We start from the raw sequence: 277,539 nt of genomic DNA, 5'->3' as shown, positions 1-277,539 counted from the left end.
TCCTCTTCTTTAGGGTCTTTGAATCAGATAACAGTGAGTTCAGTAGAACAGCTGAAGTTGGAGACCCCCAACAAGGCAAAACATTCAAGGTAGCTGAATATTTGTCTGAATCTGTATATACTAATTCCCCACAACGTTGAAGATCAAAGCAAAAGCTATCACTCTTCTTGATTTGTTTCAGAAAACATGATTCATTAGTGTTTTATTTTACTTCAGAACTAGTTGGAACTTCATAGAGCATAGATGTACAAATCATTCTTAAATGAGCATAGACATTTAAATCATTCAGATACAATATTAGATATATCATCTATCTTTTTAATATATATGAAGGTTAACAAATTTTAGCATATCGGAACTCTAACTGCTCGAAATATTAGTATAATTCACTAATGTGCATGACAAAAACCAGTGTATTTTTATAAATATTTGATACATATCACCAGAGAGGTGAAGTAATTAACGAGTTAATGCAGAATAAGTTGTTCATGAACAAGCACAACACACGTTTATATCCTGAAAAATGGCACTAAGATATAAAAACAAACTTCAATTGTTGCACTTTCCAATCCTAACAAGACTCATAATCTCTTACGCAAAGTAAGAGAAACTATAAGTCCAAAAAACATAAAAAACATATACGAGGAATCCAACAGAACCACATATACAGCTAACACAAACGTATAAATTTCTTACACTCGTCAAAGAAAAACCAGAAGAATAGAATGTTAATAACAAAAGTGATGATAAGATTTAAGCAACGAGCTCCTCCTCCTTGTGGGTGACAATAACAACATCAGAAGTGGGATAAGCAACACAGGTGAGAACAAAGCCTTGTTCAATTTGGTCGTCATCAAGGAAGTTACCATCAGACTGGTCCACTTGGCCACCCACAACTTTGCCAGCACATGAAGAGCAAGAACCAGCCCTGCATGAGTAAGGAAGGTCAATGCCTTCTTCCTCTGCAGCATCAAGAATGTATGCATCATCTGGGCAACTGAACTCTTGCTCTCCACTTGGGGTCACAAGCTTCACCTTGTAGCTGGCCATGGCTGTCACACGACCTCCACGTCCTCCTTTCACACCAAAGACAGCATTAGCATTGGAGAATGCCTTGAGGCTTGTGTGGTTCAGAGGCTGCTTCCTGAGGAAGGAGGTGTTCAACACAGAGCCACAGGAAGCGGGTGTGATCGAAGCCATTGGTCACTGCAAGCTTGTTGTTGTTGTTGTTGGTGATGGATAACAAATGGGAGCATGAGCTTGAAGAAATAGTGTGCTTATAACGTGCATGAGGTAAGGCCACATGCAACCCTATCTGCCACGTGGCATCATTCTATCTCTCATTATATTCACTATTTTTTGTGTGTGTAAGATTTATTATAAATTTAATTTTCTTTTTTAATTTATTTCTTATTTACAAAATTATAACTTGTCAAATTTCATTATTTGCAACATATTTAAGGTGTTACCATCTAAGAATGAAACCTCGATAACCTATTTATTAATAAATATTTATATGTACAATTATTTTTATTTTTATTTTAAAAAAACATGTTTTTTTCATAGCTCATTCAAAAGTATTTGGTTTTTATTTTTATAATTACAATAAAAATTTATATAATAAGTTTAAATTTTTAAAAAATTATATTTTTAAAAAAATTGTGTTAAAATCATGCTAGAATTGTTAGAAATTCAACAAATATTTTTTGAATTTGACACTTGAATGAGAGACATCCTACGAGAGTATCGGTGTGTAATACGTCTGTAACACGTTATTTAATATCGCATTTTTTTATATTTTATATTTTTTTTAATACTTGTTAAACACAAACAATTTACTAATAATATTAAATATATTTTAATACTAAAATAAAGATATTATACTTGACCCGACTATAATAATATCAAATATATTTTTAATAATAATAATATTTTAAAGAAAAATATTAAAGTTAACTTAACCAATTATAATAATATTAAATATGTTTTAATTTTTAAATTTCGTAATCCCTAATGTTAATATAATATATTTTTAATATTTGTTTAAGTTAATATTAATCTTACATATAAATTAATGCAAGTAATAATGAATATAAATCATATATTATTTTTAATCTAAAACCTTATGATTTAAACAATAAATATTCACATTCATAATAGTATATAAAATGTATTTTGGAATAAACTTTTTCCAAAAATAAACTTTCCCGAACATCCTGTAACAGGATTTATGGAACAAAGATTTCGAAAACATATATAATAATTTTCATGACGAGTTTTCTGAAATAATTATCTCCCTTTTTTGTCTTAGTATGGGATGCAATTATTAATTAAGAAGTGTAAGAAGAAAAAGCCCTTATAATAAAGTATAAATAAAATTTTGACTTGGATCCAATGGCCCATTATTTATTTATAGGCTAACCCGTAATTTTAGCCTGCACCTCCATAGTTTAGGATGTTTATTTTTAGTATTCTAGAATGTATTTCATAATACCAAATAAAATATGCATTTTGAATTCTTAAAATATATTTTTGAATCTAGAAATACATTCAATTGCATAATTCATAATACATTAATCTATTTTATTTTATTTTGTATAATTCAGAATATATTTCCAAATTTGAAAATACATTTAGAATTGTGAATTGTGTTGGTTTAGGATTTAGGATTTGGAATTGTGAATTGTGTTCAAACTATGATACAATTTTCAGCAAGCAATTGTGTTGGTTAACATAGTGGGAACTGTGATACAATTAAGCCCAATTCTTCATACACTCAATCATTTTTAACTTATACCCTATACAAATTTAAAATTTTGAAAATATCCTTTGTTCTGAAAATAAAATTCCAGAATTAAAAACGATGTATTCTGAAAAAATAATCCAGAAAAGATTATTGTGCTCCAAAAATAAAATCCGAAAATATAAAATCAAAATTTCGTTACAGATAAAAAAAATCCCTAATACAAAAAATTTGTTCTTTCTAAAAAAGTGAATCCGAAATGTATTTTTATATATACCTTCATTTTATCTAAGAATATTTTCGTCTTTTCATACTGAAATTAGTTGGAGGAAGTAATTGCCTGCAATTAATGGATTGAATGCAAAAGATTCATCCAATAAAGTGCAATAACATGTGGAGGTTGAATGCTACCAAGCCTATTCATCTTTCCCTTCACCATACATTTATGTAGCATTCATCTTCTTCACTTCACATGCTACTTTCTTTTCTTTGCAAAACTGTTATATATTTAATGAACTCAATATTCACCATCATTGTTGCCACTAGATCTCCTCTTAAAAAGAACATCTAAACATTTTGTACCATGTTTGATTCAGTAATTAGCCCATAAAAACTGTTTCTTTGTATTGATCACACAGTAGTCCTTGTGTAAAATTCTTGAAAAATTTGTGGGACATTTTTACTGCAAAATGAAAACATCTTTCTTAAAAGGAGACAACTCAATCTAAAAACTCATTTCCATCTCCTGTGTTTGATGAATGAATGAAGTGTGACAATCCTAGCTTTCTTCTTCTATCTTATTACCTTATACTAAATTTCTTTAACTACATCAGAGAAATGGCTTCAAACCATAAGCCAGCATCTTCAAGTAGAGATCTCCAACAACAGTACATTTCATTCTTTATAAGTGGAAGCGAAAAGTTGAGTTAAGCTTGAAGTTCGCTCTTTAATGTCCACTCTTTAATATAGTATCATAATCATTTTCGATACCTCACCTTATAAAATCTCACCTCATAAATCGATTTTATGAAGTTGAATTAAACTTAAAGTTAATACAGTTTAATCCTATTTGTTTACTATCAAATAATTTCTTTTATTCAGACAGAGAAATCAATTGTAATGTTTTATATCATATAATGCCTCAGAAACTCTTCTCAGAATCAGAGTAGAATTTGAGTTTGTAAACTAACTTATTTTCTAATCTTATATGAATTTTAGGTGTAGTTAGACCCTCCATTGTGCATGACTCTTAGCTTCCAACAACCCAAAAGATCTAAAATGGTGCAGATAAGAATCAAAGTCACCATTAAGATCAGCATGAATTCAGAACAAGCAACTAACATCAGAGTTCTTAACTCAACCAACAAGGAAAACATTACTACAGTGACTACAAATTCCCTGAACCAATAACCAACACATAATAAAAAGTTTGATGAGATTCTGAAGGTGGAGTTCATTCTCTATAGTCTAACTAACAGCATAAAACAAAACTAAAATACCTTGATCATGCAATAACAATCTTCCTCCTCCATCACATTTGAAACAAAAGAAGCATATTCTAAGAAAATGGTGGGAAAGGGAGATTTATCCAACGAGTTCGTCCTCCTTGTGGGTCTGGATAACAACATCAGAGGTGGGGTAAGCAATACATGTAAGAACATATCCTTGATCGATTTGATCGTCATCTAGGTAGCTACCCTCTGACTGGTCCACTTGGCCATTCACAACTTTGCCAAGACAGGAAGAGCAGGCACCAGCCCTGCATGAGTAGGGAAGGTCAAGGCCTACTTCTTCTGCAGCATCAAGAATGAAGGTTTCATCTGAGCAGACAAAGGTTTTTTCACCCTCTGGGGTGATAAGCTTCACCTTGTGTTTAGCCATGGCAGTGACACGACCTCCACCTCCTCCTTTCACACCAAACACTGCATTGGCCTTGGGGAATGCATTCAGACTCACTGCATGTCTCCTAAGGAAGGAGGTGTTCAAGGCAGGGCCACACATAGCTACTGTCATACACGCCATTCTCCTCCTCTTCTTCTTCTTCTTCTTCTTCTTCTGCTGCTTCTTCTTCTTCTTCTTCTGTTTTATAGATAAGCCAAACCAAGGAGCTTTTTGAACTAGCATTGTCTGATCACAAAATGATGTGAAGTCACGTACAACCTTATCTGCCACGTGTCTCCGTATTATTCGTAGACACCTTACTCCAATTTCCACTGCAATAAAATATTAATATTTATAATAAAATAAATTATAAAAATAAAGGAATGTCTTTAATAAAAATATAAAATGTTAAAAAAAATTAAAATTAAAAAATTAAAAAAATTAAAATATTAATATTTAGTGGGATTAGATGAAGTGAGTGTTAAGCAATCATTTTCCTTAATAAAAACACATGTAACACGTTTTAATAAGAGGAGACTATGATGAGTGGTTAAGATTTATCCTGTGCAAGATATTTCTTACACATTCATCTGTGACTGTTGTGAAAGTAGCGCCACGTGTACGGTGCATATGTAATTGGAATAGAGTGTGTTGAAAGTCTTTGTAAGGACTGTTTCTCACCTCCATATCTTCTTTTCTTCTGCCACTTCCATACATAACATGAAAATATATTTTTATTCTTCTTATGTCACCCCCATATAGTAGTTTTCGGATTATGTAATCCAGAAATTCATTTGAAAAAAAACTTCCAGATTATATAATCTGGAAGCTAAATAAGACTTTCGGATTATGTAATTCGAAAATTAATCATGCATATGAAAAAAGACTTCTAGATTATGTAATCCAGAAACTAATTACAAATTTAAAAAATGACTTCCGGATTACGTAATTCAAAATAGTATAGAAGGGCATTTTTGGAAATTTGAAAATATATGGAGGTGAGAGAAGAAGGCATGGAGGTGCAGGAAGAAACAGTCCTTTGTAAGATCTCTTGTTGGGAAGTGATTTAAGAAGGTTTTGATTTTTAATTAACAATAAAAACCTGTAAATATTCTTTTAATTATATATCGCATTTTTTTTTTATATTTCATACTTTTGTTAATACTTGGTAAACACAGACAATTTACTAATAATACTAAATATATTTTAATACTAAAATAAAGATAACCGACTATAATAATATCAAATATATTTTAGTAATGAAAAATATGTTAAAAAAATATTAAGATCGACTCTAATAATATTAAATATATTTTTTTAGTAATAATAATATTTTAAAGAAAGACATTAAAGTTAACTTAACCAACACTAATAATATTAAATACGTTCTAATTTTTAAATTTCGTAATTATTAATATTAATATAATATCTTTTTAATATTTATTTAAGTTAACATTAATCTTACATATAAATTAATGCAAGTGGTAATGAATATAAATCATATATTATTTTTAATCTAAAAGATATTAAAAACTCGTCATGGAAGTGTAGATAGAGCTGCAACGACGACGACATGGTGGAGCAATGGAGGGTATTTTGGCCTTTTTGTCATAGTATGAGATGCAATTATTAATTAAGAAGTGTAAGAAGAAAAAGCCCTTATAATAAAGTATAGATAAAAAGTTTGACTCGGATCCAAGACTGTTTCTTCCTGCACCTCCATATCTTCTTCTGGCACCTCCATACACAACATGAAAAATACATTTTTATCCTTCTTGTGCCACCCCCATAAAATAACTTCTGGATTATGTAATCCGGAAACACATTTGAAAAAAGACTTCTGGATTACATAATCCAGAAGTTAAAAAAAACTTCCAGATTATGTAATCCGGAAAGTAATCATGCATCTGAAAAAAGACTTTCAGATTATATAATCCGAAAGCTAATTACAAATTTGAAAAATAACTTCCGAATTATGTAATCCGAAATATTACAGAAGAGCAGTTTTGGAAATACGAAAATCTATGGAGGTGAGAGAAGAAGGTATGGAGGTGCAGGAAGAAGCAACCCGGATCCAATGGCCCATTATTTGTAGGCTAACCCATAATTTTAGCATACACCTCCATAGATTTTAAATTTTCAAACTTCCCTTATTTTTAGTATTAATGTATTTCATAATACAAAATAAAATATGCATTTTGAATTATCAAAAATATATTTTTGAATCTAAAAATACATTCAACAATGCAAAATTCAGAAATATATTTCCAAATTTGAAAATGCATTTCGAATTGTAGAGTGTATAATATGCATTTTATAAATCCAAAGTAGGGATACTTTTGTCTTTTTATCTTGCCCATGGTTGCACCTTCAAATTATGGGAAACTATGGGGTGCATAATGTAATGCCATTATTTGTAATTTTGAGTTTAAGTTGTATTCTTGAAATGGGTAATGATACATTAACAACTTCAAATTTTTATACAACCACATTACAACTTCCAATACTATTATTTTTAATACTTTTTTATATCATTTAATTATAAATTTATCCTTTATTATATATATTTATTTCTAAACCTATCACATCAAGAGTTGTATACAACTTTAAGAGTTGTCAAACTATCATTTTTCTTTTGAAATTAACGTTTGAGGCTGCATAAGGTCGAAATGTAAAGAAAACGAAGTGAGGAAAATTTTCAGCAAGCAATTGTGTTGGTTAACATAGTGGGAACTATGATAAAGACAAATTCTTCATACACTCAATCATTTTAAATTTGCACCCTACACAATTTTAAATTTTTTAAAATGTCCTTCATTCTCGAAATAAAAATCTAGAATTGAAAACAATATATTTTAAAAAATAGATCTAGAAGAGGTTATTGTGTTCTAGAAATAAAAATTCGAAAATAAAATCAAAATTTCATTCCAGATATTTGTCCAAAAAAGTAAATCTTAAATGTATTTTTATAATTACCTTCATTTTATCTAAAAACATTTTCATCTTTTTATACTGAAATTGGATTTATGGTAGAGGAAGTAATTGAATGCATTGAAAGTGCAATAAGATGTGGAGGTTGAATGCTACCAAGTCTATTCATCTTCCCTTCACCATACATTTTTGTAACATTCTTCATCTTCTTCACTTCACATGCTACCTTCTTTTCTTTGCAAAACTGTTATATATTTAATGAACTCAACATTTACCATCATTGTTGTGACTAGATCTCCTCTTAAAAAGAACATCTAAACATTTTGTACCATGTTTCATTCTGTGTGCCTATGTTATCTCCACAGATTCTTCACAATCGAGGCTGCCAATACAATCTTACATCGCTCAGGAATCGAGGTCAAGGGCAGTTTATATACTCCCTCCTCCCTTCACCCTTTGAGACATCTTTTAAGGACAAAACCGTGACGGAGCACCAACCTTCAAAGCGGACAATACCTCGGATGCGGTGATTGACCCTAGCGATGCTGTCCAACTGACTTGAGGTCAGAACAGTAGCATATTTCAATGGCTCTTCAATAGTTACAAAACTTTGTTCCAAGAGCACCCTCTCCAGGCCCTCTCAGAGAGTAGGTTATGCACTTCTATTTCTTTTGCTTATGAATATTACTATTACATGAGATGCAACCGTGGTTATAAATTGAAAAATGCTAGTTTTTTCGAATTATTCAGTCAAAACTTCCACTCAGAATTGCATGGTTGAATTTCATTTTACGCAGTCCTTTGTTTTTTATAATTATTTAATTTGTTAATTGACCAATGAAAAACTGTTTATTTTTTTTATTGGTGTATATTCATGTGTAAAACTTTGGTATAGTATTTAACTGCTATTTTTTTTTATCGACAAGAAAATAAATATGAACTATTCAAATGGTTCAACTTTTATACAGAAAAATAAACATTAACATCTCTATTTCAGGATAGTTCAATCTTTATAAAGAAAAATAAACCTTAACCTTTCTCAAAACAAGACACCAAAAAACCTCCAACTAACAACTCATAGAACACATGACAAACCTCAACATAGTAATTCATCAATTAATCAATCTCATACAAACCAAAGAGTCAAGACACCAGTCTGAATAAGAGAAAAAAACAGAGTATGACTTGGAAGTAATCCATAACCATATCGAAACATTGAATCATAGCATTGTCAACCACACCCTTTGAAATGTTAAGAAGGATAGAATGACAAGCTCCAATTTGTGGTCATAAATTTTGTAACATCTCCATGTTCACAGCAGAATTCTCACAGAAGCAATGCTCCTAATTAAGGTTTGAATCCATACCCAACAGATATTTTAGCATTGCCAGAATTTTCATCTCAATTTCTTTGTTAAATATTGACTCAAGACTTACAGACGAATACAATCACTCTCCCCCAAAACTGTCCTTCAATGGCGAAGGAGAGAAGCATAAGTATGTGCTACAGAAGACATCATCCATTTATGTTTCATATTTGAAGTTTTACTACTCTTCATGGCATAGATATAGAAATCATTCTTAAATCAATGTTTTGGCACCGACACAAAGTAGTTGAGAATGAAAAATGTACCTTGTACTGTAGATACAATTAAATATGTTATCTCTTTTAAGTGATACAAAAGTAAAAAAAAGTTGGCCATACAATTAGTCTCAGGACATTAACACCATCTTCAGTACCAAGTTAAGAACAAGAAGCCACCGTCGTTGATTGATGTTAACCTCTCAAAAAAAAAAACTCACACAAATACTAAAAAGAAACTAAAAACTTGTTCTAATTATCATTTAGTGTTTTTTTTTAGTCTTGTGTGGGTTTTTTTTGAGTCTAACATCAATATTTCTTGGTAAGATGCAAGTTACCCTCATCATTGTTAACTCCAATGTGACAGAAGGATGAAAATCAATGCAGAAAGCACACAAATTTAGATAGTATATATGTAATGCATAAAAGGGTAATCAATTATTGAAGCCGAGGAAAGAGGAAAGGAGTGCAAAAACTGTAAAGAAAAGATTATTATAGTGACAAAAACAAGTTCAGCTGCTGCTACAGGTGAAGTAATCAATTACTGCATAATAATAATAATGGGTGTGTATATCCTGAGAAATGGCACAAGACATAAAAAGAAAAAGCAGCATACATCATCAGAAGTGGGAAAGGAAAGTGATGACAAGATTTAAGCAACGAGCTCCTCCTCCTTGTGAGTGACAATAACAACATCAGAAGTGGGATAAGCAACGCAGGTGAGAACAAAGCCTTGCTCAATTTGGTCGTCATCAAGGAAGTTACCATCAGACTGGTCCACTTGGCCACCCACAACTTTGCCAGCACATGAAGAGCAAGAACCAGCCCTGCATGAGTAAGGAAGGTCAATGCCTTCTTCCTCTGCAGCATCAAGAATGTATGCATCATCTGGGCAACTGAACTCTTGCTCTCCACTTGGGGTCACAAGCTTCACCTTGTAGCTCGCCATGGCTGTCACACGGCCTCCACGTCCTCCTTTCACACCAAAGACGGCGTTGGCGTTGGAGAATGCCTTGAGGCTTGTGTGGTTCAGAGGCTGCTTCCTGAGGAAGGAGGTGTTCAACACAGAGCCACAGGAAGCGGGTATGATGGATGCCATGTCCTTGGTTGAGTTGATGAGTAGAAGGCTAGTTTAGGAACTTGTGATGGTGCTTGTTCTTGATGATAAAAAGAAAGAAGGAGAGAGCTTGTGGAAATAGTGTGGCTGCAACGAGCACCAACGTTAGCTGATATGCTACCTATCGGCCACGTGGCTCTGTTTCATGCCTCAATCTATCTTATCTTTATCACCACCACTCGTTGTTGACGATGGTAGTTGCCATTATCCTCACCTCACAAATTATACTTTTCTATCTTTTCAATGAATGTTTTGCTTTATGTTCACTTTTACGGGCCAAGGAATGACCACAAAATTGCTTGCAATGCTACTTAACCACTAATGTTGGCTATTATGCTTAGACATCTCACATCCTAAATATTAAAACATTTCATAGTATATAAAAAGTGCAAAACAAAAAAAAAGTGGGTGTAAATCTCACTTCATATGTTAATTTTATAAAATTGAATTATACTTAAAAATTTACTTCTTAATATGGTATCAAAATCATTTTGAATCTATTATAACAAAAGTTTGTTCATTTTGAATCTATTATAACAAAAGTTTGTTGGACCACGAGTTGTCACTCTCGACGTAAGGAGAATATCTCGGAGATCTCATCTCAACTATAAATTAGAACATTTCATAGTATATGAGTGATTGCAAACCTCAACTCTCGACGTAAGGAGAATATCTCGGAGATCTCATCTCAACTATAAATTAGAACATTTCATAGTATATGAGTGATTGCAAACCTCACCGATAGATTTTATAAAATTGATTTAAACTTAAAATTCTCTTTTCCATATAACTATTAAAATTTGTATTTAGAAAGAGAGAGAAATCTAACACATTTGAATTTGAATACACAAGCCATCGAGTATTTTCTAATTCACGCTAAATTAGGTGAAACCACATTGAGTTGAAAACAACTTTAAATAACTTTTCCATTGGATAAATATATATATATATATATATTAATTTTTTACTACTAACTTATTTTTAAAATTAAATATCTAAAGACACATAATTTCAATCCAAAATCAATTTCATTCATACTCAATTTTGAAACTCCAGTCGCACTGAATATTTTTACCCTTGCTGTGCTGCATTTTACAACCACAAGTTCTAAAAGAAACAGAAAATTAGTAAAACAAAGCGAGTATGCAGCTGCTGAACAGAATGTTGATCTCATTTATTCATGGTTAACATGGTGATAGAGGCAGAAATGTATGCAGCCTAACAAGCATTGGATTGGAGAGGGGGAAAACGTCAATGATTTAAAAGCCAAAGAAGGAGAAATGTGGAGGCAGGAAATAGTTAGAAAGGATATTCATATTTGATACAAAATTCAGAAGCACAAAATTCATTTCCGTGACTTCATCCCCTCTACGTACAATAGCTAAACCGTGTAGGGGAATCCGACATCAGTCCGTCAATATGGCACCTATTTATAGAAGGACGAAAAGAAGTAGCAACGAGTCTGATATTTTGCTAACTATCTAAATTATAAAGACCAATCCCTGCATTCTACTAATCAAGGCTTTCAATCACAGTCAGGGAAAAAAATCTCAGGGCTTCCCTACCATAGAGAAAGAATACATCCCCTAATATAGAGAAAGAATACATCCCATCCTCAACCCTGTGATACTTACTACCTGTAAACACTGCTTGGTCCCCACACATGACCAGAGACCTCCTCGAAGAAATTTATTGTGTCTAGCAACAAACATGTGGAAGTGCTCTGGTCTCAGACTTCTAGGACCCTTAGTCACACTTGATGTTTCTGTAGATCCTCCTCACAAATAAATTCGAACCAAGATAACCTACAGCTCCTGCACATTTGGAGAAAAAAATTTAATCCAGCTCAGGCGATAAGAACACACTAGCTTTTATATCTATATAATAAGAGGTATTCAGAACATAACCAAGCTATCTAGTTTCCAAAGAGTGAACACACAATCCAAACATAAATTACAATTAAACTGGAGACTTACCACAGAGAATTCCCAGTCCAAGACAAAACATCAAAGTGTATCCAAAATAAAAGCTGGTTTGGAAGAAGCCTGACATCTTCGTCTTCACAAAGTAGTAGTATACTGAGTACAAATACACGTAAACAGCTGTTGAGGCAGCTGAAAAGAAAGAGGTCCATTGCCAGTGGTAGTTCTCAGCGTTTAACAAAAAGTATGTCCCCACAATTGTCACACAAACAGTAACAATGATAAGAATCAGAAAAACCAGTAGCATGAAACCATATACATAGTACACCTGTTTGTCAAAGTGGAAGGGGAAAAACGCGTAAGAAACAAAGCTTGTATTTACTCAACTATCACAGGAATATTAAGTGTTACCACTTGAAAGACAACATATAGAAATATTGTTCTAAAGAAATAACATTATGCCAAACCAAGGAAGGGAAAATAAAATGCTCACTGCCCAAACAAGTAATTGCATTTTAATTCACCTTGTAATTCCAGAAGGAAGTGAATACAAAATACATCTCGATGAATATGCTGCCAAAGGGAAGCAGTCCTCCCATCAGAGAAACTACAGATGGTGTGAGGTACCACTTTTTCTCAGGAATGGGACGAGGAATGGTCTTCACACGACATGGATTATTTGGAGCACCACTCCAGTTTCTTCCAACAACTGTACCAAGAAGTGCTAGAGGGAAAGAGATAAAGGCCCATATAACAAAGACAACAACCATAGTACCAAAGGGGATTGCAGCTAGTGATCCATAGAATATAGCAACTGTGTTTAAAATAAAACCAATTCCAAAGCACATGAATGGGAACAGTGATGCTGTAAGGATCATGGACTTAATCCAACTTTTACCTGAAAATGACACAGTTATAATCGTTCATGGAGAGAGAAAGAGGCAACAAAAGCATGAAGTGAACATGTAGCATAATTTACTGCAAATCCTTACCCCCATTTCGTGAGTACATCCCCCCACTCACATAACCAGAAATGAAAGATGTGAGAGCATAGCATACAATGAAGGTAGTGACGATGGCTCCTCGTCTGCACATTGAAGGAACCTTACATAATAATGAAGGGAGATGAAGTGGACAAAAATTATAGTCAGGGGGAAAACTAAAGGAATGTCCAGTTATACAGGAGAGATGTATAAGCAGAAAATAATATATGCATATATGATATAGCATTTAATTCCATTTTTTAACCAATCACACTATTGTGAACGAAATCATTGTTCAGATCAATACTACAGTCAGTTTAATGGACTTACCCAACATACAACATCCCAATAATAGCCAACAAGATGACGAGGAAAACCAGCAATGCAAGCTGGGCGCCTGTACCAACAACAGCTGAAAGAATGACCAAACTGCGAGGAGGCCTAAAAACATCACCATGCACGAGTTTCCACCCAGATTCTTCACTAACATCTCTTTCCTGGAAGTATTTGGGAGTTGAACAAGAATTAACAATCAGAACCGAAATGAATTTTCCAGGAAAGCCAAATCTATGTTCTGCATGTTTTAAAAAATAATAACAGAAATAGTAGTAGTAAAAGACAAACATCAAGAATGCCTTACCAAAGTTTCCAAATCATCATCTTCCCGAGCATACTTTGCATAGTCATTTCTCAAAGTTCGCATTAATATCATTGACACCAATCCAGTAAGGAAGATGACCATCATAAAAGAATTAAAAATAGAGAACCAGTGAATCTACAGAAAGAAAAAGGATCAAAGTTCTCTCAGTGACATGGCTAAGATAGATACGCATAACACATAGCAGGCAATCAACAATAATACATCTGCAATCTAAATACAAAGCTAGCAGCAATTATTTTCACCTGATGCTCAAAGAATGGATAGTCCAAGTATACATCAAATCGGCGTGCAAAAGTGACATTCGTAGGAGTCCATTTCACAGAATATGTCAAGTCCAAAGTTTTTCCTACTTCCAGAGGCCTTGGGTTGTCATGAGTTAGATTAACATGAATGATCTGCAGTAAATGAACCTAAGTATGCACTCCATAAATCCCAAAGCAGCAAAAGATAGCAAAGATACATAAATAACTTCTGACCTGGTCTTTATTGTATTGAATATTGATGTTCTTGTGAGCATAAAGTACATGCTTGCCATTATCACTGTTCTTATCAGGATGTAGCTCCCCAACATACCCTTAAACATGAATAAAAGAATCTTATACAATGATCAACCAATGAAATGATAAATTAAATAGAGAGAAAGTAGGCATACCCCACAATGGAAGATCATCTGAGCTTGTGTTTAGCACATCCACGACCAACAAATAGCACAACCAAGGAAAGAAAGAATGCCAAGAGTAAGTTATTCAGAAAATTTTAAAAATTATGAATAAAAAACGAAAACAAATATGGGGCAGTCCATGGAACAAATCCTCACTCACCATTAAACCTATCAAGACAATATAATATCAATTGCCTAACATTCTCAATTGAAAAATACTTAGTTTATAAATTTAAACACAGTTTTTTAGGAAGGGCCTCCTTGCTATGGTTGAGGCATTGATACATGTTCAAGTCATGGGAATCAGCCTTTCGCAAGTGCAAGTTAAAGCTGCCTACTATAAACCTATACAGAGCAGGGGAAAACCATCCCTAGACCCCACAATATCATAGGAGGAGCTGTACCACACCAAGATTCCCTTACCCGATTTTACTTCAGGAGATTATAATATCAGTCCAGTCAAGAATGCTTAAACAGCAACTTCAGAAAAAGAATTCTTAACTTTATCCTTCTTTCAGCTTCCATAAGTATGCACATAACACCCAGCCTAAAAGACTGTGGTTGTAGTTATAGAAGGATCAAAATAGAGCAGGGCACTGCTCTTCCAGGGTCAAGCATTCCAAATTCAGTCAATGTGTCACGATGTATAATATATAAAATATATGCTTCATTGTTTATACATTATAATTTATATTCCCACACAATGAAATGTTGTAACTAGTCACGATTCATGAATAATTCTCCATGAATGTAAAAGAAAAAATACTTAATATAAATGCCCGTTACTTTTAGAATTAGAGAAAGGATTTTGATAACATCACAATACCACAACAGTTACAGAGAAAGTTGTAAGTTAAATCTATTCTTCAATTTTAAAGGAATCATGATAAATCATTTTCAGCTGAGACTAAAGCATGCATGCAATAACTTAATCTAAACCACCAGCTGAAAGCTTCCCTTCCCTGCCACCATGGAGCTAGGCTTCTCAGACTGTCAAACTCAATGTTGACTGTATGGTTTTAACTTTTAACAACTAAATCTATTGTTGGCAACTTCAAGTGGCAATTTCCCTGAAATTGGTTTGAAGGCTGTACCTTACCAGTTACAAAAGTTGAGAAGGGGTATATTGTGCCAGATATTATTTAACCCAGCCGCTTTAGCTTATGCAATGGACAAATACAAAAAAATTGTTGCTAGTGTTTAGAATTTCTTGACTATATATAGAAGTACATTCATTCTAACAATTATATAGTAATATGTGAAAGAAAGAAACATGGCAACATACCCATGAAGAATTCAAACCAGTAATTATTCTCTATTGCATCCTTGAACTGTTTAACGTTTGCTTCGTTAAGCTGCAGACGACAAAAGGTGGTCTTTTCCACATTTCCTTGTAATTTGAAAAAAAAAAAACTGTTAGAGACAGTTTGTCTACTGATAGGTCTTACGAAATAAATAGGATGAAAGAAGCCTCCATACCTAGGAACTTTATCTCAAGTTGGCTATCAATGAGTTCATTGCCACCCAGGACCTCACCAAGACCACCCCATTTGTGTGCAGGATGACCAGGTGGACGGCAAAAGGGTAGACTGTAATAATTGTACGTTTCTTGTGGATTGTTGTAAGGACCAACTTTGTTCACCCAAAGCATAACTTTCTCCTCCGGTTGATACTGCAATAAAATGCCATATATGTTTAAAACAGATAGCCATTGATGGCTGGAAGTTTAAAAAAAATAAGAGAACCATATCTTATCTTTACTCCTAGCTTAAGGAAATGAGGACGGATTCAGTGATACAATGATTCAAATGCTTAAAGACATTTAGAAGAAAATCTATGTAGTAACCATTGATTGATCTATTATGAGTTCAATACAAAGCTCAAATATGACAAACCAAAAATACTTCGGGTCAAAATCCGATCCACCATTGACAAGCTTCTGCCATAGGGAAGACTCCAATACCCGAGCTCCTAACGTCCGGAGAGGCAGAAGCTCCAATGCACTAAACAGTTTTCAACCGGACATTCCCATTGGATAGGTATGTCCATCATTTCAGCCGTAAAATACTAAAAGAAATTGCTAATAGACAGAACAAAATACTCTCTTGGTGTTTGGGTGAGCATTTGCAAATTATTCTAAATGAAATTGATTCTGCATATTAGAATTTACTTCGATTTGATTTTGAAGTGGAGTGATTTGGGTTTGGATATTTTATTCTAAAAGAAAATCACCAGTAAGATCCGAAGGAAAAAGCTACATAAATTTGTTTCAACTTAAAATCAATTCCGAACCCGGATCATTCTCCAATGCAAAATCAAACACGCGAACATATACCACAAGTCAACTTAGTTGATATTTCAGCGTGACATTGGATGACGCGGAGTAAAACCAAACAAACACATGAGAAAACTACAAAACCACCGGTGTTGCAATTTTCAAGTGTAGACAGACAAAAAGAAATCACCATTTGCAATACTAATTGACAACAGAGAATAAGCAACAATTATAAAGCTTGCACGTTCGGATTATGTATGAAAACTAAACCAAAGCATCCCTAACATCAACAGCACGGGTTTCTGACATTCACTTAATGCGGAGTCCAATGAAGCGAAAAGAATCCTAAATACTTTGAATTCCAAACAGAGCGCATATCATGATTCATGAGTTAATAAGAGAACAGCGAAGAGCTGAAATCGCAATCCAATAACATCGAAAACGAAAATGTGAATTATTATTAGAGATGCATAACGGAGAGGAGTGAGGAAGCAGCTGAGATCTAACAGAATATCGGTAAAATTGAAACGAAATTGAAAAAACGAAAGCGAAATTGAAAGGTAGATCTAATAGGAAATGAGGGGAAAATGGATCGAGCGATGGAATCGGAAAAGCTTACCCTGTGATCTGAGTCGGAAGCGAAAGCCGGAGAGAGGAAGAGAGGGAGGAGGAGGAGAAGGGAGAATCTGAAGAAGACGGCCATGGGGGATCTCAGAGGAGAAGAGAAGAGAGAGAAGAGAAACACGACGAGGACTTGCCCTTGAAGGATTGAGACTCTCTCTTTTTCTCTCTGTGCCACTGATTCATTACTAATATTAATTTTTACCTTCATTCTAACCGACCTTCCCATTTTTTATTCTTACGCTACAGGGAAAACAAAATCATTTTTTTAAAATATTTTTTATGTAATTAATATATATATATATATATAATATTTTAATATGACAAGAAAAATAGTTAGCTAAAAAAAAAATAGGTTATGAATAGAATTAAAAGGAGTAGACAAATATTAACATTTTTTTATAAAACTTTAGTGATAAACATGCAAATTGGCATCCCAAGTTGACATTTTAAATAACAATAATCATCTGTCATTACATGAAAAAAATATTATTAAAAAAAATAAAAAAATATAAAGATTAAACCAAAACCTATATGTTAAAAAAAAATGATACATAGATAAACTATAACTATTTATAAATAACTCTAAAAATATATTAGATGAAAGTCTATTATATCAATGAAACAAGTCTCTATTTATCTGTAAATATTTTTCTTTAAAAAAATATGAGTAACCCTACGAAATATGACAAATGTTTCACCGATTAAAATCATTTAAATGCACTACTAACAGAATCACATTCAAATTAGTAAAAGAAAACATTTAAATCATATATTAAGATTAATCTTTTTGAACTTTCTCCATTAGGAATACACAGTGTTATACTATTAGTAGTAGTAGAGTATTATGATCATGCTTATTACAGGTTTTGCAACTATTGTATTTTACTATTTTAATATATAAATTTCAATTCTGATAGTTAGATAATGGTAAATGAATCTGTGTTCTTAAGTATATTGTTTGTTTGAAATTAAATTTCTATATTGAATGATACGTGTATATTTTCTTTTTATACTTGGTTTTTCAAATTACTAAAATATTTAATTTATTAAGCACTTCAAAATTTATATATTTTTTTATTTTTATTTTGGAACTTATTTTTATGTCACCCTTTGACATAACTAAAATTTAAAATAGACGCTGTGTAATTAAGTTTGGTTATTATTATTAGTATTATTAGAAAATTCCCTACTCCAGTAGATTGAATTGGGCTTTTGGATTATAGTGCGTCTACTACTTTACAATCGGCCCAATGGGCCATTGGTGGGCTCTGATTCAATAAGCTTTAGGGCCCTCATCACCCCCAGTTCACACTAGAAAGGGACCCTGCCCATAAATGGGAGATATGGGGAAAATAATATAAAACAAAGTTTTTGTTATATTTTTTTTATATGAAAGAATTAATCAGTTTTTTCAAATCTATTCGACATATAAAAATGAAATTATAGCTTTTTAATATTAAGATATATTTTTATTGAAAAAATGTCAAGTAAAATAGTAATAAAATAAAATTATAATAATAATTTATGTGTTTGGATTATAAAAACAGAGCACTTAATAATATATTTCTAAAATTATATTCTCATTTTAATAATTGAGGTTGGTGGGTGCTACCTGCTCTGAAGATTCTAGCGGATTTTTTAAAATCTACGGATATGCATTAATATCCACCATTTTTTTTAAGAAAAAATATTTCATAGGCTTTTAAAATAATATCCAAATAAATTACAACGAAAATATAAATTAAAATGAACAATAAATATAAATTTTGAGTAAATTTATAATATGTAGCATAAAAACTGATATAAACACTAATACAACACGAACACAGATAAAGATACATATAATCTCTAAAGTGTAGGACACGTGGTTATGGATCAATATATCATAATTATGAATTATATAAATTGATAATAAATATTTATGTGCATAATTATGTTTTATTTTTTTTAACAAAAAATATGTTTATCATAGTTGATTCAAAAAGATTTATTCTTTACTTTTATAATCACGATAAAATTGTATACAATAAATTTAAATTTTAAGAAAATTAATTTATTTCTCTTTATTAAAATTATGTTAGAATCAGTGTTATAGTTGTCAGAAATCTAATAAATATTTTTTTGAATTAAACACTTCACTGATTTGTATATTACAAGTATCGATGTCCGATATATGTTTCCGTTTCCATTTAAAAGGTATGTCCAACTGATTTGTATATTACAAGTATCGATGTCCGATATATGTTTCCGTTTCCATTTAAAAAGGTATGTCCGAATCCCTTTAGTATATGATAGTTTTTCTTATATTATATAAAAATAATATTAATAGACAAGAAGTCAAAAATGAAGGCGAATGATGGGACAATAAGGCACGCATAATCATGTCATTATTAGAAAAGATGTATACAAAAATTTGGATTCAATGACTTTACATTATTATCAGAATGAAATGCAAATTGAGAATCCTTTGTATATAGAAAATATTGTCAAAATATAGAAACATATTATACTATTTTAAAAATATGTTATTAGCATCTTAAATACACAATAATGTTTTAAAAAAATCTGATTAATCTTGTTTTGAAGGAAGATTAGAGTGAGATTAATTTGAAGAGAATTGAAAAGGATTCATATTCATAAATTCATATTCATATTCTTTCTCTTTAGATCAATGGCTTTTTGCAGTGGCATATACCATACTATTCAGCAATGCACACATAAGATAGCACAACAATTCCTTTGTCTCATTCTTCTCTCTCTCTTCTCCCTTCTCTGAAAAACCCTTCATTCAACTTGCAATTTTTCTCTGTTCATTCAACAAACTATTCAAACTTTTTTATTTTGAACTCCAAATTTTATTATTATTTTGCTACAAATTGAGATTCCTTGCTTCCCTTCAAAACTCTCCCAAATCCCACTATATTTGGCTCTCTCATAAATTCGCCACCTTTATTTTGCGTACCTGCACCTTATTCTCTCTCTCCATTACCCTTTTGAAACTCTATCGATCTGGAGCTCACCGCATTCAAAGCTCTCAAATTTCCGATTCAGGATGGAGAAATACGAGCTCGTCAAGGATATAGGATCTGGGAATTTTGGGGTGGCTAGGCTCATGCGTAACAGAGACACCAAAGAGCTTGTTGCCATGAAATACATTGAAAGGGGTTACAAGGTTCTACTCCTTTTTCACTTTCACTATAGCCCTTTTGTTTTTCTTCCTAGAATTCATGTTATTGTCAATTTTTATAATCCAAAAACGAGTCTGTGCCTGAGTTTATTGATGGGTGTTTTCTAGATTGATGAGAATGTTGCGAGGGAAATCATAAACCATAGAAGTCTTCGCCACCAAAATATTATTCGGTTCAAGGAGGTTTGTACTCTGTACATATGATATGATCTTAATGAGACTACTATTTGTGTCATGTTTGGGTTATTTAACATGTGATTTCAGCTCTGCAGGTGGTTTTGACTCCCACACATCTGGGTATTGTTATGGAGTATGCAGCTGGTGGAGAGCTCTTTGAGAGGATTTGCAGTGCTGGAAGATTCAGTGAAGATGAGGTTCATCCACTTTATAAATAAAGTTTAGATGTTTCAATATTATAATTTCCGCAACTCCCTCTTTTCCCATTGTTGGATGATTATATGAACCTGGGTAGAAATGAAAAACCTATGAGGCTGAACACACCTCTTACATTATGTGTCCGTGTCATCGAACAACAAAAATAAGAAACAAATCCTTTTGAAGCAGCCATGAAAAACATATTTCTGCTAAAAAAAGAAATTTGAAACATACTTATGCACATAAACCTTTATTGAATTCATAGTTATATGATATATAGAACTTATACATGTCTTACATTTTAAAAATTATACATGTCTCTGTCTTATCAGTGTCTGAGCTATATAGTGAAAAACTTTAGCTATTAAATTTGAGGCTTAATTACCTTTCATTTGCCTACCAATTCTTTTTCCACTTTTGTACTCATTAAAGGCACGAAGCTACTTATCTCCTACTTCACTGTTAGCAACCGGGTGCTTGGAGATTCTATAGTTTGATCCTCATTTGTTATCTCCTACTTTTCCAGGCTCGATATTTCTTCCAGCAGCTCATCTCAGGAGTTAGCTACTGTCATTCCATGGTGAATAGAATAATTATATTGGGAATGAGTTTTTTCGGATGGTAATTTGTTTCTGGCTTCCTGTGCGGTTTTTGTCTTTGTAATTTCCTGCTTTTGCAGCAAATCTGTCATCGAGACTTGAAGCTTGAGAACACCTTATTGGATGGCAGCCCTGCCCCAAGGCTCAAAATTTGTGATTTTGGTTATTCTAAGGTTCGAATATGGAGAGATATCGATGCTAATGGCTTTAAATAAATTACTAAGTCATTTTTTTCACAAGTTTTGCATCTGATAACCTTTAATTTTCCAGTCATCTCTGCTTCATTCAAGGCCTAAGTCAACTGTGGGAACCCCAGCATACATTGCACCTGAGGTTCTTTCACGTAGAGAATATGATGGAAAGGTAATTTTGTTTCAATCATGATGTAAGAGTAAGGATGACTTGAAATGTCTAAAAAACACACACAGAGACTTCTCATATTTAGAGGAAAGCAAGAAATATGATGGATGATAATAATTTCTGTTGACACAAGGCCTTTAAGAAATAGAGTTATGCTTTATGCGTCACATCTAATTATACATGTGATATTTTGCGTTGTATTCAATGACTTGATGTGTGCACATTTAACTAGCTGAATGTGGAAAGAATAGTATGTGTGAATGGGGTAGTTCACAAAGCAAAATGCCTTATAAAATATAGCCATCTTTTACTTATTCGTGTGATGTGCTCTGAAGTTTTTTAAAAAGATGACAGCGGAAATATTTGGAGTATGTTGGCCACAAATAGATTAAATCTTTCTTGATGAGTTTTCTGTGTATGATACAGCAACGATGTTCATTTTCTAGTTCTTCTGTGCTGTTTTGTTTCTGTTCAGCTAGCTGATGTATGGTCCTGTGGAGTGACTCTTTATGTAATGCTGGTGGGAGCATACCCATTTGAAGACCAAGACGATCCCAAAAATTTTAGGAAAACCATCAATGTACTTTTCTTCCCATCATCTATCTATCTCACTTGACCAATTTATTAAATGTCTGCACTTTCTGACTCTGTAACATTCTTATACAGAGAATTATGGCTGTTCAATACAAGATCCCTGACTATGTTCACATATCTCAAGACTGCAAACATCTGCTATCTCGCATTTTTGTGGCAAATGCAGCTAGGGTATGCACATACTACCTGCATTACTTGAAGTTAGCTCATAATTGTTCAACAGTTTCATAGTGATAGTTTGGTAGTATTTTTCAGTCATTTGCTAAGTTTCAGGTATGAACTGAAAAGGGCCTGTAGTGCCTAAGCTACCCTCTTTCCCTCCCATCACAATTCACAAGTGACATTTTGTGGTAAAATAAATTGTCACTCTAGATATTGATTTGCTGCAGAGAATCACTATCAAGGAAATCAAGTCCCACCCATGGTTTTTAAAGAACTTGCCTAGAGAATTAACAGAAGTAGGTCAAGCTGCATACTACAGAAAAGAAAATCCAATCTTTTCTCTTCAGAGTATAGAAGGCATCATGAATATTGTTGAGGAGGCCAAAGTTCCACCTCCAGCATCCAGGTCGATTGGAGGATTTGGTTGGGGAGAAGAAGAAGATGAAGATGAAACAAAAGAAGCAGAGATTGAGGCTGAAGAAGATGAGTATGAAAAAAGAGTCAAAGAAGCACGAGCAAGTGGGGAATTTCATGTTACTTAAAAAAGCCTTGCTTTTTAGATAGAGCAATAGATTCTTGGTTTCCTTTGCACTTGGTTTAGTTCAACTAAGGTGAGTGCTTTGCTCGTATGTATAAAATTCAGTTTTCCGCATAGGACTTGTAGTTGAATAAACGGATGTACATTTTTCTTCTAAGGTTGTGCGATGTTGTTAATTGTGACCATCTTATAAGTATTAACTTCTCCTTTTTGCTCTCTCACATGCTTTTGTTTGGAGGTCTAAATGCTGAGTGTAATGTTTCCCAGGGACACCTCTTGCATGTATAGCAATGTCTCTCGGCTATATGATAACAGTGGTAGAAGCTTTAATTTATGTAACTCACTCTTGGACAGCAAAATATAGTTTAGTTCTACTTAACCTTTTGGCATAAGAAATTATTCTACCAGTATGATATTTTACCAAAGTATCCAATAATCATTATATTAATAAGTATTCATCTTCAGTTGAATTGTACCAATTCATATATTCTTACATCAAGAATATTTATTATACCAAAGAAGTTACCTCAGCTTGCAATGTCCCACTCGAATTGGAAGAGAAAGCAAGAACAGAATGGGCAGTAGAAAAGGATTATAACAGGTTTAGGCTGAAGAGCATTTTATTTTATTTTGTTGTAAAAAACCTGTTAATGTTCTGTTAGAAAGTTCCGAGGCATTATATACCATTGCAAAACGTTGGTGTTGAAAATTCTGATTAATTTTGTACAGTAAAAAGTACAAAATGCAAAAAACAGAATAGTTTTTTGCCGAACAATAAATCTCGCGATCATTGAAGCTGTAAATCAGCAGGTAGGACGAACATCAAATAAAGGAAAATGAATCAGCAGTAAATCAGCAGGTGCAACTTAACCTTTATTTTGAATTTTAGCATGGCCCATAAAGAATCAGCAGTCTCATATTTCCATCCTAGGTGAAAAGCAACCCAGCTGTTGTATCACCCCCTTGAAGAGAGCTAGACAAAATTGCTCCCACATTGGGACATATTCATTGTATCAATAATGCTGCCTAACTTACTAAAGCGAGCAAGTTTCTTGTCTCAGTCAAAATGCATTCCCTGTCAAAAAGAGAAGAGACAACAGCAACCCCTTTCAGCTTTGGTTCACCAATTTCAATGACTGCACGTGCATTTGATAGATTAATGCCACCAATTGCTACCACAGGCAGTTTAGAGGCCTGAGATACTTCCTTCAAGCCGTCTAAGCCTATAGTACGGTTATTTGCTTTTGTATTAGTGGGATATACACCACCACAACCAATGTAATCAGCCCCATCAATCCATGCTTGGTGGGCTTGCTCAGGCGTCTTGCATGATACTCCAATTATCTTTTCAGGACCAAGCAGGCTTCTTGCAAGACGTACTGGCATGTCAGACTGACCAACATGAACACCATCAGCATCACAAGCAAGGGCCACATCTAAACGATCATTTATCAGTAATGGTACTCCATAGGAACGGCATATTTCAAGGCATACTTTGGAAGCATCAAGAAAATCCCGTGTCTCAGCATCCTTTTCCCTGTAAAGTCATACGTAAATCAGGCTAAAATAATTGCTGCCTGTTGAAACTCTGAGGTTTAAGTATTCGCTGAGGAGAGGAGAGAAAAGGGAATGAGTTTCTGTTGTGCTTCAAACATTCCATATGTGTGTGTGGTAGACTTTTGATTCTTGATTAAATAAGAAACAAATGATGCAATAATAAGGAAAGATAGAAACTAATATTTAGAAAATCAAAAATACTTTAAGATACAATCAAGATATTTGGATGTTTTCCACTCTTAACAGGAACTAAAAATTAAGCATGCATCATCATACACTTCAATTAAAGTGGCCAAACAAACATTTCTAGAAACGAGAATATAAGTGTAATTAAATGACAAATTATGATCAAGCAATCATTGATCTGGGGATTCACTTCATAAATTGGTAATCAGGGAACAACGGAAATTACTGTCTCTGCTGAATGCTTCTAGCCTAACGTCACTTCAATTCTGATACCACACCTGTTTTCAATGGAAGGCGCTATGTTCAATAGCCAGCCATTGACGTTTTACGTTATGCAATAGGTTAAGCTTGAGTTTAGATGTGGCCAAAGAAGTGGAGTGGACAGATTTTGGTAACGAGTATCTGAATTAGACTAGTTGATCTTAGACAGATAAACACAGCAGTACAAGAAAGTTTGCAACACAAATTTCAACAAGACCTGTATACATGCACATTTGTTTGCAAGATATAAATATGAAGTGGGATAATAGCATATACTTTGCAGAGGTATTTCTTATTAACTGTATTAATTGTGCATACAAGAGATGAGAAACACCATAAAGCAGGCTTCAAATACAACAAAGAAAATCTGAACACACAATAAAAGAAAATAATTCCTGATGTAACAATCAGCTAAACTTCAACTATTCAGCCAATAAATACTGGGTGCTTAATATTTCATTAGGGCGGAGAAGGGGATGAGAGAGAAGGAAATAAACAAAAAATTCAAGAGTAAGGTTAAGATTGTTCACGATAAAAAAACAAAAAACAAATAGTAATTTCCAGATCTTTAGAATAGGGTGCCTCGCATATTAAATCACAGAGAACTTTATCTACTGTCAAATACTGATGATAAAGAATCTCATATATTCTGTAACATGTATAGGGTGGAACAAAAAACAAAGCATATTTGAATAAACAAACCTTAATTGAACAATGGTAGCACCTCCTTCTACAGCAGCCTTAACAGCTTCAGCAATAGTACGGCCCCACTTCCTATTCATAGTTGAGTCCGTTACAGCATACAAAAGCAGGTCATTTGGGTTGAACATATTCTGCCTCCCGGAACTCTGATTGATATTCTTAAGTTTCAAAAAATGGTCAAAAGGTCTTTGAACACCACTTCCAATTGGCAGGTCTCTACTATAATCCAAGGCAACGTCAATAAAATGTTTAGCTGTCTGCCAGAATCCACATAAGAAAAAAGATCATAATTATAGCATATTCCATCTTTCAATCTCTGTTATTTACATTTGTTCCTTTTCTATTTAAATTACAGAGACAACAAAAGGGGAGTAGATCATGGGCATTGCCCAATGAAATCCTTCAATATTATTATCAAATCAATTGAGATAGTTGAACAAACCTTAACTGCAGAAAGCATTGATGAACCTTTTGCCAGCTCTGCTGCTATGCATGATGCCAAGGTACAACCAGTACCATGACTATTGCGAGTATTTACACGTGGTGAACAGAGCTCGTAGAACTCCTTGCCTGCAAAACTCAAGATCTAGAAATGGAGTTCATTTTTAAAAAAGATTTTGATATACATTAGCAAAGGGTTGCTATGTCTGATAGATTTTGTTTCTCTATTGTGTCTCAGAATTAAAGACTTGAACCTTACCATCAAAAAATACATCAACCGAATCTAACGAATTAGGGAGGTCACCACCCTTGACGAGTACATTCCTACAAAAAAAAAATTAATAATCAGTAAATGCACAATACTTCGAAGTTGAAGTTTTCTTATCATTTCCTTATTATGACCTCTATCCATGAAGTGTAACTCTTTTATATATACAACACCATCCCAATTTTCTTCCGATGGAAGCAGGCGAAGCAATTGTTGGGAATCACTAATTTAGGGAAATAATCTAGTAATCTACTTATTGCAAGTCAATATTAACAGCTATATGATAAGCACATAATACATTTTCAATTCCAAAAGTACTGCTAAGCCAAGGCATTCAGGGCACTCTTATGGAAAGTTTTTGCTAGAAGTCTGAGTCCATGTTCTGGCTCTGGATATTGTATCAGCCATTTAGATATAAACAGTATCACGCAGGTATATTTTCTTCCAAGTTTCTAGGAAAAGTCTGAAGATAAATAAGAAAAAAATAAAGGCAATGCAATACTACAACAGTTTAGGAAAATATTATAGTAGTAAGTTAGTAACTATTTCATGTGAGGTGAGATATCTTCAACTTCAGCCGAAAGTGTATACCATTTATGTGAAAGTAATTTACTAAGTAGTACCCATTGGGAAGAATGACTTCAGTAAGGTATGTTTCTCCCTCCAGAAAAATATACCGATTTACCACTGTCACAGATTTGTTTTCTCAGTATTCCTTTTGTAATCATTGATATCGTAGTTTGAACTAGGTAAGAGAATATGAAATAAAATTTTATAAGGTCCATGAGTCATATTGTAAAGTTCAAGCTGTGCCGAACAAGCAGGTTAAAGTTGGAATTCTACTATTCATGCAGCTCGGTTTGGCTAAAAGAAAAAAAAAACATTATATTTAATATTAATTAAGTTTCTTAAAGCATAGACAAATAACTATTAGTAAACAGTAAAAGGCAAAAAATAGTTTTAAGAAACCATTTAGTTAGATTGGAACCAAATACTCAAATAGATTAAACAGCAACAAACCTAGGGCCCAAATCATGTATCAATTTGGCAGCAGTACGCATGTCAGAAACTGATTTCAGTGGTACACCTCCAAGTAAAACTGATGCCTCTTTTATATTCGGGGTTACAATGTCTGTCATGGGAAGTAGTTCCCCCCTGCATTCAGTATCCAATAAATAAATTGAACTGATTTCCTACAGGCTTTTGAATAAAATTGAATTTTGAAATCATTTTAGAGACCGTAACAAGGATGAAAATAAAATTGAATTTTAAATATATCATTTTTTAATGTTACCCATCAATAACTGTAAAAGCCAATAGGCAGACACCCATAGCTGAGAAAATTAAGCATAAGGCTACTATATAATCAAAGGATTTTAAATAGAATCCATACCAAGTAGTGAAGACTGAAGAATATGAAAAATACTTTCATGTCAAACAAAAACAGTATAGTTCAAGTTCAGAAACACATACAGAAATCCAGTAAGAACAGAAGAACCAGAAAGTACATCCCCACTGGAAGATTTCATAACAGGATCAACCACGAGAGCTGCGTTCAGCAAAAAAGGAAGTCAGTACAGAAGTCACTCCAATTGCAATAGTACAAATACAATAGAATTTTTTTTACAAGTGAATACCTTTGACTGGAAACTTGGTAAGGAACTGACAGAGAACCTTAACTATATTAAGAGAGGGAAGCATGCCAGTCTTGACCTAAAGACATGAAATAATAATTCAAATGGAAAAAATAATAGCAAACACCATTAACCAAGAAATCAGTGTGTATCAAGGAGAACAGAAAGTAAGCGCCCTCATAACTGAGTAAATCAATTTTCCGTATAGACCAAATTCCACTTACCACATCAACATGCATATCAGAAAGTACAGATTGCAACTGCTCTGCCACAAAATCCTCAGGTACAATGTTCACACCCTAGCAATTGACACGGATTTTAGAAAAAGGGATAACGAAAGGACAGCATAAAATTACAAAGTCAGTCGTTTAATCGATTGCCAACAAAATTAACAGAACCCAGTTGATCACACTACAGTTCATTATATGAATAAGCCTTGAACTATCCCAACTTGATGATGACATTTTGTTTACACAGTATAACATGAGCCAACTCAAAATGCATGAAATCAAATTGAGTAATTTTTTGTTTCTAAATCAAATCAAATTACTATTACTATGAAATAAAATCAAATTGAACCTGAACCCCAACAGTGTTCTGCGCAGTAACAGCAGTAATGACAGTGGAGCAGTAAACCCGGCGTGCAGCACAGGCCTTGAGATCAGCTTGGATTCCAGCACCACCCCCAGAATCAGACCCAGCAACAGTTAGCACGTGTGGGATTTTGTTATCAGAAACGGGGTTCATCATGATATCTGCTTCCGGTTGCATCTTCACCCTTAGACTTAGATGATTCTTTGGATTAGGATGAGTATTAGAATGCACTGAAATCCAAAATGGGAACCTCAAATTCCTCGTAAAAAACGGCGGTGCCTGGCATCGGAGAAACAGGTATGCAGAACAAGAACGTGTGAATGGACTTTGGGTTAGTGATTGTTGAATGAGTTATCTGCTTGTGTTGATGAATTTATGGTTTATGAGAAGAGGAAAATGAAAAGGTGAAGTGATGAGGATACAGAACGGAGGTTGACTCACCTGAGCACCGCCATAACCGAAGCGGGGACGAAGAAGCTGAGACTCACTGCTCGCCATTCATTCCCTCAAAGTTATAACACTCAAATTAAATTAATAAAATATATCACAACTAAACTATCTAACAATGACACGCACACCGCACAACACAGATATACATATAATACGAGACACGGATACAGAGATACACATAATGTGAATACTGTAGTTGTATGTATACTCTCTAAAAGTAAAATACATAGACATAGACACAAATCTATATATTATATAAATATGAATTATATAAATTGATAAAGATTTATGGACAGAAATATGTTTAAGGTTTTTTTTTCACGAATATACGTATAATTTCTCAAATACGAATATACGTATAATTTTTAAAATGCAGAATACAAAGACATGGATATATATTATATAATTATAAATTATATAAATTGACAATAAAGATTTATGTGAAAAATAGGTTACCTTTTTTTAGTAAAAATATTGTTTTTCATAACTGTCTCAAAAGAATTTATTCATTATTTTTATAATCATATTAAAAATTTATATAATAAATTTGAGTTTTTAAAAAATAATGTATTTTTAAAAAAAATTGTATTAGAATCGTGCTAAAAAATTGTCTGAAATTCAACAAATGAATTTGACACTTCAACTATACGTATCCTGCAAATTTTATACGAGTGTCAATTTTCAATATGTGTATTTAATACAGTCACACCATTTAATAGACATGTTCGATAACCTTGATAAACAAACTTACAGTTTAATTTACCAAAGTGGTAAAAAAATCAAATTTACTAAAATAAGTAAATTTTAAAAATTGTGTTTCAAAAGATGATATCAAAAAAATAAATTGTGTTTTCCATGGCCTATTGAAGTCGTTTCAAACATCTATGAAATTGCTGACTGTGGTTGAGTTATGTTTGATGATTTTCTTGCCATTGTCAACAAAAATGTTCCTTTGACCATTGAAAATTGCCAAATTCAAGGTTTGAATTTGTTAGAGTTCTATCTACTTGTTTAAACCTTGTTCGTGGAAGAGAAAAAGGTTATTAATTTTTATTTGCAATTGACTTCTTAGTGAATTGTTAAATGATAATAATAGTTTTTTTTTGGTGAAATCTAATTTATCAAATTACGTTTTTAAGTAGGGTTTCTATATCTTAATACAGTGAACAAACATTCATTTTACACTAATAAATTAATATATATATATATATATATTTTTTTTTTAATTTAAAATATTATTATATTATTATAAATGACGGTAAAGTATATTTGTTTTACTATTTAGATTAGAAGAAATATTTTCTTTTTAAGTATAATAAAATAATAATAAATAAAGTCATGTAACGTAGCTAACTCATTGAAGTAAAACTCGTATTATTACTCTAACAAAATAATTTAAAAAATAAATTTTGGATGGATGAGCTAGTCCATTTCTTATTTAGAAAAAAACTTGATGCTTCCGGAATTAAAATAAATGGTAATTAATATATTACATAAAATTTTATTTAAATTAATTTATCTACATATTATTTAACTCATTAAAATATTATTAATATTTATTTTATTTTGTTAAAAGAATATATTCTTTAATTATAATATTAAAATTTAATTTAATTTTATTGATCTTCATTATATTTTGATAATTATAAAGTTTGATTCAATTTAATTGGTATTTTGATTAAATAAATAAATTTAAAACAAAAAATTAAAATGACAGGTCAATTCGTCATCCTTTACGTGTTAGGGTTGGACTTCTAATTTTGTCATTTTTATATTTAAGCAAAATTTTGTTAAAAATATTATAACTTAAAAGAAAAAAAAATCATTTTGAAATCTTCTTCCAAATACCATTTACCAATTTTTGTAAAAAGATTAAAATTTATCCGTTTGAGCAATTTAGTAAACTAACCCAAACTTACATCCTACTTTGAATCTGTAAAATTGTATTATAAACTATCTTTATTTTATCAATTTTTTATTTGTAATTTATAAGTTATTTAGCTAATCAGTTATAATAACTTATTTAATTTCTATATTATTATCATTATTTATATTTTAATTTATTTTCTTATCACCTTTAACTTTCTTACTTATTGTCAAAAATTTATTACAAAAATAAAAATCATTCTTCTTCCTTTATATTTACAATTTTAGAGACAAAATAATCAAATCAAATAGTGTGTTTGTATATGACACAAATATACGAGTGAAGTGTTAATTTTAAAAAATATTTTTTGGATTTCTGACATTTTAACATAATTTAAAAAATAAAAAATATATTAATTTTTTAAAAACTAAAATTTATTGTATAAATTTTATTATGATTACAAAAATAAATAACAAATCATTTTGAACTGAGAAACATTTTTTCTATTAAAAAAAATTAAAACATACTTATGCAGGTAAATTTTTATTGTCAAATTATTATAATTCATAATAATATAATATATAATCCGTGTCTCCGTGTAGGTTAATGTCTGTGCTAACTAAAATATTACAAACTCAATTAAAATTGGAAAAATGAAGTATAAATTTAAAAATTAATGAAATCTAAACTTTTGAAAATATATAAATAAAGATTAAATTTCTAAAAACTAAAGTTCAAATTTTAACTTTCCCTCTTCTGGCATTTTCTGAGCAGTGTCCAAAAGCACGTTGATTCGAAGATCCAAATATTTAATTTGATTGATTTATAAAAAAAGAAATGAAGATTCTGCAGACGTTGATTTCATGAAATGAAAATTCCCGCCAATGCTTTGGAAGAGCTCTGTTTCTCTTCTCTTCCGTACGATTATTTCGATCTCTTTCTGTTCCAATCGCAATCACTTTTTTAGGGTTTTCATTATTCTTCCACTCAACGTTCGATTCATCTTCCATTAGCCACATTTTGCGAAGGCACGTCAACGACCTCTTTTTCCTCATTCTTTTGCACTATTATTGCGTCGTTTTGATTCAATTTGAATTCTGATTCTGCAGGGAATGTGTTGTTTGGTTGGGACTCAAATGAGACAAGGGTAATGATGCTGAGTTCGCTTTATTTGTTTCTATCTTTGTGGTTCATCATTTATAGTTAGTCCCTAATTAGGTTTCTGATGTTCACAGTGAAGCCAATTCAGTTCGGGTTGTTAAAGAGAATAACAAGAACTGGTTGCAGCATGCCAATGCCCACGAGAATTTCTCCTCCCAAGAGAAGTTTTTGAGCTCTAATTTTCTGCTCTCTGTCCCACCCAAGAAGCCCCGCCACCAGGAACCAAACCCTGGGACTTCCGGGTATGTCTTTTACTTCAACATTCATTCTCAGGCTTTGTTGTATTTCCAGTTAGGTCTGAGTTTCATTCTAAAGTTCATAGGTAGTGGGGTTTAGGTTTTTCGTGGAATGACTAGGCTTTGGGGCTTCATTAGTTTTGTGCATATACAGGGAAATTTTCATTTCCTTCAATCGGCTTTGCTAACACAGCAGTATAACATGGTGGATGTGGGTTTAAACCTGTTTCAGTTCATTGTTACCTACCTTCTTGGATTATGACCTTCTTACTCCACTTTTTGCTGGTCAGTGCTGAGATAATTTCTGAAAGGATCTGATGTTTTTTGTTTCCTTTGTCAACTGTTTGGCTGTGCTATTTCTGTGGAACTTGATATGCTAGATTACTATATGGATTTCAGCTAGTTTCATCTTGCTCTCTAATGCTTTAATTCTTTCAGTTTTGTATTTCAACGAAGTGAAAATATTCAAGTTTCACAGAGAGTACAATTTGACAAGGTATACTAGTATAAATGTTATATGAAAGCGAGTAGTTTGCCAATGTAAATGTTCTTACTTGAGACTTCTATAGTTTGCAATGACTTCTGTTAAAACAATTCCTGACAGGCTTGGGATGTTCTTTCAAGTCTACAAAATTCTAGTAGGACCTATATACAACCCGGAAAAACTGTCAAGGTTACTCGGCAGATTCACGAGAATACGAGAACAACTCCCTTCCATGGAGGCTATGAGAATGACAACCGTACCTGTCCTGACGTCACTGCCGCTCCAGTTGTTAGCAGTCATAGTTCTCGCGGTTTGGATGGTTCAGTGAACAATCATAATAAGTACACAGGCCAAATCAATGAGTCTTCCAACTGCATGTCTGGAGATATTGATGATGATAACATACTTGAGGTAATTTATTACACTTTGATTAATTTAAATGAGTCAAATTCATTTGGGTTTCACTAGGCTTGCAAGTTAGAACTGCCAACAATATGGGGAAACATTTTTGTTAAAACTTGCTTGATTTTTTTGTTGTTGAATGAGCTGATTATAAAATCTGGGCTTACCAAAGTTATTAGTTACATTCATATATAATTTTATACCAGTCAGTTAGTTTAACTTTCAGTCTTTTATTACTAGTTTGCTGATGAATGTATATTAGTTATTTCAACTTGAAGGTTGTAGTTTGTACAATTCTTTTGTGAAGTGGAAAGTGGCGAGGGGGCTTGGCCATTTTATTCACTCCGTAATTATGTCCTTTTATCCTTGTTTGTATGGTTGCTTTGTCGTTTTTTCTTAAAAATAAGCCGTTTCCTAGTCAAGTTTATCCTAACTACTTGCATCCATGTAGATGCTGATTTCTCTCTCTTTGTTTCCGTCCTGTTTTTGGTTTAAGAACATTGATGTTGACCAAATTGTTGAGAAATACCAGTCAACCTGCACTCCCAAGCCATCAATATCCAAGCTTCCTCCTATAACACCAATTGCAGATAAAGATGATTTTGCTAGAGAGGGGGATAATGCTTTGCCACCAGACCTGTGTTTAGATTGCATCCATGGGTACAAGGTATTTTTATCTTTATCAAGTTAACCATTTTATTTGTCAGATTGATAAGCCTAATCCTTAAATTGGATGCAGTTAGGGCTTTGCCCCGAAGCAGCAATTCATTTGCAGGAATTGAAGGATAATCTAATTGCAATCTCTAATGAACTGCTCGACAATGGTGAAAACCTCAATTCTACACAGATATCAAAACTTCGCCATGATAGGTGTGCATTTCCCTTGGAATTACAGTGTTTGTAACATTTTCATTTCTAATATATACCACATACAATCCCAGAAAAGAACTAAGGCTTCAACATTGTATTTTTTTATTTATTTATAGTTGTGTTATCCTAAATCATGTGTCAAAAAAATTACAGCATATTCTTTTTTAATTGAATAGAATTTGAATTGAAAATAGAACTTTTTGTTAATGCTAGGTCACAGCTGAATAAGCAAATTCAGCAACTAGAAAAATATATTCAATCTGGTAATCTTAATGAGGAAAGGCAAAAGTCACATTTTTCTGCATCCACTGCACCATCCACATCATATGTGTATGGAACACCTCAGCAAACTGCCCCCTGTAATGGATCCAAGAGATACGATGCCCAGGCTTATATGGGTGACGGGACATTTGGTTCATCATTCCAGTCTCTTCCATCTTTTTCTATAGACAAGTATAGCACATTATCTGGTCCGGTGGAGCGAGAGGCCTTCATCCCAAAGATTATTGAAGTCAATTACATTGAAGGTTCTGGAGACAAACGCTGGAGCAGCCATGATTTTTCTTGGACAAAAGAGTTAGAGGTATTTAACTGAATTATTGTCACTTTCCACTGAATGTAACTCATCTTAATAAATTTTTTATTTATGCATAGGTTAATAATAAAAAAGTATTTGGAAATCATTCCTTTCGCCCCAATCAAAGAGAGGTCATCAATGCCACAATGAGTGGATGTGATGTTTTTGTTCTGATGCCCACTGGTGGTGGAAAGAGTCTGACCTATCAGGTAGTACAATCTTGCAATAGACCTTTTTGAGTTATGGCCTTTTTCCCTTTCTCATTTAGTTGGTTTTATTGATATTTGTCTAGATTTTACCAAATATTGTAACCTTACAACTTTGGACCGTCTTGTCTTGCAGTTACCGGCTCTTATTTGTCAAGGTATAACATTAGTAATCTCTCCCCTTGTGTCCCTTATTCAGGATCAAATAATGCACTTATTGCAGGTATTACTGATTTTGTAACTTCTATGCTTTCCCTTTTGGCTTTGTTTTTCTGATAGATATATGTTTGTTTGGTCCTGTTGGCTTGGCATACAGGCAAATATACCAGCTACTTACTTAAGTGCCAATATGGAATGGACTGAACAGCAGGAAATCCTCCGAGAACTTACTTCTGATTACTGTAAATACAAGTTATTATATGTGACACCTGAAAAGGTTGTCAAGTAAGTGTCATTATTGATAGCTGTTGTATTCAATGAAATTTTTTAACTTAACCATATTCTTCATTTTTTTCATAATGCTATTTTTTTACTTCGACTGCAGAAGTGATAATCTTTTGAGACACTTAGAGAATTTACATTTTCGCGAGTTGCTTGCAAGGATTGTAATTGATGAGGCTCACTGTGTGAGCCAATGGGGGCATGATTTTAGACCAGATTATCAGGTTGGAGCTATATAATATAGTTGATGCAAATCAATGATAATATAGTTTATATTTTAACTGTTACTCTTAATTTCACCAGGGACTTGGTATATTGAAACAGAAATTCCCAAATACTCCAGTTTTAGCTTTAACAGCTACAGCAACTGCTAGTGTAAAAGAAGATGTCGTGCAAGCACTTGGTCTTGTTAACTGCGTTATTTTTCGGCAAAGTTTTAATCGCCCAAACTTATGGTGTGTTAAATGAAGAATTGACTTCTTGCTAAACCTTCAATGGATGAATCATGTTCATTTTCAACATTGCAGGTATTCTGTTGTCCCCAAGACCAAAAAGTGTTTGGAGGACATTGACAAATTCATTAGAGAGAATCACTTTGATGAATGTGGCATTATCTATTGTCTTTCAAGAATGGACTGTGAAAAGGTCGCTGGCAATTTACAGGTTAGTTCTTCTCATTATTTCATATTTGTACATTTGACTACAAAGTATAATATGTTGAATTGCCTGTGAATTTTTAGCTTGCTCTTGCTTTGCTTTCTTTTTTCGTCATGTTTCATGCTGTTTGCTCTGTTTGCTGTTTCTGCATGAAGATATGGGTATTTGATAAAAGCATAAGTGCAATCTGGTGACTTTCCTGCACATTGAGCGCAGTTTTAACAAGCTGAATGAATTTTTTAATGAAAAATAAATAAATGTGGAGGCTGATTTCTATTCGTTGTTCAGGAATGTGGACATAAATGTGCATTTTATCATGGTAGCATGGATCCTCCTCAACGTGCCTTTGTTCAAAATCAGTGGAGCAAAGATGAAATTAATATAATTTGTGCTACTGTAGCATTTGGAATGGGTATATTTACTTCCTTACTACTGCCTATTGCATTGATTAATTATATGGGATCATATTTTATGCTTGGCATTTCAGGTATTAATAAACCTGATGTCCGCTTTGTAATCCACCATTCTCTCCCAAAATCTATTGAAGGCTATCATCAGGTACTGGCAGAAGATCAAAATAATGTTAGGTATATAGGTTTTGCTTCTGTTGGTTTACGTGCTTACTTATTTCCTTTTCAGGAATGTGGCCGAGCTGGTAGAGATGGTCAACGTTCATCCTGTGTATTATATTATAGCTATAGTGATTATGTTAGTATCAATTACAACCCTTTTGCTTTTCTATATTAATTTGTATGTTTCTTGAACCTAAGTTAGCTTTCATATTACTGGAAATCAAATGAAACGAGTGATGACTGAGATCCTATTTCCTTACTCACCTCCCTTTATTGCTTATGTATAATTGCATTTCATATTTACAGATACGAGTCAAGCATATGATAAGTCAAGGAGGAGCAATAGAGCAAAGTCCCCTGACATCTGGATACAACCGTTCAAATATGATAAATCCAGGAAGCATACTAGAAACAAACACTGAAAACCTCATGCGAATGGTAATTTTAAAAAGACTGAGATTCTAATTATTATTATTATTATTATTATTATTACATCACTAAATATTTGTCTTGAACTGCCTCAGGTTAGTTATTGTGAAAATGATGTTGATTGCCGGCGCCTTCTGCAGCTTGTTCATTTTGGAGAGAAGTTCAATTCTTCAACTTGTCACAAAACGTGTGATAATTGCTTGAAGATCACAAATTTCATTGAGAAGGATGTCACGGAGATAGCAAAGCAATTGGTTTGGAAGCAATTTCTATCAACATACTTTTTCATCCCTCCATTTATTGAAGTTCTATTAGAATGTAATATTTGAGTCCTCTCGTTCGCAGTTTCAATTACTTTGTTGTTGTCTTATGCTTAGGTTGAACTTGTTAAGCTAACTGGACAGAGGTTCTCATCATCTCATATATTAGAAGTTTATCGTGGTTCCTTTAGCCAAATGGTATGCCTATATGCATTTATTTTGTTTTCTTTCTTTTTCATTCTTTCCAATATATTATTATTCTTGATAGCCGCTCCTTTTCTTAATCATGTACTTCTAACGTCAAAACAAGGTCAAGAAAAATCGGCACGAGACAGTGAGCCTTCATGCTGCTGGAAAGCATCTAGCTAAGGGTGAGGCTTCCCGCATATTGCATCATCTTGTTGTCGAGGATATTCTTGTGGAAGAAGTAAAGAAAAGTGATTTTTATGGATCGATATCATCCATATTGAAGGTATCAGTGAACATGTTATATACTGCTGTTTAACCACGGTTTAAATATTTGCTCATTGTGCTTCAAATGACTGTTCTCAATGTTAGTTAACATAATTAACTTCTATAACTGTAAGTTTTCTAAAGCATTCAAAAAATTTCAGGTAAATGAGCCCAAGGTCTGTAATCTGTTTGCTGGGCACAGAATTATATTGAGGTTTGTCAATCTCATTAAAAGTTATTTCTTGCTTAAATTTTTGAATTAGAAGGGATTGAAAATCCTACATCGATTAAAGATAAGGTTAATTTACACTATATAATAAATCTCATCTTACAATTCAATTTTGTGAAGTTGAACTGGACTTTTATAAATGAGATTGATTTCACTTGAATCTTTGCGTAAACCTTCTCTGGCTTCAAGTTCACAATACACGCTTGTTTTTCTCTGTTCATATTATACTCAGTGGAATTTTTCAACTACTGTAGATTTCCATCGTCTGTAAAGGCAACAAAACCAGGCAAATCTGATGCAACTCCAGCCAAGGGTTCTTTGACATCTGGAAAGCAGAATGTTTTTCCAATTGACACTCCTCAACCTCAAACTGAAGTGGATTTGGTATAAAATGGGTTATTTTTCAGTTCGCTTGATGAAATATCTAACTGCTTTTGAATTATATTTAAAGCCAAATCTGCTTCAGAATCTTTCAGCCAAGTTATACACTGCTCTGCGTATGTTGAGGACAACTCTTGTTAAAGAAGCTGGAGACAGTGTTTTTGCTTACCACATATTTGGGTAATATATTAGACATTTTCTTTTTGTAATACCAGTAACAATGTCTCCATTTAAGATTCATTTACTCTTGGGTAGCATTATAAAGAATGCAATTGAAAATTAAAATTTGCAGAATAAATCCATTTCCGCTTTATTACATGATAAAGGCATCTGATAAGCTGTTGTTTCTATTCAGTAATGCCACGTTGCAGCAGATAAGCAAGAGAGTGCCAAGAACAAAAGAAGAACTCCTAGATATCAATGGCATTGGCAAGTAAGTTCCTTCTGAGAATAGTCGTCTCCTTGTTAGTGAATAGGCATTGATTAATTTAGTTTAACACAGGGCAAAGGTAAGCAAGTATGGGGATAAGATACTGGAAACCATTGAGAATACCATAAATGAATATTACAAGTTGGACAAAGGCAGTAGCGGCAGCAAAGGCAGTGCAGATTCTGCCAAGAGGAGACGAGATGGAGATCCAGATGCAGATGCTGATGAAGAAGCCCTCACCAATAGCACAGGTCGTTCTAAAAAAAGGACTATAAAGAGACAAAATAGAAAAGCTGTGATATATGATTCTGCAGATGAAGATTATTTTCATGGATGCCATGACGAAGACCTAGATTTTGACCTCATAGAAATTGATGCAATAGATCAAGTGACTTGTAAAAATGGTGATGGGAGAGTACTACCTCAATGGACAACATCTTGAAAGGATATATGACAATCATATTATTGTCATGCCCCTTGGGATTATGTATATCAAACTCGTTGTAATTTATGGTTTCCATCGCATGAGTGGGAGATAACTATTATACGCAGATCATCCAGGAAAACTCTGCATTACTTGTATTTCTACAACCACCATAAAACTTGTAAAGACTAACTTGTGCTGGGGAAGAGGTGCGAATTTAATTTACTGAAATCAGTGGATACCTTTGGCATTTTTACTTGTAAAAATTAGTGAAATTGTAAAAGTGACATCTAAAATTGGTCAAGGTTTTTTTGTCATGAGATATTTATTAAATAGTGTGTTTGTATCAATCATAGGTATTAAATATCAACAAGAATACTAGTAAAATATGGATCGGCGAAATGTATAATTTAAAAAATATTTATATATTTTTGATAATTTTAGAATAATTTTAATACAATTTTAAAATAAAAAATTATATTAATTTTTTTAAAATTTAAATTTATATATAAATTATTATTATAATTATAAAAATATGAACAAATTATTTTGAAAGAAATATCTATTTACTAAAAATATATATATATATATATATATATATTTGTGTTTGTGAGTTTATATAATTTATAATATAATATATAAATTTGTGTTTTAATTTTAAATATTATATATTATTTTAAAATGATTCAGTTTGATTCAGATAGAATATATTATTTTAAAATTAGTCTTATAACTGATCATAAAGAATGAAACACATTGGAATATTTTGGTCAGTCTAGAAAGCGAAAACCTATATTTAACGTTCAGAGTCTTATAAGGAGAGTCATATACTCATTGGCTAGTTGTAGAATTGCCAAAATAGATTATTATATAAATTTTAATTTGAATCATAATAGATAGAACAAAAAGTTTCATTCATTAGTCTACTTTAATCCATAAAAAAATTAAGCAAATTTATCCATTAAAATTCTTTTTGTAGATGAATATTTAATCTATCAACAATAAACGTCATAAACAATTCTCACATTTTTTCTCCTCCTTTATTCTCTCTTATTCTATTGTGGGTCCTAAATATCTACTTATTCTTATTTACATTAAAATTTAATGTGAAGAAGTCACTAATTTTTATTCCAGTCTTAGTGGCTAAAATCGCATCATTTCTAAAATTAAATAATAAATCGTATAACTAAATAACGTTACACAAAATAATTATTTTCTTACATAGGTATAAAGGACCTGTAAAAATTGTCAAATTGCAAAATTAGTAAATTTGATTTTGAAAGCATTGCAAGTAGAGTAAAATTTTTGATAGTAACCAATATGAGACTTGTTAAATACCAATAGACATGTATAGAGTATCTTATTAAAAAAATATTTATTGAATTTCTCACGATTCTAATATATTTCTAACATAATTTTAAAAATAAAAAATACTCAAATTTATTGTATAAATTTTTATTTTATGATTATAAAAATAAAGAACAAAATCATTTTAAACCAACTATAAAAAAATTATTAAAAAAATTAAAATAACTAAAATATACTTGTACATAAAAAAATCTTTATTATCATTTTATATAATTCATAGATTTGTATAATAGAGATATGAGATATAGAATAAGAAGTTAAAGATCCAATATATTAGCAATTTAATGTTAAAAAGATTGAGATAGAGACATATATACATTTGTGTGAGTTACATTAAAAGAATTCTACTACAAACAATGTCACAAACCTAAGATAACATACACAGCTTACAACTTTACACACTCCTATGTACAAACGTGTGTGTGTGTGTGATTATTATGATGAATGTACTTACCAAATATATCACAGATCAGATGTTATCGGCCAAATATTTATACCATGGCCCATGAACACCAATTGAAATACTGGCTACCACCATCAAAACACCACCAGCTTCCACTACTTTCTCACTCAGAAAAGCAGCCCCAACTTTGGTCAGAGCCATTTCTGCTAATTTCCTCCCACGGGCCCCACTTCCCCCAAGGACTACCCCACGAAAAGCTGTGTAGACAGCATTTGATACCTTCTCAAACACAGCATCCCCACTTTGTAGGCTCTTTCCTAACATCCTACCAGCAACCATCTTTCTTGACTCAACTTTCCCTGCTTCTTCTTCTTCTTCTTCTTCACCCTCTCTTTTTGGCAAATTGCAGATCACTTCTACTATGTCGTTTATATCAGCATCTTCTACGCGCTCTAGGAGGTCCAACAGTTCTGCACCACACTTAGACACTATGTTTTCCATTTCTGCAGGGCTACCAACTGTCTTTTCACTCACCACAATCTGTCTGCGAATAAGAATGCTGCCATTCCCAAAATATAGATGATATTAGTAAAATATATGCACAAGGTAACATTACAAGAAAATCATTAATTTTTTAGACAAAAAAAATAATTAGTAGCTATATTGACTAAATTAGATATTATTTTAGAGACTAGAAAAATTATTGGTTTCTAAATTAGTTTTTATTATTGATAAATAATTTTTAAATTGGTATCTAATATATTATTGTCACCAGCATAAATTATTCAGTTAAGAGAGTGAAGAAATCTCAGCACAAATATGTTTTACCTTGTGGAAATCACAATAATCTTCTGAATTTGAGCCTGAACAGCTCTCAGCCTTGAGAAGTTAAGAGATAAAGTTTCTGGTAGATCATCTTGAGTCAAACCAGATATTCCACTTACTAATTTTAACAAGCCAAGTCTCACAACCAGATCAACAGGTTCTCCTTTGCATTCTGGCTGTTCATCACCTGATCAAATAACATATACAAGTAGGTATCAAAACAAGTGTTTGCTTCAAGTAGAGAGTAAACATCGTTAAAGTCACTTGAAGGATAGAAAATCAAAGTTTTTCAATTTAGAACCTTTAGTATTGGCACCATCAAGTGAAAGGGACATCGGGCTGCCAGTTGTTTTGAGTAAAATATTCCCCCCAGTTCTGAGAGTAGTTGAAGGAAGCAATTCTTGGGATGAATTAGAGGCCAATGCTGCCGAGCATCTCACATATTCTTCCCATTCCTGATCTTTGCAATTCCAAACAGACGAAATCCATCTCAGTGTGGAAGGAATAGAGGTATTGGAATCAGAAGGAGATCCATATTTGTTAGCGAAGGCATTCCTGAGGTAGTCGAGACCAGCAGACCCCTTCACCGAAGACTCCATTAACCTTATTCGTGCTTTGCTTATCTCTTTCTTAAGAATCTGTCATAAGAATTAATCATGTCACATTATAAAACCAAAGTAAGACATTTACAAGCTACAAAATGTCCATGCTGAATATCTTCAAAATAAAGTCCACACAACAAGATCCAAAGTCGGTAAGTTCAATGGAAAAAGTACCCTAAAAATATGGTTTCGAGCTTCCAGAAGATCATAATAATCTAGAACAACTTGCAAACAAAGAAACATTGATAGAAAGATTATGCTTATTTTCATGGCTAACAAATTGCAACACATCTCAAGCTATTTAATGCATTACACCTAACTCCTAACAACTACACTTGAAAGCAGTTGTATTCAAGTGATTTCAGAGAATTTATTACATTAGAAGCATCCAAAATTCGTAATTAATAAAGAAACGGAAAAACATGAATGTATTGATCAGGTAAAATTTAATTGCTTAACACAGCAGTGGTCCTGAATGCTTTCAGAAAAGCATCCATAATTAATAATTACCAATCTGATGAAAAAAATTGCCATATTGACCGAGTAAATTTTAGTTAGAGATAAAATTAAGCAAAGAGACAAATATAAAAGAAGGCTAAACAAACAAACAAACCTGAATCTGCCCGAAGACAAATTGCAAGCCCTTCACCAAGGCTACAACACAAGAATTGTTTGAACCATCCCTTGACTGACATATTTCGCCCAATTCATGAAATAGTTTCTTGTGTGTGGCCTTCATCATCTCCTCATTGGCTGGAGCAGATAGCTTCTGCAAACTCACGAGTGAAAACTCCAGAATTTTCCCAAGATAATCAACATCCAGGTTACCCGATTTCAGCACCTTCATATATGCAGAAGATGTCAGAAAAGAGAAAATATTATCAGGTATACGCCAATCACGCATCTAATAGCCATCACAGGCTGCAAGAAGAGAATATAGAAGCTACCTGAGAAAGAATTTCTAAATCAATGGCAGAAAAAATATCCTCCTTCCAGCTTTTTGGAGCCATTTGACAAATTTCATCCCTAACCTCTCCCATGAGTTGAACAATCCGGTCATAGTTCGGCTGGTCCCCCTTAACAGATTCCATGATACCATCCCAAAAGGCCTTCTCCATTGCTTGTTTTATTTTCCCCTGGAAGATAAAAAAAATGGTCGAATCAGAATTCAAAATAACATCACCAGACATCAGCAAATTTAAAATTATAAGCACCTCTTTGTATACTAATATTGGCAATAACTCCCAACAGATTCTAGATTACACATACATATTGTAGTTGGTGGGATTATATATGAGCAGATCAACATCAAAAAGCCATAGGAAGAGCCTCAAACTACAGCTTCATCCAAATAAGCCATTAATTCAATGGTCATATTTATACAAACCTCAATGTACTGACCTCAATGCTGTTTTGAATGTGATCAGAGACATCAAGACCATCAGTTACACTATACTGATTGTCGTGCAGAAATTCATTTACAAGAACCTCATTATCTGCCAGTAGCTTTTCAGAGGAATGGCCGAGCTGACTATCTGAACTGGTTCTGGGAGCAGAGAAGCTAGACTCTCCAGGAGAAGTATTTGTCTCCTTAAAGAGGGAGCGAACTACTCGGCTTGTCCTATGATTACTACCCTCATCTGAAATATTTCTTTCACTTGAGTGGGTGACAGAAGAGAGTGGAGTTGGGCTTGCAGTCACAGAAGGAATCATTGGAGACCTCACAGGACTTTCGTCATCCTGCACTCCAAAGTATCTAGATCTTGTTTCAGAGAGTGCAGATTCCATTCGCAGAATACCAGCATCTCCACTCAGGTGCTGCACCTTTTCTCTCAAAAGTTTTTGATCTTCAGAGACCTGCATTAATTGCAAAAAGAAAGATAAAGCCAAGCATCGGTGCAAAGATAAGACAACATTCAGGGGAAGAACACATAAGTTTGGATATCCTCATCGGATTATGTCGATGAACATGATGAGGAAACATTGTTTGAAAAGGGGGTAAGCAAGTGATAATTGCAAAAAGAAAGATAAAGCCAAGCTTCGGTGCAAAGATAAGACAACATTCAGGGGAAGAACACATATAAGTTTGGATATACTCATCGGATTATGTCGATGAACATGAGGAAAAATTGTTTGAAAAGGGTAGGCAAGTGAAAAATTGTACTTAAATAAGAACCAAGATTTGTATATATTAAAAAGTGAGTTTAAGACTAACTCATCCTTACAAAACCAGCTTGTAAGGTGAGGATTGATTCCATTTATATACTATGAATTAGCCATATTTCTAGTCGATAAGGGATCTCCAACGTTATCTATCTATCCATATTGCAGTCTTCAATATACTACAGTCAGTTTTTAAAATCATCAATGTTCTGATAAAGAATGTTCATAAACAACAGATATAATTCACAAAGAAACTCAACTATTGATGTGGAACATTACCTGACGCAGAATAGCTTTCATATCATGACTAAGCTTATCACTACCAGCTCCTTCTGGAGTTAACTTGCAAGTTTGAATCATAGAAGCTTCAAGCTGGCAAGCTGCTCTTACCAAATCCTCCTCCAGTGATCGAGCATCCTTAACCTTCCATACCACAAAACAATTCAAGTATGAGCACCAAGCTTTATCGAAAGCAGCAAGCTGAGATCTGAAGGTACAACGCTTCATGGCTGCTGAGACAGACTCTTCGTCAGAATTCTGTACTGGTCCATCTAATACTATCTTTATCAACAGCTCAAACTTTTGAACACACTCTTGTGCAGCTTTGGCTAGAGCAATCTCACGTTCTCCCATTCCACTGAACACTGCATCTGGATGACCCAATATCATATAAGCACAAAGAACAACTCTCACAGGATACCTTGATGACCTAGCTAAGCTATTGTTTGACTCTCTGACTGAATCAACTTTCATTGTCCCTCTGCTTCTCACAGATCTCCTGGGAGTAGCCCTTTTCTTGGGGGAAGCAACTCGTTTAAGAAGGTGATCAATGTTGTCCAAGCTATGCAAACTATTGGCAGGAGCAACTGCTGTAGACACTTTGAGGCGGCTCTCAAACCGGTCAAGTAAAGTTTTCACAGTCTGAAGGGTAGAAGCTGATTCAATCAGAAGAGCAAGCTGCTCAAATGGCATTGACTTCACAGATTTCTCATTAATGCCCAGCACATCATATGCTTTTGTCAAGGTGAACGTTGTTCTCTTTTGCCTAAGGAACCGCCTCCAGCACCTTCAGTAAGAAAATAAAGTTAGGACATCCTTTAAGACATCTTCCTGATGGAGGAAAAACTTCAAATACTAAATTTATCCTACATTAAATTTATCCAGTTCAAAATAACAACTGTGTAAGACAGTGATAAGATTCCAAATGTCCACGTCAGACAGCGATAGCAGTAAAGCTTTCTACATGACCTCACAAAGATATATCAATATTTAAATGCAAATAAACCTTGCTAGTTTTCTGGAAAGATATTCTGCTTGCTTTGACATTCTATTCCGATTCTCATGCGCATAGCCACGCAGTCTTCCCCTCTGCCTGAGATATTCAGCTCTTTGTCTTCTTGCCTAACCAATATAAATTCAGAGACTTAATAACAAAACAAGTGCACTGAGGACCACCAGAAATTAAACACCCCCTTACTCTGAAAGAAGGAAAAAGAAAAAGAAAAGAAAAGGAGCTTCAAGTGAACACCATACCCTTTGCAATCGATCTTCCAACTCATCCTTCTTTTTCCTCCTCTCAATCTCACGCTGGTGAGATACTGACTTTGCCACATGTATCACCTGCGAGACCCGAGCCTGTGCCCTCTTTTTCTCAGCTTCTAGCAACCCAAGTCGTTTCATTTCAGCAGCAGCTCGTTTTTGGTGAATTGCAGCACGTACACACTCTTTATATTTGCTTTCTCGAGCCATCCTTCTCATCAATGTTTGAGATGACCTTTCTCTAAGAGAAGCCCTTCTTTGCCTAAGAGCCTTGAGGATAAGCATCCTATTAGCCTCTGCCTGCTGAACACGTGACTCAACTTTTGTTCCAAGCTTCACACGTTCATTCTCATAGCGCATTTCAACTCCATTTTTTGCTGCTTGACGCAATTCATCCAGTCTTGCTAAACGCATTTGGGCCTTAGTCAAGATGCTCAACCTGAGTAAATAATTTACAAATAATAAAGGATGTCAAATAATTTGAAAATAAATCATTGGGGGGCAGTTGCTAAAATCATGTTAAATAGTTAATGGTGGAAGCAAACTTTCAGAATTAAGAAACAAACTTAAAATTATCAATGAAATAACAAAATAGTACGAATTGGATGTTTGATGAAATAAAATTAAATGTTTAACTTTTCCTGAACATAAGGAAATTGTTTTCTAATTAGATTCGCAATTACCAATCAAGATTGAAATAGAAAAAATATCAGAAATAAAGATCATAATGTTTAACTGCATGATAATCAAATTTATAAATTATATAAAGTTCCCCGGTAGAAGGATGTAACACAAATAATACAGGCTTGATAAATAAATGGAGTAATTAATCTACCCAAATAAATGTAGTTTGTTAAAAAACAAAAGGTAACTCCAAGGACTGACAATCCAATTCCAACAACACCAATATTACCATTTTACGATTGGAATCAGGCCCATTTATCTAAGTTTTTTTATTAGAAAAGTTTTTATATTAAAAACAAATGTCAAATATTTTATGATAAATGGATGAGTTTTATGAGAAAAGAAAAAACAAAACAAAAATCAGTCAAAGTGTTTTTTCTAGAAACTAGGGAGAGAAAGCTCCTGAAATTTCAGAAAAAAAAAATACATATAAATGCTAGCTCACAGTTTAAACTTAAAATTTACAAGTGTGAATCACTCCAAATGTTGCTTATAGCTGATGAATGATCAAGAAAGGTAATTTTTTAAGCAAAGTGGTTTTTACTGCATGAAACAACAAAAACACCCTGGTCGTTGGCAACAAAAAAAAACACTAATATAACACGAGCATATATAAAAAAACATATTTACAAGACAACCTCGGGAAAACCCACCTCTTCTGTTCAGCAGCCTGCAGTTTTGCTTCTAGTCTCTGACCAAGATCATCTTCCTGGGATGAACACCTTGACGGGCTTCTTGGCTTTGCACGTGCCTTACTTGAGAGTTTCTCGTAGTATTTCTACAACCAAGAGAAGTTTGATAAATAGAGAGAAACTCTCATCCAACAAAGGATCTTAAAACTAAAAATTTAGAAACTCTGATCAGAGGCAAGAAAAACAAAATAAGAACAGTTAGACACGTAACAAGGAAAGAAAACGAAACAGAGAATAGGACGTCAGGAAAGAAACGGTAACTATAATTGGCTTCGCCAAGTATGAATAAAACAGTATGGGCACAAGATACTCACGAATGAGAAAACCATAGTATGTTACAAAGCATAATTAGGACTCCAATCAACGGTAATGACGAAACCTAAAAAACTTACAACCCATACAAAGTACTAACGAAAAGGAAAGTTATCAGGAAAAAGAGACCCATGTGAAATTTGAAAAAAAAGTACCACCATCAAAGGAGTGCGAATCAAAATTCGAATAGAAAAGAAGAAGCCTCTGGTATCCTACCTAACACAACAACCTTGAAGATAAAGCTAGAAAACGAAGAAAAAAAAATTCACGACAACAATTACAATTAATCGACAGAGCAGAGACAAACGAACCACATAACTCTTTCCACAATCCGATGAATCGAGTAAAGTAAATAATTTTTGTATACAAACCCAAAATAAAAAGTCTCAAATAATATTAACCTCTACGCACTCACTTATCTTCCAGAACATCAGGTTCATTACAAACTAATTAAATTATTAAAATAATAGATAATAATTAATAACTAATTACACGTGGTTAAAAAATAAGCAAGGGGCCAAAAAAAAAACCAAGAAACAGAAAAGTGAAAACCATTTCTAACTTCAATTCCAAGACCCTAAACTTTCTCACCAACCAAACAAACACACTGTTTCAGAACGGAAAAAAAAATATATACAGTAAGGACACCTGTCTGCGAAGATCAGCGTCGCGGAGCTTCGCTTCGATTTTCTCCACCGTGCTCGGAGACTTGCACTCCGCGCCACGCAGCCGTCGCCGGAGCCTCTTCGGCAACGTCGTCGGCGACGAGAACGACTCCTCCGGAATTTCCATCACAAGTCCTCCGCCGCCTCTTCCATCGGACAACTCCACTCCGGCCGCCATCCTTCAACGACACCGCCACGCACCACCACCAACAACAATCTCTCCGTACCAGCGCGACGGCGATGAAACCTCCAACGACGTCGTACAGTACGAACAACGCAGCACACAATAAAATCGCAACCACAAAAACAATAATAATAATAATAATTACAGAAACAATCGTAATCGGTAATCGGTGATCGGTGATCGGTGATCGGTGGTATATACAATCAACGAAGGGAAACGGAAAAGTGTAATTCGAAAAGATTCAAAGGAGAATCGTCCCAGCGAGTGGACTCAGCTGCGAGAGTTTCGTTTTTTTTCTTTTTTGAGTTTTTTTTAGAGAGATAAAGTGTGTGTGTTTGTGTGTGTAAGAGAGAAGAATAGAGAGAGAGAGTTCCTCAGAAATGGCATTGCGAAGCGCGTGTTTGGGTTTATAATGGAATGGGTTTATTTGGCGTGTTCTTGTTTAACACTTTAATCCAAGAGGATTAAGGAGGGTATTAGCCACGTCACCATGCCCATCACAACGGCACTCTTTTTCTGTTTTTTTTTACATTAATGCCCCCGGGCCTACCTTTTTTTACCACATTACCCCTCGGGGCCCACCTCTATCTACTACCTTATCTATTTCACATTTTTTTCCAAATTTTCCTTTTTACTTTGATTTACTATGTTAGAGAAAAATATTTTATTTTTTATAAATAAAAATAAATCTTATTTCATAAATTATGAAGTTAAGTTAGGTTTAAAGTGCACATTTTAATATTATATCAGAGTTATTTAAAGTCTATCTTAATAAGTATTTGGTGAACTTATCAGGTCATCTATTATCAAAATCATTCACAAATATATTTTTTCGCAAATAAGAAATAGATTTAAATTTTATTTTAATAAATTATATTTAGGTTTACTCCAACTTTTCCTTTTGCCACTTTTTCAAATAAAATGAACTAATACTTGGTTTTCACATTGGGTGTGGTAGAAGGCAAAGTTAGACACGTTTTTAGTATAAGCTTCACACAAAGGTTTCAATTTCATCGCTAACTTTGCGCAAACTATCAATTCAGAAATTGACCAAATCAATATCCAATTTCGGAAGAAAAGGGCTTATCAGCACGAACCCATGTGCCCATCTCGCGTAATAATTCAAACAAAGCTACAAACTTTTTAGTAATTAATCATCAACTTTTATATAAACAAAAGTGTAGAATAAAGTGTTTAATCATCAACTTTTATATAAAAAATAAAAAATAAACTTTAAACTTAACTCAATCCCATCAAATCAACAGGTTTGCATCTATTTATAAAAAAAAAAAAAACCTTAATATCTAGTCGTCAGATAATTTATAAGATAATATTTGCACTCACTTATAAATAATGAAATATATCCTAATATACAGTCGTTCAATAGTTTATAAGGTGAGGTTTAAACTCACTTATAAAGAATGAAATATCATAATATCTAGTCGTCCGATAGGGTGACAAGGTATGTCCAACAAACTCTCGTTATGATAAACTTTAAATGACTCTAATATCATGTTAAGAGATAAATATAAGATGAGGTTTGCACACACTTATAAAGAATGAAATATCCTAATTTTTAGTCAATGTGAGTTCTCCAACACACTCCCTCATGTCGAGACTACAAACTCGTGCGTTAAAATATATGTTATGAGTGATCTGATAATGGTCCGATAACAGGTGGCACGATAGGTCCAACAAATTCTCGTTAAGATAAACTTTAAATGACTACTGTATTAAGAAATGGACTTTAAGTCTAGCATAACTTCATAAAATGTTTTAATCTATAACAGAGATCTCCTACGAGATGTATGAAGTTGGAAAATGAAAGAAAAAACATTCATCACAAAGAGTTTCATTTTGTTGACCCTGAAATTCAGGTTACTATATAAGGCCTTTAACTTTATCTACTTTATTTTATTTTAACTTTAAATAATAACTTCATAAAAAAAATACTTTGTGTGCGTTTATAATGATGTTAAAAAGGTTTAAGCCTTTTAACACAAGGCTGGTTATGAAACGAAGGGATTTGAAAATTTTATAAGACCACGTTTTTGGTAGTTATTGATATCAAATATACGTATTTAAGGTGGCTATATTTTATATGCATTATTGAAAGCGTGTATAGATATTTTTTGTTAAAGGGTTAATTAGTTTTGAAGTATCGTATTTTTTTCTTAGGTTCAAAGATAATTCCATTTACAAACTCTAATCCAAAAAATATAATATAAATTTTTCCATGGAATATAAAAATAAAATAAAATTGTGTGTGAACATATATTGCGTTTAGAACTTCACAAAAAAAGTTAGAGGCATGTGCATTTATTTGAACTCGTCACTTTGTGAGATAATTATACTAAAAGATACATCAACACGTGTTTGATTTTGTACTTGGTAGGCACAAGCTTAATTTGCTGAATTAATAACAAATAATAATAATAACACAATAGTTTTTTTCTTATAATTTTGCAAGTGTATAATTTTTTAAATATAATTTTAGACTATTATCTTATATGTTACAATGGTTACTTGTACTTTCATTATATGTGCTGTATCTTTCATGACAAGTGATGCTTCGTGGATGAAGGAATTTCATAACCATAATGTGTGACGCCAAGAATAAGGAAGAAAAGAAAAGGGAAAAAAAATATTGTAATTGAAGGAGAAAAATAAAAAAAAGTAAGAAAAACAAAAGTGGTAATTTTATGTGATAGGATAATAATTATAAAAAGAACTGTATGTGTACCGGTCGGCACCGGACGACCGAGGGGTTTATGTTAAATAACCTAATTAAATAAAAAATGTAGTTACACGTGGAACAAGCAATTGTAACCTCTGTTGAATGGATAAACACGTTCTTTATAACACTCTCTTGATTACAGGAAACCACCAGGCACAATCCAAAGACGACTAGGCATGTTTCTAGCCATCAGTTGCTGGGCCCACATGGCAAAAGCCCAAGTCAACATACTAAAGGGACTTCTGAAAGGAAAAAAATGTACGTTTTTTATATGATCAGAGAATTCTCACTGAGCACCATCGTTGACTTGAGCGTCGGAGTGCAATCGATCGCAAGTACCCCGCCGACCGACTGAGGCACGCATAGAGAAAAGGAAATTTGAAGAATAAGACAACCAAAAGTGAAGTAAGCATCGTGAATCAACATTACTCAGCCCCCAAGATCCATACAGGTACAGTATGTATATACGAAAATAATTACAATAATAATAATTTTCATTCATTCATATATATATATAATTTGATGAGTAATAGAAGGAAGAATTTGATGACATTTTTTGTGAACATGAATTGATAAAGCAAGGGTAAATCGGGGACTCCAATATTAACAAGGCTATTACCGTAATTGCACCACTCCTTCCTTCAAAGGACTCTCTCCGTTGCTTCATTCCGGAGGCCACCCAAGAAAAGCGTGACGCTTCACTTTCACTTTGCCACGTCATCACAAAACTCATCTCCTCTCACTCTCGCGAGTACAAAAATCAACTCCTACTTCCTCTATTTGGCGTTTACGTGTTGCTCTTCGCGCTTACGCTGGTGCGGTGCGCAGGGGAACATTGCTCTAAAGCGTGCGGAGGGGCACCAAATACACGTGCGGGAAATGGTGTAGAAGAAGTTGATTTGAACCATAAAAAGCGCTGAGTGGGACCCACACATTTAGTGGCATACGTGAAGAACAGGGACAACAAATACGAATGTAGACATACCGTATGTCATGTTCCAAATATTTTATTCTTAAAATTAAATTAGTTTGTGTTGTTGTTTCATGGTGGACCTCAAATTTTATGCATGATCCATGTTTTTCTATTTTTAAATTCTTATAGTTACCATGAACACTGGATATTGTGTGCTTGGCTGCCACAAAACGAATGTTCCAGACAAACTAACATACCGGATAAGAATTAGTCGTATGTATTGAATAATTTCGATATGGTGAATATAATCGTTTGATTAAAGATAGTTTAAATATTTTTTTTTTTTAAGAATAAATTTAAAATTTTATAATGGATAATACTTTAGATGCGATGATTGATCATGACGATGCTATCTCAATGAACTTGAGACTTGATCACTGACACTGTTTGTGGAAATTGTAAATTTTTTTGCTCTAATTGACTAGAAACTATTGTTCTGATGTGGTCAATATAGTTCTCCATCTATAATCAAAATGATAAAATTAAACAATATTGAAGGAAAAAAAATTGAGGATATTAATAAATTTGATATAAAGAGTTAATTAAAAAGAAAAAGAAGGAGAATGTATGATTGATCATGACGATGCTATTTCAATGAACTTGAGACTTGATCATTGACACCGTTTGTGAAAATTGTAAATTTTTTTCTCTAGTTGACTAAAAACAATTGTTCTGATGCGGTTAATATAGTTATCCATCTATAATCAAAATGATAAAATTAAACAATATTAAAGAAAAAAAAATTGAGGATATTAATAAATTTGATAGAAAGAGTAAATTGAAAAGAAAAAGAAGGAGAAGGTTGTGTGTTGTAAGAGAGTAGTAAAGGAGTTTGAATGGTGGGTTTTATGGATGAGATAGTTGGTGAGTAATCTTAAATCTGTTGGAAAGGAAAATGGTTGTGGTAGGTTAGGTTACATGCTAGAATAAGCCCTCACCTAACTTATGGGCCTCGAATCACCCAATTCAACCTCTTCTTTCTTCTTTTTCAACCCATCATTTATCTCTTCTCATATTCTTCTTTCTCCCTTCCCTTTCGTATCTTTCCCTGCACATTTATAACAATGGTGAAAAAGTCAGTTTTTTTTTTTTTTTTTTTTTTAAGTTTTTTAAAACAACCTTAAATGGAACATGATATTATTATATTTTTGAATAATTTCAGTTAGTTAAATTTGTATTTTTATACAATCTTTCTAATTTCATTTTTACTTTTTTCTTATCGTAATTTTATATTTTTAAGTGGGTGAGAGAATTAATGAGAAGATTCACTTGTATTTGAGGTTATAATTTTTTAAGTTATCATTAGTTTTTATTTTATTTTTTGTATTTCATTGTTTTAAAAAAAATAAAACAAATATTAGACACAATTACCACCAGTAAAATTAGGCTAATCTCCTTTACCCATTAATTTTTTTAATTTCAAATTATCTTTATTAACTTTTTTTGGATTTTCGCATCCAAAATGAGAAAAAAAGTTTTCGAATTTTAATATTTGAAAATATGTCCAAATACGACTCCAAAGGATTATATGGGAAAGACATCTCAGTTTCAAATTTTCGTATCTAAAACTATTTTATTTGTTTGTGTTGTGATATGAATATGAAGAAAAATAATTAAATGCATATCACAATTAAGCTAAAAAAAAAATTAACTATAAAAATATCACAACTTATCTTAACTAATAATATTTACTCAGAAAAAAAAAAAACCACAACCTCTTTTCTATCATATAGAAGGCTAGTCTTGGTTCACGTTCTTCTTTATGTGTTTTAACTTTTTTTTTTGATTGTTATGCGTTCATGTGCATTTTAATTTTACTTTGTGTTTCTGGAATACATGATTATTTATATGTATTCTTTTTATTTCTTACGTATTTAATAATTATTTGTGTTTTTAATTTTTAGCTTTAAATTAAGAACACGTTTTAAATGAGTAAGAACGAGAGAAACAATTTTATGTTTTAAAAAATAGACTTTATCAAACACAACAAAATCATTCAATATAATCATTAATGAATGTTACAAACTATACATTAAGTCACTCAACAATCTTAGATCCATTTTTCATGCATTAGAATGAATTGTCATAAAAAGTAAAGTAAAAAAATAAACTTTCATTTTTTAAATTAAAGAGAAATAAATCAAGTGACTCTTTACAAGCTTACAATATTTATATTTGAAAATATTTTTTTTAATTAAAACATGCATGTACTTAATCTTTATGTCATAATTAAATATCATTATCTTTTAAAGAATTTTTGTTATTAACATTTTAATATTTATTTTATCAAATTCAGATAATACAACAAAAAATTATAACACGTAAAATAAAGTAGTAACACATTTAATCTTAACTTTGCACTCAATATAATTATTTTTCTTACGTATCACATGTTACTATCAAATATTATATATATATATATATATATATAAATGTATTGTTCCTATATATTGTTGCATTGTGATTGAGAAGTTAAATTAGAAACAAGTGCACATATTACAAAGTTATATATTTATTATTTATAGAGTTATTTACTATATTTGGTTATACATAAGTTAAAGAAAGTAGTTTATTTTAAAAATCATGATATTTTTTAAGAAAAAGTCAAGGAACAATATAATATAATAGTATGACAATTTTATACACTTGTTTGGGCGTTTTCAACAAGTATTTTATCTTTTAGTTAACCTCTCACATGTTTTTGGATATTTTTATTAGGATGTCACATCCAAACTTATAAAAGAAAACTCAAAATCTATTCAATTTTTTCTCTTATGATTTCATATCTAATTATATTTTATTAGTTACAACTAGTCTAGTTTGAATTTTATATTAAAATAATTTGTTGTAATATTTAATATAACTATTTTTAGTTTTATGTATGATTTAGAATATTAAAATAAATTTAAATATTTATGTGAATCCACCTTATCAAAGTTTGAATTTGGTTGAGTACAATCTTATTTACTCGATACATGTTTTAATTTAAGTTAGTTCATTTTTAATGGATGACTTGTATGATTAAAATCTGAAAAATGTCCGTAGGTCAGATATTGAGCAGGTTGACCTTAGTCTTTTTTTTTTAATAAAGGTTAGAACATTTTTGAAGTGTATGTATAAAGACGGTAATACTCTTAAAATATTTGTATAAAAATTGAAACACTTCTATTTTATTTTATTTATTTTTATTGATAAAAAAAATTTTAAATTATTTTTCAAATAGTTACGTTAATATTATTTTTTCTATCCTAATCATATTCATTTAATTTATACTATACGAGTCGTATTTATACGTTGATTTCACAAATATCTTGACACACAAATATTAAACAAATACATTTTTTTAACCCCTATTACCAAAGTGCGTTGATGGTATCGTACCACCTATGCCTGTAATATTTACCCATTACCCACTAAAAACACTTAAATTTCTTTAATTTATATTAAAAACTTTGACTTTAGCGAAAATTCCAAGACTATAGTCATCAATTTTTTTATAATTTATTATACGTACAAATTCAGTTTAAATATAGTGGAATTATATTATTTTGACATAATTTTAGTTTAAATACACTGAAATTATACTATTTTGACATAAATTTATGAACATTTGACACAACTTACTTAATATTTTTTTTTAAATTTATTTATTTTAAGAATTAATGTGTGAAATTACACTGAATGGTAAAAAATTGCCCTATTTTTCATCCATAGTTGCATTACAAAAATGCTACACTATCCATGTCTAAATAAGTTTTTGGAGAAAATTGATCCTTCTTGATGAATAGGGTTTTCATTACTTAATTTTTATCATGTCTCTTAGCTATGGCCATAAGCCAGGTTGAATTATAAATTAAGTTTTTGATTTATTACTTATTAATTTAACAAATGCTAAAAGTTAACTGTTGATTTGTTATTATGTTTATATGAGATTATTTTATAATGTTTTATAATTATTGAACCAATAGGTGATTAGGTAGATTAAACAAAATTATAATTCCAAGAAAGAAATAATATTGTTTAAGAAACATCTGGATAATGATATTGAAAAATAATGGAGATTCATGTTTTCATACAGTCAATATAGTCTCATATTATTCAAAAGTCGAGATCAATGATAATTTATATACTTATTCATTTCATCAAAATAATTTTTAAAAATAAAATTGTAACGAAACACCAACTTTCAGATATTATCTCAACCGATTTTAAAAGTAAAAAAAATATTGAGATTAATTTTATTTTTGAAGAAAGAAAGAAAATATTGATAAATTAAGCTTATGCAGCAGCGTCCAGATACATTCTCATCCTTCTGTCAAACCCTCACCCATTTCATCTTCTTCCAATTCGATTCCCAATTTCCAATTAGGGTTAGGGCTTTCAATGACCGTTTCTTCTTCTTCTTCCCCTTCACAATCCCTAATCCACCGCCGCTGCTATTCCCTCTGTCTTCCGCCTCCCTGTGGTTGTGGTTGTTGCTGTTCTTGTTGCTGTTCTTAGGGATTATTAGTTACTATATTAACGTATCCTATTGTTTCAGTATCTTCTTCTTCAATGGACCTCTCTCACTCTCAATCCAACTTGTCCCTCGGATTTTCCTCCTCTCACGCCTCGCCGCCTCGCCGTTCCGACCCGCCGGTGCCGCTGCAGCTGCTGGAACCGCCGCACGCGCCGGAGAACGGAAGCTTAGATGTCGAATCGGATGACGACGACGACAAAGAAGTGGAGGAGTTTCGAATTCTGGGCCACTCAATGTGCCTGAAGAGGCGAAGAGATTGCGACTCCTCGTCCTCCTCCTCCACGAAGAGGGTTTCGGTGGATCCCGATCTCGACGGGCGTAAGGCTGCCGTGCGCGCGTGGGGCTGCCAACCGCTCTCAGTCGCGGACCCTGACATCCACGAGATAATGGAAAAGGAGAAGAAGCGGCAATATCGCGGGATTGAACTCATAGCGTCCGAGAATTTCGTGTGCAGGGCCGTGATGGAGGCGCTGGGAAGCCACTTGACGAATAAGTACTCTGAAGGAATGCCCGGTGCGCGATATTACGGCGGTAATCAGTACATCGACGAAATCGAAACGCTCTGTTGCGGACGTGCGTTGAACGCGTTCGGTCTCGATCCCAAGTGTTGGGGGGTGAACGTGCAACCGTATTCGTGCACCTCTGCGAATTTCGCTGTCTACACGGGGCTGTTGTTGCCCGGCGATCGTATCATGGGGTTGGATACCCCTTCTGGAGGGAACACTAGTCACGGTTACTATACCCCCAATGGGAAGAAAGTTTCCGGGGCTTCTATTTTCTTCGAGAGCTTGCCTTACAAGGTGAACCATCAAACGGGTTATATTGATTATGATAAGCTTGAGGAAAGGGCGCTTGATTTTCGCCCCAAGATACTTATATGTGGTGGGAGTTCATATCCCCGAGAGTGGGATTATGCGAGGTTTAGACACATTGCGGATAAGTGTGGAGCTGTGTTGTTGTGTGACATGGCACAGATTAGTGGCATAATTGCGGCCAAGGTGTGAAATATATTCCTACTCCTACTCCTTAAGTAAACCTTTTTTTATCCATATATGTTGTTCGTAGTTGCTAGTGAAAATTAGTCACATGTTCTTGCTGGTTTTGGACTTCTCGTAGCAACTCTCTCTGTGTGTATGGAAGTGCTACATAGAGTGTAAGTTTTTGAGACATTGTCTCTGGGCTGGTGTTATACTAGAGATTTGGGTATTATGGGGTGCCTCAGTCTTACATCGAGTAGTATGTGTTGGATTGAGCGCAACAGGACAATTGATAGTACCATCTGCATCAATATGGAATGTTGAGTAGAGTATTTAAGTGTGGTTAATTTGAACTAAAGCCAGAGTTTTTTTTATGATTTATAAAATATAAGGCATTTGGATATGAACTGAGAATTCTAATTAGTTTTTGTGAAGATGCCACTATTTATATCCCCAAGGTCTTTATTATTTTTAATGAGTTTTACCAAGCATTGGAATAAAACTTTAGGCTTGCTGAATTAAATGTCTTCTAAACTTAATTCTTAGGTCATATTCTGGAATTCATGGATAAGATGGTTTCAGTCCATTATTGTCTCTTGGAAAATATCCAATAGTTGATTAGCCATCAATTTTGAAGTAATGCTAATTATTGTGATGTTGTCTTTTCAGGAGTGTGTGAATCCTTTTGATTATTGTGACATTGTTACTTCGACAACTCACAAGAGTCTTCGAGGTCCAAGGGGGGGCATAATATTTTATCGGAAAGGTTCAAAGCCGAGGAAGAGAGGGATTCTTCTAAGTCAGGGTCATGAAAGTGATCAATATGACTTTGAAGAAAAGATAAATTTTGCTGTTTTTCCATCGTTGCAAGGGGGCCCACACAATAACCACATCGCTGCACTTGCTATAGCTTTAAAACAAGTGGCTACTCCTGAGTATAAGACATACATGCAGCAGGTGAAGAAGAATGCTCAAGCTTTAGCATGTGCTTTACAGAGAAGAAAATGCCGTTTAGTAACTGGGGGCACGGACAACCATTTAATACTTTGGGATTTAAGGCCCCTGGGATTGACAGGTATTGTATGAGCATGCCGTATTTTTATGATATATTGCTAATTTCTTTTTTATCTGTTTAATGCCTTTGTGTCCGTTAGACTCAACTAGTTTGGATGTTGGCTGCATTGCATTGATTTTTTAGTCTAATCTTTTAGATTCTTTGACGTTTTATGTTTTAACATTACATTTCTGTAATGGGCATATGATTTTTTATAGAAAGAGTAAGAGTTTCCTGAATGGGTTGGCCCCAAAGAGCCTGAGCTGCGTACTAGTCTGAAGCAGGTCAGCTGCTTCATTGAGAGAGGTGGCCAATGAAAATATTAGTGAAATGTAAAGTCAATTGTAATGGCAAATTCTTTTATTGTCAGAGGAGGTTTGCTGCATGGTTCCGTCAACACCATGGGCTCTAAAAAAAGAAAAATAATTTTTTGGGTACAACCATTGATTGTAATATTTTTTTGCCATGGTATTTTCCAATATTTTCTTTGGTCTTTCTTGCACTGCACCCTGTTTTAATTGGATTATCTATTTGTTTATGTTTTTCCTGCACATTTTGAAATAACCTTACGTGAGTTACATTATATTTTTACGTGCAGAAAATTTTCTCTTGGATACATTTTTCTGGACATCTTTTCTTAAATGTTAGCAAATTTACTTTGAGCATTCACTGCCAAACATGCATTTTTGGTATATCATCATTGGTGTTATGGTTGTCTGTAGACTTTTGCTTTGAGTTTTGAATGGCACTTATTGGTCATCTTTTATGCAAATCCTATTGTTCAAGATTGACAATTAATGAAATTTGATTATTTTATTTTTTCTATATGGTAAGAAGTTCTAACTCTAAGCATCATTTTTTGGTGCTTGTAGGTAAATTTTACGAGAAGGTCTGTGAAGCATGTCATATTACATTGAATAAAATTGCTATTTTTGGTGACAATGGAACTATAATTCCCGGAGGTGTAAGAGTTGGTGAGTAATAGTCTATTATGCCAGAACCTTTTATTCTTTGCATGTTTAGAATATTTAATTGTTCACGAGAGAATTTTTTTTGCTGTATGTTATTCAGGTACCCCTGCTATGACGTCAAGAGGGTGTGTGGAACCTGATTTTGAGACAATGGCTGATTTTCTCATTAGAGCTGCACAGATTGCAAACACACTACTGAGGGAGCATGCGAAACTGCAGAAGACAGCATTTAAGGGACTTGACAGCAATAGGGACGTTGTTGAGCTCCGAGCACGGGTTGAAGCTTTTGCAACTCAGTTTGCTATGCCCGGTTTTGACATTTGAGCATGATGTGGCTTGTAAATTGCCATTATTGATTATTTATATATGCTACGATGGTGGGTCGTCGAGCCTGCTTTTTACAAAAGCACAGCTTGTGCATATATTTTGTGGAGTTCCTTTCCTCCCTGCGTTCTATGCAGTTGTCAGGTTTTCACATGCTGCAATCTGGTGCAAGTCTGTACATAAGGTACTGCGTACTTCTGTTGAGGTTTCTTTTGGTGATCAAGTATCTTGTTCCTACCTTGGAGGTGTCACCATCCAGCTGAATGCATCAAGTTAAAGCTATTATAGTGTTTGGAACAGGGATTCTTGATCAACCAATCCGAGTACAGAGTTCTTCTGGTGAATCTACAGAAAATAATTTCTCTAATAGAGGTTAGACACCTTGAATTCTTTTAGCTGCTGTTTGATGCTTAAAGCAATGTTATTAATCCTATTTTTTGTCATCTATATATTCCCCTTTTGAGATCATATTTGTACTCATTTTCGTCAATACCTTACCGTGTTAATTGTTAAAATATATAGTGACATAGTAAATATTTGATTGCTTTGTATTTGCAATTTTCTTTCTCTCGAAAAGAAAGGTTAGTTATTCTTTCTGATAAAGTTGGGAATGAAAGATATTTCAGAAACGCCCGAGTTCATAGGCAAGTTCTGTCAGTGCGGCTTGTCTGGTGTACTCGGCGCTGGAATTAGAGTGCCTCCGGTGCTGTCACAAGGTTCCTATATTTATGAAGTTGAATACATATCACTTTCTATTTTTTTGGTTTGTGTAGTTCCTGTTTGTTACCTACTGTAAATCTTTGGGATTAAACCGTCCCTTTTTCTCATGCTTTTGTGGTTTGCAGATATCTTCTCAAACCATATAAGTGTGGGTTCGTGCCATCAAATCTTGGGGATTAGGCCATTTATCTCACTTGGTAATGTAAGAATGTTGCATATTCTGTGATGGGTGTAATTTTTTTGTTCGTTAAAATTCACCTACGACTTACTTAAAAAAGGATGGTTTAATTCTTCTCTAGGGGGGTTTTAAATCGGTGTGAATTAACTGATAATGTGTTAGAACTTTCTGTAGTTAACACTTTTCAAATAATGTTACTATTTCTTCCAATTTAATTCATCTCAATTTTTTAAATCTATAATTATAATAATACTTAACTTCTAAAGATGTTTGCATTACAATGGAAGTAATGCAATTTTTGTGTTTAAAATCGTGCATATATATAAAGAATTATAAACAAAACATTTAATTAAGAGTTATATGGAATGATGAAAGTTTACTGTTTGAACTGGACATTGATATTTTTTATATTGGAAAAAAATATTAAGCAAATTTCATAATTCTCCAGTGAAGAAAACCTTTTCAAAATCATATTTAAGATCTACACTTTAATTTGAATATAAAATATTATTTCGAACACATTTAGTTCTTAGTTGGATTCAGTGTCGAACAATTATTTTTTTTAACAAATTGTGTTCAAATTAAGCTTTATGTGTTATTGTAACTTTGCAAATTAGTTATGTTTATTTTTTTCTTGTTTGCAACTATTATTTCTTTTACATTGACACCAATTGTTATTCTTTATGAATAGTTTATTAAAAAAAAGTTCTCGTGCTGATTCAATCAACAACATTAATTAGATTTTTTTTGTCAATGTTAATCGGGAATTTTTGTCAATCAACGTTAATTAAAAAGTCAACAATTTTTTTTTTCAATCAATATCTTGAAAATTAAAAAAAAAAAATTCAATCAATTGTATTGTAAAAATAACCTATTGATATCATCCTTATCAATTAAAACCATATTTTGTCTACATTAATCAAGATATTTTTTGTGAACAATCAGTTGAAAAAATCACGAGGAACTTTCATAAAAAAAATTAAAATTGACTAAAACAATATTCAAAATTAATCTTTTTAAATTATTAACAATTATTTTTGGACTATTTATTTTTAGATTGTTAGAATTAACTAAAAAGATGAATTTCACAATAAACAATGAAGGTTTTATATATTATAATAATGAATATTTTATATATTATAATAATTAGTAATGTATAAGGGAGTATGAGAATTAAGTGAATTACTGCGGTAAGATTGGTATGTATTTATAGTTTTTTTTCGAACTTGAACTGATGTATTTAAATATTTTTACAATAAATAAGAGACTTTATTGAAATATTTGTCATTCAATTAATTATTACCATATAAATATTTAAGTTATAGGGTTGGATTTGATTTAATTTGATTCAACTATGTCCAATTCTATCCATTGAATTGTATAGCACTCAATTTAATTGAAATTTGTATTATTATACATATTTTCCTAATAAATATGAATAATGAAATAAATATTGTTAAAATTGATAATTGTAATTTCTTTTTTTCCTTTGTTTGAAATGTTAAAAGACTCATACATTTACTATCTTCATGGAGAAGTCATTTAGTCAAGATGCATTTTTTTATAAGTGTTTAGTAAGAAGAAACATGTTACATAAAATATTTTGAAATTCAAATCAAATAAGAAATAATTAAAATAATAAATACACAATAATTTAATGGTATATATATATATATATATATATATATATATATATATATATGATAATATTATCATCATATATTCATATTTTTTAATGAATTCTTTATTAAAAAAAACAAGTACGTATACTAGAAAGTTTCAATCCCAAAATAATGTTTTTTTTTCTAGTAAAGAATTCCCTTTTATCAATGGTGAAGATTGCTTTTGTTAGTATACGTAGCTTTTTTCTACTAAAATTTAAAATATTAATATAAATATTAAAGATATACGTTATTAACATGCATTAATACTACATTTCACTATGAGTACTAAAATAATTGTTTGCGTTGAATATAATTTCACATCGCTTAGGAGTTAAGTTATGAACAACTTATATATTCTTTCTTTTTCTAACACACTGAAATGTCTTTTAAAGACAAAATCGTAATGGAGCATCAATATCCAAAATAACAATACTTATGATATATCTTAAACTTGAGATCTGAAGAATTGGTATATATTACATTATTAATGAAAATTAATACAGACTTACCAATGTACTTGTTTGTGAAATATAACTTTATTTTACTTTTGATATTTACAAGTTTTTGTTTGACTTTTGATCCTTGTTAAATCTCCTTTTTTTTTGTCTTACTTCTGCTTCTTTTTTGTTACTCCTTTTATAATATTGTCTTTTTTAAATTACTGACTTTGCGCTAAAAGCAAATGATTTACGCAAAACGACAAAATGATTTTTTTTATAGGAATTAAAACAAAATAATAAGGAATCGAACAATTTTTTACATAATCAAAAGTGAAGCAAACTATAATTAAAAAAAATAATGGATACTATCAATATTACCAATTATGGTATTATTTATATAGTCTCACATAGTTAAGAGATTAAGAAGGATTTATAATTTTTTTTCTTTTCCAATCGACTAAAATATTTTTTAAAGACAAAATTGTAACGAAACATCGACTTCCAAAACAGACATTACTTTAGATACAATGATTAACGTTAGTGATATTATCTTTTGGACTTGAGTTCGGGACCGTATTCCGCTGTGAAAACGAAAATGTGTCTCAAATCCCAAAATTCACTCCCCTTACATAATATTTTCTTATACGATAAATTTAATTAGAGAAGTTATTAAAATGAATTATAAGTTAAGGAGTATGATAAATTTTGTAAATTAAATTAAAAAGGCGTGATAGTTTTATGAGTAATAAAAAGTAATTGTGTCTGCCACTACTGCTTTTGAATGGAGTGAGTCACAAAGGTGTTGCTTATTGTTATCTTTTGGTTGTTAAAGACAAAAACGTGTTTTACTATTTTTTACAAATGAATCAATCTTATTATACTTGTCATAACAAGACACAATTTGTCGTTTCCATTCTCACTTCTTGTCTTTAACAAAACCTCTTTTAGTCAAATGAATTTTGGTATTTGTTTGTTCCATTAAAAGTTGATTTTGTTTGCTGAGTTTCTCTCTATGTCCAGCAGCCACCCAACATAATCCTGTTTTCTATGTTACAATAATTACTTTTGACTTTTAACACATCAAAATCTTCTCTTTTGTTGCTTCTGAAATATCAACTACCATAATTTCAAACCCTAAACCCTAAATTCTAAACTATATTCAGCACATACTTTAAACCCTAGTTTTTCTTTAGGCTTTCTAAGTGTGGCACACTCATTGTTTTCTTGGACAACCTTTTTCTCTTCCTCTGTCTTAACCATGTCGGATTGTGTTCTGTTAACCTTTACTTTAATTTGCGGAAAGCCTACATCACATTTGTTTGCCGTACAATTTTTGTTTCCCTTGCTTATAATTACAACACCCCTTTTCAAAAGTCAATACACTATACCAAGATAATAATTTCATTCTTATGTTTAAAACACATTCAAAATGTAAGTTTTTACAACTGGAAATTGAAATGCACTAGTTTATAATTTTAAAATTGTTCTATTTTAGCATAAAATTGTTATTGTTTCTTTTTCTAGTTGTAATCTGGTACATGGTTGTGAATAAATCACGTATGTTTCAAAATTACTTTCGAGAGCAAATATGTTAATGAAAAATGTTATACAACTGCAAATTGAAATGCACTAGTTTATAATTGTGATTTGATCAATATAATTTCAAAATTCTCCCATTTCAGTACAAAATTGTTTTTCTTTGTAGTTGTAATATGATGCATAGTTATCAATTTATTATTACTCTATATAATGAATGAAATTAAGCAGCAAAGACAAAAGGGTCTGTTCTGTAATCAACATTGTTTATTGGTTTAGGATAGTTAGAATGTGAGTACCTGAACAAGTCACCATATTTTGAACCAACAGAAAATTCACAAGATTTAAAAGCTTTATTCAGGATAACTCTGCACAACCCTTAGAATACAAAACTGTGATACAGTGAACCCTTGGAATAAAAAGCTGTGATACAGTGAACAGAAACAGAATAGAATAAACTGATGTTTGGATTAGTTGGTTCATAAAAAAAAGATTCTCATTGACTCCAGAGGTATATTTTAAATGAACAACTGAGATATGCTTTCTGATCCAGCAGGATAAAGAAAAAGCATCATTTAACCCCAAAAGAACAAAAAATAAAGGAAAAGTAGCTCTTTATCAAAATACCATCTTCTTTGGAATTTTTTGCCACTTCCTTTCCCTTGGATAGAAAGCTGTTTCTTTCTCATGAAGTCACCAGCTTCTTATGGAAGAATAGTCCTAAATAGTAATGTTGCTTTTCTTCAAAGCAAGAATCTCATTCTTGCAAAATTTTCTGAAACTTCTTCAAGGCTTAACAAATGGCCTAGCTTTCACTAATCAATGATCTATCAGTAAGGAAACTTGAAAAAAAATAAAAAGAAAGACCAAAGTTTAATGCATGAAAAAGGGGATGAAAACATTTCTTTTCCCTCTTGCTATGTCTGAGTATATCCATTTTTTTCTGGTTTTCTTTTCTACCTATGGCTGCACATGTCCAAAAGCTTCTTCCTTCCTTCCACTATTTCATCAAAGAAATCATCAAGTTGCCCCGTTATTGTCTCCACCCCACATCTCAACAACCCAAAGCAACTCTTGACATTGTCAACTTTTTCTTGGATCTCAGCATGCTCTTCTTCATAGCCTGCAATTCTCTCCAACTCCACTTTCAGTTCCTCCATGGCACTCTTTGCTTGTTGGAACTCAAACAGCACAATCCCTGGCTGCCCTTCTATCTGCTCTATATCCTCTGCCACTTTCTGCTGCAACATGGCCATTGAAACCATCAACCCTGATCCAAAAACCATGTGTCCCTCGTACCCTTGGTGAAAGCAAGAGGAGGACCAACAGTATGCAAGCCCGCAAAGCAGAATCATCAGAAGCAGTGAACTCACACTCCTCATTGCATAGAGCACCCCTCTGAATCCACTGAATCCATTCAACTTCGATTCCATTGAGATGTTCTGAATCAAACATTGAGCCAACGGTTCTATCCTTGTTTCCATCAAACTCTTGTTTTCCTCTTCCAGTCCTAGAATCTCCCTTTGACACACATTTATTGCCCGAACAACCTGTATCAGAATAGACCCATTAAACAAGTTGGTTTTTTTTTTTCCATCAAAATGTATTTCCTAAACTTTAAGATTAGTAGGGTGAATAAAAATGTGCATATATAGTATCAGAGTTGGTAAGCATAGCAACCTGACGTGAAAGTTCTGGAGTAAAATGGTGATAATCATCCAAAGAAGAAGCTATGTTAGAGGCAGCTGAGTAATAATTCTCCATTCCAGAAATGGCTGATTTGAGAACATGACAAGCATCCCAAAGCCTGGAGCTTTCGTCCATGTATTCATCCAACCATTTGCCTCCAACAGGCAACCGAAGCTTGCGGACCAAAAGGGTTAGCTGGGAATGAAAGGAGTGGAGAGAGGAGAAGACCTGTGAAAGGAATTGGATGGACATGAAGGTGGGGGAGATGAAGGATTGGTGGAGTTCATTGAGTCCTTGTGTGAGTAAGTTGTAGAAGCCAGTCACAGAAGAGTTAGTGGCCATAATGCAGAAGGTGAGGGAAAGTTGATGGAGATTGATGGATATATATAATTGGAAGATTGAGGCATTGAGAGAAGTGAAGTGAGGGTAGCTTAGGAGCTCAGGTTTGTATGGTGGAAGGCTCCTGTTGGGTGCAATTATGGTTGTTTCCCAAACAGTGGAGGGGATGATTGGGAATCTGCTTTTCAATTAACCTCACAACTTTTTTTTTGCCTTCTCTTGTTATTCTTAGAAGTGAAGTAGAGAAATGATACATCGACAACTTGCACTAGTCTATAATCCAGTCTATTTGTCTAAAATTTCAATTTTTTATTAAATGACGAAAATACCTTCTTTTCATATCATGGATCATAAATTATATACTGGAACAAGTTATCAATGTATCATTAGTGTGATCTATGATATGAAAAAAGAAGATATTTTCGTAATTTCATCTAAAAAAAATTGAAATTTTAAACAAATAGATGGGGTTGTAGACTGGTGTAAGTTGTCGATGTATCAGATGATGTTGAAGGAGTAAGATGGTGTTTGTTAAGAAGAAGTGGTAGAAAGGAATATTAACAATGTGGGAGGTGTTCATATAAGATATGTTGGATTGTGTTTGTGTTGGGTTAAAGTGTTTGTTTGACTACTTTGACTGAGATTCTGCTTCTCATTTTTCCATTTTGATTTGGTTCCTTTTTGGTTTTGTTTTCTTAAAGAAGGTTGTACATAGTTCCATTTTGGTTCTTTTCAAAAGAGAAGTGAAATGATAAGGCTATTTTACACATTACTATGCAGATTCTTCTTTCTCCTTTAGGACCCAACATTCTATATCTCGTTTGCATCAAATATTATATATAATGCCAAACATGTTGCCAACCATATTCTTCTAACTCTTCTTTCTTCTATTCCATGGACCATTCTTTCTGTTACTCGCATTATTATTGCAAACAAAATCTGCCAGCTGGAAGCTCATCATCTTCACTTTATCTGGGGCGACCAAATCAACCTCAAATTCTCACCTTCTTATATTCACTCATCAATTTTCCAATGCAAACAAAAATCATCATTTCTCATCTCAAAACCCCTATACCACCCTTCAACAGCAAAGATAGATTCAGAGTTAAGTTTAAGTTTCATCTTCTGTAGATAAAAAAGTTTTGTTAGTGAGTAACAAAGTTGAACAACAGTACTGACCAGTACGATCGGGTCGAAGTTCAGTATCCGGTGTAGATCGATCGAGACCATCTCATCCAAACAGAAGAAGACTGATCAACTAATTAAAGATTAAACATTAAATAGTACATTCTTAATTACATATTAAATTCTTAATCAAGCCCAATAATGAATGATGCATAATAATTATATAAATAAGCACAGATCCTAAATCATCTAGTACTAAATACTGAGTGTCGAGTGCCGAAGTTTGACTTGAGTGTCGGAGTGTCTTTTGTAGGTACCATCCGAGCTCGGAATTCACGGAAACGAGAAGTGAAAGAGCGAGAGTTGCAGAAGTTTGTTCGAGAGAAAAGAGTGAGGTGCAGGCCAATCGACCGACCGAAAAGTGGTTCAATAGTTCTATTGGTTCCAATCCCGTTTGAGAATTTGACCCCGATTTAAGTTATGGTGCATTTTTCATTTCAACTATACATAAAACTTTTGTAATTTTTTCTTTGATTTATTTCACCAAACCATTGCAGAATTTAAGAAGAAGATAGAGAATGAAAGTATATCTAGAAAGAGGAACACTTTAATCGCTCTTTCCATTTGATTAGCCCCATTTTAAGGGCAAATGCAACCTTTAAAGGATACCATATCACAGATTCAAATATTCACCAATATTAGTCTTGTATTATAAAATTTCCCTACTTCTTAATCATATAGTCTTTGTTAAGGGTATCTAAATTAAATATGTTAAGTCTCCATATCAGCTAGTCATTATCCACAAATTTATGGTTAGTTCTAAGTAATTAATTCATTAGTTCATTCAATTTTTTATTCTAATTTGGATGATATCTCTTGCAACATTCGTATGTAGATTTTTGTTCATGTCTTAGACTCTTAGCAGATTCCAAATCAGATAATAATGATTTGCATGTCTGAGACATTTTTTTTTGCAATGGTCAAATAAAGCACTTTTAGCCAATAATGTATGGAATTCAGGTACTTATGTGCTTATAAGACAATGACGGATTATTCTTTTCTCATATCATAACCACAAAAATGTCTTTCTTTCATATAAAAGTTACAACTCTGCTTATGTTCTTATTCGTATAACTCTCACTTTTCATTTTTTTTTATTGATGGGAAAGAATATAAACCAAATCATTCTAATCTATTCTAACATATGTAGCATAGATACTGACACAAACATTGATTAAAAATGTTTTTATGGCTGGTATAAAATGATTTGTTCTTTATTTTTATAATCATAATAAAAATTTATACAATAAGTTTGAACTTTTAGAAAATTAATGTATTTTTTCTTTTTAAAATTGTGTTAGAACCGTGTTAGAATTGTCAAAATTTCAACAAATATTTTAAAATTGAATACTTTACAGATAAGTATTTTACAAGTATCATATGACAGACACACCATTTAAAAGACGTGTTCGAGCCTCATAGTTCTAGTCATACTTTTCACAAATAAATAACTCAATTTTCACAACTTATAACAAATATATATCTTCAATGATACACATGTGTAAATTAATTATGATTAATCACCATGACAATTTAATTAGCATATAGAAATCCAATTATCTGTTTATTCTTTCTGTAAAATAATTTACTTGAAAGTTAGATGTTTGTCAAAAAATTACAAGTTAGCTTATTTAATTAGTAGTATTTCATAAAGTTAGGAGTTTAATTAGTTAAAAATATAAAATTAATTAAACTCTTTTTTCTTTTCTGATAAAATATCATATTTAAGGACATTCACTAGGGTCGATTAATTTGAAGTTTCTAATATAATGTATGAAGTCACAGATTATAATTTAATGTAATTGCAAATGAAATTATAATGCATATTGCAAATAAAGAAAATTTCAGTGAGTAAACATTAAAGTCAATAGCTAGAAATATAAAATAATAACTCAAATGGAATCTTAACCTTAGGTGGACAAAAGAGAGAATAAAAGTGAATTGTATTAATATAATAAACTTACAATTTTAGTTCGAAATTTATGTAATTTCGAATTTTCTTTTTATTTTAAAGTGTCGAATTAGGGCTTATTATATTTTAATAAAAGTGATATGTTTTTAAAAAAACAAGAGGACTTTTAAATCTCGATATAACATATACATATACGTATATAAAAGATTAAATGACATCTTCAATATTTTTTTATAAAATATATCTTTTTATTATTCGATTGTTGAATTGAAAGTGTTGCCTAAAAAGATTATATTAATCTAAAACTATTTTCACGTTGTATTTATATCATTAAAATTGATGTAATATATAATTATTAAAATACATAAAGGTATGAATTTGATTATCTTCGTGTTTTTGTTTATTTTTCTTTTGTAAAGTTTGACGCACACAATCAAAAATAATATATAATTATAGTTTTTTAGATTATTTTTTGTGCATGAGGATGGTTAATTGATAAATTGTTAATACTAATAAGAAATGATAAAAAAAATTTCTTGATTTATATATGAAAAAGCCTCAACAATCTCAAACTATTCTTAACTAAAATTCACAACACAAAAAAATGTGAATCACATTTTCCTTTTCTTATTAAAAATAAATGAAAAAACTGACTTATAAAACAAAACGAAAAATACATTTATTTATGAGAACAAGAACAATTGATTTCAACAAAAGAAAATCTTATCTTCATCTCTGATAACCTCAAAACAATCTATTTCTGCGCAGCATTCGGTCATCAGAGTTGCATCTTTTGCATCAAAATCAAAACTTTCACCTGTTCAACAACATAACCTCAATAAGATAACATATATACAAAATAAAATCCTATATATAAACAATAATAAAAAAATTAGAAAAAAAAATCACTATATTAACTAAAATAAATACTAATTTAGAGATTAAAAAATTATTTATATCTAAAATAATTTTTGTTATTAATAGAAATTTATAAAATAGTGTCTAAATATATATTTAAATTAGCTACTTAAATTTTAGCGACTAATATTTTAAATTTTAAATTGGTCTCTAAAAGATTAAAACAAATAATTTAAAATATAAAATAGTAACTAGCTAAAATCTTGATACACTATAAGAAAATCATGAAATAAAAACCAATTTTAGTTACACAAAATAATTAGTTGCTATAGTGACTAAATTATAGACCATTTTAAAGATTAAAAATATTTTTTGGTTTCTAAATGGTTTTTCTAAATTGGTATCGAATTAACAACTAAGATTTTTGCTACCAAATTTAGAATCTAAATAATTAGTAGTTAAAATCTTGCTAATTAGATACCAATTTAGAAACCATTTAAAAATAATATAAATTAATCTATAAACTAATTTTTTTTAGTTTATAAAATGGTCTCTAATTTAGTCACTATAACAACTAATTATTTTTTGTCTCTAAATCTGATTTCTATTTCACGACTTTCTTGTAGGGATAGTTAATGTTCAGATACCAATTTAAAAATTATTTTATAATTTTTTATTAATAATATAAATTATTTTAGATACAAATAATTTGTTTAGTTTATAAAATAGTATCTAATTTAACTAAATAGTAACTAATTATTTGAGTATCTAAAATTAGTTTATATTTAATGTGAGTTATCTTGCTTAAACAATGTTGACAATAACACAACTTATTAACATAGAAATTTGAAAGTTTACCTGCAATAGTAACTTATTAACATAGAAATTTGAAAGTTTACCTGCAATAGTTTTGAGTTGGTCAAATGAATCAGGCAACCTTATGACCTTGCTAGCTTGTGTGACACTTTTTTCTTTCCTTAGTGAAGGGTGACCTCTATAAATGGTTACTCTTGGAGTGATTGGTCTATTGTATCTTCTTCCAATGTGTTTTTCCTCTTGATATCTCCCCTTCAATATGATTTCACCAGGCATGAACTCAATCAGATGCCCAATTTTACGTTTCTGCAGCATCTGGTTTATGATGGATGAACAATCAGACACATCTGCACCATTCATCACAAGAAACCAAACCATTTCTACATGCCCTTCTGTTATGGCTACTTGGATTGCTGTTGCATTACGACCATCTCTTGAGTTCACGTTTAGCCCTTGTTTTATCAGATCTTTCATCACTGTTAGTTCATTTTTTTTTGCTGCTCTACACAGAAGTTCACCTGCCATGTTCTGATTGCGAAGAACAGCATGCTGGAAGATGATCCTGAATATCGTGTAATGTTTTGATGCTATAGCATCCCATAATGCACTGTTAACATTCCTCTCTGGCATTTATGCTAATACGAATCAGGACATCAGAGTGAAAATATCATCAATAAAATAATATGAGACACTTCAGGAGTGTTTCAACCCTTATACAGACATTTTAGAGATGTTCTAAACTTTATACAAAAAAGTGATTAAAACCAATTAGCCAAACACCTGACCTACAAACATATTACAGACTCTACAAACCACCAAACCAATCCTCAAATGAAATGTCTCATCAACAGAAATCATCTTGTGAGGATTCTTATAACCGATTTTTAGTCAAAACAATACACACAAAACATCGTCTAATACAACCAAAAGTCTACAAACACATTTACAAAACAAAATCCCTCACCCACGAACAAGTCATACAAAAATCACTCCAAATTAATGTCGTTTTCTTTAATACCTAAAGAAACTTTATCTGTCTACTAACCTGTTATACAAAAATATATAATCATCTAAGTTAGGGAATACTATATTTTATACCTCTTCCTTGTTCGTTGATCACACAAAAAATCATGGTCCTTGGTCTAAAATGATGAAGCTATCTAATTTTGTTGAGTATAGCTGTATATTTAAATACACTGAAAAGACAATGCTCCCTAATTTTAGTGGTGCAACCAATAATGGAAAAAACAATTTAGAAATTACCTTAAAAGCAGAAGTTGACTAATTCATTAACCACAACTGCAAATTCTTGTACATTTACTCATTGACTTCTTCAATCTAAATCACATCATCTTTACATCAAATTTTACAATTTTAGGAAAGAAAATAACGTAAGTTGAAGGAAAAATTCACTAAAAATCTGACTAAGTTGAACATAAAAAATTAGATAAAAATTAAAAAAAACATAACTTATTCAATATTAGATAGATATACATTTATTTATTTTTTCTCTCGTAGTATTGTAATTATGGGGTGACTTTGCTCCTCCATTGATTGTACAAATTAGGTTCTATCTAGTGATAAAATTTCAACATAAAAATTGAAGAAACCAAAATAAAATTGAAATAAAAATTATATTCATAAATTAATTTTTATTTCTTAGATCCATGTAAGTTTATTAACTTTTTTTCCAGTCTATGTAAAGAATTGAAGATTTTAAAATAACTCATTACACAATAATTTTCTACCAACTTTTTTCTTTCTAAATCATACCAAAATAAATAAAATAAGAGTTAGGAAGAAGTTTTTAAAAAATTGTACCAATTATTTTTATAAAAAAAAGTCACATATATTTACTTAACAACAACAATCTAGAGAGAGAGAAGTACATAAATATATATATATATATATATATATATATATATATATTTTTAAATGATGATGTTTACACCATATCCTTTTACACAAGAGGTTTATTGTGCTAAAATGAAAAAAAAAAAAGATAAAGTTAAAGTGATAAGAATAAAATATTGATCACTAGATTTCACACAAATATTTAGTAATCCAATTTCTTGTTCATTTCTTAGAATGTTTGTTATTATTGATTAAAATTTATGAAAAATCACAAACTTTGGTGGTTCACATTTAATATTTAAAAATAAATTAGGAATAAAAAATAGCCTCAACTAATAAAGATTTCATCTCCATAATTTCGTTCCTACCAAGTCAATGAAATTCCCTTTGATCTTGTTCCTCCACCTCAAACTATCCTTCATTAAAGTTTTAATATTTCCAAAAAAAGAAAAACAACTGAAGTAAACTATTTGAAAGTAAAAAACTATGACTTATAAACGAAATTCCTTCTGAAAAAATTCTCCAAGCAAGCCATCTTTTTATGGCTAGAGGACCAAGACAAAATAAACAAAGAAAAATGTAAACAAGGTGTTGTGCAAGATCATTTATTTACACTTGACATCTTTGCATCTCAGCTTACACTAGAAGAAAATCATTAAATAGAAATCAATATTAGACACTAAAAATAATTAGTCATTATATTTACAAAATTATATATTATTTTAGAAACTAAGAAAATTTTTGGTATTTAAATTAATTTTTATTATTGATAAATAATTTCTAAATCAGTAACTAATTAAATACCAATTTAAAAACTATTTATCAATAATAAAAACTAATTTAAAAATTAATAATTTTTTTAGTTTCTAAAATAGTATCCGATTTAATCAATATAAAAACTAATAATTTTTTATTTTCAAAATTGATTTCTAATTAATGATTTTATAGTATCGTTATTCAATAAAAAAAAGTTTATCATTATCTCTTATCACATCAATGGACTCTATCTCTGCTCCTTCTTCATTTGTCACCATTGCATCTTTTGCATCAAACCCGAATTTCTCACCTGTTGAAGAAGATACAAACACAAATAAAATCCTATTAGTGTAGACTAAGTTCTGACAATTTTCTTCCTCAAACAATGTAGATTTTCTGGTGAGTTTTATAGATGATTATTTAACAACAAATGGGTTTGAATTTTGATTGGTGGAGATTTTCTTAATTTGATGGAAATTTGGAATTTTACCTGCAATGTTTTTGAGCTCATCTAATGAATCAGGCATCTTTATTAGCTTCCCAGATTGCATGGTACCTTCTTCTCTTCTTAGTAAAGGGTGACCTCTATATATGCTTACTCTTGCAATCTTTGATCCATTATATCTTCTTTCTCCACCATGTTCCTCCTCTTGATGTTTCCCCTTTGATGCAACTTCACTTGGCATTAACTCAATCACATTAATTCGATGTCCAATTTCACAATTATGCAGCATTTCACTCAAGGTGGAAGAACAAAATTCATGATTTTGTACATCAGATACATCTGCACCATTCATGAGAAGCAACTGAACCATTTCCACATGATTTTCTGCCATGGCAATTTGGATTGCTGTTTCATCATGACGATCTTTGGAGTCAACGTTTAATCCTAGTTTCAAAAGATCTTTCATCACTGTTAATTCGTTTCTTTTGGCAGCTGTACATAGGATATCACCTGCTGTGTTCTGGTCAGAGAGAGCAGCAAACTGGAAGAGAAGTCGAAATATGGAGTAATGTTTTGATGCTATAGCCTCCCATAATGCAGTGTTACCATTCATGTCTGCAAATTTAGGCAACATAAATTAGTACCTATGAGACTCGGACAATCTCCTTAAATGGTGTGTCTGTGTCTGACACACGAGTTAGACACTGACACTCATAAAACACATATCGGTGAAGTGTCCCATTCAAAATATATTTGTTGGATTTATGACAATTCTAGCATGGAAAATCTAACACAGTTTGAAAAAAAAGAAATACATTAATTTTCTAAAAGCTCAAACTTATTGTATAACCTTTTATTATAATTATAAAAATAAGGAACAAATCCTTTTGAATCAACTATGAAAAACATCTTTCTGCTAACAAAAAATGAAACATACTTGTGCACATAAATCTTTATTGTTAACTTACATAATTCATAATTATATAATATACAGATATGTATTCCCGTGTCCTACATTTTAGAAATTATACTTATCTCCGTGTCTGTATTTGTATCATATTATTGTCCGTGTGAGTTCTGTACTATAGATAAATTGTACCTCTTATATGGATGTTGCAGGTATGCTTTAGTAAGACTTTAACACACTCTTCATGCCCATTTGATGCTGCTATATGCTGCATAACAATTGTAGGTATTAATTCAGATTAAAAACGTGTTTGTTCTGGAAAAAAGAACATGCTCCGTGTTGGGAATTGCATTCTTATTCTTATAGAATTCTCATGGAGCAGAGATTTTCAAGATCAAGTTTAGAATGTCAGAAGTTTTTATCTGATTTAAAGAAATATATAAAGGAGTGAATAAGAATATGAATATTAGAGAAGAACATACCAATGGAGTTTTCCCTTCGGAGTCTCCAATGTCAGGATCCAAACCTGCTCGCAGCAGCTCCTCAAGAAAAGCAGCATTGCCTGTGTTTGCCACAGTTAACAAGTTCACAGCCATGTTAGGGTCTTCTTCATCCACATTCTCCACCATCAAGTCTTTGATACTCAGATTCTTAATCTGTTTGAAATGCTGCATTTGCAACACATTTATTATTTTTGAAACCAACCATAAGCATTAAGATTTATAACCACAAGCCAAGATAGTAGTACCCCACCTGAAGAAAATTTTTGAGTATTTGCATGTTGTCTTCTCTTTTAATCTGCATTGCTTCTAGGAGGGTGTTGGTTTTCAGTCTCAAAAGCTGTGTGAGAGTCTTGGTTCTGTAGGTATAGCTCTGAGGTCTGCAACAAAGTGCACCAACTTCTCCAAACATGTCCCTGGTATGCAGAGTCCCTAAAGTTTTTTCTTTCTCCATTACAATATCAATGATCTCCACTTCTCCAGACACAATAATGTAAAGATCATCTGGTGCTTCACTTTGCATGATAACATCCTCTCTTGGTGGTATGTACTCTGCCTTCATTTTTGCAACCTGCACATCAACAGTTCATCCCATCAATTTACTTGCACAATGCTTGATTTATGTACATTCAATTGTTTATGTAACACAGACAATGACACGGAGACTGATATGACACAGACATTGTCAAAAGTCCAATAAATATTTTTTGAATTGGATGCTTCATCGATACATGTCCTACGAGTATCATACGAGTGTCAGTGTCGATACGTGTGTTCAACACAGACACGTCATTTAAAAGGAATGTCCGAATCTCATAGGTTAAAATCAAGTTTAGTTCTTTACCAGGGACAAAATAGTTTCTTTTGATACGCCTCTGAAAAGATAGACTTTCTCCACAGTTTCAGAAAACAAATGGTGGCAGATGCTTTTGCAAATAGACTTTGGTAGCTGCTCAATAAGCTGATGCTGATTCAAACTCTCTGCTTTAAATCTCAAACACATGTACGCCAAGATCTGTTCTTTCAACCTCGCAGGCAACCGATTTCGGCACACAAAGTTTGATGCTGCCTCAATGCTATTTCTCTGCACAGATAATGACATGAAGTTACACGAGACATTAGCCACAGTTACATATAGTTCTTGCAGCATTCCAAGGAATCTGAACCGAAGAAAGCATAAAACATGGAGTAGAAAGTAAGAGATCAAGAACTTTGACAGTAAAGACTATTATATGCCATAATAAGCAAGATTCACATAAAGAACTATTAAGAAGTGAACTTTAAACCTAACTCAGACTTATAAAGTGAGTTTACATCCACTTATATAATGTCTTAATCTCTAGTTCACATGAACAACAGTATTTATATATTGAGGGAGTGAAGACAGAAACAACCAACTGAGAAAGCGTGAAACTTTTTAACAGAAGTAGCTATCTGTCAAATCATCATCATTTAACACAGCAGAGTAACAAAATCTCCAACTCCATATAAATTATTTTTTGCAATGCATGTACACGATCTAAAAGCTTATTAGAAAAGTGACACAAATGTAAAACAATTCTTACAAATTCCATGGTACGGCGAGTTCCTTCAACAACAAGATTGGTCATGTTACCGATCAAGTAAGAAGTTAGGCCAAGGTTGAAGAGCATGTAGAAAATAATGAAGATCATCTCCATGGTGTTGACAGCATGAAGGTCTCCATAACCTACAGTGGTCATGGTAGTGATGGACCAGTACATGGCAGAAATATATCTGATGCGAAGGCTTGTCTCTCTGAAGTTTGGGTTCACAGCTCCAATCCATGTCTTCCCTTTGTGGGGGTAACGATCAGCCAGCATGTAATACAGACACCCAGCACAATGAATCGAAAAAAGTGTTACCTGCACCAGTTTTCACACAAATGCTTCAATTTTAAAAAACAATGGTTCATGTTCATCTCATCTAGTCAAAGATATATAGTTAAGTTCATATTTCAAAGAATAGTGTCAACAAACATTCTTGTAACATTTATTTATAAGTTAAAAACTTAGGAGAATGATACTTTCACACCTGTATAACTCTGTATATTGAAAGACACCAATTTACAATTAATCAATGCAATTTTAAAGTTGTTCCATTTTAACAAAAAAGTTATTTTTCTTTTCAGTTGTAATCTGGTGTAGAGTTGTGAAGGTATCGGTACTCAAAATTGTAAACCACAAGATATACTAAATTAAGAAAGGAGAAATAAGGTGAAGTAAAATTTATGTTTCCTAATAACATATAATATAAAGTGTGTATAAAAATGTGTATCAGAAAGAGTGTTCATTTTTTGTGTGTTTCTGAAACAGGAGAGAAGAGAAACATGACATACAGAAAGAAGCCTAGCACATCGGACCCAGAAATAGCTGAACCTGATGTCTTTCTCAAGCCTGGGAAATGAAAGCAGCAAGATCAATTTTAATAACAGCACAGAACCCAGTTGCAGAGTGGATAATCAGAACAAGAAAAAGGGAAAACCTTGTGAAGAATTGCTTCACACGTCTTAATCTCCAAAATCTAAGCAGGCCCAAGAGGAAGTATGGGAGACCCACTTTGTGTTTGCCAGTGAACAAATACCCAAGTGCCTCATATGGTATGGTTGATGCCAAATCCATCACAAACCATGTAGACAAGTATCTGTCACAACATTTCTAACACTGTCATCATTTTACTTTGCAAAACAATCACACCTTATTGCTGCATAATCCAAATTTATGAAAATAAATGCAAAAATCATTCACCACTTATGATTGCTTTAAATACTGGACCCTATGCTTAAATTGTGTAGGACCATTTTTGACTTTCTAGTATCTTCTCATTTATTTTTCATGCTTGGAACCAAGTGCATGTTATCGAATTTCGTTCTACCAAGCAATAATGATGAAGAGTTATCAAGACAAAGACCTTTTTGGGGTTGAATTTGACTATTCAAGCCAACCCCTGAAAAGTTGGTCTTACACAAATCAAAGTTATCAACCTTCGGTGGAAGTTAGGCCTATCCCATAAAAGGAATTGGAATTTGGAAAGAAAATCAGAATCCACCCTTCATGCATGCTTCGGGATAGAGAATATTTACATGTTAAACCGAATCAAGTTCTTTCTGATTTTCTCTTAAGATGATATTATATAGTATATGGTGAATCAACTTTTTTAACTTTTTATTACAATAACTGATACTACTTTTACTTCACACGCTTACATTCAAATCCTTTAAAATCATAAAACAGTGATGATTGTTCTGGTGTTTTTTTTTTATATTATTAAAAAGTGAATTTAAGTCTGACTCAACCACGTAAAACTGGCTTATAAGATGAGTTTTATCTCATACCAGTCTGATAGGTTTAGTAAGCCTAATAAACATCAGTCCGATAGGTTTAGTAAGCCTAATAAACATCAATCATTAGGATAAGTTTAAAATGACTCTAATACTATATTAAGAATAAAATCGGTATTTGAAAACATGTTTAATAAATTACTTTTGTTTTGCTTGTCCAGATCTAGGCAGAGGGAACCACAAATTAAATATTATGACCCAAATGAAAAGGGAAATAAAGTAGCAGTTGCCAAGTTTGGTTTCTGCAACAGAATGAGATAAAGGGTAATGATTCACTAACCTTACTACAATCTTCTTCTTGTCTCGAACTAGTAGATGAGTTGTTTGATCAATGTAAGCCAAGAAAAATGTCAAAATAATGTCAATACCGAAGAAGAAATCAACAACAGTGTCCACAACATAGATTTTCATGTTAGAAGATCTGTGCATGAAGGCAACTTCGAAGGGATACACCCATGCAGAATAAGCCACCAGAAGAACCATGAAACTCTCCCAACACCTGCACATGCATCAACCAAAATAAAAAATTTAAACCCCTTGAATTTGTTAACACCAATCATATATAATATCCTCTTCTTGATTCTAAAAAATAGTCAAAAATCAAGTATATATTTGCTCCAAAGGAAGTACTAAAAAATATGAATCAATTTAATGGCTTACTAACTGAAGAACTTGAAAATTAAAAACTTCAACAAGCTGGTATCATATGTAAACTGTCCATAAACATTGATAACCAACCTTGAAAACAGGTTTTTTCCAAATTGTGCTCTTAGTTTTAAGGTCACTACAAGAAATATTGATGTTGGTCTCTCAAAAAACTCACACAAAGACTAAAAAGAGACACTAAACTCACTTTAATTGTCATTTAGTGTCTCCCTTTTAGTTTTTGTATGAGTTTTTTTGGGAGGTTAACATCAATATTTTTTTGTAATGGATGATTGTACCTGTATTTGGAATCCATTGGTGATATGATCCATCCTTTTGAGTTAACAGGATTCTGGCTTGAAACACCTAGTGGGGGAAGAATGAGCTTTGAAATATTCCTTAGATTGAAAGATGGAGACATATAATCTTCTTCTTTGAGGTGATGATCCTCCCCTGAATGATCATATTCCTGCTTACTGTAACTCTCCTTCAATGTAGAGGCTAGTTGAGGATTATAAGAACTGAAGAAGTTCCCCTCCATTCTCAGTTACACAGATATTGGTGGATCTTGAGAAAGAGTATAAGTTTGTATCCCTGAAAGAGGTAGGGATATAGAGAAAGAGGTAAGGAAAGTGTTTGTTAAAGGAGGAAAGAGTGAAAGGGCAAGCTCAACATGAGGAGCAAGAGCATTTATGATGGTGATATTATTGTGGATGTATGTGGGATAGCAGTGCAGCACTAATGAGGAATGCTGACCCAGGAAAATGTGGTCTTCATAGCAAATGCTTCTATTCTAATGCTACAAAACTCAGTCTTGGTTAATTATGTCATGTGTTTGTAAGTTGAAAAGTGGTTGATTTTAATTGCAGTTATTCTTATTCACACTTTACTTGAGATTCTACACCAAATATATAATATAAGTAGATGCAAACCTTATTTCATAATTTTGATGAGATAAAGTTTGTACTTACTTATATAAAATATTCTAATTTCTAGTCGATGTGAGATTTCAAATTTATCATCAGAAGTTTGTTATCTGTGTTTTAATCTCTAGTCGATGTGAGATTTCAAATTTATCATTAAAAGTTGGTTATCTGTGGGTCGATGATAATGTGTTTATAATTTATTAACAAGTGTGGTGGCTTCTCCCTTCCTCTCTCATATAATTGTAACATCATTTTCTGATGTGAGATAAGGGTTAGAATAATATTATTGACTCAAAGGAAAAACACGTACAAAGTTTGTGAGCAGCAAGAAATTAGGATGGTGAGAATGGAAAAGAATCATTAGTTTCACGTGCAGTGCAAGAATTTCTGGGGTTTGTTTCTTGGCATGACATGAGTTAAAAATTTATAGTGTGTTATTACATTTAAACTTTTGGAGTAGTGCCCACAAATTGGACTAACTCAACACTTTGAATTCATTGACAATCTTGAATCATAAATAACTTTTTCATATCTTCAAGTTTTTTTATTGATGATAATTATTACAATAAAAAGTAATATTTTTTTTATTGAAATATAGACTATAATTAATAAAATAGTAATTTTTTACTGAAATATAGATTTGATGTAAAAAAAAAAATGAAGTAATTTTAAATTTGTATCGTATGAGATCATAATTATAAACGGGTGAGTTTCTCCTATCATAAAAATAACATTTTCTATTTTTATTTTTATAATGATGTAGTTTTGGAAAAATAAAACTAAAAGAGCTGGTTTTGTTGTGAGGAAAATAGATTATTTTTTTACAAAGATATGACTTACTAAAAAAAGCATAAAATATAAAAATTCTTTTGTCATATTAACATTTAAAGTGTAAATAAAATATTTTTTTTTCTTAATTAGGATAAAGTTTTACCTTTTTTTAAGATGAAATGAAATATAATAAAATCAGTTATTTAATAACTAAAATTTATATGAAATCTTTATTGCCTTTTCTTTATCCTATAATCCGGTTTATTTATAGCTTCTTTATTTACAAATTATATATGTTATTAAATATTTTTATTATAATCTATTTTTATATAATATATGTTTTGGATTTTGTGCATTAATTAGTGAATGGGTTAATAAGATTAACAAAAATGGTTGAGACATATTTGTCAGAGATAATCACCAAAAAAGAATAATAAAAGAGGTTGGTGTGACTTTTGTTGAATTTGTGTGCAGCATGTCACACCCATGTTTCATTATTCATCTCATATTCAAATTATAAATTAATTAATCCGTGTATCAATAGTGTCAAATATGTGTTACCAATTAATTAACTTCACTCACCTCATTCCAAATAAATAATAACAATAATCTACTATATAACATAGGATAAATTATGTTTAACATAAAATATATTAAATGCATTATCAGAAAAATTATTAAATAATAATTAAATTTATATACCAAAAATAATTAGTCACTATATTAAATACTAATTTAGAGATTAAAAAATATTCATATTTAAAATATTTTTTATTATTAATAAAAAATTATAAAATGATTTTTAAATTAATATTAAATTAACTATTCAAGTTTTAGTTATTAATATTTTATATTTTAAATTAATCTTTAAAAAGATTAATAAAGATTAATTTAAAATATAAAATAATAAATAATTAAAATTTTGGTAAGCGTTAGATATCAATTTAAAAATTATTTTAATTTTTTTATTAACAATAGAAACTAGCTTAAATACTAATAATTCTTTTAGTTTATAAAATGTCTTTAAAATTTAGTTAAATAGTAACTTAAAAAACAATGTTAGACAATAGGTTTAAGGCATGAATTTTATATATTTTATTTAGATATATAATTAACATTTTTTTGTTAAAACTGATATTTTTAACTTCTTCATTTAATTATTAAAAAATACTTAAAAATATGAATAAATTTTACAAGGATCAAAATAATACAAAAATAATTTTGAATAACATATTTAATATTTTAAGAAATTTATAGAGATGTAAATCGTATTTTACTTGTAATAAACTTAATTAATTAAAATTTATTGATAAAGTTATGGAATGGCATATTTTGTTATGTGACAAGATGATTAATTTTTATAATCATTACTTTAAAAGTTATATTTTAAAGTGAAATTTTTTTGAACCAAGAAAAAAAAAAGTACATTGAATTGATGAATCAAATATAACAAGGGCCAACCATAATGTACTCACTATCCCATCACCACAATAATAATAATAATAATAATAATAATAATATATATATATATATATATATATATATATATATATATATATATATTTTGTATGTGTGTGTAACATTATTATTCTGATGTGTCCTTGATGTGGTCTCAGCATAATTTATGAGATAAAATAAATAATTAAAGTGAAAATGAAATAAAAAAGTTGTGATTAAGTTAGAGAAGAAGGAAGCATGAATGGTTGATAATATTTTGAAAAAGAAATGAATTGCATGAAGAGAAGGTGGGCACGTAAAGTATTATTGATAAGATCACAAACATAATATTCCAATAACAATCACAATTCACAAATTCAAATTCTCCACTTTCTTTGGGACCTTCTTCCAACTTCACAAATCATCCATGCAATACATTTCTTCTAATTAAATTAACAATCAAATAGTTTTTATAATATATACAAAAGATTCTTAAATCAAATTGGATAAATTTATGAGTATTAGAGATCTCACGTCGATTAGAGATAAAAGTATATTATGATGTCAAATATGAACCATTTTTATAATATTAAATTAGGTTTAAAGTAATCAACTTTTAATATGATATTAGAGTATATCGATAATTTGTTAGCCTTATCAGATCATCGAGTATCGGACAATCACTCATAAATATATAATCTTATATATAAATTAGAGGAGTTTGACCGTGAGTGATGTATTAAAAATCTTATATCAAATAATATTTCACGTTTAAACTATTATTTAAGACTTTAAATGATAAAAATGTTGAAATAACTCTTCTTCTTACCATTTTCATTATTAAGATAATAAAATTATTGACTTAAATTAAATTATAAATTTACCTTTATAAAAGAAACTTAATATTAATTCTCTAGAATTTGTTGTCTAGGATAGTAGAAATGAAAAAAATATCAAATAAAAAAATAACAAAATTTAATTTAATTTTATATAAAAATATATAACAATCATCCTAAAATTAAAGTTCATTTATTATTGTTTATGATGAACAAGATGTTAATTAATCATTTTGACAATTTTGAGGTAATTAATTATTTTATGTTACATGAATAAATGTAGAAAGTAGTCTTTGTATGATGTTGTGACACACCCACCAATCCAAAGTCGTAAACTAACTCACACAATTTTATATCACATTCACATCATATACTAACTTATTATTTTGACTAAACAAATACATATAATATTTATCTTATCTTTTTACATTACTATATTGTAATCATGTCACATCAAAATATACCAAGTACGGTTTTTGAAGAATAATAATAAAAACGACACAAATTTGAGACAAGTAATTTTAATCTCACAAGCTTTTGTTGTGTATTAAGTATTAAATTATGTCAAAAAATAATAATAAAAACGTTCCAATCAGTAAAATCAATTACATCCACTGAGTAAAATGATAATACAAAGATAAAAATAAAATAATTTCATATATTAAACAAGATAGTTGTTAAATTATTTTTTCTATCATTACGCACTCTTTTACATAAACTATAAAACAAATAAATTATAATAGAAAATGGATTAACTAAAAAACTATATACAAAATAATTAATTCACTAAACCATATAATTCTAAGTGATTAAACAAGTGTATTAATAAAGTTGATAAAGAAATATGTGTTATCTTTATACTGTATATTTTTGTCAAATTAATAATGATTTTATTAATAAAAAGGATAAGGGAATTTGAGTGATCCATTGATTAAAAGACACGTGATGCAGACACTATAATTGGTTTTGCCGACAACATATGTAATAAATTATGTAATAAATTGTGTTTTATTTTTCAATGAAAATTAAATTCCTCATTAATGCATCTTGGAACATGTAAAAACATTAAATCATTTACAGAACTATTATTACTAGTTCTATTATTATACGGTGACTTCTCTTTTTATAAAATACACTATTTCATATAAAAAAATTTAAAATATTAGTAATCTTCTATAAATTATAATTACTTCTATGGATTTTCACATTTTAAAAATATTATATAACCTTTTATTTAAGATTTATTACACGATGACATCTATTATATAACCTTTTATTAATGTATTTTTTCCTTAAAGAAATCCTTATTATTAACTCATTTTATTTGATACTGTCAAAACAAATTTATATTTGAATTTTTAACTTTTATGAAATTCACTTTGCATAAATAACACTGCTAATTATTATGACTCTGTTTACAATGTATTTACTGATAAGACAAATATTAATATCGATATAATATTTGTCCTAATTATGGTGGAAAATTATGTTTATGATTACTCATATTTTTCGTGAAGAAAATGCATATACTAATAAGTTGATTAATTTATTATTTATTTATAGAGAATCATTTCATTGTATAATAAACTTCCATCTAATTTATTTTTAGAATTCTTTATCAATAATTATAATTTACCTATATATCGTTTGTTTTTTCTAACGTATAGGTTTTGGTCTACTTTCCTATATTTTTTTTATTTTTTTAATAATATTTTTTTATATGATAAGTATAAGGTGAATTTTCAAGTTCCATAACTTTTATAAAAAAGATTAAAAAAATTATGGTAGTTGGCGAAATTATGGTAGCGTTGGGAGTGAGAAATGTTATATTCCATTAAATAAAGGAATACACTTTTTCATAAATGTTCTCACTATCATTTTTTATATTATCTTACTTTATCTTTTGTGAAATAAAAATAACTATTATTTCATATTAATGCAACATGAAGTATCTTAATAATATCTAACAATAAACATTATTGATGAATGTAGCTTCAATTGTGTTACATCAACGTATAAATGAGTGAAAAATGTTTATATAATTTTTTTTATCATATAATAAATTGTATATTAGAAAGTCTAATGTGTTATTGGAGTGCTAATGTTTGAATTTACTCATGGGTAAATAAATAATTATTTTAGTTAAATAATATTAGAAATGTTCATACATTGATTTATGTCATTAACGTTAAATTAAATTCTAATTATCAATTATAATGAGACAAATTATAATAATTTTTTAAAAATTTATCTAATTAGGGATATTAAGTAATCAATTAAAAACTTAAAAAAGTATTTATATGATTAATCGTGTTTTTAATATATATATAATAAATTTTAAAATACAAACTTTTAAAATAAAATAAAAAGTTGGCATCTAATCTGCCCTTTAGTATGAGGGACAAAGATTTATAATTCATTTTACTTTGGCATTACTTTTTATAGGCTTCATGGAAATATCTATTAAAAGTTTTTAAATACGAATATTACTTTTAGTATAAAATAAAAAATAACTCGAAATCAGTAAATGCCAATGAAATATATGCTATAATAGTGATTATATTATAAAAAAAATCATTAAATAAAAATCAAATTTAGAAATAAAAAATAATTAATTATTATATTAATTAAATTATATACTAATTTAAAGACTAGAAAGTTATTAATATATAATGTGTTTTTTATTATTAATAAAATATTGTAAAATGGTTTCTATCTATGAAAGTTAATTACTAATATTTTAGATTTTAAATTAATTTCTAAAATACTAATAGAGATTAATTTAGAACGAATTAGTAGCTAATAGTTAAATATTTATTTAAAAATTATTTTATAATTATTTATTAATAGAAATTATTTTACATACTTATAAAATAGTCTCTAATTTAATTAATATAGTAATTAATTATTTTGATATCTAAAATTAGTTTTTTTTATACATGCTATAAATGCCCCCATTTACAGAAAGAAGTTACTAATTCCTGCTCCCACAATTTTTAAAATAACTATTTTATTTTTTTAATGATTTTTTAATTAATGTAATTAGTCTATAAAGTGATTTATGAATTAACAAATTTAATTAGTTTGATAAATTCAACAATTTTTTATTATAATAAACTATATTAAAAAGTAAACTTTAAATTAAATTAAATTTTATAAATTTAATAAAATAAAATTTGAACTCACTTAACTTTTCTTCAATATTAAAAAATAGTTATGTTTTGAAATAGGTTCTTCAATACAATAAATCTTTTGAAATTCATAAAAAACATTATGCAACATATTTTTTAGAATAAATAAGTTTTTTTTGAATAAAATTTCGAAACTCATGAAATGCATCTCACATAAACTTTTCTGAAAAAACTTTTCAGAACATATATAATATTAAAAAAAAATGAGATTTTTAGAACAAAATTTCTGAAACATATTTATGTTTCGGTTTTCAAAAGAAAATTCTGGAACTAGATTTATTTTTGTTCTTCTCTAATTGCAACGTTCTCTTATTCTTTTCCAGTGGGATGGTGCAGAAGCGGCGACAATAGTGACAGAAGCGGTGATGAGTGCAGTGACGCAGAAGTTGATACAGGACAATTCGGTCATTTAATTGTAGGTTCAAAAATAGGAAGTAATAACAATAAAAAACTATCATACTCGCACACTCTTTTTTAAATGGTGTGTTGTGTCGGATACACATATTGCACAGTAGGATACGTATCAGTAAAGTGTCCAATTCAAAAAATATTTATTAAATTTCTGATAATTCTAACACCATTTTAAAATGGGAAAATAATTTTTTTTAAAAACTAAAATTTATTGAATGATTATAAAAATAAAGAACAAATCATTTTGAATCAATCATAAAAAATATATTTTTACTAAAAAAAAATTAAAACATACTTATATACAAAGAAATCTTTATTGTTAATTCATAATTATATAATATATAAATCTGTGTATCTATTTGATACATTGTAGTTAAGTTACATGCTGCCAACATTAGCAACCTTTCACCAAACAATTATTTTTTCATTTACATGCCATTTCTTGATTTTGGTTTTAAAAAAAGTACATGTTAATCCTACTTAATTACTAACATCTTCAGTTAACATATACCTTATCACTGAAAAGATGTCAATAAATAATAAAGAATAAAATAAAAATAGAATTTTATGGTACCAAAATGGCCTAAAACTCATTATTAAAAGGATGTCAATGAATAACAAAAGCTAAAATAAAAAGAAGGCATCAAAATGAGAAAAAATGGTTAAAGATCAAAATCAAATTCTACAAATTTAATAGAAACATAATCAACGAAAAATACTCATATTAATTATAGTCAGTCACTCACTTAATGAATGATAGTAAATGATGATAATTGAAATAAAAATAAAAATTTATGAAAGATATATAAAATATCATACACAAAATTCACAAATTTATAGAGCACATATTTTTTAATAAAAAGTTATCTAGTTCAAACTCTTACTAAAGTAGCAAATTTTGCTCTATCTGTTTTTAATGCAATTGTTGTCGTAATTTAGAACTATCAGTTAAATTTGAATAATCTTATGTTAGTAGATATACTCAGATAAAAAATGCGTCTTAAAAATGTGTTAGATTCCTGCAGATTATGTCAATGGTGCAGCACTTCTCTATAATTATCAATAATTCAATGCAAAGTCAGAAACATTTCTTGAGTTGGTTTCATTTTGGTTGGTTGGATCCATGTCACCTGATCTCATTGTTTAGTTGGGTCCATGTCATTTTCCTCTCATTTGATCACTTTCTGTGGAACAAGTTTGCCTTAGGGGTTCCCACAAGGATTTCAACTGTCAGACCCATGCTCACAGATTCAAAAAATCGGAAAATGCTTTATTGATGTTGTCCCCCCATAAGAACAAACATTCTACAACTTTCAGAAGAATGGAAAATTCAAATCATAATCCTTGGACATGCCCACCTCAAGAACACGCCTAAAGCAACTTTTAATGATATCATGGCTTTGATATCATCTACCCTAATTACACGATTCAGCAACTAACATAGCAATCTATATCTTTTTGAAATATCTTGAATATAAACGGGAGAAAGTGGCGGAAATGCACCCATTATGCAAGAGATAATTAATAATCAGCAAATGAAGAGAATAATATATTATCACTGTTTTACATCAATTGCTAAACCCAGGATCCCCTTTGTTGAAAAGATTTATTCTTGAAAAGAACAAAAGAAAAGGGAGAAGGGGTTGGTTAAATGCATTTACGCCAAAATTAAAATTCACTAACATTTCTCGAATCAAAATTTTCTTAATGATCCCCTAAAACTGGTCAACAGAGAAGGCATTCATTGCATTCCACTGTTGTTAACTGTGTTTGGTGGAAATATATCAGTTGGGCACGAAAGATATGCTATATGGGAGCCAAATTGCATCGAGGATCACATTCTTTTCTGGAACTTTGACTTGCTCAAAATGTCTGTTTATCATGTTCACAACTCGGCCTTGGATTCCAAGTCCTCCTTCAATGCATCTTCACTAATCAAATCCTTTGATTGATTAGGGGAAGGAAACGGTTCCAGATCGTCACCTAAGATTTGTGCAGTGAATTTACTCGCCTCCAAATCAAGGTCAGGCCACTCGGGTACTATTCGTCTTGCACCCTAAAAATCAAAGTGGAGTAAGTTAAAAATGTTGGAATCAAGGATTTGTGCAGTGAATTTACAAGAACACAAAGTGTTTTCACCTGAAGTTTGGGTTCTTTTGTCATGGGATTGTTGCACAGATCTATTGTTTTTGCCCTTGATTTTGTAGCATTTCCACACCATGACTCGCACCAAAGCCATTCTTGTGGCAGAGAGAAAATGGGCACAACATGCTGAGCATAATTAGGAAGATCCTGAACCAGAAGAGTACAAATTTCAGCAAAGGTCACTCAAAAAATGAAATACACTAAGGGTAATAGGTGCTATATTGGGTATCAATAAAAGAACATAAAACCAAATAAAAGAAAATATAAAATGGAAAAGGCATGAGCATCTAACATTGAAGTTAAATTGCTATTCAAGGACCCTCATTTAACAGCTAAGAATTTTATGTTAGGTTTCTTTTTCACCGTGGTCCTAGAGCTATAGCAACTAATTGGTTTAGGGATTGAACCTTAATGCCGTCATTCTTACAAAGTTTCATTTTAAAGCAGAAGTAATATTTTTTCAATATAGAAAAGCAGTCCTTTACTACGAACAGAGATCTCACATGTTGATGCATGTCACAATTATACAAACCATTCAACCATACTTAATCTTGCAAGTTCAACCAACTTTTTCAAAACCAAATATCGAAAAAGAGCTATTGTACTAACTCAAACCTCTAACCTGATCCAAGTTGGCAAGACTATTTGGATCCTTGCTAAGGGTTTCATAGAAAACTCTAAGATTATCCCCAGCTGCAGTCTCTCGGAACTTCTTCAGATCAACAACATATAAAGCACTGCAAACAAAAATGGAAGCAATAATCAGAAAACTGAAAAAACTCGAACTTTATTTTCAAAATAATCAAGATATAGTCACCAACCTAATATGGTATGGTTTCCCCCGCAAATGATCCTTCCAGAAACCCTATACCACCAGGTCAACATAGAAGTTAGTATCGTATGCTGCATTTAACCCAAGAATTCATGGACAATGACTAGAAATACTAATGATATCAAATTGATTGAAGTTCAACAAAGGCATTTACTTGTCTCCAAAACCGATAGCCATCCATCTCCTTATTGTTATCACAAAATGGAGTATATGCCAGAGGTTTTCCTTTTATATCCATGTCATAAAGTTCTCCCATGTCAGTCCTGACAATCTGATCAGCATCCACAAAAATGACCTGCAAATATTGATAGACCTTAAACACACTTTTACGTAGAAATTTTCTTTTTATTACCAGCATCCTTGTCAATGTCATGTGTGATGCATGTAACACCAGGACATTAAGAGTGCAGAACACAAAACAAAACAAAAGTGAGGGTTTGATGTTGAAGAAAATCATGATACCTTCTCCAAGGAAAGGGGGAAAATGACATCCAAGAATAAAATTTTATATGCCCAAATAATTCGCTGTTTCTCGTTCTGCTTATGCAACCATGTTGGCCATTTGTATGTGATTAGTTCACATTCAAAACCATACTCTTGAGCCATGCGAGGAATCAGATCCTGTTTGTTAAGACAGCAAAGCAAAATAGTTCAAGGAGCAAACTCATTAGTTCCATTTTAAAGTTCCTACACACAAATGAAAATATTGAGGCAAATGATGGGTGAAAGTATAACCTTAAAAGGAGGAGACAGGTAGTTCTTTATGAACCAGAATTTGACTGGACGTTGTGTGTTCTTTAAAACAGTTAGAATCATAATCTTTAGAAAGCGTTCATATCTGGCAAAATACATCAACATAAAAAAGAATGAAGATTGCATTTGTGATGATAGAAACTAAATAACTATATCAGCAACAATAATCTTGTTCCACTAGGTAATAAATACCTCTATCCACGTAGAAAAAAAAGGAGAAAAAGGGTGGTGTAATATTCATGTAGAAGTGTTTTTTTGTTTGCTCCTTTTCAGTCAGGAAAATCATCAATAGTGGTTTGTATTTACATTTCTTAAAAAATTATATAGGTCCAAAATCCTTACATTGAAAGGGTCCGAATACAACCATCACCCTAACTCCTTCCCTAACTGCCATATGACTACTCTCTCTGTCAAGTCACCAAACAGCAGTAATTACACTCCCTACAGTGATTCTCTTATGACCATTATTACCTAATATCAACTTAAGGTTCTAATTTCCACAGTCCTGCTCATTCTTCTTGGCAGAGACCTCCTTCGCCTAGCTTCTAAGGGTGCATTAAACATATAAATTAAGAACTTATTTGATAAGCTTTTACCACATGAGGAATTTGAACACGAAACTTATTGGAATAAGATAACAAAAATTTATGGGAGATATAATTATATTCGCACGATCAAACAAACTTCCCATGAACTCTTCAAAATACCACCTATGTCTGTAAGACAGGGAGATGAGGAAGAAGAAATTTAATGAACGAGCCGAAAACAGGAAATGTTTTATCAAATTAAATTGATGCCATAGTACACTTTGCCATGCCATATACATGTGACAGTTTCATCAATATGCCTAAGATATTTTGGATCAAAGAAAAGATTTCTTAATTTTTAAAATTCAAAGGAAACTGAAAAGGAATAAACAAGGGCCTTTCGGCCATAATTAAAAGCAAATTATAATATCAAGTTAATATAAGAGAACCACTTACAGGTGTCCAGAAGCAATTGAAAAGATGTTAATAGTTTTTCCACTGCGCCCACCCTTTACTTTCTCCTATTATGCAAAAAGATTAGTCAAAGTCTGCGAATAATGGAGTAAGTAGAAGCCAAAAGTGGAAAAAGGAAGGCAATCAGAAGCTTAAAAAATACTTCAAAATTTACCCGTATGTTGATAATACATGCAATTGGTTGCACACATTAGCTAGCAAGGCTAGTAACAGTCAAGGGTGGGGGCATCCAAGAAACATGTAAAGGATGACCCATAATAAACAAACATTAACGCATCCAATAAAGCATGTAAGGGATGACCCAAAATAAATAAACATTAACATATTTACATAATTATATTAACTAATACATTTTTGTGCTTTGGGTGAGTACTTTTAAACTATGGTAATATTTAAAAATATAAATTATAGTTGCTAAAAAATGATGAAATTTCTTATCTTATAAAGGAGTAAAATATAACAAATGTTCTTGAATTTAGATATTTTTTTCATTCTATAGTAATAAATTAAAGAAATAAGATTTTTGAAATTGAGGAATAAATTATGAAAATAACTTAACTATTAATTTCATATGGTCTATCCAAATTTTAATGTACAAAGTTCGAACTTAAAAATAATTTTTTCGAAATAACATAACAACTAGAAAAGTATTGAAGCATAAATACAACACAAATCAGATCAAACTTTTTATAACACATTACCAGGTTTGTTGTTAGATGTGTTTTTGAGAATTTCAAAATGATATTTTGAAGGAAAAATAATAAAAGTAAACTGTTCAAAAGGGACAGGATGAAGAAACAGGAAAAAAAACTCACGGCATTGGTTTCAGAAATTTTAGGTTGTTCATTACTACTAATGAAACCAGAGGCCCATTTCAATAAATTAGAATTCCAGCCACTTCCCTACAAAAAAAATCAAGGAAATATGTGTGAATTTGTACTTGTTTTTTTATTTAAAGGATAATGTTTTCTTTCTTTTACTATGACACAAAAAACTTTGAAATAACAGATTTTAAATGCAAGAACTCACTTTCTTTGTTTCTTGTGGATCCTCCTCATCATCAGAAACCAGCAATTTCTCATTTTCCCTGCCCTTTTTTTTCACTACATCCATATGAACTACTTTACCCCGTAAATCGCTAATAGTAATGAGTTTCGATAACTGTTTACTCTGAATTCCATCAGCACCTTCCTTTAAAATATAGAGCTCAGAACTTCTACCCGGAGCAAGCTGCAAGAACCAAACCCCAGGAGAGACTTTCATTTGCCAATATCCAAGATTAGCCATCACAATGGTATCAACTAAATGGGGTGTAGTTTTTGTTCCAAGAATTAGCTGAAGACCTCGAGGAGGATCATGATCTTTCTCAGAGCAATGACCTAATATATGAATAATTGAAAATAACAACAATGGATACTTAACAATTAATGCTTTATTATGATGATACAAAAAAAGAATTACCATCCTATGTATTTAAATACACAAAATGTAATTTACCTGTGAGGACAAGAGCTTCAAGCTCAAAAACTGCTTGCAATGTTCTTGTGTCACCAAGGTTCTCAAGCAGAATGTTATCCAGGTCATGACTGCAGCATGGGAAATCATAAAGAAAGTTAAATTTTACAAAAGTGGTGTTACGAGATATGAGTTGACTACATTAAATAGAAAGATATGATATGATTTGGTAGGGAAATATCTTACTAAATATTTCTCATTATTAGATACTAATTTTGTTCATTATTATTCTTATCTCTTTATTATAAATAAGAATACTGGTGTGTATCCAATACATGGAATTCATTATATTCCTTCTCAATTTCTCTCTCCTCAATTTGGTACCAGCAGTACCATCCTCCGTGACCTGTTTTGTGACTTATCCTTTCAACAAACAGCATACCTTACGGACATTATGAACCAACTCAAATCTAGAATCTTTAGATGCAGAGGCATACATCTATGCTTCTTTGCAGTATACATCATTTTAAGGTACAAGATAAGTGTTTATTCAAATTAATCAAATGCTTCTATATTATAAAGGATAAGAGTTTTTTCAGGTAAAGTATAACATCAAACATGTCTAGAATAGTTTAACATTGAAGTCATTAAAGCAGAGATTATAGGTGAATTAAAATTTAAAAAAGAGGGAGGTCAATGTGATTTACTCCAAATCTATCCTTTCCTTTTTCTTTCCCTACTGCCACACAGTGAATAATAGAAAAAGTAAATTAGCATAAACTCTTGTACATAAGAAGTAATTCAGCAGCCACAACCAACTACCTCAATCTTTTAGGGTAATTCACAGACCCAACCCAACTCTCCTAAAATGTTTAGCTGTTAGATGGAGGCTCCAGAATGATTTAATATCCAATGAATGTTAAAGATAATACATACACAGCAATGACAGGCTCAACAAGCCAAGGTTCTGGAACATCAAGATTCATGGTGAGTGTCTTAGACAGTGGCATGTTAGCAAAAAATGCTTTTGGGCCATTGATTGAAGAGTCAGCAATGCTAAAATCATCCTGCAAAAGTAATAAAACCTAAGAAGCCAAACCTCAAATCTAATCTGGAATTATCTACAAACCGTAAGTGCAATATATACCATTGATGGTACTACGTATCTGTAGTAGTTCTTCAGAGGAAGATCAGCAAGGGAACTCTGCAATGAAATGAAAAAAGGCATTCAAAATCAGTGCATTATGTAGGCTGTAAACTAAATGAAGATATAGCTAACAGTAGAAATGAGACTTTTTTTACTATAAATCTCAGTCAAAGGATCAATATAAGCCATATGTAGAGCAATGAGAGGAGGTTTATGATACTTGTACTTTTAAAAGGAATACAATTGTTCCGTGACACAAATAAGTTTCAACTACATTGGAAAAAACTCCAGTCTCATATCCACTAGAGATAGTGTCAAGATACAATATATATATATATATGTGTGTGTGTGTGTGTGTGTGTGTGTATGTATATATATGTTAGGAACCAAGAATTATAAAGAAAATAAAAGAAAGGTTTTTATTGAATAGAATGAAAAGAACAAGAAATAGAAGAGCAATCTCTCCTTCAAGGGCTTCCCCTTCACAAAGAGCTAATGCTCAATCTACAAAAATAACACTTTCTCCCTACCCTCTCTCCTTTGCTATTTATATCTAACTAACACCTCAAGTAACTATTCTAACTAATTCTAACTAATTTATCTTCTGTGTATCCTAACAATACACTCCTCCAAAAATCACCTCGTCCTCAAGGTTGGAACAGTGGAAGGTTGATCCCGTGGCTCATCTTCATCACCATTATCTTTATCTACCCTTCCTGAAAGCATTGTCATACTGTCTATCATAGGGAACCCATTGGCTAGTGCATGCAAATTCAGTTCTGGAGGCTTAGGTGGTGGTGGGGGGATGAGATATGTTTTTGTATAAGCTTGAGTTAGACCTAAATCACATTTTAAGATGGTATATAGCCTATCATAGATCCATTAAAAGGGTTACTCACCAAAATAGGCTGTTACATTTACAACCTAGCAAATTTCCAATGTAGAATAAATTAACTATTTCTGCAAGCTTATAAGGACAGATGCAAAAAGGAGCAAGCAAAATCATATACCAGTTCAGATAGAAGTAGCAATGCAAAAGACCAACTGAAAAGGTCACAAACATAAAACATAATAATAGATGGCCTTTAGTAAAACCAGATTTAAGGGGATTTCACAGCTTCCTAACCAGACCAACAACACTTTGGCTTTTGTATTCTCGAATTCCAGATGAAAGAAAGAGACAACAATTACAATTCTTTTTTTTCTATATTATTTTTATTCAAAAGGCCTAAGAAGACAATTAAAGAAGGAATAAGCTGCATAACAGAAAACCAAAATGTTTCAAAAATATAAGTGGATATAGAACTAGAGATATCAACAAACCAATGGATTTAGAACAATCCTCATGCTGGGTTGAATGTATTTCCACAAAACTCTTAGAATTCCAGACAACTTCTGACTGGTTGCACTTAAAGGATCGAGACAAGCATCAATGTGAATGCTAGAATTTTCATTATGTAGAATAATAGCACTGCACAAAACAATGGTATTAAACTATTAAATTTGTATAATTATACATTTTAAACTTAAGTCAGTACTCTAGACATGAATCAGCCTTCAAAGAATTATAAATTCAAGCAGAACTATATGCCTTTTAATATTCTACTCATAATTCCATCTAAATTGAGTATACAGCAAACAAAATTACCTATGTTGGTCATTCAAAATCTCAAAACGGGCACTTTCAGAACTTCGCTCCCTCACAGCCATTGAGGAGGATACAGCCATGACAATATCACTAATGAATTTGCTACAAAAATACACAAGGAAAGATTAAAGAATTGTCATATTTTCTGAAAACAGATAAAGATTGGATAAATAATATTTGCAAATATAATCAATAAGGATATCACAAAACAATTGACAAAATCTTAGCATATGAACAAACTTTAGTATCAGGAATAACATCTGACTTAGGACTGCAAAGAACACAGACTAATAATGGGTAACAGCCAATTGAAGAGTTCTTAGACTTGCACTCGTTCTAAACTACAATTTCCCTCCTAATGCTGGAACCACATTATGTTTGTCTCTAACTCATGCATATGAACAAACTTTAGTTTCTAAGTATAACATCTGACTTAGGACTGCAAAGAACACAGACTAATAATGGATAACAGCCAATCAAAGTGTTCTTAAACTTGCACTCGTTCTAAACTACAATTTTCCTCCTAATGTTGGAACCACATTATGTTTGCATCTAACTCATGCATATAGGCTCAGAAGACCACATAAGTGAAATGTATATATGGCCCCCAGATTTACTTATCAATGAATGTAGGTGGTAGAGATGTTTTATGTGGGAATTACCATCATCATCATCATCATTATTATTATTATTATTATTATATAATATCCTTCTTTGCTGAAGAAAAAAAAAACATATGGCCCCCAGAATGCTGATCTGGATAACCTTTATGTGATTAGAACTGGGGTATGAAATGATTATTTGCATATAGAAAATAACTGGTGTAATGTAATCCATCCACATAGTCATATACTAAGAAATACTCACTTTCTTTCATACCAGACAAAATGTAAAATGAAAGTTAGTGATGACATGTGTAACACCAAAGCAATAACCATAGAAAACAGATCCAAAATAGATAGTGAGAAGATCAAGAAACCTTGTCAGCATGTCAGGGTCAACATGCTGCCATTTTACTTCTTCAATGATTTCCAGAATGTGCTTTGTCCTCTGCTTAAACTCTATTGATTCAAGAAGAAGCAGATCAGCACTCAAAAATGTGCTTTCATCAATGGGATAAGTTACCTATAACACAAATGCTAAAGGTTAACCCAGGGTAACTGACACAGATCCTATCGTTGATGAGAAACTAATCAAACTCGAATATCATGCACAGACACCATACAAACTGAATACTCTATGAAATAATCAGAGACCAAGACAATCTTACCCTTCCATTAGTAAAGACTGCATTAACACCAGATTCAGACCCAAGTAGCCTATGCAAGAAGATTCCCACCTGACAGCAAGAAGCTTTATTAAAGGATTTTATGATTACCAAAGAAAAATAGCCAGCAAAAGGCTGATATTGAATCTAGAACAGTGGAAAAACAAAATGAAGGGGAGAAAGTAAGAGAAGCATATAAGTATTTCTGAAAGGTACAATGGTCAAATGAATACATGTAAAGGTAACATGTGACAGAAGCATTGATGGGTCAGATGTGCACCAAAATGTGATTATTTAAATGGCAAAGCAACCACAAATACCTTGTTCAAATGCCTTCTTACTTCATCAGCAGAAAATTTTAGGAGGGCAGGTCTATAACCCTCAGATGGTAATCCATTGGCCTCGGCAAGCTCGCAGACCTTATCAATAAATGTTTGAGTGCCTTCAACTTCCACAGCTGATGTAGGGAAGTACTTTTGCTGATAGAGTAAGCACAACTGATCCAAGAAGTCTAACACATTCTTCTTATGACTGCATAAAACCATGCATTCACACAATTGATATAAAACCATACTTCAACTTCAAAAAACAATTTCTAAAACTACAGATCAAGATACTAATAAATGAATCAATTAAAAGCCATCTAATACTACAATGAAAAAACAAACCTATATGAAGATGAAGTGATTTCAAAAACCTTCACAAAAAGGACGCTTAATGAATCTGTACTCCAATTGGCACTAAATAGAAGACCTATACGAGCATCTTTGGACCCTTCTCTCTGTTGCATAATGAGAAAATAAAAAAAAATGTTCAGATTCAGAAGTACTAAATAGGTAGGTCCAACTCTTGATGTGTTCGGAGACAATGCCTAAAAGGAAGAGTGTTCAATAGAAATGCAAATCCATATTAACCAGATAATTTAAGCCTTGACGAAGTAAATGCAACCCACTCCTTGAAGTGATATCAACAGCAAGAAGATGTGTCACGGGCTTCAACTCATCCATTGCTGGGTTGCATACAAACAATCCACATGTTAAGACAAAAACAAGAATGTAAGAATAAATCTAATGATTTCTAACATGTCAACCACTTACTTCCAGGAGAATGCAAGTACTCAATGTCATTCAGTATAGATTCCTCTCCAAAAAGAAATGCAGACAGAGATACAAACCTAGGTTTACTATCAGAAATAATCTACAGCAAATACAAGTTTCCCATAAGTTGCAAATTATCATTATAGAAGCTTCCCATAACTTGCAAATTATCAAAATACTATACCCGAGGATTATAACGTTGAATGCCCGCTTCTGACAGGAACTTGGCTAATACATCAGTGTGAGGTTTTATTTGTCCAAAGTATACCTGCTCCTGTATTCTCTGAGTTTCATCATTCAAGGCATTTAGTAATGCGTCCTGGTAAAAGCAATAGCAAATATATAAGTGGCAGAAAAACTTGTTTATTACCACTCTACTGTGACGATACATTGACATCAATTATAGTTAATAATGAAAAGTGAGTGCTTGAAACAAAATTTCAGCACATTTAAAGTAGAGGCAAAGTTAAATAACACATCAAGCACACTACTAAAATATATTTGGATCCTTCATAGTGTAGAATGCACATTATAGAGTAACATGAAAGCGGTTAATTGTTAGGACCAAAAATTTTAAAAAAAATCAGTTATGAAGATTTTTGGGTTAGCTAACATAGGAAAGCATATGTTGAAAAGTCACATTAATTGCGCTTTTTCTAGTAATCCATTTTTTTATAAGAATTCCTCCATGTACTATTTTTTTGAACTATTATCACCCCATAATGGTAGGTTCTATACCTTAATGTGATGGATTGATGATTAGCATATATTATATATAAAGCCCCAGGTGCTTTGCTTGACTAGAAATGAACCTGAACCTGACCCCGAGCCCAAAACACCCATTTCCACCTTCTGAAAAGAGAAAGGTTCCCAGTGGCAAGCGATGCAGAATGAAGACCACATGTAGAAGGAATTGCTATAGGCGGTGAGGTTTGGAGAGAAGAGAGAATAAAATGCTAGAATTTGGGATTGGGTCTAACTCAAAACTAACTCGGAAAATGAGATTAGCACCTCACATTTTATTTAGCTATATCAAGTCAATTTTAGACTAAACAATCACGCTGATTACAATTAATGCAACCCTCAAAGTGGGTTGTAACTAAGGTAGGATAGGGTGGTCCGCAATTAATAGAACTTTCTAAGAGTATAAATATTGAGAATTGAGTTATCTCCCCATTACTAGAAGAAACAAATAAGTGAAATAGTACAAAGATAAAAAAAATAGCTGTTTTGAAATAAGATGGAGTAGAGGAAAACACATAAAAAATAAGTACCTCAGTTGGATCAATAACAAGTCCATTCATCAACAGAGAACAATGAGTCTTAGACAAACCAAGCTTAAATGCAAGCATGGAGCTTTCTTGTGACAATTCCTTCAACTCTGATTCCTTCTCCAGCTTTAATAATATCTCTTGTGGAGGAGATTTTACCTTTGGCCTATCGAAAAATAGTGGGAATAATGCAGATAGATATAAACAAGGAATTTTACCAAAAACAATAGTAGAAGCATCGTACTAAAGAAATGTCAGAAGCACAGTAATCAACAGAAAAGTCCAGCAAAACTAACAATATTGTTTCAACAAAAGCCCCTTCAACATGGTGCAGCTCAAGATGGCCATCATCTGATTCAGTGCGTAATTTGTTAACCTACAAAACAAACATGCACAACAATGTTCTTTCAGTTTAATTGCAAACCATACTAGTTCTAGATGACTCAAAATAATATGAACAAGGTATTGACCAAAAGCATATATTATATGATGCAGTCATGTCATTTTATCCATATTACAAAAAGTTAGTTAAAACTGGAACCTTGGAGACAAAATAGGTGTATATTGTATGACAGCATTAGGATTATCTCGTTTTCTATGTTAATGGGGAGGGAGTGAAACCACTTCCAGGCAGTGAAATCCTTGAACACTAGATTTTAAATCCTTGAATTTATTACTAACTAATCATACAGAAAAAAAAAATATATATACAGCTACAGAAATTAAACAAACAAAAGGTGGCATTTCGAAATTTAGGAGTAGATCAGGAAACTTGAGAGATCCAAAAGTCTGAACTTAGACAAGAAATTGCAAGATTGGTGGATTAGTATGCATGTGCAACATATAACTGCATCCTTCAGTTTTCTCCCCACATGTACTCTTCTGGATTTCAACCATGTTAGCATGTAAATAATTTTGAAGAAAACATACAGTAAACAGAAGATAACTAACACTGAAGACAAAATCATACATTGCTTAAAAACTCAAAAGCTAATTGAGTGTCATGATGCCCCTTGATATAGCTGAAGAGACGTATAATCTGAAAAGAAGAACAGCAAACATAATGCATCATAAACTTGACAGTAAAATTTCCTGAAAAATGAGCTTTGTGATGTTGTGTACATTTCTGAACTATTAAAGTTGAATATTACCATATCAGATATATCCTCCTCAAATTTATCTCGATCCTCTTTGGCAGAAAGGTTCTCTAATTGCGTGATGTATTTTGAAGAATACAGCACAACCCCAAATCTCACAGGAAAATCACTCTCATACAATGATATGATCATATCAATTGACTGCAAGGTTCCAAGTAATAATTCAAGGAATGAGAGATTTCTCTTGGAAAACGAATTTACAAAGAACAGTGTGTTAGCTTTAGAAAATAAACTTGCCTCAAGACCAGAAATGGTTGCAGGGTCAAGAACAAAAACAGCATGGAAAAGATTTTTACGGATGTGACGCAATTGCCCGGGGAAGACCGGCATCAAAATCTAAAAAAACAAGAAAAGATTGTGTTACAATGAAAATTTACAGCAGGTTTAATTTGAAACTAATAATATTGTCTAGTTATAAAATCAAGTAGTTAACCTCATTTAGATTGCTCCTCCACCTTTTGTACTTGGCATCTTCTTCCAAGTTGTTGAGATAATGTACCTGAGTAGTTCGAAAATCGACACGAAACATACTGGACTCTGAAGGAGGTAAAGTTGACAGCAATTTCCGCACAATGCTAGGAGGTATCTGCAATTACTGGGATCACAATTACAATCTAAATATATGGTAAAGCATCAATCAAGAGAAAAGTATCTACATCAATTTCTCACAAAAGATACACACACGTGAATTTTAAAGATTGTAACAGTTAAATGCATTGCTTTGGTACCTATCGTATTTTCTTTTCATACTATTTACAATTACAAATATACAAACTAGTAAAGTTCAAGTATTAGAAAGCAATGCATCAGACAAAATTTCATGTGTCCATATTAATAACAGGGTCAGTAAACAAGTTAGCTAGAAATTAGTACAACAATAAAAATATGCCAAAATGAAGATTAAATGCCATTCACCTTCAATTTTGAGAACTGATCAGCCAACAACAGATCCTGATGAACCAAGTCAATCAACCTAAAGAAAGATAAAAATAAATAAAGTATCAAAAGATTGAAATTTTGTAATTTAACTTTTAAGTTTAGGACATTCATGTAAGTAAGTTTGAAACAAACCACAGTTATATCAAGCTTAGCATGACTAATTATGAACTCCATATGCCAAGTAGGCATTTTAGTGCAGTTGGATATGCATTAACTTCTCAATAATCATTGTCCACATTTACAATCAAATGACTAGAACAAAATGTGTGGCAAAATGATAATTCGAATGAGTTTTTATATCGACTTTTGAGTTTGACAAACATTGGTAAGAATTCTTGCTAAATAGTAATTTGGATGCCTCAGCAATGTAAAATATGCACAATCCAAAAGCCCACAACAAACTCAACATCTTAGGAAAATCCGTGTTTATTAATCAGGGCTCACAAAACCACAACCAAATAGTTGCTTAGAATCCAAAAAATAACTCTGAAATAATAATTAATTGATTAAAGCATATACAAGTGCATAAAAGAAAGGCACTTGACCTCAATAACTAGCTATCTAAAATAAGGAATTCCAATAGATAACTAAGCTAACTTAGATAGGCTCAATCCGAATAAACATAAAGTGAAATATAAATGGACCTTGATCCAAAACATTCAAGCTTCATTCTTCACAACAAAAGAACCATCAGAATGCAATAGCAATTTTTTCGTAAGAATATATCATGGAGAGAAACAGTAAACTCGGGCTACAACACAGTTGCAAGCATGAAATACCAACAACAAATAATATCTCGGCCTTATAATATGAATGATATCAGCAGGAGAAAAAAAATATTACAGATAAAGGTCAACATCTTCAACATTGACTAAAGCACCATTGATAGCCATTAAAGACTTGCCAGGTGGGATCATCCGCTGGTTTGCCATTATTTCATCTCGAACAGAATCATCAAGCTGTTGCATATCACAGTTCCATAAGAACAATAAAGAATTAATTGGGAGGAAACTGACCAATGTATAAGCATTCAACGAAAGTGACAAGGTTTTTTACTTTCATGCGAGACAAAGAAGAAACTATGTTAGGGAAATTTTGATTGATATCCTGCATTGACTGTAGAGGATCAGAGGCACGGACTATTCTCTGTACAGTTTGATGCCCTAGATCTGTTATCATTAAAATATATATTATTGCACAGTTCATTAAACGAAACTAAAATGAAAATAAATTATCACAAAAAGAAAAGGTTACAGCAATACCTTTCAGTTCCCAAACATCAAGGGTATCTGATACAGTTGATGACAATAAATAATCCCTAAAAGTCATGATCTCATATGTTAACTCGGGCTTACGCTCCTGTACATAAACACAAACAATTAAATTCAAATGCACAAACAACAAAATTTTAAATATGTACGTCAATTCATTCATATCAACCATATTGAATAGGAAATGTCATCATCACTCATCAAAAAGTGTAGAACCAAAGTATCATTATGCACCTGAATAAGAAAGCAGGAATAATAAAGTATAATGATTGAGAAGAAGCTACAGATGTCTTGAATTCAAAATAGCCAACATGACATGAATGGTTAGAGCATATTAGCATGTGTGGGCAAACTATCAATTCTAGATAAGCCATCCCAAGTCTCACCTATCAGGTAGACTGTGGTGGTCATCATAGTTTCATAATGAAAATAAACTAGCAGAAGGCCTTTTTTCAATTTATTCTCCAAACTCCAGTGCGATGCAGTTATCATGCATCCTGTATATTTTGGTTGTGTTTCTATTGTTATCTTCTTTTACTTCCTCATTTTTTTTCCTGACCCTGCAAAGGCTACAATGTAAACATCTAATGTACTAGAGGTTTTCCTTTGACACTTTCAACAACAACAACAACAAAAGCCTTATGCCACAAAGTGAGGTTCACACTACATGGATCACATGACAATAACAGAAGCATATAGAGGTTAGAAACCACTTTGACTGGTTAATTTTGGTCAAACTAAGCATTATCAATTATGAAGAGGGGAAAATGGAAATATAGGTATGTTGCATGATAGAATCTAGCACCTACAGACACTTCTTTGTGATTTAATTTGATTTGATACAAATAACAGAATTAATCGATAGTACCTAAAAATATTATTTTCTTTTACATGTGTAAGAAAAAAAAACAAAGGATTTAACTCCTCTAAAGTGAACGAACAGTACCTTGGAGAATAAAGTGCAATAATAACCATTGATTAGAAAATAATCAGTTGACATTTTAATTAACTTCAAACTTTGTTATATATGTATTTTATTTTATCACAATTATTAACCTTAATCAACGATTGTGAGTTCCCTAATGTACACCTTAATTTAGGGGAGTCAACTCCAAAAAGAAATAGAGGTGACATTTTACAAACCAGAATTTTAGAGAATATGAATCCTCTGACTTCTTGGCTAAGATCTTCAGTGCGAGGATCCTCCAAAGTCACACCTGCAACCCACAACATAATCAATAAGGGAATTATAAAAGCAACCTATTCCTGTAATTATAGAAAATTTCCTTTACCATTTTACTTTGATGTACAATGCATGATAAAGACCAAAGAATTTGTGAATCTTGGATTAATTAAAATTAGGTAATATTTCTTTCAATTATCTGTTTCAAAATCAATAATGAAATTTCACAGGATTATCAAACTTGAAAGGCCAAAGCCAGAACAACAAGAGTAGAATTTGAGAATTAGGACACACTAAGGAAAGTAAGGCAGAAGAGAGAGAAGCTCCATTAAGGGGATTAAGTACAAATATTAACAAGCCCTACAAATGAAAACATCAAAATGATACACAGACATCAAAAGAATAAATAAATACTGTCTAGTGTCTATAATAATGGACACTTCAAAAATTATGACCTAAGTTAAAAAATGAAAAGGAGAATAAAGCAACCACAACTCATTGTCACCTACTTTCTACAAGAAACTTGCTTCTACTTTCAAAATTCAAAACCTTATGGAGATCCAACCTTTTTTAATTGTACTGTCGTCCATGGCCTTATACTCCATATTCTTAAAAGCAAGTTCCACACCATAACCACCTAAGTTTATTGACTCGCTTGCTCCAACAGAGCCACAGTGGCCAAAATTTGTTTCACATCCAGCTGGCAACACTGGTCTCAATATATAATTTACTTTTCCCTGAAAATACGTGGACAACGTGTCAACATTTGCAAGGGAAACAAGAAATGTATAGAAAAATTACAAGATTGTATTCTAAAAATTCAAAAAACGGAAGTCCTAGTAAAAACATTTATCAAGAAGGAACCATAAGCCCTTACAGTTGTTGTCACTAGCACCAATTAAAATTATCCTCTCTTCATGACAATGAATTTGTCTAGAATAAATAATAATAGGAATCGCTATTTTCGCTTTTTAAACACTCCGAATTGGAATTCTCCCTATTTTTTTGTAATTTTAATGGTAAATGCATAGCTATGTTATACATCCTTCTTGTACAACAGCAATTTCGCTAAAATGTTTTTATGCAACAAACCAGTAATTACATAATTACATAATGCAATGCAATATCCATTAAGCAGCACAAACAGAAAACTAACAAAAGAACCTGTTTAGCAGCTCCAACCAGAGCATCATGAAACTCCTTAAAGCAAACAGTCCCGAGTGCGCCATAAAGTACAGCAACCGGACTCCCAACACTCGAATCAAAATGAACATGATCAAAATCAAACAGTTGCGGTCCCGGAATCGAACCACCCACCCTGACGATAAAAAACAAAAAAGCACCCAATTGGGAGCAAGATACTATTAGTATTAACCAAGAACACAAGTTCAAAAACCGAACCAAAAAAGAGGAGAACAAGACTCACTTCTCCAGAGGGGTTTGAAGCCAGAGGAGCAATTCAGAAACATCGAAAAACAAAGTGTCACCAGTGTCGACCCAACAACACTTCCCTCCGGGGCTCTGGAGGCTTACCCCAAGATGCAAGGGGTCTAATTTGGTAATTGGAGCATAGCTGTGAGACGAAAGAGAATCGTGAGCTAACTGGCGGTAAAGCACGAGAGCAGGGGAAGCTGATCTCAGAATAAGCGAGAATTCAAACAACGACGCCAAAGGCTCTCTCAGAAGAGGGCGCGAATGATGCAGAATTTCGTTGACGCAACTTCTTGCGGAATGCGAATGGGCGTCGCCGTGATCATCAGCATGGAGCCAAGCGTGAATGAAGTTCCAGAAAAGGCGCGGTTCCTCTTTGAACAATAACTCGCTGCAATGGAAACAGAAGCAAGCAAGAAGATTGAAACGGTTAGATTGACGAAAAAAGAGAATGAAAATGGAAATTGAAATTGAAATGGAAATGGGAGAAGAAGGTACCCAGCTTCGAGAAGAAGAGGAGTGCCGAACCACTTGGCACGAAGGGAAGTTTGAACGTTTTTGGGGGTTGGAGTGTGAGCGGAGGCAATTGCGAGGAGGAGAATGAGAATGAGAAGGAGAAGCGGAGATTCAGATCTGAGACCCATTTCCGTGTGTTAGGGTTTGGACATTAAGACACCAAATGAGATCGCAGCGTTCTTCTTCTGTGGAAGACAGAGTCAGTCAAAGAAACCACTTCTTCCACTTCCACCTCCTTCCTTAAACACTCTTCTGTTATCTCTTCCCAAACATACAAATACAAATTACAATTAGGGCACAATTAACAAAATATGTTCTTATGGAGGGAAATTACAATTTTCATTAGAAATAACTCTGCATTATTATACATGTTTATTTAAAACACAGTTTTAATTTGTTGCAATTAAATAATTTTATTATTAAATATGATAATATATTAGTTATTTTCATTGTAAAAACTATGGGAATATATGTTCTCGTTCGTGTATCATATTTTTTATTTTTATCATGGATATATATTTATGTTTAATATTTAAATACATATTTTTTTCATTCATATTTAAAAAATATAAAAAATCAAATGATAAGAAAGGATAACAATCAGAGCAAATTACAAGAAGAGATAAAAAACTATAATTTTTAAGAGAGGTAGATATGAAAAAAAATTGTTTCAAGTAATAAAAAGAGTTTCACATTTAATAAATTGTTTCCTCCATGATTAAAATTTAAAATTGATAACTGTTTTTCTACGAGATGACAATATATTAGTTTAAAGAAAACAGTTTTCAATTAATCTTCAGGTTATCCGTTGGACCACCCACTATCGGACCATTATCGGATCACCCATAATATATAGTCTCACGCACAAGTTCATAGACGTTTGAGGTATATTGAAAATCTCACATCGACTAGAGATTATGACATTTTATAGTATATAAGTGGATGCAAACTTTACCTTAGATTTTACGAGGTTTAGTTATGCTTAAAGTTCACCTCTTAATAAGTTTATTATTTATTAAATCAATCCTTGTTGTATTTATATTTAATTTTAAAATATTTATTTGCTGCATCAATCCTATATAGTCTCACGCACGAGTTGATAATTGGGGAATGTGTTAGAGATCTCACATCAATTAAAGATTAAGACATTTTATAGTATATCAGTTGGTGCAAACCTAATCTTAAATTTTACGATGTTTAAAGTTCACTATTTAATAACTTTATTATTTGTTAAATCAATCCTTGTTGTATTTATATTTAATTTTAAAATATTTATGTACTGCATCGCCCATCACACTTTTGTTATTTTTTTCTTTATATTATGACATAATGTAATCTAACATTGTCCATATTTGGAAGATGGGTTGGTCTCAAAATATGAAAAATAAAACCTGGTTTATGATTTCTAGTTTGTATAAAGAGAACACAACTCCACTTCCAATGTGTTTATGAGCATAAAAAAATGTACATGTGTTTGTACAGAATTTTTACAAGATCTGCAGAGTTATCGAAAACGTTCATAATCTATACAAAAACTGTTTTTACAGGGGAAGAAGAAGAGCAAAAGAAAAAAAAATGATCTTGCTCTGCTGAATAACCTGCATATGAAAAAACAAAATATGGTAGATTCTTAACTTGCAAATCCTTTTGAAGTACTTAGCCCTCGTTAATGGACCTGTTTTAACACAGGAAAATGATAACTATTATGTACATAAATCTAAACTAACATAGCATAGAAAAATTAACTCATTAACAATCACACATCCCTTTATCTTGTAACAAAGCAATAATGTTCCTGCCAACTTAACTTTTTTATTTATATACAAGAGTTTTCATATTGTTGTACAAGAAGACTCAGAATAAAACAAATGAAAGAGAAAAATGCAACCTTCTTTTCCCAAGACATTTTTCCTATGTTCTAAGTTCCTATAATGTACCTATTCTCTGCTATTTCAATTACCCTCAACTTCCTTGGTAGCTGATTACAATGATACCCTCCAAACTGTGCTAAGTTTCTTCAAACTCTGCACAGAATTTGTTGAGGCACAAAGGCCTATCCTACAGTCATTGCTAGCTTGGATCTTGAGAGTGTTCCAGTACCGCCAATACAGTCCCTCATCGCTTATGAGTCGAGATCAATGGCAGTTTAAATACACTTTACACCCCTAACCCACCAAGACGTCTTTTAAGGATAAAACCGTGACGGAACACGACCTCCAAAGTGGACAATACCTTGGATGCGGTGATTGACCCTCGCGATGCTATCTTTGAGACTTGAGGTCAGAACATTGACACCCTTTGTGATAACGAAAAAGGTTCCTTAACCCTTCAACTAGGAGGAAACCATTTCCTTCCTTAACCCTTCAACTAGGAGGAAACCATTTCCTTTTGACCTCGACTCCTGAGCGATATAGGATTATATTGGCGGTACCGGAACAGAGAGCTTGAGAGCAGTTTGTTGGGAGGAAATTTATTTGTACCAAACATGATTTGACTGGACCCTTTGGCAGGCCTTAGAATGGAAAGAGCTTCCAATTTTTTTCTACATTTTAAGCAATATCATTACCTGAGCATGTCTCCAGTTTGCAACTTGGGGCCACTTAGTGCTGGAGATATGCTAAAAGTACTGCCATCATTGTAAAAGGAAGGGTGCCCTAGAGGCATAGGGCGATCTGGGATTTGTGGAACCTCAACATCACCTTCCAACATCTTCAAAGCATCAGCAATTGTTGGCCTCAGAGCAACCATCACATGGGAGCATAGAATCCCCACCAGCAAAAACCTCTCCATTATGCTCTTAGGATTTGAGCTAGGAAAATTCTCATCCTTCACCAGGGAACCGTCTAGAGCCTCTTCTAACTTCCCAGCCTTCACTAGTGACCAAGCCCAATCTGTGATCAAGAATGCCCTAGGTGATCCTGATGAAGACAAGTCAAGAGCCTTCCTCCCACACATAATCTCCAGAACAACTACACCAAAACTATACACATCACTCTTCTCAGTGAGCTGACCATAGAGTGCATATTCCGGGGCTAGATATCCATGAGTTCCAGCCACTCTGGTAGTGAGATGAGATTGACCCTCCCTACTTTGTTTGGCAAGACCAAAATCAGCAACTCTTGCCCTCATATCCTCATCAAGTAATATATTGGTGGCCTTGATATCCCTGTGGAAAATTGCAGGTTTGACTCCATAGTGCAAATAGGCCAAGCCCTTTGCCACATCCAAGATTATGCTTTTCCTCTGAGGCCATGTCAATGACCCCTTTGCTTTCTGAGAGTCTGATGATACAAAGAGATGGTTCTCCAGGTTCCCATTTGGCATGTAATCATACACAAGATACCTTTGGCTTCCCCTTTCATCATAATCCTCACTCTCCTCAGCCACACAACAGCCTCTTAAAGGCACCAGATTCCTATGCTTCAGGTTGCTAATAATCTCCACCTCATTACAAAACTCCACATCTCCTTGATAATCAGATTCCAAGATCCTTTTAACCGCTACAACACTTCCATCAGCCAAGGTTCCCTTGAAAACCAACCCAAACCCACCTCGGCCAATGAAGTTCTTAGATGAAAAACTATCAGTTGCCTTCTCAAGCTCCCCAATTTTGAACCAAATAGACCCCGTATTGGGCCTCAATCTACGCCTAGACCCTTGTTCTTCAGGGTCAAAATCAAACTGAAAAGTCTCAAGCTTTTTCCTCCTGTGCTTCCTGTCGCACCATATATAAACCCCCAACAGAGAAGACATCACCAGCAAAGCCACCCCAGCTCCTGTCAACCCAAACACAAGAGCCTGGTGACTCTTTGCCCCAGAACCCCGTTGTGAATAAACCGACATGCTAAAAATACAAGTCACAGCACCATTGCTTTCAGGTCCAAACTCATTCACAATCCCAGCAGCATAGAGAATGGCAAAGTAAAAACAATCTATGGAATGTGAAGCATTACCATCTATGGAAATAAGCTCCTGCTTCACCTGTAACCCTGCTCCCAGACACACATCACAGCGAGAGAGATCAGTGAGATCCGGTTTGCAAGCAGAGTTGAGTGGTGTGGACTGACCAAGCTTCTTGGTCCAATCAGAGATGGTTTGAATCCCAGCACAGATGTTGGGGGAGATCACAAACTGAAGAGGGTCAAAGCAAGAGTCTGCAAGGTTGTTGGGGAGAGAAAGGGTAGAGAGCTTGGATTGGAAGTCTTGGATGCATGAAACTGAGGTAGCAAGGTTGGGGAGTTGGAACTGAGAAGTCTCTTTGAGATGCTGTGCAAGTCCCACGCCAAAGAGGGACAACAGTGATATGCAACAAGTGTTTGCATCCGTTCCATTTTTTGCTGCCAAAGGTTGTTGGAAGTTGTGACAAGCAGAAGTGTTCCATGGGATTCTCAGCACATAATTCAAGTCTATGGGGCATGTGGGTGTTGTGGAAGGAGAAGGTGCTGCAGAACTCAAACTCATGGAACAAAACACTGCAAACATCAAGGGTAGCAACATCATCATCACAACAAACTTCATCCTATGATGTTTGTGTGGTGTTGTGTTGATTACAACAAACAACACACACGATGTTTTTTGTTTCTATTTATGAATTTGTTTGGTGATTTGAGATGTGTGAGACAAAATTTGGTGGTTTTTGTGAAATTGGGGTTAAGGGAGATGAATGAGTGAACACTGATGATTATCATAGGAGGGTGGTCAAAACTCTTCTAAATCTCTTGTCTTTGCCTGATGGCTGTGGCTGCGTTAGGTGTATCTGCTGTTCAGCTTTCTAGAGAGGAGAGTGTGGGACACGCGCAGTGTGAGTCCAAAGCAATAACAGGAAAGTTGAAGAGTGAAATGCACGCGCTTGGTGAAGGCGGTGGGAGAAGCGGCTGCATTTGTTCCTACTTGCTTAAAAGCAACTAAACAAGTAAGGTGCTCTGACTTTGCCACTTTGCTTTGCACACTGCATCTACGTGGATTACCAATACATACCAAGAATAAAACAATCATACACATCTATACCAACAAAAATACTATTTTATACAACAATAGTAATGGTTATAGTAAAGGTTAAACACAAAATTATCACGACACAATTAATAACACTTTAAATATATCTTCTTTCTTTCGTGCTAGAGATCCCACATTGATTAGAGATTAGAGCTTTTCATTGTATATAAGTGGATGCAAACCTCAATCTCATAAACCGGTTTTATGAAGTTGAGTTAGACTTAAAGTTCACTTTGTAATATGATATCAGAGTTATTTCGAGTCTATCCTAGCGAATGTTTGTGTTGCACCTATCGTGCCACCCAATAGATTTAAGGTCAAAACACTAATAATTGAATGCGGTTTGAGATAATTTTAGTAGATTCCAACATAATTTTAAAAAAAACAATATTTATGAATGAATATACAAACTTTTTGTTTAGAGTGGTAGTAAAAAGAATGAATATATGGGTTGAAAGAAACATAATGATTGAATGAGTTAGGTTTGTAGTGAATGAGTGAGTAGGAGTGTGATTATGGATTCATAGAATTTTCAAATGGTGCAAGAATTGTACTTATCTTTCTATTCTTTGCCGACACAAACCAACCAACCATTGGACAGAGTAAGTGGTGATTTCAATGGAGCTGTGCTCTCTTTTCTCTCTTTTTCTTTCAATGGAACACATGCTCTTTGACCTTTCCTATGTATTCTCACAATGTCACTGTCTTTGTTCTTTCAACTATTCCACTGTAATGTGTTTGAAAGGAATCATGTTCCATGAAAAATTGTGACTACAGAGTTTCAATAACTATGTCTCAAAACTGAAAATTGCATCATATTTTAGGGAATAGTTCTGTTGTTAACACTAATTCTATTTTTTAAACAAAATTATCTTGAAGGACATTTTATCATTAGGTGAGGAGAAGGAAACAACTATCTTGGTATTTGTTCTTGAGTTAGTGACTGAGAGTTAGGTTTATAAATAGGATTGAAATGGCTCTAGTACTATATTATGGAGTAGATTTTAAGCCTAACTTAATCCCATAAAATCGACTCATAAGGTTGAGGTTTGCACCCACTTATATACAATGAAAGGCTCTAATCTCTAGTCGATGTGAGATTTCCAATATAAACTTAGTCACTAAATAAATTTAACTGGAAATATGAAGTATTAGAGTGCATGATTTTTAAAACAGAGGATTATAGAGTTGACTTGTTTTTCTGCTACTTTACAACAAAAAATTGTTTAGTTGTAAATAATAATTTAGATGCTACCTGATTTGTTAGGGAGTACTGATAGAAACATATTTTGTTTTTTTTTTACAGAAATCACATTAATATAAAATAAGTGATTCTACACAAAATTATTTATTAGATAATTTTGGTTGGAATTCAAAAGTGGTATGCAAGACAATCACGTGTTTGTTAAGTTTATTTTTAATTTATAAACCCTAAACTAATCATACATAACTCTTTTCAAAATGAAATTCGTATTAAATTTTAAAATCTAATAAAATATATTAATTGTTATTATTTACTATGAACTATCTATATATATAATATTTAAATATATATTATTTTTACACAATTTAAATTTAAATATGATCGAAATTTCTCTAATAAATATCTATAATTTTTTTTTTCTTTTGTCTTTTTATCTTTTGATAATTTGGAAGTGAATATCTCCGTAATATATGACGCTCAAATCAACAATAAATATGTTTAACCTATCAATATATTAATTATAAAATTACTACCTTATTTCTTTTAAATTTAAAGATTATTTAAGGTCCATAAACAATCAATTACATTTCTAATTTTATTTAGTAAGTGATTAGTCACTTATAATTTATTCTGTTATATATACAAATTAAAACATATATAAAATACAACATATTCATCACATTTATATATACAAAACACACATGTCACCTTTTAAGTCACCTATATTGAAACGGATTCCTCTAATAAATTTTTAGTATTTTTTTTTGTGACATTTAATAAAAGTTAATTTTTAAAATGTCACGTGTTAGCATTATTAGTATACAAAAGTTTATTTGAGTCAGGTTTGAACAAACTCGTCACTCAATGCATAAAGAAAAAATGGGTCAGATTAGATTAAGATTTTGCATTTTTTTAATTAGATTCAATCCACCTTTGATTAAATTGAATAAATTAGGTTAATAGGCCCACAAGTTTCAATTTTTCTTTTGTCAAATTTTAAAGTATCAAAACATTTTTGTCAGATTTTTTAAAGAATATATTAAAAATATAGTATATTATTTAGTTTGAATAATTTAATATTTAAAATTACACATATAATTAATAAAACAATAGAATAAAATAAATAATAGTTATAATGTTATTATTTAATAATTTTTGTTCAAGTTTGATTAAAAAATTTAAATTTATTTAATAACATAATATTATTAGAGTCAATCACCACACATAATTAAAATCAATTATATTTTTTTTAGGTATTATCTATTTGAAAGTTGATGTTCTTAACATCTTAATGAATTAGAGGATGAAAAAATATATAAAATATTTTTTCCTTCTAGAACAAAATCCGACATTATAAAAAAAATGTGAAAGTGGAAAAAAAATCATTAAGATATAAAGTAGAAAAAACACAATAATTATAAAATGATTTTCATGAAGACCCATTGAGTTCAACTTTTTAGGATTAAAATACTTCAATTTGATTAATATTTATCTTAATAAAAATTGAAACTAAGAAATTAATATATAAATATTCCAATTTCTGATAAAGCATGAAAATAACATGCACCACAGAAGTCAATGTCTTTGTGTTTTATAATGTGTGATTTCATATTTTAAACGCAAATTACAGTCAGCATGTTTGGCACTTTTAGCCTCACAAAACAATTTCTTATTTCAAATTACCAATATTCAAATACTTTAAATATTTAATTAACTCAGGTTCAATCAGATACAACTATTATAAGTATTTTCTTTTTTTAATTTTAACGTGATTATATTTTTATATTTAAAAGTACAATAATCTAGTTAACAATTTTTGTAAAATATATTTAACAGTTTAATGGTAACAAAACTTATTAATACTAAACCATAAAAACATTTGTCTAGCTTGGTTTGAATTTAACGATAAAATTAAATTAAATTAAAATGAAACATGAATCATGAATGTAAAAAATTTATTTTATAAGATAATTTTATGAGATTAGTTTAAATTTAAAATTTATCTTCTAAGAATGCGTAATTATAAATGGACATGTTTATTAATAAAATATTTGTTTGAAAAAATTAATGAGTAAAATAAAGAATCAATTAAGATTAAACTGAAATTTAGAGTGTCCTATAAAAAAGATAAAATTTAAGGAAGTTAATATTTTTGTTCTAAAAAAATTAATAATAAAAAAAAACTCAGGTAATTTCTGTTTTAGTTTTCTATAATTATCACAGGTAAGAAGAATTTTTGTTCCTTTTAAGTAAATTAGTTATAATTATTGATAAGATATAAAAATGGACATCGTAAACTTCTTATTATGTTTGTGTTAACAAATTAACAATCCAATAAAATAACAATTTGTTGATAAATATAGTGTAAATTTAAAAACCCAACAATAGAGAAGAAAAAGAGATTAATAACACCAAAAACTCAAAATCATAAAGAAAGATACATTTAATTGAATTTAGAATAAAAAAGAATAATATACCCTACAAGAAAATTTATTTTTAAATAGAAACTAATTTTAGATACAAACTATAATTGGTTGTCATAGTAACTAAATTAGATACTATTTTAGTGACTAAAAAATTAGTTTATATTATTGATAAATAATTTATAAATTGGTATCTAACTAACTACCAAGGTTTTAACTATCAATTATTTAGATTCTAAATTTGGTAGCAAAAACCTTGGTAGCTAATTAAATACCAATTTAGAAACTATTTATCAATAATAAAAATTAATTTAAAAACCAAAAGTTTTTTTAGTCTCTGAAATAATATATAATTTTGTCAATATGTAACAACTAATTATTTTTTGTCTCTAAAATTGGTTTTTATTTAATGATATTTTTTTTTCAAAAGTGTATTGATCATGTATGTTGTGCAAGCTTCATGTAATGTAATGTCATTTTCTCTATTTTTTAAAAAATTATTTGAAACATATTATTATTATTTTATCCACCATAAAAAATTTGTAAAGCAGCCAAATGAATATAATTACTAAAATAATGAGTTAGTTGATAACAACCGTAACAAGAATTCTAATTACAAGTTTGTTTGCACAAGTTGTGTTCTGAATAGAGATTATTACGTCTCATGGCACTAAATATAGGGAAAGTCCACGTAACATGAAACAATGAAACAGATATCACAACCAAACTTCCCTGTTCAAACGTTTCTTCATGTTTGTGTTCATGTAGCTCATGTCTTCCTCTTGATTTGGTGTGAACTTTTTCTCTAAACTTTTTCTTCATCCCTCTCTGTGTATCATCTTTTCTTCTCTGCTCCTCCAAACCTCTATCTCCATTCCAATGGGACACCCACGCTCCCAACCACTGGATTTGACCAACCTCTTTAAGATTCCAAACAAAAATACATTGAAAGACATGACCAAGGCTTACAAATTGCTTGTATCCAAAAAGAATCATAACAAGAAAAACTCTGGGGTAATCTAAGTCTCTGCATGAACACCTCGATTCATATTTATTTATTTTTTCTTTCGGATAAAAATATGAAACTAACGAAAAGAAAACAAATGCATGTACATTCATATTGAGTTATAATATTAAACCAACAACAACATGCAAGCCAACAATATTCCACCACTACTGAATTTTTCATATTTTGTGAAACTTTTTCAGTACATTTTCTATATAAATTCGTAAAAAATGAGTTTTCTGCAAATTTTCTAATAGATTAAGTTATGTGAAATAATGATCACAGAAAAAGTTCTACCAAATATGAAAGTTTCTGGTATGTTCATATGCATCATGTTATATTCTCATGCTTTTTGATGCATGCAGGATCCGATAACATCCCCAGGAGTGGAGGAATTTGACAATAAGAGAGTGGATGAAGACATTTGGAGTCCTAAGTTTTTGTCAAGGACTGCAACTAGATTATCTAAAACACCAACACCAAAATCAAGGCCTATGTCAAGACATGGAAGCATGAGATCATGCACAACACCAACTTCTCTATCAAGAAATTCTAGTCGAAGGAGTGCTGCAGAAATTGCTTCATCATCTATCAAAAGGATGATGAGCAAAAGGGGTTCCTCAGCTTCTTTAGAAAGGAACAAGAGTGTGTTGGAAATCTCTGAACCTGAGTTAACCAACTCTACCATCTCTCCAACAAACGATGCAGGCACAAAGAAAGAGAGCTCTGGAGAGACTGAAGATACATCTGCATTCTCTCTTCCAGGCAATCGGAGCCGTAGGTCCACAACACCTATCATATTTTCACAGACAACATCTAGAAGGAAACCCCCAGAAGTTGAGACAAAGCTAGATTGCACACTTGAGAACTTGTGTTTTGGATGCACAAAAAACATTAGAGTTTCTAGAGATGTGATCAAATATCCCGGGTATGTTTCTGTCAAAAATGATTTTAAAGATGAACATTTTGTGTTGCTAAAATTGCTGTAATTAGGAAATTCAATGTTCTTCTGTATGATATCTGCTAAGAGGAGCGTTTCTAACTTAGTTTTGCAACAGGATAATTGTCCAAGAGGAGGAAGTTTTGAGAATTGAGGTAAAGCCAGGATGGAGAAAAGGAACAAGGATTACATTTGAAGGAGTAGGTGATGAGAAACCTGGATACCTGCCTGCTGATGTAGTGTTCTTGATTGATGAAAAGAAACACCATTTGTATAGCAGAGATGGCGATGATTTGGAAATATGTGTTCAGATTCCTCTAATAGACGCACTTACAGGCTGCTCCATACCAATCCCTCTATTGGGAGGGGAAAATATGACTTTGTCATTTGAGAGTACAATAATACATCCTGAATATGAGAAGGTCATCAAAGGTCAAGGAATGCCAAATGCCAAGAAGAATGAGATGAGAGGTGATCTTCATGTCAAATTCCTGATTGATTTCCCCAAAAAATTAACTGAAGAACAGCGGATAGAAGCTGTTAGTATCTTGCAAGATTGTTGCTAATGATTGCTACAAAGTAGAGGACAAAAGAGTATTTTATTATCAGTTTAAGAAATTTCTGGTATCATGCATGCATATCCAGTCCTATCCAACCCAACAACATACCAATTCACTGAAGCACAGCAATAATGGATGCATTTCGTGCACAGAGAATGAAGATGTTGAGCATCCACAAGAGGGAGGTCAGGGCTGTTGAAAAACAGAGAACTTTCTATTGATGTTGTCTTCAGCAGTTATACTTGGTGTCTCCTTCCTAAGTAACCTGCCTCTTAATGTGGCCAAATGCAAAATCTTTAGATTGCTTCCTTCCTCAACTTGCCAACCAGCACAATTTGCACCATTCAAGGCAAAAACCTCACACAGAATGCAAGTTCTGCATTATTAGCCCTAGGAACAACAGGCAACAATGCAACTAGAGTTTCACCATGAGCAAATGTCCATTTGTACTCTTTTTCAGCCAAACAAGATTAGAGATGGAAAAGTTAAAGTGAAAGTAAATAACAACTGGCAAACTTTTTATATAGGCTGTAAGAACATGCTTCCAGGTTCAAGGGCTGCTGCATATGAAGTCCCTGAGTCTCCCTCGCAAGAGCTTAGAAGATCAGAATCAGATGAACTATTCAGCAAGTCTCAGCGTTTCATGCAGAAGGATAACGACAAATGAACAAATACCTTTGTTAAGAGAAATTGATGAGTTCTATAGACTAGGCTGAGAGGTCAAGTTACCAACTTTCGATCACAAACTGACATAAAATAATAGTTATTGGCAAAATATATATGCATACGACAATGGTGTACTATGTTATTATATTTTAAAAGAAATATATGAAAACAGAATCAGAGAAAAACAAGCCTTGTTGCATTCTCGTGCATTGTCCTAAACATTCTCACATAAATTGAAACACGCACCATAACCTCAATTTTAGGAGTATACTGAGAATTTTCTGTACCGTTCCTTAGTATTTTGGATAAAATTCAATTTTATGATTATACCTATCGAATGTCATTTTATATATATATATATATATATATATATATATATATATATATATATATATATTATTTTTATTTTATTTTTATTATACAGTCATTCCGTAAGTCTTTATAAAATAATTAATTTACAAGTTTAGCCGTAGAAGTGATTGAAATATATTTAAAAAGCTATTAATTACTTTTAGAAGATAAAATAAACTCTTCCAAGTGTTCCCTTTATACTGATTGAATCGATAGGGTAAAAGAAACAGAACACGCATAACTTTGAAGCATTTATAAAGCAAAAACTATAAAGAAAAAGAATATATATTATACAAACGTGTTTAGGTTTATGATTTGGACAGAGCAGTCCAGTATATGATCTGATGTACGTACATTGATTGTTCCTATATTAACAAGTTCTCCTCCATCCACTTCACCGCTATCTGTCATTATTATCCTGATTATCACGGTTCTCATCCCCAGCAGCACCGGGTGTTTCATTGAAAACTTGTCCTTGCTCTCTCACATCTCTGAACATGGAAAAAAATGAGTTCAGACCCTCAGAGGAAGCACCTCCTAAGATCCATAATAACAAAGAACTGAATGAATTCATGGATCCAGGGTTGGGACCCCTTTCTGCTGGTCCAGCTTGCTGAGGAATCTGTGCCTGGTTCGCAACCCTGTCTTGATTATTTTCTGATCGGGCTTGAGGGTCGCCAACAACTCCTGCTCCATTTTGAGGCACTGATTGATCAAAACCAGGTCTCAATCCTGATCCAGCAGGGAGATCTGTGTTGTTTAAACCCTGGTTTCTTGTGTTCAATCTTGTGATGTGTAACGTTGATGCAAGAATGGTGGAAGAGGTAATGTGGAAATCTGGGTGTTGTTGAAGCTGCGACCGTCTATTTTGCATGTACCTTTGCAGTGCTGGTACCTAATAGTAACAAACAAAGTGTTAGTTAAATTTCAGTAAAGTAAACGTGAGAAAATTTATAATGAAAATATTTCGAAACTAAAGAGTTTCTCTTTTGTGAATTGAGTATCTTAATCATACATGTAAATCCCTTATTTATAATCATACAAAGTATAATATAGGAAAACCTAATAATGAAAATATCCCTTGTTATCATCTGTACATATTTCCCTAATTATTAAGATCAAATCATATCTTTTCCACTTCCCTCAAACTGGAACATATATATCATGTCATGAGTCAAGCTTGCTACAAATTAAGTCAACTTGAGGCTCTCCTTCAAACCCCCTACTCTCATTTCCACCACAAACAAAAAAATATTCAAAAACCCAAGCGGAAAGAAAAATATAAGGATTTGTAATAAGCCAATAATCATCACTGGTTACCTCAAATCGATTCCAAAAGTACAGGATAAGGTGTTGCATAAAAGCTGCAGTTGTAGAGAGCGCCAAATATGAAAAGCCTGAAATTTTAAAATTCATTATTTCCAAATAAAATTAATTTAAACCAACTAAACCAAAAAAATGCACAACATTATGGGCATACCATAAGCGTAAGAGAAGAAATATATGTGGAAGACCAGGAAATACAGCAAAAAGAACCGAGGAAAGAACTTCATTGATATTGGTGTTCGGACGCTGCAAGTTTACAATGAACACGGTCATATTAGATAACCATCATTCGTGGGACCACAACCCAAAAAATGTGTATGAAAATGTATCTAAGGTATTAGTCCAGATATTAAAAGACTTGAATTTGGATGTGATGAAAAATCAATGAGTTACAGCTGATGTATTAAGAGTGATGAGAGTACATTACAAGGAAAAGTTATATCCTATAATACTCAACCCTTAGACTTGGTACATACACCCAAAAAGCAGTTTTGTGAAAAAATGCAATAACAATCAAAATTCTAATACTCTCCATAAAGCTGGAGCATATAAATTGTATTCACCAAGCTTGGAACATATAAACTGAATTTTAAACCCTCTCAAGGACTTAGTGAGAATGTTTGCAAGTTAGTTGTTAGAGCTGATAAATGTGTTTGGTCACGTGACTGCTAGGGTTGGATCATGCTCTTCAAAGCGCACCTAACCCTTAGACTAGGTACATAGACCCAAAAAGAAGCTTTATGAAAGTTGTACAATACAATAACAATCATCTTTAACAAAAAGAACAAAAATGTAGAAATTTGATTAGTGTGATCCCAAATCCCCCTTGGTCAAGGATCAAGGAACTTGCTTGAGGAAGAGATATGATTATATAGCTTCCTTCCCCGGGAATCCCAAAACAAACTGATCAACACCATTCCTCTACCTTCATCTCTTCTTATCACATCCTAACAAATTAACTATTCAAGCAGATTACAAGCTTAACTAACTAACAGAGGCTGATCCACTTCTTTTATTGGGCCCATCCTTATTTCTTTGATAAACCTTCTTGATTAAGGATACACGTGCTAACAGTGTAAGTTATCAGATTAATCGTGTGATAGTTAAATACAATCATCACATTAATCAATTCATGAATTTTGGTTATCCATGAAAAATAAAAGTTAGTTTTGCTACAGTTGCATCCCTTTTAACCAATCCAAAATTTGGCAAAGCACATTTGGACTTGCCCTCTGAAGGGAAGAGTAGTCCAATGACCAAAAGCTAAAAAAATAGTAAACTGATGATTCAATAAATGACTAGCTCACAATACAGTACAGGCTAATTGAATTGGATAAATATGCAACTTAATGACCCACTTGCATCGACTTAAGAAAACAACCAAGTCCAAACCGGTTTAGAACCAAAAATAATTGTTTAGTGACAAATCCACCACACTCGCTGTCTTAATAATACTTTATTACTTACACAATCCAGAGAGAGAGAATTACCTAATAAGAGTAAAAAGTTCACACAACCAGACAAGAATCAAAACCATGAAGGCAAGAAGCTGATCATCATAAAACTCAAAGAGAAAAAACAGAATCCCAATCATAATCTGCAAAAATAATAAGCAATTTATCAGCAAAATTAATAGAATAATAAATAGCACAAACACAAGGCAATGCAAATAGAAATTATTGACAAGAGTAAATCTATTATAACCAGTGCTTACAGGAACAAAAACTAGTGATTCAATCACATGTACAAAGATCAGCTGAAATGTTGGAAGGCGATGCCGAGCATGGTGCTGAAGCTGAACTGTAAAGACTAGCAGAGGTGAAACACTAATCTTATCCCATTTGCAGTAAGTTTGGCAAAACTACGAACAACATTGGCATATTTGATACTGGCAAATGACTACTTTTATAGTTAGCACAGTTTATCCGTTAGACTTGGTGGATGAGTGACCTTTTTTGAATAAACCTTCCAATCACTATTAGAAAATAGCACTAGAGATCAACTTAATGATTGCACTGTACTTCCTTTTTTCTCTCTCTGATTGGCGTTTGTTAGAAATCTGGGCCAAGCTTATCAGCTGGCCCATAGTCAGTGTCTGTCATATATAAATAGATGATTTCAGTCAGTTGAAACTGAGATTTACAGAATCAATTGTACAGTGTATTTTCAGTCACATGAATAATTTTTTCTGTCTGAATTCTATCAATGTGCTCGGATTTTTCTTCCAACTATGCTTATCCACTTCAATCCGTGCCCACGTCTGTTGATTCATGTTCAATGGCAATGTCTTCTAATGCACCAATAACCTTCTCTCATTGATTTCTATTACTTGAAACTAACATTTACAGAATCAATAATACAGCTTATTCTCTGTTACATGAATCATCCTCTCTGAATTTTATCATGGTCTCAAGAGCAGGGTTCCCCCATTTTTTAAAATTAATTCCCCTTCTCCTCTCTCGACCAAACCTACCAAACTAATTCTGTCCCTCTCCCTCCCCTATACCAAACAAACCCTAACTGATTTCCTCTAAATTTATTTTAGGTGAATTTAAAAGCAAGCAATTAATACATGGGATACAGGAATCACCAAATCAGTTTTCACACAATGAAACCTCTGTATAATGAACAAACAATTCCTACCTGTGAATTTCAGCATGCGAGTCTGTGTTTCTCTTAATGTAAATGACACTGACATTGTGGTAGTAAAAAACACAAACAAGGACATCATAAGCACGCCACACTTCGTTACAAGGTAGTCTGCACAGGCAAAATGATACATGTTACAAGCCAACAATAGAAGTTCTGAATTACATTTTACATCACAGAATATAATATAATGCAAACTGCAAAAGCAAACAAAAAGAAAGAAACAATTATATATTTAAACTTTCTGAAGGAAAAAAATTCTCAGAATTAATGTCAGTCATTTGAAAGAGGCAACCAATTTGGGGTAGAAAGAGGCTGAAGAGCCATATTTTTTACAATATTTTTTCTAAGATCTAAAGATATAGCTACCCAGTGGACAGAAATGCCTTATTTCACAAATTTAGCCACCCCATCTTTCTGTAGAATTTACATGTTATTCTTGCTCAGTTTTTCTTCTAATCTTTTGCATTTCATTGCTCAACATTCCTCCACTTAAACAACTTTGTTTAAGGGTGCGTCATTTTTTGTTTAATCCATTCAACCAGTGATCTAACATCTTCATAACATGTACCTTGAATACCCCCACCCAATTTAACACACTTCCAAACTACACTCAAAAGTAACGTAATGAAGATGCATGGCACTCCTAAAGGCCTTATCCTTGAGAGTCCAAATCGTATAAAATTAAACTTCCGAAGTAATTCTATATTGCATCTCACAAGTCAACATCCAGTAATGAAGTTATTTTAAAATGTCATAATATGAATTTCTATTCTCAATCTGTAAACTGATTCATTCCAAAAGAGCTTGGTAGTTAGGTACTTTGAGGAATGTTGGATCAAGCTAATCTAAAAAATTGAATTCAACCAATGAGCTATATGCTGTAAGTCCCCTTACAAGGCCAACTGAGATTATTGAGCAAACAGGAAAAGGTCAATTTGAAATTGAGACCATGAAGACAATCGCTTCAATATGGAGTGCTCAACCAAAAAAAAGGATAAATCAACAAACCTCCAAACCTAGCTGGGCCTTCGGGAACTTCTTGTGCATAACTAAGGTTATAGAATTCCTTCGTTTGATAGTTATAAAGATAACCTGCCATTAAGTCCACAAGAATTTGAGCCACGTAATTAAATCCTGAAAGTTCCAAGTGTGTGGACGATAATGTTCAAAGCAGCTGTTAGTGGACAACTATTTATCCAGAAAACAGGCAGTTACCTTGACCAGGAGAACTCAATAAACTATTGATTAAGATTGTATCATATCCGACAAATCTGTTTATGAGTAGTTGCTGCCACCTAAAAATAAAAAAAATATATTCAATTGAAATATACATGGTAAAATCTTAATAAAATATTAAATGCTTCCATATAACATCAATGAAATCATGAGCATCAGCAAAACAATTTAGTTCAAATTACATTCCGCCATATCAAAACCATTTAAAATTAGCTTTCAATTGAAGATGATTTGTCACTTTCTAGATTGAAATAATATAATCATGCTAATACTTATTCTTACTTGTTTCCGAAGCAGGAGTGCCAAGCTGATATGCTAACATTTACAGTACGTATATTATGATGAGACTTAGCACTTTCAGGTAACAAGAAATATCCCTGCAGAATAAGATAACACAGCCAACTATAGAGAATAGAAGTTTTGGATAAATTACAGAAGCAACATCAAAACTAGCTTCAACAAACTGACAATATATTTCAGAAATACAAGAAATAGGTACTATCTTTTAGAAAGTTCAGTCCTAATCAACTTAACAATTGAAAACAAAAGAATTACATACCTTTTCCATAGTATATAGATATGTAGGTTCAAATAACTTGGCTTTCTTTTTAAGCCAATGCACTGAAATTGAAAACAAAACTTATTCAACAAAAGTACAAACATAATAGAGTGTGAGAAACAAATAGAGAGGAGGGAATCAGATAAAAACTATACACATTCATTTATCACAACTTCATATTGCAAATTACAAAGGGTCAGAAATTAATTATTTTCAATATTATACTTAAAAAATTTCTATTAGAAGACAATAAAACATAAAAAGTCTTTCATGTTTCCTAATTAATTTCCCCGAGTAAATAGATTCTAAATATCTAAAAATGCATAAGGAGCCCACTTTTAAGCTAGCAACATTTATCCAGCACGTGAAATTTACCAAGTGAGAAACACAGTGCAAAAGCTATTGACTTCTAGGTCTAATATTTGATGAAATAAAAACCAACATAAGTTTGTAACAAGACTCTTCCTTTTCTGCCTCATGTAGTTTTAATTTGGATAATATATAAAATTCAGATCAAAACTACAAAAAACCCACTCTCCCGCTTTATAAGGAATAAAACAATTACCTAAACCCATTTTCTATTTAAGACACGCAGCTAGAGACTTCTTAAAAAATTGAAAGGAAACCCAACAAGCACATTTCCTAATTTATATATGCCACTTGGGGCAACCTATAATTTAAACAAGAGGAAAATATTGTAATTACCTGCATTAGTGTTAAGCTTGTCCAAACGAAGGATATGCATCCATTTGGGAATATCAAGATTTAGGTGTACACCAGCAATATTCTACACTTGAAAATTCAAAGCTTAGTAGAGCTTTAAGTATATTTGAAATTAACTTAAATTTTATAAATTCTGGCTAGAAACAAAACGCATCAGCATAACATATATAGTCTAATCAAGCGCCAAAAACTAATATAATTCTACTAACCCACAGCTTCTGGAAACTTCCAATAATCTGCATTGCATGCCTCCAAATAAATGAGATACGCCTATACCACTTTTTAACAAAATGTATAATAGCTGCTTTTAATGTCTCTTTGGCAGATAAAGTAAAACTTTTTGGTGGCTCCTCCTTATCAATTTTGATGACAGCATCTTCAACCACAGACCAGGTGTTTTGATTACTTGTGGAGGTTTCAGCTTGTTGTTCAAGAAACTCAGTGTCAGTTTTCCAAAATTTGAATACCAATTTTCCTCTCCTAGAACCTAAACCAATCCAGTTCCACCAAAACTTGGAAGCCAAAAATGTAAACTTATCTCCACTGGCATCGGAAAACTCCGTTTTATCTTTTACAACTTCTGTTTCAGGAGGATCTATTCTGTTTGATTCAGAATCATTATGAGACCACAGGCCGGCACTAGTTATCTAAAACAAGGAATTCAGGTGTCATGCAAACAGCAAAACAACCAAATGAACATAGAAAATGTCTCCCAAATAATAGTTAAACCATGATGTATGATATTTGAAGCTACCAAAATGAACGATGAAGGAAACTGGCAATTTCAGAGGTTTATATATGGGGAGATAAGTTTAAAACAAATCTATGCTTAATTTCTTATAGCATAATAGCCAACATATGTTCACGTAGTCCAATTCATAGAGAAAAACTTTTAAAAGCACAAATTTAGAATGTGCATTAAAGAATGGAAGGCAATATATAGTACCTTAATCTGAATAAGTTGGGCTTCTGATGTCACTACTCCAGATAGCTCACTTGAACACCCAGGCTTCACATAGAGAAGAAAAACATTTAAGAAACTAAACATTCTTTTCTTAAAAAATGAAGTTGAATCTACAAGTTTTTCATTTATAATACTGTCATGCAAGGTAAATATTACCAAGTTACCCTCATATCTCTCAATCTCTTTTTTCACTCACACATTGGAAGCAGTGGTCCCCCCAACCCAACCCTGTACACTTGCACGTTAAATGAGGATATAGATGTAAAAATGAGACATACATCAATACAATAAAATTAACTAAGTTCGGAAGGTACTTTGTGATCCCAAGTAACCACATGAGATCTTTCTCCATTTTAGTCACCTTGCTTATCTTGAGTGTCATATCCTCGTTAATTTTTCCATTATTACTGATCTCAAGTATTTTAACTTAGAAACCAATCTCATATTTTTACTTTCGGGTGACATTCTTTTCATCTGTTGCAATTATATGACATCTCCCATTTTTACTTTCCGATTCATATTCTTTTCATCTATTAAAAAAATTTCAATGACATAATCAGAACACACACGTATATATGTGAATATTTACAGTTGCATCACACATAACAAATTATGCAGTGGGCTTACTAGTAAGCTATGCACACCTACTGAATAGAAGGTTCAATGTTCAATTCAAACTGGTTGCTTTTCACTGCTATTTCTGTTTTGCTTTGTTAATTAGAGTAGTGTAGTTGTGAATGTGATTCAGAGATGTGCCAGGCTGGTATCCAGTCCAATCAATTGGGCCAAGCTGACTTTAATAACACTACTATGCCTTGTACTCTTAAGTAAAAACCCTATTATTTCAATCTCTAAATACTTACCTTTCTTCAATCAATATTATCTCATCCGCAAAAGGCAAGCAATTGGGAAATTTTCGTTCCAAGTCCTTGATAAGCATATCCAAAACTAGATTAAACAAGTAGGGGCTGAGGCTAAGCCTTGACATAATTTTATCCCTACAGTAAAGTCCTTAGTCCCACCTCTTGGGGTTCTCACACTTGTAATTTATCTTTTCATACATGACTTGTAAGCTATAAGCCAAGCGAACACCTTTCTTCACCAAAATCTTCCACAACACTTCTCTTGGTACCTGATCATAAGTTTTTCCAAGTCAATAAATTTAAAAAACAATATGTGAGTCTCTTTCTTTACTTTGGTACCTTTTAATTAATCTCATAGGTAAATGCCTTCTGTTGCAATCCATAGCATAAAACCAAATTGATTATTTGCAATCCTTATTTCGTCTCTTATTCTATGCTCAATCACATTTTCCCATAATTTCATAGTGTAACTCATTAATTTCGTGCCTAGACAACATATGCAGTTAGCACAATTTTAAACCTCTCCTATGTCATTAAATATAGGAACCAGAGTGTACTTCACTCATCTGACATTTTCTTAGATCTCAAAATTTCATTGAGAAATTAAAATTTAGTGACCCAAATGAAACCTTTCTCTCTAATACACTTCCAAACTTTCAATAGGGATACCATTTGGACCTACAGCTTTAACATTTAGACAAGGAATCATGAGAAGTTCATGCGGTAAAGAAGCAAAATATTTAAGAACTCCTGTGCATCTAGCAATTCCATTAACATAACCAATTGCATTCTGGTCAAAACTCTGGGCCTACAGAACGTCATCAATATAGCAAGAGCAGCCCTAAATGAATAAGTCAACTCCCAACATTGCACCCCAACTTACTAACAATTACTATAAGCTTTTTCACGGATAACAAACAACCCAAAGCCTATTCCTGACTAGGAATCCACTCTACGGAAACACTCATTATTAATAATCACCATAAAACCTCACAAACTAATATTCTGGTTCCAATGCTGCTTACTTCACCTTCTCCCAATTACAGTTCACGATTATACGTCTAATTTTAAGGTATATTCAAGCATTCAAAAGTCATCAAAAATAAATTCTCTTAAAAACACTCACACATAAACAGCATTAAACACAGCGACAGAACAGGCAAATAATCGAAAGCCCTAGAAGAGGAGAAGAAGCTGAAATTGAACAGATACCTGCTGAACGTAATTGGCGTGCATAACAACGAGAATACAGAACAAGGTTATGGCAATAAATAGGTAGAGATACTCCAGAGCAACTCTGACTTTGGGCGTGAGCATCTGCGAAAACCTCTCCTGAACGCGAATGAAGGTCTGCTCCGGATCCATGGCGCGGTGGAGAATAGAAATGAAAATGAAGAGAAGAAAAATTGGCGGAAGAATGATGAAAAATCAAAGGTTTTGTATCGAAGGAGTGAATTTCAAATTCATCGTGTGCACGTTTCCCACGAGGAATTACGATCAGAGAGAGAGAGAGAGAGAGAGGAATAGGAACAGTGAAAAGGAATTGAAGTTGTTTTCATATCTGGTGGTGAGGGTCTGCCATGTTTGGTGAAGGGAATAAGTAATACCTAATCAGATATGGAATAAGACAATCCCGTGTTTGTTTCATTCTACTCTCCATAATCTATCTCTAATTTAATCAATACTATTTTTATCTTTAGGATTAATTTTTTATTTTATTTTATTTTATTTCACTGTTGATACAAATTTCAATCAAATCTCTAATTTTTAAAGTGATAAATAATTAATCACTTCTTATTTTTTAAATACTATTAAATAACTAATTATTTTTATAATTAATTAAAAACTTTTTAAAAAAAAAAAACTAATATAATGTTATTTTGTAAAAAATAATTATTAATTTTAAATTTTAAATATGGAGTACTTTGTAAAAGAACGAAACAATTTTTTAAAGGTGAAATAATTCATACGACCTGAATCAAATATTTTTTTCATATCTTTATCTTTATAAAAAATTATAGTTTTTATTTTTTTTTATCATTTAATTTAGTTGTTATTTTTTCTTATCATTTGTTTTAGTTGTTATTCCTTCTTATCATTTAGTTATTGGTTTAGTTGTTATCTCTTCTTATCATTTGAATTTTTTATTATTTTAAAAAATATAAATTTAAATATTATACATAAAATATATATATATATATATATATATAAATGATAAAAATTAAAAATACGGATACATATATTTTCGTTAGTCTTAATAAAATAAATATTAAGAATTTTAATTCATGTCCGGTAGAATTTGTAATCTACACACATTAATAATTAAAATTAAATTTCAATATATTAAATTATTATATTATTACATTTATTAAATTGAAGAAATTGATTGATTTTTTTAAATTAAAAAAATAAACAAATATAAACTATATTAGATATAGAACTTTAAATTAGTAAATATTAAGAGCATGGAATTGCATTTACAATAAAAAAATTTATAGTGTTACAAAACTATTTCTTGTTATTAATACTTTAGAATATTAAAATATAATTTAAAATGACAGAGTAAAAAATAATTGATAAAAAAAAATTGTGTCGGGGTTTCAAAAAGGCTTTTTTTGTCATAGTCAAAAGAAAATAAACTTAGGAGAAGAGTTGATAAATACTTAATTGATTAAACTTTAAATGAGTATTTCTGAAATAATTATTTTCATGTAACAACTTGTTTAAGAAGTAGAAAGAATTACCTTATTTATAAAGCTTAAAACTGACTATTTTTAAACTAAATATATCAGAAAAACACATAAAAAATAAAAATGTGTTTATTTTATTAAAAACATTTTTTAGCATCTGATTGCTTGAATGTGAATGTGTTTAAGTTTATTAAAAATTTAAAAGGTTTTTTTTATCTTTCAATCAATATTTATTTTGAATTCTTAAACATGCGACTCAAAGTGCAAAAACACATTATCAAAATCTTAATTAATTTATATTTGCGATGAACAAATAGGTAAGCTTATTTTACAAAATTATGTGTACTTAAATAAAAACAAATTAATTTAAAATTTGTTTATTTATAGTTATTTTAATTATGTACTCTATGTTTGATAAGAATTGTTTGATAAGAATAAAAATATATATTTTCTAAAAAAGTATTGTATCTTACAATATCTTTTTATAGGATATTATAATTATCTGTGCCATGAAACCATATTTAAATCATTCAGGATTAATTTTAAACTGGACAAGAATTTTCTTCCATGGAAAGCCTAACTACACAACTATTACATATTTTTACTCTTACTAACAAAAAAAATATAACAACAACTTTTTTATAATTATTATTCGTATTTCTATTTTTAATATTATTATATATATTATTGTTATATTAAATAAATTTAAATTTATAACAGAATAATAATTAGAGCAATTTTTGTTTCATTCTTTTTTTAAATCACTAATTTTGATTTGTTATTAATATAAAATTAAAAATAAATAATAATAATAAAAAAAAATAGAAACTCTAATAACAAATTTTAAAAAAATATCTATTTTCTAACCAATTTAACAATTTCGTTTTGATTTGTTACTAATATAAAACTAAAAGAAAAAAAATATAATAATGAAAAGGATAATAAGAAAATTAAAAAGAGAAACTCCCATAAAAAAATATTAAGAAAATATCTATTTTATAATCAATTTTTTTTCTCTTCTCTACAATGTCGTATCGGCAGTCATCCTCGTAGACTCCCACATCAACAATAACATTAAGATAACTGTGTAAAAATTTGAATGCTCTGCAATATTCTGCTTTACAAAAATGAAAACACAGTAAAATAAAAATAGGACAATTAGCAATTAAAAATCAAAATTTATACCACCTTCATTGATTCATTAGAACAAAATAACAATAATGAAATTAGTTCAATAAAAAATACCTTAGTTTGTCAAAAATAAAAAACAAACTAAGTTTTTTTTGGTTTATATTTCTTCTTTAATTTTTTTTTCTCTCTTTTTTTTGTTATTTTTTCATTTCAGTCTTTTTTTTTCACACTTCTCTCAAAGTTTTTTTTACGGTGTCTTTTTATCACAGAAAGTTAAAATAGGTGTCTTTTTATCACATAAAGTTAAAGTAATTACCCATCATACCACGTTTCAATTAAAATACCACGTTTCAATTAAAAGTTCAATTACGTTTTGACTCATTATTTTCAAATAATAAATAATAAATGTAATGCATGTATCTGAAACAATTTTTTAAATTTAATATTGACTTTTTTTAATTTTAAATTTAAGTAATTATAAAATGACAGTAACTAAAATAAAATAATAATATAAAAATAAAATAAGATCAAATTTATTTACACCAAAACAATTATAATGGAGAATCATTTGTTAAGTATAAATAATGAATCATTGGACATCCAAGGCCAAGTGAGACTAATCTTTTGGAGACCACAGTTTAAAAGACTAAGTTTAAAATGGATCAAATTTTAGAAAAATATTTTTCTTTACCCTTTCTTAACAAGGCACCTATTGTCTCCAAATATGAGAAAGTTTAAGTAAAGTGTTCTGAATAATAATATAAACATATAGGGTTAAAACCAAACACCCAAACACAATCTCCCACCTAAAACAATGTCTAAAAACTGCATTTCTTAAGCAGTGAAAAGTCAAAATCCACGAATACTTATTAAAGTGATTATCATATTCATATTTATAATTCATTTTTTTAGTTAATTAACTAAGTCATTACATTTCGTTACATATGATGTCAATAATCTTATTATGCAAGAATATAGTACAGGTAGACTTATTGACGAATGACACGAATCTAGAGAGATGAATTTTCTTGGTGGCAGATCTGTGTTTTGTTTTCCCTCATCAAAATAGAAAAAAAATGATCCAAACTTAATAAACTTAAAGTCTCTATCACCCTTGGGTGAGATGTCAAATTCAACAAATATTTTTTAGATTTTTAACAATTCTACACAGTTCTATAATTATAAAAATAAGAAAGCAATCATAATGTTACATCTTCTGTTTCAAAAGGTCTTGAAACAAGATGAAGTATTCAGGGACTAGGGACACTCAATCAGATCAAAATTAATTTGATCACTTCCAGGAATCAATTTCTGAAAAAGTATTCCAAAATTTAAATTTGTGAAAGATACACTGGTTGGATTTATACAGCAACAGTTTCAAAATAACAGAAAAATTAAATAGGTGCAATTTGCGCATAAACCAAAGTGGCTCCAAATGCGAAAGTTTTTCCGAAATCCAATACTTATCAATGAATTACAGGGTTTGACCAAGAACTGTAGAATATATCACAAATACCTTTAAACCTCTGTTGAGACATAAACCCCAATGACCCAAACTCTCAACCCCCCAAAGCCGGTGAACAAAACACACCAAACAAAATTTCATACCTTGGAACAGAAGAAAATTGATATACTTTAAAAACTAAAGAATAGCACAATAAATAATTAATTAAAAAATGGGGAAGAAAGTGTCTCCCTAAAAAAATGAGAAGGCACTGAGGAACAGCAGCATCCTGCAGAAAGTAAAGAATCAAAAGTAAGTAGTTGATTGAATTGAATTGAATTCCAGGAAAACATAACGACAAGGAAAACAACTGAAAAATGTTGTCTTGAAAGGAAAACTCTACCTACCTAATATTTTCCTACAAAAGGAATTATAAATTAACAAGTAGTAGTACAAGTCCTTTTAAAGGGCAAGTTTTCAGAAGTTGCTGCAATATTCGGGATATTTAATAGAAGAAAATAGGGACAGCCAAACATCCAAGGTGGTTTTGTATACAACTCGTATGACAATTCATGTCAACCAATTGCTAAGATTTTCCAAAAGTAGCATACCTGGTAAAGGCACTGAACTTCTGCCTGACCCGAACAGCTCCACTTAAAACTATTTAACAAGAGATTTCTTCAAGAACATACTTGATAAGTAAAACAAGTGAAAATTTGCATAAAATTATCAATTTGCGCTCGATCAACTCCTTTGGGCAAAGGAAGATAATGCGTTTGCATGTGCAGGTGGGAGATTACTCAGAAGAGGTTGCATTTGTTGCCCATATAATGAAATTAGATGAGAAAAAGCTCTGCCTACTACAGCTTTAACTTCAGGCGTCTCCACAGGTGACACAACAACTTGAGCAAAGAGATTAACTAATTCAGGGACTAGGGAGAGGATCTGCGTTACATTTAAAAAAGGATAAACAGAATTAGGTTGTACAATATTATCATTGAGGAAACATGAAAACAAGGAAAGAAACTTTTAACAGATTCGAAAATTAACAATTACCTGGGGATTAGATGAGAGTACTAATGTAGAGATACAACTATAGACAGCCATAGACTCCTCACGGTCTTCTTTTAATGGAAGTACTCTCATGAAAACAGGAAGAACCTGTAAAAAGCATCAAAGACATGAAACACTAACATTTGGCTATAAAGTATTCAGAACAAAATTAAACTTAAAAGAAATTAGAACAATGAACTGTCCAATTTTAGAATCCATGACAGTTCTCATTGAGAAAGTATAATCCGTACAAATCAAGCGTGCATTACCTGGTTTAATGGGATAGATTCAGGGTGTACCATGATCATCCTTGCCACAGCACCCGCAGCATTGTCTCTCACTGCATCATCAGGCTCAGACTCACCAAACAAGGGATGAAGTCCCCGTAATATATTGTCATAGTATCTTGTATTGGATTAAGAAAAATGCAAAGCATTGTGGAACAGAACCTTAATCTCAAATAGCATATACTATTTATACAAATTGACATGAATCATCATATAAATAGTTCTCCCGCAAACTAGCTCAAAACACAGAAAGATTATCATGCAACTATAAAATGGGTGGTAGCATGAAGAAGGATACTTCAAAGCTGGTTCGTGACCATTTTTGCACAACTCTCCAACACAAAATGCAGCATTCCTTCTATTAGTTGCCTCAGATGATGCTAGTTCTTTAAGTGCCAAGGGCATCACCCGCTAAAAAAGATAATACGATCAATTACAAATTAATTACACTTGTCAGAGTTCCTACTGTAACTTTAAAATAAGATCACAAAAGGTAAAAAGAAAGAAAGAGATTAAGAAAAGGAGCAACAAAAATTACATCAACATAGCTTGCAATAGGTGAACCCATGTTCTGAGCAACTTCAGCAAGGCAGGCAACTACCATAGTCCTGTCTTGAGGAGGCCGAGAAGATTTCTGCATTTCAAAGTAAATATATTAATTTATAATTTACTCCAAAATATTAAAAGTTATTGGTTACCAACTCACTGCAAATTTCATTAGAGGTTCAAATAGTTGTGCCAAAATGGGAGCAAATTGAGCACCCATGGACTTTGCAAATGCGGGGAGAATATCAGACACTGCATCCATTAGCACTTCATCGTGTGCACTATCAACATCATCAATTTCACTGTCTGACTCTATCTGTTGACAAGCAGATTGCTCCCAAAGCAACAATGAAGTTGCATCAACAAGCTGTGCCAAGTCTGAAAGTATAAAAATCTCACATTAGCATCAGTTCATCAGCAAAAGGACTCTAAAGGATCAGTCAAATAATTGCAGGCTTACAAGGCTCAAAAGTTGCAAAACCATAATCTCTGATGATGTCGGCCACACTAGTGCATGCTTGAGCAACCACTTCCTTGTCATCATCTTCAACCATAGACTTGATGTAAATACTCATCACAGTATCTGAAGAATCAAGCAGACTTGATAGGTTATACAGATAGAATGAAATGACTTATCATTAATAACACATACAAAATCAAAATATTTTATTATTACAGTAGATGTTCTCACCAAGAAGTTCTTTGGCTTTAGAAGCTCCTTCCTGAAAAAAGGCAGTGTCAATTGTGGTGTTTGTGAAAGAAAGGCTTCAAACTAAAGAACAAACATTTAAAATATGAGAGAAGACACTTTTCTTTATCTGCTCTCATGTAGCAGCCATCTCCACACAACTGAAAGAGAAAACCATCATTTTGGTCTTTGAATTGTAACACCTTAACTTAGCCTGGAATTAACAGAACTCAAAAAAGTCATTGAAATTGGCTCCCATTTGTCATGTTGGCCAAAAATCTCACCTCCGTTAGTTAACACTCTTTAACAGTGATATTTGACGCATTCAGTGATATTTGACGCATTCAGTGCCACGCACATGCCTATGTGTCCCTCCACATTAAATTGGGAAACACATTTAACATTGTGACCCTTCAGCTAAATGCAATATACTAGTATGGAAACGAAGGAAGAGACCAGATTGCCTCTTGCTGAGACTCTAACATGTTTTCAAGAATTGGTACTCAAGGGACTCAGAAATATAGATTAAAGTTCCAAATCATAACATGATTAACATCAATAAAAGAACAAAAGACACTGCATTAAGCAGTAGCATGTCCATATTCCTACAAAGAATTAAATGCCTTGAATAACTACACAAGATTTTTACACCAATTCAATGCAAGTCTCCAGATTTCTAGGATTTCTTTTGGAACAAAAACATCACATATGAACCCAAACAAAGAAGGAATGTTAAATGCTATGAATTGCTAGTTATTACAGCAAACATAAACCGAGCATGGAGGCTATGCAATATAAAGAAAAAAATTAAGATAATAAAAAGAACACAGGAACATTGGTCAAAGACCCAAAGACATGACCATTTTCACAAATTTAAGCTTGAACAACTTGCTCCCCCATTAACATGGTACTTGAAAACTCCTATTAGAAAGAAGGAAGAGTGCAGATCCCAGGTCTGGTTAGTGGGTACACATACAAAAGGCCCACACAAGCAATACCAATCTTCCACTGGTTTTCATTAATTATACTTTCTCCAAACCCAATGTGGCCGACAGGAGCCAGTTTCAGGGACTTTTTCAAGTTTTGTTAATTTCAAGGACGTTAGGATTTAGGGTTTTGTTAATTTCAAGGACATTAAAGTTTCAGGGAAAAAAATAATGGTTTACTCCAATTGAAAACCAAAATGGTCATTAGTTTTACATTTATTCACTAGATTATAGGGAAGATACAAAATTATAAAATAAAAAAATCCACCTTTGAAAAAAAATGCAAAATTAAACACACGGAGGTTTTTTTCAAACTTACATGTTGACTTTGGAAGATTGTATGGGCAGCAGTTAAAGCGTCTGCAGTTAAAATCCAATATGCATCAGCAATCAATGGCAATATTTATTTGAGAACCCGAGTAATATAGAAGGACATATATAAATATTTGCATGAGAAAAAATGAAAATATGATGCACACAAACAATAAAGGGCAGTTTACTTCAATTGAATTATATTTTTCCATTTTTTCCTAGTTACTTTCGTAAGTTGATGGGTTAGTGCATCATCATGGGACACTTGAGTGTCTAATTCAGCATCTTTCAGATTAATATTATTCATGGGAAAATGCATTTTGCACTGAACAAACCAAAACAATTATTGAAGAAAAGTAAAAGATTCTTCTCATGCACAAATGCAAAGAACTGCAGAAAATGGGTATAGGTGAAACAAACATGCATAATTTTAAAAACAAAACAACATTTTGAACAAAAAGATCCACTTACGTTTTAAAGAAATGATAGCCTGAAGTCTAACATCTTCATGAAAATAGCTAGAGTGTTTAACCAAAATTCTCAGCGTCTCCTCCAAGTAGCTTAAAATGATTAAAGAATTCAAACATAACAATTGTGGTTATTTTGTTGTCGTGAAAGGAGTAACCAGAACCAGACTATCAAAAATATCAGTCAGAACCAGACTATCAAAAATATCAGTCAAAGGATACGGTGCATAAGAAGTCTTTGTGTGCTGTGCAAACAGGCCAAGGGCCTGGGTTGCAGCTGCCTTTTCATCCAACACACCTGTTCTAATACTTATATTACGAACTCTTGGTTCATCATGAGCTTCATCATCTGATGAAACTCCACCAAATCCATTAGCAACTTCATCGTCACACTCATCAATGTCAACCGCAGAGCCATCATCAAGATTGCAAGAAGAAAATGCGAGAGGCACAACATGAGGAAGATACTGTTTACAAATACAAAATTTCAACTGTAAAGAGTAAGCAAAAAAGATATAGGATGAATGAATAGTTAATCTATGCAGACCTGTGCAAAACTATCCTCCAAAATCTCAGCAACATTGCTGAAGAATCCATGGGTGTACTCCCTAAGCTCACTATACTCCAGCCCAAATCCCTAAAAATAAAATTCAAATTATTTTAGAACAAAGGCATAAACTGCAGACAGTGACAGTGTTAAGTGATAAGGCAATTACAGAAATTGCAGCTTCTATGTAAGGAGGTAATATCGGCTCCATTCCCACTCTCCCTACAGACATTGCAACAATTCCAACTAGTTCAGTTGCTCTTGCACGGGAACGGAGATCCTCATCATTAGTTAACACCATGAAGCTTTTCATCAACTCTAAAACCCTTTCAGCGTAAGGAATGAATGCTTGCTCTGCAGCAGAAGCAATAGAACCAATGGCAGACTGCAACAACGTCATGTGAACAATATTAATTTAAATACAAAAGCAGCAAAAACCAATAGCTGATACATTGTGATTGTGACAATAATTACAGCATACTTAATCTTCCACATACCATGCACGTTTCCTGCAAAATTCGGGAACTATTTTGGAGGGCTGTCAACAGTCTACCCATCAAAGGATCTAGGAAAGGAAGGATGTCTTCACCCATGTTCTCACAAAAAGCCGCCAATGCATAATATGACTTCTCCTGCAAGAATATAAATGTAATGCTTAGAAAACATGCAGACAATCTATTTAACTTTTAGTTTTGGAAGTAGCATCTAAGGTAATATTCAGTTGTGTTGATAAGCCTTTCTCTTCTCCAATGTGTACCTTCACTTCATCAGATGCATCCTCGAGAGCATTTAAAATGCAGGGAAGAACACTCTCATAATGGGATACAATTTCAGGCTGCAGGTGCTCAGCAAATTGACCCAAAGCAAAGGAAGCTGCCCCTCTGACCATTTGTTCTGGATCCCTCAGAGCTCCCAGGACAATATGGAGAATGGGTTCCAGTTTACTTTTCATGGGCTCCAAACAACCTTCTGAAATGACACCCAAAGCAGTAACAGATGCTTCCCGAAACTTTGGGTTTGCATTTTGACAGCTTACAGAAGCAAATTCGAAAACTGGTTGATAAACATGCTTTGGGATGTTTAAAGCCATAGTATCGATAACTTCTGCAGCAGCCCGATCCGGAGCAAGATCATCATCTTCATTTTCATTAGTTGATTCAGCAAGCAAAGGGCATAAAACTTGAAGAATAGGTATGATCAGCTTATGTTTTTTCAAAGTACTGGACTTGTACTTTGCCAGCCATGAAATGATTTGAATTGCCTGTTACATGGAGCAAATAACATGAACCTAGAGAGTGAAAAACAACTATAACAGTGAGTGTATAAAAAGTTGTAGCGATATACTTTATGATCCTAACCAACCTGATGACGTGTATTAGACTCTAAATTTTGGCTTGAGCAAACCTCGAGGGAGAACTGCACTATAGATTTCACAGAATCTCCAAGAAGTGGTGCAGGAGACTCTATCAGCTCATCAAAAATTTCAAAAGCAAGTATGGCAACATCTTCTTCTCCTGAGGCAATGCACTGGCGTGATACATTCAAGATGCTTGGAATGAACTCACGAAACTTAATCTGCACACAGATGCTAATTTATGAGTTGAGAAAATATACAATATGCTGATCCAGCGGCCTAGGTAACAATTTTAGAAGCAGCTTGCAAAAATGAAAAACTAAACTAGAAGCTATTGGCTTCATTATAGATACCAAATTAATAATGCACATCAAAGATTGAAATACAAAGATGATTACTTCCTATCATAAAAGTATTTAGAGCTCAGACATAAATTTATTTCAGTCGACACATGTTGGTCTTGCAAAGATCACTACAGCTAACACAAGTGCTAAATACTACCATGCGCAACATTCAGTCACAAAGACTATGCATTCATATTATCAATACAGTAAGTTTGAACTTGTTGTCCTGTACAACTGAAATTGCTATTGCATATTTCTTCCTTTCCCCCCTCTTTATGAAGGTTCTAATCTGGGGTTGGTTGCAGTAAATTAACTCTCACTGATATGAAACGTATTAGTTATGAACTTACTACAGCCAATATGAAAATCATTCACTAACTAGAAATGAAATGAGCATAGTTTGCTAACACTTAAAAGATGAAAAACATTAATAACATAATTTTTTCTCTTTTATTTTACCACAGAAACAGCAGTGACTCACCACTTCATCCCCATCATGAGTGAATTCCAGAAAAGACCCCACCGCCCTGACAGAACAGGCATAATTCTCAACAAACAACAAAAGGATACTAAAATAATTGCTTCATATGGACAAAATTAGATAGATAAAGGAGATCAACACACTTGAGGGCGGCAACTCTAACACGATTGCTAGTCTCGTCCTGCAAGCACTTGAGTAGCAGAGCTTGCAGATCTGCAAAATACGGCCGAAAAGCATTCCCAATTGTTTCAGTTAAAGAGCTGAAGAGAATTAATGCCACCTTACATCCCAAAAAGCAACAAACAGAATTTGGTTAGATGCTAAGCTCGTCAGAATGCAAACAACAAACGATTCAAATAAGTGAAACAAAAAGTTTTAAAAAAAAGTTAAAATCATCCATCTTCTTAAAGTCACTCTAAAATCCCACTCCAGTAGCATCACTAAGTCTACTAAATAAATAAATTCAATTGAACAATATTATTTTATTTCCAAAAATAAAACTCTGTTTGGATTTCAGTTTCAATTTCAAACAACTGAACCCATGTCGAAACCAATCCAACCCTCACATTGCTCCTCCTTCCTACACTATAAATTGCAATACATTCATTTGCCACTCCACGGATTTCCAAGCACGCCATAAACAAAATAACACAGTTCTGAACAGTACGGAGTTGATGAAGTACTTACTTCTCGATGATCTTCTTGTCCACTCTGACTACACTGGAAGAGAAAAGGCAGCAAATCAGGCCACTCGCCGGATGGAACAGCGTACTTCGCAACGATACTCACAACGTTGGCACTCGCTTTCCTGACAGGAGGACTGCACAGCACAGAATTCGACAATAAGATGATTCGAATTCAGATGATCGCAAGTGACAACGAAACAAATTAAAGATTAGGGTTTATTTGATAGGACTAGAATAGGCAGGTACCTGTGCTCCATGGTAATGGTGTCGATGAGGGACTGCTTGACAAGTTGTTTGAGTTGGGGGGAGAGCTTGGCCCAGTGGCCGGTGATCTTCTTGCGGAGGAGGACGGCGGCGAGCTGGCGGACGTTGGGGGTTTTGGCAGTGCGCATGTGCTGGACGAGCGCGGGAACAACCTGGGGGTCCTTAGCGAGACGCTTAATTTGGTCTTCGGCTTGGCGGCGGGCATCGTTGTCGGGCATGAGGAACTGAATCAGCAAGAGTTCAAGAGACTGCGCCATCGGATTCTTTCTCTTCTTCTTCTTCTTCCGCCGCGGCTTTTGCTGCTTCAGCCTCTGCCTCCGCTCAGGGTTCTTGCTTTGTTCACTCTCCTTCACTCTCTCGCATTCAGCTCCAAACGAAAGCTTTTATATTATGTCTGCTGCACAAGGGTTTTCGACCCGTTGCTGAATTATTAACACTAATATTATTATAACCATAATTTGATTATAATCTATAAAAAAAAATTAAATCTTTTTTTTTCTCTAATATATTATTATTTATAAATATATTATTTTGTTTACATATTTTAACACATGTGTGGGAGTCTTTTTCAATCAAATTAAGCATTTATTTTAGCTAAACATTAGTGGAATGTGAATTTTGATTGATACAATTCAAAGTAGTGTTCTTACAATTTGAGATTGAGACCAACTGTCTCTTACGGATTGATTTTTGTCTTGTATCTTCTTATGCTCGTCATCAAGTATGTTCGAAGGATGAAATACCTTTGACGCTCAAGTTAATTTGGATATAGGAATGTCTAGTGAGTTTATGACAAGAAAAGTCTCATTTCTCTTTATCATGATAGTCATGTCTTATTTATAGTCTTCTATTATACCTTTTAAACTAGACCTAATAACTCTTAATGGTATTTAATTATTTATTAATCTCAAATTCTTCTAATTAATCAACAAGTCAGTTACTTCTAGGCCGAGACACCTTTTGTAAGAATAATTTATTTTAACCACTTTTTTTTCAAAATCAATTTAATTTGAAGTTTGAGACTCACTTTATATGTTGGTCTGAAGAGAATATTATAATTTACTTTGAATTATTGATTTATTTTTTAAATACAACTTGTGTAAATGCATTTTGTCGTTATATTTATACTGTTTGGTTAACGATAGAAAAGAGAATGTGTTTCGGTACGTTTAATACACTCTTACATTGTCCAATAGTCGAAGTCAATGATAGTTTATATACTTATCTCTCCTTCAATCTTTCGATATGTTTTTTAAAGATAAAATTAAGACGAAATACCGTGTAGCCGTTTACCTAGCCGCTAATCGGAGTTTGGAAACCGGATGTGACTATTTGGATTATGAAAAAAAAAACAAATTACTTCCAAATGTGATCTAAATGGACCATGATGTTTCTTTTCTGGTGATTATGTTGGAACTTGGCATTCAAGAAGAAGAGGCTTTTTATATAGTTTGAGAGTGAAATTGTGACAGAATGAGATTCAGTCTAGTACCACATAGCATACCAGATAGGAGACAACACCATTTATGATACACACATGTTTGTAATGGAAACCTTTTCAACCCACGTGTAGATAATTTGTATGTATACAGTAGATCAAATTTTGTTTATACAAGTAATTATATTACAATTCAAGCCACGTTTATCAAATGAAATATATTCCATCAATTAAAAATAAGATTTTAAATTTCTAGCAAAAATACGGTGTTCTAAGTACGTATCTACATTTTCATTACACAAAAATAATACATTTTAAAAAAAATACCCAATATACAATTACGTAGCCGAAAGAGTATATATATTTGTATGTATGTTTCTATAAAACTATTTTATAATTTTTTCTATCACTGCAATAAAATATAGTTTTAATCTACTTTAACTTTATAATATAGCTAAATTATCATATGTTTAAGACAAGAAGATGAAAACGATATGATGCATGTTGGAATGGTATGGTATGGGTTTGGAGGAAGGTGTTATTTAAGAAACTATCATGTTTTGAGAATTGGGATAGAGAGTGAAGAAAGAAAAGTTGGAAATTGAAGCGGTTGTTCATACACATTTGTTGAATTGTTGTATCCATCTTAGTAAGAATTGTTGTAGCGATGTGAGGAAATAAATGAGATGGTGCGTGCACACGGTCTTGCAAAAATTACCAACAATGTGTGAAACTTTTTTATTTTGTGTCTTTAAAAGTCGTTAATTGAGAAGACAACTTCTTCATTTGTGTCATGTAAAGTCGTGAATGCAAAAGACAACTTATGTGTTGTGAAATTGAGAAACATGATTAAACATTCTAAACAATTAAAAAATTAAAAACAGAGCTTAAACTAATTACATATTTTAGCACAATATTCAAACCATAATAAAACCAAAATATTAGAATACGAAATAATAATGAAAATTTTAATTTGAGGTATCCAAACAAAAAGTTATAGGGCCAACACATCTTCTTATTTTTCTTCTCACAAATATCTTCCACTCAACATGTAATTAAAATTGGTAAGAAAGGATTTTGTAGAAAAATGATTTTTTTAATGATTAAAAAAAACTAAATTTAGTTTTTAATCTTCAACATTATTATTTTTACTAGAAAGATTATGTAATTATTTTTTAATGGAAAGTTACAAGTTACTTGAAATTTTATAGATATATATTGTATCAAATAATACAATTATTTTAAGTTAGTAAAAGCTTATTTAATTAAAAAAACGACAATATATTTGGTATAATTATATATATTAAAGAAATTACTCCATGCTTTTATATTATAAAATGATCTGTGGTGTGCTATTTATTTAATGATAAATTTTAAAAATACTAGTAGGAGAAAATAGTTATAAAACTAAAATAATTTTTACAAAATAAGTTAAATAAGATATGTAAAATGAGTAAAAAATATGGTTTATATATAATTGTAGATTATAGTTTATATTTTATGAAGTTCGAACGTTAAACAAAAGAGCGTCTTAGGAAACGCTACCGTTTTGATTAGGGTTTGCGAGAACTGTAGCTACTGTTTTGGTTAGGGAATAGAGTTGAAGAAGAAGAAGACAACACAGAGAGTGAGAGAGTATTAGGGAAAATGGGAAGAAACGGAGGAGGAAGGTCTCTGCAACAAGCCCTCCGTCGCCGCATTGATACCTGCAAGTCCAAATACTCCACGGCGGAAGAAATCGCCAACCATCTCCGTTCGACTTACCCCGATTATCACCGAACTAAACACCAAACCCTAATTCGATTTGTTCAGGAAGCGGTTCATTCCACCGCGCAGCATAATCAAACTTCCACGCCGAAGTATTCCGATGGTGACGATGACGACAACATGGAGTCCCGAAGCGCGTCTCGAAAGCGTAGGAAGAAAATTGACGAGGGTGAAGAGAGGTTGAAGAAGATGGAAGCGTTACACGCGCGAAGGAGGGTGCAGGATCCTTCCTCGTCGTCCTCTGCTTCTTCGGAGAGTGATGATGAGGAAGCGGTGTCGACTTCGGAGGACGCAATTTACGGGGAGAAGGTGGAGCCTCAGTTTGATTTGATGAAGGAAATGCTAAGGAAGTCGTATACGCCGAAGAAGGTGGTGGCGGCGGCGGCGGTGGAAAAGAACGTTGAATTGGAGATGAGTAATAGAAGTAAAGGCACTGTTCTGAATGAGGTGAATGAGGTGCGGAAGCAATCTCTGCGTTCGGTTTCGAATAGTGAAGTTTCAAATGGTGAGGGGAAGGGGAAGGATGGACCGAGATTTAAGGATTTAGGTGGGATGAAGGAGGTTTTGGAGGAACTGAAGATGGAAGTAATTGTACCTTTGTTTCATCCCCAGTTGCCTAAGCAGTTAGGAGTGAAGCCAATGGCTGGCATTTTGTTGCATGGTCCACCTGGATGTGGGAAGACCAAACTTGCTCATGCTATAGCTAATGAGACTGGTCTTCCTTTCTATCAGATTTCAGCTACTGAGGTAGTCTCTGGAGTCTCAGGTATTAGCAATGTTTGGACTTTAATTTTGACTTTGTGTTCTTGATAGTTCAATAGTTCAGTTGTATTATTCTATTTATAATAATCCAATTTGATAGCGCAAATAACATCACATCAATCAAAGTTTCTCTAAAAATGTTAGAGAAGTGACTATAAAAAATAATTTGAGACCAATCTATGACTAATGCTAAATATAAAAAATTGAACGTAATTTGATATATTGGCGTCTTTTGTGATTAGGTGCATCTGAAGAAAATATTAGAGAACTTTTTGCTAAAGCTTACAGAACTGCACCTTCGATCGTCTTTATTGATGAGATTGATGCAATTGCTTCTAAAAGAGAGAATTTGCAGCGTGAGATGGAGAAACGAATTGTGACGCAATTAATGACTTGCATGGATCAATCAAGTAGGCTTCCAACGGATGATTCAGAGAGTGCTGGCTATGTTCTTGTAATAGGAGCTACAAATAGGCCTGATGCTGTTGACCCTGCCCTGAGAAGGCCTGGTCGGTTTGATCGTGAAATTATCATTGGTCATCCTGATGAATTTGCCAGGGAGGAGATCCTATCTGTGCTTACTTCCAATCTTAGACTTGAGGGTTTATTTGATCTACAGAAAATAGCCAGGGCTACATCAGGTTTTGTTGGTGCTGATTTGGCAGCTCTGGTTGACAAGGCTGGTAATTTGGCAATGAAGAGAATAATTGATGAAAGGAGACGTGAATTATCTGAAGAACTCACGAGCGAGCATGTTGAAGACTGGTGGAGGGAACCTTGGTCGGCTGAAGAAGTGGACAAGCTTGCCATCAAAATGTCCGATTTTGAGGTGCTTTTTATTTCTATGCTTGTCTACTTATTATTATTATGAGCATCTATGGGTCACAAGAGCCTTTTCTATTAGTTTAGGTGAATATCCTATTTTTAAGCACTCCTTCTTGCTAATAATTTTTATCTGGACATTGATGCAGGAAGCATCCAAAAAGGTACAACCTTCATTAAGAAGAGAAGGATTCTCTATCATTCCTAATGTTAAATGGGAAGACGTTGGGGGCCTTGATCTCTTAAGGAAAGAGTTTGAACGATATATTGTAAGGCGAATAAAATATCCTGAAGATTATGAGGTAAACAAACTACTGCACTTCTTTTAAATTGCAGTCTCTGTTTAATTTTATTTCTTTTCTATTTCATATTTCTCTTTTAATATTGCAATTGTTGAGTAGCTATAATGTTAGGATTCAATTGCATGATTTGGAATTGCCACCTCATTGGAAGTATGAGATTCTAATATGGGGGTTCTTAGGCCTTGGGTTCTCTTATTAAATGACTATTTCATACTCATAGATTTTTAATATTTCTTTATGATGGTCACTCCCTTCCCTTTACTGTATTGAACAAAATGTGTGATGCAACTGGTTATCATGGTTTTAATCATGTGAATTTTTAGAATTTTGTTCTAGACAAAAAGGCAGGTGATTGGTAAGAATTATCATTATATATTTTTCCCCTCAAGTTAGGGAGTTACCTTGGGATAGGGATTATGGAATAACAGATAGTGAGTGTTACACCAATCTATATCAGCCTTATCATTAGATGCCCTTCCTTATCTATGTAAGTAAGTATACAGAAAATCTGCGATCAATATTTAGTAATTTGGTTACTGTATATTTAAATTCTCTTAATAAGTTTCATGTTCTTTTGCTAAAACTTGGTTTGATTTTTGTCTTTGACATTTCAAGAAAATTATAGTAAGTTGTATATCACTCATTGATTTCTGTGCATGTATTAATTTATTTTAGGGGCTCGGGGTTGATCTTGAGACTGGATTTTTGCTTTATGGACCTCCTGGTTGTGGTAAAACGCTGATTGCCAAAGCTGTTGCCAGTGAGGCAGGGGCTAGTTTTATCCATATCAAGGTCTGTTTAAATACTCATCCCATTTCTCATTAATGTTGGCTGTCTTGTTTTGAATACGTATTTTTGTAAATGATTAAATTGCTTTGTTGCAATTTTAGGGTCCTGAACTTTTAAATAAATATGTTGGAGAAAGCGAGCTTGCAGTTCGGACATTGTTTAGCCGTGCAAGGACATGTGCACCTTGTATACTTTTCTTTGACGAGGTTTGTTTCTGGTTCTCTTCTTAGCAGTGTTGGTTAACTTGAATATTTTATAATGATATACCAATTTGATTTCGGATGGTGATCTATATAAAATATATCATTGTCTAGAATTTTCTTTCTTCGGAGAAACTAATATGGAGTTTTATTACTGTTTTTTATTCTGTTCCTCTATTTATTGTTAAATAATTCTTTCAGTCGTTCACATTAGTGGCTGTTATTTTTGTGATTGGTGCTTACTAAGCAAACTATTGATGTTCAAGTCTATTTCTATCATTAATTTCCTTGGTCTATATGACGGGTTCGAACAAGTTCTCAGTAAGCAACTTGTTGTATAGAATGATATACCTACGAATGCTAAAATTTATTTTCATGCCATTTTCAGGTTGATGCTTTGACAACTAAACGTGGTAAGGAAGGTGGTTGGGTTATTGAACGACTGTTGAACCAGGTAAAAAATTAGTAGTTTTTTGAAATGAGAAAAGTACAGCCATTTTAACTGATAACATGATGGAAACATGACAGTTGTATGAATTTGCAGTTGCTTATTGAGTTGGATGGTGCAGGACATCGAAGAGGTGTTTTTGTGATTGGTGCTACAAATAGGTACACACCTTGTTCACCATATCTATTCTCGAATTAGTTATTTCACTGCACATCACGCCATATTCATAGTCAGTTTCTCATTTTTGCAGGCCTGAGGTGATGGATCGTGCTCTCTTACGGCCTGGTAGATTTGGTAAACTTCTGTACGTTCCACTACCCAGCCCAGATCAGCGAGTTTTGATATTGAAAGCTCTTGCAAGGAATAAGGCTATTGATGCCACTGTGGATTTGAGTGCGATGGCAACCATGGCAGGTTGTGAAAACCTAAGTGGCGCTGATCTTGCTGCATTGGTTTGTCTCTGCTCTTTTATTGATGTTGTCTCTTTAATCCCCATATCATTCTTGTATATTTTGTATGTATGTATGTATGCTTGTGTGGGACAAACTATGTAGTTAGGATCAATGAGGTTCGGACACGCCTCTTAAATGGTATGTCTTGGACACACTTGTAGGACACGTATTGGGTGAAGTGTCTAATTCAAAAAATATTTATTAGATTTGTGATAATTCTAGTACGATTCTAACACAATTTTAAAAATGAGAAATACATTAATTTTCTAAAAAATCAAACTTATTATATAAGTTTTTATTATGATTAAAAAAATAATAAATAAATCTTTTTATAAATTTTTATTGTTAATTTATATAGTTTATAGTTATATAATATATAAATCCGTGTTCCCGTGTCCTACATTTCAGAGATTATACGTATCTTTGTGTCAGTGTCCGTGTTACAGTGGTTAGAATTATAAATACTGATTTTCTTGACTACACAGATGAATGAAGCGGCAATGGCTGCTGTGGAAGAGAAACATAAAACTATCAACAGTACTCATTTTGAAGTAGCACTAAGTAAAGTCTCGCCGTCAGTGTCTGACAGGGTAAGCCTTATTCCTCTATTTTCGTATACATGAAATCTGATGCCTTGTGCTGAAGAAATTAGTTAATAGAAATTTACATTGATTTATTTTGATTTTTGGAACAGCAAAAGAAGTACTATCAGCACTTGTCGGAGAGCTTTAAAGTAGCATGAACAACGTGACTTGGTTATAATTTATGGTTTATAATTTATTCTGTTTACGAACATGCCATTCATAGAAGATGACAAAAATAGAAACCCCACAAAAGTAAAACCCTTATGGTTTGTTCAGTGAAGGTTTATTTTTTATTTTTTAGGGTTTCAGTCTATACCTTATTGCTTTTCATAATTTTTTGAATATAAATTGAATTAATAGTACTTTGTCATATTCTAATCTTTCTGTCAGTTAAAAAAATAAGGACGTGGTTAACAGCCTTAACTTTTGACGGTCTTACAATTGCAAGAAAAAATAAAATTAGGAAAAAAATTAAAATAAGGATAAATATGTCTTTCGTTTTCGTAATGTTAAATTGATTTTTTTTATCTAATTCAAACTATTATAACGAGTTTTTATAGATTTGTTTTATATAATAAATATTTTAGTTTATACTGAAAATGTTTTTTACGTATAAAAAAATTGATAATGATCATTTTCAAAAAGTTTTCTTTGAAGTAATAAAAATATTTAAAATTTTGATTAAAAACAAAAATTAATTTCACGATACATGTTCCCTATATTTTTCCGAAAAAAATTCTTTGGATTATAATAACTATTGTATCGGCTTGTGGAGTCGAAAAAGACATTTAATCTAAAAGTTAAAAAATATGAATATGTAAATTCGTCAATTTATACATGGTCTATGGACCGATCTCTACACCTCTAAAATAAGGCTGCTTCTTCGGCTTCCATACCACCTCCATAAATAATTTTTTTTATTCTAAAATACTTTTCTTTAAAATTCCAAATTACATAATTCGGAAGTCTTATTTTAATCCAGAATTAGCTTCTGGATTATGTAATCCAAGCATTTTGTGATTAGTTTCCAGATTACATAATATGGAAGTCTTTTCTATACATAAGATTAGTTTCTAGATTATGTAATCCGAAAGTCTTTTTTTAAGATGTGTGATTAGTTTTCGAATTACATAATCCGAAAGTCTTTTTTAAATATGAGATTAACTTTTGGATTATGTAATCCAGACATAATCCATAGGAGTTCCGAATTTTATAAATCTCAAGAACACTTCCGAATCCAAAAACATCTTTCGGATTATGTATCGAGGTGGCAAAGAAAAGGATAAAACAATATTTTTACATCTAGTATGTGGCACAAGAAGGTATGGAGATGTAGGAAGAAAGAGCCCTAGAATAACTATTTTTTACTTTCCCACCTAATGAATGGATAAAAGAATCTAGTCACAAAGTAGGCCATAGCATAAAATAGGATAGGCCGAAACAATTAGGCGCATGGAAAAATTAAATAATTATGTAATTATTTATCTTCTCCTATCCATAATTTGTTATCTTTTTGTATAGTCATGAATTCCTCATTCTCTTGCAATCAAAAGTTCCTCCTTCTCAACCATTTGTCAAGGAACTAAAGTTTCTTACCTGTTGGTTCATCACACAATTTTTGTGATAACTAATGGATGCATTTTTTCAGAGGAAAATGGGGGAACAACAACGCATGAGCAAGAGTGTAACTGCATGTTTGAAAAACTTTCCTACTTGCACTAAAATGAACTAGTTCTTTACATTTGAACTAATAAATCATATCCCAAGTTCAAATGCTTAAGTTTAAGCTTATGACAATGGAAGTTCTTCTATCCATATACCCTTCTTTCTGTGATCTGTCTCTCATCTCTGCCACACAATCTTTAGCAGCCATAGCATTAATTCTTATATTTCTTTACTTCTGCTTTAGACGTCGAACTGTGTATCTTCTTGACTATGTTTGTTATATGCCTCCTGATCATTTGCGCATCCCTTACTCTCATATGATAGAACACTTTGAAATATGCAACTTTGACCAAGAAAAAATAGACTTTGAAATGAAAGTGTTGGAAAGATCTGGTATTGGAGTCGAGGCTTGCATGCCAGAATCAGTTCACGAGCTCCCCCCAAATGATTCCATGAAGCTTGCACAAGAAGAAGTTGAATTGGTTCTTTTCAGAATTGTCAAAGATCTACTTTCCAAGCACAAAGTGAATCCTAAAAGAATTGACATCCTTGTTTCAAATTGTAGCCTATTTTGTCCTACACCATCCATTGCATCAATGATCATAAACAAGTTTGGATTCAGGAGCAACATAAAGAGTGTCAACCTGAGTGGAATGGGTTGCAGTGCTGGATTGTTGTCAATAAACTTGGCCAAAGATCTGTTGAAAGTTCACAACAACTCATTGGCTTTAGTTCTTAGCATGGAGGCTGTAGCTCCAAATGGCTACAGAGGTAATGACAAGTCTATGCTTATTGCCAATGTATTGTTTCGAATGGGAGGAGCAGCCATTCTACTATCTAGCAGAAAACAAGACAAGTCAGTGGCCAAGTACAAGCTTCAGCATCTTGTGAGAACACACAGAGGATCAAATGACCAAGCATACAAGTCTGTTTACCAGGAATCTGATGAAAATGAGATTGTGGGTGTTTCCCTCTCACGATCACTTCTTACTGTAGCTGCATCAGCTTTGAGGACCAATATAACAACCTTAGGCCCTCTTGTCTTGCCATATTCAGAGCAATTGCGCTTTGGATGGTCAGTGATTTGCAAGAAAATATGGGCAAGAGGGAGTAAGGAAATCTATGTACCAAATTTTAAGAAGGCTTTCGAACATTTCTGTATACATGCTGGAGGTAAGTCAGTCATAGATGCCATAGAGGAAAGTCTGAAGCTGCAGAAGAAAGATAGTGAAGCCTCAAGGATGACATTATACAGATTTGGCAATACTTCATCTTCTTCTCTGTGGTATGAGCTCTGCTATTTGGAGGCACAAGGAAGAGTGAAGAAAGGAGACAGGGTGTGGCAAATTGCCTTTGGAAGTGGATTCAAGTGTAATAGTGCAGTTTGGAAGTGTCTTTCTGATACTGATCCAAGTGTAAGGAATGCCTGGTCAGATAGAATCCATTTGTATCCAGTTGAGATACCTGTGTTTGACTGTTGAACCTGTAGGAGGTTTGAGAAACATTAGCAGTTCAACAGTTAAAAAGTCATTGGATATCATTCACCTTTTTCTTACCTCTTTTAATAACTCGCTTATTCCATAAGACCATGCAAAATAAATTACAATATAATTTATAACTTTCCATCCCTTTTATATTTTCATTTCAGTGTTGATTTTTGTCTGTCTGTGCTTTATGATACGTTTTAAAGAATAAAAGACATGAAAATATCAAAATTATAAATGTTTATTGGTTCTTTATATGCTGTATTCATCTCAATATTGCTTTGTCCTATATTTGTCTAAGTGGTGATGATAATTAGGCACTTCATTTTTTCTTATTTTCCTTTTAAGTTTTGCTGACAAAATCATCCTTTCTTTTATTACTTGTTCATCTGATCAACATAAAACAGACTGCAAGTATGAACTGCAACGTGTGATGGAGATACCACCAGCCATCCTTTACTTGTTAATGGAGCAAAAAATAAGGATGTGATTGTTACCAGCCATGGCCATTTTGACGATGTTACTTGCAAAAGAAGCATGTTACTGACAATAACTCAAAAAAAATGAAAGGATCATATAACAATTTGACGGGATATATTTATATCTGCTGTATATACAACTAGTCAATCCGCAGCACTAGAGGGGAAAAATTGCTGTGTAGACTATTTATAACAACTCAATTGAAAAAATTGAAGAGGGGAAAAATTAAGTAATGTACCATCTAGCACTATCTCCTCGATCCTAAAGTTAGGATGATGTTTTAAGTAGTGAGATTTTTGTGTTTTAATTGTACTTGTTGTTTGGACAAAACCTCAGCAATGAGCTGACGACCAAATAAGTGTGAATGCTTGAGGATTAAATTCCTTGTTGATGAATCAACCATGTAACCTTGCCCTGACATCCACTGTAGTAAGTGTAGCAGCAAGTCCTTCTTTTCAGGCTCACCTAAATAGCGTGACACAGCCATCGCAAATAAATCCTGCACGAGAAAAGAACGAACATGATTAATTTTGGAGTGAAAAGTTAAAAAGAAAACACAAACCATAGCTCTAGAATTTCTGAAAATCTGGGCATAGTTGTTAACAAATTAAATCAGTTATTCTACTTCATTCAAACTGTCAAAAATGCCATCAGGTCTAATTTAAGACTATTGCAATGTAATGGTATGATTTTTGGTTAGAGAAATCCTTGCGTGAGTGTGATTATGTCAAGGGAAAAAAAATCATGAATTAAATGTCATTCTAATATCAGTATTCAAATTGAAATACCATGCTTATTACCTGATCAAGCTTGTAGCCACTATCATGGAGAGTCTTCAGAACATCATTTATATAGTTGATGTTACCTGACTTCATGAATGCAATAGCAAATTTTTTGGTGGGAGGACGAGAAATATATTTAGCATTATCCTGGACAGGATAAAATTCATCAGATGAACTGCAATGACAAGAGAAACACTCGGATTTATGTATTCTTTAAACCTAGAATACCTTGACTACTACATATGCATCTTTCAAAAGATGGCCTGCTAGGAGAATGTACAAAATCTTCTCGTGAAGTGACTTGCACATTGTTCTCTTGCCATATCTCAGCATATTGTAAACAGAAAATGCCTCTGAATAAGCATTTACCTGACCAAGGTGGGATATTAAAGTGGAACAAAGCTCCTACAAAGAGAGAGACAACAGATAAACTTTTATTTAGTAACTAAACCAACAACATATGAAAATAAGATTGCAGTAGCTTCATCAAATGAAACATTCTCATTTTTTTAATTGGGTAAGTGCAACTTCACATTTCGACTCTTTTCCCTTTTCCTATCATTACTTTACAGGTATTTCATTTTTTCTTCAGGAACACAGCTGTTCCATCAGGTAAAACTGTAAGGCTAACTAGTAGATTAGAAAAAATTAATAACAATATCTTCGTAAAAGAAAGGAAAAAAACCTCAATCTCGAAAAAATGCACCAAAATATACAATTGTAGAAAGCAGAAATCTACACCAGGTTCTCGGCAACAAAAATGAGAAATCCCTAACCAGGGTCCAAACAATAAATGAAAACCCAGAGCACAAGGCTTCCAACTAGTGAGGTCTAGGGAGGATAGTTGCGTACAGCCTTAACCCGACTAGCAGAGTGGCTGCTTCAAGGATTCAAACCTGTGACCTTTAGGAAATAAGGTAGCAGCCTTGCCCTTACAAAGATCCAAAAAGATGCGTAGTACACATAATAAAATTAAAAGGACAGTTTTCAGTAACATAACGAGGAAGACCAAGTTCAATAATAATACAGGGGACTCCATATTAGTACTTGGATAAAACACCATACCTCTCCAGGTTGATGGCCTTTACTATGCATGTCCTTCATGGTTCGATAAGCTAATAGATACATTTTTTCCCTACAGAAGTATTTTATTAGAATATGGAAGGTATTGTAGCTAGGACTGATTGCCAGTTCATCCATCTTTTTTAGAGTTTCCATAACACTTTCCATTTCACCTACTCTACAGAAAGCACAGAGCATTGAATTCAGTATAACTATGTCATATTTATTAGAGGTGGTTTCAAAATCCTTGGCTAACTGTTTTGCTTCCCGAAAAAGCTTGGAACGACATAATGCTGATATCATGATACTATGAGCATAGCCATCTGCACATGTGGGAAATAAATCAACAAATTATTACCAATTGAAAATATGAGAAGTATGAAAGCTACAATAACTAAAGGTTAATAGCATAAAGAAAAACAGAGCTCAGTTAAGACTTATGAATATGTATTATTAATTCTAAGAACAGAAATTCCTGCAGGACTTCAAAAAATGGAATGATAGGAATAAGTGTAGCAACAAGAAGGATAGTGTTAACACATTTCTATTAGTTTTTTTTATTCGTTTTCATTACATGTGAAGCTGTTAAAGACCAACTATCCCAAAAGCTTATCGTGAGTGATAAGTGCAGGCAATCATGGTAGGTGATTGCATTCGAATGAGACCATGCCAAGGATCAACTTTACTAAAAGCTTAAGATCCAAGAGAGGTTATATGTATATAAAGAATAAATAAATTTAAAAAATAATACTGGACTGCCAAAAAAAGTGAGAAAAAAGAGAATTATACTTTCTAGTTCATTGCATCACCATGAAAAAGTCAAGTCAGGTAATATACGGCAAATGAACTTATACCATTTTGATTCCTTTAAATCCTCGGGACTAGCCAATAGCTTAGAATAACCAAATATTTATATGAATGTTTATCATGTCATATTATTTCATTGAAGAAAACTTACCTGATCTGACATGGTTTTTCATCATTTCATCAAAGATAAGTTTGGCTTCATGTATCTGTCCTGCCTTAGCTAGGCCATCCATTAATATACAGTATGGCATCTGCATATGGATTGAGATAAGTAAATAATGGTAGTTGGAAAAGAAGACGTAGAAAAAAAATGTTAGAAGAATGATATATAATTTATGATGTGAAACAATTTGTTTTTTGTCATCGGTTAAGAATAGATAATATGCTATGTATTAAATGATTTCACAATGTTTCAGTCACAAAACAACTTTTTGCTGTTTATTTCAAAGGTTTTTCTTACCTCATCTTCAGCATAGCCCAACGATTTCAGTTCAGCTAATAATTCTCTAGACTTGTCAAACAAGCCTCCCTTAACATATACCTTCAGTAAGGTAGTCAAAATGACCTGCAAATCATTATTTTAGTCCGTTTTAGTAAAGGCTTGCTCTATATCAAATATTAGAAAGTGACATATAGGAAACATATAAAAGGTTTTGCATTTCAACAAGACAAACAAAGAGATGTTTGGTTAAGACATACAAATGGTTTTATATTGTATATTTCTCTCTAACACAACCCTCATACAGGGTCTCTCTGTGCTTGAAGTGTGGAGAATATACAGGCCAAACTACCTTGCTCCTAAATTCATGTTTTGATTAGAAGAACAGAAGTGGTAAGGATTGAAAACTACATGATTTAGTCATAGAGGCCTAGACACTATGTGATGAGCCTACTATGTCTTTAACTGATAGGCAAAGTCACATAAATGATTTTACACTATAAGCACCGTTGTCCAACCCATATTAGTGATTATAAGCCAAAAAAAAATAGCTTACGAATGCTAGTAGGCCCTCATCACACCATAGATTAAACAAGATTTATGGCATTGAGAAGGATGAACAACTTCAGTTTTGTACTTTGTTGTTCGAACTGGTTTTAATATTCCGCTTCTAGGCTAAACTATATCGACATGTTAGACTGAGGAAGCTGCAGATATTTTCCTCCCCTACTTTTCTCGGAGGCAATTTATTATTTTCTTGATTTCAAATTTTAAAAAAATAAGCAATTCGGTAAAGGTTAAAAGTCAAGGACAATCCACTTCAAATATTTTTTATTGTTTCATGCCCCACTTGTTTTACTCATTGAACTGATATAATGGTTGCCATAGTTGCAATTTTAGTTTCCTTTATCTGCATTAGTTTGTAATTCTCAATATTTTCCAGTTGATTTTAGTTTTCACAAACAATATTGATTTTGTAGTAGTTGATACTTGTATCAATCCACATAAAATCAATCCTTTAATAATATTTTATTATTTTAAATGATAAGCATACTTGCTTCCATTGAAGAAAAAATCCCAATTTGTTCCATCTACAATTCTGCATCATGTATCTGGCATGAGGTTAAGATATCCTAAGTGTCCCAATATCAATTTTAAATCATAGCGAACAATAGTCATGCCTGTGTAATATTATCAAAGGCCATTCATAAACATCCTAAAACATGATTTAATAGCCATAAATAACAATACACAAGTTGTAATCTAAAAATTAGTAAATGACAGGGAAAACAAACCTTGTTTGGTACTAACCCTTCAGATTTCATATCTTGAAATAATATATCAGCTTTTTTGTAGTTGCCACATGTTGAGTAAGCATTGAGCAAAGAGCTATAGTGATAAACATTTCGTGAGTGACCTTCATCCTTCATCTGGTTAAAATATTTTTCTGCTTCTTCCCATTTACCATTGGAAGCACACACTGCCAGAATTGTCCCATAAATTACACCATCCATCTGCAGTTTACTGTGTTGCAATTCCTGAATTAACTCTAATGCCTTAGGATAGCCATTTTCTATTTTAATGCAACCTGCAAGAAGCTAAAGATGAGAACGACCAAAATCAGAAAACAGGAAAATATTAAATCCTAAAGTTAGAACCATGTAAATGCCTAAAACATAAAAAGTCAACACTTTTAGACAGGAAATCAAGTAGAGAATATGAAATAATAGGCACCTTCTATTTCCCTCTTCTCTAAAGTCAAAACTTCAAGCATGCTAAATTAACTAATATCATAAGGAACCTGTTACGAATAGAAAGTCTACTGGAGAAGGCCCAATCTATGTTACTGCTCAAGGGTACAACAAGCCAAGAAGAACGATCATCAAACCAAAGAAATGAGCCGATTTCGTGGGCCTTTAGTACTGTCCTATAGTGAGCGATAATCTTATTGGGACAATGCCTAGCTGTAGGATCCGTTTGAGTGGGAGTTTGATAGGATCAAAGCGTTGTATGATTTTAAAGCTATAACTTCAAGCATGCTGAATTAATTAACAACAGCTCATTTTCAAAGATGTAAGGAAAGCATGTCACAAGATTAAGAATAAAATGCCATACCGTGCTATAGGTAACAGGATCAGGAACTAGACCATCTAGCTGCATCTGCCGAAAGAGTTTCATACCGGAATCAAACTTGCCTTTCTTGATTAAACAACCAAGAACAGAGTTGCACACAAGGATATTTTTCCTGGCCGATTCATCTTGAATGCTATGGTACAGTTGCAACATCTCAGCAGCGTCAAGATTATTCGCCATGAACCTCATGTAATGAGAATAAGACGAAACATCAAGCTTGTTGTTCTCTTGCATCCACTTAAAGAGCTGCAAATGCAATTGCAGTAACAGTAAAAACATCGCGGAACAAAATAACGATGCATTGATAAAAATAAAATAAATTATCTGTAGTTAATCTGTAAATGTTAATTTACATTCATTTCTCCAAAAGCTGTTTGTAGTTTATACGCAACGAGAAGAAGAAGCGAGAACCTGAGAGATGTGGTTGAATTTGTTGGAATTTTTAAAGTGATAAAGAGCGGCATTGAGGTCTTTGACGGTCAACGTTTCTCCTAGCCTGAAAATCACAGATAGAGAGTGAGAAAATGTTGAAGGAAGAAGGAATAGTGAGACGACGGCGAAGCGGTGAAAGAGAAAACCTAGCGAGAGCCGAGGGCAAATCGGAAGAGCGCTGAATTTCAAGTGTGGCTGATTTTCTTGCGGAGGGGAAGGGTTTGGAGCTTCGGAGTTTGACGGAGTTTCTGTGCGGCGGAGTTTGGCTGAGTGGCTCCGCCGTGGACGCGGAGGCGGGAATTGCGAGAGGAGAAGGAATCGCAGAGTGGCGAAAACGCATTCCAAACGACGATGATAGCTCCATTTTTTCTTTCACCAGTGATAATTCATTTTCAGTAAAACTTTTTAAATATGAACAATGAGGAAACTATGATTCAAACAAACAAAAGTAATTTTTAAAGATATTAACCATTGATAAAATATGTGAATAACATGAAATCAAATATGTAATTAAAAAATAACAAATTATACTAAAATTTTTGGATGCTTAATTTCATCATAATAACAACTAATATCTAATCAGAACTATTATCGTATATAATATATATTTTGATTTTCTTATATATGTTGTATGCTATGTACATAACATTCTTTATTGTATAATTAAAATTAATTTATATATTATAAAAAAAGAATTGAGATGAATAGAAGAGAAAGAATATTTTTTTTTCTTTAATTAAAGTTGATGGTTTGAATGTATATGGACACTATACTCATTAATCATTTTTTAAGTAAAATGTAAAACAAATAGTTAACAAATGTTAGAATAAAAAAATACAAAATATAGATTACGTATATGTATAAAGAAAAATAATTAAAAATTATAAAAAAATAGTTTCCTTTTAAAATATTGATAAAACTCAACTTGGAATAAATACTTCAATGCAAAAGTTTCATATTATATAACTTTTCTCCAATAGTCATGTTTCATAGCTTTGGAATAAATAGTTTGACTCAACTTATGAAGAAAGAGACATAACAAAAAGATGTGTAAGAAGTGATAAATTTTTGTAAGATAAAACAAAATTCAAAGGATATTTAACTTTTGAAGATGTATTGGAAGCATTAAGATTACAATGATAATCCTTTAGATACTCAAGTGATCTTTTTATTCCGGTACTCATTCGGACATGCTAATCTGATCAAAATTTTGTTTTGTGTCATGATCCTCAATGTTTGATTCATAGTTACTGTTATTTTTATCATTATCATTGAGTGCAAGAATGGCTTGTGAGGTTGGCTCAAAACAGGTTGATTTTAAAAAAAAATAAAAAATTATCATTAGCACGGTTAATTTCATTGGTAGTATCTTGAACCATTTGATATAGAAAAACATGTTCATAGAAGACAACATCTTTAGACTCAAAAATTTATCTTGATTGAATATTCAGCTCAACATATTCTTTTGATGCTATTGGATCAAGTTTTTTGTTTGTTTGTTGGCAAAGTGTTATCATAGCATAAAAATCCAAAACACCTTTAATCAATTAAAATCTGATGCAATTTTGTAAAACATTTCATGAGAAGAATAATTGTTTAAAACAGGTGTTGAAAACATATTTATAATATGCGCAACATGTATCACACAATATGACAAATAAATTTTGGTTAGATGAGATTGTATCATGAGAACTCTTACTACATTTAATATATCACCATGTTTCCTTTCAACTATACTATTTTGTTGTTCTACAGTATTGACACATGATGTTTGATGTCATTCATTATAGAAGTTCCATATAATATTATTAAACAATTATTTTGTATTAATGAGATAAGATTTTAATTTCAGTAAAGAAAAATTATTTTCAATTAAGTTTTTAGGATGATTACTTTTTTTTAGATATTGAACATTAATAAAATAATTAAATAACATGAAATAAAATATACACTACTTATAAAAAAATATTAACGAAATTTTCAGTAAAATTTAAAGAAGGGGAAAGAAATGTTTTCATTTTAGAAACATGTTTTTTGTTTGGAAATATAAAGATATCTTGCTTGATGAGAAGCAATATAAGGGAACCTTACTTTAACCTCAACCCAAGTAAAGCATGCATAATTATTAACTATAGAATATACAAATTCCATTGTTTAACAAAGAAAGAATGTTCTATACAATTATTATTATTAATAATAATAAAAGAATGTATAACAAATATATGTTCGTAAATATTAATGTTGCAAACCTTTGTCTTTACCTTATGCATGTCGAATTATCTTCATTTATTGACATATAATTAAATTTCTCTTTCTCTTTCATTTGTATAAATAATTCATATTCTCTCTCCGTAGACTTGACTTGGTAAGCACTGCCTCTTGACTTGGCAAACACCCTTAACAGTGGGTGATGATCTATGCTCTATCCATGGAGTTTCTCAGATCTTTGAAGAAAGATGACATCTTGGATCTCTTCTCTCATGACTTCTGTTCCAAGTGCCAACATCTTCTTCATTCTCGAATCACAACTCTACGCAAAAGTATCAAACACTTCATTCTCTTTATTTTCGTTTCATTAGTAACTCATCATTGCTTCTTTTGTTTTGATATAAGTATACCATAACATGTTACTTGCTTTTGCTTCTGAACTTTCAACTCAATTTCAGTTTTTTGCCTTCTTTTTTTAGTAAATTATGCATGTTTATCTGAATTAAGACTATGGGTATCATACATATGCTTCTATAGCCTGATGTCTGCATGTTGGTAATCGTTTTTTTCAGGAAAGTTGGATGAAACTTGGTCAACGGATGCAGGCTTTGAGTATTCTCTGGACATGCCCTTAAATGGTAGTGCTTCAAATTCACAGTCTTTGACTGGAAAACAATGGGATAATCCGAGGAACTCTTCACAGAGGCGTGATTCTGCTACTTCAGTGAATAAATGTTTGGTGGGGTGCAAGCAATCTGATTTTGAGCTGTTGTTAAATGATGGGATTTGTGAAGATTCTTCATTTGAAAATGGGTTATCTGAGGAAAAAAAGGAGAAAATCAGGTATTCTCTGGTTTGCTGCAGAAAGGACTTTACCTTTGTTGAAAAGGTAAATGGTAGACGCATAAATGTGGTACAGGGACTTGAACTTCACACTGAAGTTTTCAATGCGCTGGAGCAGAAGAAAATTGTTGAGTGGATGTATAGATTGCAATGGAGGGGAAAAGAAGGGAAACTTAAAGGTGTGTGAGGGCTGTGGTGCTTCTTGTTTTTTTTTTTTCTGTTTCTAAATTCTACAATTCAGTGATTCAGTCTTTTGATTTTCATATTTTAAGGTTTATGCACATGTTTGTTGCACTTTTTAAGTTTATTCTTGCAGTCCTAAAATTAGAGCTAAGATTCAAAAGGACCATTTGGTCTTCAAGTTTATGAAGTGTGGAACTAAATGTGAGCTCAATTGTTCCTTTAACATGCATCTCATCTGACTGGTTTTACTTGAGTAGTACATATACTCTTCATGCAGAACCCCATAATACATCAAAATCTCTTTAAGCACGTTCCATTCAAGAGTATGGCAACGTATTGCCTCTTGTTTAGCATATCGCAATCTGTTTCTGGGAGTAGATACTATGATTTAACATACCTCAAAGTCTACTTTAACCACTTGTACTTGTAGTAAAAGAGTATATCTACTCTGGTGAAAAATTTATGTGTTTTGTGTCTTACAGATCGAACATATTCTGAACCAAGAAAGTGGATGCGTGGTAAGGGACGTGTCACAATACAATTTGGCTGCTGCTACAATTATGCAGTGGTAGGACATAATTTCCTCCTTTTCTCACTCTTATTTGACTTTTTTGCTTATTTGCTTTTGTAAAACACTGCAGGATAGAAGTGGCAACCCTCCTGGCATAATGAGAGATGAAGAGGTTGATCCATTACCACCTGTGTTCAAGCAAATTATAAAGAGGATGATTAGGTGGAATATAGTTCCTTCCTCATGCATTCCTGATAGTTGCATTGTGAACATATATGAAGAAGGAGATTGCATTCCTCCTCACATTGATCATCGTGATTTTGTGAGGCCATTCTACACAGTGTCATTCTTGAGCGAGTGTAAAATATTATTTGGTTCAAATTTGCAAATTGTTAGTGCTGGAGAGTTTGCAGGTCCTGTATCCATTTCTTTGCCTGTTGGGTAAGCTTCCATTCCCCTCTCTTCACTTCCAATCAGATAAACTTTTGATCACAACCTCTATTTTTTCTGGTAGCTTTGTGTTTCTGACTAAATATTGTGGTTGTTTGATTATGTTTATGATTTTTTTTTATCGGCAAAGAATAAATAAAATAAAATGAAACACTTCAAGATATTCCGACTCTTATATAAATAATCTCAACACAAACTTCTTATCATGTAACCAACTGGGGATGCAACAGACATCACAACATATGAGTCACATTAACAATACCATATCAAGATACTATTTGTCATTGTTTAGACAACTAATGACCATTTTGATCATGTAGGTCAGTGTTTGTTTTGAAAGGCCATGGAGCTGACACTGCTAAGCACTGTATTCCATCTGTGTCATCAAAAAGGTCCTTTTTTTAATCTGTCAAATGCACTCAAAATTCCTTTCTCCTGTTTTATGTATGATTTTCTAAAGGCCCTTTTAATTTGTCTTTCATAGAATTTCAATTACTTTTAGAAAGATGAAGCAGAGCAAGCTACCATATAAGTTTTCACCCGATCCTGACTTAGTGGGAATCAAGCCACTTTCCTTTTCATCTCTGAACAAATCAGATAAAGCACAAGATGAAGATAGGAACCTAAATATTCAACAACACAAGGCTGAGAGTGTTGAATCTGAATCAGATGTAGTTTGTAACACAAAGAAGGCTTCGTTTCGTGTAAAATAAATTTGCTATTTACAGTGGAAGATCTAGAAAGATGAAGATCAACAAATTGGGATGCAGGTGAATGTAAAAGGTTCAGGGGACTTGTCTTAATTTTATTTTAGTATTGGTTGTGTTTAACTTCCACATAAAGAGTCATTGATCCATGTAAGATGATGCCCAAAATAACACAATTAAAGGACTAATATTTAACTAATGAAGACAATGGCTAAAACAAGGCAAATTTTTCTCCACCTCCATAATTTGGTTATTATGCTGAGTAAGTCGCTATGGTAAAATTGGTAGACACGCTGTTAATTGTGAAATTCGGTTTCAAACTTTTTAAGAATTTTCTCTCCATTCACTTTCATATTAATTGTGAAAGTCGTTTCAACTTTTTAAATTTTTTTAAATAATTTTAGATGAAGCATAATCTAACATCTTTAAACAATCTCAACTGTACCTCTACATCATTATACTTTTCTGGGTGTCGTGTTTGAGAAAGTAATTTCATCATTTGAATTTGAGTGTGTGAGAAGGTTGACTAAAAGATTTGTTATATTCGACATTCTCTAGTGTTAAGATATTTTTCTTTTCAGTTTTGTACTCCATTTTTACATATTTTTGAGTTTTTTGATTTCCGAAAAAATAAACGGAAACACAACCACCACCACTAAAAACACTACAAAACTGACTACTAACATTTACCACAAGCAACTATTATCATTTGAAAATGTAGAAGAATGCATCGCACTCTCCAGCATACTCAAAAGAGTATTGTTGAAATTAAAAAAAAAATATTCAAAAAAGTATTGTTGAAATTATAAAAAAATAAATAAAGATACAGGAGAAGATATGAATGTGCATGGAGAATTTGCCCTAAAGTCCTAAAATATTAATTACACTAACAAGTATTTTTTCTTGTATATATTAATAGTCCAAGTTTGCAAACACAGAAAAGAAAACCTCAATTATTGAGGCAGATATTTTTTTTTTCTCTCAATGGACCTGCAATCATATGTGCAGCATTATTTTCTAAATCAAGATATTACAAAGTATACATTTATCTTTTATAAAGATGTAATATTTAAAAAGTTAAGTTTTAAGGAAATTACCTAGCTAATTAAAACATTTAATTAAAAAATAAAGATGATTAAATTATATTCAAATAATGCAACTTAGTCATTTTTCATTACTTGGATGAAGCAGAAGAGTCAATAAGTGGTCTCGAATTAAATAAAATAAGTAGTCAATACTGTTGTTTTTTTTTAATAATGCACTTATATGATTAACTTCTTTTCAAACACCAAGAACGTGTGACAATTTAACAAGATTTATACTAAAAAAAAATATTAAATAAAAACTAGTTTTAGAGACCAAAATAACCTATTACTATTTGATTAAATTAGAGACAATTTTATAAACTAAAAAAATTATTGGTATCTAAAATTAGTTTCTATTATTAATAAAAGTTTATAAAATAGTTTCTAAATTTGATATTTAAACATTAACTACCAGAGTTTTAGTTACTTACTAACCAAACTAATCACAAGAATAATAAATTTTATTTTATTTATTTATTTATTTATAATAAATTTTTATTAATAATAGAAATCACTCTAGATACAATCAAACTTTTAAATATATAATTTAGTCAATATATTAATTAATTATTTTTTATCCTTAAATTTTGATTTTTATTTAATGATTTTCTTGTAGTATTAGTTAACAATTTTATTCTACTAATAAAATATGATAATCTTAATGCAACATAGTTTTTGTTGATATCTGTATATGTAGTTGAAACACAGATGGCAGATGAAAGTGATTAAGTTATTATAATAGTGATTAGGTAGATGCAACATTTGGGTAATATGAAAGGAATAGGATAAAGCAAGAATGCATGTTGAGAAGAATATGGTTCTGCGGTGGCCTTTTGTCCCTTTCGTGATCTTGCATAAAAGATCAGATACAGAACTACTATTTGCATTGCATGGCATTTTATTTTATGAATTCAACTTTATTCAGAAGAAAAAGCGAATTTAAACTTTAATGGGAAGTGGGTTTACATTTGAAAGTAGTTAGTGACAATTAATAACTTATTTAGCAAACGACGAAAATAAGAATAAGACATTACAAGGAGACAAGATGATTATATAAGACAGAGAATGTTTGATGGTTGAGGTGTCTCCATTTCAGGTTGCTAACTGACAGCAAAACAACTCGTCCATGTAGCACAAACACTGATAGAAATACAAATAAAGATACAAATAAAGGGCACTGTACATACATATGCTAAATATCTCAAACTTTACTAATTAAATTGAACTGTTTCAATAAACTAAGGTGATCGTTTGAATAAACTTCTCAAATAACTGGTTCACAACTTCACAACCAAAAGCTCTTTGAAAGAGAATCTAGCAAGGTTATATATGAGGAATCCTGAAGCTTTATCTGAGGAGGATCTGGGACTCTTGTAGAAGCATTTTGTTTTGCAAAGGTTGTAGTTTTTGTTTGTCTGAGGTTTTGATTCTTGGGAAGTTCTTCTTAGTTTGAGACTTTTGGATACATAATATTGATCTTCTGTGCATCCTTCCAAGGTCAGTTCAATGGTTATTATTCCTGTAAAGAATTATTTCAGTTTGTTCACTGTTTAATTCAACGTGTTTTTTCATTGTTATGCAATACACTTAAGGTTCATAACATCAATCAGTGACTCTTTTATTGAATTATGGAACTAACCCAGTTGCATATCTGGTTCAATATTAGTTTACCCATTTTATGTAGATGGTAAGTGCAAGTGGGGTTATTTCTACATTATCTCTTTCTTTAAAAAAAACTACTTTTTTAACTTCTGATTTAGTTTTCTGGACTGGATCTGATAATCATATTCAATTTCTTCTTTAGCAGTGGTTTATTCATATACTAGTTTATTCAAACATGTTTTTAGAATTTGGCTTATTGTTTAATTTAAATGATGTAGTGATAGTTCTGGGTTTACCCTTATATTCATTCTAAATTACAAATAAGCATAGCATCTGCAGATGTAATCCATTGGTGCAAGCTCTGTCATTCCACCTTAGACATAGTATGTGTGAAAATGTGATTGAGATTCTCTGCAGTTTTAAACAAACTGCATGAAACTTTAAATAGAGAAAACGTTTCATTTTATATTAAAATGAAAACTGATGTAACAGATATAAAGAATTAGATGTACAACTGTACCATCTAGAAGTTATTTTAAAACTCTGGAGGATTCGAATCTAAAGATATGAGGGAAAAAACCATGATTCTGCAATATCTCTCTCTTTCTGTAAAGGTGTCGAAAATTGGACTTTCTGCGAAAGCTGTTGAAAAGAAAACTCAGAATCTGTAATTAAAAATGAAGTTGTACTTTCCTCCTATTGATATAAATCCATACTTCATGGTCCTCTTCCTTACAGCAATGGGGAAAGTCTCCCTTCTTGGAAGTCCTTATTTAGTTGTTTTTCTTGATTCCATTTGACTATCACACAACAATTTGTCCGAGAGAGGAAGATTCTTTTATGGTAATTTGTTGGAAGATCTCAGAAATCATTTTCAGTAAAAGGAAAACTACTTAAGTTCTTCCTTCTAAGAAATCCTTTTACTTCAAGTTTTTCTTCCTTGCATTTTGAAACTCATTTATGATGTTTGTGCATGTCCCAGAGTTCATCATCTGCAATAATGTTGTGAGACTGGTGAAAGGAGATGAATTTACTTATCACAGATTCACAGCATGCTTAACCTTTAAGTAAAAAAAATGGTACATCTTATTCTCGTCCTAATACTGATCTAGATCAGAGAAAGGAGTGCAATTCATGGAGGATAGTGGAAGGTAAAATTCATGAAAACTCTCTCTCTGCTGCACTCTTGTGTTCTGTTTTTAATACCCCTTTGAGTGCAACTTCGCCTTAAGCTTGTAGCATGATTTCACTGTTTCTTGTTAATGTTAGGTTTGATGAGAAGTCCTTTTCAAATGGGGATGTCTACATAGGTATGATAAAGGGCATACTTCCCCATGACAAGGGAAAGTACACATGGTCAGATGGAACAGTGTATGAGGGTGATTGGGAAGGTGAGAAAATGACAGGAAAGGGTCTGGTTGTGTGGTCAACAGGAGCACATTATGAGGGTGAAATATGTGGAGGTTACCTACATGGTTATGGAACACTTACAACATCTGCAGGGTGCATCTATAGAGGGGGTTGGAAGATGAATGCTCAGCATGGAATTGGACTACAGAAATATTCCAATTCAGATGTTTATGAAGGTTTATGGAAAGAAGGAGTTCCTGAAGGGAGTGGCAGGTATACTTGGAATAATGGAAACATGTATGTTGGAAATTGGAAAAATGGGAGAATAGATGGTAGAGGGGTTATGAAGTGGGTTAAAGGGGATACCTTTCATGGTTTCTGGTCAAATGGGGTTATGCATGGATCTGGAGTTTATAGTTTTGGAGAGGGAGGTCTTTATATTGGGACATGGAATAAAGGGTTGAAGGATGGAAAAGGAGTGTTCTATCCAGCAGGTAGTAAACAACCATCCCTAAGGATGATATCTCATAGCCCTCATCATAGTGATGATAATGGTTTCTTATTGAATATACAAAAACATGAGGCTCCAAAAGCCAGAGTTAAGCGTAGCCTTTCTGAAAACATATCTGTCATTAGTAGATTCAAAAGTTTTCGTCAAATATCTCAAAGGACTTCTTCATTGAAGATAAATTTGGTCCGTGATGATTCTGCTCAAGACTGTGTTTGTCATGATTCTTCCCTTGCATTATCCAATGACTTGGATGAAGATCAATCTGAGGCATCATCAGTTAAAAGTACTTTGGTTTATGAAAGGGAGTACGTGCAAGGTGTTCTGATTATGGAGAGAATTAGTGAGTGCTCTGAGTCATCACGTAAAAAGAAGCAGCAAAATAAGTTTAGTGTGAAGCAAGTAAAGAAGAGTTCATGTTTGGACAATTTTCAAGGCCAGCGAAGCTATTATCTTAAGCTTAATTTGCAGCTTGGCATCAGGTAAAATAATTGATCAGATGTTTATAGTGACCCCTTCTAGATTATTTTTGGATAAATTGATAGCTATGTTAACATTAACAGTTGTAGTTATCATCTATGTAACATAGACACTTGATACAATATGGATACGGACACGAAAACACGTATAATCTCTAAAATGTAGGACATAGAGACACGGATCTATATATTATATAATTATGAATATATAAATTGACAATAAAGATTTATGTGCATAAATATGTTTCAGTTTTTTTTAACAGAAAGATGTTTCTCATGTGTGGTGTGCCAGTACCAATTAAGAGACGTGTTTGAGCCTCATAGGTTATCATCATATTTGGAAGTACCTTATTGTGTTTAGCATTGTGTGCCATATGGTGTTTTGTCTTGAATTACGCTATATAAATCCTCAGATATACTGTTGGCAAGATTACACCAGTGCCTGCACGCGAAGTTCGATCATCTGATTTTGGGGATCGAGCTAGAATAAGGATGTACTTTCCAAGGGCTGGTTCAAAGCTTACTCCACCACATTCTTCAATAAACTTTTACTGGAAAGATTATTGCCCTATGGTGTTCAGGTATTAACTTTATCTATACCATGCTTTCTATAACTTCGAAATCAGTAGAGTGCACTATGCATTTGACTACTTTCCATATGGCTACAATTTGATTGATTTTATGAGAAAGTTCTTTGAGCTCAAAGCACACTATAAATTATTTTTGTTGGGTTTTGTTTGTGAATCATTATTGAACCTTATTTTACTGAAGTGGTTCCACAGTGCAAAACACTAAAAAACCTATGGAAAGAATGACCAAACTGATGGAGTTTTAGTTTAAGTCCTGTTCCTACCAAAAATGAACTCGATGAGGACTACGTGTTCATCGGGGAACGAGCTTTCAGTTGGTCTCCGATGAGAGAGGGAGGTCCACCTGCAAAAAAACTCTTCGATGCTTAAGTCAGTAGGAACACAAAGATGATGATAAATTCTTAACAAAGAGCCGAGAGTATAGAATAGAGTTTAGTGTGTGAGACAAGATAAATTGTACTTCCTAGAGAATGACATTTATCGATCTTTTAGGTGACGAACTTTGGGTTGGCTGTATGTTTGTCAATCATTGCTCCATAAATAGTTGCTCGTCATTAAAGGCTCATTGAGTAGGCCGTTTTATTCATAATGGTATGACAATAAAAACTCGATTAAGGGATGTATACAGTCACCCGAGCTCTTTGGCATTCCCGATCTTATGTACAAGTCCCAATCCTTTCTTAGAGGAAAATAAACTTAAATAACCATGGTGATACAAAGTGTCAACAGCAGATTATGCTAGACAATGAGTTGAGATTATAGCAGCATGAATGTTTGCCAAAATAGGAAAACCTAGTCAGGGCAATGCTCAGAAGCAGAGGCTCTTTTATGATCTATGAATTGGTGGAATCCACATAAACAACACAAGATTTCCCAAGACTTTGTTCCTTTAATGCTGTTGAAGTTCTCATGCATGTGATTAATTCATGCTCCCTCTAGTATGCAGCTTTACATATATCTTGGTCTTATCTTGGTTCTTGGCATAATCACACTAGCCTATATTTCCAGGAATTTGAGAGAGATGTTCAAGTTAGATGCTGCAGAGTACATGATGTCCATTTGTGGAGATAGTGGTCTAAGGGACTTATCTTCTCCTGGAAAAAGTGGCAGCATCTTCTATCTCTCTAAAGATGATAGGTTTGTGATCAAGACTGTGAATAAATCAGAACTACAGGTTTGTTGTCCCAAAACTTTATTTTTCTTGTTCAATCCAGAATTTTGTTATAATAATATTAATAATCTTATATTGAATTCATAAGCCAGTGCATGAGTTTGGCTTTATAGAGTTCTATGGTGGGATTAGTAAAAACATTAGTTATGAAAAGGTGTCCAATGAAATAATGGACCATTTTCTGACTACAAACAGATTCCTTTCACATGTAGATAGATTTCTATAATTCTGCCTCATGGCCTTATAAAAGAGACAGTTAATTTCTTCGTATTCGTTCCAAGGTCGAAGTACCATTTTCTGTCTCCTCTCTATTTAATATAGATTATTGATCATATATATTAAATATAGGAGACAGAAATGACTAGAAGTAAACAATTTTCCTCTTCAAAATTATTCTGTTTGAATACCTCATTGTCATACTTTGAAACGTGGTTTAGTTTTTAAACATTTTACACATCAAAAGTGTTCCCACTTTCCTTTTACATGTATTATCTTGTGAGAGGAGGCATAGTTAGTATCTGATATCCTCAATCTAACCTGATTACAGTTACTATTTAAAAAACAATAACAAATCATTTTTTTCTGATAAAGAAGCACTACAAGAAACAGTACATATAGCCTCCGTTGGATTTTGGACGCTAAATGTCCTTTATCGTGGGCATAGCTTCGACTGGTGAGGAGAAGCTAAAACGCTAATCTTTATACGAGGGGTTACAACTACTGGTGTAGGCTTAACCTTCTTTAGTTTGAAGCTAGTAGACAATCTAACCCTTACTGTTAGAGGTTCGAGTCCTTTTCTTCGCCGTTAAGAGCAAACTTCCTCCTAAAATAGAGAGGGACAAGCCCACTCTGGATGCTATAATGCAGCTTAATACCGTCTATAATTTAAGAGACGCTTAAATTTGGTCTCTAAATTACTGTTTTCTTGTAGTGCAGGATGTCACACATGTTTATATGCATATGTTTGTTTTGGTGTAGGTTCTGCTTAGTATGCTTCCTAAATATTATCGTCATGTAGGAGATCATGAGAATACTCTTATAACAAAGTTCTTTGGGCTCCATAGAATAACACTAAGAGGTGGAAAGAAGGTATCACCTGTTACCTATCTTGAGCTTCTTTCTCTCTTCTTTCAAATTGAATAGCTTATTTTGTTTACCAGGTCCGTTTTGTGGTCATGGGGAATGTGTTTTGCACAGAACTACAAATCCACCGTCGTTATGACCTCAAAGGGTCTTCACATGGAAGATATACAGACAATGATAAAATCAATTGCAACACAACATTGAAAGATCTTGATCTAAAATATGAGTTTCACATGGATAAAAAACTTCGAGAATCCCTACTCAAGTAAGTTGCCAGGGTATTAAATTCATGTGCTTCTATAATTGTTTATGTTAACTGGTTTTCCTATTGGAAATTAATAACTGGTTTTCCTATTGGAAATTAATAACTGGTTCTTAAGTGTTTATGTGTAAGGAATCTACCAGGCAATAGATCTTTACCTTTTTCGGTGAATTAATAATACTGATCTTACTATTTTAAGGTTGACATATTACTACTCAAAATTTATCATGCTCCATGTTTTGGTACTTGGTTGTTTATCAATTTTAGTTGGGTGTAATGGTTTACATGCCATAAGAAATGTATGATGAAAAGTTGACAAATGCAGCAATATTGAATAAATAAATATGGAACACTTTAGGGGTGAACCAACCTTTATACATCTTACCCAAAAATAGCATCTAACAAAAATCAATTAAAGAATTCTAAAGCCTACCAAACTACTCTACCAAGAGTCCACACAACCATAAACCAACAAGCTAAAACCAAAACTAAATAGAGTATAGGCAAACCAAAGATTCAAGACACCAATCTGAATATGAAAAACAAGTAGATGGAATTTTAGAGGAAAAGACCAAACCTTCAATTTTGTCAAAGAGAAAGCCTTTGAATGATCCACTACCACCTTTAAAGATGCCTTTGTTCCTAACATGCCAAATTTCACTAACCACCGCAATTCAGACATTCTCCAATACTAAATTGACATAATTAGGTGCATTAATCATAATCTGAATTTGGATTTCTGGTGAAGGCAAATTTCCCTGGATTGCAAGTTCTTGGAGTCACAGCATATAATTGATTACAGCCTTCTGTTGGGATTACATTTCCGAGCTCCAGAGAATATGAAGGCCTTCGTGGAACATCATGAATCAATGCAGCATCAGGAGAATTTACCTTCCGGAGATGGTAAGTAAAGTAACTCCACCAGTGTTTATGAAGAAAAACAAATCTATATTTTGGTATATAAATCTTGGTAAACTGATATCTTATGTGTATAATTTTATGTCACTATATAAGAAGAGGAACACTTGATTCTTCCCAAAGGGTTACTATTAGTTTCCCATGAACCAAGCATAGTGAACACAGCACCTGGACCTCACATCAGAGGGAATACATTGAGGGCATACTCCATGGGTGATACTGAAGTTGATCTTTTACTGCCTGGTACTGCAAGGTACTTTCTATGATTCTGTCATTGTTTTCTCTTCTGCACTGCACTACATATTATTTTGGTGTTGCCTTGTTGAAATTTGAAGGGAATCTTAGCCTGCAACTTTACATGAATTTTCTTCCATCTTATTCAGATTCTAATATTCAATATAAATACTTTCCAAGTACTAGAAGTAGAAAATTACTTATGATATATTTCAACTATTAATAAGAGATGTTTTTTTTATCAGTAAAGAATAAATAAAATAGAAGAAGACACTTCAGGATGTCACCAATCTTATACAGAAATTGGCCAAAAGCCAAACTACTCAACACCTAACCAACAAAGATTCCGTCAGACTTTATAATCACCAAACCAAGCATCAGAAACACATATAGGAAAGAAACAACAGAACCACAACAAAACACTAAAACATTATCTCTCAGAAGGCCCTACCTTTTTTCCACTGCATGCAGAGAAAAACAAGACAAAAGAAAATCCCCCTAAAATTAATAGAAGAGAGGTATTAGGACCAATAAAAACTGTTGTGACAAACACCACAGTGTGAAAAGATTGACAGAGTCTTATCTCACAAGTAGTCAAAGGTTTGATCCTCAAGTTCGTGTCTAGAAAAAACATATGTTGGTTGGAGGGGTCAATCTCAGAAGAAAAAAAACATTAGCTTCTCACTTTTTCATAAATGTCATGATCTTTCTGGTTTGTTGTTTTGTAATGAGATGTGTAATGGTGAGTTCTGATTTTGTTACTCAGGTTGAGGGTGCAGCTTGGAGTAAACATGCCAGCTCAAGCAACTCGGAAGATTGTGGAGGATAAGGTGGAGGAGGCAAAAGAAGTAGAGCTTTTTGAGGTATACGATGTTGTCCTCTACATGGGCATAATTGATATATTGCAGAGTTATAATCTGAAAAAGAAAATCGAGCATTCATACAAATCACTCCAGTTTGATCCTATTACAGTATCAGTAGTTGAACCCAAAATGTATGCTCAACGTTTCCTCAAATTCTTGGAGGAAAAAGTTTTCCCTCAGACCCCCTGAAATTTATTTTTGGTTTAATCCTTCTCTGTATATTAGATGTTTCAAAGGAAGAGTGTTTTATTTTTTTCATTACCTCAGTCTCAGTATATATAAATAGTTTCTTTACCTCAATCTCAGTAAAACTGGTTTATAAGGTGAGGTTTGTACTTATTTATGTATTATGAAATGTCCTAATCTCTATTCGATGTGTGATCACTAACACACATCCTCATGTCAAGGCTACCAACTCATGCGTGAGACTATATATTATAACTATCCGATGGCGGGACTCAACAAACAATCGTCAGGGTATGCTCGAAATGAATCTAATACCATATTAAGAAGTTGATTTTAAGTTTAATTCAACCTTGTAAAACCGATTTGTAGAGTAAGGTGATATGAAAGGAGTGTCTCTTCATTACAAGACTTGTTCATGTATTGATTAATGTTATTTACTCTTTTCTCTGACATTAATTTTATGCAAGAAAGATGATAAGGAATGCATATTAAACCATTTCTCAAATTTTGCTCCTAAGAATTGTGCAACAGTATTCTTGGTAGTGATTTGGAAATGGGAGTATTCAAAGTTGTTCCATTAATTTATGATGCAAAAGTGACACTTACCTAAAGAAGCTTCTGATTAGGATTTTTAAACTAAAAATATGAATAGCAAGATGCAATATATAGAATAATTTTACGTAAAAATAATTTCAAATTCAACACCTATTTAAGTAGAAGGACTCAAACCATAAAGCAGTGATATATGTGTTTTCTGAAGCAAACTTTATAGAATCATATAAACTAATTCAAACAAAAATAAGGATTTTGAGTTTTAGCACTTTTTTTGCACATTTATTTTAGAACAAAGTTTTGGTTTTGGTTTGAGAAAATAAATAAATAAATAAAATGAGAAAAATAAGTTGAGAAAAGAGAAATAATTAAAAATAAAATTAAATGTTTGTTATTCAGCAAAATATAAATAATTAAAATTATTTAAAAACTGTATAATTTGATAAAAAAATATAGGTAAATCCTATAAATTATTTCTTATTTTCCCTCTTCTACCAAACTCCTAATATCAATTATTTTCTTTTCCATTATTATCAAACACGATTCTTTTCTTCTTTCATTGGATCATTCACCCCTTCTCACAAATTTGCTCACTTTTTCTTTTTTTATTTCTCAGCATTCTCTACCCATTTCACAGCCTAGCTTATTAGGTAAAAAACATTATGAAACGAATTTCGATGCAGAATTCAAAACCAGCACATAAAGGCACCGAAAGAAATGAAGTCAGAAGCATTTGAATAAAAAAACTTGCAATTAAATAGTTTTCTTTCTTGAAGAGTTTCTCTTTTAAAAAGAGAAGAAAAAGAAAGGGTGAAGGGTTAGATATATATTCTTGTCTTCTTGTTTAGAAAAGATCCAAAGATGTATTTGAATTTTGAGTTCAGAAATGGCAGAATAAAAAAAAGAGAATCAGATTCAATAGTAAGAAATGATTACACAATTATCACATGGTATGTCTCAGCTGCACAACCTCAGATATTCGTACACATCTCATGCTAAAATAAGCTCAAACCAACAATATTTTTTCAACTCAACAAAAACCTAAAATGCATGCATATATATATATAATAATATCTACTTCAACTTTCTTCATTCACTTAATTTTATTTTGAATAATGTTTAAATTGTTATGGTAATAGAAATAAATATTTATTTAATGAAGGAGTGAGAGATTATTCTGAAATTTTTTTTCTTAATACAAGTTAAAGTTGGATCTCGTCAAAGTTAAAACTATCATCAGCGAATTTCTCGTTGTTTGATTGGTCTCTTAAATCTATGATATATATGTACTCAATTAAAAACTCTTGATAGATAATGAGATTGATTCTTAAACTTTAGTTGTTTTTAACCGAATAGACAATTGATATTTTTTAAGTTTTATGTTTTTTTTTTATATGAGAGTTAAACCATAAATGATGAGATTTTTTTTTTTTTTTTCAGATAAAAAAAATATATTAGAAGATTGAATGAACATTGAAAATATATATTAGAAGACCGTGCAACCACTTCATAAAGAATCAGAGGTTTCATCATAAGATATAAAAAAAGAATTGAGCTTTTCTTTTCTTCTGTATTCCACAACTTTTTCCACCTAAAAGGTTCTGCTTTCTGGACCTGCGTTCTGAGAGGAACAAAAAAGTATTTGTTGAAAGGTAACAACATATTCCTGTGATGTACACAAGGAAAGAATTGCATGTGTGCAGCATCAGATTTTTATATTTTTTTATTAATTTTGTTACTTTTGGGATGAAACACATGTGCATGCCACAAGTGAACTACAATATTGTGACTATATATATTTACTGTCATTTCAGTTTGTCTAGTTTGAGAAACTATGATGACTGAATCCATCTTCTTAAACTCAATAGTAAATGAGTTTTTTGCACTAATAAATGCATGGTTATAGCATAATTAATTTTAGTCACTGTGGATGCCAATAAGGAGAATATGTTGGCTTGATGAACTCACTTGATTAACACAATTTAATTTGTTCAGGTATGAATTGATCATTAGTTATGTTCAATGAATGAAGTGTAAAGTTTCTTATATATTTTTTTTTATCAATAAAAATGATTGAATAACAGAAACCACTTAGGGGTGGTTCAACCCTTATACTCTTTCTCCAGTTTCAAACTTGAAAGAACAAAGCTTGATCAAAACCAATAATATGAGGCAGCAAAACAAAACAAAAACTGAAACATGTTACATCAAGAAAAATGAGAATCAAAGATTAGACTGCAGTTATTACATTTTCATGAATTCTTGACTATTGCAGATAAATATGAGCATGTCACAGCAACTGCAAAGAGTCTATGGCCTAAGTACCACCACACACCCTTCCTCCTACCTCCACCTTTTATACATTGAAATAAGCAAAAAGCTCTAAAATTGAGGAGAAGGGTGAGGAACAAACCAAAGGAAAATGTATGTCACACAAGTTTGGTTACAGATACATTTATCTTGCTAGAAGTGATATATTGACAAATTGTATCACTATACAGTTTATAATTTTACTTTATACATGAAATAACAAAAATTATCTTTCTTCATATCATCAATTACAAATAGTATATTGGAATAAAGAATAAGTTCTCTATGTATCTTGTTTATCTTGTCTTCATGAATATCTTCTAAGTACAATTTGATCTTCATTGTCTTCATAAATCTTCTAAGTACAATTTGATCTTCATTCACCTGGGCACGTTTTCATAGAATGAAAACATATTAATTAAATCAACTTAATAAAGGAATAATTGTTTATTCAACGGGTTAATGGTAAACTATTATGAAGTCTTCTACTTGATACAGGTGAAAGTTTGATATTGAATTTCGTCAAAAATACCTTTCAACAAGTTTTTCATTTTTTGATTGATGTTGTTTCTCATTTGTCGATTGATGTTTAAAACCTCTGATACATACGTACTCAATTAATAGTAATTGATAGAGAAACAAAGTCTTTTTTTTACTTTGTAAAAGAGTTAAATCACTCCTAAAATAAATCAACATCAATTAAACCAAGTTAATATAGAAATCACTGATGAAATTGTAAATGCCAATGACTAAAATAATTATGAAAAGAGAAAGAAAAGGATGTTACCTGAAAAAGTAAAGGCAACTACTTCCATGAAGTGAGACTTGATTGACAACAAGAAAAGATGGTTGGGAATCACAAACCCTAAAGATGCTATAGCTACTCTGACAGAATACACAATTTCAAAGTTCCTTGGGTTTCACAAAACACATTATTCAACTTCAAAAACTCATATCAATCACTGACTAATCATAATCCCAGAAAAATTATTTATATGTAAAGATTTGAAGTCTGATCTCCTTTTAGTTAGATATTATCAATTGCACAAATCTCAAGTCTAAATAGTTCAGTTAAATCACGAGAGTGGTTGAAAGAAAAGAACATATATATGGAGCCACAAGAAACATGACAAATAAAAACACCAACAACAACCTCAAAGGCATCTTTTTAATCTTAGTTCGATAGAGTTTTTGACAAAATCTTCAATGTTTTGTCTCATGCAATGCCTGAATTCACAAACACAAACCATAGAGTTTTTCATCATCTTCCTCAAAGAGTTTTGCTTTGGCATCACCTCAGTTATTAGAATGAAAATAATGTTTTGACAATTCAATAACCATCAATATTAATAATAAATTTAAAAAATAAATATACATAATAAACAATAAATTTCAATTAATATATATAATAAATGACAACTTTATAATTAAATATTAAAATAATTATATAAAAAATATGAGTTGTCAATGTCTCATTACTCTTATCTTACCAGAATCAATCATCGCCATGCGAAAAAGAGAGATCGAGTTAACGGGAATGAAGCCTGGTCCGAGATCACACGAAGGGTAGCCTCAAAATTCAACCTTTAAAGCTTTTTTGTTTGAAGGGATCAAGAAGAATGAAACCCAGAAATTAAGCTTCAAAGGATGAACAAAAAGTCAAAACCACACCAGTTTCATGCAGATACCTCGAGCCAAACAACATTCCCATCAACCACAATCTCCCATCACGAACCACACACATCTGAGAAAAAAGATGAAAGAAGAAAGAAGATCTAAATAATAAGTGAATTTGATCGGAAGAAACCCTTGTTCTCATCTCAGACTCGTTTGAGAGAGCAAGAGAGAGGAAAATGGTGACAGAACGTAAGCTAAAGCAAGGAATGACAGTGAAAGAGAGAGAGCAAAAGCAAAGGAAACCCTCACATATATATAAAACCTAACCCTCCATTTTTATATAACTCACTCACCTAATATACCTACAATGTCTCTCTCTCTCTCTCTCTCATTTTTCATCACATAGCATATAGCACACATATATATATATATACATCATAGGCTGTATATGCATGATAAATTTATAAAGGAAGGTGAAATATTGGATTTTTTTATAAGAGTTGGAACATTCCTGAAGTGTATATATAAGAGTTAAAATACTTTTGAAGTGTCTTATTTTATTTTATCTGAAGTGTATATATAAGGGTTAAGATACTTCTGAATTGTCTTATTTTATTTTATTTATTCTTTTGAAATGTCTGTATAAGAGTTAAAACACTCTTAAAATGTCTCATTTTATTTTATTTATTCATTACTGATAACAAAAATTGATATAAAGAATGTGAAATGAGCATTTAAATAAAAAACCTAACCCTTGCTGTTAAGGAGGCGTGATTAGGGTTCAACGGTCTCTTTAATTAATTTGGCATCTTTAATAAATATTCTCTGAGAATACAGCCAAACTTAATTTGGAAGGAAAACATGCCCAAATATTTATCAAATCACTTCCCTACTTATTTTGGATCCAATCTCACATATTTTAAAACCCTCCTTCTTCTCATTTTCTTCTCTTTCTCAAACTCATTTATTTTAGAAAAATATTACTCTAAAAAATTGCAAATAAAAATAAACTAGATATTAACTATAATTTTATCAATATAATTTTTAAATTATTTTATTTTATTATGAATTATTTCTTTTTCCGGTTATAATATAATATACGGTTGTGAGTTGTAATATAATACAAAATTTTATATCAACATCTAAAAACATTATAGATTTTTATTGTTTTTCTATATCTTAAGTGTTTTTAGGAAACTATTTAAAAAGCATAATACATTTTTTTATCAAAATAAATAAAATAAAATAAAATCCTTTAGAGTGTCTTAATTTTATAAAAAAAAATCCAGATCAAACTTCTTGACACCCAACACTACAAGAAAATCTTGAAATAAAAATTAATTTTAGAGACAAAAAATAATTAGTTGTTATAGTGACTAAATTAGAAATTATTTTAGAGACTACAGAATTTGTTTTGTTTCTAAATTAGTTTCTATTATTGTTAAATGATTTATAAATTGGTATCTAATTAGTAAGGGTTTTTGCTACCAAATTTATAATCTAAATAATTGGTAGTTAAAACCTTGATGGATAATAAGATACCAATTTAAAAATTATTTAACAATAATAGAAATTAATTTAGAAATCATTTTTTTTTTAATTTTCAAAATGGTATCTAATTTAGTCACTATAACAACTAATTATTATTGCAACCACCTAAATACATCTAGGTTATTCCAATGCAAAATTAATTGCTTGTTATACTAATTAAGAAAATAATTAATATGATTTAATTCTAGTGATCATATAATTAAATATAATTAAGAAAATATTTGTTTTTCTTGCAATGCTTGATTGTAACTGAAGAGAGAGAAGGGGAATTGAATTGAGTGAGTGTTCTGTTTCATTGGACTTTGTGCTTTTGCTCCGTGTGGGGCCCACCTACGTTTTATCCTCACTCACTCACCCAATCATATCTTAATCATCATACATCAATTTCTATATATCTTTTTTCAACACCCTTTTTTATTACCTCAATTTCATAATTATATTCCAATGATTTCAAATAAATATTATTTTAACTTCTAATTCTTATATTTTTTTTTCTATTTTTAAAACATTATGTGGAAAATACTCAAAATAAATTTCAAATAAAATATATTTAGTTATAGTACAACTCCCTCTTTATTATTCAAGGATTAATATCCAATCTTACATATACAAAGCAAACCAAGCAATTTAACTTCTCATTTCTAATTTGACATTATAATTTTAAAATTAATGTATTCAACCATTTAATTTACAATTTGAATGTTTGAATTTAAAGAATTTGATTTGCATTCCATAATTATATGCATTAACATTGTGGAAAGAGATGCATAACCTATTATGTCTTCAAGCATAATACCATACTTCAGAATCAATGTTGATAGATGCAATTATAAAAAGTAAAAATCTTTTATATAAAACTTTTTAACTTCTTTCATGTGAAATAAAGTTAAAATATCAAAATTTTATGTTTATATATGATTTTTAAGAAAAAATTATTCTAATTTAAAACATTAAACAATATATTTTATATACATGTGGGTAATGATTGACAACTTCCATTTTATATACAACCAATTACATACTATAATCACGTTACAACTTTCAATACTATTATTTTAATATTTATTTATATCATTTAATTACAAATTTATCTTTTATTATATATATATTTATTTATTTTTAATTTCGTCACAAAAAAATTGTATAAAACTCAAAAAATTTAAGTATTATTTTCCAATTTGCATTCATATTGAATATTAAAGAACATAATTGGTTAGGTGGAGAGGTTTATTGAGCACACGTGCAACGTGGGACAAGTACAGCCAAGAAACGTAGGCAGTGCAAGCTGCTACATGCTCACCGGAAAAACCTAACATGAGGCAGAAGTCATTGGAAGAAACCCTAAACCCTAAGTATAGAATGGGGATTTTTGACATTTAACACACCCCATGGAAGTGGAAGGAGTTATTGCCATGAAAATGTGTGCCTTTCTTTCCCATTAGGTCAAGCCTCATTATAGTGTAATAATGAAAATAACTTCAAAAAATCTTTTATATTTTTGACTGCTGCTACTCAAGTGTGTGAAAATATGATAACAATGGAGGCATATAGGGTTTAGGGAGAATTAAGTTTCAATGAAATGTAATTCCAAGTGGCAAAATGAAGAGTGCTGTGATGATACTACAGCTGAGGAGGCTGTCTAATTTCCTTAAATTACAGACATGAATAGGGAATTAAGCCCAAACACACTTCCTATCAAATCAAAATACACAGGTAACGATCATTTGGATCCAAGGGCAAATGATAGTTTTGGTCGAGATTTGTTTTTACCCAACAACTTTATTTGGTTTAAACGTTCTTGGTCCTCCTCCTGTTTCTTCCTTCGCATCACTTCTTCCTTCTGTCTTTGCATCTCTTCCAGCTCTTTATATCGTTCCTCCTCTCTTCTTTGCTGCTCTAAAGCTTCCCTTCTCTGAGCTTCTTCCACTTTCCTCCGGTTCTCCTCCATCATCCTTTCAAGATCTTTTTTCTCTTTACGGTCTTGTTCCTGAATCATATCAATATAAGCAAAATTTCAAGTAAGTAAAAATGTTTCCCAATGATTTCAGGCTTAGTCCAAGGAATAAAAGTATACCCGCATGCTAAAGTGCACTGCACAACCAGAAACTGGAAGTCAAAATACATCATAGTCTGACAAACACTAGCTCTTTTCTGTCGTTAAATGGAAACTAGCTTCTCATAAACAGGGTAAAAATACATTGACATTTTTTGTGTAAGAATATCAAAAGAATTGAAATATTAAACCAGACCCTGAAATGGTTACATATATTGATTTGTAATGTAGAGAACTACGACAAATTAACAAGCAACATATCACAACACCATAGTACGATCACCTTAAGGTAAAGGTAAAACCATGCACTGATCAAAGGAATCATATAAAGCAAAAGATTAAGAATTTTAACCATACACCATGGTACCTATGTTGTCAAATAAAAAGAGAGTATGGTCTTCTTAATATGCCTATCACGAGAAAAAAATGAATTGGAGTATAAAGTGATTTGAACAAACCTCCTTCACTTTAGCCTCAATAATAGCAGCTTCTTTTTCTTTTTCAAGCTGAGCTGCAACTTCATCATTAAGTCTCTTCCGTCCTTCTTCCAACCGCCTTTGAATCTCCACCTGAACTTCCCCAGAATTCAAGCTTTCTTCCACTCTCCTTCTAATTGCTTCTTCAACTCTCTTGGCAGTCTCTTCTTCTATTAATTTCAACTCTGCTTCAAGTTGACGCCTGTGAAAACATAAAAAAATGTTAAGCGGGAAAATGACCTCCGGAACAGGCGGAAATGCCACATAAGTGGGCTCAAATCTTATTCATAATAGGCAACTAACATAGATACTGCTGGACAATAGACATGTCTGCTTCATTTTTTCTCCCCTTTTTCTTTTTACCCTTTCCTAAAACTACTTAATAGAAAACCACAATCAACGGCAAACTAACCTCCATGATGACAATGGCACTAATAAATGGTTATGCTTTTAAGGCATACCTCTATTGAATCCTGATCCAAACAAATGAGTTTCAAAACTGGTGAACAGTAGATAAATGAGGCAGCCAATTTGATCATCAAACATAACAAGTCCAATTATAGCAGTACCTTGCTTCAGACAAGCCTGTGAAGAAGAAATTCAAGTAACATGCTGCAGTTTTAAGCTAGTCATGGAAATACTAGAACTTTTACACTAAACATCTTTGACAGGTTAATTGTATGAAGATAGGTCAAGTTGTTTTGTTAGTTAAGTGGCAGAAGAATCAAAACAATTAAAAAACCATATGTTCACCCTATTGAAATTAATATTTACTCTGTCGAGCCAGAGATTTACACTAATAATTATCCTGTCTAAATTATAACCGAATGTAACAAGGGGATGAATTTTGCATCCAAAGGATCCGCCTAACCAAAATTAAAGACATTCTAGTCCATGAACTTGATGACTAGACCCTTTGAGGTGGGTCACAGGATCAGGTCTATCTTTTTGAGCATGTAGTACTATAGAAACAAGTTCATAAAACCAACGGAGCCAGAAGTGAGCCACACACAAAGTGTAATGATTACTAGGGAATCCAGTCTTTAAATTGGTGCATCACCAGTGCAGAGAGAAAACAGAGGGTTTAGAAGATTAAATAAGTTAATTATATAACTCAAGAAATATATGATTAAATATTCTAACCCCCAAGCCCTAAAGAAATAAGCACCACCCTAGAAGTGGCAACATCCAAAAGATGGGACCAATGATGTAAAAACTTTTATGGACAAATAAATAAGAACATATCTCAGAAATTTGACACTGAAAATGTTAAAACAACAAAATCCCACTTGAAGAAATGCATAATCAAATGACATAGCTATGGTTCAATATAACACGGGGAAGAAGAAACTTGCTCAACAATAAGGATTTAAAATTTCAGTTTCAAAGGACTGCAAGAAAATGTGACCAATAAGCAGAAAGTAAAAATCATTAAAGTTGAGTTTCTATATCTTTTTAACTATTTAGGGAGGCCAAAATAGATCCAAGTGAATCCGAGAAATCAGGATGTGGAAGGTTTTCTCTCCCCAACCACCCAACAACAGATTTCTGGTAAAGACCAGGGCAAATAACAGTAATTGAACTAATTAAGTAGACAGAGATGAGTTCTGCCTCAGAGGAAATGAAATGGAAGAAAAAGATGTAATGTTCTACTATTCTATGTTTCTTTTCTTTGCAGACAACAGAAGCACTAATTAAAATACTTTGAAGGCTAGCAGCTTAGGAAAGAAGCAGGTTGAGAGAGACAGAGGAAACAGGGGCAAGACTAGAAATTTAATAGCATCACAGTCTTCATCCAAAAGATAACATAATGGAAAAATCAAGGAAAATTGTCTTCCCCAATGCAAGTGTCTCGTAATATAACTAATAATCCAACATGTTCTACACAACATGAAATTTAGTAAAATATAAACAAAATAGCAAAACACTAATAAAATACCAGAAAGTAGAGTAAGGGAATATTTGAAATAGACAAGGCAGATGGAACATTTGAGAATAGATAGAACTATTGACCAAAAATATTAGAAAAAGAATTACAAAATTTTACCATAATAACCTTCCTTGCCTAATTTTCCAGGCAGTATGTGTCTTATTGATATTATGCACCTTTTTTCATATGAAAGATGCACATTTAATAGCATCAGTGTTCCAAAGTTCTAGCATAAACCAGAAATTTTGACCATAAACCAGAAGCACGGACTCTCATCTTAATGCATAAGGAAAAGTGAAGAAAAAGGTAGAGTTAGAAAAAACTATTAGCATTTATTCTACCTTTTCTTCTCGTCTTCTTTCTTTTGTTTTTCAGTAGCAGTTCTGTGCTCTAGTGACCCAAGACTTGGACTGGAAGATTTACGAGCAGGAGAAAATGAGGAACTCCTACTTCTATGTCTTCTGTGTCGTTTAGCAGATGGAGATCGGCTTCGACGACGTCTTGGAGTTGTAGAAGGGCTTCTGTAACTTCTTGGTGAAATAGAACGACTTTTTCGCCTGTATGACGACATGTGATTATAAGCAATGAACTTCAGCAACTAAACAACTATCTTTGGAGATTATAAATGCCGCCCACCATCTAGCACACGAAATACAAAACATGTACAGTTACCTCAGAAATTGCTAAGAATAACCATTGTGTGCTCCATCTTTTACCACATGAAGAAGCAAATGTCACAATCGAGCAATGAAAAAACACCCCATCAGCACCCACCACCTGTTCATGTCCCTCACTTCCCATCAAGGAACTGATCTTTTTTATTTTGTTATAAGTAGCATATATCCTATCTTGTTCTCTATATTATACTCTATATGCATTATATTTTGATGAGTTTCCACCTTTGCTTATAAAAAGAAAAATCCCGCAAAAAGGAAGAAACTCAATAGAATGTCTAACAAAGTCAGCAACACCATCACCAGACACTTATCACAAGGTTGTCGTAAAATATTTGAATATTAGCAATATTAATCATTCAGCAAAAACAGTATGTATCTCATTATCAAGGAGCTCAACAGAAAAAGAGAACCAAGCAGCAGAATAAAAGATATCGAACTGCCCATTCTTGTCCACTTGAGCATAGTCAAAAAGGAAGGTGAATGATACAAAAATACCAAGTAGATATTGAATTTAAATAACCAGCATAAACGGCCATGGGGTTCAACTTCGAACTACGTATTTTGCTCATTAAAATACCATAGCTCATTAATCCTGACAAGTCATGTTCATTTCTTCAAACAAAAAAACAGTCAGTTCTCAAGAAATACTTGAATAAAGATTTATTTTACTTTTTTGTGATTTTTGACAACCACTTGAAAGGGAAAAAAAGTTCACTATCATAAGTTATAACCCAACTCAATAAACAACCCATGTCATATTCTCAGGTTCAAATCTAATCCTTTAGAAAATAGAAAGTATTATAATTGCATAACGTCCTCAGTACGTCCATAGAGCACCAAACCTGAAAGAAAATCTAGCATGCAACACGGTACAGTTTACAGTTACATTACAAAAGAGGATAGTCAGCAACAAAGTATTGAGAAATAAAAGGTTTAACGCAGAGTTTTTTTTTTGTAAAACATGAATCCCCAATTCATCACAACTCAACACAAAATATATCATGAAAAAAAAAATATACAAACGGGGTCACCTGCTGTAGGAGTAGGATGAATAGGGAGATCGGCTTCGGTCTCTTCGGCTCCTCCTGCTAGACCTGTGTCCCACCGGAGATGGCGAATGCCTCCGCCTATACGGAGGTGATCGGGATCGCGACAAGTCTCGAGGCATACCTTAATATCTGATCCCCAAGAACCTTAAGATATTTGTATATATTTTTTTAACTCAAGATTTGATTGGAAAGAGAAAGGAAGTGGCGTAACTTTGTTTTTCTCCCTGCAAATACATATCGATGGATCAGATAAGATAATAATCACTTTTAAGTGCATCAAACTGGTTATGAACTTGTTAATTGATGTCAAACCCAAAACTTGAAATAATTAATTTCTGGATTACATTTGAATGCATAGAAATCAAAGCTAGAGCGAGATTACCGCTCCATGGATCAGTCCTATACCAATTCAAATTTAAAGAAGCATGAAAAAAAAATCCAACCTGAAAAAATATGGGGAATCTTCAAAATCAATTCTCAGAGAAGAACAAGGGAAGGATTTTGCGAGCTATGAAAACAGAATTAGGGAGGAATGGGCGTGTGATAATGAGAGTAAATTGAAACTCTGCAAAAGTGCAAACCCTAATGCACGGTGAAGGAGACAAGGACGAAAGAAGAAGAAGAAGAAGAAACGTGGACCAACTTTTTTTATTTATTATTTATTTGTTCAACTTTAAATTAATGTGTCACACTAGAATTAAAAAAAAGACACTAAAATAGTGTTTGGTTGAAACAAAAACGGGTCGAATGGAGTGTTTGGGTTGGGCTATTCTGTTACGAGCCCAACATATTTTTGGGTATTTCTTTCTACACCCCTAAGTTTTTCTTCCTGCATCCTTACATTCTTTTAAATATCAGAATTATCCTTGATAATTTTGGGTGATTCTGGAATAAGGATTCCATTAGAAAAGGTGTTTCTGAAATTGGGTTCCGTAAGCAAATTGTGTTTCCAAAATAGAAAATTTTGAAAGAAAAAAACTAATTTGGAATATTCTTTATGAAACATATTTTTTTAATTTTCAGAATAATAAATCTGGAATTTATAAAATGTGTTACAGAAAGTATGTTTCCAAAAATATTCTGAAAATAATAATCCAAAAGTCAAAAAAGGCAAATAATCTTTTTCAAAAAATGATGGGGTGCAGGAAGTAATTTGTTGGAGTGTAGGGAGAAACACTTGTATTTTTTTTGACCCCTCAAACTAACATCTTATCTATATCTTTTTAAATATATATTTATACAATTATTTTTTATATCATCTTTTAGTTAAAAAAATTTACTCTTTAATAAATAAAAATAAATTTTTATTTAATAGAATAAGTAATTAAACAACTTTTCTTAAAATCGCATACTATTTTATAAAATAATATCATTTTTACAGAATTATATATATTTTTAAAATTATGTTGTTTTGATAGAATAAAAATATGGAAACATATGAGCATGTGTTTCCCAAGTTATAATAATAGGAAAGAGTCAAATTATATTAAATTCTCACTTCTTAATGATTAGTTTTTTTTCTATCAAGGGAGTTTTAATGCAATCATAATCAGTTCAAATTTAGGTAACTACTAAATTATGAGTGCCATGTGTGTAATATTGTAAAAGTTTGTTTTTATCATCAATTAATGAAAATCTATTTTTAGTATAAAGATAGATGTTATAAAAAATAATAAACTTATTATATATACACAAGTATATGATTGGATAATATTTATAAGACTTTTATCATATAAATGTATGTATTACTTATTAATATTTCAAAGACATTTATTTATATATATATATATATGTGTGTGTGGCCACATCTATCCATCAAATAAAATCTAAAATAATGTGATTTATGATTGTTAGTCTTTAATATATGAAATTGAATAATAATATTTAGAATCCACTCAAATTCTTCTGTGCAGTTAAGATAGACTCGATTATTCATTAATTTCTTCAATCTTGTATAGTTTAAAAAATAAATATTGTTATAATTAGCAATAAATTTTTTAATTAATATCATATAAATTTGTGTTTTTTTCTAATTAAATTTCTATTGAAAAAATTATTTTATCAAGTGTCTAATTTTTTTTAACGAAATATATGTAGTTTTGATGTAAAATGAAATTATGTGACTATTTATCTTATATCAAGATAAAAAAATAACAACCACTTTAACAAAATCATACTCAATTAAAAGTATAGAAAATTTTTAGATCCTCAATAAAATCAAAATTTGTAATGAAAACTCAATTAAAAATATTAAAATTTATAAAAAAAAGTTAAAACTTAATTAAGAAAAACATAATAACTAATCAAAATATTTAGTTTAAGTTACCCAAATAGTTAATCAAAATTATAAGTTGGCCTTAAGAAAACTTTGTTATTGATTGTTGATTAATTAGAAGAGTGGAAGTGTAGGAGGGATGACAAAAACACCAGTTTCCCAACCCAAAAGATTCCAAATATAATGCCAACAAAAAAAAACTGATTTATAAGTGAGATCTACATCACTTATATACTATAAAAAAAACACACATTCTTTATGACGAGAGTAACAACTCATGTGTAGGACAATATATTATAGGTGATCCGATAACGGTCCGGTAGCAGGTGGCTTGATAAGGGTAAAAACAATATTAGAATAGTCTCAAAATGACCCTGACATCATATTAAGAATGAACTTTAAGCTTAACTCAACCTCATCAAACCGACTCAGGTGACCACTTATATAACATGAATTCTTGAAATAAGAATTTGGACGGGAATGTTCTTATAAATTGTGTCAATCAAGGTCAGGTGCATCATGCAAAGGAACTCAAATCTTCATTGTCAGAACTCAGAAGCATATGCAGAATAATAAAATATTAATCATCAGCTGAATACACATTTTCTTGATTGTGGCAATCTAGGGTGAAGACTGAAGAGACTCTCAATGGCTCTATATGCCACTAACAATTTCACATCCCTCCTTGTGATGCCACTGAGAACAGGATTCTAAAGGGATAACTAAGTTGAAGTGAAATTAATCTTATAAAATTGTTTCATAAAATATTATAGATTTTATATGGCTTAGATACTAAAGTTTATATGGCTTAGATACTAACTTTAACTTAATCTTACAGAAACAACCATGAGGTTTGTTTTGACTTAGTTATATACATGGATTGTAGTATTTTTAATAAAGATTTTCAAAATGATGTGGTAAAGAGCTTGTAACTAGTAAGTTCTTAGCCAAATGGAAGCAGAAAAACTGTAAATGATGTCGTTTGAACTCAAGATTTCACTGAGATAGGTTGAAGTGGGGTAAGGCTATGCTGCTACACATTTGTAAAATCTGAAAACAGAAAAGATTCATCTTCACATCTTAAGAAGACCATTTAAATCTGGAAGATTCACGGGGGAAAACAGCAATTTAATCTGCAGGAAACTCCCCAAAGAAGTGAGGAAATTGGAAATATTTGTCCTCTAAATTAGTCCAGGAATTGAGATCAGAGAAGCAATATACCACTCTCAAGAAAGATGTAAATTGATCAATACTAACAATGTTGAACATTAATTAAGCTGCTTGAATCATACATAAGCCTTGTATTGTTTCATACACAGATAGATGCACTCAAATCACAGATTTACTTGTATATTGTTTCATATACAGATAGATGTTTTAATTTTTAGTCAATTTTGGAATCTCCAAACATAGTGCATATGTTTTTATAGTTCACACTTTTGGCTGAATGTTCCTCAGCATCTAAATTGGCACAATTCTGATCTAAACAAGTTTCAACTTTTCCAAAGCAGCAATGTAACTAAAAAGTGCAAATAATAAACAAAGAGTATAGGGATTTGAAGTATATTTATTGGCAGGTTTAACCTGAACAGAATACACATAGAATGAGGAAAAGGGTATTAAGAAGGATGAACTTTTCCAGAAGAGAGACCTTTCCAAGCTGATTTCATGGAAGCAGAAGCTGAATTGAGTGCAGCCTCAATGTACTTCTTGGAAGCAACAGAGGCACCCTTTTCCATCAAGTTTCCCATTTTTCTGGCTCTCTCAGCAGTTTGAACCAGAGCTTCCATTTCATGTTTTGCCATGCTCTCTAGCTCTTGTTCAAAGCGTCTGAACTCATCCATGGCACTCTCCATGACCGAGTCAAGATACTCCTCAGCTTCTTGCATGCCAGCTTCTGCTTCCTCCACCTCTCTCTCTTGCTCAAGTTCAGCAGCTGCCCATGCCTTGTAGGATTCAATCTCGAACAGCTTCATCAGATCTTCAATCGTGGAAGGGTCGAAGTTCTTGTCTTGAAGGGCCTCATCTGAGAGGAAGCTGAATTGGGAAAGTAAAGCTTCCATTTTTCTGACTGATGGAAGAAGCAGATCCAACTGTGTGAGTGTGTTTAGTGCAAGAAGAAAGTGGGTGGGGGAATATAAAAGTTTCAACTTTTAGGGCCAGAATTTTCCACATGGATATGTGGTTCCAAACCCACATTAGATTAGCTTCACTGTAGTAATTTTTACCAATGGAAAATAAGAAGAGAAAAAACTAAATAATTTTTTTTTATGATGATAAAATTATCTTTTGAAATTATTAGGGTGAAAGCGACTTAAAATCTCTTTTTCATCCTATATACACACAAAGTATTAATGATCTTAATATAGAACATTAAGTGTAATCAAGAATAAATGTACTCTTTGTGTGAATGTCTTTTTTTTCTTATGTGTTATCTATTATATACAAAAAAGTGTTTTTCACTTCATCTTGTATCAAGTGTTATAATTGACTTAGTTTTATGATAAAAATCAATTATTTGAGATCTTTTGATTGGCGCAAATTCAGTATTAATGTCGTTAAATATTAACATCGGTAGATGATTATGCATATATACGAGATTGGACTCAGCAAAAAATAAGAATTTTAGTTAAATTTAGCAATTAAAAAAATTGAGTAATTCTTTGCAACATTTCATAGTGATAAAAAAATGTTACGTGAAAAGGACTTGCAATGTAACCGTTGAGTTTGTTCCTTCCTTTCCAAGTAGTGAGAAAAGGTTTGGAGATCTACTAAGATGAGGAATAAAAAATATGAATGATAGTGGGAGGGTGGGACCATTGCTTTGAAATTTTGATGTCTTATGATTTATAAGTATGGATTGATTTTTGACTTTTTGGATCCTTACCCTAAAATAATGCACTTCAAAATTCATATATTGATATGCAAAGATGGTCTAATATTAATATTTTTTTAATAATTTTTTTTATGTGAATTGATTTGCAAACACATGAATCACAGTGAGATGAACCAATATCAAAACCGGTCAACTCGACTTTCATTTTATAAATCAGTGTGGAACAAGATAATATGGAGCGAATCGGACCGATCCATGTTGTCATCTCTATTAAATTGATTATGAAACTTATATTTTTTTCTCTAACTATCTACTAACTTATAATTTGGGACAAGTTGTCTAACACATCATTTTAAAACTCAAATATAAGTAAAAATAAAACTAATTAATGCTAATTAATTAATATAATTTTAAGAACTCTTAGTATAAATAATTTTGTTTCCTAAATTTGACTTTGTTATGATAAACTCCATTAACAGGAATTGGCAGTATGTTATTTTAATGTTTCTATTTTAACGAAGGAAAGAGACATAATGGAAAAAAGCAAAGAAAGAATGATAAACGATGATGAGAGAATAGCTAAAAAAAGAAGATAGGTGGGAGAAAAAACAGAAACCAGAGGAGACAAGGCAGTTACAGATGTTACTACGTTGTTGGTCACATCACAAGAAACTTTGCTCCTCAAATCAAAATCAGATCCATCACACACACACTGCTTTCACATTCTCATCACAAACAATTGATTAAACTGTGTTAAATGTGAAGAACATAACACATAGATATTATCATGTCAATGTTTCTGCCACTTCTCTTCTTCTTCTTCTCGACCTCTCGTGCATTATGGCTAACGATACCACCCTCCGGCACCAAGTGCGTTTCCGAAGAAATCCACAGCAACATCGTCGTTGTGGTCCATTACTCTGTCGTCACCAGTGCCTACGTTGATTCCCCCAACGCCACCATTTCCGCCAAGGTAACATTTTTCGGACACCCTTTTCCTCTTTATTTCATGGGTCGCTCTCCAAATTCAGTTCTCTTCATGCATGATTTTATATCGTATCTGCATTGCTCGTTTCTTTTCTTTTGATGTCTGCTAAATAAATAACTGTGTAACGTATGCGTAAGATCGTGATCTCAACTGTGTGACGGTTTCAAATAAGAAATGTGATGATTCATGAACACCTTGTTTACATCATAAGGGGAAGAGATAGGGGAAAAAAAGGAAAAATATGGATTTTATGAGTAATATATATGACAAGAAAGAGATTGAGAAAAAATAAGTGTGTTAAATGAGTGTAGATAGTGTGCATGTATCGTCAATTAGGTTCATTTAAGATTACCCTTACAGAAATTATGTAGATACTCATTTTCTGCATATATCTCATAGTAACACATACACTACACGACATACACACAGAGATACTCATAATCTTTAAAATGTAGGGCATAATAACACATACACTTACACTAATATGACATACACACGGAGATACGTATAATCTTTAAAATGTAGGGTATAGTAACACATACACTTACACTAATACGATATGCACACGAGTACATGGATCTATATATACTATATAATTATAAATTAGGTAAATTGACAATAAAGATTTATGTGTACAAGTATTTTTCAGTTTTTGTTTGGAACAGACAAATGTTTTTTATGGTTGGTTCAAAAGGATTTGTTCCTTATTTTTATAATTATAATAAAATTTTATACAATAAATTTGAGTTTTTAAAAAATTAATGTATTTAATCCAACGAATATTTTTTGAATTCAACACTTCATCGATGTTCTACAAGTATTGTATGAACGTCGTTCGATACGTGTATCTAACATGAACACGTCATTTAAGAGGAGTGTTCGAGTCTCATTTATGTTTTTATTACAAGATGAATTATAGGGGTTATTTAGCCTTGGTTGAAGGATATTTGGCATAGTAATGTGTTTTGTTCAGGTTTCATCACCATATGGAAACGAGCTTCATCATATGGATGGCATAAAGGTGGGTAATTTCGCTTTTACATCTCGAGAGAGTGGACTGTACCTTGCATGCTTCTGGGTGGCTCGTAATGAACGAGGTGGAGATGTTGTTGTGGACCTTGATTGGAAAACTGGAATTGCAGCCAAGGATTGGGATTCAGTTGCTAAAAGAGAGAAGATTCAGGTAAACATTTCATTCATATTTTCTATACTCCATAATTTCATCTACAACTTTTTTGACTTCTACACTTTGTAATTTAGTATTTCCTTTTTATTAAAAATCCGACCAGAGATTAAGATATTTCATACTTTATAACTAGTGCAAAACTCACTTTATAAGTCAGTTTTTTGAGATTTAGTTAGACTTAAAATTCACTTCTTAATATGTTATCAGAGTCATTCTCAAGTTTATTGTAACGATGGTTTGTTGGACTTATCAGACCACCTTCTATCGGGATGTTATCGAAACATCCATAGTATATAGTCTCACGCACGAGTTGGTAACCTCGGTCACATCGACTAGAGATTAAAATATTTCATATTTTATATAAGAGTTTGTTGAAATACTTTAGTCAAATATTTAGATATCTGATTTAACATTGATGGGTATTAGGGAGTAGAGCTGGAGTTGAAAAAGCTAGAAGGATCAGTGGAGTCTATCCACGAGAATTTGATGTTTCTGAGGGGCAGGTAACTTTTATTTGCTGCAAAACAAAATTTGTTGCAAGAGTTTGAACTTTTGTGATGTTTGATATTTGTTCTGTTTGTGTTTTGGGAAATTTACTCAGGGAAGCAGAGATGAGGAACGTGAGTGAAGCAACAAACACCAGAGTGATGTGGTTTAGCTTTTTGTCCTTAGGTGTCTGCATTGCAGTTTCAGTTTTGCAGTTGTTGCATTTGAAGAGATACTTCCACAAGAAAAAGCTTATTTAGATGCTGCTACACTTTTTTATTTTGTTTTAAACAAGGATTTTGTTATAACTATGACATTTTTATGAGCTTTGGTTCTTTCACAAGTAGTGAAATTCTTGCACTGTTTCCATTTCCTTATCCACAGAAATTTGCTTTGTCTGGTTTGAGTTAATTTGTAGCATGTTTGTTGTAATCACATTTAATCTTTGAACTTCAAATGTAGGAAGCACTATTGATTGATGAGAATTCCTTAATTGAAGTAAACTTTTTGGTTCTTAACTTGAAAAGAATGCTTTATAATTTGTACGTGTTTATGAAATTGTTAGAAGAAAATTGCTGTTAGTTAGAAAACTAAATCATTGAAAGATTATTTTGACTTTACTTTTGTAGAAAGTGTTGAAAATTTTATATAAAATAATACTATAATTTATTAATTACTTTCTCTGGGAAAGTTTAACTGCGACGATCGTTGATGCCCAAAACATTTTTTTTGGCAGCAGCAAAAGCAAATGGTGAATGACTTGTGGAAAAAAGAAACTCGAAAGGGGTGCATATATGGTATAGAGGGTGCAAATAGGAAAGAATGGGAGTTGAAAAGGGACTTAAAAAGGAAACAGGCACAAAAAAGTTGAAGTGGTGTATTTAGGAAAAAAAGAAGTGAAAAACATTGGCAAGTTCTTGCTGCATCATATTAATTTTAACATGTACCCTATTATCTTTTAAATTTCCAAAATGACCCTCTTTTTCGGATTTAAAAATCTAGAATTAAAAAAAAAATTAAAAGTAAAAAATGTAGTTCGGAAAAAGGAAATCCAAAAATTACATTTTAGAAAAAAAAAATCTGGAACGCAAAATCTGAAAATACATTCTGAAAAAGAATTTTTGAAATTCAAAAATGTGTTCCGAAAAAAGGATTTTGGAAAAAAAAAATTATAAACACTCAACTTTCATTTAAGATCATTTTCATCATTTTGTAGGAATATTTTCTTCATTTCATAGGAATATTTTCTTCATTTTAATGGAAGATTGAATGCTAGTTGAAATTTTTGATATGATGTAGGAGAATTTACCAAAAACATTATCCATGCACTATATCAATTTCAAAATGCATCCCCATTTTTCAATAAAATAACAAAAAATATCCATGTAAAAGAACGAAAGTGACCTTAAATAAAAGGAGGGTGCAAATAAAAAAAAATACTTCCAAAATCCATTTTTCTGGAATACATATATGGATTTGGATTTCTAGAACATATTTTTATGAATTTTGAAAATTCCTTTCCATTTTCCCGGTATTTCTAGATTTTGTGTTCTAGAATTTTTTTTTCAAAATATATTTTTTTTTTTTGCATTTTGAATTATTTTTTCGAAATGAGATTTTGATTTTCAAACTATATTTTTGAATTACAGATTTTTAAATCCAGAATAAAGGATAAATTTTGAAAAGTAGTAAAATGCAATTTCAAATTGGCATGATTCAGAAAGACTTTTCACCTAATCTACCGTAGAAATACAAGTTAGTTTTTATGTCTTAAGTATAACTACAATTTGTATTGATACACAATGGGGTTGCTTAGTGTTTATAAGATGAGTAAGAGAAAGTTGGATTTGTGTGCTTAAGGCACATGGTCCTTAATAAGGAATTATACACTTTTAAGGAATAGTAAAAGTAACTTCATTCTAAAGCATTGGTTGACCACAATCAACAGTTTAAGAAATTGATCATTGATACAAACTTCTATATAACTTAATACATTATTAAGGTTTGAATCTGAACCATACTACAATTTGAACTTGATAAGTACTCCTGATGGCGATAGTCTTAGTAATTGATTTGATCCACAAGTCTCTTTCCTCATAAATTTGGAGTGGTGCATAGATTCTGCATCATTGGTTAAATACATTTACTACTATTATTGAATTGTAAATCATAAAGAATCTAATCATCATCATCATAACAAACATGTATATCTTTTAATGGTGCAGTATCATACCAATCAACCATAAACATAGCATCAAATGAATTGCATCAAATTTCAATTGAACTTATCTTGGAGGCAAATATGGTAGCATTATTATCTTGTACTTTTGGTGATCATGGGAAAAGTGGTAAACCATTTACTAACCAAACTGGGAAGGTTATCAATTTTCAAATGACAATCAAAACCATAAGCACTTCAAAAATTGAGACATCAAGTCAGCAGTTAGTCTGAAACTGGAAACCAGCACGCAATGTTCCTGTATTAAAAATGCATCAAGAAGAAATAATGATCTAATCTTTATTCTATTCGAACTATCCTATGGTTCATGTATCTAAAACGGCAAATCTCATCAAAAAAATCATCAGCACTGCTATGAGTGCTCTTCATCTGAAGAATCTTGATAACCATGCTGCGTAGACTTTTGCCATACTTCAACATGGATTCAAGAGTACTCATTTTTTGTTCAGCATTTAATGGTGATCTCACTGTGATAACAACCTCCTCTAAGCATGGAATTGAAAATCCCGGATCCACCTGCAGATGAACATTCATTAGATAAGATTTCATAGAACAGATTCATAATATGAAAAACGATATTATAAATTTACATGTTTCAGACTGTTTCTCTGACAAAGTGCAGCAAACATAGCTCCATGGATGTCAAATTTGCGCAGCTGGGTATGGCTGTTAAAAAAATCAACAAAATCAATCTCAGGAAAGGGTTGAAGAGCCTCGAAGTCCCCACTGAATTCCACCTTCATAAAAAGATGTTTCACCTCACTAGCCAATTTCAGCAGCTTGCATATTGCATCCCAGCACCATTGAACCCCCCTCATAGACAGGTACTCCAGAGCTGGAAGGTTTCCAAATTCAACCATGTATACTCTCCCTGGAAACAATTAACATGAAAAGAGGATAATCAAAAACACAACACATTATAGTTTACTTGGGAACAAAAAAGGGCAGTAAAAGGAAAGTATAAGAATGACTTAAAATTCAATTACCTGCACTATTGGATATTGAAAGATTCCTCAAATGCTGGGCTTCAGGAACCCTAATCCAACTACAGCCTTGTACCTCAAGAGATTCAATTTTGGAAGAGGTTAGTGAAAGTGAACAGTTCCCCCTACCATAGAAATCCAGCTTACATTGCTCCAAATAGGGAAGCTCAATTGAGAGTGATCCAACCCCTTCACATCCAAGCAGTAGCAACCTTCTCAGATATGGACATGACTGAAGCACCGCATTCAATGCAGGTTCCTCCAATTTTGTACCAGTTATTTCGAGGATCCTAAGATTTGGAAAAACATCCCATTTCGGGATACGTATCATTAAGACACCCCAGAGTTTGAGACATTTCAAACTCCTTGCACCAGCAAGGCAGTCCAATTTTGAAGGGTTTTGCTGGTAGGTTGGAATTTCAGCAATGTTGTCCATTCGAAGCTCAAGCTTCGAAAGAGATGGACCAGCTAGTGATATCCATGAAGCAAGGCCAGAAGGGGTGAAGGGGCTGTATACAATCAGCTCTTCTAGTCGCACAACTGTTGATACCATTCTCTTCACAACCTTTTCCGGACTCGCAATAAAGACCGTAGGGCTATCAAACGCGTTGCGAGGGAAGTAAAGAGTTTTGGTGTAAATCATAGATTCCCTCCATCGCTTAGAAACACAATTGCAACAAGCCACATCTCGAGCATTAGCTATACGTGACAAGATGGATTGAAGAATGGCATCGGGGAGAGATTCCATTGCTGATGACAAACAAAATCAAAACAGATGATTCTCAATGCACAGATTCAAAAACACATTTCCAAACAAACAATAAAGTTGAAAAAGACAAAGAGTCCCATAATTATTTTAATCTCACAAAATTCCAAGATCCAGTTCAATCATTTACATTCTTGGAACTAACAACCCCTCTGAACTAGTTCCAAAATATTTTTCTTGAACAGAATTGAACACGGGTTATATATGAATTATATGCACAGATTACCTAAATTCTACTTCTGAAGCAATGCACAACATAGAGAGGACCCCAGATGAGATTTTAACGTTATGTCATAATTACAGACAGAAGACTAATACCAAATCTTGTAAATCTATTGAAAGAACTCATTCATATGCAAATTTATAGAACTAGAATTACATCAAACTCAAAAAATAACATTTTTCTTTTTATAGAAACAGAAAGGGGACTGAGAAACAACTTACAGAGTGAGAAATTCAAAGAGAATGAAAATCTGAATCTGGTCAATCTTTTGGGTATGCGGAATCTCTCTGGAGAAAGAGCGATTTGAGGGTTTGTCTTATAAGCTAAAAAATTGGGGAAGAAGAGGGTGGAACCAAAATTATCCCGCTTTTTCTTTTAGGTATTTCAAATTTGTCTGACCGTTCAAACAATTCAATTCAATGCGATGCGAAGAGGGAGGGTATACTTATAAATACATTAATTAAATAAAATAATTAAATACTTATAAGAATATGTGTATATCTATAAAAGACTTCATAATTCTAATAAATATCATACCCAATTATATAGAATGTAATTATTATAATAATTTGAATAGTTTATAAGATGTGTTTGGTTTTGAAACTTTCTTTTCAAAATAGAGAAAAATCAATTTTACAATGTCTTTGGTTTTGGAAAGAAAAAAAATCATCAATTTACAATGTGTTTGGTTTTGTGAGTATTGTTTGTCGGGATGGATAGAAAAATGAGAGTGACACTAGTTTGAATGAACATATTTTTCACAATAATAAGAGCATCAAATTATGAACATATTTGCACAATAATAAAAGCATAAAATTATAAGAAAGAAATACTGAATTATTTCTTGTTGTGCGAAAGAAATATTGATTTATTTGAGGAAATAAAATTATAGATTTTACTATGCATTTGGAGAATTTGTAAAAATTGAATTCAGTTTATATTGATTGTGTATAATCTACAGTATAGAGTTGTTAGTAGGAAGAAGGAAAAAAAATGACCATATCATAATTGATTATATTTATAATCAATTAAGTTAACAAATAAAATTGATTATATTATATAATCAATTAAGTTAACAAATAAAATAATAACATTAAATCTCTAAAATAATAATATTATAATTTAGTATTTAATTAAAATTAATTTATAATATCATGTTATAACTTTTTAAAACTTTTCTCTTTATGTTCAAACAAAAACATGTTGATTACCATCAAATTATAATTGAGTTATTATGATCCTTTCTTCTTTCTCTGTGTCTTTTTTCTTCATATTAATCATTACATCTGCTTATGTTTTCAGAGAAAATCTTGTTTGGCATATGATTATTAAATGTTAAATATAAATATTAAATATATATTTATTTCCTCTTGCTATGTTTTCTATTTATTTATCACATCTTTACTCATCTCTTCAGAAAAAATCTTGTTTAAGATATGTCTATTAAATATTAAACACAAACATTTTTTTTCTTCTGAAAATTTGAATGTTAGCATCTCACATTATACTAAATAAATATTGGATCTGATACACTTAAAGTATATAGATAAATTCATATATGTATTCAAATTAGTGACCAACCTTTTCACTTGAAACTTTTTTTGGAGGAGTTAAATCCATAAACATGGTTAACCACTTTGAATCATACATTTTCCCACATAGTACAATATTACAAATTTCAAAGGGTAAAAGAGTAGAACTCATTTAGAGATTAAGATCATCTTCATACTTGCTTTTATCTCTTTGTACAGAGAGTGCTTGAACACAAGTGTTGCCCTGCAATGCTGACAATGCCATCATACAGGAACTCTGTAAGATGGATCCACCATTTTCAATACGAACAAGTTTCCTTTATCGCCTCTTGATACCCTGTTACATCATTATGACAATGAGTTTTTGATATCTATACCAGATGACAAGGAAAACAATTACAATGGAGATAAGTATTAAGAAGTGGATATTAAGCCTAACTTAATTTCATAATACCGGTTTATAAGGTGAGGTTTGCACGCACTTATATACTATGAAATGTTCTAATCTCTAGTTGATATGAGATCCAACACACCCTCACGCCGACACTACCAACTCGTGCGTGAGACTATATATTATGGATGATCCGATAATGACTCTATAGCAGATGGCTTGATAAGTCCAACAAACAATTGTTGAGATAGACTTGAAATGGTTCTGATATCATATTAAGAAATGAACTTTAAGTCTAACTCAATCTCATAAAACCGGCTTATAAGGTGAAGTTTACACCCACTTATATATTATGAAACATCATAATCTTTAATTGACATGAGATCTCCTACAATAAGATAAGCAAGGTCGTCCAATGGGTTCAAAAATCTTTCTCCAAAAAAAGAATAAACATGAATCCAACTAAAATATTCTCTACATGAAATCTAACTGGTAACTCACCGCAGTTCTTCATCCAAATATGTTATTTCCAGTTCCCCACGAGCTCTTCCAGGTGCTTTAATAGGTATCTGCATGTGTACATTGTGATGGAATAGATCATGCTCAGAACCTATTATTTCTACTACAGGGCAGAAATATACATACATATCACTCATTCATTCATTAGGGTACTTAATCAGGTCAAAATTAAAGGGGTAGAAAACTGTGAGTAATATTTTTTTTTTTATCAACAAGAAAGAATAAATAAATAAATAAGGATCAAATGATCCAACCCTTATACATACCATAAGAAACATACATGACACATTCAAATAACCTCAACCCATGATTAAACTAACACCCAACAGACTCAGAATCTCAAGAGAAGCCTTCAAACCAGAAAGTCCAAAACAAACACAAAACTGAAGGAAAACACCGGAAAAAAAATCCAAAAACCAACATCTCACATAAACACCTTCTAATGGAATTTGTTGGAACTTATTAGATTAATGGAATTTTGCATAAAAACCTTTGCAGAATTTGCAAAACTTTACTCACTCCTTTAAATCTAATGTTAGCCAAAATAGAATTTCAATGATAACTATTGAGACTCTGAACTGAATACTTACAATGCCTCCAATTTTGAAAGTATCAAATTTTACAGCCACTTTCTTTGGATTTAGAGGTGTTAAATCCGCTGTTACCTACACAATATTGACTTTATGTTTACACAAGATTGTCAAAGTGAGAATGCATTAATAGGGAAAAGTTGTCTCAAATTTCACAAGTTTTACCTGGTTGAAGAATGGCCAAGATTCCATATTTTGGGCCCTTAGGGTATCCACATTGATTGCTTGATAATTTGCAACTGATCTCAATAACTTTGGTCTCTGTTATCACATTCTTGAAAAAGTTAACAGCCAAAAATTGGTAGATGGCAAGGTAGAGATTTTCTTAAAAAAAATCTATTACAGCATAGGAAACAGTATTGTGCACTTCCTTCATTATGAACACTAAAACATACAGAAACTAGTTTTGATACTAATGCGATGGCTAATAAATGACTGAACCACTCATAAGATGAAGTTTATACTCACTTATATACTATGAAATGTTCTTATCTTTAATCGATGTGTAATCTCCAACATATTGATCTTATATTAACTATAGACAAAGTGGGAGACCTAAGTAACATCGTTAGAGTAGGTGTGGAGCTATAATGGTAGATTTTTGAATATTCTACCTTTGGTGCTTAATCATGTATATAATGGTTAATATTATATGTTTGTATCATATCTGATAAAGAGAAAACAATTAGACAGATAATCTTAACTACTGAACAGTATTAAATAGACAATTCCATATTGTGGGGGGAATTTAAAACCAAAAACAAGAAAATCTATCTTTCTAAAATTTTCAGGTGGTTGTATATTTTTTCTACAACTAAATGTACATTTCTTCAATCAATACCAAACATTTATGATATACTATTATTATGAACTCTCCAAATCAAAGAGTAAGGTTCTTAAACTCCATTTATTGCATATAAAGTACAGGAGTTGATTGTATCATATCTAGGGTAAAATTTTATTCTCTTAAATTATTACTCTGGTTAGATTTCTATCCTCAAATATCAAATCAAGCGTTATATAGTTAAATTGATCACAACTCATAATACTTTTCTCTTTTAATTTGATTTAACAATTAATATGAACATGATTCTTTGCTCCAAAAATAACTTTTGAACACAGAAAAGAAGGAAACAACCTGCAATATGCTTGCAAACATTAGCTGCAGCATAGTATCTAACATATCTTAGACAGGGGTGGGTATATGCATGATTTGAATTAAATTATTGCAGAACTGAATTGAGATGTAAAAGTGGTTCCACTCAATTAAACTGAATTGCCAACAAATCCGGTGAATTGCATTGGACTACTCCAAATTCCTTATAGACTCTTCAACTTGCTTGAACTACAAAGTGTTTGAACTATTCTCATTAAACTTCTTATTTTATAGCATATTTTCCATATTTGTCAATTTCACAAGCTACTATTGTTGGAGATCTCATGTTTACTAGAGATAACGACATTTCATATTATATAAATGAATGCAAACCTCACTTTATAAACTCGTTTTATAAGGTTGAGTTAGGATTAAAGTTCATTCTTTAATATGACATAAGAGTCATTTAGAGTCTATCTTAGCAGGAATTTGTTGAACTTATCAGTTCACACAGACCACTCATAAATATTAGACTTACACGGACCACTCATAAATATATAGTCTAATGCACGAGTTTAAAGGTCTAATTTAGGGGCAATTCAGCTTTAAAAAACTAATCTAAAGTTGAGGTAAGTGTTTTCTAAAATTGTTCAAAGTTTAGTTTAATTTTGCTTGAATGATTTATCACCTGAATATAAACATAAACATGAATTTAAGCTAGGGAAAAAATTGTTTACCTTGGTTTGCAAGATTGACTGCGATGTAGTGTATATAAGCTCCCACTTTCCATCCAATAGGTTAGACTTTAGGGGTTCCTTTATTGGACTAACTTCCTCAAGTTCGCTAGCAATCTATTCAGACAAAATTTGCTCCGAATCAAGAATAAAAATGCAAGTGAAGTTGGAAAATTGGCCACAATTCTCCTGAGAGAAAACTAATCATAAAAAACCACAACATTATTTATCAAAATTGGAGTTTCACGAACTGTGTAGAGTTCCATAGACAAAGTAAGCAGCACTACTAGTTAAACAAACCAAAAGAATACACTCATTAGTATGAGAAGTCTATTTCTCATATCTTATGAGAGTTATTTTAGGTTTATTCTAACGAGTATTTGATGGCGGTAATCAGGCCATTCACAGACATTATCAGATTATCCATAAATACATTGTCGGATGTGTTGGAGTTCACAATCAACTACGGATCAGAGCATTTCATTTCATATTATATAACTGGAAAAACTTCACCTCATAAACCCGGTTTTACTAATTAGAGCATTTTATAATATATAAGTAGACACAAACCTGATCAACCGTTTGCTGGTCTTGCAGAGTGGCATCAGCCCCTCGATCAAGCAGTGCAATGGCCTGAAGGAGTTCTTCCTTGATAATCTTGGCATCTTTCCCTTTCTTCAAGAAGGAAGTGAAAAATGAAACCTTTGCTCTCCATTTGTGAGACTGAGGGAGAAGGGTAGTGGTGGGGGTTGTTGGGAAGTGAGAAGAAGAAGAAGAAAGCTTTGGGGCATGGAAATGGGGTAGTGAAGATGTGGTGTTCAGAGTTGAAAAGAAGGAGCTTGAAGATAAGGCCATCCTTCTTCTTCTTTATCTCTCATATCATACATATCATGCACCCTCTATTTCCTATTAAACTAACAAAACATTTGTTTTTTTAAATTAATTGCCTACTAAATAATTTTACAATGTAACACAATTGTTTAAATAACAATCTTTTATTAACATTGTTTATAATTTTTTAAATTAAATTTTAATTTATCTTTTATAACCGATGAAAGTTACTAAAACATATTTTTAATTACATAATTCTTTAACAAAATTTATTAAATAATTTTTTAATGCATTAATTTTTTACTTAATATATTTATTCATCAAATGGTTACATAGTATTTTAAATAATTTACCACTTCATTTGCCTTATTAAGGTAAACACTCTAACTTTTACATTTATCTTGATTTCAGATTACCAAGCTTCTATTTAAATATATGAAAACAATTTATCTAAAATTGAAATTGTGTGATTGTGCATGACTTTAGTGTAAAAGAAGAATAACTGAAATGATGTATAACTTCAGTTAATTTTGTTTTGTACTAAAGTTTCAGTCGCACAACTCCAATTAAACTTTAATATCATGTTAATTAAAATTGAATTCAAACAATACAATTTTTTCCATTTTAGTTTTGTGTTAAAATGGTTATCCAATAACAAATTTTTCATTTAATTTCTACTCACACGAAAACAATGAAACAAGATAATGACTTAATTTAAATAAAGTCATTATAACCAAACACAACTTCTATATATTTAAACTTAATTTAAATAAAATCATGACAACAAAACACAACTTACCTATTGATCATTAAAATTATTTTTTTACTAAAGTTACTTTTTTACACATTCTAATAATAGTAAAAGTGAATTGCAAAATTTTAGTGAAAAAATGTTTTATCCATCAATAAAAGATATATATATATATACTAAGGAAAAAAAATTGTTCTAAAATACCTAACAGAAGATATTTTGTTGGTCGTTCTAATCTTATTCGGTGTTCGGTTCGAACGGATAGGATCATCTCTTGAAAAGAACATGTGATTTTTGATTTGGAAATGTACATGTGATGATTCCGAATAAAATACTAAGTAAGGAAATACTTATTATTAATTTTTCAATAACACAATTAATAATATATGCTAATATAGATGTTTTTTCACCTAACAAGACCATACAAAAGCAGAGCAATCAGAAGAACTACAGAAGCATGAATGGATGATCTCTATCATTTTCTCTCCCAACTCTCAACCTCTTCTGTTTTAACCAGTTTTTTCTCTGTTTATTGTTGGATGCTTCTCAAAGTTTGAATCTTTAGTAGGGAACAAAAGAAACTATATGATGGGGTCAAAGTTTCCGATGACCCAGTTGGGGACATCTCCCAGATACATGATTTCTGCCCACAGAGGTTTTTGTGCATACAAGTATTCGAGAAGGGTATTCTCAGAGCAAAAGTTCCCATTCAAGTTTGTGCCACAGTCTTTAGGGGATAAGTGGAAGCTAAATGACATAAGTACTGGTATGTTCTCTTCTTCCTTCTTATGCTCAAAGTGCCACCACACTTTTTAAGCTTCTTGTTTGAGTTTGGTTAGATTAGATTACATGTGTGGTTCTTATGTGTGTTTCCAACCATGGCCAATTCACTTGCAATTCTTTTTAAATTACTATTTTTTACTAATAATTTTTCCCTCATTCATGGCCATAAGTGGCACACCTATTCTGTTGTTTATGTGCTTCATTCACAAATTGAATCTTACTATCGATGCAACCTTGCTGCATATCCATTTGTATCATAAGATGAATCTCAAATGACTTTCAATCTTACTGTACATGAAGGAATTGGTGAATCATACAGTTCAACAATTGTTTTTCTTTCCTTTTTCTTTTAACTAATTTCATGAAACGAATTGGAAAGGTATATAAGCTTAAATTGTTGAAATTAAAAGGAATTGAAGGAACACTTTTGAACTTATCTTATTTGGTTATTCGACTATTTTATCTGTCGTTTTTCTCATTCAATTTATGCTCTCTAATTGGCTATTGCATTGTTTGGTTTCCATTCTTTCAAAGTAGAGGCCTTACAAACTGAGATATAAGGTCTTTCTAGTTTAAAATTATTTTCTTGAACAGTATATATAATCTTATGATATATTTGATGCTATTTTTCACTGTGTTTCGAATCTTATCATTCAATTCAAATTATGATAAAGGATTCAAAAGCTAGTTTGACCATTCACAATTTGAATCTGAATTTGATAACCTTGTGCCTGAGTTGTTTGCTTGGTGCATGTGATTAATTGGTATTTTAGCTTTTAGTAAAATTCTAGATTATCATCATAAATCAGCTTATTTTCCAATTCTCATTATTACATGCTTTTCCTTTTTGTTTTCAAGTTTGTGAAACTAGGAACAGGTTAAAAGAGAATATAACATCTCTGAATTACATAGTGTATTTTTTCACGTGCCTCTCATTATGGCTGTTTATTTTAATAATTGAACTTTGATTTCTTTTTCAAAGGTTCTATTCAAGAAAGATTGAATGTATTGATGTCAAGGACCCAAAATTTTTTGAACGAAGTGACTTTTCCACTTGCAAAACCTGGTCAAAGTAAGAAGCCTGATCCTGAAAATGATTTTGGATTTCAATTCATGGAAGACATATTTATGATAGAGCAGACAATTGACCGCAGAACGCCATGTGGGGTTCTTTCTCTAGCTGCTGTAATTTGTATTGAACAATTCAGCAGGTGAAGACACTTAGATCATTCTATATGAAATTTTTATTGGTCATTGGGTCAATGCATTCATCAAAGGGATTATACATTAAGAAATTGTAGACTAAAGTATAAAATTGAAGTGTATTCATCAAAAAGATTATAAATTAACAAATTCAAAGTATATAACTGAAGTGCTCTATGAAATATGTTTTTACTTTTGCAATTAGAATGCATGGTAAAACTATTTATTCTCAAATTTACAGAAAAATATAGTGCAATAAGAGAAAACACTACATAATGTATATTTTCTGCTCTTCCTTTTCTTTTGCCTTCAAAATGATTATATATTGGTTATGATAATTTCAGTAGTTTCTTAAATTGTTTTCTTTAATCCAAAAATAAGAAGTGCAGTTCTTGCTAGCTATGAGGGGAGCTATGACTGAGATATTCAAGAATATAATTTTCAATTTATCATTTTTACTAAATGCATAGCTAAACAGCTTCCGTATTAGGATGTATATTACTTTTATTTTCTGGATTATATAGAATATCTGATTGGAAAAATCTGATTTATTATAATTATGTATTGGTCAGTTATTTTCATATTAGTTTTGGATTAGGCTATTATAGGATGTGATGTCACAGTTCTAGTGATATATTAGTGTTGCAGACTTCTGAAAGGGACTTAAGATGTTAGACTGTTGTTATTCCTTCCTAGTGTTTTGTAGGGAGGAGATTTTTTGTTTGGGGGGAAGGAAACCGTGTTGGTACTCAAATCTGTCTTAGAAACCAAATTATTTCTATCTTTATTTGGAATTCTGAATGTTTATTTCTCGAGTCCAATGAAGTCCCAATTCCCAGGGGCCTGTAGAAGGAATCTACAACATCAAGCACCCCGACCTCTGATCTTAATGGGGAGGGCTGTTGCCATGCAGGATTGTGATTGTGAGCTATCAATCAGTTGGCATGTGTTTGCTTATCAATCAGTTGGCATGTGTTTGCTTTTTTTAATTTAATTTCAATGGAAAATTGAATCCTATGAAGCACCATTAACGAGGGTCTTGTCTTTTTTGTATTGCATGCTTGCTTCATGCCTATCAGACTGATATAAAAATTATTATTTGACCTTTCGAAAATAAGATATGCAGGATGAATGGATTGACTGGGAAGAAAATGCAGAAAATATTTGGAGCGCTAGTGCCTGAATCTGTATATAATGATGCCCGTAATTTGGTTGAGTATTGCTGCTTTAGATTTTTGTCTAGGGATGGTTCTGCTATTCATCCTTCCCTCCAGGTATAGAATGTTGTTCTTTTTATGATATGATGGAAACCATGTTCTGAAGTTCATTTTCTGTTTTGTTTTATCAAAGTTCCTCATGGTTTCATCAGACATGCATGTGGTATTTTTGTTTTATTATTTCATTTTTATTGTTAGGGGAAAGCATTTTTTTCCTTGTTCATTATATATGTTTTAAAGTTGATGTACTGAACACAATTTTCAAATGAATAAAATAATGTTTTGTATTTCATATTGCTGCATAGCATCTGATCAACACCACTCCTCCTTCCCATACTTGTACTGCCCTTCTCTGCTCTAGTCTGTGCCAACTGCTTGAGGACCACTAAATCCTCGTTTATTAGCATGAACGAGCTGGTCAAGCATTTCATCAAATGGCAGCTAGCCATTGAAGGTGGTTCAAGCTGATTGGTTGTCTACCTCAAGAATACCAAGTCTCATGTATATGTTTGTGACATCTCCAGTTGCTGCGCACCTAAAACCTCAATGTGAATCCTCACTCTCACCAATAGTTGTTGATACCTGAGCCCTGCCCTTGTTTGATGAGCTCTTCATCAAATTTTGTGCAATCTTTACTGTATTGTTTTGGAGTCACTGGTCATCAATTTCATCAACATCAATGAAGCACATTCTCCCCACCTATCTAGTGGTAAAGAATTGTGCAACCTCCCTCCAAAAGACAGAAGATTTTAGGATGTAAAGAGAAGGAGAAGAAGAGATTTCTCTCCTATTTCTTGTTCTTTTCATCCTATTCCATAAAGATCTTTCTTTTATTTTCTTTTTGGTTCCTAACAGAAGCACACACATACCATGAAATAATTTTCTGAAAAATTGCTGTAAAACAAATTGTTTTTTTGGGAAATTTGAACAGTAAAAAGAGCAGCAATGGCAGAAGAAGCCTAACTTACTGGATTTCTTTGTTTTACTTTTCCATTTAATTATCAAATGCTGTGATGCTAAATAAACTTTATTCTTTTATTTCCAAAAGGAAAATACAATATTTATTGCTTTTGGACATCTGTAGGACCCTGCATTCCAGAGGTTGATATTCATAACCATGCTTGCCTGGGACAATCCTTATACTGATGAACTTTCCAGCAATGCAGAGAAGGCTTCTTTACAGGTTCAGTTCTTTCCTTTAGTTAATGTAATTCAGCTACCCTAACAGCATTGAATTTGCTGGTGATTGTATATGGGAGATATAAGAAGAGTGATAACATTTTTGTCAGGAATTCTCCCATTAGTTTGTCTATTGAACTGTACCACAATGTTTGATTTCTAAGGGTGATGACTAACTGGAAAGTAGTTCACTTTTAAATGTAAAGTATATTGTTAATGATAATGTAGGAAAAAGTTGTTTCATCAATCTTCATGAATTCAATCAAATGATATCATAATAGAACATTGAAGTTGGGAGATATATTGGTTCAAGGATTTCTAGCTATTTTCTTCACCATAATTGTATTATTTCATTTTTCTTTATGATTTTGAGAGATCACTTCATGTATGTAATTTTTTGTGGGCTTAGCAGAATAAACTTGTCACTGAGGAGGCTTTTGTTCGTATTGCTCCTGCAATCTCTGGTGTGGTTGACCATCCCACAGTGCACAGTCTTTTCAAGGCTCTTGCTGGAAATCAAGACGGCATTTCTGTGAGCTCATGGCTGAATTACATAAACGAGTTTGTCAAGTGAGTTTTGATTCATCTTTTTGCCAATGATGTGATGATATTAGAAGACACAAGCAACATTTGTTTTTTACTTCCAAGTTCATGAAATATAAATGATGTTAATGGTTTTCCAATTTACCAATCTCAAATGCTTTTAATGCACAAGGTATTCTCATTTTATCTAGATAATTAGTGCATGAAATAATGAAATTTCTTTTTTCATGATGAGGGAATTAAGACTTCTTGTGAAAAGATCCTCTGAATTGTCATAATTTCATTAAAAAAAATATGATGGATGATTAGTTCTTGCATCTTTTGTTCACTTCTTTTCATAACGCCACTGCTTCAGATGACTCCTCTCATGTTTTTTCTTCAGTTTTCTAATTTGCTAAATTGAAGGTTCATGCAACCTATTACGAAATAAATTTGTTACATTATAGGTTCAGTTTAGTTCTGATGCTTGATATGTAGTAAAAATATTTGTAGTTCATAGACTTAACACATGGTACAGTTGCTTGAGTCTAGAATTGAAATAGAAAATATAAAGAGATGATATACTTGTAGTTGCATTTTTTATTTAATGGTTTGTTCTGGACATGCACTTTGTTTAATATGCTGGAATGCTCTCTGAACTTCTAAGCATTCTCTGCATGACAACTTTTTCGTGCTAAACTAAAACTGGTATTACTGTAGAGTGCGTAAAAAACAGATATCGTATCAAATTCCGGAGTTTCCTCAACTGTCTCAGGAGAGAATTTTATGCATTGGTTCCAACAGTAAGCGGCCTGTTCTGAAATGGGAGAATAATATGGCATGGCCTGGCAAACTTACTCTTACTGACAAAGCAATCTACTTTGAGGTATTTTATCCTAATGATGTTTGTTGGGTTTATTGTGTCATTCACTATCAGGTTCCCTATTGGACCATCTACAAATATCTAGTCTCACATTTGAAATATGAATGTGTTAAAGATTCCACATCAATTAAAGATATGATTAATTATAATATATAACTTGGTGTAAATCTCATCTTATAAGTCACCTTTTTAGGGTTGAGTTAAGCCTAAATCCACTTTCTTAGAGATGTTTTGTTGTTTTTTGTTAGTTATTGATCTTTGAGAAATTATTAAGACAGTTAACCATTAGAGACTGTTCACTGTAGCATCTTGTTTAATTGTTCTTCTCAAATCTATATGTTCCAGACAGTTAGCATACTGGGAGAGAAGAGAGCCATGAGATTGGATCTTACACGTAATGGATTACAAGTAGAGAAGGCAAAGGTTGGGCCATTAGGGTCCTCACTTTTCGACTCTGCTGTTTCAGTTTCCTCTGGCTCAGATACAAAGTGAGTAAGCTTCTTCAAGTATTTTTTTTATTAGTTCTAATGAGTCTTATTTGTAGCGTAACAAATTTTTTGTAGCATGTTTGTTGTTGTTCTTATTGTAATATGATCAGGGTTTATAATTAATAAATTACTGCTTATCATGTATCTTACCATATCAGGAAGAGTAAGATTAGGGATTATAATTAATTAATCATTAAACTATTAATTCTGAGATCTTCAGTTCCAATACATAGAATTCTGTTTAAATTCTAACAAACAAACAAACTAATAATGTATAATTTCATTTTCATTAATTCTCTTGTATATAAAATGTTAATTAGCTTACATGCATATTATAAACAAACTCCCTTTCCTAGTTTCCGAGGAAAGGAAGAATACCTTCTTGGGGTCCCCAATAGCTGTCTGCATCTTGTGGTAGGTTCTATCTGGATGCCCTTTGGCCCAAAGTTTTATTTTTTCATCCTATTGTTTGCCTCTCCTATGGTACCTGAATTTCCTTTTGATTCTTGATAGGGAATTTGTATTCATATAATGGTTTTAGTTACTGATTAATTATTTAGAAAGTTTAACTGATATAATGATTAATGAGTTTCCAAATCTTTGCACATCCTTGTGTTGACTCAGATGGAGGATTAAAAAAAGTAACTTTGTACTAGATTTTGAAAGTTCTATTTTTAGTTGCACAACCTTGTTGGTCCCTCGAAATTAAGCTACCTTTTTCAGCTCATAGAACTCAGCTTTATCAGAAAAATGTCTGGGTGAAAAGAGATCAAGCCCGACTAAACATTCTAAATACTCAGGTGATAAAAGTTATGGAGATTTTTATCATACTCTCCTTCAGCTTATCTCCATTTTCCCATAAGATGAAGGTGGATGTAGGAGACTTTTATCTATAAATAAAATAACTAATTAGTAAGCACCAGAGTTTTGTCCTCTATTTTCACCTGTAGTGCTTTGCTGCATTTATCATTATCATTTTAAAATAATGTATCTTCTGTTTCTTTTTATATTCTTCCTTATAGGTGGGTGCTGGAATTCATTGATTTAGGAGGTGAGATGAGGAGGGATGTTTGGCATGCATTTATAAATGAAGTGATCACTTTACACAAGTTCATACGTGAGTATGGTCCTGATGAGTATGATGAGTCACTGTTTAATGTATATGGAGCTCGCAAAGGAAATGATAGAGCAATAGCCTCTGCTATTAATGGTATTGCTAGACTCCAAGCCCTTCAATATTTGCGGAAGTTGCTTGATGATCCCACCAAACTTGTTCAGTTCTCATATTTACAGAAGGCACCACTTGGTGACATTGTCCTCCAAACTTTAGCTGTTAATTACTGGGGAGGTCCTCTAGTTACAGGATTTGTAAATACCCGCAATCAGTCAGAAACTCGACCTTCGGATGAAATAGCCGATAGCCGCAACCATGTATTTGACATGGATGGAAGTGTCTACTTGCAGAAGTGGATGAAATCTCCATCTTGGGGTTCTAGTCCTTCCACTAATTTTTGGAAGAGCACTTCAGTAAAAGGTTTAGTATTGAGTAAGAATCTTGTTGTGGCTGATTTATCACTCACAGAAAGAGCAGCAAAAACAAGCAGACTAAAGTACCATGTTGTGGAGAAGACTCAAGCCACCATTGATGCTGCAACTCTACAAGGCATACCCAGCAACATTGATCTTTTCAAGGTTGGGATGCTCAACTTGCTCTCTTGTCTCCTTTGATGATTTAAGTAACTAGTAACTACTTGATTATGATTATTCAACATTCAAATCAGATATCTATATGCTCATTCAAAAGCGGTTGTGTTTGCATGCTTGATATTGCTTGCAATTTCTTCTGATTTGGTATTACCATTATCCTTTCCACTAAATACTGGATATTAAGTTCAATTCAATACTAGTAAAAGAAAATAAGCAATATATCTTTTACCAACCACTATGGTAATCATGAAACTTTAAAATGAGGACACATTTCTGTTTCTTTTACTAATGCTATCTGTATCAACTCATTCTTACATTTCAAAGACATTTTAGTTTACTGCAGAAGTGTTCAATTCATGTCACAAGTCTTTATTAGCAATGGTGTCTTTGGCCATCATATTCCATTGCTCATTTATGTTGTCTTCTCTGAATGGGATTCAAAAATCATAAGCTCTTAGATAGTGATTTTGTTCCTGTGCAGGAGCTAATGTTTCCTTTCGCCTTGATTGTGAAAAACTTTGAAAAGCTTAGGCACTGGGAGGAGCCACACTTGACTATTGCATTTCTTGGACTCACCTATACAGTACTTTATAGGTAGATCTTCACCTCATTTTTATTATATTATTGATGGTGGTTGTTGTTTTCCCATTCACAAGCCAGCATGATGATCATTTGATAACTAGCTTTTCTCTTACTTTTTAGTTAAAAGATGATTGTTTATTTACATTTTATTTCTGTAAGACTTCCTTTCTTCATGCACCTAACCGTAATAACAGTTTAGACCTGCAGAAAATACGAGGACCATAAAAATGTAATGTAACCTTTGGTGACAATGAATTTCATGGTTAATAATAACATTGATTTGAGAATTTGGTTTTTAACCAAGCCCAATGACATCATGTGATTAATGTAATCAACCTCACTTGGATAAAAAAATTTGTTGTTGGTTGGTGAACAATAAGACTTCCTAGATACCAAGGTAGTTGGTAATTCGTTTCAAAGTCTTTGTCAATTGTGAGTGCACTACTAGAAAATCATTAAACAGAAACCAATTTTAGAGACTAAAAATAATTAATTGTTATATTAACTAAAATTAGATATTATTTTAGAGACTAAAAAAATCAGCACTCGTTGCAAAAGGGTAGGAGGAGAGGTGACAGATTTTAAAGAATGTGTTAAAGTGTTAACAATGAAGGATGTTATCAAAGTAAGCAGGGAATTAATTTTGTTTCTTGGCACTTTTTTCTTCCATGTTTAATGTTTTGATTTTCCTTTCCAGAAACCTGGTGTCGTATATGCTTCCCATGATGCTGATGATTTTGGCAGTTGGCATGCTGACAATGAGGGCCCTTAAAGAGCAAGGTCGCCTTGGACGATCTTTTGGTGAAGTCACAATACGTGATCAGCCCCCATCCAATACTATACAAAAGATTATAGCCGTAAAAGATGCCATGCGTGATGTTGAGAATTTTATGCAGCAAGTGAATGTCTCTCTCCTCAAAATACGTTCTATTTTACTCTCTGGCCACCCACAGGTATATTATTAAGAGTAATGAGAAATCTAGTTGTCTTGTGTGCATTCACACATGTTCTTTAAGAGTTTTTGGGATGCTTAATGTGATCTGATAGAACCTATAAGGCTCAGACACTCTCTTAAATAGTGTGTCCATGTTGGACACACGTATCGGACACCAACACTCGCACTCGTACGACACTCGTAGAACACGTATTTTGTTAAAAAAAACTGAAACATATTTGTGCACATAAATCTTTATTGTAAATTTATATAATTCATAATTATATAATATATAGATCCGTGTCTTCTTATCCTACAATTTAGATATTATATGTATCTCCGTGTGTGTATCGTATCAGTATCAGTGTTTGTGTTACATAGAACAGATTTTGGGACTTTTTTATTTGATTAATTTGCATGATTTTGATATCTACTCGTGTGGATGTTTAATATGGTTTTCTTTTTCAGATAACTACTGAGGTTGCACTGGTACTGATATCTTGTGCAACCATACTCCTCATTGTCCCGTTCAAGCACATATTTTCCTTTGTTCTCTTGGATATGTTCACAAGGGAGCTTGAGTTTCGGAGAGAAATGGCTCAGAAGTTCATCAAAATTTTGAGAGAACGGTGGCACACAGTGCCTGCTGCCCCAGTGTCAATTTTACCATTTCAAAATGAAGAAGCAAGATCAGAAATTTACTTGAAAGAAATTGAGGAGCAATCAAAATCACAAGGAAATCAGAGCAGTGGAAAGTCCAGGTAGCTAGTGATATACCATTTTCAGTGTTACCAACAGATAATGTAAATAAGTAAATTTTGTTTCAATTTTTTGTAAAGTAGTAACTTCTTTTTCTCCCTTTGGATTTGTTATACGGAATGCTTTAGTTGGGTAGTTTTCAGTTTTTTAACTCTTTTTCTCTAATGTTGAAGCCCTTCTCAATGTTGCTTCCCATGAACAAAATGTAAGATTAAGTACAACAGTTAAAAGGCAACTTCTTCCTGCACCCCCTCACTTTCAGGAAATACTGTTTTGCCCCTTTAAAAAATGACTTCCGGATATATTTCTGGAACGTCTTTTCCATAATATGTTTTATGAATTCCAGATTTATAAATCCGAAAATAAAAAAAATGTGTTCCAGAAAAGATGTTTTGGAATGATTTTTTGTCTTCTGGATTTTCTATTTTGGAAGTATCATTTGCTTACGAGGTGCAGGAAAAAAAATGTAGAGGTGCAGGAAGAAACACCCCAGATAAAACTATATGCCTGGATTTGTAGAGGCTTTTAGACCTCTTGAATTTTCTTCTTCTACCCCGACAAACTTCTTTCTGTAATCCATCAAATGGGTAAAATGGTCAAAATGTTTCATCTAATTTGATCTTATTTTAGAAAGCTTTTTCGGAATATATTTTAGAAAATATATTCCAAAAAATAGTTATGGAATTTTTTTTGAAAATCTTATTGGGTCAAGCTGACTTAACTAAGAAAAAGAACGAGAAATTTATTCTTTATGAACTATTGGCCCATTATGGAGTTTAAAGTGTGTATCTTTTTGGACAGTTTCTTCCTGCACCTCCATATCTTCTTCTCCTACCTCCATACACAACATGAAAATACATTTTTATCCTTTTTGTGTCACCTCATAAACTAGTTTTCGGATTATGTAATCCGGAATACATTTGAAAAAAGACTTCCGAATTACATAATCCGGAAGTTAAATAAGACTTTCAAATTATGTAATTCGGAAAGTAATCATGCATCTGAAGAAAGGCTTCCGGATTACATAATCCAGAAGCTAATTATAAATTTGAAAAATGACTTCCGGATTACATAATCCAGAATTTTATAGAAGGGTATTTTTAGAAATTTAAAAATTTATGGATGTAAGAGAAGAAGGTACGGAGGTGCAGGAAGAAACAGTCATCTTTTTGCATCAGAAATTTTTATGGATACATTTTGCTTTTTTTTGCTATTTTTTTTTATCACGACAACACATAAAAATCAGGTTCTCTACAAGAAATTGGTGTGAGCCTTTACGGTTTATATGTAAAAAAGATTTATGGTTAATCAGATACTAATTTAATTTTTTTTATTAATAATAAAAATTAATTTAGATATTAATAAATTTTTTAGTTTTTAAAATAATATTTATTTTAGTCAAATTTTTAAAATTAATTTTTATTTAATGATTTTTTTTTTAAAATATGGAATGTTGTTAAACTTGAACTATTGAATCTTGACGTGTCTTCATAATTTTTTTATATGATATACATGCTTGTTTGAAAGTATATTTTATAGGATGTCTTTGTAAAAAATCTACATCATATTTATGGGTTGGAGAATCTCAAGGAATTTCATTTAATTAATTTATTATTATTTATTAAAAAAAATTCAAACTATGTGTCGTAAACTACAATTAAGAAGGATAGTTTTTAACGTTCGAAGAATTTTTGTAGTATTCTTAACGATTCGATAAGTTTCGATATATAACTTCTGATTATGAAGAAATGTTATTTTCATTGTTTAATCCAAAACTGAAATTTTAAACAGAAAAAATGGGATTGTAAAGTGATACAAATAGTCAATATTTCAGTTCTCTATACCATAATAGTATAATACGAAGAAGATGTAGGGAAGAATAATAGTATTTATTTTGTTGTTGTTAGGTAGTTGGTAGATGATAAATGCAGCATTTTGATGATGAGTGTGCAGCTGTTCTAGGACCACAATTTCATGTCTCATCACTACTTTACCAATAACCCCATCCATGCATAACACGTTTGTTTATCTATCAATAAGTAAACAAATCCACCTTAACAAAAACACATTCCACAGACTCAACCAAATCCTTAACAATTGGTGCTCTATTGCCCCAACCACACCCCAATTTCAATTCAACTTGTTGCCATTCATAATACAAGTTCCAAGAGTAAGAAGCAAGAAAAAAGTAGAGGAATAAAAACAGGTAGATGATAGTGAGAGACTAAAACATGTTCATAGTTCTCAGGACCAGTTACGTGACATGTTTCAGAATTTCAATTTCATAAAAGAATGAATTGGAAGAATAATAATAATGATATCGTACCATTAATAGGGCAATAGTAGGAGACTACAAACAAGAAAATCATCAACTACAAACTAATTTTAGATTTTAGAAATAAAAAATACTTAGATGTTATATTGACTAAATTAGAAACTATTTAAAAGACTAAAAAAATTATTAATTTTTAAATTAATTTTAATTATTAATAAATAATTTCTAAATTAGTATCTAATTAGTTACCAATCATTACAAGAAAATCATGAAATAGAAACCAATTTTTAGATACCAAAATAATTAGTTGCAATAATAACTAAATTAGAGACCATTCTAAAAATTAAAAACAATTTTGGTTGTTAAATTAGTTTATATTATTGTTAAATAGTTTCTAAATTGGTATCTAATTAGCAACCAAGGTTTTAAGTATCAATTATTTAGTTTTTAAAATTTGGTTGCTAATTAGATACCGATTTAGAAACTATTTAACAATAATAGAAACTAATTTAAAAATTAATTTTTTTTAATTTATAAAATGATCTTTAATTTAGTTACTATTGCAACTAATTATTTTGATCTCTAAAAATTGGTTTCTATTTCATGATTTTCTTATAGTGAATGTTTTAACTACCTTATGTAGATTCTAAATTTGGTAGCAAAAACATTAGTAAGTAATTAGATAATAATTTATAAAAATTTATCAATAATATAAATTAATTTAGAAACCAATAATTTTTATATTATCTAAAGTAGTATCTAATTTAATCAATATAACGATGAATTATTTCTGTTTCTAAAACTGGTTTCTATCTAATGATTTTCTTGTAACGAAAAGAAGGGTTTTGAGGACTTAACGGCAAGCTTATTCTTGTTGATGGAGGATGCACCATAGCTCTTCTTGTGAAAGTCTAGGAAGAGAAGGAGAAGAGAGAGGTAGAAGGCGACGTTGAAGGTCCAACCCCAGACGCCGGAGCAGCCAGAGCCGGTGAAGTGGTAGTAGAGCATGACACCCAAAACGACGAAGCTCGAGTAGAACTGCAAGATCTGAACGTTGGTGACGAGCTTCTTCCACCTGGGACGCACCCCGAGTGCGCAGGATAAGTAGTAGGCGTACATTAGCACATGCACGGAGGCGTTGGTGACGAGGACGGCGGGGAAGAGGGTCTGGGAGGTTTGGAGCCAGATGTAGCACATGATGACGACGGTGGAGTGGTGGTAGACGTGGAGGAAGGTGAGGCGTTGGACGGAGTTGGTGAGGATGATGAGGAGGGTGTCGGCGAACTCGAGGATCTTGGAGAGGTAGAAGATGTAGGCCCAGAAGAAGAGAGGCCCAGTGGGCTTGGTGTGGGGAGGGAAGCAGATGATCCAGTGGAGGTGAGGTGCATGGTGGAAGGTGGAGAGGAGGCAGCCAAGGGCCATGATGAAGGAGAGGAGGAGGAGGAAGATGTTGTGGATGGCTGAGATGGTTTTGATCAATTGTGGAGATATGGATGAGGATATGATCCTGTGGGGGAGAATGAAGGTGGAGAAAAGGTAAGAGAGAATGGTGAAGAAGAGGAAGTGTGGTGAGGAACCTAGGGTTTTCCCTGGCCTCCATGAGAAGTTTCTTATGGTTGGATGGTTCACTAACCAGTACTCCAAATCCAACCCTGATAACATTTTTCTCAAACTCAACCACCACAGTAGAAACTTGAACCCTAAATCTTGAATCTCAAACCCTAGCTAGCTAATACTGTGCTGCTGGGGAAGAGAGATCTTGAAATGAAAAACACTCAGTAGCTTGAAGTTGTTTGATGCATGGAAATGTTATGTTGCTATAAGTAATGAATAGTGATCCACCACATCAACGGAGGAGTTTGGAGTTACATGTTAATGTTTGGTCTTGAAATTCGTTAAAGTGTTTTTAGCGAGTTTATTTTTAGCGAATTTCTATTTTTTTATTATTGTCTAAAACTCTTAATATATATGTAATCAATTAATAGTTGCTGATAGAGTAAAGATATTGATCTTTGAATTTTAAGTCGTTTTTTAACTAGTTGTGACACGATAGACACTTAAACTTTTTTGAGATGTATTTTCTTTTGTTTTGTAAGAGAGTTGAACCATTTTTAAAATAGGTCACATTTATTATATTTTTTATGATAAAAAAAATATAGTGATAGAATAACACAACTATGTAAGTATTGTGACAAGTGTTTGTATTATTAGTGAGAGAGAAACCATTTGCTAAGGTTTGAAGTTGGTGAATAAATGTGGCAATATGAGGAGAGGCAAATGCATGGCCTCTACAGTGACTCTAGAGTGAGTCATGATGAATGAGATCTTGACCATTCAATGATAATAATAATAACATTATACATATTTGATTTTAAATTTAAATTGAAAAGAATAAAAAAAGGTGAGATTGGAACACTTGGAATGATCCAGATGTTTGTCAGAGATGAGTATAGAGTGATACCGAAGCTTCATAGCCATGCCATGTGGCCATTTTATCTTCAGCACTGCCACCAGATTTCAATACAGATTTCAATATTAGATTTCTCAACTACTCTTCTTTACTAGATTTTTTAGAAGGCAAAAGTTGAACTGGATACATATCTTGGGAAAGTTTTGATTTGAGTTTGTTGCAGAAAACAGAAAGCAGAAAGAAGAAAGGAAAAAAAGTGAATTTAAAATTGAAATGTTGATCTGGTGTATCTACCAGCTAAGAACATTGATTACATAGTGAATAGAAAAGTGGACGTAGATGAAAATGGGGCACACCCCCCTTTATGTTTTTGAAAAGGATAGACAATCTATTTACTAAATATTATTACTAGTAAGAGAATTATGGAAAAATAGTAATAAGAGTTTCTCAGAATAAATCATATTAAAAAATTTACTTTGAAAGTTTGGCTAGGGATAAGTGTTATGGTGTGTTTTTCTTATTCTGATTAATGCCTTGAATCACTTGTTAGTATGAAGTCTAAGTCTGTGAATAAGAGATTTATCGATGAGTAGAAGGATTTTAATGGTTTAAATATATTGGTTTATTTTATCGAGTATTTGTATTAAAGACAAAGTTTAAGGTATTTTTGTTTGTGTAATGAGAGTAAAGAAAAAAAAAACTTAAGTTGATTTTTTTTATAGAAGTTGAGGTATTTCTAAAATACATCTTATTTATTCATTCGTTTTTTGCTGATAAATTTTTTTTACAATATTAATATATTTTTAAAAGTAATCAACAAAAAAATACTTTGGTTTCACATGATGATGGAGCATGGAAAGTTAGTAAAATGTGTAGTTATGATAGTGCAGATGAAAATGGTTTTATAGAACTTTTTTATCTTGAGAAGATGGAAGGGTGTATGAAATAACCAAAATAGAGGGTTGCAGAGGAAAGAAAAGAAAAGAGAAGAATGTAATTGTGTTCTGTGTTGGTAGGGCACTGGTAGGGTTAGAGGTTAGAGGGTGCACATAAATAGGGAAATCATGATATATATATATATATATATAATAATAATAATAAAAGATAAATTTATAATTAAATAATATTAAAAATTATAAATAAAAAAAAACTCTAAATCCTAAACCTAATAAATAATAGACTAAAACTTTTCCAACAGTAACATTAACTGCTCACCACACCCAACCCTAACTTCCCAACTCTCTCCTATAAATACACAATTTTTAATAAGTATAGGATTATAGGATTCTCAAAATTACAATGCTATTCAAACTCAAAAAGGAAAACATTGGTTCGGTTTTATTTAATTTACCATTCATTTTTAAACCAACTCTATATAAAATTTATTTTTTGTTGAAATTACTTTTTTACTAGTAAAGTTAATTTGATACTTCACTTTTTCTCTTATATTCATTTAAGTGAAGTTTATTTTTACATGCACATGATAGTGATTGTATGGATGATATAGATATTGAGATTTTCATGGTGGTGCAATTAAAAGTTTGGTTTTGGATCACATCTAAAGTTTTGTTTTTGCAAACTTTTACCACTGATTTATATGAAATCTATTAAAAAAATATTAACAGTTTGCGAGGTTTGTTGGTAGACTTCGACAAATGATTTTGTAACATGTTTTTTGTTCATTGTCTTTTCTGTGTAAGAAGTCTTAGGGCGTTAAGCTTAAATTCTGATTCAACTAGATTGTTTCTTTTTGTAAGAAATGTAGGTTGTCCTGTTTATATAAGGGTTGAAGTATCCTTAAAATATCTCTATTATTTATTCATTTCTGGTTGATAAAAAAATGATGATTTGGAATCATATAAATATGATTATATTCAAAAACAAGAAAAGATATACAAGAAAACATAGATTAACTAAAAGTCATGTGTCCAACTCAAATTATACATGTGTCAAGCTAAATCACACATTAAAGAGAAAAAAAAATACATAAACTTAAATTTAGAGAGAAGAAAAACCCATTCAAAACCAAAATAGATCAAAATCATAGTTGCCCTTAACTTCAATATTTTCTAAGTGATGTGTTTTAATCAAAGAAAATAAAATAAACAGGCTGTAAGTATAGAAAAAAAAAATCCTAAAATTTAGAGAGACAATATTTTTAAAAAATGAAAACAATTTATAATATATAGTATTTATAACTAAACATTCATTCTTAATTTAACTTAAGTTTTCTCTCCTTATAACATGTACTTACAATTCATAACAAAACCCAAAAAAATATTTTAAAAAAATAAAATATAAAATATCATTTTGAGTTCCAAGTGTGTTCTATAAGTTATAAACCCTCTTATCTGTAAATAGATTTTATTTGTATTATTTTATAAACTTAAATATATTTATAATTTATATAAAATGCTCAAATTATGAATTAATCTCCATTAAGTAAACTTTGTATTCGTTTCTCAAAATTGAAAATATTGTTTGTACATCTAATATGACACTTTATCTGTTAAATAAATATAAACAAATCAAGTGATTATTTTAATTGAAAACGTCTGGTATTTATAATATATGTTAGCACATAATATTTTATAAAATCCTTAAAATAAATATTTTTATCTTAAAAATAATAATTAACATAAAAAATAAAATTCATTTATTTTGTATTTCTCTTCAAGACGTTCTTTCTTTACATATTTCCTGACTTATAATATTGAATGGTAATGAAACACTATTTTCGTACCTCAATAATGCTATATACTAATTAATAATCGAATAAAGCATTATCCAATAAATTTTAATTACTATACTCGAACAATTAATACATCATCTCATAAATTTAACTTAAAAAATAAATATATTTTATTAAAAAAAAGTACAAGATTTAGTTATGAAAAAGTTACCCACTTCAATGTTCTTTTAATATACTTCGTATGAATGTCAATTTCAAAAAATTAAATAGAATTGATTGTGCCTTTAATTAAGAGGGTAGAGGATGATGAAATGTAAGTAGGTTGTGGGATGGGAGAGAAAAAGAATATTTAAAACAATCATGAAATTTATTGTATTATTTGTTATTATTATTTATTTTTAACTAAATATATTTAAATTTTTCATTTTCCATTATATATATATATATATATATATATTACCTGTATTTTTTAAATAGAAGTCGTGATGAGTTTATTTTTAATATTTATTATTTTTCAAAAAATATATACTAAATTAAAACACATATGAGTTTTTTTTTTAACTTATGTATAAAATTAATGTTTTAAAACTTTAATTAGTAACAGGCCAACAAAAATACTGAATTATTAATTGGGCTAATAATGGTTGAACATTAAATTTATTAATTATATATTAACTATATATTAACTATATATTAACTACTGAATTTGACTTGATGATCAAACCTACATATATATGCACCACAAATTTATTTAAAAAAAACTGCAAATCAGACCTACTGTGGATATTTTCATATTTAGTCCCATTGAACTAATAATTATATGTTCAATTTTATTTTTTTATGATTATCTATATTATTACTAAAATTTGTACTTTTGAGTGAAAATCTCATAATTTGATTGTTTTCATTTTTTGAATTCAATTAATTACTAAATTTTCTAACATAAATTTATTGACTTAAAAAAAGACGATTTTAACGTATTGTTAGAGTATCTTCTTACAATAATTTAATAATGCTAATATGATAATAAATTTTAAATCCTAGATCTTAACTAAAACTCTAAATCACAGGAATAATATATACACTACAATAAAATGATTGAAAATGATTGAATGGTAACCGATTTAGAAACCAAAAATAAATAGTTTCTATTGTAACTAATTTAGATACCATTTTATAAACTAAAAATTATTGGTTATTAAAATGGTATCTATTATTAATAAAAATTGTAATATAATTAGATACTATATTTTTGGTTGCTAATAATAAAAATAAAAATAAAAAGTTTTTTTTGAGACATTTTTTCAGTTTCTTGTGAAGATGTAATTGGAAACCATTTTTTTAGTTACTTTTAATTTATTTTAGAAACTAAATTTTGGTCTCTAAAAATAATAGAATTAGAAACTAATTTGTAGTTTCTAATCATCATATATAATTAAATGCTTTAATTTTTAGTCATTATTATTTGAATTTAGATACTAATTTTGGAGTAATTAAATTTTATAAAATTAATTATTAATTTATAAAATATTTTAAATTGGTATGAATAAATTTATTAATTTTAGTATAATATTAAAATAATTCTACCAATTTAAAAATTACATTTAAAACAATATTTTAATATTTTAATTTTATTTAAATATAAAATTAAATTAATAATAAATTCAAAATATTATTTAAATTAAAAATTTAATAAATTATTTTAAATAAAAATGCATATTTTTCAAAAATTTATTTAATTATTTAAAATCTGAGCAAATGGTTTGGAATTTGAAAGTTTATTTGTCTCGTCCCTCACTCTCACGAACACACACTCTGCAACTCGCACCTTCACACACTCTGCAACCCGCACCTTCACGCACTCTGCAACCCGCACCTTGCAATGGCACCCTGCGACGACAACGTACCCGCGACGGCAACGCATCCATGACGACAACGCATCCATGACGGCAACGCACCCGCGACGGAAACGCACCCTGCGACGGCAACGAAGCTCCGCAGGTATTCATTCCTTTACTGTGTTCTGATTCTAATTATCCACTCTCTCTGTCACGCTTGTTGTGTCTTTGTTTCAGTCGAATCACAGAGATTCAAAAGCTTTGCGACATTGACCACGAATTCAACCCTTCGGAATTGGATACCCCCAATCACTAGGCTCTTCATGTTCAGGTTAAATTCTCCTTCGTTGCTATTCCCAATTCCTAACGGCTTCCTATCCATTCACTTTCAATTTTCAATCCCACAAAACACACTGCACCACATTCTATTCGAATGTGAAAGAGCTGATAAACAACAGAGGAATAAGAATTGTATAAAGTCTATAATTGACGTGCTTCAGCATTAATCTTAGTATTAAATAATTCTCCCATTTATTCTAATTCATTTTTTTTTTCGTCTTGATTATAATTATTCTTATCATGTTTTTACTATAATAAATGGATTTGAGAATTGAGAATGATAATGGAAAACTAATTACCTCCAAATCTGCAATGATGGCGAAGGATGTACAAGTAGACTATTTAGCTGCTTTGTGGTTTTGTTCACAACTTGATTTGCATCTTTTTCTCTCTTAATTCTTTTAATAATTTATTTTCTTTGAAAGATTACAGTAAGTAATAAATGTTTTAAGTGATTGTATATAAGATCTGAGGGATTTATGAAGTCAAATTTCTTATAAGGGTTTACATATTTAATTGTGCTTTTTTAGAACTATAAGTAGATAGTGAAACAATGTTTTGCTCATTAACATAAATTAAAGATTGCAGTAAGTTGTCTACCGTGCTATTTGTTGATGCCCAATGATGGAGGGACTATTAGTGATCTGCCATTTGGTTTCTTTATACCTGAACCATTGCCATTCTCTCTCTCTATTTCTCTCTTACATTCATATCTACTCGTTCATTTATTTATTTTTGTGCAAGAAGGATGTAAATGAAACCAGGGTGTAGATTATTTGATTTGCATTTAATTATTTTATCTGAGGGCTATGCAAATATTTTCTTGGTTGCACGAACTGATGAATAATTGGGTTGAATGTGGGTTTGTTACTCTGATTTATCATATAAGATTATATTTTGTTGATGGCAATGGCAGTAGTTACTGTTTTTTCCATTTTGAATGATTGGCGGCCACATGTTCTTTAACTTGTTATTTTTCACACTATTGTTAGGGTGATAAAATTCATGGATCTCTCTATCAATTTGTTGGTTTCATCATCAATTTGTTATTGGATCCCATTTTCAACCTTGTGGAATTTATGAATTTCAATCAGTATTGTCTTGGATAAGTAAAATGTTATTTTTAACGTTACTCCTCCATTTATATGTTGATACAAATTAGTGATGGTCTAGTGGTACTTATGCGGGCCTTGAGGGTCTGTTCCTTTGATTCCATGGAAATATGTGAAAGCCTATACATAATAGTGCAGTTTGATGGGTTATTTTGTTTTTTCTAAAAAAAAAGTCCATAGTATTATCTCAATTTGTATTTGTGTTATATTTTTTTAGCCATGTCAATTTTGCAGCCATTTGATAATATATTCCATGTACTATCTCAATGTAGGCTTCGTAAATGGTAGTCATTTGCTGATGCTTAATTTTCATTGTTGATTGAGCATGCATAATTTTACAGAGATGGAGAAAATATGGCACGTTCCGGCTTACTTTGTTAAAACGCCATTGCCCTCCAATTTTTGAGAGGAAGGAATGCTTGGTTCCTCCACCAGATGGATACAAGCCTCTAATCAGATGGTCAAAGAGCAGAGATGAGTGTTGGTACAGGTATAATGTAATATGCTTTATGAGTTAAAAAGAAAAAGACTGAATGAGTTAACTATAAATATTATGCACTTGTTCAACTTTTCTGTTACATTAATGTCAGGAATGTGCCCTATGAGTGGATCAACAAGCAGAAGTCTAACCAACATTGGTTGATTAAGGAAGGGGAGAAATTTCTGTTTCCAGGTGGGGGTACTATGTTTCCCAATGGTGTTGGTGAATATGTTGATATGATGCAAGAACTAATCCCAGAAATGAAAGATGGGACAGTGAGAACTGCCATTGATACTAGTTGCGGGGTGAGTTTACTCATAACCTCTTTTTCTTGAGGTTTATTTCAAAGTTAATAACTTAACTCTGATTTATTGTAGGTTGCTAACTGGGGTGGTGATTTATTGGATCAGGGGATTCCAACAGTTTTTCTTGCTCCAAGAGATAACCATGAAGCTCAAGTTCAATTTGCTCTAGAGCGTGGAATACCAGCTATTCTTGGTGTCATATCTACACAGATACTTTCTTTCCCATCAAACTCCTTTGACATGGCTCATTGCTCCAGATGCCTTATCCCATGGACGGAATTTGGTAAATCTTCTATGCAAATTGAATTTTATAAATCAAACAGAATTCATTCTTATTTATGTGATCCAGCTTTTTTAGTGCCTTGTACTTAATTAATGTAAAGCCAACACATTTTATGATTTTGTTTCCCTTGGTTCATGGGTGATCAATGATCAATGATCATTGATGAGATGGTATGCAATAGGACCTTCATCCTCTAGCTAAGATTTTACATAAACTCAGGCATTCAATTTAATTCCAATTTTGGTGTTTATACGTGACTTGTTAACTAGTATCTAAGTTCACTCTAATTTTTTAGTCACTCTCTAATGGGGGATATTCTCATGTGCTTTTAGGTGGTATTTATCTCATGGAAATGCACTGTATTCTTCGTCCCGGTGGATTTTGTGCTTTTAGGTGGATTTTGGGTATTTATCTCATGCAGGCTTGTTTACCTATTTTGTTTACTATTTGGTTGAAAGTTACCATGCTATGTAATGTCAATTGATACACAAAAGATTGCGAGTATCGTGGCTGTTGTTTGGGGGCTGTAGCAAATCAAAGTTGAAATTGAAATATAATTGACTTTTTTTTATTCATGTTTATCCAGAACTGCAATGAATTACATTCTTAATCCTAAGAGATTTGACAATGCATATGTAAGTTTTATCAATAGAATGTTTCCTTTACCACACCTAAATGAATTGATTTTTACACTTGATAAAAAATAAAATAAATAGAAATAAAAAACTAAATATAAAATAAATAATAAATAATAATAATAATAATAAATAATAAAATATTTTTTTATAATAAATAATATATATATATATATATTTATTTTTTTTATAATAAATTACATTATTTAGAGACCAATATAGTGACCATTTCTTGTTATTCGTATATTTGGTCACTAAATAAGTTTCTATATATTTTGGTCACTAAATTGGTTTTTATTTAATGGTAACTAAATTGGTTTCTAAATTAGAATCTAAATTGGTATCTAAAATTAGCGACCATGATTTTAGCCACTTAAGACTATTAGTTTCTAAATTAGTTTCTAATTAAGTTAGTGACTAATTTTATCATTTTAGAAATCAAAAATTTAGTTTTTAAAAACACTTTTTCTTGTAGTGATAATATCTTAACTACAAGTAAAAATATTCATAATATTCACTCTAATATTTTTTATAATATGTCTTCTTACAGTAACTAATGCATCATTAATTTTACTTGACATTAAAAAGTTATAAAGAACTTTGTTAATTTTTTAATTTATTCGAATCAGCTCACAGACTTGCAAACTCTGTTACCCACTACAACCCATTTTTACAAATCAAAACAGTAGATGAACCCACATTCCCTGTGTATAATCATTAAGCCAACAATTTAACTATGAAAATTAAGTTAATCACCTTGTTTATAAGTAGAAGTATAACTGAATTGTCCCAAACTTAGATAAATTTTAAGGCAAATTCTCTTTACACCTATATCATTAAAATCATTTCCATATTTTGTTAATTCCAACAATACCCTTAAATTATAAAGCACTTCCATATTTTGTTAATTCCAACATAGTATCCTTAGAATGTGGTATCTTCTTTTTCATTTTTAAGTGATGATAGTTGATTGTGTTGTTTGGTAGTTAAGATAAGTTTTGTAGTGTGTGGTAGTGACGGTGTTTTTGTTCATTTTTTTATATTGAATTGTACAATTCAAGAAGTATTTGGGCATCTAGAAATACCTTTTAAATTATACAATCTTAAATACATTTTAAAATTACATTATGAATTTATACAATTTGGAAATCATATTTTTTTCAAAAGGCTTTCAGATTGAACAATCCGAAATTAACAAAACCAAGAAAGAAAACTAACAAGATACAAAAATGGAGTACAAAACTTAAAAAATAAATATCTTTGCATTGGAAATCATAAAATAAAACGTATATTCTTACTAACCCTCTCACACATGTTTAAATAATGAAACTGTTCTTTTAAACGTTACGAAATGAGATGAGAAGAATAAAAGTGTTACGGCATGTAGAAGTGCATTTAAAAAGGTGAAGTTATCTTATTTGCAATTATTTAATTTTTTTAAAAAGGTTAAAACTATGGAGAAGGTAAAGAGAATGTAGGGAGGTGGTGGAAGAATTTGCCAATTTTTATGAGCTGAATTAAATGAACGGATTTTCTAATTCACACACTTAAAATATTTGAAGTAATGAATTCATAAATTTAGAATCCAATAAACTCAACCCAACACAACACAAGTATCTAATAAATATATAATAAAATATTACTGGCTTAATAAATTTAATACAAAAAATAATTTTAAGTTTTATAATATTATTTATGTATTATAAATATTCTCATTACCTTACAAAATTAATCACTAGAAATATTTTTTCATACACCTTTTAGGAAGTGGTAATTGTTTTACTACCTAAACTTCTCACCCCAAGAATTAGGTTGCTAAATAAAGAAAAGATGAACCAAGTCCAATAAAATTTAATCAAATTTTATTGGATTAAGTGAAAGATTAGACAAAATTTGATTTAACTTAGGTTACTTATACCCTTAGTCAAAACTCATTTTTCATTGATTTTATTAGTATTACGTGCAAGTTTAACGCAGCTCTCATATCTCAAAAACATGGTCTAAATTCAAAATAATACATTTATCCAAAAACATCACATAAACATGATAAATAACCAACATCAACATAATATAGTAGCTTAAATTGGTGAAAAACAATATCTTGAAAATAATAAGAATTGATTCCGTTTTAACTCTATGAAGTTTAAGGGTGTATCTGATTTCAGTCTTTTAATTTTTTTTAAATCTTTTAGTTTTCCAATTTGAAGAAAAAGTATTTTTAATCTTTAGACACTAATTTTTTTTAACTGTTGTTATTCTTTATACAGTAAATCTAACAGACTAATACTGTATTTATTGCAATTTAAAAGACTAAAATACTTTTTAATTTTATATTCAAAACTAAATTCACTGCAAATTTCAAATTTTAAATAAACTAATAACATAACTAAGTGAAGAAACAAAAAAGATGACAGTATGCATCAAAACTCAAATTTTCAAGCACAGTTTTTCAAGAACAGAGATATTTAAGATGGAGTCCAGCCACCATAGACAAGAAACACAAAATAAAGACACAAATTTTGAAGATTTGTGTTCAAACAGAAAACTTTTCCCTTTCCAAAGCTAGCTTCTTGAAGTCTTAGTTTCTATCAAGAATTTTAGGAAAAGTGGTATCCAAAGGTTCCAAAAGGCTATTCTCCCCCATACCAATTCAAATTTGCAACGAACAAAGAGAAAATGTTCATTTTCCGCTTAATGATTTAAAATTTTTACCTTCCAAATATTCATATGTATAACTCAAATGACTAATATGTTATACTAATATGTTATTTTTTAATTTCTTCATGCAGAAACTTATCTAAATAACATAAATGACTTTTCGAACATGATAAGTAAGCACAATTTACATCACATCATTCAAAATGAAAATCTAAAACGAAAATAACCAGAATATATAACAATCATTTCTGTATCATAAAAAACAATGAAGTTTTTGCGTTAGGTGGATGTGTTAAATGATATGGTGCGGTAGAAATTGGCCCATTTGGAAGATGGAACCAGGGATGAGAATGAGACGTATTACTCGTATGAGAGTATGAACTGTTATTGTAGCAGTAATCAATGTTGTTCAATGTAGGCAAAAAAAAGCTTGATGAGTTGAATTGTAAGGCAATAGAAAGAAAATGAAAGATGTGGCAAAGCGAGTGAAATGCAACAAACAATTATCGTGCGTCTTACCGAAGATGAGGAGAGTGATCAGGAGTCCTTGTCAACGATGCGTTTGTCGGTGGAGTTCCTCCCGTGAGCGTAACTCTTGAGGTGAAAATCAACAAAAAGGGCGAAAAGAGAGGCGTTGAAGAGCGCATTGAAGCACCAGCCCCAAATTCCGGAGCAACCAGAGGAGGAGAAGTGGAAGCGGAGCATGAGGGCAGAAATCGCGAAGCTGAAGAGGAACTGGAGAATCTGGCAGTTGGTGACGGCGCGCTTCCAGGAGGGGCGGAAGGAGAGGGCGGTGAGGAAGTAGTAGGCGTACATGATGACGTGGACGGAGGCGTTGGTGAGGAGGGCGACGGGGAAGAGGGACTGGGAGGTTTGAAGCCAGAGGTAGGACATGAGGAGGACGGTGGAGTGGTGGTAGACGTGGAGGAAGGTGAGGCGTCGCGTTGAGCGGGAGAGGATGATGAAGAGCGTGTCAAGGAATTCGAGGATTTTGGAGAGGTAGAAGATGTAGGCCCAGAAGAAGAGAGGCCCAGTGGGCTTGGTGTGGGGAGGGAAGCAGATGGCCCAGTGGAGGTGGGGGGTGTGGGTGAGGAGGGTGAGGGAGGTGCCGAGGAGCATGAGGAGGGAGAGGAGGAGGAGGAGGAGGTTGTGGAGGGCGGTGATGGGTTTGAGGAGGTGGTGAGGGAAGGGTGGGAGAGGGAGATTGGTGAGGAAGAGAGTGAGTGAAAGGTATGTGATGATTGAGAGAGTGAGGAAGAGAGGGGAAGAGAAAGGAGTGTGTGGAGAGTTCCATTGGAAGTTCAGGATGCTTGGCTGGTACACCATCCACCACTCCACCACTGAGATCAAACCCATTCTGGATAATCCTCAACCAATTTTTTACCTCTCTCTTCTCTTTCATGGATATTCATATATATAACTTCTTTAATTCACCTTCCTTCATCTCCTCTCACATTAACCGTGTGCTTCAATTAGGAGGGAAGAAATTCACACATTAGATTTGGAGTAATTTGAGAAAAATATATATAGAAAGAGTTACATTATTATTTGAAAGTTTATTGAAATTTTGTTGAATGATATAAGTTTATAATGTTTTTAATTTTATAAATATTTAAATAATGAGATATAAGATGTTTTTATGGAAATTTATGTTAATTGGAATTTTGTAAATTATTTTTGATATTGTTAAATAATTATTTTTGAAATAAGTAAATTTGGTTTTTTTGTCATTATCAAAACATGTGAAATTCTCATAAAATAAATAAATTTTGTGATAGTGAAAAAATGTTTAAAAAATAATTTGAAATGTAGTAAAAGAAAAATTAAAGACATTTATTTTTAACTTATAATGTATTATAGAAAACACTATTTTTTTCATTATTATAAGAGGTTGTAATAGTGAAAAATAAAAAATACTACTAAAAAAGATAACGATGTTTTAAAAAAAACTAAACAAAACAAAAGACATTTAAAACAACACCAAAATAAACCATATATGCTTATTTGAAAAAATTGAAACTTAACGAATTATGAAAAGAAAAAAGAGCTAGAGAGCACCAACAACACCAATTAAGAAATAACATCAAAAGCTAACTATCAAACTCAAAACAAGTAAAAGAAAAACAAAATAAGTCATTAACCAATTATCAACCTCAATATATACACAGTCCATAATCAATTAAGACTACAAAAACATATAACAAATTAATTATGTGCTGCATAAAACACACTAATTGATCGATTATGGTTTCGAAACCTTTAAAAAATTGATTATGGTTCAAATGAAACGCATTATATAATTTATTATTCATTAAAAACATATGGTAAATCGTTTAAAGTTTAGGGTATGCATGTAAAAAAACACATTAATCGATTGTTGCTTTCAAAATATAATTATAATAAATTATATTAGATGTTATAACCCATTCATAATTGATTATTCACTTAAAAGTTACGCACCTCCAAGCATAGAAAGTTTGAACGTTTTTTCTCATATGGTTTATTTGATCTCATGCACAAAAACTCTCTGAAACAAACTAAATATTGAAATGGGAGTGCACAAAGCTCTCAACTCAATTTGAACTTTTTTTCTCAAATGGTTTCTTTGATCTCAAGCACAAAAGCTCTCTCAAACAAACAAACTAAATAGTGAAATGGGAGTGCACAAAGCTCTCAAATGAAATAAAAACGAATGAAATAAACCATATGGCTTTACTTAACCTTTTCGGAATGAAAATTGTCCATCACTTGCTTTTTCATCTTCACACTGCTCCGGAGAATGTTGGAACCAAATACAGTGGTACCCTCTTTTGTTTTTCTATTATTTCATATAATTACAATTTTAACTCCATTCCTGCATAGGAAAAGGTTTCCAATTCTACTTTCTAGATGTTTCTCGTACTTCTCATTTGACTTCCCTCGATGTACAATTTTATGACCATTTTTTTTCATGAGATCCAAGATTAGGAAGATTCTTCGGAGTTCAGAACCTACGATCGTGAAACTACAAGAGGTGAAAAAAAAAATACTAACTCTAATTTATTTAATGGATTCAAAATATAGAGTACAGAATCAGATAGCAAAACAGAAAGGATGAATATAAGAATTCCTAACAAAATTTAGGAGCAAAACCCTCACCAAATCCCAGTTAATGTAATAGAAAAATGTTGGTTCACTAATTACCCCCAGACTTAGTATGAAGCAGCCAGTGAACCGCCCAAGGATACTCCAGAAGTAACGAAGAGCAAAATTGGACAACCACTATGTTTATATCAGCACAAACTAAGCAGAACCTGCTGCAACCTTTTTCCGAACAACCCTTTTTCGCCGGGCTTTAGGAGCTGAAGATTCCGCACCTGCCCCGTCTGCATTCCTTTGTTTGATGCCCAGGAGCCCAAGCCCAGAAACAACTGCATTCTTTGATATAAACCATTTTGAGGATGGCGTTTCTACATTCTCAGAAGTCCTGTTGTACACTTTCAAGAGGTCATCCGACTGAGCCAGTGGATCTGCCTCAACTCCAAGCCATGCACGCTTAGAAGTCTCTCCTAATTGAACGTTCAAGACCCTGCATAAAATTTGGAATAAGTTTTCAAAAAACAGCTTCTAAAATACTTTCTTCCTCTACCATGATGTAACTTATGTTAAAACAAAATGGATTCAACATTATTGGTGAACAAATTATTCAGTAGAGAAAAAACCACACCTGAATGTTGTGCTGAAGAACAGGGCAACTCCAATAACATCAAAATGGGTCATCATTGCTCTATCAAACCCACCTAACAGTTGATATCTAAGGTTAGCATAAATTCCGAGAAAAGCACCGTAACCAAGCGCATTACTGCTCACACTTGGGACTGTCACAGATAATCTGCAGGCGCAACATATGCAAGGATAAAATTAATACTTAGCACTCGTAATTTGACCAATCGTGGGTAAAACTCAAGGATTATTAAAAAATTAAATGAATTTGAATGCTATTAAAATAAGGTTGGGTTTCAACCCTGCACACCTTCCCTCCTTTTTACTGGCCAAAGTGTTTGACACTGCACCTTGTACTGCACCAGCACTCAAACCAACCATGCACAACTCAGCAGCCTTGAATAAAAAGCATTGGATTCTCTTTTGCAAGTCAAATTCCCTGAGTGGATAGCTCTTTTCAAATATATTGTTTGGAAGCTTCTGCAATGTATTTTGTAAATCAAACCGAAATGTGTTCCCATATGATCGACAAGGAGCAAGAGACCAAACAACTAGTGCATTGCATGCTGCTGCTGTCAGCACGTTCATAAGTGCAAGATCCCACTCCTGCTTTATCCTAGATTCAAATTGAAGTTAACAATTATTACTCTAATTCATCATCAAGAATACCAGAAACACTTCCAAACCATTTTGAATGCATAACACACCTATGTTTCCGATTCTTTATCTCCCACCACAATGAGCAACCTACTGTTGCTACCTCCTCCAATACAAGCCTATACAAGAATGCAGGATCTGCAAGCAACCTGCACAATAAAAGATGAATATACGAGATAGCAGTGTATACAAAGATACACTCCAAAACGAAAACTAAAAGTTAAATAGATTTGATGGGAACAAGGAGGGAATGGGAAAAAACCTTAGTTCTAGTCTAGGAGCAAAAGTATTCCTCCAACTCACAAATTCATTGTCTAAAATAAGATAATAATTGGGGCCAACACTACTGCAAATTAAACTCTAGCTAATAACCTGAATTAAAATAGGACCCCTACAGATAAGGTCAAATTAAAATCCTAATGATTTCAGAAGAAAAAATATGGGGTTAAATGTGAGGCATTAGACCCAAAATGTTCTTATATTAGAATAAAATATTTCAAGACAACCAGGACATAATTGAATTTACCTGCCAATGAAAGACCTTGATAGTGTTTGAGGCAGTGTTCGGGAAATAAACCTACTGGTGGTCGGCCTCGCATTGATTGCGAGAAATTTTACCATTTGAGCTGAACTAACCAACCCCTAAACAACAAATTTCAGTCAGTATGCAGCCCAATGCTTAATAGACTAAACAAGTAAAAATAAACTGAAAATTATGGTACCATTTCATAAGCTTGTCGAAGCCCTGCAGGCAAATCCATCATAGTCCTTTGCCACTCATTTAACACAGCATCCACAAACTTTCGGTCAAATAGCTACAACAAAGACAGAATGAGTTAAATTTCTTAAGGAAACATCAAATGAAAGCCATGAAAAGTTGTATGCTTCTCAAAGAGGGAAAACCTATTATATAAAATGAACAATATTTCTAACCTCTTCAAAAAGTATTCGTCTCCTAAACAAGCCACCCTCATCTCCATCATCACCTTCATCAAAGTCATCAAAGTAATCATCATCATCACCATCATCATCCCCTCCGTCACCACCACCATGATTGATTTTCTTTCCAATATCTCCACCACCTCCCCCAATGTCTAGCTGCAAACAAAAGGGCAAAAATGAATTTCCAAATGCTAAAAACAATAAATTTCATTCCACTAAGTGAAGTCAGCTACATGGACTACACAATACCATTGGTCTCAGTCTAAAATTAATTTTTTGAGAGTATTCTTCAATTTACAGCTATTAAACTTGCTAATGAAAACATTTAAAAAGTACTCATGTAATCCAAGTCACCACCCACCACCAAGTACATACATAGGTCATGCAGACAATACTGAAAATTTAGATACAAACCAAACAGTAAGATTAAACTAAATATCATCATTTTAAGCATTCATAATTAACAACATTAAAGGAATCCTTCATAGCGTCACCTATTGACCAGTCTGGTCCTGTATGTATAGACTTTAATTACAAGTTAATAAATTAAGGAGATAACGTAGAAGGAAGAATGGAGACATTTATCTCTATAGAACTTCTGGTCAGAAGATTGCACACCTGAAATTAAAATATTAATTGGAGATGCAAAGGGAGGGGCTTAGAACGAAAGATTGAAACTTAAAAATTAGCTAAGAATGAAGAAACAAGACTAATGTTAGTGCGATTTTATAGCTGACATAATTATGAAAAAATAGCTCTCGTGAAGCTTCTATTGATAACGTCTGGGAGTAAATGATTCAATAAGGGTAGCTATTGAGCCATAACCGCATTGTTCATGGTAGTCAGAATCGAGCTTCAACTCAGACAAGCACACAATTCAGCAAATCTACTGTGGCTGGGCAAGTACATCTATGGACAGAATTGGAAATTTTCAAACTCCGAAGAAGCATTGTACAAGGGCATTAAGTTGTGGAATCGTGCATTTTGTTTTCTCTTTAAGGGCTTCTAAAAGCTTCAGCCCATAAAATCAATCCCCAAATCCCAAATAATGAAAACGCATCCTATCTACGTGTTTTCAACTTCACACAAACGTTCCCCATACTCTGTTGCAGAAACCACCACAACCAGAGCTCCCCTCCATTGCATCAGAGCTCTTCTGGTCCATAAGCAACGCCTCTCTCTGATTTTGTGCAGTTTTCTCTCCCTATTTGTGTAAGATACTGCTCTGTTTAAGATGTTAAGTGGTTCTGGAGTTGCAACCTGCCTGTCTCATATTAAATTTGACGATGATAGCTACTCCATTGTCTGATGTTCTCGTCATGTCTTTTGTATAAGGAGTAGAAACTAAAAACTAATGCAGTATTATAAGATGTTTTGTTTCATTGTTTGTCATGAATTCTATATCAGGGGGCTTAGTTATTGACTTTCTTATGCTTATAAATCTATAATTATGAATTTAAGCTCAACTAAGTATTTTATGTGTTAGAATGGTTTTCTCTCTCTTATTCTACTATGTTAGATTCATGAATAGGAATTTACATGCAAATGCCTAAATATTAATATTATAAATCTTGTCCACGACCATGATTTTGTTCAAGTATTTGCAACTACAGTAGTGGCCGCATTTGCCCATGCTTTCCAACACTGTCAATGAACACAATGAAACCGCATCCACGATTGAATTAAAACCCTGGTTATCGGTAATCCTTTATGGCACAATGTTATTATCGCATAAAAGTTTAATCCAATCTCAACTTAGACTTAAGAATGGTCCACAACACCTTCAATCCTCTCAATTAACACGCTAGCATATATCTTAGTTCTTCAGCCACAATTTCCACAATAGGGAAATGGTAAACACTGTTAGAAAACTAACAAAAAAAATAAAAATAAACCAATGATACTTATACTGATAGCCCCGAAACAAGCACGGGAACACGTTATTTCTCATGCAGCTGATTGTACTGTAAACACGGAAAAGCCATAACTAGAGTATTCACCGGTTCACTTTCCGCGAGAACGACAAATTTTAGAAGAAAACCCTAATTTAGTGACTAGAAATAGAGAGAGAGGAGTTACCTCGGGGCTGGACACGGTTTCCTTTTGCGATAAATCGAGTTTGGATTTCTCCAAGGTAACGGCGCCGAGCGAGCCGTACTGGCCGCCCTTCATAGAGAGAGGCTCGGAAGCGACGGGCGCGACGGGCGCGTTGAGGCAACGCTCCAAATGAGTGGTGAAGTCGGTTTCGACGTGGGCGGTGATTTTGAGGCCGGAGACATTCCTGATGTCGGAGGATGAAGAGGATCGGAGGAGGAGAGGGCGGTGCGTGTGGCAGAGCGTGGGAAGCATGGGAATGGGGTTAGGGGAGGATTTGGCCCCGACATGGTTAATCTTGAATTGAGAGAGTGCAGGAAGCATGTTTGTGTGGAGAGAGATGGAAGAATGACCTAAAAGTGAGGAACAACAACTTCTACCAACAAATTGTTCTTCTCATGACTTTGATCGAAGCGATTGAAGAAGAAGATGAAGATGATGATGAAGAAGATGAAAAATGAAGAATGAAGAGAAGAGCACAACCCAATCCGAAACCCAATTCTTATTTGTAAACCCACTGAGTTCACTCGTCTTCACTCGGCGCCTTCACCTTCCTTTAACCATTCTCCACAACCACAAATTTTTCTCACCCTTCAAAATCCCTATTAACTCCAATTTTAAAACTAAATTTTTATAACTATATTATGACAATAATTAAATTACTTTAAAACATATTTTATTTTATTGGAAATATTCAATACTTTTTTTATTTTTACTCAATTCAATTCCAAACTAGTTGTCATAATTTCTTGTTTATGTTTTCAATCTAATTTTATTTTACAAATTAAAATAACTTTTTTTTAGGTTAAACATTTTTATATGCTAAATTATTTATTTTAATTTATTTATTTTTCTCAGATTATATAAGTTATTTTTAAGTTATAAAAAAATTAAAGCAGGGTAAGTTTTTATAAAACTATGTCATATCAAATAAATTATTTTTTAAATATATATATATATATATATATATATTTATATATATGTCATGTTTGAATTAACATATGTTTACAATCATCAATTATTTTAATGTATAGTTATTTTGTAAAAGACAAAAATGGTTCTATTATTCATTTTTTTTTTCAAAAAATCAAACAATTTTTATTTTTAATTTATTCTATTTATACCATTATATAAAAAATAATTGTATCATTTAATAAATATAAATATATTTTATTTATTTAATAAAAAAATAATTTAACAACTATTCTCAATTAAAAATAACCACAAAATAATATTTCAACACTATTTTTACAAATTATATAGAAAAATTTAGTTTTTTTAATATCGTTCTTACCAAATTATATTTTTAACATTAAATTAATTTAATGTAATAAAAATATAAATACATATATAATAATTATGTTGAATGCCATTAATTTTTTTCTAAATTAATTAATATATACGTAACCAAACATAATTGTTTTAACTGAACTAATTAATACTTTTTAAACAAATATAATTTAGTGTAGTTTTAATGTAAGTATAAATGTTTTGTAATATTTTTTAACATTTTATTTTATTTTCAAGAAAATATAATTTACTTTGTATACTTTATAACATTATAATTATATTTTAAATAAACATAACAATATACACTTATAATTTACTATATTGGCATCGACAGAATTTTTTTTGGGCATCTACAGTTCTTTAGACACAAAATTTTATAAATAATATAAATAAAATTTTAATAATTTTAAAAAAATCTATTATTAAAATATAAATTCTAGTAAAACTAAAACCCTAAACTAATAAAAATAAATTACTATTAAGAAATGTCTTGAATTTGAGTTGAAAGAAAGATCATCATTTATTCAAATTCTTTGTAAAAATTAATTATTAATAAATATTTATATTTACTCTAGGATGACTACTAAAAGTAACATACTCATTTAAATTTGATTCTGACATAAATGATTAATACAGTGTTATCTATTAATTTTTATATTTATATTTGATGTTTAATAGTTTTAATTAAATAATCATTTTTAAGTTTTTAATTATATAACTTAAGTGATATTTATTACAAGAATAAAAAAAATCATGGTTAAAATAGGTAATAATATTCAGAAATAAAGATTATTAAACTTAATTTTTTGTTGCTTTACATATATATTTAAAAGTAGTTTAAAAAACTTATCTGTCTTAATTAAAAATATTTTGTATATTGAATAGTTTTATATAGTTTAGAAGATGAGACTATGAATAATTTATTTTATTTTATTTTTCTCAATCTCCTACATATCTTTTAAAGAAAAAAAATCATAAATAGTATTTTTATTATTAATTTTTTTCATTGTATTATTTTATGAATCTCCTCAATGGCTTTATTGCACACTATATATTAGACAAAATCATGGAATTCCTTTCACTATTGGAAAACATGAAATTTATACGGAGAGCATCTACATATATTTTTTAACTATTTTATATTTATTCACTTAAATATTTTTAATTTTAATTGTGCTCTTTTGTTTTGTAATTTTGATTTTGATTAGTTGTTAAAGGAATTGATTGAGAGATTAAATTGCACAAAAACTATAAGCATTGACGAACATATAGAAAATGATAGAAAAGATTTTTGTTTTGACTTACAACTATTTCAAATTTGATGATTTAAGTTTTTCTACATAAGAATAATACATAAAACATATTTTGTGAAGACTTAAGTTACCTATTTTAATCAAATTTAAAGAAAAAACATAAAGAATTTGTGTGAGTGTTTAAATTTTCTATTTTTTTCTCATTTCCCAGGAGGCACGAAACTCTAGACAAAGTTGATGCATGTGAATAGCAATTATAAGGAAATTGTGAGGAAATAGAAATCAGAAAATTTTAAAAAATGGGATAATAAATTGTATAAAAATCTTCAATATAGTACAATTGAATATATAATGGTGAATTTATTGGAAATTTCATCTAACTAGTTTTTTTTTTTATTATTCTGATTGAAGTTCGTAACGGTTGATTTACATGAAATCTATAAAAAAAGTATTAGGTCGATACTAATAGTTTTAGTTTTTTTTTTTTATTCTGATTGAAGTTTATAACGGTTGATTTGCATGAAATCTATCAGAAAAAAGTATTAGGTCAGATACTGATAGCTTTAGATTATTGTTTTGCTTTAATATTTGTCGTGTGAGTAACTTTAGACTCATGTTTGTATAAATGTTGAAGTATCTTTGAAATATTCTAATAATTTATTATTTTTTACAGATAATTTTTTTTAGTGATTATTCATTAAAATATTTTTTTAATGAGTACGTATAAAAAAAAACTATCTATTTATTGAAATTTAATGCAATTAAATCTATTATCATATAATATTTTTTTGTTATTAATTAAGGTTTGCTATTGTTTATCTATTATACTTCATACTTTTTTTATCGGCATATTATACTTCATACTTGTTTTGATAATCTAATCACGTAATTTTCTTTATTCAATTAAAATTTTGAAAAATTGATTTTATTGTAATATGAAGTGAACACATGAGACTCTTTCATATTCTTAGATAGAGTAAAAGGAAGTGGGTATCATTAAAACCCTTTTTTTCTTATAGAAAAAAACTTCATTGCAGTAATTCAATAATTGATTTATAATGAAATAAATAAAAAAAACCTTTCTCTCACTGAGATTAAGATTGATATTAAAATGTTTTTGTAGGTTAATAATTACTAGATCTTAAAAGATATTGTAAAGTATAATGAAATTAAATCCAACTATTACATTTATCTAAATTGAACCATTTTTATCCACATACCAAATATTCAATAAACTTCGTAAATTAAAATCTATTACCCTTCATATTTATTTTACATACAATTTTCTTTAATATTTTTTATTATATTATTATTTAAAAATTTAGTTAGGATTTTTCATCCACTTATGTCTAATAAGTCATGACTACGACATCACTATTAATTCAAAATCTTAAAACAATAAATTTATAATTTTTCTTCATTATATATTAATTGTTCATCTTATTTTTTCCGTTGAACCAATCTCACACACATAAAAATCATAATATTAACTAAAATTATAATGAATCTCACGTTTTTATTATTGTTAACAAGATCAAATACAAATATGTAGTTTTTGTTTTTTACACCCCATAGAGGTGTGTAAAGAAAATACCTATATTTGAAATCTTCTAAATTTGGTGAATTTTCTAGCAAGACATTATATAACTTAATTGATAAGAATTTTATTAGATTAATATATATATATATTATATATAAAAGTAGAAGAAATTTACATTATACTTTTTTTTAGAAAAAAATGACTTTAAAATTATATAATCCGAAAATTTATATTTTAAATAAAAAATGACAAATTGAGCAATTAAAAAATAATATTTAATAAAAAAATTCAAATTTTACATTCTAAAAGCTTTTTTCTTATAAAAAAACAATAAAATGGAGTTTTTCGTATTTATACTAAAAACGAGGATGAAAAAATAAATTCTCCATTAAACATACGTTTACTGGGCACAGTTCATTGAAAGCCTTGGAAACTTAATAAGTCTACAGTCAAATCTTAAATTCTTAATATTATATATTTTTAAACAAAATAAATAAATAAATAATAATAATAAAATAATAAAAATAAAATAATAAAAATAAAATAATATATATATATATATATATATATATTTCAATCTCTTCCATACTTGAGCAGCCTTTTATTCTAATAACTTGGTTTTAAATGCATTTGAAGATAGGATTGTATAGGTTTAAATAAGGTAAATAATTATTCTTTATTCTTCACCTTTTAATATTTAACAATTAAAAATAAATCAACATATTTTATTATTTTCTTGATTATATTAATCCACCTATTTTACTTTAATTATTTGTTTTATTTTGTTTCTCCCAATTCCCTCCTCTATACAAATGAACCACTCAACAGAAGTAATTAAGTTAAGGTTTTTTTTTTATACTTTTTTAAGTTTAAAAGACAACTTTAAAACTAAAGATAAAACAAAAGTTTTTAAAGTTAAAAGTAAAGTTATTTGATATAAAATGTTATTTTTTACCAATAAAGTTCTCATATAATTATCAAATCAATAAGATCAAAATAACTACTATTTGTATATTCTTACATCTTTAGATTAATTTAGTGTGAAGAATAAAACTTAAAAAAACTTCTAAAACCCCATCTAAAATTTTATTTCATCAAAAAATTTCTTAAAAAAAACACTTAAAAAACTAAAACAAGTTAAATCAAATACTTCCTTATTATTTTGCATCTAATCTAGGCTTGCTACTAAACATCCATGAAGAAAGAATATTGTATCAAAGAAGAGAAGTAATATATTGACAAAACGAAAAGAAATAATATATTGACAACTTGTACCGATCTATAACCTTATTTTTTTTCTAAAATTCTAATTTTCTTATTTTTTTTTAAATTCTAATTTTTTTTTGCATGAAGCGACAAAAATAAATTTTCTTCATATCATGAATCAGAGGCTATATAATAGAGCAGATTGTCAATATAATAGAGTAGATTGTGAATGTATCATTAGTGATATACAAACCTACAAAGAAAAAAAGTCCTCTATGTAAAACTTGCAATTATGATTCAAGCATCCTTTGCCTTGTGCAAGGGAGAAACAGTTTAGCAAGAAAAGCAAGCAGGAGTGCATGACATTAACCAAAGCAGATATCAATGGCAACAAAAGCAAAGGAATCCTTTTCTTGTGCCTCCAATCCTAGGCCATTCCTCTTCATCACGCACCCCTTTTTCATATCAAAACCATATAATACTTCCACCTTCTTCTGTCATAAAAACCTCGCTTCTTCCTCAAAACACACCAACCTTTTCACCCCAACACAGACACAATCCATGTCTCTAACAGGTCGTTCTCGTGTTGTTGTGAATGGGGTTAGAAGAACCAGAACTTTTCACTATTTCTGGTGCCTATATTGCCAAAGAACCGTGAGGTTACCCTTCACAAACAGTGATGGTTCCATATGCCCCTATTGCTTCCACCATCTGCGTTATGAGCTTGATATCTCAAGGCCAAGGCTTCTCATGAACGTGCCAAATAACCTGCAACCTTCACCAGCTACTCAGCTTTTGGATAGCTTGGCCCTTGTTCTTGATCCACCTCTAAGGAGGCAGAACAACAACCATTTCAACACAACCACACAATGGGAAACAGAGAATGAACATGGTTCAGATCACCATGCTTGGATTACACTTCGTTTTCCAAGGCCAACTCGTGCAGATAGGCCTATTTTTTCAGGTAATAACATGTTAGTATTTTAATATTTTTTTATATCATTTAATTCTAAACTTATATTTTATTATATATATTTGTTTTCACATCACGAGAGTTTGTATATAATTGTAAAAGTTGTAAAATTATCATTTTTGTATTTCTTCACCAGAAAACTTGGTTCCTCAGACCTCTGACATTGACACCCTTTTTGAGAATACATTAGATGATGACTTCATTAATGGGGTGATTGAGAACAGTAATAGAACAAGGCCACCTCCAGCAGCATCTTCTGCCATTTCTGCATTGCCAGTGGTGAAACTGACACAAGCCCATTTGGCAAGTGACCCCAATTGCCCTGTTTGCAAAGATGAGTTTGAGGTTGAGATGGAAGCCAGAGAGTTGCCATGCAAGCATTTCTACCATTCTGACTGCATCATCCCTTGGCTGCGCATGCACAACACTTGCCCTGTGTGCCGCTACGAGCTGCAAGGTGTGTTTTTTTTTATCACTAAAAAACGAATGAATAAATAAGAGTTATTTGAGATATACTTCAACCCTGTTACAAAAGAGTTATCTGAAACTCTTATCCTCTAACTTCCTTACAATATCAGGTGTGGTTACTCCTGATGCTAATTACAGTTTCCAAAGAGATGAGAATGACCTGAGTTTTGCGTTTGAGGAGATCTCAAACAGCTTGAGCTGGGTTTGGAACCACTTGTTTTCATTCTCGCCTATCCGTTCAGTCCTAGATTGGACACGCTCCTACTTTGATTTCCATGAAAATCGTCTTCGTGGTCGTGAAGGTAATGCCAAAATCATAATTTTTGCTTTTTTTTTTCACCATATTTTTTTTATCAACAAGAAATTAAAAAATAAATAAATGTGATCCCAGGAAAACAAACTCTCCAAGCAAACAAAACTCATGAAAAGATGCCTACTACTTACACAAAACCGCACACATTGCTAGCTAAAAACCAACCCCGGAAAACCACCACATAAACTAGCTAGCACCCGTCAAAACCAGCCCGACCCACCTAAAATTCAGCTAGAATTTCTAATCGAAAGAATACATATTAGGGATTCTAGACACCAATCAGAGAAGGAGAAATCCACTAGAGATACTTTGGCTGAAATTCAAGACCACATCTTTAGTTGAACCATGGAGAAAATTTCAGAATTAGCAATCACACCATCTTTAGAAATGTAGGTATTCCTATGTCTCATAACTAATCATCATCATGCAGCTAAAAAGGTATTTTGTCGTACAATAAATTATTACATGACTCAAGATTAGGCAGTTCTAGTAATTTCAGTGTGACACATAAGCTACGTAATGTTAGATCATATAAAAATTTCTTGATACCTTTAAGTTGCAAGTTTAAAGGCTGACCAAGGTGTTAGGAACCTGCAGGTAGGTCTTGGTGGCGATCATTGTTCATTATAGAGTGAGATCTCTGGAACTGAAACCTGGTTTATCATATCAGAATTATGGCAGTTGGTTAATTTTAAGCAGGTAATTAATGGTGCCGAGCACCTCATTTTCAAGGATGGAATTAATACAGAAGATCTTGAAAGCTGTTTCTGGTGCAACTGCCCACAAGTTATATTGAAAAAACATTGATCTTCACTAGTTTCCTGATTTTTATTTATTCTTTACTCTCTCTTAATCTATATACATTTTCTTTCAATATGAATGTTTGCGGTAATTTCTCTGCTAATTTTCAGTAGTCTTGCTTTGGGGCATTTTAAGGTGCAAATTATTGATTTCATTGTGTGCGGATACAAAATAAAAGGCAAAGAAAATGTAGCCAAACCAGAAAAGCCATTTGGTTTAGAAAGAAAAAAAAAATCAGTTATATAATTTGTGGTATGCATTTAAGAACCCACCACACTGCACATACCTAATAAATATTTATAAGATTCTTGTGTCTGATATGGTATATGATAAAAAAAAAGATTATTAATGCACATAACATTATAACCCTACACATTTTTTAGGTTGCTTTGATTTTCTGCTGGACATTATTTGCTTGTAAAATGTATTTATTTTATCAGCAAACATACTGTAAAGTAAATCTTTATGTAAGTGAAGCATTATTAAATTCTAAAGATGAAAAAAGAGAACTAGACAACATAAGTAGTTGAGTAGTGGTAACTGAATAAGGGAAAGTTGATGTCTCTAGTGAAGTGTGAAGAGAATGGTAGGATTGGATGTGTTTTTATTATCGATAGTTATGAAAGTGAACTTGCTCTATTGCAGTATATCAGGCTTTGTCTTGTGGTTTCTCGATCTTCCTTTTGTATTGTATTTTTGTGTGTATACGAATGGTTTTAACCAAGTCAAATTCATTGTGTTGTCTATTTAGTCAGTTTCACCTTATTATTGTATGAATTTGGCGATGAGGAGTATTATTTTCATGTTTTGTTAGAATCCCTGACTCATTTGTCCGGTATCATGAAAAAAAAAACCTTGCTCCTTTAAGTAACTTGTTTTTTAAGTCACATGTGGCTTCATCTGAAAGAGATGAATTACCTTCATCATCTGCAACTGGTGATTTGACTTCTACATGTTCAACTAGTTTCTCTTTCTTTAATGGGAGAGAACATGAAAGTGGATTTGGAAATGGTTGGACAATATTCTCCTTGCTTCCAATGTTGTGAGTATTAGTATATTCCCTTGAATGTTCTATTAAGTTTAAGCCTCTAAACTCTAGGAGTGTGTACATCATTTTAGGTTCTTTATGTTACTTTTTCTAGTTTTACTTGCTGATCTTTTTGTTTTGCAGATTTATATGAATTTGATAAGATGGTTTTCTATTCACTAATTGTTTGTACATATTTTATATTGCACAACTTGCAACCAAAGGCAAATTATTATTTTGGGGAATTTGCTACTAAGAATTTGAATACATGTTCTAAATGTCTTAGAGTCTTTGACTTTGCTCCAATTCATATACACCACACAAAAATGAGAGGTTAGTGGTCTCCCACCCAAAAGGTTCCGATTCAATCCAACAACAAAATATAATAAAGAGGAATTCCTTCAACACCTAACTAATCTTAATGAGAGTGTGAGTTGGCTTGTACAAAAGTTCTTATTCAACTGCCCAAAAATCTATAAGATAAGCCAATACAATATAAAAGTGCCCAAAACAAATACATGGATATATAAACCTGTTTATCAAGATACAAAATACCTGGTAGACGCTTGATTCCGGCTGGCTGATACCAAACCTCCTCACTTATCTCCAAGTAGCAGTGAAATTCTGATGTGCACTTGTCCAGAAAATCTGCTGCCGAACTTCAATGGTGCAACATCTTCACCTTGGTTCACAATGTTGTTATTTTTATTGTCAAGTAGACTCATGGTCAAATCTTTCAAGAAGGTACCATATTTAGAACTTGTAGATTTTTTTGCAAATTTTAGTTTCTCTTGTAAAATTAACATGCTATTGAGAATCACAAGTAAAAAGGTCCCAACATCAGTTAACACAGCAAGCCAAACAATCCCCAAATGTCAAACAATTTGTGTGTTCTGTATGTCAACAGATAAATAGTCTCATTGACAAAGGAAAACTTTGAAGACTTGCCACATATATTCCTTTCTGCATGTTGCATGTTAACATCAGACACCTTTTGGTGAGTTTGAATTTATTATTTGAAGTTTGTTTTATTCGAGATTGCTAGATCTTAAATTTCTGGGTAAATTATTATTCTTTAAATTCATTTGGTCCCACTATGAAAAGTTTCAGTGGATCTAGCAGATTCTTACAGTTTATTTTATCTCTGCAATTATTATTTTTTCTGCAATAAATAATGGTGATGGTGCCATCTCTCTGTATTTCCAAATTAATTGTTTGGTTCTCCTCCCGTGTCCACAGTTGCGACAATATAATATATAAATTCATATCTCCATATTCTACATTTTGGAGATTACACGTGTTTATATCAGTGTCGTATCCAGTATATGTGTCAATATCCTTGTTTGCTAAATAGGTGTTTACCCAAACTTGACTCAGGTGTGTAATTAGTAAGGTAGTAGTATAACCTTTTCCCACTAAAAAAGAAATATTGATTGTTTTTCATCACCAATAGTCCCTGCAGGAACATTGTCCTTCCTTAAAGCAATGAAATCTGTGAGTATCTCTAACAGTGATTTCCCTGCCAGTGATGGCTGAAATATGTTTGATGGCATTGTGACAATCACCACAAATTCTTAGGTTCTTCACAATCAATATAGGTACTCCTTCTTCAGTGGAGATCAGGCCAAATGCAACTGCCAGCTTCTCACTGTGATTTAATAACCTTCTTTCTTTCTCATTTCTCTCTAGCTCTTCACTTTTCACCAATGCCCATCTTATATCTGGTACATACCCTGCTTCCTTCATTTTCCTTAACAATTTCTCCATGTACACATGAATCTCTTTTATCATTGGATGTGAAGTGTCTTCAGCCACAAAGACATGCACCTTCTTATCTATCTCTATCCAACTACAACCCGGTTTCTTCTTCACTCCTCTTCCCCTCATCATCCTTTTAATGTTTGCAGCCTCGTCCCATCTGGAAGCACTGGCATACATATTTGAAAGCATTACATATGGAGCAGCATTATAAGGTTCCAGCCGGAGGAACTCATTGGCTGCTTTCACTGCTAGGTCCACATTTCCATGCTTCTTACACGCACCAAGCAAAGAAGCCCATTCAATAGAACCAGGATTAAATGGCATTGTTTCAATAATCCTCTCAGCCTCCCTGAGTTTGCCAGCCCGACCCAAAAGATCTATCATGCAGGAAAAATGTTCTTCTTCTGGTTCAATCCCAAACTTTTCTTTCATCATATTAAAATATTTCTGACCCTCTTCAACTTTTCCTGTGTGTGCACATGCAGAAAGAACAGATATGAAGGTTATGCTGTTAGGAGCAATATCTTTCTGCAGCATCAGTTCAAAAAGCCTGAGCGATTCAACTTCAACACCATGCTGTGCATAGCCTGCTATCATTGAGTTCAAAGACACCGTGTTATGTTCTCTCATTGTATCAAACACCTTTCTTGCATCATGAACATTCCCACATCTGGAATACATAGCTACAAGAGCATTATTCACTGAAATGCGATTATAAGAAATGTCTGATTTTATAGCCAATGCATGAACCTGTTTTCCCACAGAAGGGGATGACAAATTAGAACAAACACTAGTCACACACACAAAACTACAATCATCCGGACGAAAATCCTTGCGCTGCATCTCCTTGAAACACCAAAGGCCATCTTCAGACAAGTCTTCATACTGTGAAAACCCAGATATCATCGTGTTCCAAAGAACCAAATCAGGTGCATGAATCTCCTCAAACACCTTCCTACATTCCACCATGCCAGCAGCACACTTAGAATACAAATCAATCAACCCACTCCCAACATGTGAATTCCCATTGAACCCAGTCTTAACCATCATTCCATGAAACTGCATACCCCCAACCAAATCCTTAACACAGGTAAATGCAGTCAAAACACTGGCCATGGTAAACATATCAACCTTCAAATCCTTCCTAACCATCTCAATAAACAATTCCACCGCCTCCACCCCCTCCCGGTGCTGCCCACATGCCACAATCATTGCATTCCACGAAACCTCATCCCTGACCCCACCCTCCCCCATCTCCCTAAACACCCTCTTCCCCTCATTAAAAAACCCCTTCCTACTATAACAAGCGAGCAGTGCATTATTCACCGAAGCATAACAATCATACCCACACATCACCACAAAGCAGTGCAGCTGCCGAAGCAATACAACATCATCACCACAGGCGGTGATCACGCCAGACAGCGTGAACCCGTCAAGGCCCAATCCGAGCTCTCTAACTTCCTCAAAGAGCCTCAACACTGGCCCACACTCACCCCTATCAGCATAGGCCGCTATCAGGGTGTTGTAAGAGACCAAGTCTGGTTGGGGAGTTTCATCAAACAGCTGGTGGGCAAGGTGAACAAGGGAGTGTTTAGCATAAGCATTGATGAGGGTGTTGTAAGAGAAAACATTGGGGTGTTGAGTGAGGTGGAAGGAGATTTGGGCACTGTGGAGGGAACCACATTTGGAGTAGAGGAGGGTGAAGTGATTGGAGAGGTAGGTGGAGGGTGGGATGAGACACTTGAAGTAAAGGGCATGGAGGGTTTTGCCTGTAATCAGATCTCTTTGGGCTATACAAGTTTTGAGAAGGTTGCGGAAGGTTTGAACTTGAAAGGGGTACATGCATTGCATGGGAATTTGAGGTGTGGTTGACGCCGTCGTGGCGCCGCAGCGGTGCAGGTGCAGGTGAAACCGGTTGAGTGGATGATGAAGTTCTTTTTTCTGTTTTTTAGTATTGGTATGTATGAATAAGGGATGAATTGAATAGAAGAAAGAGAAAGTTACTGTGAAAGTTTTTAATTTTTATAGTTTTCTATATAAAAGTTTACTATTAATTTATAAATCTAAATGATTTTCTTAATTAAAATTATTTCTTATATAAAAGTCACAACTACAATCCCACTTGTTACTGGAAATTGTTATGATTTGTTTATGTTGTAAATGTTTTAATTAGTTATACAAATTTGTTCACATTTATTAGTTATACAAATTTGTACACAAGTATTTAATTTCTTGTAACTCATTATTTCAACCCTAAGTTAGAATACATACAAAGGGTTAAATTAGAGTATAGGTATATCTTTCAATAAAATATTTCTTTTAATATTTCATTATAATATTTTGTTATGATAATTTTTCTTTGAAATAAAATTTAAAAAATATAAAGTATTTAGGATACTTTAGGATAAATGTTTTTAGAGTCATATTTTTTTTTCAAAAAGGTGTAGTGTGAATAAAAGATAGACAATATTTGTTAAGTATACTCTCCTTTTAAAAATACTTGGAGTTAAACATGCACTTAGATAATAAATGTACTATGTATTATACCAACAACCAAGTATTTGTAATGATTGTTGTTACTTATGTTTTAATAAGTATAAAAATTAATAAAATTCAATAAGAAGTTTAAGATTGAACAAAAGTTATAATTATAAGTATATGCACAATTCCAATATCCCTATAATTGATATATTTATATATAGTAAACAAATTGCTACTTTCTTAAAAATAGATATTTGTATTTAATATATTAATTATTTATAATTTAGGTATACACGTAATATGGTATAAAATCTGTATATATACAAGTCCAAGATTCATTCCGCGTTGCGCGGCGCACGAAAACCTGCTTCGTCTACTTGTAAGCTTTTGACACTTCTATGTCTTAGTTCTTATTTTTAAAGTTTTTTTTTTTTGCATTTGATGATTAGGGTTTGTTTGAAGTTTTTTTTTTGCATTTGAAGATTAGGGTTTGTTGAAGATTGCTGTTAGTTATAGGCCTCACAGCGGTATTACTGTGACTGAGTGTACTGAGAAGAAACCTCATAGCAAACTCAAAACTGAAACTTTTTATCTTACTCTCTCACAAAACCCTAAATCTCTCTTCTAAAAAGATCATTATCCTCTTCACAAAATCCAATAACTGGATAAGACTCTCAAAGTTATGTGCCTTGAGAATGCCATTAAGAGGACCAACATTAGAAGACCCTCTAGTGTGACTAGGCTTTTATAATAGTCTTCAAAAGGATTGGCTAAAAAGTAAGATATTTTGAATCTATTCATACAAAACAGAGATATGTATTTGTTTGACCTGAATTTTTATTATCTTATTAGAAATTGCAAACTATACATATAATTTTAAATAAATATTGTGTATTGTTGTAAATTCTCTTTTTTGCTCTTTCAGGTGAGCTTGAATGTGAATCTGGGCACTCATGGATTCAAAAGGAAATCTTATTTACAAGAGAAGGTCCGCCAGTGTTAACCCAGTAGCAACTGACAGTGATAAGAAGTTTCTCGTTGATTTCATGATCAGTACTTATTTGGGACCTGATGTCATGTCTCATAATCCAAGATTTTCTGTTACCCAAAGACTAATGGTTGGATCCCCACCCTACACATTGAGTGATTTGGGACCTTCATATGTTACCATTTCTTTTTTGGAGAGATTGTATTACAATCTTCTCAGATATTCTTCTCCTGAACTTGTCTTGGATCTCAGTATGTTCCATATGTATCTAAAAGGAAAATTATTTTTGCCCTCTTCTGATTTTACGCTGGATGACAAGCAGTTCACCAGTTTTTTTCCTTTGGATCTTCATGAGCAGAAATGGTACCCTGATAGCTTCAGAATTGTGAGAGGGATTGTTGTAATTGATGATCCTCCTATGACATGCATCAAAGAGGAGGATTTAAATAGATTCAAGTCTTTAACTCGTGTCAGCACTCTCAAGTTAAACCTTAGTGAATATTTGAAAAATAAAGATGGTGACAACTGTGTGAACATAGGGCCAGAGAGTAGTCAAAATGGGAAATGTCAATCAGGAAAAATTCAACAAGGACACAAGAGAAAGGATATTGATGACACACTGCCAATACCAGAGTTTTGCCCTATTTTTCCTACAAAACAAAATGTGAAGGTTGATTCTTCCAAGAACACATGCAAATCTGACGGGCCAACATTCATGCCCCTTCTATCTGTTCCTGATGCTGGAGTCGAGAATCAGGATTGCTCTCTTGTTTTGACAGGGACAGCCAGAAAAGGAAAATTTGGTCCATCTGTTGGTATGGTGGATCTTGGTATTGGTGCAAGGGCATATCTATTCCGAGTTTCCTTAGCTGGGGTACAAAAAGATTTGAGTAAGTTCCTCTCTTTTTGTTTATTCCAATTTTTCTGTTTTTTAAGGGTCTGTTTAAGTAAACATTTCTGAAGATTATTTTAATGAAAAATGAGAATAAGAAAAACCTGAAAGTTTTTCATAAGTGTTTGATTGTATTTTACTTAGAATAGGTTTTTAACTATAATTATGAATATAACATCAATCATAAAAAATAATGCAGAACGTGTACTGTTAGTTTGGTTTGGTTCTGATTTTATATTAAATTTAACTCAAACTGCTTTTGGTTCTGGGAATTATCTATAAGAAATCAAACCAAACTGGACTGCGAACATTTATGACTGAGATTCAAAAATTTATCACTGAAATACAAAGTGGAAAAGCAATTATAGGTCTAAGAAAACTGATCGAGGAGGAGAGTATTCGATTAAAATTGTTTGAGAACTATGATTAAAAGAATGACATAGTGCATGAGGTAATAAACATAATATACTCCTCAAGTCAATAGAATTGTTGAAAGAAGAAGTAAAATTGAGCTTGATGTGGTTAGAAGTATGATAGAACAAAAGGGATTTTAATGTTGGTGATGGTAACTTGTTTGTGTGTAGAAAAACCTTTAATAAGTAAGAATATGAACTTCAATGCTGTGACATCTTTTAATATTGGGTTGGCAGCAGAAGTGTAAGACAATTTTCAATTGCAAGTGGCTTCGATTAGAATCTGCTATCTATTCATTATTGTCAAGTGGTTCCTTTTTCAGAAAAATCCATCAATCTTCATCTAATGATAAATTCATAACTCCCTAACCTGCACTCATGTTTTTCATAAAGATTCTTTCTTGATTATTTATTTGATGGATTATATCATTTCACTTTGTAACAGGTCAGTTCAATTGTGATGTTGAAACTAATGGGAGGGTTCTGATCACTGGGGTGGTAAATGGTGGAAGAACTATAAAGAAACAATCACGTGTTTTTCATATGAAACTTCGGAGGTTATGCCCACCTGGGCCATTCACACTTTCATTCAATCTTCCAGGACCTATTGATCCAAGACTCTTCACAGCTAACTTCAGGGCTGATGGCCTTCTTGAAGGAATTGCAATCAAGCAGTAGTTAACTGGCAAGAGTTGGGAATCAAGCTTTTTTAAGCAATTCTAGAGTTTCCAAATGGCGAGAACCCAGATATGTCTTTTTTAGAGAATTGTTAATGACCTGATTTTGTTGGTAACTGTTAAGTACAATGTTCTAGTTTTTTTTGGTGTTCTTGGAATGATTTTGTTGGACTAGTTAGAAAGAGATCGCATACTGCCTCCTAATTATGGCCTGTTTGGTTAACTTTTGTTCTCTCATGTAGAGTTCTAGTTTTACTTCAATTTGTTGAGTTTTACTTTGATTTGATGACTGAAAATGTCTACTAAACTATGTATCATTAAATTGATTAAGTTAGTGTAGTAAATTATCGAAAAGATCATACTTACTAATGGACCAAAATAAGACTTTTTACATCTAATGACCCAATTGAAACAAAAAAGTTTAGACAGAAAAACTGAAATTTCATTTTAACTAAATTATAATATTCCAAACAATCCATTAGGAATCAAACTTGTGCGACAATGTGAATAATCAATGTATTTTTTTATTATTCTTTGGCAATATTGGTTAGTTTGTGATATACTACTTAAAAAAATTATTAAATAAAAATAATTTTAAAGATAAATAATTAATTGTTACGTTATATTTTAAAGATTAAAAAATTATTAATTTTTAAATTTATTTATATTATTGATATAAATATTTAATTAATTATAAGATTTTAATTATTAATTATTTAAATTTTAAATTTGATAATAAAAATTAATAATTTTTTTTAATTTTTTAAATAGTATTTAATTTAGTCAATTTAATAACTAATTATTTTTTTATCAATTTTCTAAAAATTGATAATTGATTTCCTTTAGGAGATTAAACGATAACCATGATTATCGATGAAAATGTTTTTTTCTTTCTCTCTTTCACTTCTCATACTTCAAATCGAAATCTAGGTACGGCATCTCTTTACAATTTTTCTTGACACTATAATTCCCGATAATCCTTTAAGAACACATGCAATTAACTGTTACTTTTCTCTTACCATTACCTTTGACCACTTTTTTTAGAGTAAAAGTTCTGTCTCGACTACAGAGCACAGTGATGGTGTTTCTTCATGGATGAATTTGAATTCTTATTTTCTTTCAAAAGCAGAGAGAAGGTGGGGAGCATAGAGCTATACAAGTGTGACTAATTTATCTCTTTGCTAGATATTACTGTAGATGTTTTACAGATTCAGATGCTCAAAGAACCCACATTTCTTTGCTTATCATACACTTGATTGAATACAAGGGCTGGTTCTTCTGACATCTGAAAGCCAATTTTGCTCTTGATCACGCTGTTTGTTAGTTGACCCCTTTGGGATCAATTTCATGCTTCATAGAATATGTAGTAGTACTAGATGAGAGGCCTGCCAATTTTCTGGCTTTGACCCTTTACCCACCGGAGCTTTACATGGTGGTTGCATGCTTGAAGTAAAATTAAGGCAAATTAAAATTGAACGGAAGCTTCTTCCTTCTTCTATTATCTGAACAAAACTTGCAAAGCATCATTGTTCCTTGCATGTCTCCAGGATCCTTCATCAGGCAACATCCACATCATCAAATGTGTCGTTGAGAAAAACAAAATAAAGCAACAGCATACAAAATCCCATTAGCAAGATTTTCCCACGGAAATCACCACCTGCTGAAGCTGCACAGAATAAAGAAAAAGGGAAAAGTAAAAACAAAGTTTTAAGAAGATACAGCAAATCAAGAGAAGACCATAATTCAATTAGTTTATTGTGTATAAAAAAATCCGAGTCATCTGATACAGCAACTGGTGATTTTAAAGGTGATATAAACTACAACTACTTTCTACTTGACATGCATGTAAGGTGATGATGTGTAAAAGAAATACTGAGTAACCATGCTAGTACCAAAAAGATTGGTGGCTCCACAAAGTAGAACAAAAACTTTTAAAAGAATGCTTAAATAATATGTTGTCAGCATTATGCAAATCTTATCAGTTCCAAGTTTCATATAGCCAAGTATGAGAAACAAAGGTGAGTCCACGTGATCAGATACACTCACATATAGAGGATGGAGCAAGTAACTGAGACACCACTTTTTTAGATGTTTCTACATCCTGCCGAAGCATGGATCCATGGGACAGATCAGAAGCTTCCTCAGTGGTGTGGCTGTAATAATTTGAGGTAGGAGCAGCAGAAGGTGAATAATCAGGGGAAAATGATTTTGGTGAAGAGATGGGATGATGCACGAAGCCACTATATGGACAAGGATCAGGAGGATGCTCAGGCATAATAGAGGGTGCAGGTGAAGATACTTCACAGTCAAAACAAGGAGGTTGCTCAGCAGTTGGTGGTGATATTGGAGTGTTGGGACTAGCAGGATGTGGTGAAGTTGATGGCTCAGAGTGATCAGTTAACTGTGGGGATGGAGCAGGAGAAGGAGAAGGAGAAGGTGAGGAAGAATGAAGTTTTTTCTTCAAGAAAGAAGATAGTCTGACTTCTTTAACTCTGCCAAAAACTGAGTTATCAAGGCCAAGATTTTTGCCAGCAGAGCCTGTTATTGTTTGAGCTAATTGTCTTAATCTTTGGGGCAAGAGGCTACCAAAGCCTGGCATGACTGAAGCCTGGACTACTACTGGAGGAGCTATCGTTGAGCCATTTTCATTTGTTATTTGCACGTACACATTCTGCCAAAAAAAGTCACATGGTGTTAGATATCAGTGCAATGCGAACAATATGTGTAGATGCTTATATTAGCAACTGAGAGTGGACTCAAATAGGATTTAGGATAAGGTAGATTCAATGGATTGACTTTTCTGCATCACCAGTGAAATTTCCATACCTCAATTACAACACGAGACAAAAACATCATTCTCATTAGATTCATTTTGGACTATGCTTCTTTGATTGTGCAAAGAATGAAAAAGTACAAATTGGATATCAATAAAATGTAAATAACAAAAAAGGCAATAATACAAGATGATTTTTCTGAATTCCAAGGACTAAAACAGGTAAACTTAAATTTTCATTTATGACCAACAGGGCCATAGCCATAAGTTTTCCCATCCCAGTAAAACCTATATAGAATTTGTTATGTTTGAGCAAAAAAGTGCTAATAGTAATAATAATAATGAACAATTCTTATGGAATAAATTTCTGCTGCCTTTGTTCTCTATGTTAAAAATTGGACATATTTCTTTCTCCTTCCATAAAGATTTCAGTGAATTGCTGCTCACAGGGAAAAAAAGTTATAATTACATTTTTGGTCCTCTACTATGACTAATGTGTGATTTAGGCCTCACGATTTTTTTGCTCAAATTGAATCCTCAAGTTTTTCAAAACGTCCCACAATTAAGTTCTTCCATCATATTCTCTCAATAAAACCTTCAAAATCTTAATTTCTACTAAAATAATTGAGGGTTTAGAAAAATTCACTGAAATTTTAATGGTTCATAAGTCATATTCAATTAAAACTCTGCATGACGTAAGACTATGGTTTTGAAGATAAGGAAAATTGGGATTTTCTAATTTTAGGTAAAATAAGATGCTTTGAGTGGTGGATTTTGAATGGAAGAAGTTTAAAATAGTTTAATTGGTTCAGTTAATATAAACTTTGAGAAGAAAATGAGAATTTGAGAGTTTAAATGAGTGTAATATTGGCAAAAGAACTTCATTGTAACAATTGAACAGTTGGGAATTAAATTCAAGCAAAAAATTATTGAGGGGAAAAATGATCCATATGACATAGTAAAGGGACCAATGTCTTTTTGTCATTAGATTCAAGTTGAGTCTGACAGAAATCTGAAAAAGATTACAGCTTTAGAGTTTTAAGAGAGTGCCATTTATAAATCAAACTGAAACCCTTGAAAATAACAAGTGAATGAGATTAGGGGACTGTACCTCGTCAGAGTTTAGATGCAATCCAAACTTCAGTTCATCCTTGAAGTCATCAAAATTCTCCAATACTTCAGATATTGAATTGTTAAGAGTAAAATTAAACAGAACCTCAGGCATCTGCCAAATGTAAGCAGACTGCAGTGGTATTACAGTTAATCCTCCAGGAAACTTCAAGATTTCAAATATTGATTCATTCCCAAATATTGATTGTGTCAAAGTCAGGTTAGATTGCTTGAGAAACAGTTCAATCAAAGATGACCTGAGCACACTCAGGGACACTGGATTTATTGAACCATTCATTGGATCAGAGAGAACACCAAACACCACATCAGTACAGTTAGGTGTAATACTTTGGTGCATGGACAGGATAGCCACCTGTTAAGATAAAATTGCTCATAAGTCCCTTTGTATGCCCAAACAGAATCCTAGGAAAAACTGAGGATATAATAACAGAATCATGGTAGAAAGAAACCTTTGTATTTGGTAGAGCTATTTCACCATATATATCATATTCTAACGTTTTAACATATGGAATAAGCTGTGAAACCGGTTTTTCCAGTCTGAAGGATGTCTGAACAGCAGCTGGAAGTATTTTCAAGGAAAACAAATCATCAATAAACTCAGTAATGTCATAAGAATTTTAACAGAGATACAGTCTACAATGCAGAAGATTGATCTTAGAAGAATAACAGAAAAAGAGATCAATACACAAACTTACTAGGGACAGTTGTGCAGATCACATATTGCACAAAACAAAGGATATGAACAATAAAAGGACTTTGGTTTTCACCAGTACAGATTTGCAATCTGCAACCTAAATAATTTACTCATATTGAAGGTAGTCACACAATGCTAGGCCATCAAAGAAGCACAGTTCTTTGACTTGAGTGGATCATGTTTTCCATCCATGTTCAAATCTTAGTGAGGTAAGGTTTTTGTTTGTTGCTGTTGTTAAAATCTTTGAAACGCACAGTATTCCAGGATTCCTAAGAACATCCTAATATTCTCCAACAGGTTATAAAAATCTCAGGAAACTAAAATGTAATACTCCGTGACGAAGCATTGTTAGGCTATGTTATAGCAGTGAGCAGCTGACTACAACTTTCAAGATCAATATACATAATTACCCATAAACAAGAATTGTAACTACTAACAAGTTTTTATTATATAAAAAGAATTGAAATACAAAAGGTATCACGAGTTGTCTATATGATCATCTGAAGGGAAGAAGAGAAACTGCTTATATCAACCAAATAGAATGTTCTAGTAAGGGTCTTGCTAATGAGTCCACCAGCACTTGTTAAGGGTCAACAATAAGTCAACCACTTACTGATAATTTAGAACTTCATTCAAACAATAAATTTACAAATTCTCAACAAATTTACTCCAATGTTTAGTTCCGTGTAAACTAATTTTACAAACATTTTTTTAATACTCTTACATAGAGTAACTCGTAGCAATCAGCATTTTAAATTCTTGAGCCAATATAAGCAATACATATACAAACTTTCACCAAATTCATGGGTATCACATTAGCCCATACCAAAGTTAAATCCAAGACAATTGTGCACACACAATCAAACAGACAAAAGCAGATAAGCATGTCAGATGCCAAAATCAAATGCATTAATTATACAGAACATTAATGATATATTCTTGCGGTTCCTCTTGGCATGTACTGCATCAAATAATTTTTGTTCACGCAACTTTTCCTAAAAATCTATACAAAAAATCCCTACATTTGTATTTCCAGAACATCAACTAAACTGATAACAAACACCATACTCAAACTAACCACTGCACATCTACATGAATAGATATAATTCCTCATTGAACAGATAAAGAAGAAACTCTGCAGTAGTTCACTCAAAACACCACAAAATCGAATTTTGAGAACAAAATCATAACCAAAGCCCAATTACTTCAAAACCCGAATTCCCGATAACCACTCAGTAGCACCCCCAAGATGACTGATATCAAATACACGATCAAAAAGATAAAATTTCCAATCACTGTAATACTAAAAAATTGACAGTCAAAATATCAAACAACCTAAATGCAAAAAATTCAAAAGTTCCCATATGCCATAAGACCCAAAACCACCAAGAAGACAATTGTTGAGAAAGAAAGAAAAGGCGATTGAGACTGACCCTTTTGCTTAATCACATCTCTTGCATCAAAACTATAAGTAACGGTGTGCCTAGGAAGAACCCAGAAGAGTGAAGAAATCAAAGCCGACAAACTGAGTAGGAGAAGGAACAGACACTTGAAACTGAAGGGTCGAAGAAGGAGCCACCAGAGTGGAGCCTCAACCTCACTCCCACCACTCAGCCCTTCTTCTTGCACATGCTGTTGCTCATTTTTCCCCATTTCCAAAGCATCTGGAATCACCACCACACCCTCTCTCTCTCTCTCTCTATCTCTACACAGCACAACTCAACAAGAAGAATAAGAATAAGAGACCAAAGGGTTCATGGGATTGTTGGTCATCACACCCTTTTCTCTCTCTCTCTAGAAAACCCCATTAAACCCACTTCCCTCTCTTAACTGTAATCTACCTCTACCTATACTTGTAAATGTAAAGTTTCACCCTTTTTCTTTCAATTTTTTTTTTAATAGGGCTAACTTTTAGGCTACCGAACGTTGAGGAGAAGCAAAGGTGAAAGAGAAAGATAAAGAGTGTACCAGCATAAAGCCAACCGAATATTATGTTACCACCATATTATTATCCTCATCATTATCACACACTAAATTATATCAAAATAAATAACTACCACCATTTCTTTTTTTACTATATTTTTCAATTCATTTCTATAAAAACCAATCCCGTTCTTCACAAATCTGCACTCCAGATTCTTTCCTCAAAATGCTAGCTGTTAAATGTTATTATCTTATTCCAAATTTTCAATACCTGCTACTATTTGGTTATGATTTTTTATTTTTTTTTGAGTTGGCTTCTACTACCACAACTACAAGCATTTAATGACATATTTTCCGTATACATTATTAATTAGTATATTATTTTATTTATTGTGTATTTATTTTATTTTTTATTAATGTTCTCGAACGAGAACTATTCAAACACTTTTTTGTCGGTCTGTTTCCACTTCATCATTTCTCTTAGTCGAACTCTCACCTTCTCGCTCTTTCATTCCTCTTCCTCACTTGTTCCGTTCGAACTCAGATGATACTTGCAAAAGGTACTTTAAAGCTCAAGTCAGATTAGCACTCGACATTCAGTATTTAGGATTAGATGATTACGTACTTGATATTTTGGGATATGTGATAATTTATATAATTATTGTGAACTGATTGTCGCTAATGTCGATGTTGATCTTATCGATCGATTTAAACCAAAATTTAAAAATACTGAATAACCGTACAATTAATGTAATCAATTTATCTAATTATATGATGAATTAACTATTGATACAAATTATAAGGTAATAATTTGTAATTTGTGGTTTGATTAATCCTGTTTAGAGGTGTGTGATTGAGAAGAATATTTGAGTGGAGAATGAATGTGGTTAGTTTAAGTGAGGAAGAAGGTAGGAAGAGGCACGTGGGGGCATTGAGGAGTGGAGAATCATGTTATTGGTCTCTTCACCAATGAGACTAATTATATGTGCACGTTCTAATTCTCACACCCAAACAACACTTTCCACTTCCTCACCATCATCATCATCATGCATATTTATGTTTTTTAATGCACCATCAAAACGCGTTTTCTCAAAACTAACTTTTCTTCTTCTTCTTTCATCAACAAAACTACTCAAATCTTAATTTAATTAATCTCTTATTTAAATATCACTCCCATCTTAATATTTTAATAAATGGTTTACTTTTGACACTGCACCTGAAATGTTTCACTGCCATAAGTTTCAATAATTTATCATTTATTTCATTAAAGTTGTTTTTGGTATCATTTCTTTTTATTTCGATGCCTCTAGTGATTGGTGACTAATATTTGATTGTACGTTGCACTTACTTCAAATATTACAACATCAACACGTGTTTAGAGTAAGCTATTATTTTACACTGTTAATGATTTCATTCAAAAATAAAAAAACATTGTTTTTATCTATAAATATTTTAATTATAGTCATCAATTTTCTAATTTGAAGAGGTTAAACCATAGCATCTAATTTTACAATTAATTAGCATGGCTGTGTAAATGAAGAAGATAAGTTACCAACTTAAAAAGCAAGAAAAAAATTGTGTCCACTAATTTAGAGATAAGAACAAAGGAAGCAAAGGAGGTGTGATAATCTAGAATCTTGCAATTAGAAACCAAAAAGATAACCAAAAAAGTGTGCCATAACTCACATTCCATAAGGATATGGTTGGTGCATTTTTCTTTTCTTAAAGCAAAGAGGACTTCGTTAATTCAAAGATAGAGATTTTGGTGACACTTGTTTTGTTGTCCATTAATAACCTTTTTCTTAATCCAGTTTTAGAACAATAATACAAACAAACATATCATTAAAACAATGATAATGATAAAAATATTAAATGTGTTCGATAATTTCAAAAAATTCTATTTTATGAATTAAGATTAAAGACAGTTTATATATATCTTTCTTCCATAACTTATAAATATGTATTTTATAAATAAATTTGTAATAGAATTTTAAACTTTAAAACGAACAACATCTTAATTACAATAGAAAAGAACATAATAATATTATCTGAACTAATTTAAATATTATAACAAATTAAAAAACATAAGTATAACTTTTAAATTATAATACAAATCAACAAATTCATTGTCAGTTTGGTTTGATCTTAGTTTAATCTATTATTTTTAACTTTAATGTAATTTCAACCTTTATTTTTAAATAGCTGAAAATAAAAGGATCAAATTATATCAATATAAAGTTACATTCAATATTACATCATTAATAATTTTATATAAAAAGTTATTTTGATCTATATGACCTTAAATTATAATTTTATAGTATATTATGATGATTCTTGTTAAATTTTATTAAAATTGAAAACTATTGAGTTTTATTTTATCTTTTTTTTTTCATTTAGTGAATTATGTATTGGTAACGTCTTATTAATATGTTTAATAGAAATTGGTTGGTAACATTGTCTATTACCTTGCAAACAACATATGGTTAAGTTTTATTACGTAATTAATATTACAAGAAAATTATTAAATAATAATTAAATTTAAAGACAAAAAATAAATATAGATTAAATTAGAGATAACTAAAAAAATTACTGATATATAAAGTATTTTCTTTATAAAGTAATTTTTAAATTGATATTTAACCATTACTTACAAAGGTTTTTACTACTAACTACTTTATATTTTAAATTAGTCTATAAATATTAGTAGATAAAACCTTGGCAACTAATTTAGAAACTAATTTAAAAATAATTTTATCAATTTTTATTAATAATAGAAACCACTTTATATACCAATAATTTTTTAGTCTCTAAAATAGTACCTAATATAGTTAACATAGTGACTAATTATTTTAGTTTCTAAAATTAATTTTTATTTAATAATTTTTTTAGTGTAAATATTATATATATATATATATATAAGTCTAGAGTTGAAATATAATTTATATATGTAATTTGTTGTTGATCATTATTGTAATTTGTTTGTCACTTCTTGTTTGAGATAGTTATTTTGTTTTTTTGTGTAATCAATGTGTTTATTATTGTAGGTATATTCATCACGTTTGTAGATAACTATCTTATTTTTTTCTCTTGTTCTCTTCAGTTTTCCTTTAACCATTAATTATGCTAGATAATGTAGTATTTTAATATATATTTCTATTTTTGAGTTTCTTGATGTGATACCAAACAAATAAGCATAACAAAATGGTTAAATAATTCATATTATAGTATAGTTTGAAAGGTATACATTACCATTGATTTTTATCTATATAGGTAAAATATGACATAATGGGAAGATATTGAATGATGAACATTTGTTGTAATTTATACGAATATAATTGCATGTGAGCTGTGATATAACTCTTCAAATAATTATTTTATAAAATAATTTCATTGTCAATGACATGTAATTATTAATATGGCCTTTAGGAAATTATTATAAAATTAATAATTTCTCATATATATGAAAGGTTGATCATGTCAATATAAAATTATTTTACACTGTTATATAGATATTTTTACGTCAAATTGTTTGTTGAAAATATGATGAAAAATATTTTAATTTGTATAATTTATAATGATATATGTGAAATATATGTCCCAATATAATTCTAGATGGTAAAATTTTGTTTTTTTATTTACTCTGTTATTTCATTAAATAATAGCTATTTTATTTGGGTGAAATGCTATCAATATCAGAATTATGGTTTTTTTATAAATAAAAATATTCTATTTAAAAAAATAAGTCGCTTTGATTAATTTATTTGGATAATTAGAAAATTATTGCTTCGTTTTTTAAGATGTAATTAGAACCAAAATATTTTGTTAACAACTGTTATAAAAACACCTAACAAAGATGTTTAAGTAAAATATGTATAACTATAAACAAATTAATATAAATATATCTCGTTCTGAAAAAAAAAATCCATATATTCCAAAAAGCTTGCGTTTATTTTAAAATATTAAAGTTTATTTGTTTTTTAAATAAGAACAAATATAAATATTTTGCAATAGCACTATGAAAGTAATTTTATTTCTCGAGAGATACTTTATTTTCATTTGTTGAAAATACAAAAGTGACAACAACTTATTTATTTACCAAATTAAAAGTACAAACATTTAAAAAGAAAAAAAATAGCTAGGAAGAGAAAATAAAGAAAATGGATTTTAAGACGAAAGGGAGAGAACAACAACCGTAAATTAGGTAGGAAACAACGGAACGCATATACCACCAATTGTGTTAGATAAACCATGTTACCAATAAATAACTAATAATAATAATAATAATAATAAATAAAATTATTAATATTATTGTAAGGACTAAAATATTATTTTATAATAAAAGTAATATAATTATAATTATATTTAAATATTTTATTATTAAAATAAAAATAATATATTTTTAAAATAAAAGTTCCAAATTTTTCTTGTAATGTTTATTTTGTTTATTGAAAATAGATGTTATTTTATGAAAACAGTTTGTCGTTAAAACAAGTGGATAAATGATTCACAATTTAAATTAATTGATTGTATTTCAAAGTTAAATTTGTTTTTACTTGTAAAGTGATTTTAAATGAGATATACTTGCTTTTTGCCTCAAATCCACTTAGCGGTATTTTGATGCGCTCAAGTGTATTTGTGTTCTCGACTTCAAATCTGTTCAACGCCACTTTCCTATGCTCAAGCGGATGAATATGTAGTTTTTTGGGGTGTTTTCTACCTCAAATATGCTTTGTGCCAGCACCCTGCGCTTAGCACCAACACCATGTGCTTAGTGCCAACATCCCATGCTTAGTGCATACATTTGATTACATTAATGCAACTTAAGTGTTTAAAACAAGTAAATCTAATATTTATCAAATGTAAAGTAAATATTATTCATATATTCAATTGATTTGTGAAATTTTAATATTATGTGATTAATGTTGATATTTCCTAACTATTTTAAAAGTACAAATTCCTGTGTGATTGAATGGTTTGTTGACAAGTGAGATTAACTATGAATCATGTGGAATGTTATTGAGACAGTATTTTCAGAAAATAAAACACTGTGTTGAGATTATTAGGATGTGCATTGATTACAAATTTGTCTATAATGAGATATCCTGACTCTACTAGTATATTGAGATCGTATAAACAAAAATTATCAGGTGGTAAAAGTCGAAGGAAGTTCATATGAGTGAGTCTGCAATTTAAAAAATAATTGTTTTGACACATAATATGGATTAACCCTATCACATGATGTGATTTGATTCAGATATTCATATGTACAAACAACCGTATGTAGAGATATCACAACAAGTACAAATATTTGAGTTTAAATCAATTCACAAGTCTTCCAAAAGTAATGTCAAGTGTGGACATGAGTGATGTTGAACATGAAATAGTTGTTAACACTTGATTGTTTAGTAAATGGAAATTGATAAAATGTGATGATTCACATGTTCATCATTGTATTCATTGAATTGGATGAAATATTGCATTATATAGTTAATTTTGCTAATATGTGTCTATCACAAAAATAATTAAAATAAGTAAAAAAAAAGAAAAGATTTATGTTAAATATATTAGTTGAATTAATGTGGTAGAAGTTGGAAGCGTGTGGGTTTGTTTTGTTTGAAGAGAGGGTTAGTTTGGTGCAAGAGTTGATGAGAAAAGAAAAAAAAAAGAAGCATCGAACCAACCAAGAATTTGATAGACAATACGTAGCAACTTTCTTGGTGGTTGGATTGTTCACATATGCTTGTCTTCTCCTAACTACCTACTAACTCCACCTCCTCTTTTCCTATTCCCAAATATTTCCAACCATTTTCTATAAACCCTAATTCTATTTAACATACCCAATCATTTTCATTCATGTCTAATATATAATACAAATAACTTATCAACATTTCTCACAACACCTCCATAAACTTATGCATTCAATCAAATTGCAACTGATTTTCGAGACTAAAATAATTAGTTATAAAATTAAAGACTGAAAAAATTATTGATATCTAAAGTAGTTTCTATTATTCATAAAAATTTATAAATTAGTTTTTAAATTGGTATCTGCCAAAATTGTAGCTACTAATATTTTAGATTATAAATTAGTCTATAAAAGACTAATTTAAAATCTTAAATATTAGTAATTAAAATCCTGCTAACTAATTTAGATATCAAATTAAAAATTATTTTATAATTTTTTATTAATTGTAAAAACGACTTTAGATATCGATAATTTTTTAATCTTTAAAATATTATCTAATTTTTTTTTATTTAATGATTTTTTTTAGTTGAAGGTGAATTTGAATTTAAAAAGAAAAAGTAAGAAATAAAGAAGAAGAAGGTGTATTTGAATTTCAGTTCACACACAAAAGTCAACTTTTACCCTTTTATTTAAACACTATACCAACGTATTTATTGCTTTTATATCCAATTAAAAACAAAATTCTTTTTAAGTTTCTAAATATGGAATATTTCTAATTGTGCAAATATTTTTCCAAAATCATTTGACAATTTAATAATTAATCGAAACAAAAAAGTACTTCCACATTATTTTTAACAAAAATTGCCATTGAAAGCTTGGAATTTTTCCACAAGTTCAAAATATTTATCAATTTTTTTTATCTATTTATCAAACATTAAATAACAAAAAAGGTAAATAATTATAAGTCCATGTAAATTTGGTATGACTTTCAATGAAAGAAATATGTATATTAATTATTGGAAAGGAAAAATAGACATCCTTAAATTTTACCTCTTTTTATAAATTGATTTATATTTTTTAAGAAATAAACAGATATTTTAAAATTTAGTTTTGTTTTAATCGATTCTTAAAGTTTATTTCATTTATAAATAAAACCATTGAACTCTAAACTTTACTGTTTTTCCTAAATAGATATCTCCAATTTAATTCTTTTCTAATAAATTGTAAAATCTATATTCTTTTATAAGTAATTATTTATATAAATTCAATCATTCATTCGTTAAGGAACATGCCAATCATTCATTACACTTTTTTCTTATTTTTTTGTTAATTTGTCACCAATTAAAATATAAATTCAGATAAAATAAAAACAATAAAACGTGTTTAATTTTTTTACTTATAAATTTAATTATATTGTAATATGTAATAGCTTATTTATAAAAATAAAAATACTAATTGGTTGGGGTTACACAAATTTTGTTTCCTTCTTAATAGTTTAAAGCAATTTTTTTTATTGAAAAATCTTTGGACAAGTGAGTTGTGCTCTATTATATCGAAAACGTTGAACCAAGAAATGTGGGTTGAATGATTTTTTTGGCCATTGATTTGAGGGTGTCACCAAATGTTGTATCTGTTTTCTCTCATTCTGAAAAAAATATTATGAAAATTATATTCTGGAAAATACATTCCAAAACATATTATTTATTTTAAAAAATGTCTGAAAAATGTTTGTCGAAAATTCTGTTATGATTTTTTCCCCTAAAATTATGTTCTTGAAAAATGTTAATACATTTCATGAATTCTATAAAGTATGTTACATAAAAAAATTCTGAAAATGATAATTTAGAAGTCATTTAAAAAATGGGATAAAACAATTTTTTTTTTAAATTGAAGGGGTGCGAAAAGAAATTTGATGAAGTGGAGAAAAAATAAGCCTGAATTGACCAGACGCGGTCCATCAGTTTCTGTGGATTAGATTCCCCTAGAGATGTCAGCCACTCATTTGGGCCATTTCAGTTCCACATGTGTCTTTCATTAATTCTTACAAATTTTTATTTTTTTATAATTTTTTTATGTTAAATATTATAATATAACTTGATATCTCAGTTAAACTGAGAAATTAAGTAATAATAATCCGTAAAAAAAAATTAACTTTTAAAAAAGTTTCGTTAATTAAAAGTTCTATTAACTTAATTATGAATGTTCCTTCCATGTTGAAATAAATATTTTGTTGAGGTGCAGTGAAGATTTTACACGCTGAAGTTGAAACCGTTTTCATATTTTCTGCATAAAACTTGTTCAGTAACACATATATATTATAGTTATTACAGTTACATTTTGTTTCCAACAGCTACATGTTCACTTTACAACCAATTATAATGGTTGGCAGTGTGCATTAGCATAACCCATCTTTCAATGGCTCTTTCCAATCCCACTGCCACTCTGCCATTCAAATGCATAATTGATTCCTACCCTTCAAAGCAAAATCCATTTTTTTCATCACCCTCACGACCAAAATTGAACACCAACCACCTCAAATCACAAGAACCTGATTCTGGAAAGTGGAGGAACATGGTTTCCTTTTTCCCAGGTTTTCTAACTAAAGGTAGAGATGTTGACAGCCTCAAGCTGGAGCTCTATGAAACAATTGCACCTCTTGACAGAGGTGCCGAGGCTACTCCTGAGGCCCAACAACGTGTGGACCAGGTTCATGCCAAAAACAAACAATTATCACATTTCATAGTGTATAAGTGATTACCTTATAAACTGATTTTATGAGGTTAAATTAAACTTAAAGTCCACTTCTTAATATGTTATCAGAGTCATTTTGAATCTATCTTAACTATTGTTTGTTGGATTTATCATGTCACCTGTTATATTTACATGTTGCATCATTTTAGTGTCTTATGTTTTGTTTTCACTGTCTCTTTTGGTTTCCTTGTGAGTTGTGATTCTAAGTGGGTCTTATTTATCTAGATTGCTCGTAAAATTGAGGCTGTGAATCTTGTCAAGGAGCCTCTCAAATCCAATTTTCTCAATGGGAAATGGGAGCTCTTGTATACGACATCTCAATCAATTCTGCAAACACAGGTTTCTTTCACACTTTTACACTTCTTTGTTCTGAAATTAGCTGCATTTCCCAAATTGAATCAATATCACTTTTTTGTTACTGTTATTTTTGTTGGACTGGAACATGTGAATTCGGAAAACACTATGTGTGGTCTGAACTATGAAGGGCTTCAATAGTCTATGTTTGTTAACTTTACTGAAGTGAGAATTAATTGTAGTATAACTATCCCAGAGGCCGAAATTCTTGCGACCAAATGGAAAAATCTATCAGGCAATTAACGTGGATACCTTGAGAGCTCAAAATATTGAAACTTGGCCGTTCTACAACCAGGTACCATAGTTCTAAGTTCTGTATTTGTTAATATGGATTGAAAACACAGACAATTTTGACTTTGTTTTTTTATTTTTTATTAACAATAATAAATAAATAAATATGATCCAATCTATATACAATTTACCAAAAACAGTTAGCCAACAAAATACTAACCAATCTACTCAAAAGACATCCAAACTACTTTAAAATAAGAAGCTCCAAAACCAACAACCAACAAGCTAAACCAAAGCTAAATCGAGTTTAGGCAAATCAAATCTGAATAAGAAAAATAAGCTGATGAAATTTAGAGGAAATCCAAGACCAAACATTCAATTGAGTCAAAAGAGAAAATCTTTAAATGATGTCATTCCAATAACCTTGTTCCTAACACACCAAATCTGACTAACTACTGCAATCCAGACATTTTCCAGAATCAAATTAACAGAATTAGAAGCATTACACATGTAAATGAAATGGGAACCAAAATTTGGCAAAGACATGAGTTGTGCACTTCACGGTTCAGTAGAGGAATTCGAAGGGTTTCATGGGGCAGCTTTTTCTATGTGATTCTGGTTTAGATGAACATGAGCATGACAGGTCTAGACATAGTGTTACTTATTCACATGAATTTTTACCACTATATTGCAAATGGGAGTTCCATTTTCACTTAAGCTTTTTATGTTGAATTTTCTTTTGTGTAGTAGTATCATTAGCATCGCTTGTTGGATTGTTATTTTAGCACATAAACCATTTACAGAGCCTTGGTTGAACAAACCCCTGGTGCTTACAGCATAAGTTATAAAAGCTAAACAATTGGTTATGTCTTACCAGCAATTTTGTATACTTAACGCCATTAAATTTACAATGCTTTGGAATCTACATGTTGCCATTGTTGCTGTAGGCCACTGCCAATTTAGTGCCTCTTAACTCAAGAAAGGTGGCTGTCAAGTTTGACTTCTTCAAGATAGCTAATCTGGTAGGTGATGCAGTGCTTGAAATCACTTTTCATGTTTGGTCTCTCTGTCATTATTAAGAAAACATTTTAAGAACTAATAAACTGTTGAAAACTAGTCCATATTCAGCTCCAATTCCTTACTCATGGTGAACTGCATTTAAGTTTAAAATTTGAGTCTCAGACAAAGGTATAGATGAAGCCTTGAATTAGTTGTTTCCCAGCCAGTAATTGGGTAACTTCAGCTAAGAGTGATCTTTCAGGCAGAAAACTCCAGCAAAGTTATATATTATCATTTAATTAAACATCACAGAACAGAACAAAATTTTAACATAATTTCTTGGCTTTAACTTCTGTGCATCTTTTTACATGTCATGAATTTCTAGTTGATGTTTTTAAGTAATGAACTTTAAGTCTAACTCAAATTCAATTTATAAGGTGAAATTTGCATCTATTTATATATTATGAAATGTCGTTATTTTTAGTCTCCTCACTTACGCTGAGGTCTCTCAACTTGTACGTGACACTATATATTTATGGTTGATCCAATCACGACTGATAGCAGGTGACTTTATAAGACCAACAAGCCCTCGTTAAAATAAACTTTAAATGACTCTGATACTATCTTAAGAAGTAGGTTTTAATAAAACTAACTCAACCTTATAAAATCAGCTTATAAAATCAGATTTGTACCCACTTATATACTATGAAGTTGGGATCTCCATCAAATGTTCGAGCTCCCTTAAACATTCATATCATGATAATGTTTCTTTATTATTCTTCTTTATTATGTACCAAGTTTTTTTACTGACAAATGAGTCTATTATGGTATTAACAGATACCTATTAAATCACCTGGGAGTGGTCGCGGTCAATTGGAAATTACTTATTTGGATGAAGATTTACGGTAAGTCAGTGACTCTAGTATATGGAATTTGCTGTTTCTGACTCACATTCTTGCGTTTCATTTTCTTTGTGGAATTCAATATTAATGGTAGTTTTAAACAGATGGAATAAGATAAAATAGTTGGTTTTTCAACCACAGTATCAAACCACAACATCAAAATAGCAATGGTTCATGCATCTGCAATATTAAGTCTGAATTTGTTTCTTATGCCTTATCTTCACAGAATATCAAGAGGTAATAGAGGTAACTTGTTCATCCTGAAAATGGTGGATCCATCTTATAGAATCCCTCTTTGACGTGGATTCTTCAAGATCAGTAGTGGTGGCTTCAATTTTCCCTTTTTGACATGAATTAATGCTACCCCTGAGCTAAAATTCAACTCATTGTATCTCTACAATTTCCACTGTGCTTTCTTTCTATTGCAGCATGTATAGTTTCAGTTAAAATTTTAAACATTTACATGAATCAAGCAATCCCACTTATGTAAGGCAATTTCTCGCTGCAACATAAAGACATGCATCCAACACAAAATTTAAAACCAAACATTTTTGCTTACGGATGCAGAAATCCGGAGGTGGTTGTTATATATTCCGGATTTCGATATCTAAAAGGTCATTTTTGTACTTCATTTAAGCTTCCGGATGACCATATTCATAAGTGAGTTATGAGTTCCAAATTTTCATATCCAAAATGGTGTGTTGTAAATGGTGTTGAGGATAAGATCCGGAACTCATTTATGTTTGTTTACGGATTTTGATATTTAAAAGGTCATTTATGTTATTCAGATAAGTTTCTAGATGACGAAGTTCAGAAATAACATATTAGTTTCGGACTTGCATATCCAAATAAATATAAGAAATAATCAGGATAAGTTCAACTAACCAATACAATGTGTCTACATTGGATCACATTATGTATGAACTTCTTCATCAGTTCTTTACTATCTGATGTCTTAGCTTATGTGACTCAGATTATCATTGAAATTAGAAGATCTTTGTTACAATATAGATTTTTCATACTTACTATACAATTAAACAACAATTCACACATTATTCCAAATATATGACATCAATTTCATACAATTTTATCATTATGATAAAATACATGTCATTTAAAAAATTCACAACTATATTAAACCTATAAACTTAGTGTTAGATTTACTCATTTTAAACACATTGCATGAATTGAATACAAGTTAAAATCAATTACAATTTAGATGTTGAAATTTATTGGGTGCAAAAAGCACAAACCGCCTAATTTTTTAGTGATGGGTTGAGGTGTTGGGCTTGTAGTACAGTGAGATCAGCCCATTAAAGATGAAGTGGGTCCTAATTCGAATTGATTAAGGACGAAAATGTGAGGCAGAGGTATATTGACAGTGGAAATAATAATAATAACTATTTGTATTTATATTTTTATTATATTAAAATATATTTTTTTATTAATAATTAATTAAAAATGTATAAAATAATTATAAAAATACATTATTTAATTATTTTAAACATTTTTATTTATTTATTAAATAAATAAATAAATAACTTTTTCTTTATTAGAAGATAAAATTATTTAATTAAAAAATGATACTAATATTAGCAAACAATATTTTTTTATATAATAATATATATAACTATTAAATAAAATATACTATTAAGCTATAAAAAATATAAATAATTGTTATAACTTTTGAGCTAGTTCTTTTACAAATAATTTTTTTTTAACATAAATAATTTATTTTAATTTAAACATGATTACTCAAAGAATACAATAATAAAAATTTGTATACACAATTTTTTCATTAATGTTATAAATAATAATAATAATGAAGATAATTTATAATATTAAGATTTTTTAATGTATGCAAATTTTCACTATTTGACATGACTATTGTTTTAAATTTAATAATTTTTTCAGTTAAAATAACTACTTATAAAATAAATAAAAATAACTTACAATAAAGTTGTAAAAGTTATTTATATTTATTTTTACACTTATTTTTTGTAATTTAATAATAATTTTTATTTCAATAATTATTATAAACACAAAAATGTTAAACACGAGACTCTCGCACACCGACCATAACTACTGCGAAAGCAACCGTAGAAACAGAAGAGAAGGAAGAGGGAGAGTGTGTGTTGCGACTCTGCGTGGTAAGGGATGGGTCCCAGCATCTGTTCCTCCGATGCTCACCGTCTTCTCCATGCAAATCTCAACCCTAATTTCACTCTTCTCCGTCGACGCACCCAATTCCTCACCTTCGCCTCCAATTCCTCTCCACCTCAGCCTCAGGGAGGGGTTGAAGACCACATCACGGCCAAGAAATCGTTTGCCGTGGCCACGGGCGAACTCTTCCTGGGGCTGGCGTCGCGGCTGATCAAGAGCCGCAACAAGGGAAGCAGCCTTGTCGGCGATTCGGGTTCGGTTGCGATGTTCGTGAATTCTTCGGGGAAAGTGTACGCGGAGGAGGACAGAATCGGGGCGGTGGTGGAGGACGAGATTGATCCGGACGTGGTTTGGGAGCAGAGAACGAAAGACGTTGAGGCGGAGCGGAAGAGGTTCAGGCGAGTGGTCACCACCCCTGGCTTCAGCTTCTCTGCTGCTGGACTTCTCTTCCCGTACCATCTCGGTGTTGCTCAATTTCTCATTCAAAATGGTTACATAAAGGTTACCCATGGGCTTAATATAAATTACATTATGCTATGTTGGATTGATGTGTCATGTATGTATAATGAGAGAGTTTTGTGATGCTAGTGCAGGAAACGACGCCGTTAGCTGGTTCCTCTGCTGGAGCAATAGTGTGTGCTGTGATTGCTTCTGGAGCTAGTATGGAAGATGCCTTGACTGCTACTAAATTATTGGCTGAAGATTGTCGGAATCGAGGGACTGCATTTCGCTTGGGGGTAACTGTGCCTCGATTCTCAAACTACTTTATGTTCTTGCTCTGTTACTGATGGTTAAATATAAGGAATTTTTGCGGGTTAGAATTTCTTCTGCTGTATGTGAACTATATCACTCTTTTAGTGTGTTTCTTTTCTTTTATTTGGTTGCTCGCTTGCACTAATAGTATCAGAATTTTAGATATTCCATCTTCACGAGCTAATTTGGAAATCCACACCTCCCTCTAAGCACAAGTCCTTTGTCTGGACGGCAGTACTTAATAGGATTTGTATGAATGATCTTTTGCAGTTTGTAAGCCTCATACTGATCTTTCTCTTGATATGTCATTATGTGCCTCTCTAGTTTTCAAACAACCGAAGTGTTCCTGTGCTGTAATGTAAGGCAGCCACCTTTATATGAAATTATTTTTTCGAGGTGCTTGGTGAGCAGTAGGTGTGCTTCGGAACAATTTCTGCTATCCAGGTTTGCCAAAAAGAGAAAAACACATGTAACAATGTGCAATCTATGCACGTCTTTGGTGCACTTGGTTGGAGATTTAAGGGTATTTTTGTTTCACATGAAATTATTATTGGATAGCATTGTGTGGGACTGTATATGACCATTCTAATGTTTTCAGGATCTAATCACTGTTTAAGAGGGTTGCCTTTTTCTTAATTGTAACAATATTGAACAGCTTTCATGCATTTTTTTACCATCTACTTTCTTTTTTATGCTTAGGGGGATTTTATTTTATCGTACCTTCCCTTATCTCCCTCTAATAGTATTTCTTTTTGTATAAAATTAAATATAAATTCTCTTAGAATCATCCCTCAAAGTAGTCCTGAATACAGATCATGTTTATCAGATAATGTTCCAGTTATAGATTGCTACACAGAAACTTGGTACTCATCATGCCTTTGAATGTTTGACAATTCTGTCTGTAACTACAAGTGTGTTAGACAAGAACTTGTTAATCAGTTGTTAGCTATTATATAGACATATGTAGTCTCATTTTGGATGAAGAGTGAATTGTTATTGTTTCAGTTGACCGTGTTAAGAATTAGAACTGTCATTAATCAATTATTGCAAAAGTTCGAGTTGTTTGATTTGATGGAAGGTACGTGAATGCTTTTATATTACATTTCAAACACAATCTCCCTGAAAGAGTCTTTTGGGGCTTGGGCTAGAAGCATGGACAATGCACATGATACCATGACATGAACCAACTATGCCAAAAGCTTAAGCAATTAGAAAAATACAACATGCATGATTTTATGTTAGATCTCCAACAAGAACCACTGAGACAAATAAGTGGAAAATGAAATGAGACGTTTGTGAATTTGGAGACCAAAAGAAAACCTGATAGTTAGGATTTGATTAGGCCCGTACTACGTTATAACCCCAATTTTTCTTGCCTTTAGAGCTATGCCACTTTCTTCAGATACAATTGGAACTTTTGATTTATGAAGTATCTGTTAGAAAATGGTAAAGGAAGGCTGATTTGGCATTTTTACCAAATATATCTGTTTTTGGGACATTTCTATTAATGAGACTTTTTATTTAATTGAAATGTTAGTTTCTGAAATTGGAATAACAACCTGCGAGATGTGCAGTGACCTGTGAATATGTAACTATCATTTCCTTTTTAAAGTTAAAATCTCACCATTTTGGTTCAATTTTTCTCTGCACAGGCTGTTCTACGTGATATTCTTGACAAGTTTTTGCCTCATGATGTTCATATAAGATCTAATGGGAGAGTCCGAGGTAATTCTGGATGTTCAGCAACTGTTAGTTTTGTCATGAAACTGTCTTGTGCCAAGAACAAAACTGCAAATCCTTTTTGCTATTTTTCTAGGATGAGTGGAAATAACACAGGTTAAACTATAAAAATATATAGTCTGTAGTTGTCCACAGCAATTATACTCGTCTATCAGATTTTTAAATTACATTCGTAGCCTCAGTTTATTACATTATTAAAAAAATGAAAATTACGATTTATTTTATCTTTTGAACTTTTGGGCCAAAAAATGTTGCAAAAGTTCTCTTTATAGTGGTGAAGAATTTTGAGGTCTTGCTGTGACTTACGTTTCACCTTCTGTTGCAGTTGCTGTGACACAGCTTCTTTGGAGACCCAGGGGTTTGCTGGTAGATCAGTTTGATTCCAAGGAAGATCTAATCAATGCAGTTTTTACCTCTTCCTTTATCCCTGGGTGATTTGTTATAGTACTATTTTTCCTTAGTTGCATGTGATTTTTTACTTGTTATAAATTATTAAGTTAATTTAGAACTTACTTACACTCACCAGATATCTTGCTCCAAGGCCAGCAACAGTGTTTCGGAATCGATTATGCATTGATGGGGGTTTGACTTTGTTTATGCCACCAACATCTGCTGCACAAACGGTATTTTCATTATTTACTAATTGGATTATTGATTGAGGTGATTTATTATTTGTTGAAACCTTTATTTAAGTGCTGAGGGGTTTATAAAATGTGTTCTTTCTTTCTTTGTTCTGTACTTTGTATTAACTTTTTTTATTAAATTGAATGATGTCCCGTCTACACGGGGGCATGATTCTACCTGAGATTTGTCATATGCTCTTTTCCTTTTTCTTTGCCTTGAAATTGATCATTGTTGCCTTTGAAATTCTTGCTAGAGTCTCTGACTTGTTGATCCCCACCTCCTCTACCTCTACCCTTTCCTCTAAAATTGTTGAAATGAGTATTGGTAGAAGCTTTCAACACTTGTTCCTCGATTTCTGGTTGTTTAAACTTGTTCTCATGAACAGATGGCGAACTTTGAAATTCATTAAGAGTTCATCAATGTATTTTGATTCTTCTATGGCACATACAACAAAGTTGAACTTTGGTACTAAAGAGTGAAATATCTTTTCTACAATCGTAGTTTGTTCAGCTTCGTCTCCAAATGTGCACATCTTGCTTAAAATAGTCATCATGCGAGAGAAGTAATTTGAAATTGATTCTTCAAACTTCATTCAAAGGGTTTCAAACTCAACCTGAAGAGTTTGAAGCTGCTGCCTCCTTGCTATTGTAGAACCTCTATTTTTTTATGGAATCCCAAATGTTTGGACGTGAGTGTGCAAAGGATGGTTTTTGAACAATCAATGGCTTGGAAAAGATAATTTTTTGCCTTTAAATCCTTCAAATCCTTCAAGCACAGTCCTTTTACTTCGTTTTTTTTTTAAGCCTGTCACTGCTATGCCAGTTGCTGGTTCCTCAATTTCTTCAAAACAACCTGCCAATACTCCTTGTACTTCAATAGGTTCTCCATCAACATACCCCAATGGTCATAGTGTCCATCAAAGTAGGAAATGGATGATTGAACAAGGGTGTCGGTGACCATCGTCTATTGCTGCTCTAGAATAGGAATCGGAATGAAAAATTGCAGACTCTCTGTCTCACTTCCCAGTGTATGTCCAAACTTAACCTGCTGGTATTTATTTTCAATCTCCCTTGTTTACACTTTAAACTGAGAACCTAAACTCATACCACTATTGAAAAAATAGATGATGAAATTACAGAAGTATAAAGAAAATTCTGGAAGTGCATTTTCTTTATTAATCCATAACCTATATGTATGTAATACAACAAAAACAGTAGATAACCATTATTCTACTAACAAAAACCAATTGCATGAAAATAGGAACCGATTCAGAGCGCCGACTTTATGACTTAGTGTAACAAAACAACTACTAGACTCGCTGACTCGGAATAAAATAAAAGAAATTCTGAGACTTGGTCAACCGGTATCCAACCTCAATTTCTTTAACAATTTTTTGGATTTAAATAACATGATGCCTATGGAAAATGATTCCGACTTCCTCTGATCATCTACGAAAAGATGAAAAGTCAAAAAGTGTTCTAGAAATAGGTGAACTATAGGGAACCTTGGCAGGTTTATGTGGATGAAATGATTGAAAATATTTATTTTTATGCACTTTAATTGTTGTATTTCAATTCAGATGTGACTAAACAGATCTATGATTTATCATGTTATTTATTTTCACGTTGTTTCAACCTAAAAAGTATCTACCATTTTCACAGGTTCGTGTTTGTGCTTTCCCTGCAAGTCGATTGGGACTGGAAGGTATAGGAATTAGTCCAGATTGCAATCCAGAAAATGCATGTAGTCCACGGCAGGTAACCCTATTCTGTGAATTAACATAATAATTTTCGTAAGGGTAAGTAGAGATGAATATTCTGAATGAAATCATTGCAGCTTTTCAATTGGGCACTTGAACCAGCAGAAGATGCAGTTCTTGACCGACTCTTTGAGCTTGGATATCTAGATGCTGCTGTCTGGGCAAAGGAAAACCCAGTTGAAGCAATAGTTCAAGATGATAGTCCTGCGTTTGGGAACAGCAGTGCAGCCACTGCGAACTAGATCGATGACGGTCCTACATATGAACTACATAATGATAGTTCACTCTGTGGGTTGAAGATGCATCGACCATTGGATCAACTAACTATGCTTCCTTGTAATGGAGCATCAAATTAGGAAAAATTCATGGGGAGAGAAGTACAGAATGAGAGTAATAATCTCGTTTATTCATATTTATTGTATATTGCATTAGAATCAAAGCAAGGAAAGAAAGAAAAAGAAGAGGTAATATATTTAAATTTACCAGTCACAAGGTTAATGTAATTTGAAAATTATAGTGAATTATAAATAGAATTTATAGCTAGTTCTTCTGTCCAAGAGAAAGTTTTGGTATTAGTTTCATGAATGTGATGTTTTCCTTTAAAGATAAGTGGTAAGGAAAACATCAGTCCAAAATATATTCTGAAAATTTTATTCTAAAAATGTTGTTCCGAATGGAATAAATTTTTAGGAACAAACATTCAGAAACCATTTTTTTTTTCACAACACTTTCTCTCTCCCTTCTTCCTCTGCAACATTCTCCCTCTCTTCTTTTTCTGCAGCAGTGATGGTGCAGCAGCTCAATGGTAGGGTATTCCAGTCTTTGTCTGATAGTAGTGGGGTGCAGTTAACAAGATACTCAATACAATTTGGATGTAATTACAACTCAAAATATCTAAATTTCAAATTCCGAAACAAATAATAAAATACTATAAACCCAAAGGTCATAATCAACTAATGAAATGATTTCTAAATTAT

General features: G+C 31.9%; 39 protein-coding genes and 1 long non-coding RNA gene across 74 annotated transcripts in view; 16 read left to right on the top strand and 24 right to left on the bottom strand.

Moving 5' to 3' along the window:
• Positions 1 to 350, top strand: part of LOC137832902 (MLO-like protein 4) — a 4,184-nt gene extending 3,834 nt beyond the window's left edge. The window contains 2 exon segments of the mRNA XM_068641296.1: positions 1 to 76; positions 79 to 350. The exon segment at positions 1 to 76 is cut by the window's left edge and continues 192 nt beyond it. Coding sequence (XP_068497397.1) covers positions 1 to 76; positions 79 to 140 — 138 coding nt within the window. The 3' untranslated portion in view covers positions 141 to 350.
• Positions 351 to 537: 187 nt separating this feature from the next.
• On the bottom strand, positions 538 to 1,393 carry LOC137832905 (ferredoxin-A-like). The gene has a single exon (XM_068641298.1). It carries the CDS (start codon positions 1,198 to 1,200, stop codon positions 754 to 756), a length of 447 nt encoding a protein of 148 aa, XP_068497399.1. The 5' UTR covers positions 1,201 to 1,393; the 3' UTR covers positions 538 to 753.
• A 2,604-nt stretch (positions 1,394 to 3,997) lies between these two features.
• Positions 3,998 to 4,882, bottom strand: LOC137832904 (uncharacterized). Its single transcript, XM_068641297.1, has one exon. The coding sequence runs from the start codon at positions 4,865 to 4,867 to the stop codon at positions 4,328 to 4,330; it is 540 nt and encodes a 179-aa protein (XP_068497398.1). The 5' UTR covers positions 4,868 to 4,882; the 3' UTR covers positions 3,998 to 4,327.
• Positions 4,883 to 9,613: 4,731 nt separating this feature from the next.
• LOC137832900 (ferredoxin-A-like) lies at positions 9,614 to 10,575 on the bottom strand. Its single transcript, XM_068641293.1, has one exon. It carries the CDS (start codon positions 10,234 to 10,236, stop codon positions 9,790 to 9,792), a length of 447 nt encoding a protein of 148 aa, XP_068497394.1. The 5' UTR covers positions 10,237 to 10,575; the 3' UTR covers positions 9,614 to 9,789.
• A 975-nt stretch (positions 10,576 to 11,550) lies between these two features.
• LOC137832889 (transmembrane 9 superfamily member 1) lies at positions 11,551 to 17,585 on the bottom strand. Its single transcript, XM_068641275.1, has 12 exons — positions 17,376 to 17,585; positions 15,961 to 16,153; positions 15,767 to 15,871; positions 14,473 to 14,490; positions 14,297 to 14,394; positions 14,063 to 14,215; positions 13,800 to 13,934; positions 13,490 to 13,656; positions 13,169 to 13,263; positions 12,701 to 13,074; positions 12,231 to 12,504; positions 11,551 to 12,068 (listed from the first exon to the last, which is right to left on the bottom strand). The coding sequence occupies exons 1-12, from the start codon at positions 17,457 to 17,459 to the stop codon at positions 12,001 to 12,003; spliced, it is 1,764 nt and encodes a 587-aa protein (XP_068497376.1). The 5' UTR covers positions 17,460 to 17,585; the 3' UTR covers positions 11,551 to 12,000.
• Positions 17,586 to 19,801: 2,216 nt separating this feature from the next.
• LOC137832891 (serine/threonine-protein kinase SRK2A-like) lies at positions 19,802 to 23,416 on the top strand. 2 transcript variants are annotated; one of them, XM_068641278.1, is made up of 9 exons: positions 19,802 to 20,552; positions 20,676 to 20,750; positions 20,840 to 20,941; positions 21,469 to 21,522; positions 21,622 to 21,714; positions 21,812 to 21,904; positions 22,377 to 22,481; positions 22,568 to 22,666; positions 22,885 to 23,416. In XM_068641278.1, exons 1-9 carry the CDS (start codon positions 20,433 to 20,435, stop codon positions 23,197 to 23,199), a joined length of 1,056 nt encoding a protein of 351 aa, XP_068497379.1. In that variant the 5' UTR covers positions 19,802 to 20,432; the 3' UTR covers positions 23,200 to 23,416. The 2 variants fall into 2 exon arrangements, with proteins under 2 accessions (XP_068497379.1, XP_068497381.1); XM_068641280.1 differs by having other exon boundaries at positions 20,095 to 20,552; positions 20,832 to 20,941.
• Positions 23,417 to 24,043: 627 nt separating this feature from the next.
• LOC137832890 (thiamine biosynthetic bifunctional enzyme TH1, chloroplastic) lies at positions 24,044 to 29,419 on the bottom strand. 2 transcript variants are annotated; one of them, XM_068641276.1, is made up of 10 exons: positions 29,280 to 29,419; positions 28,824 to 29,117; positions 28,469 to 28,543; positions 28,248 to 28,323; positions 28,084 to 28,159; positions 27,631 to 27,765; positions 26,602 to 26,666; positions 26,344 to 26,471; positions 25,902 to 26,158; positions 24,044 to 24,732 (listed from the first exon to the last, which is right to left on the bottom strand). In XM_068641276.1, the coding sequence occupies exons 1-10, from the start codon at positions 29,334 to 29,336 to the stop codon at positions 24,222 to 24,224; spliced, it is 1,674 nt and encodes a 557-aa protein (XP_068497377.1). In that variant the 5' UTR covers positions 29,337 to 29,419; the 3' UTR covers positions 24,044 to 24,221. The 2 variants fall into 2 exon arrangements, with proteins under 2 accessions (XP_068497377.1, XP_068497378.1); XM_068641277.1 differs by having other exon boundaries at positions 28,824 to 29,193; positions 29,280 to 29,408.
• Positions 29,420 to 31,887: 2,468 nt separating this feature from the next.
• On the top strand, positions 31,888 to 39,617 carry LOC137832888 (ATP-dependent DNA helicase Q-like 4A). The gene is made up of 26 exons (XM_068641274.1): positions 31,888 to 32,183; positions 32,265 to 32,302; positions 32,391 to 32,558; positions 32,991 to 33,048; positions 33,157 to 33,447; positions 33,935 to 34,105; positions 34,178 to 34,308; positions 34,522 to 34,891; positions 34,963 to 35,094; positions 35,228 to 35,314; positions 35,408 to 35,535; positions 35,636 to 35,756; positions 35,836 to 35,987; positions 36,060 to 36,195; positions 36,478 to 36,601; positions 36,677 to 36,747; positions 36,829 to 36,897; positions 37,068 to 37,199; positions 37,286 to 37,444; positions 37,568 to 37,648; positions 37,761 to 37,922; positions 38,065 to 38,117; positions 38,387 to 38,516; positions 38,599 to 38,693; positions 38,869 to 38,946; positions 39,016 to 39,617. The coding sequence occupies exons 2-26, from the start codon at positions 32,268 to 32,270 to the stop codon at positions 39,383 to 39,385; spliced, it is 3,504 nt and encodes a 1,167-aa protein (XP_068497375.1). The 5' UTR covers positions 31,888 to 32,183; positions 32,265 to 32,267; the 3' UTR covers positions 39,386 to 39,617.
• Positions 39,618 to 40,985: 1,368 nt separating this feature from the next.
• On the bottom strand, positions 40,986 to 49,244 carry LOC137832887 (uncharacterized). Of its 2 annotated transcripts, none has more exons than XM_068641272.1 (11): positions 48,604 to 49,244; positions 47,605 to 47,729; positions 46,262 to 46,706; positions 46,014 to 46,129; positions 45,008 to 45,794; positions 43,967 to 44,422; positions 43,513 to 43,701; positions 43,179 to 43,406; positions 42,265 to 42,601; positions 41,967 to 42,150; positions 40,986 to 41,697 (listed from the first exon to the last, which is right to left on the bottom strand). In XM_068641272.1, exons 1-11 carry the CDS (start codon positions 48,796 to 48,798, stop codon positions 41,205 to 41,207), a joined length of 3,555 nt encoding a protein of 1,184 aa, XP_068497373.1. In that variant the 5' UTR covers positions 48,799 to 49,244; the 3' UTR covers positions 40,986 to 41,204. The 2 variants fall into 2 exon arrangements, with proteins under 2 accessions (XP_068497373.1, XP_068497374.1); XM_068641273.1 differs by lacking the exon at positions 48,604 to 49,244 and adding an exon at positions 48,267 to 48,379.
• A 7,516-nt stretch (positions 49,245 to 56,760) lies between these two features.
• Positions 56,761 to 61,472, top strand: LOC137832886 (serine hydroxymethyltransferase 7-like). Of its 14 annotated transcripts, none has more exons than XR_011084632.1 (7): positions 56,779 to 58,031; positions 58,680 to 59,085; positions 59,937 to 60,038; positions 60,136 to 60,543; positions 60,660 to 60,731; positions 60,986 to 61,075; positions 61,205 to 61,472. XR_011084632.1 is itself a non-coding variant. In XM_068641270.1 (4 exons), exons 1-4 carry the CDS (start codon positions 57,069 to 57,071, stop codon positions 60,357 to 60,359), a joined length of 1,695 nt encoding a protein of 564 aa, XP_068497371.1. In that variant the 5' UTR covers positions 56,761 to 57,068; the 3' UTR covers positions 60,360 to 61,472. The 14 variants fall into 14 exon arrangements, 1 of the variants encoding a protein (XP_068497371.1); XR_011084631.1 differs by having other exon boundaries at positions 60,977 to 61,075; XR_011084630.1 differs by having other exon boundaries at positions 60,937 to 61,075.
• Positions 61,473 to 65,371: 3,899 nt separating this feature from the next.
• LOC137832884 (uncharacterized) lies at positions 65,372 to 67,114 on the bottom strand. The gene is made up of 2 exons (XM_068641268.1): positions 66,578 to 67,114; positions 65,372 to 66,447 (listed from the first exon to the last, which is right to left on the bottom strand). Exons 1-2 carry the CDS (start codon positions 66,926 to 66,928, stop codon positions 65,854 to 65,856), a joined length of 945 nt encoding a protein of 314 aa, XP_068497369.1. The 5' UTR covers positions 66,929 to 67,114; the 3' UTR covers positions 65,372 to 65,853.
• A 3,425-nt stretch (positions 67,115 to 70,539) lies between these two features.
• On the bottom strand, positions 70,540 to 72,840 carry LOC137833602 (potassium channel AKT2/3-like). Its single transcript, XM_068641941.1, has 3 exons — positions 72,795 to 72,840; positions 71,780 to 72,319; positions 70,540 to 70,839 (listed from the first exon to the last, which is right to left on the bottom strand). The coding sequence occupies exons 1-3, from the start codon at positions 72,826 to 72,828 to the stop codon at positions 70,730 to 70,732; spliced, it is 684 nt and encodes a 227-aa protein (XP_068498042.1). The 5' UTR covers positions 72,829 to 72,840; the 3' UTR covers positions 70,540 to 70,729.
• A 1,179-nt stretch (positions 72,841 to 74,019) lies between these two features.
• LOC137832885 (potassium channel AKT2/3) lies at positions 74,020 to 80,992 on the bottom strand. The gene is made up of 11 exons (XM_068641269.1): positions 80,461 to 80,992; positions 79,797 to 80,015; positions 78,661 to 78,819; positions 78,515 to 78,572; positions 77,724 to 78,041; positions 77,003 to 77,242; positions 76,412 to 76,729; positions 76,141 to 76,326; positions 75,851 to 75,926; positions 74,797 to 75,366; positions 74,020 to 74,616 (listed from the first exon to the last, which is right to left on the bottom strand). The coding sequence occupies exons 1-11, from the start codon at positions 80,700 to 80,702 to the stop codon at positions 74,504 to 74,506; spliced, it is 2,499 nt and encodes an 832-aa protein (XP_068497370.1). The 5' UTR covers positions 80,703 to 80,992; the 3' UTR covers positions 74,020 to 74,503.
• An 8,247-nt stretch (positions 80,993 to 89,239) lies between these two features.
• LOC137832883 (UDP-glucose:glycoprotein glucosyltransferase) lies at positions 89,240 to 107,207 on the bottom strand. 2 transcript variants are annotated; one of them, XM_068641265.1, is made up of 37 exons: positions 106,829 to 107,207; positions 106,326 to 106,721; positions 106,064 to 106,217; positions 105,465 to 105,636; positions 104,860 to 104,933; positions 103,708 to 103,804; positions 103,502 to 103,614; positions 103,289 to 103,404; positions 102,422 to 102,479; positions 101,940 to 102,092; positions 101,744 to 101,842; positions 101,501 to 101,647; positions 101,320 to 101,388; positions 100,646 to 100,725; positions 100,353 to 100,515; positions 99,263 to 99,397; positions 99,079 to 99,178; positions 98,896 to 98,990; positions 98,650 to 98,762; positions 98,302 to 98,512; positions 97,985 to 98,053; positions 97,694 to 97,839; positions 96,715 to 96,816; positions 96,390 to 96,537; positions 95,067 to 95,123; positions 94,856 to 94,986; positions 93,962 to 94,050; positions 93,494 to 93,843; positions 93,280 to 93,366; positions 92,447 to 92,511; positions 91,446 to 91,548; positions 91,173 to 91,331; positions 90,865 to 91,005; positions 90,700 to 90,743; positions 90,501 to 90,615; positions 89,873 to 90,025; positions 89,240 to 89,789 (listed from the first exon to the last, which is right to left on the bottom strand). In XM_068641265.1, exons 1-37 carry the CDS (start codon positions 106,972 to 106,974, stop codon positions 89,619 to 89,621), a joined length of 4,821 nt encoding a protein of 1,606 aa, XP_068497366.1. In that variant the 5' UTR covers positions 106,975 to 107,207; the 3' UTR covers positions 89,240 to 89,618. The 2 variants fall into 2 exon arrangements, with proteins under 2 accessions (XP_068497366.1, XP_068497367.1); XM_068641266.1 differs by lacking the exon at positions 93,280 to 93,366 and having other exon boundaries at positions 106,829 to 107,138.
• A 1,048-nt stretch (positions 107,208 to 108,255) lies between these two features.
• On the bottom strand, positions 108,256 to 111,566 carry LOC137832882 (probable receptor-like protein kinase At1g11050). The gene is made up of 2 exons (XM_068641264.1): positions 109,413 to 111,566; positions 108,256 to 108,521 (listed from the first exon to the last, which is right to left on the bottom strand). The coding sequence occupies exons 1-2, from the start codon at positions 111,362 to 111,364 to the stop codon at positions 108,503 to 108,505; spliced, it is 1,971 nt and encodes a 656-aa protein (XP_068497365.1). The 5' UTR covers positions 111,365 to 111,566; the 3' UTR covers positions 108,256 to 108,502.
• Positions 111,567 to 116,192: 4,626 nt separating this feature from the next.
• LOC137832881 (uncharacterized) lies at positions 116,193 to 118,965 on the top strand. The gene is made up of 3 exons (XM_068641263.1): positions 116,193 to 116,482; positions 116,840 to 117,402; positions 117,533 to 118,965. Exons 1-3 carry the CDS (start codon positions 116,348 to 116,350, stop codon positions 117,978 to 117,980), a joined length of 1,146 nt encoding a protein of 381 aa, XP_068497364.1. The 5' UTR covers positions 116,193 to 116,347; the 3' UTR covers positions 117,981 to 118,965.
• A 293-nt stretch (positions 118,966 to 119,258) lies between these two features.
• Positions 119,259 to 128,955, bottom strand: LOC137832880 (membralin-like protein At1g60995). Its single transcript, XM_068641262.1, has 14 exons — positions 128,527 to 128,955; positions 126,434 to 126,496; positions 125,697 to 126,134; positions 125,470 to 125,551; positions 124,765 to 124,826; positions 124,488 to 124,582; positions 124,185 to 124,264; positions 123,978 to 124,061; positions 122,961 to 123,077; positions 122,032 to 122,117; positions 121,808 to 121,914; positions 120,472 to 120,563; positions 120,312 to 120,388; positions 119,259 to 119,886 (listed from the first exon to the last, which is right to left on the bottom strand). Exons 1-14 carry the CDS (start codon positions 128,677 to 128,679, stop codon positions 119,392 to 119,394), a joined length of 2,031 nt encoding a protein of 676 aa, XP_068497363.1. The 5' UTR covers positions 128,680 to 128,955; the 3' UTR covers positions 119,259 to 119,391.
• Positions 128,956 to 132,561: 3,606 nt separating this feature from the next.
• On the bottom strand, positions 132,562 to 141,032 carry LOC137832879 (uncharacterized). The gene is made up of 21 exons (XM_068641261.1): positions 140,577 to 141,032; positions 140,332 to 140,464; positions 139,788 to 139,924; positions 139,645 to 139,690; positions 138,828 to 139,040; positions 138,223 to 138,726; positions 137,963 to 138,097; positions 137,635 to 137,850; positions 137,466 to 137,555; positions 137,141 to 137,385; positions 136,923 to 137,011; positions 136,459 to 136,499; positions 135,157 to 135,187; positions 134,926 to 135,048; positions 134,626 to 134,843; positions 134,458 to 134,553; positions 134,218 to 134,330; positions 133,902 to 134,037; positions 133,636 to 133,740; positions 133,191 to 133,524; positions 132,562 to 132,868 (listed from the first exon to the last, which is right to left on the bottom strand). The coding sequence occupies exons 1-20, from the start codon at positions 140,849 to 140,851 to the stop codon at positions 133,324 to 133,326; spliced, it is 3,147 nt and encodes a 1,048-aa protein (XP_068497362.1). The 5' UTR covers positions 140,852 to 141,032; the 3' UTR covers positions 132,562 to 132,868; positions 133,191 to 133,323.
• A 2,500-nt stretch (positions 141,033 to 143,532) lies between these two features.
• On the top strand, positions 143,533 to 148,528 carry LOC137832878 (cell division control protein 48 homolog C). Its single transcript, XM_068641260.1, has 10 exons — positions 143,533 to 144,565; positions 144,804 to 145,390; positions 145,533 to 145,685; positions 146,361 to 146,477; positions 146,576 to 146,680; positions 147,063 to 147,128; positions 147,219 to 147,283; positions 147,373 to 147,574; positions 148,060 to 148,164; positions 148,269 to 148,528. Exons 1-10 carry the CDS (start codon positions 143,680 to 143,682, stop codon positions 148,314 to 148,316), a joined length of 2,334 nt encoding a protein of 777 aa, XP_068497361.1. The 5' UTR covers positions 143,533 to 143,679; the 3' UTR covers positions 148,317 to 148,528.
• A 1,315-nt stretch (positions 148,529 to 149,843) lies between these two features.
• Positions 149,844 to 157,842, bottom strand: LOC137832876 (pentatricopeptide repeat-containing protein At1g10910, chloroplastic). Of its 4 annotated transcripts, none has more exons than XR_011084619.1 (12): positions 157,589 to 157,842; positions 157,422 to 157,506; positions 156,993 to 157,256; positions 156,173 to 156,475; positions 154,899 to 155,003; positions 154,590 to 154,689; positions 153,635 to 153,954; positions 152,798 to 152,974; positions 152,588 to 152,716; positions 152,026 to 152,286; positions 150,759 to 151,306; positions 149,844 to 150,660 (listed from the first exon to the last, which is right to left on the bottom strand). XR_011084619.1 is itself a non-coding variant. In XM_068641256.1 (11 exons), exons 1-10 carry the CDS (start codon positions 157,804 to 157,806, stop codon positions 152,068 to 152,070), a joined length of 1,920 nt encoding a protein of 639 aa, XP_068497357.1. In that variant the 5' UTR covers positions 157,807 to 157,842; the 3' UTR covers positions 149,844 to 151,306; positions 152,026 to 152,067. The 4 variants fall into 4 exon arrangements, 2 of the variants coding, with proteins under 2 accessions (XP_068497357.1, XP_068497358.1); XR_011084620.1 differs by having other exon boundaries at positions 149,844 to 150,656; XM_068641256.1 differs by having other exon boundaries at positions 149,844 to 151,306.
• On the top strand, positions 149,931 to 151,304 carry LOC137832877 (3-ketoacyl-CoA synthase 7). Its single transcript, XM_068641258.1, has one exon. It carries the CDS (start codon positions 149,931 to 149,933, stop codon positions 151,302 to 151,304), a length of 1,374 nt encoding a protein of 457 aa, XP_068497359.1.
• A 1,914-nt stretch (positions 157,843 to 159,756) lies between the features above and the next one.
• LOC137832875 (RNA demethylase ALKBH9B-like) lies at positions 159,757 to 162,580 on the top strand. 2 transcript variants are annotated; one of them, XM_068641254.1, is made up of 6 exons: positions 159,757 to 159,982; positions 160,223 to 160,672; positions 161,159 to 161,244; positions 161,318 to 161,628; positions 161,958 to 162,029; positions 162,122 to 162,580. In XM_068641254.1, the coding sequence occupies exons 1-6, from the start codon at positions 159,853 to 159,855 to the stop codon at positions 162,348 to 162,350; spliced, it is 1,278 nt and encodes a 425-aa protein (XP_068497355.1). In that variant the 5' UTR covers positions 159,757 to 159,852; the 3' UTR covers positions 162,351 to 162,580. The 2 variants fall into 2 exon arrangements, with proteins under 2 accessions (XP_068497355.1, XP_068497356.1); XM_068641255.1 differs by having other exon boundaries at positions 159,773 to 159,982; positions 161,963 to 162,029.
• A 1,867-nt stretch (positions 162,581 to 164,447) lies between these two features.
• On the top strand, positions 164,448 to 172,789 carry LOC137832874 (phosphatidylinositol 4-phosphate 5-kinase 7-like). Of its 4 annotated transcripts, none has more exons than XM_068641252.1 (10): positions 164,448 to 164,926; positions 166,014 to 166,182; positions 166,301 to 167,371; positions 167,782 to 167,949; positions 168,967 to 169,132; positions 170,108 to 170,218; positions 170,290 to 170,477; positions 171,223 to 171,377; positions 171,492 to 171,645; positions 172,393 to 172,789. In XM_068641252.1, exons 2-10 carry the CDS (start codon positions 166,166 to 166,168, stop codon positions 172,676 to 172,678), a joined length of 2,316 nt encoding a protein of 771 aa, XP_068497353.1. In that variant the 5' UTR covers positions 164,448 to 164,926; positions 166,014 to 166,165; the 3' UTR covers positions 172,679 to 172,789. The 4 variants fall into 4 exon arrangements, with proteins under 4 accessions (XP_068497353.1, XP_068497350.1, XP_068497354.1 ...); XM_068641249.1 differs by having other exon boundaries at positions 164,572 to 164,926; positions 171,489 to 171,645; XM_068641253.1 differs by lacking the exon at positions 164,448 to 164,926 and adding an exon at positions 165,740 to 165,874.
• Positions 172,790 to 175,650: 2,861 nt separating this feature from the next.
• On the bottom strand, positions 175,651 to 177,564 carry LOC137832873 (uncharacterized). Its single transcript, XR_011084618.1, has 2 exons — positions 176,325 to 177,564; positions 175,651 to 175,921 (listed from the first exon to the last, which is right to left on the bottom strand). It is a non-coding gene; the product is annotated as an uncharacterized lncRNA (long non-coding RNA).
• Positions 177,565 to 180,258: 2,694 nt separating this feature from the next.
• On the bottom strand, positions 180,259 to 185,580 carry LOC137832869 (uncharacterized protein At1g10890). Of its 3 annotated transcripts, XM_068641242.1 has the most exons (6): positions 185,334 to 185,580; positions 184,873 to 185,114; positions 183,506 to 183,721; positions 181,217 to 181,436; positions 180,780 to 180,856; positions 180,259 to 180,692 (listed from the first exon to the last, which is right to left on the bottom strand). In XM_068641242.1, the coding sequence occupies exons 2-6, from the start codon at positions 185,007 to 185,009 to the stop codon at positions 180,653 to 180,655; spliced, it is 690 nt and encodes a 229-aa protein (XP_068497343.1). In that variant the 5' UTR covers positions 185,010 to 185,114; positions 185,334 to 185,580; the 3' UTR covers positions 180,259 to 180,652. The 3 variants fall into 3 exon arrangements, with proteins under 3 accessions (XP_068497343.1, XP_068497341.1, XP_068497342.1); XM_068641240.1 differs by lacking the exon at positions 180,780 to 180,856; XM_068641241.1 differs by lacking the exon at positions 180,780 to 180,856 and having other exon boundaries at positions 183,506 to 183,803; positions 185,334 to 185,524.
• Positions 185,581 to 188,701: 3,121 nt separating this feature from the next.
• LOC137832868 (uncharacterized) lies at positions 188,702 to 189,374 on the bottom strand. The gene has a single exon (XM_068641239.1). It carries the CDS (start codon positions 189,226 to 189,228, stop codon positions 188,785 to 188,787), a length of 444 nt encoding a protein of 147 aa, XP_068497340.1. The 5' UTR covers positions 189,229 to 189,374; the 3' UTR covers positions 188,702 to 188,784.
• A 1,278-nt stretch (positions 189,375 to 190,652) lies between these two features.
• Positions 190,653 to 193,048, top strand: LOC137833601 (transmembrane emp24 domain-containing protein p24delta3-like). Its single transcript, XM_068641940.1, has 4 exons — positions 190,653 to 190,974; positions 191,963 to 192,172; positions 192,602 to 192,678; positions 192,777 to 193,048. Exons 1-4 carry the CDS (start codon positions 190,789 to 190,791, stop codon positions 192,919 to 192,921), a joined length of 618 nt encoding a protein of 205 aa, XP_068498041.1. The 5' UTR covers positions 190,653 to 190,788; the 3' UTR covers positions 192,922 to 193,048.
• Positions 193,049 to 194,592: 1,544 nt separating this feature from the next.
• On the bottom strand, positions 194,593 to 197,293 carry LOC137832872 (F-box protein At1g10780-like). The gene is made up of 4 exons (XM_068641248.1): positions 197,094 to 197,293; positions 195,887 to 196,633; positions 195,491 to 195,771; positions 194,593 to 195,416 (listed from the first exon to the last, which is right to left on the bottom strand). The coding sequence occupies exons 2-4, from the start codon at positions 196,629 to 196,631 to the stop codon at positions 195,180 to 195,182; spliced, it is 1,263 nt and encodes a 420-aa protein (XP_068497349.1). The 5' UTR covers positions 196,632 to 196,633; positions 197,094 to 197,293; the 3' UTR covers positions 194,593 to 195,179.
• Positions 197,294 to 198,415: 1,122 nt separating this feature from the next.
• On the bottom strand, positions 198,416 to 202,656 carry LOC137832871 (probable plastid-lipid-associated protein 4, chloroplastic). Its single transcript, XM_068641247.1, has 6 exons — positions 202,305 to 202,656; positions 201,738 to 201,851; positions 200,070 to 200,165; positions 199,905 to 199,979; positions 199,297 to 199,364; positions 198,416 to 198,741 (listed from the first exon to the last, which is right to left on the bottom strand). Exons 1-6 carry the CDS (start codon positions 202,587 to 202,589, stop codon positions 198,669 to 198,671), a joined length of 711 nt encoding a protein of 236 aa, XP_068497348.1. The 5' UTR covers positions 202,590 to 202,656; the 3' UTR covers positions 198,416 to 198,668.
• Positions 202,657 to 203,671: 1,015 nt separating this feature from the next.
• On the top strand, positions 203,672 to 213,820 carry LOC137832867 (uncharacterized). 4 transcript variants are annotated; one of them, XM_068641235.1, is made up of 11 exons: positions 203,672 to 204,082; positions 205,082 to 205,310; positions 206,429 to 206,576; positions 207,604 to 207,702; positions 208,111 to 208,268; positions 208,941 to 209,106; positions 209,449 to 209,591; positions 210,614 to 211,283; positions 211,780 to 211,892; positions 212,578 to 212,833; positions 213,283 to 213,820. In XM_068641235.1, exons 1-11 carry the CDS (start codon positions 203,902 to 203,904, stop codon positions 213,577 to 213,579), a joined length of 2,460 nt encoding a protein of 819 aa, XP_068497336.1. In that variant the 5' UTR covers positions 203,672 to 203,901; the 3' UTR covers positions 213,580 to 213,820. The 4 variants fall into 4 exon arrangements, with proteins under 4 accessions (XP_068497336.1, XP_068497338.1, XP_068497337.1 ...); XM_068641236.1 differs by having other exon boundaries at positions 203,738 to 204,082; positions 206,421 to 206,576; XM_068641237.1 differs by lacking the exon at positions 205,082 to 205,310 and having other exon boundaries at positions 203,732 to 204,082.
• A 1,742-nt stretch (positions 213,821 to 215,562) lies between these two features.
• LOC137832866 (fatty acid elongase 3-like) lies at positions 215,563 to 217,748 on the bottom strand. The gene has a single exon (XM_068641234.1). It carries the CDS (start codon positions 217,508 to 217,510, stop codon positions 216,662 to 216,664), a length of 849 nt encoding a protein of 282 aa, XP_068497335.1. The 5' UTR covers positions 217,511 to 217,748; the 3' UTR covers positions 215,563 to 216,661.
• A 5,029-nt stretch (positions 217,749 to 222,777) lies between these two features.
• LOC137832865 (probable methyltransferase PMT21) lies at positions 222,778 to 226,034 on the top strand. Of its 2 annotated transcripts, XM_068641231.1 has the most exons (6): positions 222,778 to 222,951; positions 223,026 to 223,119; positions 224,581 to 224,729; positions 224,830 to 225,025; positions 225,098 to 225,308; positions 225,641 to 226,034. In XM_068641231.1, the coding sequence occupies exons 4-6, from the start codon at positions 224,924 to 224,926 to the stop codon at positions 225,790 to 225,792; spliced, it is 465 nt and encodes a 154-aa protein (XP_068497332.1). In that variant the 5' UTR covers positions 222,778 to 222,951; positions 223,026 to 223,119; positions 224,581 to 224,729; positions 224,830 to 224,923; the 3' UTR covers positions 225,793 to 226,034. The 2 variants fall into 2 exon arrangements, with proteins under 2 accessions (XP_068497332.1, XP_068497333.1); XM_068641232.1 differs by having other exon boundaries at positions 222,778 to 223,119.
• A 2,779-nt stretch (positions 226,035 to 228,813) lies between these two features.
• Positions 228,814 to 230,013, bottom strand: LOC137832864 (fatty acid elongase 3-like). Its single transcript, XM_068641230.1, has 2 exons — positions 229,121 to 230,013; positions 228,814 to 228,982 (listed from the first exon to the last, which is right to left on the bottom strand). Exon 1 carries the CDS (start codon positions 229,955 to 229,957, stop codon positions 229,139 to 229,141), a length of 819 nt encoding a protein of 272 aa, XP_068497331.1. The 5' UTR covers positions 229,958 to 230,013; the 3' UTR covers positions 228,814 to 228,982; positions 229,121 to 229,138.
• A 1,602-nt stretch (positions 230,014 to 231,615) lies between these two features.
• LOC137832862 (protein RETICULATA-RELATED 1, chloroplastic) lies at positions 231,616 to 236,600 on the bottom strand. The gene is made up of 8 exons (XM_068641229.1): positions 235,982 to 236,600; positions 233,894 to 234,058; positions 233,683 to 233,775; positions 233,487 to 233,602; positions 233,011 to 233,109; positions 232,614 to 232,919; positions 232,308 to 232,472; positions 231,616 to 232,169 (listed from the first exon to the last, which is right to left on the bottom strand). The coding sequence occupies exons 1-8, from the start codon at positions 236,318 to 236,320 to the stop codon at positions 231,884 to 231,886; spliced, it is 1,569 nt and encodes a 522-aa protein (XP_068497330.1). The 5' UTR covers positions 236,321 to 236,600; the 3' UTR covers positions 231,616 to 231,883.
• Positions 236,601 to 241,553: 4,953 nt separating this feature from the next.
• On the top strand, positions 241,554 to 243,776 carry LOC137832861 (E3 ubiquitin-protein ligase RZF1). Of its 2 annotated transcripts, none has more exons than XM_068641228.1 (4): positions 241,554 to 242,249; positions 242,449 to 242,715; positions 242,837 to 243,028; positions 243,637 to 243,776. In XM_068641228.1, the coding sequence occupies exons 1-4, from the start codon at positions 241,670 to 241,672 to the stop codon at positions 243,672 to 243,674; spliced, it is 1,077 nt and encodes a 358-aa protein (XP_068497329.1). In that variant the 5' UTR covers positions 241,554 to 241,669; the 3' UTR covers positions 243,675 to 243,776. The 2 variants fall into 2 exon arrangements, with proteins under 2 accessions (XP_068497329.1, XP_068497328.1); XM_068641227.1 differs by having other exon boundaries at positions 241,557 to 242,249; positions 242,395 to 242,715.
• Positions 243,777 to 246,117: 2,341 nt separating this feature from the next.
• Positions 246,118 to 248,479, bottom strand: LOC137832860 (pentatricopeptide repeat-containing protein At3g49710-like). The gene has a single exon (XM_068641226.1). The coding sequence runs from the start codon at positions 248,477 to 248,479 to the stop codon at positions 246,311 to 246,313; it is 2,169 nt and encodes a 722-aa protein (XP_068497327.1). The 3' UTR covers positions 246,118 to 246,310.
• Positions 248,480 to 249,361: 882 nt separating this feature from the next.
• Positions 249,362 to 252,302, top strand: LOC137832859 (increased DNA methylation 3). 2 transcript variants are annotated; one of them, XM_068641224.1, is made up of 3 exons: positions 249,362 to 249,488; positions 250,035 to 250,987; positions 251,848 to 252,302. In XM_068641224.1, exons 2-3 carry the CDS (start codon positions 250,063 to 250,065, stop codon positions 252,078 to 252,080), a joined length of 1,158 nt encoding a protein of 385 aa, XP_068497325.1. In that variant the 5' UTR covers positions 249,362 to 249,488; positions 250,035 to 250,062; the 3' UTR covers positions 252,081 to 252,302. The 2 variants fall into 2 exon arrangements, with proteins under 2 accessions (XP_068497325.1, XP_068497326.1); XM_068641225.1 differs by lacking the exon at positions 249,362 to 249,488 and adding an exon at positions 249,528 to 249,886.
• An 861-nt stretch (positions 252,303 to 253,163) lies between these two features.
• On the bottom strand, positions 253,164 to 258,706 carry LOC137832858 (uncharacterized). Its single transcript, XM_068641223.1, has 5 exons — positions 258,111 to 258,706; positions 256,433 to 256,542; positions 255,964 to 256,335; positions 254,126 to 254,750; positions 253,164 to 253,745 (listed from the first exon to the last, which is right to left on the bottom strand). The coding sequence occupies exons 1-5, from the start codon at positions 258,328 to 258,330 to the stop codon at positions 253,636 to 253,638; spliced, it is 1,437 nt and encodes a 478-aa protein (XP_068497324.1). The 5' UTR covers positions 258,331 to 258,706; the 3' UTR covers positions 253,164 to 253,635.
• Positions 258,707 to 266,294: 7,588 nt separating this feature from the next.
• Positions 266,295 to 270,069, top strand: LOC137832870 (probable plastid-lipid-associated protein 4, chloroplastic). Of its 3 annotated transcripts, XM_068641244.1 has the most exons (6): positions 266,502 to 266,992; positions 267,263 to 267,376; positions 267,588 to 267,686; positions 268,570 to 268,644; positions 269,459 to 269,526; positions 269,750 to 270,069. In XM_068641244.1, exons 1-6 carry the CDS (start codon positions 266,702 to 266,704, stop codon positions 269,820 to 269,822), a joined length of 720 nt encoding a protein of 239 aa, XP_068497345.1. In that variant the 5' UTR covers positions 266,502 to 266,701; the 3' UTR covers positions 269,823 to 270,069. The 3 variants fall into 3 exon arrangements, with proteins under 3 accessions (XP_068497346.1, XP_068497345.1, XP_068497347.1); XM_068641245.1 differs by lacking the exon at positions 268,570 to 268,644 and having other exon boundaries at positions 266,295 to 266,992; XM_068641246.1 differs by lacking the exon at positions 267,588 to 267,686 and having other exon boundaries at positions 266,544 to 266,992.
• Positions 270,070 to 271,579: 1,510 nt separating this feature from the next.
• LOC137832857 (uncharacterized) lies at positions 271,580 to 277,119 on the top strand. Its single transcript, XM_068641222.1, has 7 exons — positions 271,580 to 272,187; positions 272,280 to 272,423; positions 274,092 to 274,164; positions 274,505 to 274,610; positions 274,706 to 274,802; positions 276,465 to 276,560; positions 276,640 to 277,119. The coding sequence occupies exons 1-7, from the start codon at positions 271,681 to 271,683 to the stop codon at positions 276,802 to 276,804; spliced, it is 1,188 nt and encodes a 395-aa protein (XP_068497323.1). The 5' UTR covers positions 271,580 to 271,680; the 3' UTR covers positions 276,805 to 277,119.
• Positions 277,120 to 277,539: the final 420 nt, after the last annotated feature.

Source organism: Phaseolus vulgaris, chromosome 6 (assembly GCF_000499845.2).
Source record: "Phaseolus vulgaris cultivar G19833 chromosome 6, P. vulgaris v2.0, whole genome shotgun sequence".
In the NCBI taxonomy this organism is placed as follows: domain Eukaryota; kingdom Viridiplantae; phylum Streptophyta; class Magnoliopsida; order Fabales; family Fabaceae; genus Phaseolus; species Phaseolus vulgaris.
This window is presented reverse-complemented; position numbering and strand designations above follow the sequence as displayed.

What these genes read in the sequence shown, in the direction of transcription:
- LOC137832880 (XM_068641262.1), bottom strand. Translation starts at nt 128,679, where the DNA reads ATGGATCCGGAGCAGACCTTCATTCGCGTTCAGGAGAGGTTTTCGCAG. An exon ending in CCCAACTTATTCAGATTAAG is followed by an intron (nt 126,135 to 126,433) that starts GTACTATATATT and finishes TCCTTGTTTTAG; the next exon opens with ATAACTAGTGCCGGCCTGTG. An exon ending in CAAGCTTAACACTAATGCAG is followed by an intron (nt 124,827 to 125,469) that starts GTAATTACAATA and finishes TTTCAATTTCAG; the next exon opens with TGCATTGGCTTAAAAAGAAA.
- LOC137832887 (XM_068641272.1), bottom strand. Translation starts at nt 48,798, where the DNA reads ATGGCGGCCGGAGTGGAGTTGTCCGATGGAAGAGGCGGCGGAGGACTT. An exon ending in ACGCTGATCTTCGCAGACAG is followed by an intron (nt 47,730 to 48,603) that starts GTGTCCTTACTG and finishes TCTTGGTTGTAG; the next exon opens with AAATACTACGAGAAACTCTC. An exon ending in TGGAAGATCGATTGCAAAGG is followed by an intron (nt 46,130 to 46,261) that starts GTATGGTGTTCA and finishes TATATTGGTTAG; the next exon opens with GCAAGAAGACAAAGAGCTGA.
- LOC137832868 (XM_068641239.1), bottom strand. Translation starts at nt 189,228, where the DNA reads ATGGAAGCTTTACTTTCCCAATTCAGCTTCCTCTCAGATGAGGCCCTT.
- LOC137833601 (XM_068641940.1), top strand. Translation starts at nt 190,789, where the DNA reads ATGTCAATGTTTCTGCCACTTCTCTTCTTCTTCTTCTCGACCTCTCGT. An exon ending in ACGCCACCATTTCCGCCAAG is followed by an intron (nt 190,975 to 191,962) that starts GTAACATTTTTC and finishes TGTTTTGTTCAG; the next exon opens with GTTTCATCACCATATGGAAA. An exon ending in CTAAAAGAGAGAAGATTCAG is followed by an intron (nt 192,173 to 192,601) that starts GTAAACATTTCA and finishes GATGGGTATTAG; the next exon opens with GGAGTAGAGCTGGAGTTGAA.
- LOC137832874 (XM_068641249.1), top strand. An exon ending in CTTCGAGAATCCCTACTCAA is followed by an intron (nt 170,478 to 171,222) that starts GTAAGTTGCCAG and finishes TTTCTGGTGAAG; the next exon opens with GCAAATTTCCCTGGATTGCA. An exon ending in GAATTTACCTTCCGGAGATG is followed by an intron (nt 171,378 to 171,488) that starts GTAAGTAAAGTA and finishes TCACTATATAAG; the next exon opens with AAGAGGAACACTTGATTCTT.
- LOC137832871 (XM_068641247.1), bottom strand. Translation starts at nt 202,589, where the DNA reads ATGGCCTTATCTTCAAGCTCCTTCTTTTCAACTCTGAACACCACATCT. An exon ending in CTTGGCCATTCTTCAACCAG is followed by an intron (nt 199,980 to 200,069) that starts GTAAAACTTGTG and finishes AATATTGTGTAG; the next exon opens with GTAACAGCGGATTTAACACC. An exon ending in TATTTGGATGAAGAACTGCG is followed by an intron (nt 198,742 to 199,296) that starts GTGAGTTACCAG and finishes ATGATGTAACAG; the next exon opens with GGTATCAAGAGGCGATAAAG.
- LOC137832881 (XM_068641263.1), top strand. Translation starts at nt 116,348, where the DNA reads ATGGGACACCCACGCTCCCAACCACTGGATTTGACCAACCTCTTTAAG. An exon ending in ATAACAAGAAAAACTCTGGG is followed by an intron (nt 116,483 to 116,839) that starts GTAATCTAAGTC and finishes TGATGCATGCAG; the next exon opens with GATCCGATAACATCCCCAGG. An exon ending in GATGTGATCAAATATCCCGG is followed by an intron (nt 117,403 to 117,532) that starts GTATGTTTCTGT and finishes GTTTTGCAACAG; the next exon opens with GATAATTGTCCAAGAGGAGG.
- LOC137832905 (XM_068641298.1), bottom strand. Translation starts at nt 1,200, where the DNA reads ATGGCTTCGATCACACCCGCTTCCTGTGGCTCTGTGTTGAACACCTCC.
- LOC137832888 (XM_068641274.1), top strand. Translation starts at nt 32,268, where the DNA reads ATGTGTTGTTTGGTTGGGACTCAAATGAGACAAGG. An exon ending in TTTAATCGCCCAAACTTATG is followed by an intron (nt 35,988 to 36,059) that starts GTGTGTTAAATG and finishes TCAACATTGCAG; the next exon opens with GTATTCTGTTGTCCCCAAGA. An exon ending in ATTATAGCTATAGTGATTAT is followed by an intron (nt 36,898 to 37,067) that starts GTTAGTATCAAT and finishes TCATATTTACAG; the next exon opens with ATACGAGTCAAGCATATGAT.
- LOC137832864 (XM_068641230.1), bottom strand. Translation starts at nt 229,957, where the DNA reads ATGGGTTTGATCTCAGTGGTGGAGTGGTGGATGGTGTACCAGCCAAGC.
- LOC137832865 (XM_068641231.1), top strand. Translation starts at nt 224,924, where the DNA reads ATGTTTCCCAATGGTGTTGGTGAATATGTTGATATGATGCAAGAACTA. An exon ending in CCATTGATACTAGTTGCGGG is followed by an intron (nt 225,026 to 225,097) that starts GTGAGTTTACTC and finishes GATTTATTGTAG; the next exon opens with GTTGCTAACTGGGGTGGTGA. An exon ending in TATCCCATGGACGGAATTTG is followed by an intron (nt 225,309 to 225,640) that starts GTAAATCTTCTA and finishes ATGTGCTTTTAG; the next exon opens with GTGGTATTTATCTCATGGAA.
- LOC137832857 (XM_068641222.1), top strand. Translation starts at nt 271,681, where the DNA reads ATGGGTCCCAGCATCTGTTCCTCCGATGCTCACCGTCTTCTCCATGCA. An exon ending in TTCAAAATGGTTACATAAAG is followed by an intron (nt 272,188 to 272,279) that starts GTTACCCATGGG and finishes ATGCTAGTGCAG; the next exon opens with GAAACGACGCCGTTAGCTGG. An exon ending in ATCTAATGGGAGAGTCCGAG is followed by an intron (nt 274,165 to 274,504) that starts GTAATTCTGGAT and finishes CTTCTGTTGCAG; the next exon opens with TTGCTGTGACACAGCTTCTT.
- LOC137832859 (XM_068641224.1), top strand. Translation starts at nt 250,063, where the DNA reads ATGGATTCAAAAGGAAATCTTATTTACAAGAGAAGGTCCGCCAGTGTT. An exon ending in TGGGGTACAAAAAGATTTGA is followed by an intron (nt 250,988 to 251,847) that starts GTAAGTTCCTCT and finishes ACTTTGTAACAG; the next exon opens with GTCAGTTCAATTGTGATGTT.
- LOC137832867 (XM_068641235.1), top strand. Translation starts at nt 203,902, where the DNA reads ATGATGGGGTCAAAGTTTCCGATGACCCAGTTGGGGACATCTCCCAGA. An exon ending in TACATAAACGAGTTTGTCAA is followed by an intron (nt 208,269 to 208,940) that starts GTGAGTTTTGAT and finishes GTATTACTGTAG; the next exon opens with AGTGCGTAAAAAACAGATAT. An exon ending in ACAAAGCAATCTACTTTGAG is followed by an intron (nt 209,107 to 209,448) that starts GTATTTTATCCT and finishes TATATGTTCCAG; the next exon opens with ACAGTTAGCATACTGGGAGA.
- LOC137832891 (XM_068641278.1), top strand. Translation starts at nt 20,433, where the DNA reads ATGGAGAAATACGAGCTCGTCAAGGATATAGGATCTGGGAATTTTGGG. An exon ending in ACATTGAAAGGGGTTACAAG is followed by an intron (nt 20,553 to 20,675) that starts GTTCTACTCCTT and finishes GGTGTTTTCTAG; the next exon opens with ATTGATGAGAATGTTGCGAG. An exon ending in GTAGAGAATATGATGGAAAG is followed by an intron (nt 21,905 to 22,376) that starts GTAATTTTGTTT and finishes GTTTCTGTTCAG; the next exon opens with CTAGCTGATGTATGGTCCTG.
- LOC137832889 (XM_068641275.1), bottom strand. Translation starts at nt 17,459, where the DNA reads ATGGCCGTCTTCTTCAGATTCTCCCTTCTCCTCCTCCTCCCTCTCTTC. An exon ending in ACTTGAGATAAAGTTCCTAG is followed by an intron (nt 15,872 to 15,960) that starts GTATGGAGGCTT and finishes TCAAATTACAAG; the next exon opens with GAAATGTGGAAAAGACCACC. An exon ending in GATGTACTCACGAAATGGGG is followed by an intron (nt 13,075 to 13,168) that starts GTAAGGATTTGC and finishes TGTCATTTTCAG; the next exon opens with GTAAAAGTTGGATTAAGTCC.
- LOC137832875 (XM_068641254.1), top strand. Translation starts at nt 159,853, where the DNA reads ATGATCTATGCTCTATCCATGGAGTTTCTCAGATCTTTGAAGAAAGAT. An exon ending in AAAAGAAGGGAAACTTAAAG is followed by an intron (nt 160,673 to 161,158) that starts GTGTGTGAGGGC and finishes TGTGTCTTACAG; the next exon opens with ATCGAACATATTCTGAACCA. An exon ending in CCATCTGTGTCATCAAAAAG is followed by an intron (nt 162,030 to 162,121) that starts GTCCTTTTTTTA and finishes TGTCTTTCATAG; the next exon opens with AATTTCAATTACTTTTAGAA.
- LOC137833602 (XM_068641941.1), bottom strand. Translation starts at nt 72,828, where the DNA reads ATGATTTTTTGTGTGATCAACGAACAAGGAAGAG. An exon ending in GATCAACGAACAAGGAAGAG is followed by an intron (nt 72,320 to 72,794) that starts GTATAAAATATA and finishes CATAAATGCCAG; the next exon opens with AGAGGAATGTTAACAGTGCA. An exon ending in CCAACTCAAAACTATTGCAG is followed by an intron (nt 70,840 to 71,779) that starts GTAAACTTTCAA and finishes GTTGTTGAACAG; the next exon opens with GTGAAAGTTTTGATTTTGAT.
- LOC137832877 (XM_068641258.1), top strand. Translation starts at nt 149,931, where the DNA reads ATGCTTAAGTTTAAGCTTATGACAATGGAAGTTCTTCTATCCATATAC.
- LOC137832861 (XM_068641227.1), top strand. Translation starts at nt 241,670, where the DNA reads ATGGCAACAAAAGCAAAGGAATCCTTTTCTTGTGCCTCCAATCCTAGG. An exon ending in GTGCCGCTACGAGCTGCAAG is followed by an intron (nt 242,716 to 242,836) that starts GTGTGTTTTTTT and finishes TTACAATATCAG; the next exon opens with GTGTGGTTACTCCTGATGCT. An exon ending in TCGTCTTCGTGGTCGTGAAG is followed by an intron (nt 243,029 to 243,636) that starts GTAATGCCAAAA and finishes AGGAACCTGCAG; the next exon opens with GTAGGTCTTGGTGGCGATCA.
- LOC137832884 (XM_068641268.1), bottom strand. Translation starts at nt 66,928, where the DNA reads ATGGCCACTAACTCTTCTGTGACTGGCTTCTACAACTTACTCACACAA. An exon ending in CTCCAGAACTTTCACGTCAG is followed by an intron (nt 66,448 to 66,577) that starts GTTGCTATGCTT and finishes ATTCTGATACAG; the next exon opens with GTTGTTCGGGCAATAAATGT.
- LOC137832869 (XM_068641240.1), bottom strand. Translation starts at nt 185,009, where the DNA reads ATGCCTCGAGACTTGTCGCGATCCCGATCACCTCCGTATAGGCGGAGG. An exon ending in TCATCCTACTCCTACAGCAG is followed by an intron (nt 183,722 to 184,872) that starts GTGACCCCGTTT and finishes GTCGTCATACAG; the next exon opens with GCGAAAAAGTCGTTCTATTT. An exon ending in TTGAGGCTAAAGTGAAGGAG is followed by an intron (nt 180,693 to 181,216) that starts GTTTGTTCAAAT and finishes GATATGATTCAG; the next exon opens with GAACAAGACCGTAAAGAGAA.
- LOC137832860 (XM_068641226.1), bottom strand. Translation starts at nt 248,479, where the DNA reads ATGCAATGCATGTACCCCTTTCAAGTTCAAACCTTCCGCAACCTTCTC.
- LOC137832883 (XM_068641265.1), bottom strand. Translation starts at nt 106,974, where the DNA reads ATGGGTCTCAGATCTGAATCTCCGCTTCTCCTTCTCATTCTCATTCTC. An exon ending in CAACCATTTCTGGTCTTGAG is followed by an intron (nt 101,648 to 101,743) that starts GCAAGTTTATTT and finishes GGAACCTTGCAG; the next exon opens with TCAATTGATATGATCATATC. An exon ending in ATCACTTCATCTTCATATAG is followed by an intron (nt 98,513 to 98,649) that starts GTTTGTTTTTTC and finishes GGTTTTATGCAG; the next exon opens with TCATAAGAAGAATGTGTTAG.
- LOC137832878 (XM_068641260.1), top strand. Translation starts at nt 143,680, where the DNA reads ATGGGAAGAAACGGAGGAGGAAGGTCTCTGCAACAAGCCCTCCGTCGC. An exon ending in CTAGTTTTATCCATATCAAG is followed by an intron (nt 146,478 to 146,575) that starts GTCTGTTTAAAT and finishes TTGCAATTTTAG; the next exon opens with GGTCCTGAACTTTTAAATAA. An exon ending in GTGATTGGTGCTACAAATAG is followed by an intron (nt 147,284 to 147,372) that starts GTACACACCTTG and finishes TCATTTTTGCAG; the next exon opens with GCCTGAGGTGATGGATCGTG.
- LOC137832876 (XM_068641256.1), bottom strand. Translation starts at nt 157,806, where the DNA reads ATGGAGCTATCATCGTCGTTTGGAATGCGTTTTCGCCACTCTGCGATT. An exon ending in GAAAAACCATGTCAGATCAG is followed by an intron (nt 153,955 to 154,589) that starts GTAAGTTTTCTT and finishes CCACATGTGCAG; the next exon opens with ATGGCTATGCTCATAGTATC. An exon ending in ATGCATATGTAGTAGTCAAG is followed by an intron (nt 152,717 to 152,797) that starts GTATTCTAGGTT and finishes TATCCTGTCCAG; the next exon opens with GATAATGCTAAATATATTTC.
- LOC137832882 (XM_068641264.1), bottom strand. Translation starts at nt 111,364, where the DNA reads ATGAAGTTTGTTGTGATGATGATGTTGCTACCCTTGATGTTTGCAGTG.
- LOC137832900 (XM_068641293.1), bottom strand. Translation starts at nt 10,236, where the DNA reads ATGGCATCCATCATACCCGCTTCCTGTGGCTCTGTGTTGAACACCTCC.
- LOC137832879 (XM_068641261.1), bottom strand. Translation starts at nt 140,851, where the DNA reads ATGGCGCAGTCTCTTGAACTCTTGCTGATTCAGTTCCTCATGCCCGAC. An exon ending in GGCTATCATTTCTTTAAAAC is followed by an intron (nt 136,500 to 136,922) that starts GTAAGTGGATCT and finishes TTTTAACTGCAG; the next exon opens with ACGCTTTAACTGCTGCCCAT. An exon ending in AATCTATCCCATTAAACCAG is followed by an intron (nt 133,741 to 133,901) that starts GTAATGCACGCT and finishes TGCTTTTTACAG; the next exon opens with GTTCTTCCTGTTTTCATGAG.
- LOC137832862 (XM_068641229.1), bottom strand. Translation starts at nt 236,320, where the DNA reads ATGCTTCCTGCACTCTCTCAATTCAAGATTAACCATGTCGGGGCCAAA. An exon ending in TTCGACAAGCTTATGAAATG is followed by an intron (nt 233,603 to 233,682) that starts GTACCATAATTT and finishes TTTGTTGTTTAG; the next exon opens with GGGTTGGTTAGTTCAGCTCA. An exon ending in GCCAGTAAAAAGGAGGGAAG is followed by an intron (nt 232,473 to 232,613) that starts GTGTGCAGGGTT and finishes TTGCGCCTGCAG; the next exon opens with ATTATCTGTGACAGTCCCAA.
- LOC137832872 (XM_068641248.1), bottom strand. Translation starts at nt 196,631, where the DNA reads ATGGAATCTCTCCCCGATGCCATTCTTCAATCCATCTTGTCACGTATA. An exon ending in TTCAATATCCAATAGTGCAG is followed by an intron (nt 195,772 to 195,886) that starts GTAATTGAATTT and finishes AATTGTTTCCAG; the next exon opens with GGAGAGTATACATGGTTGAA. An exon ending in AGAGAAACAGTCTGAAACAT is followed by an intron (nt 195,417 to 195,490) that starts GTAAATTTATAA and finishes GTTCATCTGCAG; the next exon opens with GTGGATCCGGGATTTTCAAT.
- LOC137832890 (XM_068641276.1), bottom strand. Translation starts at nt 29,336, where the DNA reads ATGGCGAGCAGTGAGTCTCAGCTTCTTCGTCCCCGCTTCGGTTATGGC. An exon ending in ATACATGATTTGGGCCCTAG is followed by an intron (nt 26,667 to 27,630) that starts GTTTGTTGCTGT and finishes TTTTTTTTGTAG; the next exon opens with GAATGTACTCGTCAAGGGTG. An exon ending in GCTACCATTGTTCAATTAAG is followed by an intron (nt 24,733 to 25,901) that starts GTTTGTTTATTC and finishes ATGACTTTACAG; the next exon opens with GGAAAAGGATGCTGAGACAC.
- LOC137832885 (XM_068641269.1), bottom strand. Translation starts at nt 80,702, where the DNA reads ATGGAGGGGAACTTCTTCAGTTCTTATAATCCTCAACTAGCCTCTACA. An exon ending in CCAATGGATTCCAAATACAG is followed by an intron (nt 80,016 to 80,460) that starts GTACAATCATCC and finishes ATGCATGTGCAG; the next exon opens with GTGTTGGGAGAGTTTCATGG. An exon ending in TACTCAAAAATTTTCTTCAG is followed by an intron (nt 76,327 to 76,411) that starts GTGGGGTACTAC and finishes TTGCAAATGCAG; the next exon opens with CATTTCAAACAGATTAAGAA.
- LOC137832858 (XM_068641223.1), bottom strand. Translation starts at nt 258,330, where the DNA reads ATGGGGAAAAATGAGCAACAGCATGTGCAAGAAGAAGGGCTGAGTGGT. An exon ending in AGATGTGATTAAGCAAAAGG is followed by an intron (nt 256,543 to 258,110) that starts GTCAGTCTCAAT and finishes AAATACTTCCAG; the next exon opens with CTGCTGTTCAGACATCCTTC. An exon ending in TGCATCTAAACTCTGACGAG is followed by an intron (nt 254,751 to 255,963) that starts GTACAGTCCCCT and finishes TTTTTTTGGCAG; the next exon opens with AATGTGTACGTGCAAATAAC.
- LOC137832870 (XM_068641244.1), top strand. Translation starts at nt 266,702, where the DNA reads ATGGCTCTTTCCAATCCCACTGCCACTCTGCCATTCAAATGCATAATT. An exon ending in CTTGGCCGTTCTACAACCAG is followed by an intron (nt 267,687 to 268,569) that starts GTACCATAGTTC and finishes TTGTTGCTGTAG; the next exon opens with GCCACTGCCAATTTAGTGCC. An exon ending in TCTTCAAGATAGCTAATCTG is followed by an intron (nt 268,645 to 269,458) that starts GTAGGTGATGCA and finishes TGGTATTAACAG; the next exon opens with ATACCTATTAAATCACCTGG.
- LOC137832886 (XM_068641270.1), top strand. Translation starts at nt 57,069, where the DNA reads ATGGACCTCTCTCACTCTCAATCCAACTTGTCCCTCGGATTTTCCTCC. An exon ending in AAGGCCCCTGGGATTGACAG is followed by an intron (nt 59,086 to 59,936) that starts GTATTGTATGAG and finishes TGGTGCTTGTAG; the next exon opens with GTAAATTTTACGAGAAGGTC. An exon ending in TCCCGGAGGTGTAAGAGTTG is followed by an intron (nt 60,039 to 60,135) that starts GTGAGTAATAGT and finishes TATGTTATTCAG; the next exon opens with GTACCCCTGCTATGACGTCA.
- LOC137832866 (XM_068641234.1), bottom strand. Translation starts at nt 217,510, where the DNA reads ATGTTATCAGGGTTGGATTTGGAGTACTGGTTAGTGAACCATCCAACC.
- LOC137832904 (XM_068641297.1), bottom strand. Translation starts at nt 4,867, where the DNA reads ATGCTAGTTCAAAAAGCTCCTTGGTTTGGCTTATCTATAAAACAGAAG.